This window comes from Bufo bufo, chromosome 5 (assembly GCF_905171765.1).
Source record: "Bufo bufo chromosome 5, aBufBuf1.1, whole genome shotgun sequence".
In the NCBI taxonomy this organism is placed as follows: Eukaryota; Metazoa; Chordata; class Amphibia; order Anura; family Bufonidae; genus Bufo; species Bufo bufo.
In genome coordinates, this window is record NC_053393.1 from 443,242,651 (window position 1) to 443,531,008 (window position 288,358).

At 42.9% G+C, this 288,358-nt stretch overlaps 1 protein-coding gene across 1 annotated transcript; it reads left to right on the forward strand.

The window, feature by feature from the left end:
• The first annotated feature begins 483 nt into the window (after positions 1 to 483).
• Positions 484 to 158,243, forward strand: HIBADH (3-hydroxyisobutyrate dehydrogenase). Its single transcript, XM_040433582.1, has 8 exons — positions 484 to 632; positions 10,609 to 10,766; positions 22,920 to 23,029; positions 33,568 to 33,689; positions 133,758 to 133,891; positions 133,989 to 134,065; positions 154,545 to 154,701; positions 157,419 to 158,243. Exons 1-8 carry the CDS (start codon positions 560 to 562, stop codon positions 157,575 to 157,577), a joined length of 990 nt encoding a protein of 329 aa, XP_040289516.1. The 5' UTR covers positions 484 to 559; the 3' UTR covers positions 157,578 to 158,243.
• Positions 158,244 to 288,358: the final 130,115 nt, after the last annotated feature.

The window sequence follows — 288,358 nt, forward strand, 5'->3', positions numbered from 1 at the left end:
TCAAGTGAGCACACAACCTAATGCAGGCATGGCCAACCTGAGGCTCTCCAGCTGCTATAAAACTACAACTCCCACCATGCCCTGCTGTAGGCTGATAGCTATAGGCAGCCTGGGCATGCTGGGAGTTGTAGTTTTGCAACAGCTGGAGAGCCTCAGGTTGGCCATCCCTGATCCTAATGCATGGCTTTTATATAGCAAAATGGTTCAAAAGTACAATCAAAGCCTGTATCAGTAGAATATTCCAGCTCCTACTCCACATATAGGCCCCGCAGAACCAACAGGATTGGCTGCGCTCTCACTGCACTCAGCACAGACCCCTGTTCCCCGCTCTCTCCGCCTCAGCCAATCCGTCCCTGCACATCGCGGGGCAGAGCCCGGGCCTCACTGTAGCCGGAGGCACGAGGTGGGCGTGCCGTCTTCCCCGTCCCTCTTAATTGGACGTGTAGATTGAACTTGGCAGGGATTGGCTGTTAGAGCTGTCGCTCATACGTTCTGGTGACGTCACCGCGGGCGTCTAATCCAGGAGCCTAGAAGTGGAGGTCAGCTGGGAGGAAGAAGCATGGCAGCTTTGTTGAGGAGGTCTGGCAGTGCCCTGCACAGCTCTATCAGCAGGCATGCCCGCCTGGCAGTGGGTAAGCCTCGGCCTGTGCAGGACTTTGTGTCCCATGGTGGTGCCGGTCTTGTGTGTCCCCTTCTCGCCCTGCACACCTGCCCTCCCTGCACCAGGGAGACTTACCTGCATCCTGAACCTATGGGCATTCCTTCTTCAGGGGTCTTCTCAGGTCACCTCACTCCTAATCCATTGTGATTCTGTGGTCTCTTGTGTAGTGCAGATCACTGACCCCCCCCCCCCCCCACCTGTCACCCGCATGGAGAATGAGCCCCTTCACCTGTGGAAATTGACCTCCTGTGCGGATTTAGAAATCTGCAGCAGGTCAATTGTAGAGAGGTTTTCCCCATAGAAAATATGCACCAAAAACTGCATAAAAAAACACACAAAAACCCCCAAACTTAAACCGCAATAACTAGTGCGTATTAATCTGCAGTTTTGGTGTGCATTTTCTGCACACAAATCCGCCGGTACCTTCACACGTTTATTGGGTACATTTTATATATGCCCCCATAGACCTGACTGATGCCAAGAAAGTGTGCCTCCAGCATGTGCCGGGCAGATCTACTGTGCCGTCTGTGTTTTTTATCATTAAAGGAGTTGGTCCATCTCATACATTGGAGGCATATCGCTAAGGTGGGACCCGCACCCATCTCTAAAACAGAGCCTGCAAAGATGAGAGCAGACTGCGCATGCGCAGCTTCTCTCTTTATTAATTTCTATGGGAGTGGCAAAAATAGCCAAGTGCAGGAAGTTCCATAGAAATGGATAGGAAGTGCACTGCGCAAGCGCGGCCTCCACTCCCTTCACTTCTACAGGGCTGATGGAAATAGCTCTCCGCTCTCCTTCACTTTGCGGACTCTGTTTTAGAGATTGGTGCAGGACCCAGTTAGGTATGTATGTTTATGAGAATACCACATTTATATGGTTTTTGTTATGTTATATTACTATGTAAAATGCTTTGTATTCCTATGTTCTGAGACTGATAACTTTTTTGTTTTTTAAAATCCATGGAGCTCGTACAACTCATGCACTTTGCTTTTTTTTATTCCGTGCGGATTTTGAAAGCTGCAGCAGGTCAACTGTGCCATTTTTGGTGCAGATTTCATGTTTTTTAATGGAATGGTAAAAATCAATCTGCAGCAAAACTGTATCAAATCCGCAACATAAACCGCACGTGTTTTTTTTTTTTTTTGTGTGTGTGAAAACTCACAAATCTGTATGGAAAACCGTGCAGCATTTCTGTTTTCAAAATCTGCACTCATGTGCACGTACACTTTAGGCCCCTTTCACACGAGTGAGTTTTCCGCGCGGGTTCAATGCGTGACGAGAACGCATAGCACCTGCACTGAATCCTGACCCATTCATTTCAATGGGTCTCTGTACATGAGCGTTTTTTTTTTTTTTTTTTCACGCATCTGTGTTTCGTATGTTCTATATTCTGAGTTTTTCACAAAGCCCTGGCCCCATAGAAGTGAATGGGTCTCCAGTGAAAAACTCATTGCATTCGGAAGCAAGTGCGGAATGTGATGTGTTTTTCACTGATGGTTGCTAGAAGATGTTGTTTGGAAACCTTCAGTTTTTTATCACGCGCGTGAAAAACGCTTTAAAACGCATTGCACCCGCGCGGAAAAAACGGAACTGAACACAAAAACGGACTGAACTTGCTTGCAAAATGGTGCGCGTTTCGCTGAACGCATCCGGACATAATCAGTCACTCTCGTGTGAAAGAGGCCTTAGGGTCCATTCACATGTCCACATCCTTTCCGCAATTTTGCGGAATGGGTGCAGACCCATTCATTTTCTTCTGTTCCACAGCCCCGCAAAAAAAAATAGAACATGTCCTATTCTTGTCCACATCCACGGACAAGTAAAGGCATTTCTATTATAGTGCCGGCCATGTACAGTCCGCAAAATGCAGAACGCACATGGCTGGTATGCGTGTTTTGCGGATCCGCAATTTGCGGACCACAAAACCAGTTGCGGACGTGTGAATGGACCCTTAAAAGGGAGTTATACAGGATTTTTATATTTTTTATTTACCGGGGGATATGGTAAAATAAAATAACCAATACTTGTCTGTTAACTCCTTTGCCACTTCGGTGATCTCTGCTGCAGCAATAACGCTCCATGTATCCCTGTGACCACTGCAGCCAGTCACTGGTCTTGTGTCAGACCTGCAAGCTTCACTAGTGAGGCCCCAGATTGTCTGCAGCGGTCACCTGGATATATGGCACATCATTGCTGCAGCAAAAGTAAGAAGAGACCAGCATGGTCTCCGGAGTGGCAGGGGATATAGCAGATGAGTAGTGATTAGTTTTATTTTAGCATACTCTGCTTTTGCGGCATGTGGAGAACAGATCCATAGAAAGTATATCAGATCCGTACGCCTCATGCTGCAAAGCAGAGCTGATGCAGATTGTTCTTCCCTGCTTTGCATCAAAGTTTAGGTACTCTTTAATGTCCTCCTTGGTCAATGCCTCCACCCTTCTAGGAAGGCCTTGCACAAGACTTTGGACATTAACTCCACAGCCAGCCATTTTACATTGAGCCTCAAGGAAATTTTTGATGGCAGGTACTGATATTGGGCAAAAAGTCTTGTCTCGAAGGTATAACCGTTTTCCCCTAAGACTAGTTTTACACTAATGTTATTACCACCAGCAAGGAACAGCCTGGCGAATCTCCCTTGATCCGGTATAGCCGGATGTTACTCAAATGCCCGCCGGCCCTATTGGCAATAATGGGGTCCGGCGGAAATCCTCCTGCTACATCGGCAAATATGCCGGGATTCGGCCAGACAAAAAACCGATGCATCCTTTGTATGATGATCCAACAAGAGACTGTGGGACCCTGTCAACAGCATGTCCTAGGATAGCTGCTTCACATCTGGTGGCATTAGAGGCAGAGCTCGTTAAGAATTCCAGAGGAGCATGTATGGCCTATAAGTCTCCTCACGCCAATTAAGGCGCTCTCTCCTCAAGGAGAGATGGTACCCCCTAAATCTAGAGCAGAGGTACCATAAGTGATCACAACACAGAAATGTAAAAGGCCTAAAGAGGAGTGTGATCTCACTGTACTTCTGTGTATCCAATGGTGACTTCAAGTGCAGCATGGAGAACGGAGGTGAGATGATAACTCTACTAGTTTACTCTTCATAATCTTGAATGTTTACCCTGGAAACGGAAATTTAGAGCAGTTACCCCGAAAAGGGCAGCCCCAGCAGGAACCTTTGCCTAGAACTGCCCCTGTACATATTTCCTCAATGGATGCTGTGTAAAGTCTGGAGAGGAAAGAAAAGATTTTTACACAAAGTGGACTTTTTCCCTGTACATATCTGGGCCACTTTCATATGGTGGTTTTCTACTCCGTGTTTTGTTTTTTAAGCCAGAATAAATAGTGGATGCAGAACATGGTAGAGTGCAAATCTTTCCATTTTTATTTCTCTCTGTAGGTTCCACTCTTGCCTTTTGGCCTGGAGATGTTGACCAAGATACGGCCATGGTGATGCACATTTGGGTGCTTTTGCTCCCACTTTCACCCAATCGACCACCACAACCCACAGTGCCGAGCAATTGTCATGATAGTGGGGATCTAGTGGGAGGCCAGCTATCTCAATTATATATAAGCCTATTAGAGCCTGGCAAAGGCAGGGTGTAACAGGGTAATGCTGACAGTACAATACACTGCAATACAGAACTATTGCAGTGTATTATAGAAGTGAACAAGCAATTGCATGCTTGAGTCCTGTAGTGAGACTAAGGCCTCTTGCACACGAACGTGTGCACCCCGTTGCCGTATTGCGGACCGCATTTGCTGATCCGCAATACACGGGTGCTGTTCCGTGGGCATTCTGCATCACGGATGCGGACCCATTCAATTCAATGGGTCCGCAAATCCAGAGATGCGGAACGGAAGCACGGAACGGAACCCTATGGAGTGCTTCCGTGGGTTATCGTCCCGTACTTCCGTTCCGCAAAAAGATAGAACATGTCCTATCTTTTTGCGGAACGGCCGGATCGCGGACCCATTAAAGTGAAGAGGTCCGCGATCCGCTGCGGCTGCCCCACGGACTGTGCTCGCAGCACGACCACGGGGCGCACACGTTCGTGTGCAGGAGGCCTAAGGGTGCATTCACATAGCAATGTCAATTTTGCGAACTGCAAAACACAGACACCGGCCATCCGTGTGCACCCTGTATGGCGATGCAGACCCATTGACTCTAATGGGTCCACGATCCGCATGTTGCAGCCAGAGGCACGGCCACACGGAAAGGTCATATCTTTGCTCCGCGATGCGGGGTGTCTGTGTTTTGCAGATCTGCAGTTTCTGAATACCCCCTCAAAGAAAAAGTAAAAAAAAAAAAAAAAAAACTTCCTAAAAATGTTGAAAAGAGTGGAAAAATAAATAAATATGTTGCAAAAACGTTTCCTATCTACTTTACTATGTTAAAAAAGACAAACATTTAGTGTTCCTGCATCCATAAAAATGTGAATGTAAACACTTGAAAAAAAATTACACAATGGTAGAATTGCTTTTTTTGGTCTCCTTGCCACCTTGATCAAAAAGTCATATGTATGCCAAAATGGAGCCAATAAAAAAAAAAGGCCTTACACGTCTCCATGGTTTTAAAAAGAACAAAGTTCAGTCTCAGAACATAGCAAAACAAAGCATTTTCTTAAATTTTATTTTTAAGTAGCAAAAAATAACAAAAACAATATACATTTTGTATTCTCATAATCATACTGAGTACTGACCCAACTGACTCCATACTGAATGCTGTAAAAATTAACCCCAAAAACCATGGATTTTTTTTTCCATTTCACCCCCATGGAAAGTTTTTTTTTCAATATGTTACATGAAAATGTTGCGTTTAAATACAACTTGTTCCATAAAAAAAAAAAGTTGGGAATAGAAAAAAATTGGTTCCTACAAGGAAGCATTCGTAAATATTACGTTTTAGGTTGTACCCTCCTTATTGAAATGCTTCGGAGTTTTCCCTGCTCCTTTTAGTAGGATCTGTTCCTATTTTTGATTTGCAAGCTTTCATGTTTCACTAATTTATTCTGGCACTTGGTGTTATTTAGTGCGCTGTTTGGCAGTATTATTTAGTGCGGTATTCTGTATTTTCTTCAGTTCTTATCCATTTTTCACCATTACAATTACTTCTACTTCAAGCTGTAATCATCCAGTACATGCAGGAGAAGTCACGTTTCTTTCTTATCGCTTTTGCTTGGAGTGTGTTGTATTTCCTTATTTTAGTTAATATTTTATGTACGTTTGGTCTTGAGTACAACATATATGTTGGTTTTTGCATGTTCCTTGCTTACCTTTGTACTCAAGTGCTGTGCAGTACAAAGCCCTGAAGACATTTTCTTTTTACTGTTCCACATTCTTTTCTCAGTACTTCTGCAAAGGCTTCTGTTTGATGCGTAAAATGTGATTTTATTACAACAGTTGCTCCATGTTTGTGGGTCTGCAGACCCCTAAAAAGCTGCAGGGGTCTTTAATTTTGAGCATTTGCATTTATACTGCTTTTTATGTTAGAATGTGAAAACTTGGCTAAATAAATAGAAGATTTTACTATAAATGTGAAGTGCCCAATGCCCATGTAGTCACAGTTTCCTGACATTTTGTGTACATAGAGACTCTGGGATCTATTTAACACTAAACTGAATTGTCCGACTTCTTCCATTCACTTCTATGAAAGAGCAACTCAAGGTGAAAAAAAAAAAGTAATGTGAGCTGTATTGTTTGAAGGTCACATCATGTGATTTCTGTTGAATGACTGCCTTCTCTCTGTGATAGATTATATATATATATATATATAGTCACATGTCCAGCTGTTCAATGTTTCAGTTCTTTTTGCACAACTTGCTGTTCTCTGACAAGGAGCTTAATGGCAAAATTCACAACAGGTGTTTGATTCACGAATCGCCCATTTAATTTCCTGTTTCAATTAGAATTGGTATTTAAACAGTCCTCCTCATCATGGTGTTCACATTTTAACATCATGAGACCAAGACGACACATAACAACTGATCAACAGTACCTCGCCATTGCGAGGATTCAAGCAGGATGTTCTCAGAGAGAAGTGGCCACTGAGCTTAGAGTGTCACAGAGTGTCATCAGCAGGTTGCAACAGAGATACAGAGAGACTGGAAGAGTCACAGAAAGGAATAGAAGTGGACGTCCTTTAGCCACATCCCACACTGATCACTGCTTCATTGTGAACAATGCCCTGCGGAACCGGATGATGAATGCCACACAACTCCAGGCACATTTATGGGAGGTGAAAGGCACCCAAGTGTATCGTCAGACCATTCAAAAAAGTTTACATCAGCATGGTCTGCATGCTAGATGACCTGCAAGGGTACCTGACCACACCACCAGGCACAGGCGTCATTGTCTTGCATGTGCCAGGGAGCATCTGCGCTGGTCGAGAGACCAGTGGGCCTCAGTGCTGTTCACTGATGAAAGTCGATTCACACTGAGCAGAAATGATGGCCGCCAACAATGTTGGAGACATCAAGAAGAGCGCTATGCATCAGCCACTGTTGTCACCAAACGAGCCTTTGGTGGTGTTACAGTGTGGGCAGTTGTCTAGTCAATACAGAACTGCCCTACACTTTGTGAATTGTACAGTGACAAGCCCTTACTACTTGAATAACCTCATTAATCCAGTCATTGAGCTTCTGCATGAACAACACAGGCCTAATTTCATCTTCATGGGGTGCTGGAGACTGGGGTACCTCAAATGGAGTGGCCTGCACCTTCTCCAGACCTGAATCCCATTGAAAACATGGAATCAGCTGAGTCGCCATGTAGAGGCTCGTAACTCTGTACCCCAGAACCTCGATGATCTGAGGGCCGGCCTTCAAGAAGAGTGGAATGTCGAGACTCAGCAGACAATAAGTCAACTTGTGAACCGCATGAGATGTCGTTGTCAAGCTGTACTTGATGCTCAAGGCCACATAACAAGTTATTGAGACATTGACATTTTTGTGGGGGTACACCCATCACTGTTGGCTTTTGTGTCAATAAATTGTTTGAGCTGTGGAATTCACCATTGCATGCTTCTACTTAAATGCCCTACTTTCATGATATATTACTGTAGTGTGAACTTTTTAAGTTTTCCATAAACTTCACCCGAAAGCCAAATATCCTTAACTTTTTTTTTGAATGCTGTGTATATATAAATACTGAATGCAAAAACATTACATTTAGAAGATGTACAAAGATATACATAAAAAAAAAAGGCAAAATCTGAACTTCCTTTGTTACCTGTGACTTTCGAAGCCCCTGCTTCTGATACCAGTCTTAGAGGGGTTATCCCACTGAAAATACTTATCCGATATTCACAGGATAGGGATTAGTATCATGGGTACAGAGGTTCCAAGGTTATGAGAATAGAGTGGTGGTGCTCCATATGTGACCACTGTTCCATCCACTTCTATGGGACTGGAGAGAACTGTGCGTTGGTTCTAAAAGAAAAAGAAAATGAGAAAAGCTTCCTTTGTTCCCTGTGACTGTTGGAGCTCCTGCTTCTAGGACCAGCCTTAAAGGGGGTTATGCCATGATTGATGTAAAAAAAATAAAGAAAAAGGCATCATATAGCACACGACAATACCTTTTTAACAAACCTACAACCAGCCCTGTACCTCACATGGATCCAGAGAGCTCTCTGTTCACACGGGCGTTGCGGGAAAAGGTGCGGGTGCGTTGCAGGAACATGCGTGATTTTTCGGCGCGAGTGCAAAACATTGCAATGCGTGGTGATGGATCATGTGATGAGCGTAGTGACATCATCAAAGGTCCTATAGCTCACAGCACAGATGAAGACAGAAGAGAAGCCGGGCTGCGCGAACAAGTGGATTAAGGTGAGTTAAATTATTATTATTTTTTTTTAACCCCTCCAGCCCTATTGTACTATGCATTTTCCAATGGGTCCGTGGAAAAATCGGAAAATGCACCGTTTTGCAGCCGAGACCGTGATCCGTGTATCCTGTCCGTGTATCCTGTCCGAAGATCCGTCTGCATAAAAGCTTTTTCATAGCTGAGTTTTCACTTCGTGAAAACTCAGAACCGACAGTATATTCTAACACAGAGGCGTTCCCATGGTGATGGGGACGCTTCAGGTTAGAATATACTAAAAGAACTGTGTACATGACTGCCCCCTGCTGCCTGGCAGGTGCTGCCAGGCAGCAGGGGGCAGCCCGCCCCCCCTGTAGTTAACACATTGGTGGCCAGTGCGGCCGCCCCCCCCCTCCCCTGTAGTTAACTCATTGGTGGCCAGTGGGCCCCCCTCCCTCCCCTGTAGTTAACTCGTTGGTGGCCAGTGGGCCTTCTCCCCTCCCTTCCCCTCCTAATTAAAATCTCCCCCCTATCATTGGTGGCAGCGGAGTGTACCGATCGGAGTCCCAGTTTGTAGAACCATTATACTTACCTGCGAGCTGCGATGTCTGCATCCGGCCGGGAGCTCCTCCTACTGGTAAGTGACATGACCTGTCACTTACCAGTAGGAGGAGCTCCCGGCCGGACGCAGACATCGCAGCTCGCAGGTAAGTATAATGGTTCTACAAATGGCTAAGTAACCATGGCAACCGGGACTGCAGTAGCGTCCTGGTTACCGATCGGAGCCCCAGCGATTAAACTGGGACTCCGATCGGTACACTCCGCTGCCACCAATGATAGGGGGGAGATTTTAATTAGGAGGGGGAGGGAGGGGAGAAGGCCTACTGGCCACCAACGAGTTAACTACAGGGGAGGGAGGGGGGGGCCCACTGGCAACCAACGAGTTAACTACAGGGGAGGGGGGGGCCACTGGCCACCAATAAGTTAACTACAGGGGAGGGGGGGGGGGCCGGCCACACTGGCCACCAATGTGTTAACTACAGGGGGGAGGGGGCTGCCCCCTGCTGCCTGGAAGCACCTGCCAGGCAGCAGGGGGCAGTCATGTACACAGTTCTTTTAGTATATTCTAACCTGAAGCGTCCCCATCACCATGGGAACGCCTCTGTGTTAGAATATACTGTCGGATTTGAGTTTCACGATGTAACTCAAATCCGACGGTATATTCTAACATAGAGGCGTTCCCATGGGGATGGGGACGCTTCAAGTTAAAATTTACCATCGGATTGGAGAAAACTCAGATCCGATGGTATATTAACTCCTGACTTTACATTGAAACTCAATGGGGGACGGATCCGTTTGAAATTGCACCATATTGTGTCAACGTCAAACTGATCCGTCCCCATTGACTTGCATTGTAATTCAGGACGGATCCGTTTGGCTCCGCACGGCCAGGTGGACACCAAAACAACTTTTTTTTTCATGTCCGTGGATCCTCCAAAAATCAAGGAAGACCCACGGACGAAAAAACGGTCACGGAAAAACGGAACCCCGTTTTGCGGACCGCAAAAAAATTCGGTCGTGTGCATGAGGCCTTATCCTGTACCAGTTTAGTAGCTTTTCTCTGAACTCTCTCCAAAGTATCAATATCCTTCTGGAGATATGGTCTCCAGTACTGCGCACAATACTCCAAATGAGGTCTCACTAGTGCTCTGTAGAGTGGCATGAGCACCTCCCTCTTTCTACTGGTAATGCCTCTCCCTATACACCCAAGCATTCTGCTAGCATTTCCTGCTGCTCTATGGCATTGTCTGCCTACCTTTTAAGTCTTCTGAAATAATGACCCCTAAATCCCTTTCCTCAGATACTGAGGTTAGGACTGTATCACTGATTTTATATTCTGCTTTTGGGTTTTTACGCCCCCGGTGCATTATCTTGCACTTATCAACATTACGTTTTAGTTGCCAGATTTTTGACCATTCCTCTAGTTTTCCTAAATCCTTTTCCATTTGGTGTATCCCTCCAGGAACATCAACCCTGTTACAAATCTTTGTTACTTGAACTATTATGGGATGTGAGCTTTTAATATGTTCCATTTTTAATGTTGACAGAAATAAGTGCGTTTTACAAAGTAATTTTTTTCCCATCAGTATCCAGGTCCATGGCATCTAAGACTCCTATTGGATTTGTTGGACTTGGAAATATGGGCAATCCAATGGCAAAAAATCTGTTGAAGCATGGTTACCCAGTCATTGCGTATGATGTGTTTCCAGAAGCCTGCAAAGAAGTTCAAGACACCGGCGCACAGGTATATTCACGTATTTTATTGTCATGTGTGTAGCCCACATAACGGCTCCGTCAGTTAGTGGTTGGCCTGCATCTTGTTACGTTGTTAAAAATTCTGTTTAATGGTATGTGCACTTGGGAAGAATACGCTATGGATTAGTGCGCAGCAAATCCATCACATTTTACAGTATTAACGAAGTAGATGAAATTTTAAGAAATCTCATCCACACACTGCAAAAAACCTTAAAGGGGTTGTCTCACTTCAGCAAATAGCATTTATTGTGTAGAAAAAATTAATACAAGGCACTTACTAATGTATTGTGATTCTCCATATTGCTTCCTTTGTTGGCTGGATTCATTTTTCCATCACATTATATACTGCTTGTTTCCATGGTTATGACCACCATGCAATCCATCAGTGGTGGCCGTGCTTGCACACTATATAGGAAAAAGCACCAGCCGATGTGGACTCCTACACTCCAAGCCATCAAAGAGGCCCACACTTTTTCCTATAGTGTGCAAATACGGCCACCGCAGCTGGATTGCCAGGTGGTTGTAACCATGGAAACTAGCAGTATATAATGTGATGGAAAAATGAATCCAGCCAGCAAAGGAAGCAAAATGGGCAATCATGATACATTAGTAAGTGTCTTGTACTAACTCTCTCTACATGATAAATGCTATTTGATGTGAGAAAACCCCTTTAAGGTTACCTGCACACAGTTACGGGTTGAGAAACAGAACTAGAAGAAGGGGAGCAGTAACAAGTAAAACTTAGCTTTTAATATGTCAATTCTCCCTAGACAGGGAATAAAAGACGCCTTACAAACATGAATATACACAGAAAAATATGTGGGACATAAATTGGTGTGACAACAATTGTCCACACACCAAGTCAGGTGTCGTCCTCCCTAGGCCTGTGAACTAAGTCATAAAAGCCCATGGAGGACAAACCGTAAAGTCCCTTTGTCCTGACCCCAAAGAAAGGGTACCGGAACTATGGAAACACAAAAAATGGAATGGTCTTACCAGTTTTTGGAAAAAGCCTCACTTGTTTACAACGTGTAATGTGTTGGTACAGGAGGTGGTCACGTGCAGCAGGCTGGTCATTCCCAGATGTCCAGTGGGTAAAGGAGACATCCGAAACTTCAATCAGACCTAGTAGTAGAGTAGCCTCAAAGAGAGAAACTTACCCTAGTACAGTGATGGCGAACCTTTTAGATACCGAGTGCCCAAACTGCAACCCAAAACCCACTTATTTATCACAAGGTGCCAACATGGCAATTTAGGCTGAATTCTACAGTCCAATATAGTGTATCTTCCATGTACTTTATCATTTAGCTATAATAGCTACATTCAGTGCGCTGCCTGTGCCGTTCATAGTGCACCCTGCGCTGATGAATGGCAGGAAAAGTCTAAGGCATATTAGACTTTTTCCAGGGCGTGGTGCCCACAGGGAGGGCTCTGAGTCCCACCTCTGGCACCCGTGCCATAGGTTCGCCACCACTGCCCTAGTACAACCCTGCTTGACCTATTTGGCCCTGGTGACCTAACTCGGGGTCCGTGCCCCGCAAGGGGTGGCCCCGTCCGGAACCTTGCCCTGATAAGGAGTCCCTATGTAATCCTAGTACAGGATGACCAGAGACTGAACTCAAGCTTTCAAGGCAAGGGGAAAAAAATATTGTAATAAAGGCCGCAATTTAATTGCGCGTGCCGCAATATGTTAGCGTGTGAAGACAATATTATAATAGTAGATAGCCGCAATATGTTAGCGTGGCCCAACGCGTTTCATCAGCCCAACATATCCTAAGGCCGCTATTCATAAACATAAGACCCCATGAATCATCAGGGGACCCGGGGCCTAGTATTGTATGGCTCCTACTTATCTACCTACTATCAATCACAGAAAAAAGGGGTCTTATAACAAAAGCCCCTCAATGAAAGGTAGAAAAGTGAGGCATGTAGTATGATGCACCTGAAAGACACACAAACAAAACGGAAAACCCGTTAGAATATAAGTGCTCACACTGTCCACTGAGTGAGAGCCAGTACTCACAGTCCTACTGGAGCGGCATATTGCAAACGTCCAGGGTCGTGGGCATGGCGTGCATATGTGATGGTGGCAAGGTGAACCTCCATGCCCAAAACCCACTTTTTAAGGACCAGTTCAGGTCTGAAGTCACTACATAATAGAAACCACCCAAAAATGACCCCATTTTAGAAACTACACCCCTCAAAGTATTCAAAACTGATTTTACAAACGTTGTTAACCCTTAGGTGTTCCACAAGAATTAGTGGAAAATGGAGATGAAATTTCAGAATTTCAGTTTTTTGGCAGATTTTTCATTTTAATAATTTTTTTTCCGCTAACAAAGCAAGGGTTTGAGCCAAACAAAACTCAATACTTATTACCCTGATTCAGTAGTTTACAGAAACTCCCCATATGTGGTCGTAAACTGCTGTATGGCCACACGGCAGGGCGCAGAAGGAAAGGAACGCCATATGGTTTTTGGAAGGCTGATTTAGGGCTCTTTCACACCTGCGTTCTTGTCTTCCGGCATAGAGTTCTGTCGTCGGGGCTCTATGCCGGAAGAATCCTGATCAGGATTATCCTAATGCATTCTGAATGGAGAGAAATCCATTCAGGATGCATCAGGATGTCTTCATTTCCGGAACGGAACGTTTTTTGGCCGGAGAAAATACCGCAGCATGCTGCGCTTTTTGCTCCGGCCAAAAATCCGGAACACTTGCCGCAAGGCCGGATCCGGAATTAATGCCCATTGAAAGGCATTGATCCGGATCCGGCCTTAAGCTAAACGTCGTTTCGGCGCATTGCCGGACCCGACATTTAGCTTTTTCTGAATGGTTACCATGGCTGCCGGGACGCTAAAGTCCTGGCAGCCATGGTAAAGTGTAGCGGGGAGCGGGGGAGCAGTATACTTACCGTCCGTGCGGCTCCCCGGGCGCTCCATGCGCATGGGGCGCTCTGACGTCATTCTGGAGCGCCCCGTGAGCCGCACGGACTGTAAGTATACCGCTCCCCCGATCCCCGCTCCTACTATGGCAACCAGGACTTTAATAGCGTCCTGGGTGCCATAGTAACACTGAAAGCATTTGGAAGACGGTTCCGTCTTCAAATGCTTTCAGTTCACTTGCGTTTTTCCGGATCCGGCGTGTAATTCCGGCAAGTGGAGTACACGCCGGATCCGGACAACGCAAGTGTGAAAGAGGCCTTAGCTGGACAGTTTTTTTTTATTTTTTACACCATGTCCTTGATGCACCCCTAGAATAGAAACTCCAAAAAAGTGACCCCGTTTTGGAAACTACGGGATAAAGTGGCTAATCTGACAGGTTAGATTATGTGCTATTTTTATAGAGCAGGTTGTTGCGGATCAGACAATGCCAAATATGACAACTTTTTGTTTGGTTGTTTAAGTGTCTCCACATTCTGAAAGCCATACTTTTTTTTTTTTTTTTTGTGCGACTGTCTTTTATGTAGGGGCTAATTATTTTTATTTTTTCAGTATGAGATGACAGGTTGGTACTATTTTAGGGTGTATATGACTTTTTGATCGCTTGGTATTACACTTTTTGTGATGTAAGGTGACAAAAAATGTTTTTTATTTTTACTCACTTTTTATTTTATTTCGTTTACGGTGGTAACCTGAGGGGTTAGGTAATCTGATATTTTTATACAGCAGGTTCTTAGGTGATACCTAATATCTATACTTTTTTTATTTTTTATTTAAGTTTTACACAATAATATTTTTGAAACCAAAAAATATAATTTTAGTGTCTTCATAGTCTGAGAGCCATAGTTCTTATTTTATTTTCTGGGCGATTGTCTTAGGTAGGGTATCATTTTTTGCGGGATGAGATGACTGTTTGGCAGTATTTTGGGGTGCATATGACTTTTTGATCGCTTGCTATTACACTTTTTGTGATGTAAGGTGACAAAAAATGGCTTTTTTGTGGTACTGTTTCTATTTTATTTATTTTTTTACAGCGTTCACCTGAGGGGTTGGGTCATGGGATATTTTTATAGAGCTGGTTGTTACGGACGCGGCGATACCTAATATGTCTATTTTATAAATTTTTTTTTTCCTATTTTACATTTATTTTATTTTTTTATTCCTTAATTGGAGAATTTTTATTTTTTTACATGTGAAAAACCTTTTTTTATTTTTTTTAATTTAACACAATATTTTGTATTTATTTATAAAAAATTTTTTTTACACTTTGTGTCGCCCATGCGGTCATTCAAGACCTCTGGGGGACATTTGACTTCAATTTTTTTTATATATATATATATAATATTTTTAACAATTGATTTCTCCTGTAACTGGGGCTGACATAGTAGCCCCAGTTACAGGGGAAATACACCCCCCAGAGAGGCTGTACAGCACTAGACAACGCTGTACAGCCTCAGTGCAGGGCTGATCGAGGTCTGTGAAAGACCCGACAGCTCCTGCACTCTCCCGGCCCCGGCAGTCACATGACCACCGGGACAGGAATGAATGGGTCCGCATCCGTGATGCGGAATGACAATGGAGCGGTGCCCGTGCATTGCGGATCCGCAAATGCGGTCCGCAATACGGGAACGGGACATCAACTGTCATGGAAAGAGCCCTAAAATTGCGTTTTTCACTGAAGCCCCATTCACTTCTTTGGGGCCAGTGCTGCATGAAAAAAACGCACAATATAGAACATACTGCGATTCTCGCACAACGCAGTACTGTTGCGTGGAAAAAAAAACACTCTTCTACACAGACCCATTAAAATGAATGGGTCAGGATTCAGTGCGGGTGCTATGCGTTCACTTCATGCATCACACCCACCCGGAAAACTTGCTCATGTAAAAGGGGCCTAACAGTGTCATTGCATTATCCTGTTTTTTACATTTTTTTTTTTAATTTATTTTTTTCTTCACTGCATGACTGACCTGTCTCTTTTAATAACTACTTTCATTCCCCATGCAATGATAATTGTAGAAACGCTTTTCTTATACTCTGTGTTGTGCCTTTCCTTTATTATTCCAGCTAGAGGCTTACAAATAAAGGTAAAACTGGGTGTTACTAGTTGGGGGGGTCCCTGCATATTCTGAAACTGGCAGCACTGATTGGACAGTGTCACTGTGCAGGGACACTCCCCCAACTGGTAATATTGAGCTTGGTCTTTATTTCTAAACTTCTAGCATGAATAATAAAGGAATAGCAAAACCTAGTCATAAGAATTAAAGGGGTTATATGGAGACAAAAAAAATTATGACCCTAAGGGTCCATTCACACGTCCGCAAAACAGGACATATTGCGGATCCGCAAAACACGGACACTGGCCAAGTGTGTTCTGCATTTTGCGGACCACACATGGCCGGCACTATAATAGAAATGCCTTTTCTTGTCTGCGGACAAGAATAGGACATGTTCTATTTTTTTGCGGGGCCGCGGAACGGAAGTGCGGCCCCATTGAAAATGAATGGGTCCGCACCCATTCCGGAAAATTGCGGAAAGGTTGCGGACCCATTTTGCGGACACGTGCATAGACGCTTAGATGTATATTCTTACCCTGTATGGCCCCATTACTTGCTTCAAGTCTTACTCAGTGAAGTCCCAAGGTTAAGTAGTCTGCTGTCTGCCAACGTCACAACCCGGCATCGCGGGACCGGTGGCTCCGAACTTCCTCCTCGTTAGTCGGCTCCTCACTTGAAGGTCGACCGTTACAGCCAGTGATGGCGCTGAGTGGAGGGAGGGAAGGAGGCAGATCCTCCCTTGCAGTGGGATGGCATTGGCTTTCCATACAAACAAAATCCAGTCCTCAGCCATTACATCTGTGTGATCCATGTACAGCGCATTTATTATGATCAGGCAGGCTTATTACCCAGTCACTACTAGGAACTTTCAAGTAAAGCGCCCTCACTCCACTTGTTCAGTTCTGATGACTAAGCAGCAGGGCCATCGCCCTTACTGCAATACATATGGCAGCCGTCAGCTGCTCCTGTAATGTCATGATCCTACACAGAGCGCTGGAGGTCTTGCCAGGATGTCGTGATCATGCACAGGTTGCTGGAGGTCTTGATGCAATGTTATTATCATGCCACCTCCACAGATCACATCGATGTCATTGCAGAATTTGCAGAGGACTGGCTTTGCTTTGTATGGAAAGCCAATGCCATCCCACTACAAGGGATTCAACATCACCACTGGGCTGTAACTGTTCAACCTCTTCAAATGAGGAGCTGACAGTAAGGAGGAGGGAGTTCGGTGCCAGTGGTCTCATAATGCTGGGTTGTGACACCGGCAGAAGGCATGAGACTATTGAACTTCCGGACTGCACTTAATGTGAGACTTGAAGGAGGTGATCGATGAACGTGATGTCACTAGCCTATGGTAAGTGGCGAAAATACTGGAGCGCCACAGCCTCTTCAAACAGCTGACCGACGGGGGTCCAGGGTGTTAGCATCTCCCCACACATACTGATCCGATACTGATGACCTATCATGAGGATAGATAATCAGTATAAAACACTCAGAAAACCCCTTTAAAGGGTTCATAGCATGATTGATGTAAAAAATGAAAATCGGCCATCATATAGTGCGTGACAATCTCTAACAAAGCTAGAACCAGCCCTGTACCTCACATCGATCCAGAGATCTCCACATTCATTGCTCCAATTGTTCTACTAGATTTATTTCAGGCTGGCAGCTCAGGGGGGGTGTCCTTTCTCAGGGGGGGTGTCCTTTCTCAGGGGGGGGGGGGGTGTCCTTTCTGCTGTAGCTGTTTCCCGGTAACTGCCACATCTTCTAACAGTAGATATGGCTAGTGGCAGTTGACGATTTAAACTGAGCATGTGCGACCACCTCAGTGAGGTGGACAAGAGCAAAAGTAAAATAACATACAAAAGGTGGCGCTATATAGATAGATTTGATTAAATAGCTCAGTATACAGTACTGAACTTTTGGTTACGTGCAATTAAAAAAGTATTCAGATCCGGGTGCTGGTTTGAACGAAGGAGAACATGTTTCATGTCTCAACCACTTTATGATTAGGTATATTTTTTGTGATCTTACTTTTGCAATCTGTTTTATCTCCCTATGGTTTATCTTGTCAGAGAAACCCGGGAAAATCTCCAGTTTTTCCCCCACTGTGTTTAGTAAAGTGATGGAAGAATGTGTATCAGAAATCTTCCATAGCTTCTTACGAGGTTCACCTGACAGCCATACGTCTGCTCAGAATGGACACCTGTCTTGTGTTTTAACAAGGCTTTTAGGTTGATGATGTCACTCATTGCGAAAATAGGTCCTAGAAATTTTATTGCCGGTCTCCACCTGCTTAGTGGGGCCATCTGCCCTGTGAGTCTGGAACGTCGTGGATGTATTCCAACAGACCTAATTAGCGAGTAAAGATCTCTCTCTTTCATTGAGCAATTGGTGGTAGACAGCAATGTTCCTTTTCAGTCGAAGCAGAAAGGAACTCCCCGCTGAGCTTTTGAAGGGTACTAGGCATTCTTGTTACGTTGCACCGTGACTTCCACACAGTTACTTACTTGGCATTAAAGTGTGAAGGCATTGCCATCCTTTTCCCCCCACAATAAAATGTTTTCCAGGACTCTCCTTTTACAAGTGCATACCTGTTTTATGATGGAGTGCCCAGACTTTCAACAAAAAGGAAATGCGCTAAGATATTTTTTTTGTTTGTTATTTTTCTGTGGAGAATTTAAACCAACTGCTGTCATTTTTATCTGAAAAACCAAAAGGATCATTCTAGATAAATTCAGTATAATTTTCAACATACAAGCACCCAGATGCTTCATGAGAAGTATAATTCTGGTCCAAAAAAAGGTGGTTGATTGATAAATTAAATTACTCTGAAGCAAAGGTGTGTGGCCGGCGTCAAAGTCTTAATAAATGTGTGTCTATATATATATATATATATATATATATATATATATATATATATATTTCTGCATAATAAGCATTTTTTATTACTTACTGCTTTGAGTATTATTAAGGAAATCTGGCCCTCTACTAGACAATTTTGATCTGACCCTGAGAATGTGTTCCTTTTGGAGGTTCTATGTTCAGTCTATTTTGATAACTAAGCAAAATGGCATCCAGACTGATATACCTTCTGTGGATCCGTACACCTCTAACCTCGCCTCGCTGAAGAGAGCAGAGCCGATCCCAGCCAAAGGTCCACAATCCTTATCTGGGCCCCTCAGCTCTTTTGTTCCAGTGATTGGTGTGGCCCAAGAATTCAAACCCTCTTTGGCCATCATTGACTTTTTTCTACTATTCTTCTACAAGCCTATTAAAGCGGTTTTCTGGTTTGCATCTACATCCTTAATAATAATTTATTAAGGTAGCTTTCTTTTTTTTCTTCCCCCCCCCCCTTTTTTCCCGCCCCTATGTTCCATTCTTGTCTGTGGTCACATGACCATGTCCATGCAGCTCTTTTATTATTTCCTGTGATGTCATGTCCATTGGCATGGGTTTGGTTGGATACAGCAACAGGAAGTACTGCGTACAGGATGGAAACAAACAAAAGTGATTGGTTTACATGGTGAAAATGGTATTGGAGAGTCCAAATTGAAAAAAAAGAGCATGGGAAGGTATACAGTCAGTTCCATAAATATTGGGACATCAACACAATTCTAACATTTTTGGCTCTATACACCACCACAATGTATTTGAAATGAAAAGAACAAGATGTGCTTTAACTGCAGACTGTCAGCTTTAATTTGAGGGTATTTACATCCAAATCAGGTGAACGGTGTAGGAATTACAACAGTTTGCATATGTGCCTCCCACTTGTTAAGGGACCAAAAGTAATGGCACATAATAATAATAATAATAATAATAATAATCATAAATCAAGCTTTCACTGTTTAATACTTCATTGCAAATCCTTTGCAGTCAATTACAGCCTGAAGTCTGGAACGCATAGACATCACCAGACGCTGGGTTTCATCCCTGGTGATGCTCTGCCAGGCCTCTACTGCAACTGTCTTCAGTTCCTGCTTGTTCTTGGGGCATTTTCCCTTCAGTTTTGTCTTCAGCAAGTGAAATTCATGCTCAATCGGATTCAGTTCCGGTGATTGACTTGGCCATTGCATAACATTCCACTTCTTTCCCTTTAAAAAACTCTTTGGTTGCTTTTGCAGTATGCTTTGGACCATTGTCCATCTGCACTGTGAAGCGCCGTCCAATGAGTTCTGAAGCATTTGGCTGAAGATGAGCAGATAATATTGCCCGAAACACTTCAGAATTCATCCTTTTGTCAGCAGTCACATGATCAATAAATACAAGAGAACCAGTTCCATTGGCAGCCATACATGCCCACACCATGACACTACCACCACCATGCTTCACTGATGAGGTGGTATGCTTAGGATCATGAGCAGTTCCTTTCCTTCTCCATACTCTTCTCTTCCCATCACTCTGGTACAAGTTGATCTTGAAATGAACTCTGGACCTTTTTTTTTTTTTTTTAATGATCTCTTTATTGAAAGTGAGAAATTACATACAATAAATATGCAAATACAAGTCAGAAATGACAATAGTTGTGACAAATATTATTGTACCGACAAGATATTGCTCAGCTCTCAAATCCAATTTTCCCAATTTATCACCGCACCCTACCCACCCACCCCACCCTTGACCCAAACCCCCCCCCCCCCCCCCCTCCGAATACCACCTAACTCAGGAACACTAATCTGAGAAATTAATGATCACAGTATATTGTTCGTAAATGTGTACTCTGGACCTTTTATTTGCTCATTGTAATTGGGATAATGAGGGAATAACACACACCTGGCCATGGGACAGCTGAGAAGCTAATTGTCCCATTACTTTTGGTCCCTTAACAAGTGGGAGGCACATATGCAACTGTTGTAATTTCTACACCGTTCACCTGATTTGGATGTAAATACCCTCAAATTAAAGCTGACAGTCTGCAGTTAAAGCACATCTTGTTCTTTTCATTTCAAATCCATTGTGGTGGTGTATAGAGCCAAAAATGTTAGAATTGTGTTGATGTCCCAATATTTATGGACCTGACTGTACATGAGGTAAGTAACTACATGAACATATTTGAAAAACCATAGTAATCCCGGAAAACCCCTTTAAGGGGATATGCCAAGTTAGAAATCCTGTATCCACAACCAAGGTAGAGATAAATACACTGCTCAAAAAAATAAAGGGAACACTTAAACAACACAATGTAACTCCAGGTCAATCACACTTCTGTGAAATCAAACTGTCCACTTAGGAAGCAACACTGAGTGACAATCAATTTCACATGCCGTTGTGCAAATGGGATAGACAACAGGTGGAAATTATAGGCAATTAGCAAGACACCCCCAATAAAGGAGTGGTTCTGCAGGTGGTGAACACAGACCACTTCTCAGTTCCTATGCTTCCTGGCTGATGTTTTGGTCACTTTTGAATGCTGGCGGTGCTTTCACTCTAGTGGTAGCATGAGACAGAGTCTACAACCCACACAAGTGGCTCAGGTAGTGCAGCTTATCCAGGATGGCACATCAATGCGAGCTGTGGCAAGAATGTTTGCTGTGTCTGTCAGCGTAGTGTCCAGAGCATGGAGGCGCTACCAGGAGACAGGCCAGTACATCAGGAGACGTGGAGGAGGCCATAGGAGGGCAACAACCCAGCAGCAGGACCGCTACCTCCGCCTTTGTGCAAGGAGGAACAGGAGGAGCACTGCCAGAGCCCTGCAAAATGACCTCCAGCAGGCCACAAATGTGCATGTGTCTGCTCAAATGGTCAGAAACAGACTCCATGAGGGTGATATGAGGGCCCGACGTCCACAGGTGGGGGTTGTGCTTACAGCCCAACACCGTGCAGGACGTTTGGCATTTGCCAGAGAACACCAAGATTGGCAAATTCGCCACTAGCGCCCTGTGCTCTTCACAGATGAAAGCAGGTTCACACTGAGCACATGTGACAGACGTGACAGAGTCTGGAGACGCCGTGGAGAATGTTCTGCTGCCTGCAACATCCTCCAGCATGACCGGTTTGGCATTGGGTCAGTAATGGTGTGGGGTGGCATTTCTTTGGAGGGCCGCACAGCCCTCCATGTGCTCGCCAGAGGTAGCCTGACTGCCATTAGGTACCGAGATGAGATCCTCAGACCCCTTGTGAGACCATATGCTGGTGCGGTTGGCCTTGGGTTCCTCCTAATGCAAGACAATGCTAGACCTCATGTGGCTGGAGTGTGTCAGCAGTTCCTGCAAGACGAAGGCATTGATGCTATGGACTGGCCCGCCCTTTCCCCAGACCTGAATCCAATTGAGCACATCTGGGACATCATGTCTCGCTCTATCCACCAACGTCACATTGCACCACAGACTGTCCAGGAGTTGGCAGATGCTTTAGTCCAGGTCTGGGAGGAGATCCCTCAGGAGACCGTCCGCCACCTCATCAGGAGCATGCACAGGCGTTGTAGGGAGGTCATACAGGCACATGGAGGCCACACACACTACTGAGCCTCATTTTGACTTGTTTTAAGGACATTACATCAAAGTTGGATCAGCCTGTAGTGTGTTTTTCCATTTTAATTTTGAGTGTGACTCCAAATCCAGACCAATGGAGGGTTGAAAAATTTGATTTCCATTTTTTTATTTTTGTGTGATTTTGTTGTCAGCACATTCAACTTTGTAAAGAACAAAGTATTTCAGAAGAATATTTAATTAACTCAGATCTAGGATGTGTTATTTTTGTGTTCCCTTTATTTTTTTGAGCAGTGTATCTGATCAGTGGATGTCTGAACACTGACCCTCACCAATCAAAAGCATGGGAGGGGGGTCACATATGAATGGAGTGGCAGGTTGCACATTCATTCTCTTTGGGACTGACCGCTGTTAGACCTTCTCCAATAAGATACTTATCGCACCATTTACTGTAATAGGTCCACATACTACGCGGGTGCAGTCTGAAAAGCACATGGATGGAAATTTATTACTATCTGAATTAGGCTTTACAAGATTAAAATATGCAACAGCGTTATATTGTTGGGTCATAGGAAGAATTGAGGTTTTGCCACTTTTGCTGTATATTGTTATTTGGGATTATTTTTGGTCATCATGAAATGTAGTGGTCCACACAGTCTTTTCCATTTATTAGAACTGGTGGTTAATAAATTAACATTTTGTTTTCTACTAGATTGTGGAATCGCCATCTGAGGTAGCAGATAAGGCTGACCGAATCATTACCATGCTGCCCTCAAGCCTGAATGCAATTGATGTCTACACCGGAGCAAATGGGATTCTTAAGTAGGTTTTTCCTAGAAAATTTGACTAATGTCCTTCCAGCTATGTAATGTCTGTGAAGTTTTCTGCTAGTACATATGTTACCTAGGCCATTAGGCATTTTCCGGAGTTCCGGTGACGTACCGGGCTCTCTATGGGGCTGCCAGGAAGCCCGGTGACGTCACCGGCACTAATGGGCGGGCTTTAGCACTGCCGTAGCCTTCAAAACACCTATCTGACATTGGTGCCATATCCTAGCGATATGCCACCAATGTTCCAGATGAGACAACCACTTTTTATTTCTTTATTTTTTTTATAATTAAATCTTTATTGTTATTGAGACAGTTCATTGCAAACCTCAAACATTATTAATTATTTTTACATTATAAACACAGCATATATACAGTTATTGTTACCCACCCCATTTACCCCTGTGCCTGTTGGTTGGTCCCCTTCCTTTTTTTTTCTCAAGAATTAAGAACGCACATCTCCTCCCTTCCTCGCTATCACCGCTATCCCCACCCCATCCCGCCCCGGGCCTCTATTCGTTCAGCCATTTCTGCCAAAGTCTAGTAAATCTAGCTTTTTTCTTTATTGATACTAGATGGAATCTCTCACTAGCAATCGAGATTCTAACCAGATTCTCCCATTCCGTCACCGTAGGTGACACACTGCTACACCAGTGCCCTATAATGCATTTCCTGGCGTAAAATAAGAGTTTTATTGCTTTTTCTCGAGGATTTCAATTGTCTATCCCGTCCATTACCCCAAGGATACATGTTTCGAACTCTACCGGGACTCTGAACCCATGATATGTCTCTATCCTTTTGTTTACCTTTCCCCAGAATTCTTGAATCTCTCTACATGACCAAAGTATATGGACGTCATCCGCTCCTATCTGTCCACACTTTTTACAGCCGACATCTTGCGATTTATAGAATTTCATCAGGTCTTTAGGGGAATAGTATAAGCGGTATAATATATTAAATTGGGTAACCCTGTAGGAAAAGTTGCGTGAAACCCCATTTTTTGCCACTATTGCCTTTTCCCAAATTTCTATCTGTTGAGAGACAGATTTTTGCCATTTATGCAATAAGCAATTGACTGCTTTCTTTTCTGGCCTCTGATGTAATAAAACTTGGTATATCCTTGATATCGGCTTCTTACTCGCAGTTAGCTTAGTTATATTGGCTATAGGCTGCGGAAGGGTAGATATAGGTGTTCCCTTTCCTACAGATGTCCGCAGGGCGTGTTTCAGTTGAAGATAAAAAAAAAAAGTCAAATCTCTACTTTCTAGTCCACAGGTATTCAAAAGATCTGAATATGTAATTATGTCACCCTCCTTCCATATCTGCCCCAATTTATATATTCAATTTTTCCACCAGACTTCTTGTTGTATTGACTTTAGTTCTCTAAGATAAATATTGTCACATAGTAGTGTCGCATGCACTCCCATCTGTGGCCACATATCTCTTACCTCCTTCCAGATTTTAGTCCATAGCACAAATAATGGTATTTATTTGGTTTGCTGTTGTGACAAGATGTCAGCTTCCACCAATTGAAAAATATTGCAATTTATTTAATTTTTTTTATTGATCCCATCTAACATAGCTTTATATCTTTGTGATTTACTTCAGTTTATCATGTTCCTCATATAGCCAGAAAAAAAATAAAGTTCCAAATGCGGAGCGGATAATCTGCCCTCTTTCTCTTGCATATACAAAATTTGTGCTTTTATTCTAGGTTTTTTACCGCGCCATATCAAGTCCGTCAATAAGGAAGCTATAATTTTTTGGATTTTCTTAGGAACTATTGCGGGCGCATTCCACATAGTATAATTCAAGGAGGGAAGAATACACATTTTTGCCAGTGAAATGCGTCCTGCCATTGAAACACATAATTTTTTCCATACTTCCACTTTTTTCCTTATTTCCTGTATTTTGGGAAGCACATTCAAGTGCAGGTAATCCTTGGGGTTAGGGGTAATTTGAATGCCTAGATATTTTACTGGTTCATCAATTTTCTTAATTTCTAGTTGACCCGGTATTAAATTGTTTAGGGGATCAATTGGGATACAGGCCAATTTTCCCTGATTTATTTTTAGTCCGGCATATTTACTATATTCATCAAATATCTGGAAGATCCTTGGAAGTGAACCATGTGAACCCACAAACAGCATAATATCATCTGCGTATAGAGCAATTTTTTCTTCATGTGATCCATACTTAAAACCCACAATCCCCCTATCTTGCCTGATCATATCTGCTAAGGGTTCCATCGCTATGGCAAACAGCAGGGGGGACAGGGGGCACCCCTATCTGACCCCCTGCCGATAGGTATGTTATCAGAATACTCTCCATTCACTATCAATCTTGCGGATATTTCAGTATATAATAGATTAATCCAAGAGCCAAATATATCGCCAACTCCCATTTTCTTTAATGTTGCCATAAAAATGGCCATTCTATGGTGTCAAAAGCTTTTGAGGCGTCTAAAGTAAAAATCCTACGCTCACCGCTGTTTGTGGGTTCCACTTGGGTATTTACAAAGTATCTGATAATGTTTTCAGTTGTTGTTTTACCTGACATGAATCCCGTCTGATCCTCATGTACCAGTAGCGGCAGCATCTCTCTAAGCCTAGCTGCCAATATTCTTGCTAGTATCTTATTATCCGTATTGATCAGTGAAATGGGGCGATATGAATCTGGAGAAGTTGGGTTTTTACCGGGTTTTAAAATAAGAGTAATCAGAGCTTCCCTCAAGGAATCTGGCAATTTTCCAGACACTCTCGAGGCAGTCCACATTTTAAGCAATTTCGGGGTCAATATTTCTCTATATTGGGAATAAACCTCAAACTGGATACCGTCTGTGCCTGGGGTTTTATTTTTGGTTATCTTTAATAGTGTATTATCTACCTCCACTGGATCTAAAGGAGTTTCCAACTTATCTCTCTGATCTATAGTTAATGAGGTAATTGTAATTGTTGTATTTGTACTAAGTTCTTATTTATTTTGGTACAGTATATATTCTTAAAATATTCTTTGAGTAGATCTATTTTTGCCGCTTGTTCAGTGATGTTATGTCCGAATTTATCTGCCAAACAGTGTATATACTTGTTTTTATTTCACTGAGCTGCCACCGGTGCGGCTAGCTTTTTACCAGGTATATGCGCGTAAATATAATTGTCTCTCACAGAGTTCTGTTTTTGTTGTTCCGCCATCAAAAATAAATCATCTTCCATCTTGGTGACTTTATCCATTCTTTATCATTTTTGCTCGACAGGATTTTCAATATATCTTTTTTCATATCTTTCCGCTTCGTGTTCCAGTTCTGATATTATCCCCCTTATTTTATTTTTTTTGTGTATTTTATAATAATCCCTCTAATAAAGGCCTTTGCGGCCTCCCAAACTGTACTAGTTTCCGCTGAACCCTCATTTATAAGAAAATATTCCTTGATCTTTCAGAATTTTATCATGTGCACCCATTATGTTTATCCAACCTATGTTTATATTCGTACCTCTTATTTTTTTTCCACCACTGTTTTCGTGTTTATTATAATGGGGTTATGATCCGAGATCCTCCGTTTTCCATAGTTAACTCGTTCGATATCTAGTGAACCTTTATTATTAGTGAAAACTAAATCGATCCGTGATGAACTTTTGTGCGTTTTAGAAAAACACGAGTATTTCCTTGACTTTGGGTGCATTTCCCTCCAAATATCAATCCAGCCCAGTTCCTGTGTAATACTTTTTAATTTAGAACCCGTGTTATTACCTTGGGTATTCCCTATTCTACATCTATCTATTCTCCCATCCATTTATATTGTTAAAATCCCCTAGCACCATCAATGATTTATCCCCTGCATTAACCGCAAAGTTATGAACTTTTAATAGAGTATCTAGTTTAAAGGGAGGCGGTATATAGACATTTGCTATTATCCATGCTCTGTCTTCTAATAAACAATCCATGAGAATGTAACGGCCTTCCCTATCCACCACAGCTTTTAGTATTTTTATATCTATGTCCCAATGTATTAATATACTCACTCCCCTTGCATAAGATGAAAAAACTGAGTGAAAGGAGTGCTGCATCCAAGGTCTAGTCATCCACCCCACTGTCTCATTAGTCAAGTGTGTTTCCTGCAAACAGACTATAGCGGGGAGGAATCTTTGTATTGCATCGAACACAGCAACTCTTTTTATACCCCTACTGAAACCCCTAATATTCCACGAAATTATTCTCATGTAAACCTATAGTATGATCTCTCTCTTGCCTTTGATGGCCCAAGGGGAAAGGAGGGAGAGTGAAAGGGGGAACGCGGGGGCGAGGGAGAGGGAAAGAGGAGGGAGAGAAAAAAAAAAAACACACCTCCAACGTCACAGGTGTACCAAATACCCACCCCCATATGACCCAGGATAGCCTCAGCCCTGGCTCTTTTACTTAGCATTGCCCCCTCGCTGCCCGACCCCAGCCCACTATATATCAGGTCTTTATCTTTTCTCTGATCCACCCACTCACTGACTCTGCTGAGTCGAAAAAACAGGTTATATTATCCCATTCTATCTGAAGTTTAGCTGGAAACATCATTGAGTAGTTGACATTATTCAGACGTAGTGTATTTTTTTTTTTTTTTTTTTTACTTCAATAAATTTACTTCTTTCTTTCACCATTTCCCTTGCGTAGTCTGGGAACAGCATCACGTCTGCGCCCATGTGATCCAGCCTACCCCTCTTCCTAGACCTACTTACTATCTCCTCCTTGTCCCTAACTGATAATAGATTAATCATTATCTGTCGCGGTCTTGTTCCCGGAGGGGGCGTTTTCGCCGGTACCCTGTAGGCCCTTTCGACAAAGTTTTTATGATCTGAAATATCTTGACCCAGCTGTTCGGTCAACCACCCCTGTATGAACCCTCCCCCTCCGGGATTCCCAGACATCTCAAATTGGTCCTCCTGGACTTATCTAGTTCTAATAGTTTGTTTTTTAGTTCTCTATTCTCGTCTTTTAATGTGTTTTTTTTTTCTTTAGCCATTGTCTGTAAGAGATCTTCCGTCTCTGATATTCTTTTCTCTGCTTCTGAGAGTCCATCTTTATACTTTTGTACATCTGCTCTAAGAAGTCCAACTACTTCCTTAATGTTCCCGGTCTGGATAGAGAGGTCCTTTATTGCCGTACTGCAATTTTTTATTTCTTGAAATATGTCCTGCAGACTTGGCACTTGTTCCCCTTGTTTGGGGTTATTTTCATATACCTCTCTCTCCAGTCCGGGATTCCTTATCGGGCATGTTCAGAGTAATATTTTCCAACGAACCAAGGGATTCACCCTCTGGATCCTGCAATATATCTTCCTTTTTTTTTGGGGGGGGTGCTAGTCTTTCCTTGCATATTAGTCAGTAGCTGTTGTTTGGACCTTTCAGCTTTTTTGAACATGGGGAGATTGAAGTGTTCAACTCAGGTTGTCCCCTCCCCTTTTTACCTGCTCCCTGTCTAGCCATTTTATAGTCCGTGGACCACTATACGGCTTCCTAGAACTATAGCGAGGTAATTGACTCAATATACTCTAATAACCAATACAGTCTAGTGGTAGTTATCTTAATACCTTGGCGCAGAATATTCAACCCTGTGCCCTTTGCCTCCGAGGACCTTTCCTCCCTTAACCCCGTATGTGACGGGCTGCCCACCAACCTCCAGATTATATAACTGCTAGGTTACTAACAAGCAGGACTTCTCAATATGTGGACTGTCGGTCACAAAAGAGGAATCAGTGGGTTGAACTTTTGCCCGCCCACCGTTTAAGATCGTACATATATTGTTTACGCATCGACCCACACATAATCCGTTCAATACAGAAACGCAACTATAGATGCCTCCCGGTAGATAAAATATCAGTAAAGTAAATTAAAACTGTTGACATAGTCCCGGTTAGCTATCATTGGTATAGTATTGTTGGGGCCTTTATGTTGACTGTCCAGGTAGTACGATTTACAGTTAGTAATACACAGCGGTTAATAGATTAGCACACTTGGCAGTTAAGCAGAACATTTCTGTTGCAATGGAGCCTAGTTTGCGAGCGGCTGTTAGTTGTGTTAGATCCAGAGCTTTCCGATGGCTTTTCGGCCCCAACAGATAGCAGGTGACTCCCGTTGTCCCCTTAGATGGCCTTCAGTTGGGCTTAAAAGTTATACTGTCCTCAGGGGCTACACAGCCTTCCCATCACAGGAGCCCTCTCTAAGTATGCGGGGGAAAATGGGAGAAGAGGGGGCTCGACAAAGCTGTTCTATTTCTCGCCACTCTGCTCCAAACTCAAAAGCTCGGCCACGGTGTATTTTTGCTCTTTAAAATCGAGGAAACACCGGAGAGCTTGTATCTCTTATCATTCGGTCACCGTCACCCCTATTTTTCATCCCCTTTAAGACCTGTGTCTATAAGTACCCTCTATCTTAAGGGTGCAACAACAAGATTTTCAGTGCCTTCCCACCGCAACAACCAAGTTTCCACTTTAGTCCCCTTGTACCTGGTTCCTGTGCGTCTCACCTCATCCCCTCAGTGCCGGTCCTCCCAAACTGACGGAGTAGACAGGTGCGATGGACAGGGGAGGGAGATTGCAAACAACGCGGATGTCACTCAAAGTTTCAGCATTCTATTTCCCAGCTCCATGTTCCGACAATAGCGGCTCACTTACACTTCCTGATTGGGAGTTAAGCAAACAATTCGTCTCCTCATCGGGACCGTGACCGGAGGCAGCAGGCGGCAGGAGCGGGGACTCGGGATACGGCACAACCATTGAAGCGGCGGAGTCAGGAGTGGTAGGTCACCGCTGCAGCTACATCGGATCCACCGAAGTGTGGGCTGGCGTCACAGGCCGGGAGGGAGGTGCGCACGTCACCTGCGTGCGTCCGCTCGCATGCTGCTCCTCCCGAGAAACAACCACTTTAATATCGCCTGGCTAGTATTATTTCTTCTGCCAAACTGTGTGGTATTGTTTTTGGAAACAACCCCATTTTGGGGCCTTTGATTCCTGTGCTGACAATTTTAAAGGGCTTCTCCAGGATTTATAATTGATGGCCTATCTTCAGGATCGGTCATCAGTATGAGATCGGTGCGGGTCTGACTCCTCCCACCCTTTTCCAATCTGATGTTTGAAAAGGCCACAGCGTTCATTGGTCACATTGCCTAGGTCCTACTCAGTCCTATTCAAATGAACTGGGCTGAGCTGCGATACCAAGCATAGCTGCCATCCAATGGACGGCGCTGTGCCTGGTAAGCTGTGAGGCGGCCACTGTGCTCTCCGCGGCCTCCTTACAACTTAGACTCCTCCTCAAACTATACATATTTGGTATTGACATAATTGACCCATACGCTAAAAGGAATATGCTACTTCAATTCAACTTTGTAATTATAACAATATGAAGCTGTACAATATAATAAAGCAAATCGGGCTACTTCTCAAGTGCAGTAATCAATGAAAAGATAAAAAAAGCACTAGCAGCTTAAAGGGGTTGTCTCATCATGGACAATGGGGGCATATCGCTAGGACATGCCCCCATTGTTTTATTGTCTATATCGAGAACGAAGCCCCGCAAGTGAAGGAGGACGCACCGTGCAGCCGCCCTTAATTCATTTTAAATGATTGGGAGCGTGGGCCGCGCATGCGCGGTACGCTCCCATTCACTTTTATGGGGAGCCGGCTTGGTGGTGGCCGGACTGGAGTCCTCCAGTCACCACCTTGCGGGGCTCCGTTCTCAATATAGGTTCGGGTCCTAGCGGTAAGACAATTGGGGCATATCCTAGCTAGTCTATGATGAGACAACCTCTTTAATTTCAATTCAAGTACAAGGTTACAGCATACAAATATAAAAATAAAAGCTAAATATGTAAATATACCCAATTTCCTTTAAAATACAGTGTGCATGCAGACCCATGAGCTGATAAAGTTAACAGCTCATGAAAAAAAAACTATTCCTGAATCTGGTATTTCTGACTCTGATGTTCTGGTACCTCTTTAAACAAAACGTGTCTGGGGTGTGTTCAATCAGATGAAATATTGCAAGCTTTCCTCAAACATCATCTCTTACTGTAAATGTCCAATATGGATGGTAAGGCAGCTGCCCTGATGTACTGGGCTGTTTTCACCACCCTGTGCAGTGCCTTATGTCCAGCAGTGGCTCAGCCATGCCAAACAGTGATGCCTCGGTCAAAACGCTGTCCACTGTGGAAGGTGGACAGGATCTTCTGTGGCAGGTTGACTCCTCAACCTTGGGAAAAAGCTAAGACGTTGTTGGGCCTTTTTGACTGTGTGTGATATGTTAAAGGGGTTGTGCAGACAGTACATATTGATGATAGGTCATCAGTATCTGATCGTGGGGGTCCAACACCCGTCACCATCACAGATAAGCTGTTTGAAGAGGAGGTGATGATTGTACGAGCACTGCTTCTTCTTCAAGATTACACTGTGCATCATCTGGCTTGCAGTGGCGGCGCAGCGTATTTATAACGTGCAGTGTAGTCTTGAAGAGGAAGTAGTGCTCGCACGAGTGCCGCCTCCTCTTCAAAAAGCTGATTGGCGGGGGTCTGACTCTCGGCACCCAAGCCAATCAGAAGACTTAAAGGTAGGCAGACAATGTCATAGAGCAGCAGGAAATGCTAGCAGAATGCTTGGGTGTATAGGGAGAGGCATTACCAGTAGAAAGAGGGAGGTGCTCATGCCGCTCTAAAGAGCACTAGTGAGACCTCATTTGGAGTATTGTGCGCAGTACTGGAGACCATATCTCCAGAAGGATATTGATACTTTGGAGAGAGTTCAGAGAAGAGCTACTAAACTAGTACATGGATTGCATGATAAAACTTACCAGGAAAGATTAAAGGACCTTAACATGTATAGCTTGGAAGAAAGAAGAGACAGAGGGGATATGATAGAAACTTTTAAATGCATAAAGGGAATCAACAAGGTAAAAGAGAGAATATTTAAAAGAAGAAAAACTGCTACAGGAGGACATAGTTTTAAATTAGAGGGGCAAAGGTTTGAAAGTAATATCAGGAAGTATTACTTTACTGAGAGAGTAGTGGATGCATGGAATAGCCTTCCTGCAGAAGTGGTAGCTGCAAATACAGTGAAGGAGTTTAGGCATGCATGGGATAGGCATAAGGCCATCCTTCATATAAGATAGGGCCAAGGGCTATTCATAGTATTCAGTATATTGGGCAGACTAGATGGGCCAAACGGTTCTTATCTGCCGACACATTCTATGTTTCTATGATGACACTTCCCAACGATAGGCCATCAATTAGTACTGGCTGTACAATCCCTTTAAGTGACCAAGTAAAATCCTGAGCTATATGGACACTAAGTCACCTTTCCCTACCCTGCTCACCCTTCCCACCATTGTCCCATCAATATTGGTGTGTGCTTATGCTGCACGGAGAACATTGTAAATTTAAAGTGCCACAAACGATGGCATAATTTTTTTATTTATTTTTTTCATTACCACCTCAAATAAACTTAAAGGGAACCTGTCACCAGGATTTTGGGTATAGAGCTGAGGACATGGGCTGCTAGATGGCCGCTAGCACATCCGCAATACCCAGACCCCATAGCTCTGTGTGCTTTTATTGTGTAAAAAAAACGATTTGATACATATGCAAATTAACCGGAGATGAGTCAGAGCTTAAAAATATGACTTCTCTGTTCACCCAAGCAAGATATGACTCTTTTATGTTAATTTGCATATGTATCAAATCTTTTTTTTTACACCATAAAAGCACACAGAGCTATGGGGACTGGGTATTGCGGATGTGCTAGCGGCCATCTAGCAGCCCATGTCCTCAGCTCTATACCCAAAATCCCGGTGACAGGTTCCCTTTAATCAGTAAGTTATATGTACACCAAAATATTGTCACTAAAAATACAATTTGTCCTGCCGACAGAAAAATAAGAAAGTTCTGCACAAAAAAAAGACAAAAAAAAAAAGAGGAAATTAAGGAAATTGTCCTCTAAGAGCACTTGTCAGCAGGAACAAACCTAATAAACCAGGCATCTGTCTTGTGAAAATCAGTTTTTGCTCCAGAGAAAAATAACTTTTCTTTATGCAAATTAGGGTTTCAGTGCAACAAGGGGCATGGCCAGCAGTAAAAATCTTAGGTGCGCCAAGGGGCACCAATGCACTGATGCCCTTAATTGCATAAAGAATAAAATCCCCCCCAAAAAAAATAAAAATAAATGATACTTTAAACAAAACAGGCTTCATTTAACAACTGGATCAATCCTACCAGGTAGTATGGCTGGTTTAGTAGGGTTGATCCTGCTGACATATGTTAATATATATTTTAATATTTATTTATTATTATATATACGGTATATATTTTTTTTTCTAAGATCGCCCAGCCCTCCTGTATTCTTAAGCAGAAAATATACAAGGAGCAGATATCGGGGCTTGTGATATGTGTAGTTCTACTATTTTGTGGGGTATCTGAAAAGCTGCATAAAGGCTATTTATAATGGCATGTGCGTGTGCCAATGTCCTTTAATTCGTATTTTATGTTGTCTTTTTATTTTCACTGCAGGAAAGTAAAAAAGGGTTCTTTATTGATCGATTCAAGCACCATTGACCCAGCAGTGTCAAAAGAATTGGCAAAAGAAGTTGAAAAAATGGGAGCAGTGTTCATGGATGCCCCAGTGTCTGGTGGTAAGTGACCGCATACAGTTAGGGGGCCATCTATCACACTGGTGTAAAGTAGAACTGGCTTAGTTGCCCATAGCAACCAATCGGATTCCACCTTTCAATTTGGTCAGCTCCTTAGGAAAATGAAAGGTGGAATCTGATTGGTTGCTATGGGCAACTAAGCCAGTTCTACTTTACACCAGTTTGATAAATGACCCCCTAAATGTGTATTTTTAATACTCAGATGCATAATAAATTCTTTCTGGTGTGAAGCGCCCCTTATATTGTCTTGTAATTTCTCAGAAAAGGACCACTCAGCCTACTTTCTCGCCCATATTCCTTGGGGGGACACAGGAAACCATGGGTATAGCTCTGCTCCCTAGGAGGCGTGACACTAAGCGAAAGCTGTAAGCCCCTCCTCCATCAGCTATACCCTTCAGCCTGGAGAAGAGACTGCCAGTTTTTGCTTAGTGTCCAAGGAGGCAAGACACCCCCTGCTTATGCAGGGTTGTTATCCTATGATTTTTATTTTTACGTATTTGTTGTTTTTAACTCGGTTTTTTTCTACCTACAGGGACAACAGAGGCGCATTAGACCCCTCTGTTTCTCCCGGGGTTGAGTTGCGCCAGTGCCGGTAATTCCGCACTGCCGCCTCCCCCACAGAAGACAAGGTGGACCAGGGCAGCCTCGCTCCCCTGCGTCCCGCCAGCTCAGGGTCGCCCGCACGCCAAGTCCCTCCCCCGGCTTCCTGCCACCGCGGTGCCAGGAGCTGAAGGGGCGACCCCCGCTGGATGGACTGAGGGCGAAGACAGCGTATGGTGAGAGTGGCTGCTCCAGCCTCCCCTTCCTCCCTCCCACCGCTGCTACCAACATGGCCACTGTTACATGGCCACTGCTACAATCCCGGACCCCCCCGCATATCGGGACGTTACCGGGCTTAGTTGGAGGGCAGTTTATCTGGGCAAGTCCTAGAACGCTGCCTTACAGGGGACGGCTGCAGACATGCAAGCCGTCTGCTACATCTAGGCGCGGTGGGAGCCGTTTTCCTGGCATGAACGGCGCCATGTCATGGCCGGCACTTCAACATCCTTGGGGGTTAAAATCATTTTGCCGCGCGCGCGGCTCTGCTTCGGCTTCAGCGCGGCAGAGGGGGGGCGGAGCTTCCTTACAGCTCCGTGCTGCTGCGCTCCGCTACTTCCGGGTTCATCTCTCTGCCGTGCGATCCTGAAGCCATTCAGCTCCGTGCTGCTGCCTCTCCTCCACAGCCTCCTCAGTCTGTTCCCCTTACAGCTGCCGCTTGTATCTCCGGGTCTGGTAGGACTGTTTAACCCCCTCCGTGCCACAGTACTGTTGCTTGGTTCTCACTTTTAAGTGCAACATCTTTCCACCATGTCAGACCCTTCTGCAGCCGCCAAGCCATGGTACCATGCCTGTACTGCTTGTAGGGAACCTTTCCCCGGGGGGCAGTCTGATCCGCACTGTACTGCATGCCGAGCTCCACCGCAGCCTCAGTCGCCCGCTGTGTCGCTCCCTGCTTCCTCTGACCCGCCTGACTGGGCTAGATCCCTGTCCCAGGCCGTGGAAAGCCTCACTCATGTCGTGGGCCGCCTAATAGACAGGCCACCTACCCGCAGGACGCCACTCTGACTGTCGCGCCCTCCGGGTCCACTGCTTCTGCCGCTGCAGCGGGTTCACCCTCTCCTAGTGACCCCTCCCGAGCTAGGCACTCTCAGAAGCGAATTAGAGTAGAGGCGAGCCTCCTCCTCGGATGCCTCCCTCTCCCCGCCACGCGTGCGCACCCAGACGAGCCTCTCCTCTCCAAAGGATTCGCTCTCTGAAGGTGAATTGGCGGCTTCAGATTTGGAAATGGACTCGGCCCTGCCGTCCAAGCTAGCCTCAGCGATGGGTCAACTCATCTCTGATATACGTGACACCTTTAAGGTGCAGGATGACCCCCCTAGCTCGGACGCAGCTAGCGTCTCCTTTATCAGACCCAGGCAGGCCTCAAAAGTCTTTCCAATCCACTCTGATTTCTCCTCCGTGGTGTCTAAGGCTTGGGCTCGCCCGGACGCCCGTTTTGTCAACCCAAAGAAGCGGGACATTTGCTATCCTTTTCCAGCCGATGTCGTGGCCACCTGGTCTTCCCCACCCATGGTGGACCCCCCTGTGGCCCGGCTGTCAAAGAACACGGCCATCCCTGGTCCCGACGGGTCCTCTCTTCAGTCAGCGAGGACCGTCGCATGGAGACCCTGTCCAAGGGCATTTTTGCTGCCTCCGGTTCTGCCCCTCAGACCGGTTTTTGCCTCTGCTTGGGCAGGGAAAGCAATCTCTGCTTGGGGTACGCAGCTGGAACAGGAGTTGGACTCGGACATCCCCATCCAGGACCTACGTTCCTTGGCCCAGCTTATTAATCGGGCCGGGAATTTTGTCTGTGAGGCCTCCCTTGATGCGGGAGCCCTTATTGCACGCTCCTCCGCCCTGGCAGTTGCCGTCAGGAGGGAGCTCTGGCTGAAGGTCTGGAAAGCGGACGCTGCCTCCAAACGTTCCTTGGCGGGGGCTACCGTTTGCGGGTTCCCGCCTTTTCGGGGTCCGCTTAGACGAACTTATTTCAGAGGCCACGGGTGGTAAAAGCACCCATCTCCTCAACCCCAAGCCAGGGGTGCCCCCCGCGGACGCCCTGGTGCATCTCGTTTTCGGTCCTCCTGCAGGGCCACTGGGCTCCCACCACAGCTGCCGCTTCGGCTCCTCCCCAGGACAAGCGTAGGAAGCCGTTTTTTTCGGGCGCAGCCCTCCTGGCGCAAGCCGCAGGCTGCCCGCACACACCGCAGCAAAACAGTCCTCTGCCTGAAGGCGCGCCCCCACCCACCCGGGTGGGGGGCCGGCTCCTCCTTTTCAGAGGACGTCTGGATGGCTCACGTCTCCGACGCTGGGCCCTCGAAATGGTGTCCTTCCGGATCCAAAATCGAATTTGCATCCTTCCCTCCGGATCGGTTCTTTCGTCTCCCGCCCCACGCGAGACCCGAAAGACGCGGCTGCGTTCTCCGCGGCCGTTCAAGCCTTACTGGACAGGGGGGGTGATTACCCCCGTTCCTCTAGAGGAAAGATTCCAAGGGTTCTACTCGAACCTCTTTGTAGTTCCCAAGAAGGGAGGTTCGGTGCGGCCCATTTTGGACCTCAAAAAGCTCAACCGTTTTCTCCTCCTTCGACGGTTTCGGATGGAGTCCCTCCGCTCCGCGGTGGCTTCCCTGGAGCAGGGAGATTTCATGTCTTCCATCGATATACAGGATGCCTACCTCCATGTTCCGGTAGCCCAGTGTCACCATCGCTTCCTTCGATTCGCCGTGGGGGACCTCCACTTCCAATTTGTCGCCCTTCCCTTTGGACTGGCAACAGCCCCCCGGGTGTTCACCAAGGTCCTGGCCCCGGTTTTAGCCTTACTCCGTTCCAGGGGTGTTTTTCTGCTACCGTACTTGGACGATATCCTCATCAAGGCTCCGTCCCTTTCTCAAGCGGTTGCCAGAGTGGATCTCACTCTAGAGACTCTGGCGAGGTTCGGTTGGATCATCAACTTCCCCAAGTCCTCCCTTCCCCCCTCCAGACAACTCGTCTTCCTGGGAATGCTTTTAGACACGGGAGCGGCGGAGGTACGTCTTCCCTCGGAAAAACGTCTGATCCTCCGTGGGGCGGTTCGGGGTCTCCTTCTCCACCGTCGACCGTCCTTCCGCTTCTGCATGCGGGTATTGGGGCAGATGGTTGCCTGCTTCGAGGCGATCCCATTTGCGCAGTTTCACTCCCGCCCTCTCCAACGGGCGATCCTCTCCTCCTGGGACAAATCGCCGCAGTCTCTGGATCATCCCTTCCATCTTTCGCCTCCGGTGCGGTCATCTCTCCGCTGGTGGTTACAGTCCCCTCTTCTGGGCAGGTCCTTTCTGCCACTCAACTGGTTGGTGGTTACAACCGATGCCAGTCTCTCGGGCTGGGGAGGCGTGTTTCCTCCCCGATCCGTCCAGGGCATTTGGTCTCCATCGGAGTCCAAACTCTCGATCAATGTCCTGGAACTGAGAGCGGCCCTTCTGTCTCTACGACACTGGACTCATCTGCTGAAGGGTCATCCAGTTCGTGTACAATCAGACAACGCCACGGCCGTGGCGTACATAAACCACCAGGGGGGCACTCGCAGCGCTGCAGCGATGCGGGAGGTCACCAGCATTCTCCGTTGGGCGGAAGCCCACGTCCCGGCCCTATCTGCAATTTTTATTCCAGGGGTGGACAATTGGGCGGCGGACTTCCTCAGTCGCACCACCGTCGACCCCGGCGAGTGGTCTCTTCACCCGGAGGTATTCGAGGCCATTTGCCTTCGTTGGGGCATTCCGGACGTGGACCTCATGGCCTCAAAATTCAATCACAAGGTCCCCGCCTATCTGTCCAGGGCCAGGGATCCGGGAGCTTGCGGAGCCGACGCCCTCGTTCTTCCTTGGCGAGGCTTCGCGCGCCCATACATATTCCCTCCCATCCCTCTCCTGCCCAAGGTCCTTCGGAAGATCGCGGCGGAAGGCGTCTCGGTGATTCTGGTCGCTCCGGACTGGCCCCGCCGGTCTTGGTATGCCGACCTCATGCTGCTCCTGGCAGACGCGCCCTGGCCACTGCCCGCCAGGGAAGATCTTCTCTCTCAGGGACCGATCTTCCACCCGCGTTTAGGGTCCCTACGTTTGACGGCGTGGTTGTTGAGACCACCGTCCTGACACGTAGGGGCTTTTCTGCGGACGTCGTCCGCACCATGATCCGCGCCCGTAAGCCGTCCTCTTCTAGGATCTATTATAGGACCTGGAGGACTTTTTTGGGGTTCTGTGCCGATCTGGGGATTCCTCCGCTCCGCTTTTCTCTCCCCACCGTTTTGTCCTTCCTGCAGAGCGGACTGGCCCAAGGTCTAGGCCTTAGTTCTTTGAAGGGTCAGGTATCTGCGCTGTCCATTTTGTTTCAGCGCCCACTGGCCCCCCTTGGTCCTGTCAAGACCTTCCTTCAGGGCGTGGCTCACGCGGTTCCCCCGTATCGCCCTCCGGTACCGCCCTGGGACCTGAACCTGGTTCTCTCAGCGCTCCAGGTTTCTCCTTTCGAGCCTCTGCGGACGGTTTCCTTGCGACTTCTGTCCTGCAAGGTTATTTTCCTTGTAGCCATCACCTCTCTTCGGAGGGTGTCCGAATTGGCTGCACTCTCCTGTCTGGAACCTTTCCTAGTGTTCCACCAGGACAAGGTGGTTCTTCGTCCGGTCCCTTCCTTCCTTCCTAAGGTGGTCTCCGCCTTTCATCTGAACGAGGACATCGTTCTCCCCTCTTTGTGTCCTTCCCCTTCCCATCCGCGGGAGAGGAAGCTTCATCGCCTGGACGTTGTCAGGGCGCTCAAGATTTACCTGGAAGTAACCAGCTCTTTCAGGCATACTGACTCGCTCTTTGTGGTCCCGGAAGGGTCGCGCAGAGGGATGGCGGCATCCAAAGTTGCTATCGCTCGTTTTGTCAAGTTGGCTGTTACTGAGGCTTATCTCGCCAAGGGCAGGGTTCCTCCCCTTGGTGTTACCGCTCACTCCACTAGAGCGGTCGGGGCTTCCTGGGCTCAGAGAAATCGGGCTTCTTCGGAGCAGATTTGCAAGGCGGCCACTTGGTCCTCCTTGCACACCTTCACCAAGTTCTACAGGGTGCATACTCATGCGTCGGCTGACGCTGCTTTAGGCCGTCTGGTGTTGCAGGCGGCAGTTGATTGATGCCTCTGGTGTTGGTTGAGTTTGTTCTGGTCCCTCCCTTCTGGGACTGCTCTGGAACGTCCCATGGTTTCCTGTGTCCCCCAAGGAATATGGGCGAGAAAAGGAGACTTTTGTATTACTTACCAGTAAAGTCTCTTTCTCGCTCTTCCTTGGGGGACACAGCACCCGCCCTTCATTGGGTTACAGTTGTGGTTCCGGCTTGGTTGCCCCCGTTGGGGCTCGACAGTTCTTTTTCCGGTTGGGGTTATCTTTCACTACTTGGACACGCAACTGGCAGTCTCTTCTCCAGGCTGAAGGGTATAGCTGATGGAGGAGGGGCTTACAGCTTTCGCTTAGTGTCACGCCTCCTAGGGAGCAGAGCTATACCCATGGTTTCCTGTGTCCCCCAAGGAAGAGCGAGAAAGAGACTTTACTGGTAAGTAATACAAAAGTCTCCTTTTATCATAAAAAAAAGTCTATCCCAGTATCTACAGGGATTTCTTACCTTGCCCCTTGGCAGTTTTTTTTAGCTTGGTGCTATCAGGGCAGAGTTGTGGTTTGACTACAGTGTCTACAGGGAGTCTGAGGTAGTCTAAGCTCCGCCTCCTGTCTCATCATTGGTTTAGGCTGTTTCTATTTCTTTCCTCTATGCAGCTCGTGCCATTAGGGTTCAGGCATTTTCTCTTTCCTTCTTCCATACAGCATTGTCTCCTCCGGTTGGCTGTTGCACTAAAAAGGAGCTTTATATTTGGAGCTGTCACTGTTTCTAAATATAAAGCTCATGTGTAGAGCCTTATAACCCTTTCAAGCCCGGGTGATTTTCTGTTTGTCCCTGTTTATTTTAATTTTATTTTTACTCCCATGCCTCCCTTAGACTACTTTCACACTAGCGTTCAGAGTGGGTCCGTCTGATGTCTGCTCAGACGGATCCGCTCCCATAATGCAGATGTTTGTATCTGTTCAGAAAGGATCCGTCTGCATTATAGTTTGAAAAAAAAACTACGTCTGAAAGTAGCCTGAACGGATCCGTCCAGACTTTACATTGAAAGTTAATGGGGGCGGATCCGTTTGAAGATTGAGCCATATAGTGTCATCTTCATATAGTGTCATCTTGTAAGTCTGGACGGATCCGCTTGCCTCCGCACAGCCAGGCGGACACCCGAACGCTGCAAGCAGCGTTCAGGTGTCCGCTCGCTGAGCGGAGGCTGAACGCTGGCAGACTAATGCATTCTGAGCGGATCCGCGTCCACTGAGAATGCATTAGGGCTGGACGGTTGCGTTCGGGGCCGCTTGTGAGCCCCTTCATATGGAGCTCACGAGCGGACACCCGAACGCAGGTGTGAAAGTAGCCTAAGCCATAACTTCTTTTTTTTTTTTTTTTTTCACATAGCTGTATGAGGGCTTGTTTTTTGCAGGACAAGATGTTTTTCTATTGGCACCTTTTATGGTTGCATACAATGTGGTGGGAAGCGGGGGAAAAAATTCTAAATGGGTTGGAATTATATATAAAAAAAAAACAAAAAAAACAGTTTGAGCTCATGCACACGACCGTATGTATTTTGCAGTTCGCAAAAAATACGGATGACATCCGTGTGCATTCCGTATTTTGCGGAACGGAACAGCTGGTCCCTAATAGAACAGTACTATCCTTGTATGTAATGTGGACACTAATAGGACATACGGAAAAAGGATGCACATGGAGTAACTTCTGTTTTTCTTGCAGACCCATTGAAATGAATGATTCTGCATATGGTCCGCAAAAAAAATGGACACGGAAAGAAAATACGTTCGTGTGCATGAGCCCTCATGGGTGTTTTTTTTCCCACCATAACTTTATTTTTATTTTTATGTGTACGGAACTTTGTGAGGTACTTTGACTACTGTCATTGATACCATTTTGGGCTGTGTACGGCTTTTGGATCACTTTTTGGTGCAGGAAGGAAGGGTTTGGGTTCATGGAGAACTGGGCCGACTTCTCTGTCGGTTACAGGCTCTGCAGTAGGGACGGGCTGCACCTCAATGGGGAAGGTGCAACTGCCCTGGGGGAAAAAATGGTTATAAGGCTGGAGGAGCTTTTAAACTAGGATCTGGGGGGGAGGGTGGGGGATCATACTAATAAGGGGGTAGATAGTATAGACAGAGAGTGGGATATAGGAGGGGGCAGTGGGGATTTGGTGGGGGCTGGGGTTAGTGAGGAAAGTAGGGAGAAGGCTGGGCAGAACTATACACACCGAAGAAAAATACAGCTGGTAACAAGAACCTGTTACATACAAACATCAACCAAGATAACCAAAAAATCGCAGATATTTACTTTACAGGTAATAGTAATTTAAAATGTAGTTTCACTAATTCCAGAAGTCTAGCTAGCAAAATGGGAGAGCTGGAGGCTATGGTACTAGAAGACCACATAGATGTAGTTGGTGTGGCTGAGACATGGCTGGACTCCTCGCATCACTGGGCTGTAAATATTGAGGGTTTTACACTATTTAGGAAAGACCGGGTCAATAGAAAATGCGGTGGCGTGTGCCTGTATGTGAGGAGCGATCTGAAGGCGAGTGTCAAAGAGGCAATTGTGGGTGAGGATGTGGAAACCTTATGGGTGGAAGTTCAAAGGGATACAAACACTGAAAAAATAATATTTGGTCTAATCTATAGACCCCCTAACATCACAGAGGAGATAGAAGTTTAACTGTATAACCAAATGGAGCGGGCTGCACAGGTTGGTACAGTGGTCAAAATGGGAGATTTTAACTTTCCAGACATTGAATAGGGTCATGTTTTTGCCTCAACCGCAAAGGGGAGAAAATTCCTCAACTTGCTGCAGGACCACTTTATGGGCCAGTTTGTAGAAGCTCCCACTAGGGGCAATGCTCTGTTGGATCTGGTAATTTCTAATGATGCAGAGCTTGTTGGAAATGTTTCTGTTCGAGAAACACTAGGTATCCGTGACCACAATATAATTATATTCCCCCTAAGTCCTCTTTCAGACGGGCATCCTAGATTTGCTCCGGATGGTTATAAGGGAAAATAATAGCATTCTTAATACAGAATGCTTACTAAAATGTTGCGTGAGGGGTTAAAAAAATTAATAAATTAACTCGCCTCATCCACTTGATCGCGCACCCGGTATCGTCTTCTTTCTTCTTCTTTGAGGACCTGCTGAATGAAGATAGAAGTTCCTTCTATTTTCATTCAGCAGGACCTGCGCTGACGTCACGATTACGTCATCAAAGGTCCTTTTGCAGGTCCTCAAAGAAGAAGAAAGAAGACTATGCAGGCTGCGTGATCAAGTGGGTGAGGTGAGTAAATTATTATTTTTTTTAACCCCTCAAGCAACATTTTAGTAAGCATTCTGTGTTAAGAATGCTATTATCTTCTCTTATAACCATGTTATAAGGGAAAATAATACAGTAAATTGTCTTTAATCAATTTACTAACATCATCTCCTAGCAACCATGCGTGAAAATCGCATTGCATATGCACTTGCTTGCGGATGCTATGCAATCTTCACGCAGCCCCATTCATTTCTATGGGGCCTGCGTTGCGTGAAAAATGCACAATATAGAACATGCTGCGATTTTCACGCAACACACAAGTGATGCGTGAAAATCACCGCTCATGTGCACAGCCCCATTGAAGTGAATGGGTCTGGATTCAGTGCGGGTGCAATGCGTTCACCTCACGCATTGCACCCGCGCAGAATTCTCGCCCATGTGAAAGGGGCCTAAACTATAAAAAGCAAACTGTCAGGCAGAGCAAAGACACTGAATTTTAAAAAGGCTAATTTCCCTGGGTTGAGGGCAGCATTTAAGGGCATAGACTGGGAGCAGCTACTGTCACATAATAATAAGGATAAATGGGAGCGCTTTAAATCCACATTGAGTAATTGCACAAAAAAATGAATTCCTTTAGGTAACAAGTATAAACGGCTAAAATTAAACCCCCATGGCTTACAGCTACTGTAAAAAGGGCAATAAAAGATAAAAAAAGGGCATTTAAAAAATTCAAATCTGAGGGGTCAGCTGTAACATGAAGATTACAAAGGCCTTAATAAAATCTGTAAAAAGAAGATAAAATTTGCAAAAATACAAAACGAACAGCAGGTGGCAAAAAAAAAAGCAAAACAAATCCCCAAAAATTCTTTGAATCTATAAATGCTAAAAAAACCAAGGTCTGAGCAGGTAGGTCTCCTAAATAGATAAGGAAAAGGCAGAGTTATTAAATTTTTTAGCTCTATATATACAAAAGAAGAGAAAGGAGCTGATATCTGTGGTGCTGGGGCTTTTAGTACATCCAATAATATACTCAATTGGCTAACTGTAGATATGGTCCAAGATGAGTTAAATAAGGTAAATGTGAACAAGGCTCCGGGTCCAGATGGATTACACCCAAGAGTTCTTAAAGAGCTCAGTTCAGTTATTGCTGTGCCCCTGTTTATAATTTTTAAAGATTCTCTAGGTACTAGTCCAGTGCCAAGTGACTGGCGCAAGGCAAATGTGGTGCCCATATTCAAAAAAGGAACTAGGCCCTCCACAGGTAATTATAGACCAGTTAGTCTTGAGAAGAGACGTCTAAGGGGGGACATGATTAACCTATACAAATATAGAAATGGGCCATACAAAAATACGGTGAAAAAAACATTCCATGTAAAATGCCCTCAAAAGACAAGGGGGCACTGCCTCCGACTGGAAAATAAAAAGTTCAGTCTCCAGAAGCGTCAAAGCTTCTTTACTGTAAGAACTGTCAATCTGTGGAATAGACTTCCTCAGGACGTGGTCACAGCAGGAACAGTGGACAGTTTTAAAAAGGGTTTCGATGAATTCTTAAAAGTAAACAAAATTAATGCTTATGAAAACGTGTAGAAATCTAAGTCTCACTTCCTTCTGGGATTTACGTCCCCACCTATCCCTTGGTTGAACTTGATGGACTTATGTCTGTTTTCAACCGTATTAACTATGTTACTAAGTAACTTTTTATACATTTTTTTTTTTTTTTTTTTTGTGGGCGGTAAAGTAACCAAAAATGACTAATTGGCCATTTTGTCTTTTTATTTTTTTTCCTGTTTGGGCGTTTGTCACATGGGATAAATATTTTAAAATATTTTAATAGTAGGCACGTTTTCGCACGTGGCGATGCTCATGATGTTAATTATTTATGTATTTTATGTTTTCATTTTGGGGGAAGGGGGGTGTGAGACCATTGTATGTAATATTGTATCCTGAGGTCATTGTATCTTGAGGGATCACTGTGTGTATATATGTATATATAATTTTTATATTTTTTTACACTTTTTAATAGTTCCCCTAGGAAACTATAACAAGAAATCGTTAGCATTAGCATAGTAGTCTATTGGAATTTCACTGTGTTGTATGGAGCTCTCCATCTGTACTAGTGTGGGGCAGTCCTGTACCACTCCTGAGTACAGAGACTGCCGCACACTACATCCTGCTCTCCAGATCCTTGCTGGGGGGAAACATCCACTTTGACACCACTGCAGCCAATAATTGACTTTGACACCGCTGCTGCCATCACTTGTAAAGGGTTGGACATCCCCTTTAAGTCCATAAACTTTTTCTGCTCGGATCAAATGCTGCTAAACGTATTGCAAAAGCAATCCAATTACTTAAAGTAATGGCATAGTCTTCAGTGATTGCAGTCATCTGAGCATGATTTTTAAATGTTAAAGACCCACAAGCGAGCAGCAGTTGAAGGTTGCTGTAGTAAAGGCCAGGCAAAGCAGCACAATGGAGAAAACTTGCCATTTGGTGAAGTCCTTCAGCTCCAGACTTCAGGACATCATTTATTGCAAAGTCCAAATATTTGTCTCATTACTTTTGAGCCTGGGAATATGGAGGGAGTATTAAAAATGGCTATAATTCCTCATCGGTTAATGCAGTATTTTTGTAAAAACCCCTTTTAATCAAAGCTAAAAATCTATCTGCACTTTAATTACATCTTGATGGCGTCTGATCCATTTTGATGGTGTACAGGCTGAATTATGGATGAATTATGTCACTGGCCAAACAATCCCAGACTTAACTCTAGGTTTTCAATAAAACAAGGGATGGACTGACCATAGACCCTACAGGGAAATTTCCAGGCAGGCCAATGCTCAGTTGGTCACCTGAGCCCTCCTCACGGCAGGTAAGTACAAAAATATTGGATGCTCTTAGTATTAATGCTAGGAGCATCTGGTACTTATGTCCCTGGCCAGTGGTCACAGGTACCTTCCTGAATTCAACTATATCGCCATCATTAGGACCGTGATAGAGAGGGGCAGACTGGCCATAGACACTACAGGGAAACTTACCGGTGGGCACATGTCCAGGGGGCCGCCTGAGCCCTCCTCATGGCCACCAGCCAGGTAAGTAATTATGACGCTTCTAGAGTTAATTAACGCTGATAACATCAAGTAGATATGTACTTGGCTGGTGGCTGCGGGTGCCCTCCTGATTCCTGAATTCAATTGTATTGCTATCCTGAGCCAACTGGAGTAGGCGCACAGAATGTGCCAGCTAATGCTGTCCAACATAGGGGCATATTCTTGGGAGGTATTTTGTGCTGTTGGGGTATTATTTTGTGCAGCACTGTGGTGTTTGATGCTGCTGGGGAAGTTTATTGTGTTGCACTGAGGTGCTGGGGTGCTATTTTATGCTGCAATATATTATTACTGGCGCCGCTTACTTGTGTTGGACCTGCCCTCTGTCAATTTTGACGCACCTACAACATGGGGCCACTTTTTTTTTTTTTCCAGGGCCAGTTTAAAGGGAATGTGTTATCAGAAAATGATCTGCTGTTTAAATAACTTTTTTCTGTTTAACATATTTTAAAATAATTTTTGATATTTTTAATTTTCCATGTCACTTTTTATATTCGAACTAAAACCAAAAATTCTGCAGTTTTTGAACTGGCCACTATGTCTAATAATTGGCACCACTTCTTGGTCTGTACAGATCACTTTATTGCAGTTATCTGTCATTCTAATCCTGCCTGTAATGATATCACCTCTGTGTATAGATTACACAGGATCCACCATTCACAATAGGTGATTATCAGAGCTTATCTATTCTTTCCTTGTACAGTGATCTCTGCACAGGTCACAGAGCATGCCGAGAGAACTCTCCCATAGAAGTCAATGAGGCCCCCTCCTGACCATTGTGTCTATGGCCCATGGGGCTGCCGTAAAGCAATTTTTTAATGCTTTGTAAATGCTTATAAAACAGCTCGGGCAAGATGGCTGCCCCCATAATCGTGTTCAGACAATAAAATAAAATAAATCTACAATCGGAAAGTAACATATTAGATAAAAAAGAATATCTGTTACTATCTGATTTTAACTGACAGATACAATTTTTGGTGAACCATTTCCTTTAAGTTCCCAGTCCAACCTTGAATAAAACCTAATAACCTAATTAAGGTAGAAAAGACAAAATTTCACAATTGCTATAAACTGAGCATTACGATGAAACCTATCAAATACAATCAGCAAGTCACTATACTGTTATGTGTACCCCCTATGGTTTCCTATGGAAGAATCTGTCCTTGCCTAAATTTTACACTAACACATGACTTTAACATTCTCACTAGACATTAGGGGAAGACTTATGAAAACTGCCTGAAATCAAACCTGTTTTTGTTGCTCATATGAAGAAAAGAACAGCTCACTGCAGCTTTGTATATCCCGCTAGCGTTACACAGTCCACGGTGAAGGGAAAAACGCCATATCAGCCTTGGGAAGTCTTCCTTATAGAGGAAATCCAGCACACGTGTAGAAAGAGTCCAATAAAAATCACCATATTTGTATTCCATGTCACAATCCATCAATAAAAACATAAACGGCTTACGCATCTTGAACCGTTATGCTCTGGTTCTTACTCATAGCATGCTTCTAGGGAAGGAGGCGTTATCAGTTTTGTAACTTGAGAATTATGTGGATTACTGGCTGTTGATCACTTTCAGCTAAATAACCCACTGAAGCCAAAATTGGCCCTGGTGGGGTTGTACAGTGTAGGTCCTTCTATATTAATCAAAGACTCAATTTTTGCATATGTTAAATATTTTGTAACATTTCCAAACCTAAAGACCTGTATGGTGTTGCCTAGCTCACCAAATTCTCCAACAACCTAAGAGTAAAATTTAGTAAGCAAGTTGAGCAGTATGAGTAAATCTCTGGTGTCTTTTTCTTAGCTGCTTTTGGTGCTGTTCATGCATGTTTCATGCTCTTCCAGTGTTTTTAATGTACAATTGCGGAAAAGGGGAAACCTATCCTACATTCACTAACTTGTTGCCATGATTACTCTTAATACTATTACCATACTGTTAAATAGTCACTGTACTTTCGAACAATTTCATTTAACCGAGAATGGTTAAATACCAAATTGCTTCATTAAAAAAATTATGCCTGCATCCACCTGAAAAAAAAAGCTGTAGTCATGGCCCCTAGGGGTCTCCCTTCCACTTAATTTTCAGTCCACTTGTTGTCAGGTAAGATTCATCCCTAGTAATACAGAAACAGAATACGGCAGAGAGGAACTGGGGGCATCTCGGAGATAGATGAGATCCTGAGCCTGAGAACTGCACTGCTTCTGAAGATCACAGGGGTCTCCTGCCTTACTGTAAGTGTCATTTTCCTTCTGGAGCTTAAAACAAACATAGTGGGAAGTAAGGGAAAGAATGTCACAGCAGTACAGTGCTGGCAGATTCCACAGAAGGAAGACACTTGCTTCCGAGAGAAATGCATCTAGTTCTGCAGCTGGCTAAATAGGGGAATAAATAGGCTGAAAAAGATATTATGGAAGCCCAAAAAGACCTATTCTTTAACGTTATGATTGTGGAAAGAAGCACAGCCATTATACAAACTTTGCGCAATTGATAATTTATAGCGTTTTGTGGAACACAGACTCTTCTCAATGTGAATCCTCACTTTAATACTCCAACCATAATGGAGATTCTTATCACATCTAGAACATCCGAATATATGATAAACCATTTATAACCAGCTTAAACCGCTTTGTATCAGGTGGTCAGGGGCTTTATCCAGACTGAGGTTAACTGGAGACACACTAGAAATGTAGCTACTTCCACAGTGGGATATCCAAGTGAGATCTTGATATATAATACACAGTAGTGATCAAGTGGCCAATAACACTGCAATGTAATAAGACTGACAGTATGTATTGCTGTAGAAAATATTTTCTAACCCACTAACTAATGATAACGATAGGAAATTTAATAGCAAAGAAAAAAATTGACTAAACATCCTAAATTGCGCATGACCTATTAACTACATCAAAATGACCATAAGGCACACAAGAAGAAAACTTAAAATTCTGCTTTAAGGGGTTTTCTGGGATTTTACTACTGAGGACCTATCCCCAGGATAGGTCATCAGTATCTGATCGTGGGGGTCTGACGCCGGCGGCCTTCTCACAGCTTACTAAGCACAGCGCTGCACTTGGTATCGCGCTCGGCCCCATAGAAGTGAATGGGGCTGAGAGCGATGCCAAGCAAAGCTACTATACACGGCGCTGGGCTTGGTCAGCTACGAGAAGACCGTGGCACTTACAGGAGCACTAGTGCCTTCTCAAATTTCTCAAACAGCTGTTCGGCAGGGGTCCCAGGTGTTGGACCCCCAACAATCAGATACTGATGACCTAGCATGAGGATAGTAATCAGTGGCAAGATCCCACAAAACCCCTTTAAAGTCTCACGTTATTTGATTAAACATATGCTTGTGATTTTATTTTATTTTTTTCATTTTGCACACTATAACATAAAAAGAATGATACAGAAATAAACTATCAGTTCTGCAGGGCACAGTTATGGTGTACAAGCTGCATAAGTTTAGATGAAGAATACCTTGAGCCTTAAAGGAATAAGACCTTTTGACATCTTGGCATTTTTTTATTTTTTCTCCAGTGCATCTGCATCACCCTCAATTAATGCTTAAATTTTTTACACAAATTTAGGTGTGTTTATAGAGGGAGAAAATAAATGTATTTTTAAATATTTATAATATAAATGAATAATATAGAAATAAATAATAATTTATATATACATCTGTTTAGGGAGAATGAAGCTGTTTCCGAATCTGATGGACCTGGCAATTAGTAACTCTGTTGCATGTATGTTTTAATCTCTTCTAATGAAGCTAATTAGTGTCATAAGCTGTTGTCTGTCATTTTTGGACTCCCCCTTTAATCTGATAGAGGTGATCTTTGCCCGTTTGTGACCCAAAGAGATAACGATGAGTTTCTATTTCTGCCACTAAGTGAAGGGGTAAAACACAAAAGGCAATAAATACTCTTGACCAGAACCATTAAATGGAAAAGCTGGGATTTCTCCTGGTCTTGACTTGAAGCTGTTTGTTTATCAGCTGGCGCCTAGTCTGGAGCTGAGAGCTCAAGATTTCTATCTGCCTCAGAACTTTGGAGAATTTCGCAAGGCACTTTCATTTTAACTTTAAGGTAACTTGAGTTTATAGCTTTGGCTTTAAAGATTACTAATGATTTACTCATTTCCTTGCCATTTAACTGAAGTGGACTTTTTTCCCAGGAAGGGATCTGTGTTTATTTAGGGCTTTTGTCTGCGGAGGGATTAAAAGGCGGCCCACCTACATCGTGAACTTGATGGCAATAAAAACTCACCAAAACACACCATAAAAACATTCTTACCATGGCATTAATTATGCAGTGTTGAACTGCTAAGAAACATGTTTCATTCATACCTTGACTATGGCAGAAGGATTTTTTTTTTTTTTGTTGTTTCTTCAGATGTCATTATTTTTCATGGATAGAAATTGTGTTCTGTACCAATGCTATTGCGTATTCTTGTCTATCCGATTTCACTGCTTTATATTGACCTCAACATTTTAAAACACAATGGGACTATCCCACTATGCTCTGTATGTGTGTATATGATTGTGTGTATAATGTGATTGTTATATATTATGAGTGTGCCGTGAATACTTTTGTGTGTCTCTCAAACAAATTGAACTACTCAAACTAGTTATATATTTGGAGACATAATATACAGTATGCCAGAATATTAAATGTATAAAATTTAGTGTGCGTAAAATATATATATATATATATCTATCTAGAGTAAAGAAAATTGCAGCACAGACTACAAGCAATAAACGGGTGCAGCGTCCAATGGGAATAGGCACTTACCCATAATGTATAAAGAAAAACGGACAGCATTCCAATTTTCAGAAAAAAAGGAAGAAAAACTTTATTCACCCATGTGGTACAGCAACGTTTCGGCTCAACAATTAGAAAATTAGAATGCTGTCCATATATATATATATATATATATATATATACATACATACACACCCATTAGATTAAGTATCCAAGTATATGATTTGTTTCTGATGAACAGTGTTTAACATAGGACTACTAATTTTTATAGTCTTATATTTGTGTAATAATTAAAAGCCCTTTCTACATGAATTCTGTAGTCGGGTTTAATCCATAGTATTATAACCTCCTCTGCTTTGTGAATTTTTATATAGACGCTTATATAGGCTGGCTAGGAATATCCGCAAGAAGAATATATCCTCAGTGATTACTATACTCAACTTATTCCCCTTTCAGTAATATGCTAAATTCAATAGACTTCAAATAAGAGTCTGCCTTTGAGCTGATTAGCAGTGGAGCCAATATGTAAAACATAGGACACATACTCAATATTTTTTACGTTACACCACAAGATGGCAATACATTCTAACATCCCTGGATTAGTAAATAGATGGACGTAGAACAGATAATTGCTTACCTATTTTGGTAGTCATTATTGAACAATTCTAATTTGTAATACCCACCGTTCAGTCTTTCAACTCTTTTTATCTACGTTAGATCATCGGCTGATATTGAAAATGTAAGTGTATACATATATTTAGGATATGCCTCCTCATGAAATAAGAGATTGTGTGAAGATTGATTTCAATCTTTTCAATATTTATATACTTAAGAATAGACGTTATATTTAAATATTGTGCATTAACTTAAAATAATTATTTATAAAAATTGTCTTTTTATTCTAAGTAAAACCAATACTCCTATATCGAAGATGCTTCCTTTCACCCTGTACCCTTGTATCAACGTGTGTATGGTGCCCTTATATTTTTACTTTACATATTAATTGCATTTATTATACGGTGTGATTTTACGTGAAGTTTTAAAACGTACAATGTTCTGTATGTACGAATTCATTACGAAAAGTATGCACGTTTACGTGCTGCTTATATAATCTGTATATTTCTATTTGTCACATTTCGTATAATTTTGTGCGCGTGTGTGATTTATTTATTTTTTTAAATGTAGATATATCTATGTCTTTTTCATTTATATGCACATTATGCGAAATGCAGCAGAAACAGCAGCTACTTAACATATCCGTCCGTCACAGAGTCTTCAATCTCTATAAAGCTCTTTTTGTATTTTACTAGATGTTAGAATGACCATCTATCAACATTTGTTATGCAGTGGTTGGGCTCTGATACAATGCTTATTCATTCCCTGAATTTATGACATGGAACTAGAAAATTTTGTATTATTATAGTAAGATATTTGGGATATACTACATGATCATAAATGAATATATTTTATGCATTACATAAATATATGTTGGTCTTTATAACTGGTCAATATCTAATGTTATCGATTTTGAGCTTGAAAGTGAGTATTCCATTTTACTGACCTGCTGGACATCATTTTTATATATATATATATATAATTTTTTTTGTATTTAGATAGTATAGGCATAGAAAGGGTTGCAGTCTTTTTAATGTGTTTTTTTTATTTTAATTTTTTTATGGTAATGTTAAATATGTCGCCTTGAAATGATATTGCACCTAGTAAACAGCCGTTCACAGTTTTACTGTAACATTTGTACAGAGTAAGGGATCCAATTTTGCTTATTAAACACGCAACCTCTCGGACTTGGTTGTTCATGTCATTAGAAGAGTTTATCCGAGACGTAACCCGTAAATGCGATATTTATATATATTTTTTTAAAGGGATAAAATAGTTAATCCGACTAACTCCATAATTCAGAGCTTTGTGTTGGGGGGGTCTTTTTAACTATTGGCATAATGCAAAAGTTAAACCTCGCAGCACAGTGCAGTTATCATGCTGTATAATACAATATATACATATAATATTACCGATCTTGGCATCCACTGTGCTTCTATTTGCTAATTCTATTAGACTTGTAATTGTACTTTTGTTTTACCATGTCACGACAATATGTGGATATAAAATAGTAATGTAATAAGGATTTAGCAAAAGTAGTATAAACTATGGGCTCGTGTGTGGATGCAGTGCTGGGGCACTCCGAGTCCCTGCAGTTTTGCCCTACAGATTTGTAGGCACTCTGTATTCTGGAAGTTGTCTGCTCTATAACCAGTGTGCCTACCAGGGGATAGCTTTTTTTTTTCTCACCGATTCCATATAAATTAAAGAGCACTAAATGCTTCCATATGAAATCTCAGGTATAAAGTACAGTATACGCCCATAGACTTGGTGGTGTCTATGGTTGTCGTATTATAATGTATTACGTTTTATTTATTTTGTTTCAGACTACTTTCTAAATCTTAGTTCTCATTTCCCTAAAAGATTTGTGAAAATATTGTTATAGTTGTTATGCAGAAAGTGTTTTTTTTTTTTATTAAGTCCATAATGATTTTTCTAATTGTGAGATCCCTATAATGAATACTTTAATCAAAGTAAATGATCTGCATATTATTTAGAGAGCGTTTTCCAGCATGTTATTGAACTTCAAGAGATTAGAACGGTTTTAAAAATGATATTGCTATACGTATTACTGTACATACCATGTCACATAATATAATATAATAAAACCAAATTATGTTTGTATTAGGGCTTCACCACAGCGTAGTCCCAGTGAAATTGTGATATTATCGTGACCTTGTTTCCCTGTAGGGGGGAAAAGTTGCATGACCATGTCCACAGCCTTTGAGAATGCCCCTATAAAGGGAGTCTGCCAGCAGTTTTGATCATATTAAACTGCTATCGGTGCTGGAAAGAGCATTGCAAACATTGTGGAGCTTTGCTCATCAGGAGTAGTGTGACTATGAAGTTTTATTCTGCCAGGCTCTGCTTTTGCGAGTGCTCAGCGCAGGGCTCCACTCTGATGTGATCTATGTATTGAACTGCTTCACAGCCCCTCTCCTCAGCTGTCATCCAACCAGGAGACCTGTACAGCTGTCACTCAGAGCAGGGGGATGTGAAGCAGTACAATGCAGAGAGCATTCATTCCACACTATTCGCGATAAAAGCTCCACAAATGGTATGTTTTTTACTGCTCTCCTGAAAGGTTAAGCTGGTTGTGCAGGGCAGTTTACGTTGATGACTAGGGATGAGCAAATCAACTTCGGATGAAACAGTTGGAAACCGAACCTGAGTTCGGTAAGTTTTTTTTTTGTTGTTTGTTTTTTACAGTAGAAATTAATTTCTGAAGTTATTACCTGAAGTCTCGCGGGGACTTTGCAAAGTAATAACTTAGGCTCATAGGAGCCAATACATTCTAATATTGTACGGAGTGCTCGCTCCGTACAGTATTCTAATGAAGTTTATGGCGAATCGAAGTCGATTCCCTATCCCTATTGACCTTTCCCTCTGGATAGATCATCAATATCTAATCAGCATGGGTCTGACACTCTGCATCCATGCCGGTCAACTGTTTGAAGAGGGTAGTGAGTGTTGCCTCCTGTTCATTACACTGCAACGTCGCCTTCCTTGTTACGGCGGTGCGGTGTAATTACAAGTACATGCTCCTTCTGCTGCTCAGAAACATTGATTTTGGGTGCCCGCCTTCAAAATGCTATCACCCGATGAATGAGAGGGTGATTTGGTGGGCATATTTACTTTTGGGTGAGCATACGATCATTCGTTCCCAATAATCGTCAACCTAATCCTGCCTGTTTGAAAGTGCCTTCAGGTGTGTTAGAAGGTTAGACTCAGGACAGTTAGGTCTGTGGGTCACAGAGGCCAGAAGGAATATATGCAAATGTGATGCCATCTGTTGGATCAAACAGATCTATATATACTATTTTTCTATGTGAACTATTTAATCTAACCCAATCAAAAAATATAGCATCCCTAATAACTTCACAAATATGTTACTTGCCTGTTTGGGATCGGGTTTGTTCTAAGAAGCGCTGAAACAAATGGTTTGATATTACAGGACCTGTGTAAATTTTGACACCGTCCTCCATTTATCTGGGAAGTCTGACGCTCATGGATGACAAGCTCCCAGGAGTGTCAATTGATTTGATGTTGGAAATCAGTGGCCTAACCCTGATGCACTCATACTGAGAAGGGAACACTCCCACTGCAGTAACAGATGTGGGGGTTTTATCCTTCTCACTAAGTTATATAGGAATGTTTTAAACGCATTAAATGCTAGGAAACATTGTGCTGCAGGTGTAGAGAGTGTGTTAACTGAAGAATGACATTGTACTTCATATATTTGTTACATTCAAATCCTTTTTAGCGTATCAGATTGGAGATTTTCTCATGTTTTCTAGTTGGTCTAAATATGAATAATTCTATATCCGAGTAAAAAAATAAGTCATGTTATGTAGATGCACACTTTTTTTAAATTTTTTTTTACAGATCATTAGCATTTAGGGCTCATGTGCACAAACATTTTAATTTATTTTTTTTGGTTCATATGCGGAACCATTCACTTCTATGGGGCCGAAAAAACCGGATATGGCTCCATGTGCATTCCGTGTCCGCATGGCGTTCCGCCAAAAAATAGAACATGCCCATTGCCCACTATATGGACCATAAAAGGACAAGTATAAGGTACTGTTCTATCAGGGGCCCGGCCGGTCCTGTTCCCAATGCCGGTATCTGTGTTTAGCTAGAAATTATATAGCCATGTACTATATGATGTCTGATTTAATTATTTTTTACATCAGTAATTGCATAACCCCTTTAAAACACTGGCATCGACTGCTCCGGCCTATGCACACTCACTTGGTCCCGGCCACCAGAGAGGCCAGCACCTTTTCCTATAGTGTGCAAGAGAACGGCCACCACTGCTGGATTGCAGGGTGGGTCTTAACCCCTGGATACTAAGCAGTGTATAATGTGATGGAAAAATGAATCCAGTCAGCAAAGGAAGCAAAATGGACAATCACAATACATTAGTAAGTGGCTTGTATTAACTTTTATCTACATGGTAAATGCCATTTGCCGATGAGGTGAGACAACCCCTTTAAATGACACTAGATACATTTGGGCTTAAAAGGGAGACAATGTAAACAATACCTCCATGTAGGGTAGGTGTCCTGAAACATCACCATATCTTTCTTGTGAAAATCCAGTCCTCCAATCCTGAGATATGCCTCTTTTGATTTTATGTGAATAGGGTTTTTGGTGCACCGTGGGCAAGGCCTCTGCATTTGATGCACCATCACTTTGTCAGCAATGCCACTCAGGCCTCACCCCCAGTTTAACACTCCCTGAGATTTTCAGAGCTGGTAGCAATGATACAGGGGAGCAAGGTGCCTGAACAGACCGCAGCCGCCGATGGTGCACCTAAAACCTTATTTGAATCAACATAAAAATTAACATTTCTCAGGATAGGAGGATAGCATTTAGTAATTATAAAAAAAAGCAAAACGAGGATGACAGGCAAATTTATAAGATTAGGCAGATAGAGGCCAAACAAGTTATAAGAGCTTCTAAGGTACATGCAGAAGAGAATTTAGCTCAGTCAGTGCAAAAAGGCGATAAGGCATTCTTCAGATACATAAATGATAAAAGGAAACTAAAGCAAGGAATTACCAAATTAAAAACAATAGAAGGAAGGTATATGGAAGAAGATAAAGAACTAGCTGACTGTCTCAATGAATACTTCTGTTCAGTTTTTACAAAGTAAAAATGAAGGAGAAAGGACCTCAGTTAGGAAGAAGACTAATGAATCTCTTTTGATGCATGTGTCTTTACAGAGGAAGAGGTTCAAGTCAGCTGTCTAAAATTAATACAGATAAGTCACAGGGGCCTGATGGGATACACCCAAAGCTATTAAAAGAGCTCAGCGTTGACTAGCAAAACCATTAATAGATTTATTAACCAATCACTGGCAACAGGAGTCGTTCCAGAAGATTGGAAATGGGCAAATGTTGTGCCCATTCACAAGAAAGGTAGTAGGGAGAAATCGGGGCAACTATAGGCCAGTAAGCCTGACATCAACAGTGGGGAAATTAATGGAAACCATACTGGAGAGATTGTGGAACTTCTAAAATCCCCATGGATTGAAAGATGAAAAAACAGCATGGTTTTACTTCAGGGAGATCATGTCAAACTAATCTTATTGGATTATTTTTTTTTTGATTGGGTGACTAAAATAATAGTTGGCGGAGGTGCAGTAGACATCCGCTTATCTGGACTTTAGTAAGGCTTTTGATACTGTCCCACATAGAAGGCTTATCAATAAATTGCAGTCTTTGTGCGTGGACTCCCATTTTGTTGAATGGATTAGGCAGTGGCTGAGGGACAGACAACAGAGGGTTGTAGTCAATGGAGTATATTCAGACCATGGTCTTGTTACCAGTGGGGTACCTCAGGGATCTGTTCTGGGACCCATATTGTTTAATATCTTTATCGGAGAAATTGCAGAAGGCCTCGATGGTAAGGTGTGTCTTTTTGCTGTTGACACAAAGATGGAAAAGGATATTAGGAAAACTAGAGGAATGGTCAAAAATCTGGCAACTAAAATGTAATGTTGATAAGTGCAAGAAAATGCACCTGGGGCGTAAAAACCCCAAGAGCAGATATAAAAAATCAGTGATACAGTCCTAACCTCAGTATCTGAGGGAAAGGGATTTAGGGGTCATTATTTCAGAAGACTTAAAGGTAGGCAGACAATGTCATAGAGCAGCAGGAAAGCTAGCAGAATGCTTGGGTGTATAGGGAGAGGCATTACCAGTAGAAAGAGGGAGGTGCTCATGCGCTCTACAGAGCACTAGTGAGACCTCATTTGGAGTATTGTGTGCAGTACTGGAGACCATAACTCCACAAGGATATTGATTACTTTGGAGAGAGTTCAGAGAAGAGCTAATAAAACTAGTACATGGATTTGCATATTAAAACTACCAGGAAAGGATTAAAGGACCTAAAGGGACACTGACAGGCCCAATAAGCATAATTAGCTATATATATAATATATATATATATATATATATATATATATATATATATATATATATATGCACAGGTCTTGTATTGTGTATTAAAAACATATAAGTCTAACTCCTGTCCACCTTATGAACACTGCAAACTGCCGTTTTGAAGTGCCGCCTAGCTCATCAATATTCACTTCGCTGGGCGGCTTCTGCTGTCCCCGACGTTCCGAGATCCCGCGCATGCCCAATAGAAAGCTATGGACATCGGACTCACTTTCAGCTTCTGCGCATGCGCCCGGCACCCATAGCTTTCTATTGGGCATGCGCCGGGTCTCGGAACGTCAGACACAGCAGAAGCCGCCCAGCGAAGTGAATATTGATGAGCTGGGCGGTGCTTCAAAACGGCAGTTGGGGCGCGGCTGGCTGGGCAGAAGTGAAGCTGAAACTAGGGATCGACCGATAATGATTTTTTAGTGCCGATACCGATAATTTGTGAACTTTCAGGCCGATAGCCAATAATTTATACCGATATTCTGGGAATTTTCATTTTTGAGAAAAAAAAAATTCCTACACAAATCTGCTGAAAATTAATATGTTTATTGTTAATGTGTATTTTTTTTTTTAAATCTTTTTCATTTATACTTAATATTTTTGTGTTTTATTTTTACTAACTTTTAGCCCCCTTAGGGACTAGAACCCTTGTCCTATTCCCCCTGATAGATCTCTATCAGGGTGAATAGGAGCTCACACTGTCCCTGCTGCTCTGTGCATAGTGCACACAGCAACATGGAGCTTACCATGGCAGCCAGGGCTTCAATAGCGTCCTGGCTGCCATGGTAACCGATCGGAGCCCCAGGTTTACACAGCTGGGGCTCCGATCGGAGGAGCAGGGGAGAGGGGATCCTGTGGCCACTGCCACCAATGAGTAATACTGGGGGGGGCGCACTGCGCCACCAATGTTTTTACTATTGGCCGGTATTGGGATGGGGGTGGGGGGCGCACTGCGCCACCAATGAAGAGAAGTCTCTCAATCATTCATATACAGGAGGCGGGAGCTGGCTGCAGAATCACATAGCCCACATAGCCCGATTTTTAGGTCAGATCAGGTTATGAGACATTGGCAACGGACCCCACTGGACATTTCAAATTGAATTACGGGAGATTCACATGAAAGCCAAAAACAACCGTTTGGTCAGTAATGATGAATTTGAGTGTCTCTATCCTTCCCACCCTGTGTTGCCACCTTTTACTGCCTTCCCAAAGGTCCACAAGGGTACTTCCCCCTTGAGGGGGACGTCCCATCGTGTCAGGTGTGGGCAGTTTGTCTCAGTACAGTGAATATACATAGATCAAATTTTGCGGCCATTTGTACTAAGTTTGCCCTCTTACATTAGGGATACTGGGGACCTTCTCACAAAATTGGAGGGCATCATTGTGGAAACCGTGAGGGTTCCTGGCCTCTAATTGATGTGGAGGCCCTGTACTCCTCCATTCCGCACGACAGGGGGCATCCACACATTTCTTGCACTTTTGCACATAATGCCTTTGTCCTGGACTTGCTTGGGTTTGTACTCTCCAGAAACTATTTCCTCTTTGACGGACACATCTACCACCAGCTCAGGGGGGTACCGCAATGGGCAGCTCTTGTGCGCCTTTTATGCAAATTTTACTGCTGAGCTGGTGGGAGAGACCTATAGTTTTTGAAGAGATCCCCCTGGAGGGAGTTAATCATGTCGTACTCTGGTCCCGCTTCATTGACTATATTTTCCTCGTTTGGAGCGGGACAGAGATGGACTTCGACAACTTCGTCGGGCGGTTAAACGTCAATTCCGCCAACTTAAGGTTTACCTCTGTCATAGTGGAGAACCACTTCCCATTTTTGGACATTCTTATTTCCAGGGATGGTAGGGGTGGCCTCCAAAACACAATATATTGCAAACCTACCGCGACTAACTCTCTACTGAGATGGGATAGCAGCCTCTCAACCCCACTTAAATGCGGGATACCCACAGGACAGTACCTGAGGCTAAGACGCAATTGTTCTGAACAAACTGAATTCAGACGCCAGGCCAGAGATCTCGGGGAGAGATTCCGGGCACCTGGCTATCCATACAAAATATTACGTGCATCATACCAGCAAGCACAAGAACAAACACGAACCACGTTGCTACACCCTACTACCCGCCCTGGTCAGAACACACCCAACACAATGAGGGTGATAGGGACCTTCGACTCAGCAGCAACGGAGGTGAGAAATATCATAGGTAGTCATTGGAAAACTCTACTGATGGACCCTGATCTGGCTGCTGTTATATGCCCCCGACCAGCAGTTACATACAGGAGGGGTTCAAATTTGAGGGATCCTCTCGTATACAGCCACTTTTTTCCACCCGATAGACCGCATACATGGCTGGAGAACCCTATCAAAGGCTGTTTTAGGTGTGGTAACTGTATTTTTTTTTTTTGCGACTTCATAGCACCGGGCAAATCCTTTACTGATGACACAACAGGATACGTCCATTTTATACGTGAATTCATCAATTGCCACACCATGGGAGTGATATATCTTTTGACTTGTGAATGCGGTATGTAGGGAAGACCTCTAGGGAGTTCCATAGACTGATGGGAGAACATCTTAATGACATACGGAACAGCAAAGACTCTCCGTTTGCGAGACATGTACAGGCAACCCATGTGGGGCGTTGTCACAGCGATTTAATTTAAAGGGATTAAATGCGTCAGTAGATCACCAGGTGGCGGTGACTGGGATGAGACATATCCTTCAGAGGGAGTGCTGGTGGATCTTCAAATTGAATACCCCCAGCCTCCACAGGCTTAATGACAACTGCACTATGGCTGTTTTATTAAGGTACAGGATACTTGGGTCATATTAGCTTATCTTGGCATTGGCCAGTATTTCTTGTACTTTCTGCGCAATTTGTGACTCACTGCTGGCTTCTCACAGTATTTTCTTTATATTGTATTTTAATTTATTATCATAGCCATGTGTTGTCAAGGCTCTGCCCTTTAATGTTCTTATCACCGCCTGGAGCACTTGCCTATTGACATGACAACGTTTGCTCCTTTGCCCACCTGTACTTAAGCAATGTAGCTGACTGATATAGAGTGCGCTTCACAGGGTAAGGGTGTATGCTAGTATTGCTCCTCTTTTTCCCACGCTCTATGAAGTATTGTCTGGAATTGCGCTACTCCTGAGACCACGCCCCCTCTGGTTTTACTTCATCTCCATGTGTACGCTCCAGTAGGCGGGGCAAGTTATGCACGCCACTGAGCGACACTGAATAGCCGAATCCGGGACTTTGCCCTTCGGCTTCAGCGATGGCCATGCGCTTGCGCGGTCTGACGTCACCACCTGCTGACGTCACGCGCGATGTGCACGCGTCCGGGGTCGGCCCCTCAGCATTTAAACACACGCGGCAGGGAATCCTTGCTGCCGAACCTGCCAATACAAAGTGGGGACGCTGGAACCACTAAGCATCCCTGCACATAGGAGCCCTGCCAAACGCACGCCTCTATATCTTTTAAGTAAGTTCTATTCCTATTTAAGTTTGTTATTTAGCAGTTTTTTGATCCTGATTAGACTTTATTTTTGATTTAGGACATCCTGGAGCTCTGCCATACGCACGCTTCTATACTGTTGTGCCATCCCAGCCCTGTGTTCCCTGACTATTCTTGGGGCTATAAAAATTTGATGAAACGCGTTGGTACACAGTTTCTTCACTTGGTGATCTCTCTGGGGACAGGATATTGCTAGCTACGGGAGCACACGGTTTATTTTCTAGTTGACTCCCTCTGTACGCAAATAGAGCTAGGGTTGTCTAGGGCCTTGATAATTGGTCATGGTTCCGGACGGGGCCACCCTCTTTAGAGCGATGACTCCGTATTAGGAGGTCATCAGGTGTACTAGCTGATCAGGGCATACTAGAGACAGTATAGGACCGCTATTCCTCTCTTTGCACATGCAACGAATGATCACGACCTTCGATGTGACAGCAAGCACCCTCAAGTACAGGAATATATGAACCTTCATTGAGTGGATACATGTCTGAGCTACATTCGCATGGCGCAATTCAACTGGACCAGTAAGATCCACCCATTTTTTACCAGTCTGACATAAGACACCCCCCCTTATGGTTGTTGTAAGTACACATACGTGTTGCTAGCAGAACCATTGTAGCACCCCTGTGTGGGTTTGCAGCCCTTTTTCTCCTAGCTCCTTTTGCTCTTTATGTACTTTATTAACCACCTCCGGACCGCCTAACGCAGATTCGCGTTCCGGAGGTGGCAGCGCTGCGCACAATCACGCATATACGCGTCATCTCGCGAGACGCGAAATTTCCTGTGAAGGCGCGCGCGCTCACAGGAACGGAAGGTAAGAGAGTTGATCTCCAGCCTGCCAGCGGCGATCGTTCGCTGGCAGGCTGGAGATGTTTTTTTTTAACCCCTAACAGGTATATTAGACGCTGTTTTGATAACAGCGTCTAATATACCTGCTACCTGGTCCTCTGGTGGTCCCCTTTGTTTGGATCGACCACCAGAGGACACAGGTAGCTCAGTAATATGTTGCACCACTACACTACACCCCCCCCCTGTCACTTATTAACCCCTTATTCACCCTTGATCACCCCTGATCACCCCATATAGACTCCCTGATCACCCCCCTGTCATTGATCACCCCCTGTAAGGCTGCATTCAGAGGTCCGTATGAATTTTACGGATCCACTGATAGATGGATCGGATCCGCAAAACACATACGGACGTCTGAATGCAGCCTTACAGGGGAGTGATCAATGACGGAGGTGATCACCCCATATAGACTCCCTGATCACCCCCCCTGTCATTGATAACCCCCTGTAAGGCTCCATTCAGAGGTCCTTATGAATTTTACGGATCCACTGATAGATGGATCGGATCCGCAAAACACATACGGACGTCTGAATGCAGCCTTACAGGGGAGTGATCAATGACGGAGGTGATCACCCCATATAGACTCCCTGATCACCCCCCTGTCATTGATTACACCCCTGTCATTGATCAACCCCCTGTAAAGCTCCATTCAGGATGTCCGCATGATTTTTACGGATCCACTGATAGATGGATCGGATCCGCAAAACGCATACGGACGTCTGAATGGAGCCTTACAGGGGCGTGATCAATGACTGTGGTGATCACCCCATATAGACTCCTGATCACCCCCCTGTCATTGATTACCCCCCTGTCATTGATCAACTCCCTGTAAAGCTCCATTCAGATGTCCGCATGATTTTTACAGATCCACTGATAGATGGATCGGATCCGCAAAACGCATACGGACGTCTGAATAGAGCCTTACAGGGGCGTGATCAATGACTGTGGTGATCACCCCATATAGACTCCCTGATCACCCCCCTGTCATTGATCAACCCCCTGTAAAGCTCCATTCAGATGTCCGCATGATTTTTACGGATCCACTGATACATGGATCGGATCCGCAAAACACATACAGGCGTCTCCCTGGAGCCTTCCAGGGGGGGTGATCACCCCATATAGACTCCCTGATCACCCCCCTGTCATTGATTACCCCCCTGTCATTGATCACCCCCCTGTCAGGCTGCATTCAGATTGTCCGTATGATTTTTACGGATCCACGGATACATGGATCGGATCCGCAAAACACATACGGACATCTGAATGGAGCCTTACAGGGGGGTAATCAATGACAGGGGGGTGATCACCCCATATAGACTCCCTGATCACCCCCCTGTCATTGATCACCCCCCCCGTCATTGATCACCCCCCTGTCATTGATCACCCCCCCCCCCTGTCATTGATCACCCCACCTGTCATTGATCACCCCCCCTGTCATTGATCACCCCTCTGTAAGGCTCCATTCAGACATTTTTTTGGCCCAAGTTAGCGGAATTATTTATTTTTTTTCTTACAAAGTCTCATATTCCACTAACTTGTGTCAAAAAAATAAAATCTCACATGAACTCACCATACCCCTCACGGATCCAAATGCGTAAAATTTTTTAGACATTTATATTCCAGACTTCTTCTCACGCTTTAGGGCCCCTAGAATGCCAGGGCAGTATAAATACCCCACATGTGACCCCATTTCGGAAAGAAGACACCCCCAGGTATTCCGTGAGGGGCATATTGAGTCCATGAAAGTTTGAAATTTTTGTTCCAAGTTAGCGGAAAGGGAGACTTTGTGAGAAAAAAATAAAAAATATCAATTTCCGCTAACTTGTGCCAAAAAAAAAAAAAATTCTATGAACTCGCCATGCCCCTCATTGAATACCTTGGGGTGTCTTCTTTCCAAAATGGGGTCGCATGTGGGGTATTTATACTGCCCTGGCATTCTAGGGGCCCCAAAGCGTGAGAAGAAGTCTGGTATCCAAATGTCTAAAAATGCCCTCATAAAATGAATGTGGGCCCCTTTGCGCATCTAGGCTGCAAAAAAGTGTCACACATCTGGTATCGCCGTATTCAGGAGAAGTTGGGGAATGTGTTTTGGGGTGTCATTTTACATATACCCATGCTGGGTGAGAGAAATATCTTGGTCAAATGCCAACTTTGTATAAAAAAATGGGAAAAGTTGTCTTTTGCCAAGATATTTCTCTCACCCAGCATGGGTATATGTAAAATGACACCCCAAAACACATTCCCCAACTTCTCCTGAATACGGCGATACCACATGTGCGACACTTTTTTGCAGCCTAGGTGGGCAAAGGGGCCCATATTCCAAAGAGCACCTTTAGGATTTCACAGGTCATTTACCTACTTACCACACATTAGGGCCCCTGGAAAATGCCAGGGCAGTATAACTACCCCACAAGTGACCCCATTTTAGAAAGAAGACACCCCAAGGTATTCCGTGAGGGGCATGGCGAGTTCCTAGAATTTTTTATTTTTTGTCACAAGTTAGTGGAATATGAGACTTTGTAAGAAAAAAAAAAAAAAAAAAAAAATCATTTTCCGCTAACTTGTGACAAAAAATAAAAAGTTCTATGAACTCACTATGCCCATCAGCGAATACCTTAGGGTGTCTACTTCCGAAATGGGGTCATTTGTGGGGTGTTTGTACTGTCTGGGCATTGTAGAACCTCAGGAAACATGTCAGGTGCTCAGAAAGTCAGAGCTGCTGCAAAAAGCGGAAATTCACATTTTTGTACCATAGTTTGTAAACGCTATAACTTTTACCCAAAACATTTTTTTTTTTACCCAAACATTTTTTTTATTATCAAAGACATGTAGAACAATAAATTTAGAGCAAAATTTATATATGGATGTCGTTTTTTTTGCAAAATTTTACAACTGAAAGTGAAAAATGTCATTTTTTTTGCAAAATCGTTAAATTTCGATTAATAACAAAAAAAGTAAAAATGTCAGCAGCAATGAAATACCACCAAATGAAAGCTCTATTAGTGAGAAGAAAAGGAGGTAAAATTCATTTGGGTGGTAAGTTGCATGACCTACACTACTTTCACCGTTTATTGCTCGAAGTGTAAAAAGTGGCCTGGTCTTTCAGGGTGTTTAAGCACTGGGGCCTAAGGTGGTTAAAAGCTAAGTTTTAATACGTTACACTTTCCCCCTTTAAATACTTGTTTCCCATTTTTTCGCAGTATACTGTGGAAGGTCCTCACTTGTACCTTTCTCAGACAGGCGACTCTTTTATCTTTTGGTAAAAACTTAAGCTGAAGCTCTGTGAGAATGGAGATGATGAGGAGACATGAAGTACAGAGAGGAGGGTGTGGTGTGGTAATGAGCAGCAGCGCTTGTATGCAGCTTCCATTTCCGCAGCCCCACATTACCCCAGTCTGTCCTGTCCGTCCTCTCTGTACTTCATGTCTCCTCTTGAACTCCATTCCTACAGAGATTCAGCTGTATTTAGGATAATAATTCCTGACAAGTAGAGCAGAAAGGAGGATGAGGCAGCTCTTCAGTTCAGTGTTCTAAAGTAACTTGTCCTTCTGTGTCAGTAGGACTAGTTTTGTGTCTACAAGTAAGACTGTGGCCATTTTATTTTTCCTAATGATTTCTCCCCAGACAAAATGAGCCATTATAACTAATGTATGGTATTTGGTAATATATTTATAATAAAGTAATGTTTACGTATTTTCATTTTCTTCATTTCTGGAAAACCTCTTTAAGGTCCCTTTACATGGAATGATACAGCACGCGATTGTTGGGGGGGGGGGGGGAAGCGTTACTTCCTGACAAGCGCCTACTAGTCAGTGGAGGAGACAGCTGCTATTACATGCGGCGATCTCCTCCACAGTATGGGGAGGAGCTAATGCCATCGCTCTTCCCCGTATTGACTTGTTTGCATAGCACGATTTACTGCCGGCAAACGACCATTTTTGTGTTTACATGAATCATCTATTACCTGATGAACAAGCATTTCGCTCGTTCATTGGGTAATCACCGGCACTTTTACACCACCAGATAATAACAAGCGTTCATAGGAATGCTTGTTAGGGATTATCTGACAGATTCTCGGCCCATGTACACGGCACTTTAGAATACATTTTGATAAGATCTGAACAAAAGGCTTTGTAGTATCCTGTTCGTTTGCAGAAAAGGATGGGGGGGGGGGGGGGAAGGGGGGAGACAACCGCCACCATCAGGAAAATGAGAGTAATGTGGCATAAACATTGTGACCTAATTCAAGAAGTCTGTAGGGTCTTAGACAGTGTCCATTCCTGCGGCATTATCCACTCAACCCAATTCATCCTCCGTATTATTTTTTATGCAGCATATAAGACTGATCTCGTCATCCCTTCTTGTCATAACTGACCTTTCTTGATTGGGTCCGTGACAAGGGACCAAAATGTAATAAGGCTAAGGCTGAGTTCACATCAGCCTTTAGCCTCTCCGTTCTCCTGCTCCGTTATAGGACGGATTCGCCACATAACTGAGCCGAACGGAGCCTACGGACCCCCATAGACTATAATGGGGTCGGTTAGGTTTCCCCTCAGAGGAAGATTTTTGAAGCGGAGACAAAAGTCCTGCATGCACAACTTTTGTCTCCGCTCCAAAATCATCTTCTGAGCGGAAACCTAACGGACCCCATTATAGTCTATGAGGTCCATAGGCTCCGTTTGGCTCAGTTATGTGCCGAATCCGTCCTTTTCTAAACGGAGCAGGAGAACGGAAAGGCTGAACGCTGATGTGAACTCAGCCTTTTTTTGCATTCCGTACACAGAACCATTCTTTTTAATGGATCCGCAAAAAAACAGAAGGTAATCCGTATGCCTTCAGTTTCCGTATTTTCGTTTAAACATAGAACATGTCCTATTATTGCCCACAAATCACGTTCCGTGGCTCCATTCAAGTCAGTGGGTCCGCAAAAAATCCGGAATGCATCCGTATGTCTTCCGTATCCGTTCCGTTTTTGCGGAACCATCTATTGAAAATGTTATGCCCAGCCCAATTTTTTTATGTACTTACTGTTTAAACATGTTTCCGATCTGCAAAAAACGGATCACAAACGGAAAAACGAAACGGAAACCGAAGCACTACTGAAACAACGACCGCAAAATACTGTAAAAGCCTTACGGTCGTCTGCAGGAGGCCGTAAGAGAATTGCTAATAATACATTTAACAGAAAAAGTTTGCCTATCTTGCCATAGTTTGCGTCCACCTTATTAATTGTACTTACTGGCACTTTATAAATGTGTGTTACATTATTCCGTGTCTCCTAACACGCTGCAAATACGTTTTGATCCTTTGAGTGAAAGAAACCCAGAGCAAAATTCCAGCTAATTATGGGCTTTATTTCCTTATTATTTTTCCTTGTTAGTAGCAGTATCTATGTGCTCCGAGGTTACAGAATGATGTACTTATCTGCTCCGCTTTCGTTTTACACGTGAGTTGTTAAGCAGGAATAAATGAGGTTCTTCTGGCGAGTTAAAATGTGAACTGACTGTCACACTTAGATGGCTCTCGGAGCAGTTAGCCAGCATTAATAAGGCACACTTGAGTAATTGAATTTGCATAACAAGGGCGCTGAAGAGATCTGACAGGCAGAGATATTTGTCTTGCTGGAGATCTCCAGATGGACATGACCACACAGCAGCTGGGCGGCACAGGGCTCAGCATGGTCAGCAACACCCAGGCTGTCGGCTGGCCCCTGTGACTGCACAGCCCTGGCAGGCCAGCTGGTGGCTTCTGACAGCCAGGGTCCACAGTCAAAGAAGCTTTTCAGGCTGGCTGTCAGGTTCTTCTATCTGCAGGGACCAGCGGTGGGATGGAATGAGTTACCAATGAGGGTTGTTAGCAGGGTTGAGAAATCTGCTTCGGCGGCGAGGTGGATGCTTGTTAGCTGCTGGGGCTTTTAGTGTTCTGATCTTCTACAAGGTCAATTTCTTCATTATTTTTTTTTCTTAAAGGAACAAGGCATAATTATGTTTAATTGCTTGATGGGAAATCCTAGCTTCAGTCCAGTGTAGAGTAAAGTGAGCAGTATCTGAATGGCAGTAGCTGGCAATTACTTGCGTGTGAAATAGGATTAATGTCACCCTGGTTAGCAAATGAGGAAGAGTTTTCTTAATGCTTGTTGCATGTTTTTATTTTTCGAGCCGTCTAAATGCATGACTTTTTTTTTTTTCTTTTTTCCTTTTGGTCTCTTTTGAATGGGTGGCAATGACTTTTTGTTGACCCTAATCCACCATGTTCATAAACATTTGTATTTGTTTAGCATGCCTACAGTGAAGACAGAAAAACATGTGAACATGCAGATCCAAATGGCAACCCCTGTGGGCATTGTAATGTCTGCCATGAATAGACTCATAGGCCATTACACTCTTCGTTCACGATTAGGAGCCATAGTCGACAAGCATTCAAATCACAGAATCTAAGATTTTTTTATGTGTCTGTGTCTAAGACTACTTTCACAGGACAGTGATAAATAACGGCCATTAAAAATGGACACACTCAGTTTTTCAACCATTTGTGCATCCATTTTCTGACCGTGTACATTTTTAGCGGCCGTGTTGCATCCATTTTTAACAACCGTGAAAAGTAGCCATTAAAAACAGATAACTTCATAAACAGATAAAGTTTAAATGTCATCCCCATAGTGCCCCCAGTATAAATAATGCACCCCCTTTGTGCCCCCAGTATTGATAATGTCCCCCGTAGTGCTTTCCAGTAGTTACAGTACCCCCCTTATTTGTGCCCCACTATAGATATTAGACCCAAGTTGTGCCCACGTACTTAATGTCCTTGCTCCCCCCCCCCCCCCTCATTCCTGCTGAGGCTCTGTTATAAATCTAGTGCAGGTCTAGACAACCGGTCAACTTTACCCCATCTTAAAGATTAGTACATCTGGGCCAATATGTCTACACTTGTGGTGCTTCCTAGATACTAGGATAACTATTGTACACGCAATTCAAAGGTTTTAGATGAAAATGCCCTTCCTAATTGAGACAGCGATTTTTGCTAATCTTACATCAGAATTTTAAGAATTTCTTAAGATTTGCAAATTTGAAATTGTCATTGGTGAGTCTTTACACGTCGAGACAATTGTAATAGACTATTGAAATTAAAAGTTGGTGAATTTTACCAATAAGTGTGTAGACCCACTATTTATGGGATACTTTTAAATTTTTTATTTTTTTTTGTCTTAAGGTATTTTTACACTAAGGCTACTATCACTCTGGTGTTTTGGCTTTCAGTTTGTGAGATCCGTTCAGGGCTCTCACAAGCGGTCCAAAAGGGATTAGTTTTGCCCTAATGCATTCTGAATGGAAAAGGATCCGCTCAAAATGCATCAGTTTTGCCTTCGTTCCGTCGCCATTCAGCTTTGGAGGCGGACAATAGAAAAACCGCTGCTTGCAGCGTTTTGGTGTCCATCTGAAGAAACTGAGCCAAATAGATCCGTTCTGACACCTAATGTAGGTTAATGGGGACGGATTCGTTTTCAATGACACAATCTGCCACAATAAAAAACTGATCTGTCTTCCATTGACTTTCAATGGTTTTCAAGATGGATCCGACTTGGCTATGTTAAAGATAATAAAAACGGATCTGTTCTGAACGGATGCAGATGGTTGCATTATCAGAAAAAAACTGATTTGATACATATGCAAATTAACCTGAGATGAGTCAGGGACAGGACTCATCTCAGGTTAATTTGCATATGTATCAAATCGGGTTTTTTTACACAATAAAAGCACACAGAGCTATGGGGACTGGATATTGTGGATGTGCTAGCGGCCATCTAGCAACCCATGTCCTCAGCTCTATACACACAATCCCGGTAACAGGTTCCCTTTAAAGGGTTTCTGCAGTTTTTTTAAACTGATGATCTATCCTCTGGCACCCAGGACCCCCGCCGATCAGCTGTCTGAGAAAGCAGCGGCGCTCCAGCAGCACCGCGGCCTTCTCACTGTTTACCGCAGGCCCAGTGATGTCACGACTAGTATCAATGGCCTGGGCGGGGCTAAGCTCTGTTCACTTGAATGGAGGATAGATCATCAGTTTAAAAAAACTGCAGAACCCCTTTAATGGATTTAGATGCCTGGTGACGGTGAACAGGACTACTTACAGGAATCATCTAAAGCTTAAAATCCCACTTCATTTGGGCTCTACCTTCATGTATTTCATATACCAATGTACAACCACAGACGTCTTAAAAATCAAATGTATACTTTTGATTCGGCTGTATTGGAAAATGTAGATGGGATTTACATATTGGCATCTTTCAGTCCAACATGTTAAATTCTTTTTTTTCCCCCTGCCACATCTGATGTAGGGCGAATTGGGTGGCCACCATACACAATACTCATATTAGTCCTGTCTTGTATGTATGGGCACCTAACCCAGGTACCATAGCTATGGAGGCACAACTGCCAGCACCCTTGATGATCATTATATTGACTGCATTGCTTGGGTGAGCTCTGTGGTGTCTCCTTCAGGTCTGCTGTGTACTTTTTTAGTAACATTGCTTATCTGAAGCTCCATCCCATTGAAGTAAAGGTCTGAGATTTGACCAAGCACAGCCTCTACACAACGTATACAGGAACAGTACTGCAGTTACCAGCTCCGTCCACTGCACACTGGTCAGAGCTGTGTAGTTCTGGCAAATGGGTGATTGGTGGAGGTCTGATATTGCTGGCCATCAATATAAAAATCCTGGAAACCCTTTTAAGAATGTGTCATCAATATTTAAGCCCTAGAAAACCTCTTTTAAAGTCTTGAAATAAAAAACTACTCTTTAACAAACTTTTTTTTTTTTTTACAACTCCCTAGGTCATTTCTAAGCATATTATAGCTGATGCCAATTTGTGTTTTTCTTGCATGGTCAGCACAAGTAGTTTGGTGGTGGTTTATGTAAAAAAAAATAATAATAATTCAACTCTCCTTTAATTTGAATAATTTATTTTCTTTATACTCCAGAGGGAGAAATTTGCTAAGAAATCTATGCATGTATGTATTATATAGTATGTATACAAACAGCATTGTAATGGTGTGACTACATTGTGTACAGAGACTTCAGTCCACTCCTACACGGACTCCTTTTCTGAGGTTTTATGTTTTGGCGCTTACATTTCTATAACCACATTTAATGAATTTTTGGTTTAGTGTAATGAAGTTCACAGTTAAAAGCCTCTGGGTGAGGCAATTTCTCAGTTCTTTTGATGGCCTGTGGAGGGCCGATGAGGATGTATTTATTCAGTGAGCACTGAGTGGATTGTAATGTTGTTATGGTAAATTTAGGAGAAAATTGTTCATTAGCTATGGTAGTCACATTTCAAAAGCTTAAGAATGCATGGCAGAACTTGGAGAAGATGGCAGTGATCACATGGGATTAATTCAAAATGATGTACATTTAAATTATATGTGAGCAAATGAAGTGTTAATAAATATTCTGTGATTAATTTTTGTAGCCTTTTTATATAATTTTTTTTTTTTTATATGTAATATCAAATTGTAAATCAGTGCTTACAGTATACTTTTTTTTTTTTTACTTGGGAATCTTTTTATTTTGAACAGTATTTTAAAGAGGACCTGTCACCACTCCTGACATGTCTATTTTGATAGCTTCATGCTTTCCCCATGTTATAACAATTCTGGAGCATCTAGTCTTATGGCTGTATCGTGTACCATTTCTTTATTATTTGCACTAGAAGTTATGAATGAATTGCTATTAGCCAACAGTAAGGGTACAGAGGGGAGGTAACCAGTTGGGGGGGTGTACCTGCACAGTCTGAAAATGGCAGCAGATTGGTTAGAGTGAGTCTGTGCAGGTACACCCCCCCCCCAACTGGTTACCTCCCCTCTGTACCCTTACTGAAGGCTAATAGCAATTCATTCATAACTTCCAGTAGAAATAATAAAGGAATGGCACAACATACAGACATAAGAATAGAAGTCCAGCCCTGTTATTACATGGGGGAATGCATAAAGCTATTAAAACAGACATGTCAGGAGTGGTGAAAGGTTCTCTTTAAGAAGTTTTAGATGTTCCATATCCATTCAATTTTAAAGGGAATGTCCAAGATAGGGCACCCCTATTAATATGTGCAGGCCGGGTGCAAAGGTTTAAATAAAAAAAATAAAGAACTTGCCTGTCATCAGCGCTCCCTTCTTATCCGTTGCTAGTCCCCGCTGGACCACAAGTGTCATGTGCCATCTACATGCACGTCACCGCTGTCAGCCAATCAGTGGTGTTTGCAGTGATGTGTGCAGAAGCAGCATGTGACAGCTGCCACTGATAGGCCTGCAGCAGTCATACTTCTAGCCCTGTAGTGAAGCGGAGAAGAAGGGACTTAGGTGCTGGAACCAGAGTGCCAATCGCAGGCGAGAGATTTTTTTTTTTTTTTTTTTTACTTTTGAACCCAGCCTGCATATATCAGAAGGGGTCCCTGGTCTCGAAGAACCCCTTTAATGTTAGCATTGATACTAATGTACTTCTAATGCTAGAATACCTTGTCAGTATAAACATGACAACAATTGTACATTTAAATGGAACCTGTCACCTTGAAAATTCAGTATAATCGGCAGGCAGAATGTTATAGAGCAGGAGGAGCCGAGCAGATACGTATATAGATTTATAGGAAAAGATTCAGTACAACTTGTATTTCATTCATTTATATCTGTGCTCATTCTGGGCTTTGACATCAAAGAGGCGGTCCTATCCTTGACGGACAGCTCTCTCGGTATACACAGTCATAGAGGGAAGGCTGTCGATCACTGATAGGACCACCTGCTGGACCTCAAAACCCAGAATGAGCAGGAATTGAAATAAATGAAGTACAAGATATACTTATTTTTTTTCCCTATAAAATTTTGCTCTATAACATACTGCCTGTAGCTCAAACACCATATCCAACATGACAGGTTCCCTTTAAAATTTTCATTTACTTTTTATATTCTTTTATTTCCATACTCATTTTATTTTCTTTCTGTTCTCGTGTCCAGTGTATTGCACAATTTACGGTAGTTTCTTTAATATGGGGATATCCATGCATTATGGCTAGTTTCTTTGGATGTTACCGTAACCCAGGGCTGTAGCCATAGGGGCTGCAGTAGTAGAGGTCTCACCCAAGCCCTGGTGGCTCATAGGTCTGTTTGCCTTATAACAAGACCTCAGTAGTATAAAACTGCACATAGTAATTGGCCTTTTACACAGACTAGTGATCGGGAGCAAATGCTCATAGGAACATTAGTTTGCTCGGTCACTGACGTGTAGACATCCCCCTAACCCACTAACAAATGTTAATTTGTTAACTTATTTGTTAATAGCATATTTCCTGTGTTAATAGAGGGATATATTGTGGACAGTAATGTAAATGAATAGCCTGGCAAACTGTAGTAAGTATTGTTCTTAAAAACCATCCTTCAGGCATTTGCCTAATGTCCTTAAAGGCCTTATGTCACCCCCCAAAAGTCATTTTTTATTTTTAGGCTAATTAAAAGCCTTATAGTGCTACTATTCAATATATAGTGCTCTTGCCTTTTTCTGTGGCCTAGTTTTCTTTAAAAACAGCAGTTTTATAATATGTTAATTACCTTGCTACCAGCAAGTAGGGCGGTTACTTGCTGGTAGCCGCCGCATCCTCCTTTCAAAAAAACGCCCCCTCCTCCTGTTGATTGACAGGGCCAGCGAGCACTTTCCTCCTCCGGCTGGCCCTGTCTGCAATTCAAATCCCACGCCTGCGCCTTACGTGTCTTCATTCGGCGCAGGCGCTCTGAAAGAAGGACGCTCGCAGCACTTCCTCAGTGTGCCTGCGCCGATGACGTCTTCTCTTTTGGGTTTAGAGGTGCGAGCGTCCTTCTCTCAGAGCGCCTGCACCGAATGAAGACACGTAAGGCGCAGGCGCGGGATTTGAATTGCAGACAGGGCCAGCCCCAGGAGGACAGCGCTCGCTGGCCCTGTCAATCAACAGGAGGAGGTGGCGTTTTTTTGAAAGAAGGATGCGGCGGCTACCAGCAAGTAACTGCCCTACTTGCTGGTAGCGAGGTAATTAACAGATTATAAAAGTGCGGTTTTTAAAGAAACTAAGCCACAGAAAAAGGTAAGAGCACTATACATTGAATAATCGCACTATAAGGATTTTAATTAGCCCAAAAATGAAAAATGATTTTTGGGGGGTGACAGAAGCCCTTTAACCACCTCCCGTCCGCCCGTTGACTATAAACGTCCAGGAGGTGGTTCTCTATCTTTGAATGGACATTTCTAAAACGTCCATTCAGAGATCGCAGCTGCACACTAATCGTGCAGCTGCAGAGCGGGGGGCCCGCTGTCAGTGACAGCAGGGCAACCCAGAGAGAAGGCAGAGACAGTTCCCAGGTGTCCCTGCCTTCTAGATCGCTGTATACACAGCGTTCACCGAGCGCTGTGTGTACAGATCAGGAAGTGCTATGCACTTCCTTTTTGGCTCGGTGGTCATGTGGCCGCCGGGGCCGGGAGAGTGCAGGAGCTGTCAGGTCTTCCACAGACCTCGATAATCCCTGTACTGAGGCTGTACAGCGCTGTATTCTGCTGTACAGCCTCTCTGGGGGTGTATTTCCACTGTAACTGGGGCTACTATGTCAGCCCCAGTTACAGGAGAAATTAATAGTGGAAAAAAAAAGTTAATTTAATTGTCCCCCAGAAGTCTTGTATGACCTTATGGGGGATGCAAAGTGTAAAATAAAAAATAAAAAAATAAAGTGTTAAAATAATAAATAAAAAAAAAGGTTTCACATGTAAAAAAAATAAATTCCCTAAGTAAGGAATTTAAAAAAATGTAAAAAAAAAATTTAAAAATAGAAAAAAAATTAATAAAATAGACATATTTGGTATTGCCGCGTTCGTGATGGTCGGCTCTATAAATATATCACATGATCCACCCAGTCCGATAAACACCATAAAAATAAACTGTCAAAGTCATTTTTTTGTCACCTTACATCACAAAAAGTCCAAGACCAAGTGATCAAAAAGGTGTATGTCCCACAAAATGGTAACAATAAAACCGTCACCTCATCCCGCAAAAAATCAGCCCTTACATAAGAAAATAATAATAAAAAAATAAAAAAACTATAGCTCTCAGAACATGGACACATTAACACGTAATTTTTTTGTTTCGAAAATGCTATTATTGTGTAAAACTTAAATAAGAAAAAGTATACATATTAGGTATCACCACGTCCATAACGATCTGCTCTATAAAAATGTCACATGACCTAACCCCTCAGGTGAACCTTGCCCCATAAAGTGTTATAATAATGAATGATCAAAAAATCATATGTACCCAAAAATAGTACCAATAAAACTGGCACCTTATCCCCTAGTTTCCAAAATGGGGTCACTTTTTGGGAGTTTCTACTGTAAGCGTGCATCAGGGGGGCTTCAAATGGGACATGGCAGCTAAAAACCAGTTCAGCAAAATCTGCCTTCCAAAAACCATACGGTGCCCTTTTCTTCTGCGCCCTGCCGTGTGCTCTTACATCAGTTTACGACCAGATGTGGTGTGTTTCTGTAAACCGCAGAATCTGTAGAATAAATATTGAGCTTTGTTTGGCTGTTAACCCTCGATGTGTTAAAGAATAACATGGATTAAAATGGAAAATCTGCCAAAAAATTTTGATCTCCATTTTTCTTTAATTCTTGTGGAACACCTAAAGGGTTAACAACGCTTGTAAAATCAGCTTTAAGTAACTTGAGGGGTGTAGTTTCTACAATGGGGTCATTTATGGGGGTATCCACTATGTAAGCCCCACAAAGTGACGTCAGACCTGAACTGGTCCTTTTGAAAAGTGGGTTTTGGCAATTTTTTTAAAAACTTTAAGAATTGCTTCTAAAATTCTAAGCCTTCTAACGTCCTGAAAAAATAAAATGACATTTACAAAATGATGCCAACATAAAGTAGAAATATGGGGAATGTTAAGTAATATTTTATGAGGTATGACTTTCTGTTTTAAAAGCAGAGAAATTGAAATTTTGAAAATTGTGAAAATTTGGCCTGGTCAGGAAGGGGGAAAATGGCCCAGATGGGAAGTGGTTAAAGGGATTGTCAAAGATAATTAAAAATCCCTACAATAGCTTACATTTTTTTTAAAAAGGCAAATGGCATGTGATCACTCCAGCCAGTCACTGTCCCCTGCGGTCTACAGCTGAGGACAGTGACTGGCTGTAGCTGTCGGATGCTGCATCCCTGCACAGTGTCAGACAACCCTTTTAAACAATATGGGAGGAAATCTGCCTGTGTTAGGGCTCTTTCACACTTGCGTTATTGTCTTCCGGCATAGAGTTCCGTCGTCGGGACTCTATGCCGGAAGAATACTGATCAGGATTATCCTAATGCATTCTGAATGGAGAGTAATCCGTTCAGGATGCATCAGGATGTCTTCAGTTCCGGTACGGAACGTTTTTTGGCCGGAGAAAATACCGCAGCATGCTGCGCTTTTTGCTCCGGCCAAAAATCCTGAAGACTTGCCGCAAGGCCGGATCCGGGATCAATGCCCATTGAAAGGCATTGATCCGGATCCGGCCTTAAGCTAAACGTCGTTTCGGCGCGTTGCCGGACGCGACGTTTAGCTTTTTCTGAATAGTTACCATGGCTGCCGGGACGCTAAAGTCCTGACAGCCATGGTAAGTGTAGCGGGGAGCAGGGGAGCAGCATACTTACCGTCCGTGCGGCTCCCCGGGCGCTCCAGAGTGACGTCAGGGCGCCCCGATCACATGGATCACGTCATCCATGCGCATGGGGCGCTCTGACGTCATTCTGGAGCGCCCGGGGAGCCGCACGGACTGTAAGTATACCGCTCCCCCGCTCCCCGCTCCTACTATGGCAACCAGGACTTTAATAGCGTCCTGGCTGCCATAGTAACACTGAACGCATTTGGAAGACGGTTCCGTCTTCAAATGCTTTCAGTACACTTGCGTTGTTACGGATCCGGCAGGCACCTCCGGCAATGGAAGTGCATGCCGGATCCCAACAACGCAAGTGTGAAAGAGGCCTAAGAGCACATTTACAAATTTTGCACTGGAGTCGATGAGCTTTATGCCTCTGAACTTACCTTTTTAATTCTATTTTTGTGACGACAGTTGAAAATCTAACTGGAAGCTTTTATTTATTTATTTTTGGCGAAAACTTTGAGTGAATCCCCCCAAAAAAAGAAAGCGAATAAAGGAATGTGTCACTATTGTTCAAGGTAACTGAATCCTGAGAGCCGCAGTTACTTCATACATCTTTAAGGCTTCATGCACACGACCGTATCCATTTTTGCGGTTCTCAAAGCATGGATAGTGGTCATGTGCGTTCCGCATTTTCTCGCCCTATGTTAAATATGCCTATTCTTGTCCACAAAATGGACAAGAATAGGACATGTTCTATCTTTATTGCAGGATGGCCGAATGGGCATACGGATATGGATAGCACACAACCTCTTTTGCTTCCCTATTAAAATAAATGGATCTGCACCCGATCCGCAAAAAATGCGGTTTGGATGCAGACCAAAAATGTGATCCTGTGCATGGGGCCTTAGTTGTAGATGTTTACTTTCGTGGAGTTCAATGTTTAATATGGGTTCACACATACGTTTTTGCCGACATTTTTCAACTTTTTTTTTTTTTTGTGCCATTTTCTTTGCACTTTTTTGGTACCATTTTCTTTTCTGTGAAAAAAGCCACTTCCAGACACACACAGGCCTTTTTTTTTTTTTGCTACTGCCATTTTTGTTAATTATATGGCATTTTTGTCTTTCCTTTTTCTTTTATTTATTTATTTATTTATTTTTAAAACCTAGCATGCTGGAGCTCTTGGGGAGTGTTCAGACCTCTTCACATCCCCTTCTGGTTATCGGGCTGGATGATAAATGTGCTGACTCTATACTTTATTGGTTGGCTCTATACTTTATTGGTTGCCCTGCCCCTTTCCCATGAAGCTCTGCCCTTTCTTGTAAGCCCCAATCTCTTGTCAGGCATGTTGTTAAAATAAATAGATGTATAGAAACCCTAGATACACCGATTTGTGGCACTTTATATACAGATTAGTAGATCTAGGCCGCTGTTTACAAAGAAAGAACTAAAAAAAAATGCTGTAGCACCACCCAAATGATTGTTTCGGAGTAGCACTTACCATTTTTTTTAAGGGGTTTTCCAGGATTTTAATATTGATGACCTATCCTCCAGGATAGGTGGTGAATATCAGATGGTTGGAGGTCCGACACCCGGCACCCCAGCCGATCAGCTGGTTCCCTTCATTGTTTACCTGTTCGTGGGCTACATCGCATTCATTTCTATGGGGCGGCTCCTTCCTGATGCACTTGAATGGGAACGAGCCGTCCCATTGAAATGAATGGGACAACTTGTAGTCAACTGCGAACAAGTAAACAAACAAGGGAAGGCAGCGCTTGCACAGGGCGCGGCCTTCCATTCAAACAGCTGATCGGGGCGGATGCTGGGTATCCGACCCCCACCAGTATGATACTGGTGACCTATCCTGAGGATAGGTCATCAATATTAAAATCTCGTAAAACCCCTTTAACGTCACTTTCTCCTTCCTAGTAAAACCAACATTTTTCTACAGGGACGCGTCTTTGGGGTATTTACAAGCCCTATTGCATCATGCCCGTGGTTTGCGAACTACAACTTTGACTGGTTCCCTTGAAGTACATTTGCCGAGATAACCTAGGAATCAAGGGTGTCTAACCCACAATGAGGTGTATCGGATAATGAAGTGGTGAGCCACAAAGCATGTCAGTTCTCAATCCTAAGAAAAGTTTGACATGTGGGAATCTGTAGCTAAGGTTTAGAGATTAGATGGCACAAATTGTGCTGTATGGTTGGCTGCTCACATTTTTATACATATCCTGCATATCTTGCCAAGTTTAACTATTACATTGATACTTTCATTGGTCGAGCTGCATGAGGGTTCAGAATAATCCCTGTGGATTTGGATAGGCCTGTATGACAATTGGTACAATACAGTTGCATCTTTTAAGATTAGGGTTTTCTTTAGCCTGGGATGTGACTTTCATTTCAATGTTAGCCTGCCTCCTATTCTTTCTTCAAGTATAAATGATAGGGATGTTCACATGGTGGATCACTGCAAGGTAAACTAGCTGCCATCCACGCTGACCATGGATAAAACTACCAGTGAAATTGCTCAAATAAAAATCGGCCTTAGAACTCATGCACACGACTGTTGCCTGTTTTGTGGTCCGCAAAACATGGATACCGGCCGTGTGCATTCTGCATTTTATGGAACGTCCGGCCCATAATAGAACAGTCCTATACTTGTCCATAATACAGACAATAATGGGACATGTTCTATTTTTTTTTTTTTGCAGACATACGGACATGGAATGCACACAGAGTAAATTTTTTAATTTTTTTTATGGATCCGCATACAGGCTGCAAAAAAAGGCACGGAAACAGAAAAAATATATACATTTGTGTGCATGAGCCCTCATGTCACTGAAAATTGCAATGACTGTTTTCAGCACGCCAGCCCCGTGAACTAAATACAGAAGACAAAAATATAGCGAAACCTCTTTGAGATCACCCAAAATTGCAATGAGAAGTGGTCTTCTGGAGGGATGGCCTTCGAAAAGAAGACATCACTATGCATAATGTGTGAAGGAGCTGAAAGTCAAAGGAAATTAGATCTGACTAAATGGTTGGTGTTGGTCTTAAAGGGTCTGTCAGCAGATTTGAAACGGGCTTGTGCACTTGGCAGCTGAAGTCATCTGTGTTGATCCCATGCAAAAAAAATATTTTTAATATATGCAAATGAGCCTCTAGGAGCAACGGGGGCGTTACCATTACACCTAGAGACTCTGCCTGCTCTGCAATTGTTGCACCCTCTGCGCTTTGATTGACAGGGCCAGGTAGTGTAAAAAGTAATCACACCTGGCCCTGTCAATGAAAGTGCAGAGGGCGCAGCAATTGCAGAGAGAGCAGAGCCTCTGGTGTAATGGCAACACCCCTATTGCTCCCAGAGGCTCATTTGCATATATTAAAACTTAATTTTTACTCAGCAATGCAGGAACACACGGATCCCTCAGCTGCCAAGTGCACAAGCCCGTTTCATAGGTATAAATCTGACAGATGCCCTTTAAGTAAGTGGACTTCACAGGTATATCTACAGCAGTAAGACTGTATTCACACCTACTTTGGTGTTTTGGTGTCCCAGTGTATGCACCAATCATATTCATTGGCTATAATGGAACATATGTCTACTAAATGGCTGCTCTTTTGGCATACATCGAGGTGCTAGCTGGAGGGGATTAAAAAATAAAGAAAACCACTTGATCAGTAGTGGTCCAGCTTTGTACCTTTTTTAGTGGTGGCGTTGCCTTTTAGTACAACTTTGACTCATTTTCGTTATTAGGGCTGAGCTGCAATACCATGTACAGCTGTTATCAAAAGTATAGGTACAACTAGGTGTTACCAGTTGGGGGGGTGTCCGTGCAGTATTTATTGAATAATGTTACCTCCAACTGTTATCACTCAGTTGGACCTTTTATTGCAGAATGCCACTCATAAACTGCTAGTAGGGATACTAGAGGAATGGCACAACATAGAGACATAGAACAAAACAAATATATCAGGAGAGGTGACAGGTCCTATTACAAAGTGTCCCCCATTGAGACCACTAGCAGCCACCTGGCGGTAAGAGTTCAGTTTCCCTGCGGTGCCCCCAAAGCAGAAGCGAAGTATTACATAATAGGCTGTCTGTGTAGTGCTGAATAGAGATGGCCAGTTCGCAGTGTTCGCCGTGTTCGCCAGCGAACACATGTGGGCTGCCATCTTAATTGACAAGTCCGGCGAAGCACAGGTAAGTCCTTACCTGTTCGTGAGCCGGTCTGAAATGAAATGCGGTCTCCGGGAGCAGGCCGTTCCGAGAACGGCCCCCGGAGGCTGTTCTCGGAACTGCCTGCTCCCGGAGACTGCATTTCATTTCAGACCGGCTCGCGCACAGGTAAGGACTTACCTGTGCCTCGCCGGACTTGTCAATTAAGATGGCAGCCTACATGTGTTCGCTGGCGAACACTGCGAACTGGCCATCACTGGTGCTGAACAGGACATGTGCTTTGCATCTACTCTCCAATGTGGATACTGAACAGAGGGCCCCCCCCCCCCCCACTCCAGAAACTCAGAATTCCCTGATACCGCATAGGAACATGGGTTTTCTAAATTAGGCAACCCCTTTTAAATGAATATCCTCAGCCTCAAACAGATTTTCAAGGCTATAATTACAGGTAAAGTCTACGTTTACATCGGGACATGTTAGGTTGGGCCCCATAGACTCCAGTTTTAAGCATCATGTCTGCTTGGGAGCGTTGACTGTCTGGCTCCATCTCCACACAGTAGTCTGTAGGGGGGTTTTCTCTGCCCCCCTCGTATTGCTTTGGCATAACTTTCTCTACTCTCACGCATTCTATGTTTCTGGTCAGTTAATTATGCGCTAGATTCCCATAAAATGTCTGCTTTCTCAGGCTCTCTCAGCAAGTAGCCTCCCCGATTGTTTCAGACTATTTCTCTTGTAAACTCTAAACTCCTAGTTTACATTCTTTGTTCTTTTTTTGCCTTGTTTCTCTCTTTTTTTCCTTTCAGTGGAGGTTTCTCATGAAGTAGAAACCGTAATGCAGATTTTTCTGACTGTTTCCAAAAGAAAAGGACTTTTATTTTAGCACATTAAAAACACTTTTAAGGACCTTCGTTTTCAGTGTGTGTAACAAGATGCTCTTAAATAGGAGACCATCACCTCTCATCCTTTTGTGTATCAATGAGAAGATCTGTCACAAAATGCCATGATCAATATTATGAAATATCACAGTAGCCCTTTTTTTTCTTTTATGTCAATCTTCGGTGTCCCTAGGCTGAAGGGGCAACTTTGTTGTACAGTAAATCTTCATTTCCTTTTTTTATATATATCTTACATTGCCGAATAAAATAAAAACTTTGACCTGCCATTATTGGAATCTAAAAGTGGCAAAAGCCAGTAAAAAAATGTCAGTCCTTACAGAAGGAATTGGGACAAGCTATTACCCCATATTTCTAAAAAGACTTGCACCCACCCCTTCCCATTTTGCCAGACCTAGAAAGAGAAGATGACTTACCTGCCTTCTAGCGCTGGCTCCCCACTCATTCTCCTGCAGACCTGCGATGCCCCACTGTGCTCCAGCAATGTCAACATCCGGTTTGACATCACCACCGTCAGTCACTGGCCGCAGTGTTGTCCGGCTCTGCTTGCATCATGACAAATGATCACATAGTCGCAAGGAGATCTGGACACAGCCACAGATGTTGACATCCCTGGAGCCCAGTAGAGTACCACAGGGGCAGTGGGTAGTAGAAGCAGGTAAGTCCTCTTCCCTTTTGGAGGTCCGGTAGAATGGGGAAGGTTTGCCAATCATGAGCTCGTTTTCTTCCGCCACTACAGAATACACAGGGATAAAACATGCAGTTAGGATGTAGTTGGACATCCTTTCTTGATTGCCATCAAATGGATTATCCACAATTTAAAAAAATGTCTTAATGGGCCCCCCCCTTCACTTTAACAATTATGACGCTGAAAATATTCCCACCAGGCCAGCGCTGCGCTCGCTGCTGTAATTAGGCTGCGGCCACTTCCTCGCTCATGTACTGTACATTTGGCACATGACCCTCGCCCAGTTACAACCAGCAATCTATGTTGGTTGCGTCTGCGCAGTCAGGCAACACATACATCGCAGGTTGTAACCAGGGCGAGGATCACGTGTCAAATGTACAGTACGTGAGCGAGGAAGTGCCCGCAACAGAAATACTGTACCGTAGCACTGGCCTGGTACGAATATTTTCAACATGATCACTGAAAATATAAGGGGGGGGGGGGGGGCATTAAGAAAAAAAAAATGTGCCTAACCTTATATATATCTTCTCGCAGATTTTAGGTCATTGGTGGACTGTATCTGCTCCAGTAGGATTTGCTTACAGTTTGAAGTCGATGGGGCCTGCTATTTTTTATTTTTTTTTCTATTTTCAGAGAACAGCATTAATTTGGACAGTTTGGGTTTTCCTTGTGTGAGTTGCCTGACAGCCGACCATCTCTGGACTCCAAGTGTATACAGCTATCTCATGTCTATGGCCACCTCATAGTAGTCTGTAGATGTAACCAGAAGGGGATGTTGAGTTCTCATTAGGAAGGTGTCAAAGAATGTGCCAAGTTTGGCACTGGTAATTAGAGGCCTTGGGGCAAGTGGCAGAGGTTCGCAGCAGTTTTATTTTGATATTTTCAATAGGCTTTTAATGTCAGTGTTTTTGTACATTTTATGTGTTTACAGTAATGATTTTTTACCTTCCTATATAGTGAGTGGGACTCTTGGAGCAATTACCCTCTCATTCATTAGCTGTTCTTCCAGGTCTTCCATATCTTGAAGTTGTGTCGTTTACTGTTGGTTATATCTGACTTTTGAATATTTTTCTCCTCCCTGATTTTTTTCAATTTCCCACGTGATTATAATTTTTTTTTATCGTTCTGCAGGAAAACTAATAAGAAAGAAATAATTTTGTAGCCATTGTTTCAAAAACTTTTGTTTGTCCTCCTCGGTTATCCAGTATAATTTTACTTCTATAACTAAAAGCTTTGGCTTGAAGCAAAAATTTCAAAAGCTATTAAAATTCCTATGTAGTGACGAAGATTTTTAAAAGTGCAATGAAATTGTCACTTGATTTAATGTGTTAATTATTGTGTATCCTATATACCGCCTGTTATGCAAGCTCGTTTTTATTTGTCTTCAGGCCTTTTATGTAAAATAATACCTCTTTACATATGAATGTGTAAAAATGTACAAATCTATTCATCATATGTTTTAGCAATGGAAGTGATAAGTGCATAAACATTAAAACCAGATTTTAATTGAGCTGAGCTAGTTAATTCATCAAGCCTTTTTCACAATCCATAAAAAAAAAGAAATTGCTTGTGTTGACGGCCGTCGGAGTAGGTGGCTTCCAATATGGCTGCATCTATTTTATGTTTCTAAACTGCAGCATCACCTTGGGGAAGATTATATTTAAAATTACATAAATGGTACATTTCACACTGCGTCTCTACTTCAACAGAATACAGGCCCTGTGTATGACAGCCTTTAGGGCTCATGCACACAAACGTATTTTTGTTCAGTTTTTTTTACAGGTCTGCATGCGGAACCATTCACTTCAATGGGTCCGCAAGAATAGCGGAAATGATTCCGTGTGCATTCCGTTTCCATATGTCAGCATGTCTGTTTTTGCGGACAAGGACAGGCAGTGTTTACAATGGATCCTAAAAAAAAAGGAAATGCAATAGGGATGTCACACGGATGTCATCGTGTTTTTTTTTTTTTTTTTTGAGGACAGCAAAATACATACGGTCGTGTGCATGAGCCCTTATTCTGTGAATGAACTCCATCGAGGGTTCTTATATGATGGCGGCTCAGTGACTATTGTAGTCAAAGAATAAAGGCTGCTGTAAATCTGTTTTCCCCACAGCTGCCTTGCTATATTATCTGAATCACTCCAGCTTTTAAAGTGGAATAGATAGCAGTAAGAACCGTGGGGCAGATTTACTAATCCTAAAATTTGGAAACTGTGGGGGAGATTTATCATCAGTTTGACGCTGGTCTTTGAAATCTTCTGTGCTGCCAGAGGATGCGCCTAATTTATGACTAGGCTTCGGCGCCTCGTCATATATTAGTTGCATCCTTGAGCAGTCCGTGCACCAAAAAGAAATCTGTGACAGCTCAGGATTGCCACAGAGTTTTGCCTTCATTTGTGCCAGGAAACTGACACAAATGAAGATAAATGTCGGGTTCACTGGCTCCACCCCTCCCTGCCCACTTTTTGGGAAAATGGCAAGGGTGGCATAAAAACGCTACTTGCAACAAAATTTTATTACAAGTGGTGTGTTTTTTTTTTTAATTTGCAAACACATTGTCTGCAACTTTTTTTTTTTTTTTTTACGCCAGGAAAGTGGCCCAGGGAGATGAGAAATCTCGCCCTGTAAGGCTAGTTTCACACTAGCGGCAGGGGTGTCTGCCAGGCTGTTCCGGCGGGTGCCCCTGGACTGCCGCTCTGTCCCCATTGACTATAATGATGGCGGGGGCGCAGTTCCGGCAGCAGCACGACTGCATGTCGTACTTTTAGTCCGGCTGCCTCTCCCCTGCCGCTAATGTGAAAGTACCTTAGAGTCTAGTTAGTCTAAAGATATATCAAAGATTTATCATAGTGACGGCTGCTAGATGATACATTTGGTGTATTCTAACTTTATACCACCTACTAGGCCACATGCACACAGTACGTATTACTTGCGGATTTTCGAGCCGGAAAATCCGCAGCCTAATGCAATATCTTTTCAAAATATCGTCTACACGGTGCAGAAATTGATCTGTGGTGCCCAATTTGAAATCTGTAGCATGTCAAGTGTCCTGTGGATTTTCAGTGAAATCTGGGGCAAATCACTGTCAAAATCTGAACATGTAAATTAAGTTGGCTTACTGTGTGCGAAAATATTGGTACAATTTTTGCACACCTTGGGGGAGATTTATCAAAACTTGTGCAAATGAAAAGAATCAATCTGAAATTTGGTTGCTATAGGCAACTGAGCTAGTTTTCCTTTGCACTAGTTTTGATGACCTTTTTTCCCCCCATTGTCTTATCGTAAGCCCATTGTTGGAGTAGCGGAAAAAGTGTCTAAAACGTGAAGGTGGTGCAAATTATGTAGACCAGTTTTTTGCTGCAAATTGCTTGGGCATTTTGAAATCTCTCTCCTGTAATATTGAATTCTGCATAATGCAAGTATGATTCCCTAATATAATGGTAAGATTGATTCCAGACACCTCCAATCCTGTCATCTGATGTGTTCTCCTTCAGTATTTTTGTATGTTAGTTTACGTTTGTAAACAAATGTTTTATTTTTTAAGCCATGTGGAATTTTTTTCTTAAAAAAAATATAAAATCACCAAATCCATTTTGTTGTGCTTATCTCGTTTATGGCAAGGCATTGCTTTACACAAGCCAAGAAAACACAACCTAAAATGAACAAACAGTACAAGATATTGTGGGTCTCCTAGTGAATCATTTCCCCTCATATGATTAATACATTTGCACAGTCTTGTCATGCTCTCTATGTCCTTGTACCTGATGGTTCCCATAGCAGGGCAGCAGGTACTAATAACCCTCCCCCTCTTTACCGATAGGGCAAGTTTCTTTTTAGAAGGTCAGTAGTTTTTAGATTAGTCAGGTTGACATTTCATGCTGGTAGGTCATGAACTGTTGATAATAGCATTAAATAGTGATTCAGTTGCAGCAGGAAGCACAACTCATTAGGTCGCCACTATTAAATCATCACTGCTAACACTTCCCAACTACTCCTGCCAGAGACTAAAACCGGCACAGGCAATATTTATGGGTATCATTTATGTAAGAGATTATGCCTATCGTGAATTTGCTCCTCAATAAAAAAGAAAATTACAAAAATGTAGTGTGTTGTGAAAATTAACACGTGGAGTTTATGTATGTATGTGTGTATATGTATATATGTGTAATAAATATATATATGTGTGTATATATATATATATATATACAGTGGGGGAAATAATTATTTGACCCCTCACTGATTTTGTAAGTTTGTCCAATGACAAAGAAATGAAAAGTCTCAGAACAGTATCATTTCAATGGTAGGTTTATTGTAACAGTGGCAGATAGCACATCAAAAGGAAAATCGAAAAAATAACTTTAAATAAAAGATAGCAACTGATTTGCATTTCATTGAGTGAAATAAGTATTTGAACCCCTACCAACCATTAAGAGTTCTGGCTCCCACAGAGTGGTTAGACACTTCTACTCAATTAGTCACCCTCATTAAGGACACCTGTCTTAACTAGTCACCTGTATAAAAGACACCTGTCCACAGAATCAATCAATCAAGCAGACTCCAAACTCTCCAACATGGGAAAGACCAAAGAGCTGTCCAAGGATGTCAGAGACAAAATTGTAGACCTGCACAAGGCTGGAATGGGCTACAAAACCATTAGCAAGAAGCTGGGAGAGAAGGTGACAACTGTTGGTGCGATTGTTCGAAAATGGAAGGAGCACAAAATGACCATCAATCGGCCTCGCTCTGGGGCTCCACGCAAGATCTCACCTCGTGGGGTGTCAATGGTTCTGAGAAAGGTGAAAAAGCATCCTAGAACTACACGGGAGGAGTTAGTTAATGACCTCAAATTAGCAGGGACCACAGTCACCAAGAAAACCATTGGAAACACATTACACCGCAATGGATTAAAATCCTGCAGGGCTCGCAAGGTCCCCCTGCTCAGGAAGGCACATGTGCAGGCCCGTCTGAAGTTTGCCAATGAACACCTGAATGATTCAGAGAGTGACTGGGAGAAGGTGCTGTGGTCTGATGAGACCAAAATAGAGCTCTTTGGCATTAACTCAACTCGCTGTGTTTGGAGGAAGAAAAATGCTGCCTATGACCCCCAAAACACCGTCCCCACCGTCAAGCATGGGGGTGGAAACATTTTGCTTTGGGGGTGTTTTTCTGCTAAGGGCACAGGACAACTTATTCGCATAAACGGGAAAATGGACGGAGCCATGTATCGTGAAATCCTGAGCGACAACCTCCTTCCCTCTGCCAGGAAACTGAAAATGGGTCGTGGATGGGTGTTCCAGCACGACAATGACCCAAAACATACAGCAAAGGCAACAAAGGAGTGGCTCAAGAAGAAGCACATTAAGGTCATGGAGTGGCCTAGTCAGTCTCCGGACCTTAATCCAATGGAAAACCTATGGAGGGAGCTCAAGCTCAGAGTTGCACAGAGACAGCCTCGAAACCTTAGGGATTTAGAGATGATCTGCAAAGAGGAGTGGACCAACATTCCTCCTAAAATGTGCGCAAACTTGGTCATCAATTACAAGAAACGTTTGACCTCTGTGCTTGCAAACAAGGGTTTTTCCACCAAGTATTAAGTCTTTTTTTGTTAGAGGGTTCAAATACTTATTTCACTCAATGAAATGCAAATCAGTTGCTATCTTTTATTTAAAGTTATTTTTTCGATTTTCCTTTTGATGTGCTATCTGCCACTGTTACAATAAACCTACCATTGAAATGATACTGTTCTGAGACTTTTCATTTCTTTGTCATTGGACAAACTTACAAAATCAGTGAGGGGTCAAATAATTATTTCCCCCACTGTATATATATATATATATATATATATTGTATGTGTATATATATATATATAATTTGTTTAATATGCATATGTTTAATATACATATAGTAAAAATATTAAATACATCCACACTAATACATTAATTGAAATATTCTGTTTGTATTATATAATTATACTGATTAGTGTTAAGTAAAACAGAAGAAATAATGATTTTATTTTTAGGTTCTAGTGACACGACTTCAAGGTCAAAGGAATGAAAAATTTAAAAATGTTTACGGTTTACTAAATATTTAAAAATATATTCCTAAACGAAAGTTGGGTGACACAGAGGGTGTTTTTTTTTTTAAATTTGAATATAATAAGTTAACCATCTTTTAAATTCTTAAATCGCACCTCTATCTGTTTAAATGTAGATTTACGATCTCTGCACTTCTTCCAGAATGCACTTTTTGTCTTGGTGAATATATAGAAAAGTTGAATATGCAGAAATTGCTTTGAAGGGCTTCACGTGATCACTACCAATAATATCAATGAGAAAGCATGCATTTTCTGAAACAAACCCTGTCCACAGTACATTGTAGCAGTACATACAAATGTTTTCTTATTGTATGCGCTTTTTCAGTTATTTTGCTTATTTTATTATAATATAGTTTTGAGAGACTTCATACATTCTGCTGAATTTTATATAATAAAGAACATTCTATATTTTATAAAACCCTGTAGGAACGTAAAACGTTGCCTGTCTTGTCTAGCAGTGTTCCAAGTTGAACACAACTTATTAGGAGCCTGAGATATGAACAGGCAGCATATGCTTTCTTTAATTGTTACATATCCTGCTGTTCCTTTTAACAAGAGCCAAGATCTGGTGAAGGCCTGGGGGAGGACCACTAGAGGGCACTCTTTGGTAATCAACTTTTAATGAACTAGAACTGTCACAAAGACTAATAAATTACAGTGTGCTTTTCGGTAATTATGAATTCCCAAATAATCACTCAATGACAAGCTTGCAGAGGCAGCAGTATTCTGGAGGTTGCATGCACAGTTATGCTAATGTACCACTGCATTTGTTGGGACGGAGGCCCTTCATCATTATAGCCATTTATTATCGAAAACTGTATTCATCTAATCATAATTACTGATGATGAGGAATAATTAACTTCCTTACCCTCAGTCCTTTTTCTATATACAGTAGAAAAGTATGTAAGTTATGTCTTCATATCTCTCTCCACACATAAAATAAAAAAGTACAGTCCGATTGCAAAATAAATGACTTTACAACCTGAAGGATGTATCGCTCATAATTGGTTTGGTGTAATCAGAATTTCTGTTCATCCACATCTGCATTTAGTTAAGTGTGGTTTTAACATAGGAAGGATGGGTGACCTTGCAGGCATTGCAGTACCCACGAGAGCAATGTAATTGTGCAATCGGCTTTGTACCAGTCTGTAGTGCTCATTCTTTCTTGCTGTAATCTGAAATGCAGATGATCTCCATTCACTTGGACTCTGGGGATCCTTCATCCTCCAAACGTCTTGGTAGTTTCTACCCTAAAGTTATTTATCTGATAGGCAATGCTATAATGGTCGTTCCATAGTGATTAGGTTGCAGATTGCAGTGGCTGGAGTAGCAAACCTGCCTTTATGGCGTGCCCACAAGATGGTCGGTATTAATGGAGTTGTATTTCCATTAATACTGGCTGACTTGGCATTATGTAAATATTGAATTAGCGCTAAAGAACAAAACTAAATAACCAGCCGCTTCTGTTATAGTCTAACTGCCTTTGGGAGGGGGCAATAATGGGTACCTACTATTTAGATATTTTAGACACCACTAAAATGCATACTCGTCCCTGATTATCCTGTCTGCACTTCCAAAACTAACTATATTTATTGTGGTTATAGTGGTGCCCACAATTGAAAATCTGTAATAGGGTCCCCAACAAACCATCTACCATTTTACAATGCTTTTATACGACTGGATCATTTATTTTCTACTTCAAAATACTTTTGTGTTTTTAGAGGGGCATTTGGATCCACTGACACCAGGGCCCCAGGAGTGACTGCTACATCTGAACCCCTGTAGTCTGTACCCAGAAGTAGCTCCACAATAATGCCCCTGAATTATTCTAAATAATAGCGCTCAAAACAGACTGTGCTCACAAAATATACCTACACTTTGGTGCCAATTTGCAACTGTTACTTACTGTTGTGCCCATCAAGATGTGCAAGTCAACACGAACACAGAAATGCCTATGCTATTGTGCCGATTGCAGAACACGAGCCTTAAAGGGGTTGTCCAGCTTTCTGGACATTTTTAGCTTTTGTTATTAGTGTGCGCTACTTGTTAAAAAAGAAATAAATCATGCTCACCTGCTTCTTGCCATTCCAGCTCCCTGGCTCCATTCAGCTTCTTTCTGTCCCCGTTCTATAAACTTCTGGATAGACAGGGTTACATGCGCCACTGCAACCAACGGCTAGCCTCAGGGGTGACTTGTCTCCCAAGCAGCAGTGATATGCCGCTTGGAGACACATAACTGCTGAGGTCAGTCAATGGTTACATGTGACCCTGTCCATCTAGAAGTTTAAAGGACGAGGACTGGAAGGACTTGAGCTGTGATGGGAGCTATGGAACCATAATGGAACAGTGGGGAGCAGGTGAATATTATTTTCTAAACTGGTAGAGCAGACTGGTATCTAGAGATGAGCGAGCTGACTCGCATGAGCCTTTGCGCTTGCGCCGCTACTCAAGAGTAGCGGCACAGGCTTGAGAAAGACAGTGCTGGGTGCCCAGTAAATCAAGCTGGAGGGGGAAGCCTTTTGAGCAACGAGGACAGGCCTTCACTGCTCAAGAACTCTGTTTGATGAATGAATTTATTGTCGTCTATACTACCACAATTAAGGGTTTCTAATGCTTAGACGTGCCCACAGAGTATTATGACCACAAGCGTCAGATTAAACTTGCCCATGTTATATCACGTTTCCACGTCCTAATCAAATGAATAAAATCAATCTTCTCCCTCTAATCCTTATATGTATGGGTTAGGTTCTTTGTGGATTTAATAAGAATTTCCCCATGACTGTAGATATAGTCATAAACGTGCTAGAATATTGTAATCTGTGAGAAAATGCTCTAGTAATGTGCCTGCAAAGAGAGACTTCCAGAAGGCACAGATGTACGGTGTTGTAGACAGCAGTGTCTTAGACATGCCTTTTCTTTTTGTAGCCGATCAGTTGTATTCACTTGTCTGTCAGAAGACTTTGTATGGGGGTGACATGCTGAAGAGTCGTGTCTTCTGTGAAGTACTGGTTGATATATTGGTCCTTACAATGCAGCGAGGGGATCTTGTGACAGGTCTTTAGGGATATTAATTCTTGGTAGTACGTAGGACAAAGGCCCTTGAAATGGTAGAGTGACCTGAAGCCGTCTCTTTATTAAACTCTCTCTAGCCCTTATGATGAAGGGTCAGTATGGACTGTTTATCTTTCTGAATGTTTGACTGCTGATGGTCAATGGCCAGATATTAAGGAAGTCTGATTTACATACATGTGGTTAAGTTATACATCACATGAAAGCTTGTAGCTTTTATAACTCTACATACACCAATGAGCAGATGTGGTATTTTGTAATTTATGGACCATTTTACTTAAAAGGATACTTCCGTCAGAAAGAGTTGTTGTTTTAACTCAATATCCTTAGAAACCATTGTGTCATTTATCAAACTGGTGTAAAGTAGAACTGGCTCACTTTTCTATAGCAACCAATCAGATCCTACCTTTCATTTTTGACAGCTCCTTTGGAAAATGATAGGTGGAATCTGAATGGTTGTTATGGGCAACTGAGGCAGTTTTACTTTACACCAGTTTGATAAATGACCCAACTTTTTTTTTTTTTTTTTTTTACAAACCATCTCAGCAGTACTATGCCAAATGAAATAAAATATATTGTCCTTCTGTAGCTGTCGGCACAGATAGGGATAGGGATCCCATTGTTTATTTTACTGCTGCTTTGAGAGGAAGATATCGTAAGGTAATCCTCGTGATAATAGTAGGTGTAGAATTGGGACAACAGTATGATAGTTCTTTTGTTCTCTTGGTAGGACTAGATTAAGATGGCCACAGTAGAGCATTGTACTTATCAGTGTAATGGTCCGAGTGAATGGATCTGACTAAGAAAGTCAAGTGAGGTTGTTTGCCATACTAAAAGTCCAAACAAAAAAGGAAGTTAGAGCCAGGACAGGAAGTGGAATCCATAGAGAAAACCGTCCATCCGATTTCAGTTTAAAAGTAAAATATACTCATTTGATATGATTTTTATTATATGGAAATGCCACCTTAAAGAACTTTTCAGGGTATTCTCAGGTTCCTAAATTGATCAATGGATAGGGTCTGCATTCTCATGACAAGTTAAGAGTTTGGTTTTACCCACGTCGCTTACTTATCTCCCGAAGCACTGCTTCTTTTTGGAGAATATTAGAAAGTTCCTCTAGATGTTTAAAAACTGTATCTGGGAATCACATAATTAGCAGTTCTACAGAAATACTTTTTCCAAATTGGGACAAAAATTTATAAAAATGGCTTAGTAATAAAATATGTACCATCTAGGTGTGTCCCAAAAGAAGCAAGCAAAGCTAAGTGCACATAGCTTTTGAGCCTTGCATTTGAGGTATACGATCATTATGTCTTACGGAGACCTGTGGCATTTTTAAATAATGTATAGTGTACGGAATATGTTTTTTTGAAGTGTTTAGGAAAGTGCATACTGCTTCCCTATACGTTTGAAAATATAGTATGCCAACATATACTAACCTGATTCACACTCTTTTGGACTCCGTGTGAATGTGGGCCTGTGGAGAGTAGTGAGAGTCATACCCACAGAAGGTGAAACATCAGAGGTTTTCCAACAGTGGAGGATTCTGTTAAAGAGTTCTGAAGGAGGATGTTCGGTTCTTATTGCTAAAGTTTCTAGTGGGTAAAGTCCATATAATACATAGATGATCTTAGTCCTTCAGAGGAAGAGCTCCATAGTAATGTTTGAATTAATTAAATTTTTTAAAAAAATGCAGTGTTGGAGTGGAAAAAAAGTTTATCACCTCCTGGCACTCATTGCGAAATCCTAACTTTACATAGGCCACTACATGGATTTTTATCATCAAAATACACATAATATGAATCCTAATGTTACCTTTTGAATGCTTAAGAACCATTTTTTGTCACTATGCACTCAATGTATACATGGTTTCCATTATCTTTATCAGATGGAGTAACCAACAATGTGGCTTAGACTTCATGCTCATGGCCATACGAGTATTTGAGCCCATACTGTGTCTCTGATTAGGCTTGAGCTACACTACTAATTATATACACATGTCCTAGGACTAGAAATATGCCTTTTTGTCACCTGTGTCATAAGATTGTACTTCACTTTTATTAATCTACAAATTAAGAATTTCCAGTAGCGATAAAGTAACTTAAAATCATCAGTGTGAGCGCTGCATAGTCTATATTGCATTTAGACTATACAGCTTTAGGTATTGTTATTTTTCCTGAATAATATGTATAGCGTCGGTGGCTGCGCGCCGCCACCGGCACTTCCACTTTCTATATTCTCTCTTTCCTACCACTGTCTATGTCTAGCTATGCTGCGCTCACTATTTGTTCTAAAATAAAAAGCTCAAAGGCAACCCCCCGACCTGTTTCGCTGAGTGTTCTGCCTCTTCAGGGGATCGGGCAGTCTGAAGCCTTAATCGCATTGAGACTCAAGGGGATGAGAATAAAATACTCAGTTCACGTGCATGCCTGCACAAACTGACAACTGAGGAGTAGAAGCTTTACTGCAGGGGGAGGAGCAAAGGGGAGCAAAGTGCCAAGTTATGGATCAGGTAACGTACCTGTTGAGTCTGCATGTGATGTCAGAAACATGGGAACGTCGTGATTGGATGTCCCCAGGCTGACATCAGAGTTATCAAAAGAGCTTGTCTCTGCTCGCTCAGGCTTCAGACTGCCCGATCCCCTGAAGACGCCGAACGCTCTGCGAAACATTATTTTAGAACCGATAGTGAGCGCAGCATAGATAAACATATAGACAGTGGTAGGAAAGAGAGAATATAGAAAGTGGCAGTGGCGGCGCGCAGCCACCGACTCTATAAGTATTATTCAGGAGAAATAATGGAGGAGAAATAATGATACCTAAAGCTGTATAGTCTAAATGCAATATAGACTGTGCAGCACTCACACTGATGATTTTAAGTTAATCTATCTCTACTGGAAATTCTTACTTTGTAGATTAATAAAAGTGAAGGTCGTCTGCATTTAATATTCCATTCTGTATTGCCAGTTAAAAAATCTATATATACAGTGCTCTCTCAAGATACAATGGCCTCGGGATACAATATTTTCACCATACAATGGTCTTTTCTGACCCATCGTAAGTTGAAACTAGACTCAACATACAATGTCTCAGACTCAGATCCAACCAATCAAGGCCACCTCTCTGGTAAAATATCTGAATTAGTTGCTAGTAAGAAGCTATTCCTGACTGTTATATGTAAGGACTTGTTTTATTTGTACTAGTTATCTGCTTATTTTTCTTAAATCTTCATTTTCTCTTATCTTGGATGACATTTTGACACTTTGGAACCGATTACTCAACTTACAATGGTTTCAACATACAATGGTCGTCCTGGAATCAATTAATATTGTAACTTGATTGGACCACTGTATTATAAAGGTATCTGGCTTAGGTTGCATAATTGAATGGCGTTTGTGCACGTAGCACCCACACGTAGCAAATAAACCCCTTATTCTGCATTACAGATCGGTACTTTTTTCATTATACACATGGCCAGTGGAAATTTGCAATGCAATTGTGTCTAAGCGGTCGCCTCTTTCACACCATGTTTAAAACTCTCCCACTAGTCTGAAGTGCGTCTCCGTGCCACAGCCTGTGCCTGTATCTTCACAAGCACAGCCTGGTTAAGTGGCACGTTCTGTGTCCTAGCAATCCATCTTGTCTCTGAGTGTTTTCACAATGCTTTGCGCTCCAGTGGCAGATAAATCCAGCCCTTGCTGCATTCTGTTGCTTTTTCAGCAGAAGCGCGGCTATTGTGATATTTATCTGAATTGAAACAAGGCTAATTAAAAGGGCTGCTGACAGTTGTTGTGATCTGACTTTGACTGGAGCTTGATGGTCATTATGGGTAAATAATGAACCAGGTCTGCAAATGCAGCAGCTGCCAACTTGGGACAGAAGAACGACTATTGCTTCCAATTTAAGGATCTATCGACCGCTTCCCTGCTCCCTGCAGATTTTCTGCGGAAAACTAATGTTTTCTGCTGCTGTGTATTGAGGTTTCAGCTGTTTTTTGTATACAGCCCATAATTTCCTTCTTTAAAATTTAACTTAACTCATTATTAGGCTTTGAGTATTAACAGCAGTAATATCTGGTGGGATATTTTGTATAGTGTTTGTGTGTGTGGATGTATAGTGTTTGTGTGTGGAATATATATATATATATATATATATATATATATATATATATATATATATACACACTGCTCAAAAAAATAAAGGGAACACTTAAACAACACAATGTAACTCCAAGTCAATCACACTTCTGTGAAATCAAACTGTCCACTTAGGAAGCAACACTGAGTGACAATCAATTTCACATGCTGTTGTGCAAATGGGATAGACAACAGGTGGAAATTATAGGCAATTAGCAAGACACCCCCAATAAAGGAGTGGTTCTGCAGGTGGTGACAACAGACCACTTCTCAGTTCCTATGATTCCTGGCTGATGTTTTGGTCACTTTTGAATGCTGGCGGTGCTTTCACTCTAGTGGTAGCATGAGACGGAGTCTACAACCCACACAAGTGGCTCAGGTAGTGCAGCTTATCCAGGATGGCACATCAATGCGAGCTGTGGCAAGAAGGTTTGCTGTGTCTGTCAGCGTAGTGTCCAGAGCATGGAGGCGCTACCAGGAGACAGGCGAGTACATCAGGAGACGTGGAGGAGGCCGTAGGAGAGCAACAACCCAGCAGCAGGACCGCTACCTCCGCCTTTGTGCAAGGAGGAACAGGAGGAGCACTGCCAGAGCCCTGCAAAATGACCTCCAGCAGGCCACAAATGTGCATGTGTCTGCTCAAACGGTCAGAAACAGACTCCATGAGGGTGATATTAGGGCCCGACGTCCACAGGTGGGGGTTGTGCTTACAGCCCAACACCGTGCAGGACGTTTGACATTTGCCAGAAAACACCAAGATTGGCAAATTGGCCACTGGCGCCCTGTGCTCTTCACAGATGAAAGCAGGTTCACACTGAGCACATGTGACAGACGTGACAGTCTGGAGACGCCGTGGAGAACGTTCTGCTGCCTGCAACATCCTCCAGCATGACCGGTTTGGCATTGGGTCAGTAATGGTGTGGGGTGGCACCCCCTTTTTTCGTATTTTTTTATATTACAGACTTAAGTTCAATGTTTTATTAATCTGAATTTTATGTGATGGACCAGAACAAAACAGTCTAAGTTAGTAAAGTGAAATGAGAAAAATATATAAATAAATCTATTGTTTAGAAATAGAAAACAGAAAATTGGCATGTGTCCGTATGTATTCACCCCCTTTGTTAGGAAGCCCATAAAAAGCTCTGGTGCAACCAATTACCTTCAGAAGTCACATAATGTCCACCTGTGTGCAATCTAAGTGTCACATGATCTGTCATTACATATACACACCTTTTTTTTTTGAAAGGCCCCAGAGGCTGCAACACCTAAGCAAAAGGCATCACTAACCAAACACTGCCATGAAGACCAAGGAACTCTCCAAACAAGTAAGGGACAATGTTGTTGAGAAGTACAAGTCAGGGTTAGGTTATAAAAAAATATCCAAATCTTTGATGATCCCCAGGAGCACCATCAGATCTATCATAACCAAATGGAAAGAACATGGCACAACAGCAAACCTGCCCAAATCTATCATAACCAAATGGAAAGAACATGGCACAACAGCAAACCTGCCAAGAGACGGCCGCCCACCAAAACTCACGGACCGGGCAAGGAGGGCATTAATCCTAGAGGCAGCACAGAGACCAAAGGTAACCCTGGAGGAGCTGCAGAGTTCTACAGCAGAGACTGGAGTATCTGTACATAGGACGACAATAAGCCGTATGCTCCATAGAGTTGGGCTTTATGGCAGTGGCCAGAAGAAAGCCATTACTTTCAGCTAAAAACAAAAAGGCACGTTGTGATTTTGCGAAAAGGCATGTGGGAGACTCCCAAAATGTATGGAGGAAGGTGCTCTGGTCTGATGAGACTAAAATTGAACTTTTCAGCCATCAAAGAAAACGCTATGTCTGGTGCAAACCCAACAAATCACATCACCTAAAGAACACCCCCCCCCCTTCTCCCACAGTGAAACATGGTGGTGGCAGCATCATCTGTGGGGATGTTTTTCAGCAGCCGGGACTGGGAAACTGGTCAGAGTTGAGGGAAAGATGGATAGTGCTAAATACAAGGATATTCTTGAGCAAAACCTGTACCACTCTGTGTGTGATTTGAGGCTAGGATGGAGGTTCACCTTCCAGCAGGACAATGACCCCAAATACACTGCTAAAGCAACACTTGAGTGGTTTAAGGAGAAACATGTAAATGTGTTGGAATGGCCTAGTCATAGCCCATATCTTAATCCAATAGAAAATCTGTGGTCAGATTTAAAGATTGCTGTTCACAAGTACAAACCATCCAACTTGAAGGAGCTAGAGCAGTTTTGCAAGGAGGAATGGGCAAAAATCCCAGTGGTAAGATGTGGCAACCTAAAGAGACTTATCCAAAGCGACTTGGAGCTGTGATTGCCGCAAAAGGTGGCTCTACAAAGTATTGACTTTACGGGGGTGAATAGTTATGCACATTTACTTTTTCAGTTATTTAGTCCTATTTGTTGTATGCTTCGCAATAAAATAAAAAAAATCTTCAAAGTTGTGGGCATGTTCTGTAAATTAAATGATGCAAATCCTCAAACAATCCATGTTAATTCCAGGTTGTGAGACACCTAAATACGAAAAAAGTCAAGGGGAGGTGAATACTTTTGCAAGGCACTGTATATAACCTATATAGTGACAGTGAAGGGTATTGTCTGGGAAAACAGGTATTCTCCTCCCAGTGTGTGCTGCTGGACTGATTGGCGGCCAGGTGGGGTCAAACACCGGTCTGGATCTCAGGTGCCAGTCCGGGTTTTCGGCAACACCTAGCTGCCTTTAAAATACAGCTGGGTTCAGAAGAAGGGATCTCTGTGTTGGGATCTGAGACTTGTGCCGAGTTGGAGGGCTGAGACCCGGGTGTAGGGGAAACAGGCCTTCTAAAGCCTGCTTATGGACTTGACAAGGCAGAACTGCCAGCAGGGTGTGAACTAACACCCAAGAGATAAGGTGACTTTCTTGCTTTATGAACTTTTCGTGTGTGTGAACAAACACCAAGACTGCAAAGTGACTTGCGTTTTGTGCTATATCTTATGTGTGCATAAACACTGAAGTTTTGCTTTACAAACTCGTTTTTACCTCTGTACTGCGTCCGCTTACCCGGCCTGCCAGAGCGAATCCCTAAAAAAAAAAATATATATATATATATATATATATATATATATATATATATATATATATAATATATTGTGTAAAAAAGGCCAAGGCAGCACCCAAGTATCCGTGAAAAAAGGGTATTTTAATCACCCATGTGAAAGACGGCAATGTTTCAGCTCACTCCATGGAGCCTTTGTCAAGCCTTAATACATAGTGCAAAATCAAGTGCTTATATAGCGTGCATAATTAACAGTGATAACATGATTATACATCAATTTTTACAGAAACACTATTAAGAACAATGTAAATCAAGTGGTACATAATTATATCTCGCTAAAAACAAGTCCTATATCATAAAGTGCTGTGTCAAAAATTCTGATCATAAATTCATCTGGTTACAGTGCATAACATCATTAATCAATAATTCAAATCAAGTGTACATGATCGTGCTTATTAAAAACAAATCATCTAATAGAGAACTCTCACATGCAGCTTGAGACTGCAGGACTCAGTCGGCGTCCGGAATTGAATAGTGCGCAGGCGTGGGAAACTCCTCATCCCGCGAGATTATCTATCACATAGAACACATAGACGCCCACATCCAAGATGGCGACCCAGCACCAGACAGAAACTCAGCATGCTCGTTCCCGAACCAAGGTGGAAACAGTCTGACACATATATGCCATGTGACGTGGTCACATGACCGCCATTCATAGCAATGGACCGATCATACTACACCATTTCTTTAATAATAGCTCAAAAGAAGGGAGTCAAACTGTGTAAAACGGGCAATGGCATACCGCCACTATCACCCTTGTTCACATACTCCCACATCCTCATATATCAATGGTTATATCTCTAATGGTCCACATGTCATAGGCAGTCACACTTTATCTCAAATGGCGTGACTCCTCCGCCGGGGGTCACCCGATCAGAGGTAGCACACCCAGATAGGGGCCACAGACGCAGCCGTCGCCGCGAAGCGACTCTGCATCCCGGTCCCCATCATGAGAAAACCATCCAATCTCATGCAGACTGTGTAATATCCTAGGGAACCAATGTGCACAAATACATGGCCTGAAACACCGGCCACTTACACTGTGCCAAAGGTCCCATAATATATGGAAAATATTGAAAAAATGTGTGGTGTTGGGTCACATCCTGTCTGTGTCATCATATGTCCCATTGTAATTACATACATATGACAATAAGCATTAAAGGTAAAATATAAAGACTCTTTTTCCACATATCCATAATTGGCAATACGGTCCTGCTGTATTATAGCTTCCAGGCATTTGCATGTCTATCTATATAGAGAATAAATTAAACAAAAAATCAGTTGTTGGATTGAATACAATAATTGCACATGTATAAAACCCATATGAGAGAGGCGAGCAGAGTTCGTCAGAACCATAAGACAGAAAAAGGAAAGGGAAAAAGGGGTGAAAAACACCACAAAAAGCAAAAACACAAAAAACACAATAATGAGAGATATTCATATAACCCTGAAATCAACATTGAGCCCTCTAGGTTTGAGAGTTTGTAACTCAAAGATCCAATAGAGTTCTCTTCTTTTTAAACGTATCGTCCTATCTCCACCCCTTCTAGACAAAGGCACTTGCTCAAGTATTCAAAATTTCAAATCGCACTCAGTGTCCTGCCTCCTTAAAATGTTTGGGCACAGGTAAATCCAGCCTCTGCTTTCTTATAGTATATCTATGTTGGTTTAGGCGTGTTTTAACATCCCAAGTTGTTTCACCAACATACCACAGTTTACACGGACATGATGATAGATAAATCGCATATGTAGAATTGCACGTAAGGTATTGTTGAATTCTGATTATTTTACCAGAGGCTGGATTTACGAAGGAATCACCTCTGATCATATAGGAGCAGTTAACACAATTGCAGCACGGATAACAGCCCTTACGTGTAGAGCCAAAATACGTGCTGCAGTCAATTCTGGAGGACCCAACATCAGCCCTGACTAGTTGGTCTCCTAAGTTGCGACTCCTACAAAAGGAGCACAAAGGGGGAAACCCTAAATTCCTCTATATTGTCAAAACCACTGGCCAGAATTGACCAGTGTTTCCTGACAATAGAGGAAACTTGGGGACTGCTGATACAATAATCCGTGACAAATGGAATCCTCGACATCCCAGTCTTAGGCTTCCTGGGGTCACCATCCTTCATTCTAATTTTAGTTTTACTAATGCTATCAGAAATGAGTCTCTTAGGATAGCCTCTGGTCTGAAACTTAGTGGCTATTTCTGATAGTCTGCGGTCCCTGACTGGACCCTCATCAACTATCCTGGCTACCCGTAACATTTGGCTGAGAGGAAGGGACTTAATCATTGGCTGTGGATGATGACTTTCAAACCTTACAAGAGTTTTTTTTGTCAGTGGGCTTCACATAAAGATCAGTGGACAAACCATGTCCCCTGATTGAAACCTCGGTGTCTAAAAACTGTAGCTTGTCATGAGAATGTACCAGGGTAAATTTGACACTCGGGTCAATGTCATTTAAGAAAGAGTGGAAGGCCATGAGGTCCTCTGTGGTGCCCACCCATATCAGAAAAATGTCATCTATATAGTGCCACCACCCCAGCACATGGCTGAAGTGGCGGCACCCATAGAGGTGGGTCATGTTTATATTTGCATAGTTGGGCGCCACATTGGACCCCATCGCCGTCCCCCTCAACTGGACATAGTACTTATCCTGGAATAAAAAGAAATTCCTAGATAGAATGAATCTCAGCAATATGAGTAGAAATTCCCTGCATTCCTCAGTGTAGTCAGTATGTTGTAGGCATTGTTGAACCGCCAGGAGGCCCAACTCATGCTCAATTGACGTGTATAAACTGCACACGTCAAAAGAAGCAAGAGTGGCACCCCCAGGTATCCTCAAATCCTTTTATTTTAAGCAAAAAATCACTGGTGTCTCTTATATAGGACCTAGCGGACATAGCAAATGGCTGCAGGATCCTATCCAAGAAGACTGCTGCATTACAAAATAAAGAACCTCTGCCGGACACAATGGGCCGGCCAGGGGGAGCAAGCAGATTCTTATGTATTTTAGGGAGGGTATACAATATGGGCGTAGTCTGTTTTTCACAAAATAGATAAGAGCCACGCCATTTGAGATAGTGTGGCTGCCTATGACATGTGGACCATTAGAGATATAACCATTGATATATGAGGGTGTGCAAGTATGTGAACAAGGGTGATGGTGGCCGTATGCCATTGCCCGTTTTACACTGTTTGACTCCCTTCTTTTGAGCTATTATTAAAGAAATGGTGTAGTATGATCGGTCCATTGCTATGAATGGCGGTCATGTGACCACGTCACATGGCATGTATGTGTCAGACTGTTTCCACCTTGGTTCGGGAACGAACATGCTGAGTTTCTGTCTGGTGCTGGGTCGCCATCTTGGATGTGGGCGTCTATGTGTTCTATGTGATATAGTCTCGCGAGATGAGGAGTTTCCCACGCCTGCGCACCATTCAATTCCGGACCCCGACTAAGTCTTGCCGTCTCAAGCTGCATGTGAGAGTTCTTTATTAGATGAATTATTTGTTTTTAATCAGCACGATCATGTACACTTGATTTGAATTATTGATTAATGATGTTATGCACTGTAACCAAATGAATTTATGATCAGAATTTTTGACACAGCACTTTATGATATGAGTTGTTTTTAGCGAGATATAATTATATACACTTGATTTACATTGTTCTTATTAGTGTTTCTGTAAAAATTGATGTATAATCATGTAATCACTTTGTTAAATATGCACGCTATATAAGCACTTGATTTTGCACTATGTATTATGGCTTGACAAAGGCTCCATGGAGTGAGCTGAAACGTTGCTGTCTTTCACATGGGTGATTAAAATACCCTTTTTTCACGGATACTTGAGTGCTGCCTTGACCTTTTTTACATATATCTAATAGGACCGGGTCCGTGGTCTGTTTCAAGGAATTGCACCGCTGTGGATTTGTGTGCTGCTCATCAACTATTAGGAACACCATACTAATACGGTGTTGGACCCCCTTTTGCCTTCAGAACTGCATTAATTCTACGTGGCATTGATTCAACAAGGTGCTGATGGCATTCTTTAGAAATGTTGGCCCATATTGATAGGATAGCATCTTGCAGTTGATGGAGATTTGAGGGATGCACATCCAGGGCACGAAGCTCCCGTTCCACTACATCCCAAAGATGCTCTATTGGGTTGAGATCTGGTGACTGTGGGGGCCATTTTAGTACAGTGAACTCATTGTCATGTTCAAGAAACCAATTTGAAATGATTCGAGCTTTGTGACATGGTGCATTATCCTGCTGGAAGTAGCCATCTGAGGATGGGTACATGGTGGTCATGAAGGGATGGACATGGTCAGAAGCAATGCTCAGGTAGCTCGTGGCATTTAAACGATGCCCAATTGGCACTAAGGGGCCTAAAGTGTGCCCAGAAAACATCTCCCACACCATTACACCACCACCACCAGCCTGCACAGTGGTAACAAGGCATAATGGATACATGTTCTCATTCTGTTTACGCCAAATTCGGACTCTACCATTTTAATGTCTCAACAGAAATCGAGACTCATCAGACCAGGCAACATTTTTCCAGTCTTCAACAGTCAAATTTTGGTGAGCTCGTGCAAATTGTAGCCTCTTTTTCCTATTTGTAGTGGAGATGAGTGGTACCCGGTGGTGTCTTCTGCTGTTGTAGCCCATCCGCCTCAAGGTTGTGCGTGTTGTTGCTTCACAAATGCTTTGCTGCATACCTCGGTTGTAACGAGTGGTTATTTCAGTCAACGTTGCTCTTCTATCAGCTTGAATCAGTCGGCCCATTCTCCTCTGACCTCTAGCATCCACAAGGCATTTTTTCGCCCACAGGACTGCCGCATACTGGATGTTTTTCCCTTTTCACACCATTCTTTGTAAACCCTAGAAATGGTTGTGCGTGAAAATCCCAGTAACTGAGCAGATTGTGAAATACTCAGACCGACCCGTCTGGCACCAGCAACCATGCCACGCTCAAAATTGCTTAAATCACCTTTCTTTCCCATTCTGACATTGTTTTGAGTTCAGGAGATTGTCTTGACCAGGACCACACCCCTAAATGCATTGAAGCAACTGCCATGTGATTGGTTGACTAGATAATTGCATTAATGAGAAATAGAACAGGTGTTCCTAATAATTCTTTAGGTGAGTGTGTATGTGTGTGTGTGTGTGTGTGTACACTGCGTGCAGAATTATTAGGCAAATGAGTATTTTGACCACATCATCCTCTTTATGCATGTTGTCTTACTCCAAGCTGTATAGGCTCAAAAGCCTACTACCAATTAAGCATATTAGGTGATGTGCATCTCTGTAATAAGAAGGGGTGTGGTCTAATGACATCAACACCCTATATTAGGTGTGCATAATTATTAGGCAACTTCCTTTCCTTTGGCAAAATGGGTCAAAAGAAGGACTTGACAGGCTCAGAAAAGTTAAAAATAGTGAGATATCTTGCAGAGGGATGCAGCACTCTTAAAATTGCAAAGCTTCTGAAGCGTGATCATCAAACAATCAAGCGTTTCATTCAAAATAGTCAACAGGGTCGCAAGAAGCGTGTGGAAAAACCAAGGCGCAAAATAACTGCCCATGAACTGAGAAAAGTCAAGCGTGCAGCTGCCAAGATGCCACTTGCCACCAGTTTGGCCATATTTCAGAGCTGCAACATCACTGGAGTGCCCAAAAGCACAAGGTGTGCAATACTCAGAGACATGGCCAAGGTAAGAAAGGCTGAAAGACGACCACCACTGAGCAAGACACACAAGCTGAAACGTCAAGACTGGGCCAAGAAATATCTCAAGACTGATTTTTCTAAGGTTTTATGGACTGATGAAATGAGAGTGAGTCTTGATGGGCCAGATGGAGCCCGTGGCTGGATTGGTAAAGGGCAGAGAGCTCCAGTCCGACTCAGACGCCATCAAGGTGGAGGTGGAGTACTGGTTTGGGCTGGTATCATCAAAGATGAGCTTGTGGGGCCTTTTCGGGTTGAGGATGGAGTCAAGCTCAACTCCCAGTCCTACTGCCAGTTTCTGGAAGACACCTTCTTCAAGCAGTGGTACAGGAAGAAGTCTGCATCCTTCAAGAAAAACATGATTTTCATGCAGGACAATGCTCCATCACACGCTTCCAAGTACTCCACAGCGTGGCTGGCAAGAAAGGGTATAAAAGAAGAAAATCTAATGACATGGCCTCCTTGTTCACCTGATCTGAACCCCATTGAGAACCTGTGGTCCATCATCAAATGTGAGATTCACAAGGAGGGAAAACAGTACACCTCTCTGAACAGTGTCTGGGAGGCTGTGGTTGCTGCTGCACGCAATGTTGATGGTGAACAGATCAAAACACTGACAGAATCCATGGATGGTAGGCTTTTGAGTGTCCTTGCAAATAAAGGTGGCTATATTGGTCACGGATTTGTTTTTGTTTTGTTTTTGAATGTCAGAAATGTATATTTGTGAATGTTGAGATGTTATATTGGTTTCACTGGTAAAAATAAATAATTGAAATGGGTATATATTAGTTTTTTTGTTAAGTTGCTTAATAATTATGCACAGTAATAGTCACCTGCACACACAGATATCCCCCTAAAATAGCTAAAACTAAAAACAAACTAAAAACTACTTCCAAAAATATTCAGCTTTGATATTAATGAGTTTTTTGGGTTCATTGAGAACATGGTTGTTGTTCAATAATAAAATTAATCCTCAAAAATACAACTTGCCTAATAATTCTGCAATCCCTGTATATGTATATGTGTGTATGTGTATGTGTGTATATATATATATATATATATATATATATATATATATATATATACATATATATATACAGTACAGACCAAAAGTTTGGACACACCTTCTCATTCAAAGAGTTTTCTTTATTTTCATGACTATGAAAATTGTAGATTCACACTGAAGGCATCAAAACTATGAATTAACACATGTGGAATTATATACATAACAAACAAGTGTGAAACAACTGAAAATATGTCATATTCTAGGTTCTTCAAAGGAGCCACCTTTTGCTTTTATTACTGCTTTGCACACTCTTGGCATTCTCTTAATGAGCTTCAAGAGGTAGTCCCCTTAAATGGTTGTCACTTCACAGGTGTGCCCTGTCAGGTTTAATAAGTGGGATTTCTTGCCTTATAAATGGGGTTGGGACCATCAGTGGCGTTGAGGAGAAGTCAGGTGGATACACAGCTGATAGTCCTACTGAATAAACTGTTAGAATTTGTATTATGGCAAGAAAAAAGCAGCTAAGTAAAGAAAAACAAGTGGCCATCATTACTTTAAGAAAAGAAGGTCAGTCAGTCAGCCGAAAAATTAGGAAAATTTTGAAAGTGAGGTCTATTTGACCATGAAAGAGAGTGATGGGGTTCTGCGCCAGATGACCTGGCCTCCACAGTCACCGGACCTAAACCCATTCGAGATGGTTTGGGGTGAGCTGGACCGCAGAGTGAAGGCAAAAGGGCCAACAAGTGCTAAGCATCTCTGGGAACTCCTTCAAGACTGTTGGAAGACCATTTCAGGGGACTACCTCTTGAAGCTCATCAAGAGAATGCCAAGAGTGTGCAAAGCAGTAATCAAAGCAAAAGGTGGCTACTTTGAAGAACCTAGAATATGACATATTTTCAGTTGTTTCACACTTGTTTGTTATGTATATAATTCCACATGTGTTAATTCATAGTTTTGATGCCTTCATAGTCATGAAAATAAAGAAAACTCTTTGAATGAGAAGGTGTGTCCAAACTTTTGGTCTGTACTGTGTGTGTATATATGTGTGTGTGTGTGTGTGTGTGTGTGTGTGTGTGTGTGTATATATATATATATATATATATATATATATATCAGTATATAGCTATGGGTAAACGTGTTGTTGACAGGATTGACAAACAGCATGTTTAAAGCACTCCACCATTGCATGTGTTATGCTTTTTTTTTTATAAAAAATTATCCCTTATGGGGGGATGGTGTTTAAACAGTGTTGTGAGGAAAAAAAACCTGTGGTTTGTTGAGACCAAACATCCAACAATTCTGGCTTTTTAAAGGGGGCAGATTCCTGCCCCTGTTTATATACACACATGCTTGTTAATGTCAGAAGAAACTGTTCTGCACAAGCATCCAAGAATTGTGTTAATAGGGGCATAATGCCTGCCCGTATTTTTACATGCCCAAGTATTAATTGTCATGAGAAAAAGTGGCTTGTTTTTAACAAGCCTGGAAAAATTATCCCTTTTAACTGGGAGCAACAGCGGTACACTGTAGATGCGGAAAGGGTAGGGTAATAGTTACATGTGGTTGCAGCAGTAGCAGCACAGTATGGAACAGACAAAGCAGTAGATATGTGTGCGGCTGTTTAGGGGTAGTAGTGGCAGTGGCGGCTATGTAACCTTAAAAGGATTCTAGCTATAGAGATTTTCACACCATAACATCAGTCTCCACAGTTTAGTTTAAAATCTACTAGTCTTACCCCCATCTGTCCTGTCATTTAGGGTGAAAATCACTTTTATTAATATGAAAATTACCTCTATAAGGAGCCCAAGGGGCTGTCCGTTGGAGCCCAGCCGCGCACATGATCTTGGAGCTCAGCATCGCCCCTCTGTTAATTATTCACTCCTCTCCTCGTTTTTTTTTTTTTTTTCAGAGCGCTGTAATCTCGCGCATGTGCCATGGTTACACTGGTCTGGGCCAGCGCGGTGTCCTGGCAGCAGCCTCACGGAAGCAAGCAAGCACGCATACGCCAGCTGTCTGCACACTTCGCTCGACCCGGAAAGGGTCCTCCACCTGTCAGGTGAACTCGGAACTCGCGCCACTCCGCTCTTCCTTTCCGGGTCGAGCGAAGTGCGCAGACAGCTGGCGCATGCGCACTTGCTTCCATGAGGCTGCTTCCAGGACACCGCGCGGGCCCGGACCAGTGTAACCATGGTGCATGCGCGAGATTACAGCGCTCTGGGGAAAAAAAAGAGTAGAGGAGTGAATAATTAACAGGGGCGGTGCTGGGCTCCAAGATCATGGGCGCGGCTGGGCTCCAACGGACAGAGGGACAGCCCCCTGGGCTCCTTTATAGAGGTCATTTGCATATTAATAAAAGCGATTTTTACCCTAAATGACAGGACAGATGGGGGTAAGACTAGTAGATTTTAAACTAAATCGTGGAGACTGATGTGATGGTGTGAAAATCTCTATAGCTAAAATCCAGGTACAGAGTTCCTTTAATGGTTGGGGTAATAGAAGTTGCAGTAGGGGGATTAGCGGCAAGGAGTAGCAGCTGCAGCAGCAGCAGCCATATGGTACAGAACATTATAGTAAGCAGGTCGACAGCAGCAGTTGCATGATTGCAGCCGCAGCAGCCATATGGTACGGTACATGATGGTAGGCAGGCAAACAACGTCAGTGGCATGATGGGGCTTCGTCAACAAGTCCTCAATCAATTCATTGGTGGCATAAACATTAATCACACAACAGGACCACAGTGGTGCAAAAACTTCGATATCCCAACTCGACTCCAATTCAGACTAAAAACGCACCTAAAAACAAATGAGCTTCTTCTTTGTTTTATGTTATCAAAAATACTTCACATTTATAGTGTTTACATAAGTGACCTTTGTGCCCCTTCACAGTAGTTATGCCCACCTTTGTGCCCCTTCACAGTAGTTATGCCCACCTTTGTGCCCCTTCACAGTAGTTATGCCCACCTTTGTGCCCCTTCACAGTAGTTATGCCCACCTTTGTGCCCCCTCACAGTATTTATGCCCATCCTTGATGATCTGCACGTCCTGTGCTCCCCAGCAGCAGCAGACTGTGCAGGAGACTGATTTCTGGGCTTTCACCACTCCTGCCATAGAGCCAGCAGTGCTGAGGAGCAGCAGAGATCAGCAGAACTGTGAAGCAGGGAGTGGATGGCTCCCTGCTTCACCATATAAATGAACCGCCTAGTGGGTGTGCCTTCTCTCCCCCACCCCAGCCTCTGTGCCCTGGACACATGCACGAGCTACTCCCCCTAGGGTGTTTCATTTTTCCAAAGATGTGATTTTCATATGACTTTGCTTACGCCCCGAGTCTCAGTGATGTAAAAGATATATATACCAAGAAGATTGGATAATATTTAGGGGTTGCACACATTGATCACTTTTATTACTACTCTCACTCCTGTACCTAGGAGGTTGGTCTAAAAACGACTTCAGTTTCAGGATCCCAGGGGCTCTGCATCAAGCAAGGTGGATGGCAAAGGCAATATATGCACTTAAAATTGTCCTCTTCACTAAACAGTTGAATATTCCTCAACGAGAATTGAAAGGAATGAAACGGGTTGCACATTTTGTCAGCCTCAAATATGTTCGCTTTTTGCACAAGGCAATTGTAAGTCGATGGGCTCCAAAAAATGATTTGGATAAGCTACAGCTTCTGAGCACTCACCCAGATGCAGACGTCAAAAGAAGTGCTCTCACAGTTGCTAAGAGACACCTTTGGTATCTGTCAGAAACAAACGTAGGATTGGCTTTTTTGGACGAACTTATTATTCAGGCTGTTAAGGAAAATATGACTAAAAATTTAGAAACCAAACCTGCAAAGAAAAAGGAAATGAAATGATTAGAGGGTAAAAACCTAGTTTTTGAGGAAAAGACCTGAGCCATTTTGTTACTAATAAAACAAAGGCGTTCTTTGAATTGTTTGGGATCCACGACGTGACAGAATACTGCAGTGATTCTCTAAGAAGCCCTGTGAACGCTCTTAAGGCGGTCAATGATACCGCAGAAAGAGGAATTGCTCTGATAAAAAAGTTTAACGAATCGGCCAGGGACTAACAGCAAAAACAATTCTTGTTGAGGATAGTCGAGCATCACCGAAAAGTCGTCACCAAGCTAACAAAAGAAGGGATTGCATTGTTCAAAGTTGATTAATATAACACATACTACCTATTAATCTCTGTGTCTAGTTGTAATATTATTTTAAGTTTGTGATTTCTAGTTTTCCCAATAAAAGTAATTAACATTGAAAAATCTTCTTTTTTTTGCCTACTTTTACAAAACTGATCGAAGTGTGCAACCTCTAAATATTATCCAATCTTCTTAAAATTTGGCATATATATCTTTTACATAACTGAGACCCGGGTGTAAGCTTAGCAAAGTCTGCAAAAATTTTAAATTTTATTTTTTTCCATTACAAAATTAAAACACCCTAAGCCCCCCTCGCTACGCCCCTAGGTAGCGGAGACCAGCGGTGGTGGGTAACTCTACGGGGGCTGCAGAGAGGCCTCTCGGTCTGACATGTTGGCAGCAGGCGTCTGCTCACCAAAAGCTGTGGCAAGCTGCATACACAGTGTTTCCTGGTAATTAAGTAATTTGGCCTCCCTTTTGGCAACAGGAAAACATTCTCCCATTCTGCTTTGATAGCAAAGCATAGCTATCCAGTAATCATCAGATTGCTTGATGGCAAGGATATGGCTCTCCTTACATATGCAAGCAAGCATGCGGCTGGCCATTCTGGCCAGTGTGCTCAAGGACCCAGTTCTTTCTGGCTCTGCCCAGATAAGCGCCTGGTGTGGGAACGAGACCGACACAGGCGTGGAGGTGTCAATAGGACCTGGCCTTGTTGCAGTGCTGCCTCACTGCTGCTGTTCAAAAAATTGACCCAGTAAGCTGTGAAAGACATGTACTTTCTCTGGCAACTAAGCTTGGCTTAGGTTTGGCACGTTTTGAGCCTGCTCCCACAGTATCAGCAGCATCACCAGTTCCCAAGCTGACAATAATAGAAGCAGATCTAGCCCTGGGAGTTTTTTAGGAGGTTCTGGTTGTATGTTGCCTCTGCTCTTTATTGCTACCACTGCCACCATCCGATTCCTCTGATGTTCCCACCTCCTTAGCACCCCAATCTAGCTCCCAGGTCCTAGTACTGTGGCCTAGTACTATTACTACTACTTCACTTTCCAGACATTTTATTATAAGGTATATAAATAAAAAGCCATGGGTTTTCTGTAAATGAAAAGTCAAGGATTTGGTACACACATATTATTAAATTGCAAGTGTGCTTTCTGTAAGTTAAAAACAGAGGCACAATTAAATGTCCATCTCTTTCTACAAATACCCTGCACACTGGTATTGACCATTTACTTTATTTATTTATTTATTTATTTTACTCCTTTATATAGTGCTACTACATTCCGCAGCACTTTTACAGACATTAGAATCACACTGTCCCCAATGAGGCTTGGGAATAATGAAGTGTTTGCTGTGAAATGTCTTTGAACTATTGGGGGTCATTTATCAAACTGGTGTAAAGTAGAATAGGCTTAGTTGTCCATAGCAACTAATCCGATTCCACCTTTCATTTTTAACAGCTCCTTAGGAAAATGAAAAGTAGAATCTGATTGGTTGCTGTGGGCAACTAAGCCCGTTCGACTTTACACCAGTTTGAAAAGTGACCCCATATATGTTTAATGTCACTGGTTCAACAACAAAATGTTTGTACAAAAGTTTCTTTCAAACACAAAGTCTGATGTAGTAATTAGGGATGAGTGAATCGACTTCGGATGAAACATCCGAAGTCTATTTGCATAAAACTTCGTTCCAAGGTACTACTTGGAACCGAACCAGAGTTCGGGAAATGTTTTTTTTACAGTACAAATTGATTTATGAAGTTATTACCTGAAGTCTCGCGAGACTTCGCGAAGCAATAAGTTTGGCTCATCGGAGCCAATACATTCTAATACTGTACGGAGCTCCTGCTCCGTACAGTATTGAAACGAAGTTTTATGCAAATCGACTTTGGATGTTTCATCTGAAGTCGATTCGCTCATCCCTAGTAGTAATGCATACGCATCCACAGTGTTTGTGGTGAAATGTCTTTGAATTGTCCTTTCAATAACACGGGTATAGAAATGGTGTTAATGCTGTAAAATGATTTTGCTACAATGCAACAAGTTTACTAATACGGGTATAATGCACTGAAAAAAGTGTGCAATTGCTCAGTGTTTGCAGCAGAATGCTATTATTGGTGTGCTGTGCTGGCAGTAAGCCTATGTTATAGGCACAGTGTCACTAGCCCCTCACTCCCTCAAAGCTTTTCCTGATCAAATTCCCTAAAATGTACACAATTATATATCTCTCTCTCTGTGTTCCTGTCAAACGACATTATTGGTTTGTGTCTATAATAGTTTTTTTTGTCAAACACTGCCAGACACACTCCTCCCAGGTTAGAAGCTGAAAACAATGTGGCACTGCAGATCTCCCTTCCTACTGTGCCCCCCCCCCCTCCGATTGGCTCAGAGGCTGAAAGACTTTATCAGCCAATCGGGACAAGCCTTCCCTCCAACTTAATCCCAGTGTCATGTTGTTCTCCGTCTTCTTTCTCCCTCGTGGTTTTCTCTGCCAATATTAACAGTAAAATGGCTCTGGACCGAAACAAATCACAAAAATGTCTTGTTAGTTTGCCAGTATCAATCTGCTCAGCTCTATAATATGGTGCCTGTAGAATTGCACTGAATTTTGTGGTGACCCTACTCTTTAAGGGTATAATCACGTGACATTTCTACTGCAGATAAACTTTTTCAAGACATGCAGAAAAAATGCATTACAAATCTTCATAGAATCAATACAAACCATAGTTCCTTACACCAGTTTGATAAATGACCACCAGTGTTGGCAGATTGCTAAGAGAAGGATTTGGGTGTACTTGTAGATCATTGACTGATTGGGTGATGTCATTTAATCTATCAGCTGCTTCTAAAAGTAGCAGGATATTGTCATGTATTTAAAAAGTCATGGACTCACAGGACAGGGATGTGATATTTCCACTTTACAAAGCTTTTAGTCTGGCCTCATCTGGAATAAGTAGTTCAGTTCTGGGCTCAGTCCATAGAAATAATGCCCTAGAGCTGAAAAAAGTACAAAGGAGAGCAACTAAACTGATAAGGGGCATGGAGGATCTTAGTTAAGAGGAAAGATTTAAAAGAAGGAGTTATTTAGTTTTGAGAAGAGACGTCTAAGGGAGGGGGGGGGGGGGGCATGATTAACCTGTACAGGCATAAATGGGCTGTACAAAAAATATTGTGAAAACCTTCATTTGGAGAAGAAAAAGTTAAGCCTCAGAAGCGTCAAGATTCCTTTACTGTAAGAACTGTAAGGTTATGGCCACACAGTTTTTTTGGACCAGGTTTTGATGCAGATCGACTTGCAGAATTTTTTTGCCAATGTCAGAAGTGGATTTGGTGGATCATGGAAAATCCTGCAGGCAGATCTGCCCCAAAGCCTCATCTGAAAAATTGTGTAGATGTACCCTAAGGCCTGGTCCACATTTTCATGTTATTTACAAGTTTGTAAAAAAAAAGCCTCCTTGTTTCATTTGTGAAGATGTCTATGAAGGATCCATGTGTCCGTTTTTAGCTTCCTTGTGTCATCTATAATCCATGCACGTTGCTCAGCTGAACATTACAGGGAGTGCAGAATTATTAGGCAAGTTGTATTTTTGAGGATTAATTTTATTATTGAACAACAACCATGTTCTCAATGAACCCAAAAAACTCATTAATATCAAAGCTGAATATTTTTGGAAGTAGTTTTTAGTTTGTTTTTAGTTTTAGCTATTTTAGGGCGATATCTGTGTGTGCAGGTGACTATTACTGTGCATAATTATTAGGCAACTTAACAAAAAACAAATATATACCCATTTCAATTATTTATTTTTACCAGTGAAACCAATATAACATCTCAACATTCACAAATATACATTTCTGACATTCAAAAACAAAACAAAAACAAATCAGTGACCAATATAGCCACCTTTCTTTGTAAGGACACTCAAAAGCCTGCCATCCATGGATTCTAAGAGAGAGAGAGAGAAAGTGTGAGGGTCAAACGGATCTCTTGGAATGGCTTTCCACTAGATCTGAAAGACTTGAGGCGCCTCGGGTGGATAGGAGCGGGGTGGAGAGAAAGTAGGGTGATAGATGCTAGAGGCTGCTCCGGGTTTGGTCAGGTCGACAAGGGAGTCTGCCTGTATAGGGTGAGGTAGTGAGCCAAAAAAAGGGGGACTGGTGGGTGGGGATACCCTCCAAATCTCGCCTCTTATTTATATAAACCCTTGTGAGCGCCAATAGAGGATTAGTGTTGGGCTGCTGGAGTGTGTGATAGGTTGTTGTTGGGGTTATGTTATATTAATATGTAGAGGGATATCAATTGTGTAGGAAAAAATTGTACAGGAAAAAAGTTGTACATACATGTAAAAAAAATTTTTTTTAAAACAAGCGAAATAAAACAAAATCTGCATACAAAGAGCGAGTGAAAAGTATACACGTATAAAATCTGCTGAGAGAATAAAAGGATAAAAAATAAAAAATAGATTGTACGTAAAAGTGGGATCACTGCATACAGCCTCTATTGCCTAAGAGGCCGTGTTCTGCAGCGTCGTACACAATAGATGTGGTACAGTAGGATAGAGCAATGGATAAAAGTTTTTTTTGTTTAAAATACCGACATATATATTATAATATTGTGGTATCATAAGTAAGTTTACTCACTTCACGGGGGGGGCGGTTTACCAGGATAAGCATAATACACCTGTAAACCGAGTACCCCCCCAGCCTGGATCGCTTCTAGAGTTATAACGGATGAAGGCAGCCAAACAACACGGGTGCTTCTCTTCAAAGGTCTTTATTTGCAAGTAAAAAAATCCGGCTCAAGAGTACGACGCTGCAGAACACGGCCTCTTAGGGAATAGAGGCTGTATGCAGTGATCCCACTTTTACGTACAATCTATTTTTTATTTTTTATCCTTTTATTCTCTCAGCAGATTTTATACGTGTATACTTTTCACTCGCTCTTTGTATGCAGATTTTGTTTTATTTCGCTTGTTTTAAAAAAAATTTTTTTTACATGTATGTACAACTTTTTTCCTGTACAATTTTTTCCTACACAATTGATATCCCTCTACATATTAATATAACATAACCCCAACAACAACCTATCACACACTCCAGCAGCCCAACACTAATCCTCTATTGGCGCTCACAAGGGTTTATATAAATAAGAGGCGAGATTTGGAGGGTATCCCCACCCACCAGTCCCCCTTTTTTTGGCTCACTACCTCATCCATGGATTCTGTCAGTGTTTTGATCTGTTCACCATCAACATTGCGTGCAGAAGCAACCACAGCCTCCCAGACACTGTTCAGAGAGGTGTACTGTTTTCCCTCCTTGTAAATCTCACATTTGATGATGGACCACAGGTTCTCAATGGGGTTCAGATCAGGTGAACAAGGAGGCCATGTCATTAGATTTTCTTCTTTTATACCCTTTCTTGCCAGCCACGCTGTGGAGTACTTGGACGCGTGTGATGGAGCATTGTCCTGCATGAAAATCATGTTTTTCTTGAAGGATGCAGACTTCTTCCTGTACCACTGCTTGAAGAAGGTGTCTTCCAGAAACTGGCAGTAGGACTGGGAGTTGAGCTTGACTCCATCCTCAACCCGAAAAGGCCCCACAAGCTCATCTTTGATGATACCAGCCCAAACCAGTACTCCACCTCCACCTTGCTGGCGTCTGAGTCGGACTGGAGCTCTCTGCCCTTTACCAATCCAGCCACGGGCCCATCCATCTAGCCCATCAAGACTCACTCTTATTTCATCAGTCCATAAAACCTTAGAAAAATCAGTCTTGAGATATTTCTTGGCCCAGTCTTGACGTTTCAGCTTGTGTGTCTTGTTCAGTGGTGGTAGTCTTTCAGCCTTTCTTACCTTGGCCATGTCTCTGAGTATTGCACACCTTGTGCTTTTGGGCACTCCAGTGATGTTGCAGCTCTGAAATATGGCCAAACTGGTGGCAAGTGGCATCTTGGCAGCTGCACGCTTGACTTTTCTCAGTTCATGGGCAGTTATTTTGCGCCTTGGTTTTTCCACACGCTTCTTGCGACCCTGTTGACTATTTTGAATGAAACGCTTGATTGTTCGATGATCACGCTTCAGAAGCTTTGCAATTTTAAGAGTGCTGCATCCCTCTGCAAGATATCTCACTATTTTTGACTTTTCTGAGCCTGTCAAGTCCTTCTTTTGACCCATTTTGCCAAAGGAAAGGAAGTTGCCTAATAATTATGCACACCTGATATAGGGTGTTGATCTCATTAGACCACACCCCTTCTCATTACAGAGATGCACATCACCTAATATGCTTAATTGGTAGTAGGCTTTCGAGCCTATACAGCTTGGAGTAAGACAACATGCATAAAGAGGATGATGTGGTCAAAATACTCATTTGCCTAATAATTCTGCACGCAGTGTAATTTCCAGAGTTCAAAGACCCATAGACTTCATTGGGTGTGTTTGGTCCGCATCACGGACCAAAGTAGTGCATGTCTCCGTGATTTATTTATTTATTTATTTATTTTATTGACCCACTGTCAGTAAAAAAAAAAAAAAAAATACTTATGTGTGAACAGACACATTCAAATCAATGGGTACGTGTGCTGCCGGGGAAAATGCAGACAGCACATGTCGGTGAAAAACAGAAACGTGGACGAAGTCTAAGGCCTCTTGAACGTATTTTCTTTCTGTGTCGTTCCGTTTTTTTGCGGACCGTATGCGGAACGATTCACTTCAATGGGTCCGCAAAAAAAATTTAAGTTACTCCATGTGCATTCCGTTTTCGTATGTCCGTATTTCCTTTTCACAAAAAAATAGAACATGTCCTATTATTGTCAGTATTATGGACAAGGATAGTACTGTTCTATTAGGGGCCAGCTGTTCCGTTCCGCAATTCATCCGTATTTTTGGGGTATTTTTATTTTTTTTGTGGACCGCAAAATACATACGTTCGTGTGCAAGAGGCCTTAATCTGTGAAATAGTCTGAGTAGCCGGTCACAGCAGGAACGGTGGACCGTTTTAGAAAAGGCTTAGATCAATTCCTAGGATCAAATAACATTAATGCCTATGAAAATGTGGCAGAAAAGGTAATTTTTCCGCCACTCACGTCAGGTCTAAAAAGGGGGCGTGGTGTTGGCGGTGAAAAGACTCGGGCCGGCAAACCTGTCTCCTTTATCATTTTTTATACCTGTTTTAATGCGTAGAAAATGGTCTACAGGGAGCTGGCATAGATTTAGACAAGTGTAAAGTTCATGTAGAGGCTGACGCATCTACCTAACTTAGGAGGATGAACCACCAGTACAGGAGAGCTTGGATTGGCATCTAAATCGCTGGTCTTCATAAATGTCCCCCAAGGTTCTTCAATCAGAATGACCTACCACTAAACTGGGTAGGTTTACTGGATTGCATGGTTTTTACCCCAAACTCTATTGTTGGTTCACAGAAGAAATACGCAGTTGGCTTTATCAATATTTTTTACTAGTTTACTTCTTGTTAATCCACGTACATTGAATATTTTATATCTTTTTGTTGTATATCACTGAAGTGATTTTTGTATAGCGCACTCTTACAGATTCCATGCAGTACAGAAAGATTTGCTTTCAGTTACCATACCATTATGTAGCTTTATGTCCTTCACTTTTACAAGTATTTGTTTAGAAATTCAGTGATTTGCAAATCCGAGAACTGGTGCTGCATTGATTTTCTCTAGTGGACATTGACCAGATTGTGTTAACAAGGGTTTACGTTATGGTGGTTTATATTACACCAGATCATCCCATTGCTGAGCATGTGTGCAAGTCGTTCGTCTGTGTCACCAAAACCCAAGAGAACATCTGACATGGAGTGTGCAGCTAAAACTGTGATCACTTACAAATCAAACATGGCACGCTCTAAACCGATTGTGCACGGCAATCGCTGCTTAAAAAAAAAAAAAAGACAACTAATTGAACATGATAAAGTGTAAAGTTAATTAACACCCTTAAATTTGTTGATTGCTTTCACGGGATTATATTGTTCCTTGAGTAGCAGCTTTCAGTCCCAGCTGTCGCCTGGTTAGCGAATGTCGCTGGTAAACAATAGAGACACCATAATACGTCGTAAATGGTCCCTGTGACAGCAGCCCCTTGTGAGACTGCATCTGTAGAAAATGATTAGAACAATTGCATTTTAAAGATGGTTTCAACGCTTTGCCTGGTCCCATTGGCACCCTCTTTTTGTGAGTCTGGTTAAAGCAGATTGTCTCTTTTCAGGAAACATTGTGATTTAATGTCTACGGTGGCACAGGGTTAAATGTATTTTTCTTTCCCTTGTGACTTACCGAATACCTTTCTGGATATCAAGCATATATTGTACCTTTTCTTTCTACTGTATTTATAGATAGAAAATACACATGAAAAATGTTATTAAATATTATTTTTCAAACTGAGATGAGATTGTGTTTTGTGCAATAATGCATTTTTTGGATGCTTAACAAAATTTTTTATTTTTTTTGCACAATTCACCATGAGGGCACATGTAGAATGGGTGTCTTGAATGAAACGATAATAATTATTTACTATCTTTGCGCCAAATTCTGAAGTTTTCCAGCATGGGTATCTTTCACTGATTGCAAAGTATGAAGCCAAGCTTGATCTGTCGAAGAATACAGATCACAAATGCAAAATAAGATTTCAACTCAACCACAGTTGCCAGATTTGTGCTCGTATAGTCCACTAGTACATTTAGCTAGAGGAACTATAGTCTCATGTTACTACATAATTTGGGCCTGTTGAGGTTTCGTTTCCAGAAAACATGTAAAATGTACAACTAGACGTGTACTTTTTTTTTTTTATCCTGCTTATACTGGCCATGCACCTTTTGATAATTCTCATCTGAATGCCAGCTCTCCTGAGTCCATCCTGTCCAAGCGTTACATGGTAGGCCACGTAATACTATATTGCCTCCTCTGGTGGTGGTCAGCTGGGGCCGCTTATGTTTAAAAAGGATTTTTATTTCTTGTATGTATGATCTTCTTTTCCTTTTTGTAAATTCCTCATTGCATGTGTTTTTCCTGAAAAAAAAGGTACATTTCAGAAAAAATTTCCCCATTGTCCCAATCAGCTCTGAACCCATGACCATCACATACTGTACTTATCACCAGTGGCAAGGGACAGATGAGATTCACTTTTATAAGTGTCCAAGCAGGTTTCTAGTGTCCAAGCCGGTCCAAAAATGTCAATTGTTATATAAATAGGGCATCCCTCATTTACGACCATTTTTAGAAAAAATTTGTTTTATTGATGCACTCTTACCCCTATGCTATATACACTTAAAAAAAAGTCAGAGTGAACTGGCACTATGGTCAGAGTGAACTGCCACAGGACGCAAACCCCCCCCTTCCCCAATACCACAGAAGCAAATCAATGCAGAGTTTGGTATAGTAAGGGGTCTCCCCCACAAGGGATGGAAAGATGAGAGAACCAGACTCAATCCTCTACATCCTGCAATAATAAAGATGGGGTTGTGACCACATGTAGGAAGTAAATATAAAACCAGCAGCATATAAAGTTGTCTTTATTGTAATAAATACTTGTAGAAATCTTGGAAACTTTTATAAGCCAATGAAAGTGATCTGTTGTCAGTATCACCACTTCTCTTACAGAAAAGAAACCCGCTCTGTGTTGATGGTCAAAAGCCTCTTTCCTGTACATGTAGTGGATTTCCCTTGTGAGTGTAACATGCCTGCATATAAAAAAAAATCATTTGACAGATTTTTGCTTTGTTCTTCCACTTACTTATGCACAGTTATTAGGTTGACCATACCGTGTGTTTTCTCTCCCATCCTAGGTTTAAATAATCACTGTACTTTCACACAGCTTGCATAAATCAATAGTACGGGTGAATATAAGAAACTTTGTACATTTTAATTTTTTTCTTTATCAAAGAAAAATATCTTGTTCTAGAGTTATTGGCTGCTTACCCTTCACTCCCACCCTATTCTAAACTAACTTTGTTTCTGGAAAGTAAAAGTCCTACGAAGAGGGGAGGAGGAAGGAGGAAGCGCAAAAAGGAACAAGCAGACATAGAGAGACTTCTTTCACTAGCTATATACCATATTTTTCACTTTATAAGACACACTTTTTGTCCTCCAAAAGTGGGGGGAAAATGGCAGTGTGTCTTATAAAGTGAATGGTGCGCCTTTTAAATGTCTGACACTAATGCATCGGATACAGCGAGGAGGGACTGGAGGCCGGCAACTGCTGTTTCACTCGCGGCGGGGTCCGGTGAAGTCACTGTACTCCATTACACCGAGCCCCGCTCACAGCAGTTTTCATATGTAAAGTTCATTCATGTAATCTTCGAACAGTGGCTCTGCTTTAAACTAGCGCAATCCTCTGTAGTAGTACTCACTATCAAAGCGGCAGGCAGGCTAGCAGCATAACATCACTCACTCACGCTCCTCCCACTTCATTAATATGAAGCAGGAGCGTGAATGAGTGAGTAAGGCCTGCCGCTTTGATAGTGAGTACTACTACAGAGGATTACGCTAGTTTAAAGCAGAGCCACTGTTCGAAGATTACATGAATGAACTTTACATATGAAAACTGCTGTGAGCGGGGCACGGTGCAGTCACTGTACTCCATTACACCAGGCCCCGCTCACAGCAGTCTTTATATGTAAAATCTTTTTATTTAATGCTACAGCAATGGCTCTTTCTTCTGTAACAGTACTCACTAGCAAAGCAGCGGTCCGGCCGGTGCATGACGTCACTCACACTGTCATGCTCCTCCCACTTTATTAATGAAGCTGGCAGGAGCGTGACTGACTGAGTACTGTTACAGAAGAAAGCAGAGCCATTGCTGGAGCATTACATAAAAAGATTTTACATATAAAGACTGCTGTGAGCTGCTGGTGCCCGGTGGTGTAATCGGGGTCACTATTCACACAGGGACAATATACTGTGACATATTTGATACTGTGACCAGCATAGGATCATCTTATGCTAGTCACAGTATCATATGTGTCACAGTATATTGTCCCTGTGTGAATAGTGACCCCCATTACATAAGATGCTATGTGTGTCATCCACACATCCCCCATAGCAGTGCGTCGTCCACAGATCCCCCATAGCAGTGCGTCGTCCACAGATCCCCCATAGCAGTGCGTCGTCCACAGATCCCCCATAGCAGTGCGTCGTCCACAGATCCCCCATAGCAGTGCGTCGTCCACAGATCCCCCATAGCAGTGCGTCGTCCACAGATCCCCCATAGCAGTGCGTCGTCCACAGATCCCCCATAACAGTGCGTCGTCCACAGATCCCCCATAACAGTGCGTCGTCCACAGATCCCCCCCATAACAGTGCGTCGTCCACAGATCCCCCCCATAACAGTGCGTCGTCCACAGATCCCCCCCATAACAGTGCGTCGTCCACAGATCCCCCCCATAACAGTGCGTCGTCCACAGATCCCCCCCATAACAGTGCGTCGTCCACAGATCCCCCCCATAACAGTGCGTCGTCCACAGATCCCCCATAACAGTGCGTCGTCCACAGATCCCCCATAACAGTGCGTCGTCCACAGATCCCCCATAACAGTGCGTCGTCCACAGATCCCCCATAACAGTGCGTCGTCCACAGATCCCCCCCCCATTACAGTGCGTCATCCACTGATCCCCCCCCCCATTACAGTGCGTCATCCACAGATCCCCCCCCATTACAGTGCATCATCCACAGACCCCCCACATAACGGTGTCATCCACAGACCACCAATAGTTCAAAAGCACACCTTTTGGTTCAATATTTTTTTATTTTTTTTTTCCTCCTCACAAATCTAGGTGTGTCTTATAAAGCGAAAAATACGGTATATTATAATGTCCTATATGTGGATTCTGGGTGAGAGGGAATTAGGAAGAAAAATGTTGGTCTCTGTGTATTCTATGGGCAGATATGATTACATTTGGTCTCCATCCACCAGCTCAGAGACGACTGAGAATTAGATGCATCATGCTAAAAAAAATAGCAGATATAAGGGATATAATGGTCAGATATAGCGCGATCACTCACGTTTACAAGTATGGCAGCTTATTTTGAAAAGTTATCTGAAATTTTAGATATGCATTAACAATATTTCTGGTTATCACAATTCACATTTACATTAGTTGCCCAACACTTAGCCATCTCCAGATCTACAATTTCTTTCTTTTACATTGGTATTCCAACTATAGACTATACTTCATGTGTGGTGTAACTAGCTGTTTGTACAAAGGTAATTCTGTTCTTTAACGTGGGCGACTACTCTCTTTTTGGTGCATGACCTCATCTTATTTGCTTTGACATGTAGAAGCCTGACACTGGTTGCTACCAGTCACTTAACGGTTTGCCAATGTCTCTAAATCCTGTCATATCAGTTTTACCCTCTTGATTTCCATTTATTTAATGTCATATGTTTTTCCCTTCCCAAGTTGATAACATTTCTATTTATCTGTGTCCAGTTGACATTTTCTACTATGAAATTCTCCTCTTTGGTTGTAATTTAAATGGTTTGGTTTAATCTTGAAATATTGTGATTTTAGTTTATTCGCCCTCTACATTGTTATTAATGAATATGTCAAAAAGAACAGGGCTTCAAAGAGGAGCAGAGCAAAAAGATAGGTAGGGCCATACTAAAAGAACAGGGGAGGCTCTGCAAGTGGCTACTCACCTAGCTCTGCTTGCTTGTAGAAGTTTAGAGGTCTTGGTTGCTGCACACCATCGCCTAGGCACTTGCATGGCCTGACTAATATACAGAAGACAACTGTCCCAGCAAGAGGACAAAAACTGGAACCTCTGGTGGCACTTCCAAAGGACAGGAGCATTCTAACGAGCTCTAACAGGACTTTATTGGTGCAGAAGACTACGTGTTTCAGGATTGCACTGATCCATTTGTAAGATACACCTATCTTACCTGACAAAGTGATCAATGCGATCCTGAAACACGTAGTCTTCTGCACCATTAAAGTCCTCTTATAGCTCTTTAGAACCCTCCTGTCCTTTGGAAGTGCCACCAGAAGTTCCCATTTTTCTGCTCTAGCTGGGATAGTTGTCTTAAGCAAGAATATGACACCATACTTACCCCTGTGGTACCCCATTAACAAAGGTGACCCAATCTGACTGTGGTTTACAAAACCGACTGTTTTCTGTCCTTCTTAGTTATTTACCGAATTACAAATTTTTAGTATTTTGGCCTAATTTATCAATGTTTTATGTGGCACAGCTTCAAATGCTTTAAAAAAATAGAGATGCATAAAATCAACCACCTTGCAGACCCTACCTCCTCGACATTTTCAGCACATTCCTGTTGGGTTGCTTGGCTACTGATGCTTAGATTGCACCTAAACCTGATGCTTGTAAATGAGGGAATGGCAAATGTTACATTTAGTTTATGTATGCAATTCCCATCTTATGTCCATAACTTTCAAACAAAACAGCTTGTCCAGATGGTATAAGTGTGCTACAGTCAATTCTCACTTACTTTTGGCCTGATTGTGGCTATTGAATTTAACTCTATAGCCTTCCCTATAGCCTTCCCAGTGGGATTACAGTACAAGCCTGTTGTGCTCTCTAGAGAGTTGTATAATCCTTTTGTTCTAAAAGCTGTACACTATAATGTGTTCACTCAGATCATTCAATGGAAGTGTTTACCCATGTAACAATTCTCCCTCACACCACTAGACATTGACCTCCATTACTGGAGCCCATGAGAATGCCCCCATGCGTTTTTGTCTGATTTTATTTTAACCTTTGTAACATTGTAAGTACTTTTTGTTTTTGACTAGTTAAAAGTCTTTTCCATGATTTAAAGCATCTTGCTTAAAATCTGTGAAATTGCATTTAAAATTGACTACCATATATAAGATCTGGCGCACACATCCTCATATTTAGGATGACAGTAAATAATAGCATTATCGAAGCATTAGTCGTTAAGAGCCTTGCTGGCCAGTTTCTATGATGATGAATTCGCTCACCTCATCTGCCTAATGTTTGAATACTGCAAGTCTTATAACGCGGAGGTGGATCCGCCTGTCTACTAAACAGATTTGACTTGTGTCTACTCCTAAGGGGAATATCTAAGTGGTCCCATGTTCTTCACACTATAACCCCTTTACTGGGACTTGGACCACAGGGGAACCACCAGGCCACTATGTCTTAGAATAGTCTCTATTCAGTAGATTTCTGACCCATGGGGATTAAAAGACTAGAAGACTCCAAAGCACAACGAAAGGAACAGGCAAAACCATATTCTGGGACAAGCCAACGTCTGGACAGGCAGAGTTTGTTCAATATAATAAACGGACCAATGGTCAGGGCGGACAGCTCAGGTTCAAAACTAGAGTCAGGCAGAAGTCAGGTCATGCAGCAAAGAGTCAAATCCAGAAAACAGGCAGAGGTTGGGCATGGGGTATCTGAATGTATACTGTGCACCCTCTTAGGAACTAGCAAGCTGGAACACACTATTGCTCAGACACCCCTCCCAGTGGGGAGGGTGCCTTATATACCCAGTTAGGGTATATAAGGATTGTAGCAGATTAACAAGTGCGTAAATGCTGGCCCGTTAAGAGTCTGAGACGCACTCCTTCCCGAGGAAGAGCAGCTGAGGCAGTCCACAAAGGCCTGCCACGATGTCGAGCTGCAGTAGATGAGTACTCCAGCAGCCAGTAAGACACAGGAGGGCCTCAGCAGAAAGATCGCCACTGGAAGGGAGACAAGAGGTTGGTTAGTGAGATGGTGGCCATTCCAATCGGGAGCAGCAGGATGCCGGTGAGCATGGACCATGACTTTCTCTGGTTTGCCAGTTGTCTTTTCTTGTACTAATTTTGGTAGATAATAACCACTGCATATTAGAAAAGCCTCACATGACCTGCTGTTTGGAGATGCTCTTATATTGTAATCAATGGCAAACAGTGTTTCTTTCTTCATGGGTCTTGTTTATAGATTTTGTAGTGTAAATTGTCTCCAGTATCTTTTACTTGCTTATACTTTACCAGATTTTTGTGCGTGATGTAAATCTCTTATATATATATAAAAATGAGTGTCTGACTGTCCAACTGTCCATCTGTCTGTTCTTTATGCGCGACGAAACGACTGGACCGATCTTCACCAAATTTGGCAGACAAGTACATCAGATTTCCGGGAAGGTTTCTCGGCTATCTAGGACATACCGTTCCTGAGATATTCCCAAAATATGACCTGCATTAGCAGATAGTAGCCTGCAAGTCTTTCTTTTCATATCCCAACTGCCATACACACAGTCACATGTCCCTTATCAGCCAATAGAAGCTCATAGGCCCTTAGTCTCCACAATCACAAGAAGCTCATAGGCCCTTAGTCTCCACAATCACACATTTTTACACCAGGTTTCCATAACAACCCAGCCATTTTTCTTCCCTACTGTTGGTCAGCTTTAAAGGGTCAGGGCGCTGTGGATGTCACTGTTAAGGGAGCAAAGTGCTGTGAAGGTCACAGTTTGGAGATGGACGGACTTAAAAGGCGGACTTAAAAACCCCGCCCCCAGGTCCCGCTAAGCCACGCCCCCACTCCGCAGCTGACTGGGATTGAAAAGATGAAGGTAAAAATCAACTTCTGTCAGCTGCAAGGGTGGGAGGCAGGGTGACTTTCTCCCTGCAGCTCATGTTCAGACATCATAGTGCTGTAGGCTGAGAGTAAGCTGTTCAAAAGAACATCCCTGTGTCCGTCCAGGCCCTGCGCCGGAAGGAGGACAGGGAGGCTGAAAGCCGGACTCTCCGGCCTAAAGCTGGACCTCTGGCCACCCTAGGGGCAGGCTGCTGTGGAGGTCACAGTTAAGGGGAAGGTCCGCTATGGAGGTCAGTGTTAATGGGTAGATTGCTGTAGAGGCCACTGTTAAGGGGACGGGGTGTTGTGGAAATCACTGTTAAGGAGATTAGGTACTGTGGAGGTCACTAATAAAGGGACGGCCAGTGTGGAGGTCACTGTTAAGGGGTGTGCTGCTGTTGAGGTCACTGTTAAGGGGTGTGCTGCTGTGGAGGTCACTGTTAAGGGGGCGGGATGCTGTGGAGGTCTCTGTTAAGAAGACAGGGAACTGTGGAGGTCACAGTTAAGGAGACTGTCCGCTATGGAGGTCAGTGTTAAGGGGCGGGATGCTGTAGAGGTCACTGTTAGGGGGCGGGGTGTTGTGGAGGTCACATTTTGAGGGAACAGAGCTCTGTAGAGGTCACTGTTAAGGGGGCGGGTTATTGTGGAAATCACTGTTAACGAGATGGGTTACTGTGGTCACTAATAAAGGGGTGGCCGCTTTGGAGGTCACTGTTAAAGGGGCAGGGTACTGTAGATGTCACTGTTATAGTAGATACTGTCTATCTTTTAACGACGCACACAAACATTAAATGAAATAGATTAAATATACCTGTGCGAAGCAGTGTCCTTCTGCTAGTAAATTATATAATCAACTTCTAGAAAAAGTTAGATGTACAAAACCAATATTTAAATATAAAAGTCATTTAGATACTTCCTTTAACTTTATACTGCATTTACCCTGCCCGACAGATCAGGCAATTATCAGGAAGGGACCGTTCCTTCCTGATAACTGCATGCTTGTCAGTGGAGGAAAGCACTGCATTTACATGCAGATATCACCTCCACTGTATAGGGATGAGTGAGGGCCACTACCATTGCTCCTTCTCATACAAATTCATTATTTCTGGCCAGCCATTCACACAGCACGATCACAGTGCCCAGAAATGATGATTTAATGTTCATCGGTTTATTGTCGGCCTATCATCGGGAATGAGCATTCGTAGTAATGTTTGTTCCCAATAATCGACACAACAATTGGGCCTTGTAAACCTGCCATTAGTGGCCTGAACAATGGGGAATTAAATTGCAAATAATTTTTAAAGTCGGTATATTGTGTACTCAATGGTGATTGAATATTTGTGCTGTTCAAAGATTGTTCGGTATCAGGTTTTGAATCTAGTACCTATAGTCATGGATTTCCGGTTTTCATTAAAGGTGTTGTCCCCTTTTTTAATATTGATGATTTGTCCTCATGATAGGTCATCAATATGAGATCGGCGGGCATCCGACACCCAACACCCTCGCTAATCAGCTGTTCGAAGAGAAGGCTGTTCTTGGTGGAGCACTGCCTTCCCTTCAATGTTTACCTGCTCGCCATCGACATTGCAGTGGCGAGCAGGTGTAATTACTCTTAAGCCGTCCCATTCACTTCTATACACTTGATTTCAAACTAATTGGGTTAGAATAGAGCAGTCCAAACCGATTCACTCAACCCAAATCAGCACATGGGCGAGGAGAAGGGGAGCTCATTTATAAGCCGGACTCTTCTCTACGTGAGCGCTGCCAGGATTAAACACAGTGATCCACATGTACCAATCCTGTCTAAAAGTAAGATGGCGTAAGCACAGGCTCGAAAGTCTTAAACTGTACCAGACTTGTCACCGTACTCCCATACACAGCAGTGTATGGGAGCATAGATTCTAAGGCATGAAAGGGGCCTAATTCACATGAAAAAGCAAAAAAAAAGGAAATTACAAATGTTATTTTTGGAACATTTCCTATCAATTTTAATAAAGTGTACCTAAAAGTTTAAGTACGCTTCAAGCTGGCCAGTCCCACCGATTTTAGAATGATTGGCCAACCATTTAAAGGGTTTCTACCACCACATTTTCACCTATTTAGCTGTCAGACACTAGCGATCTGCTAGTGTCTGCTCTACCTAACCATGCTATTGTAATCTCTTTCTGTGCAGCAGTTACCCTAAAAAACGCCTGCGCCGAATACAGAAGCACACGGCGCAGGCGCGAGTGGGCTGTCAATCTAGAGGAGAGGGGCGGGCTGGAGCGCGCTGGGCGGCAGAAATGGTGAGTTGGAGGAGCCTCTAGGTGCTGAAAAGACTCCCCCATAGCACCTAGAGGCTCATTAGCATAGCAATAAAACTACGTTTTTTAGGGTAACCGCTGCACAGAAAGGGATTACAATAGCATGGTTAGATATAGCAGACACTAGCAGATCGCTAGTGTCTGACAGCTAAATAGGTGAAAATGTGGTGGTAGAAAACCCTTTAATGTGTATAGGGCCTCCCGACACCCTCATCAGCAGATGTCAGGACAGAGAGGTGTCAGATGTAAACATGCCCGATTGCTTTCTTCTGGAAGTGACTGGCAGCATGCATAGCCAGACTGAGTATGCATGTATATGGGGGAGATAGCTGCTTTCCAAACATGCCTTTGGCCAACAATCTTGTGCATGACCGGCTTAACACAAGATCTTATTTCTTACTTTCCTTTTGGGTTAAATCTATTTTTTTTTGTGTTTCCATTCTTTCTTTTCAAATTGGATAATTATTTTAACAAATTGTCTAGTGTCTCATTCTTTCTTTTTCTTTTTTTACAATGTATGCTTAGACTTCCTAGTTGGGGGCAGCAGTCATTTCTGAATAAATTCACTCTGGAAGAAAGTATCAGGTTTTTTTTCTTGTTCTTTCTAAGCTAAAATGATTAATTGTTTTTCGTCCTGCAGTTTTTTTCTGAAGTCATTTATTTTTATTTTTTTGCTATTTACAACTTTAAGGGTTTGTATATCTGAGAGAGTGCAGCTGTCAAAAAATTAACCAGCTGAGAGCCGTTGTCAGCATTAATTTTGCTCTAATAAATGACTCTCTGTAGCTATTTAGCGGCCTGTAATCTAGATAAAAAGCTGTTGACCTGTGATGGATAATACTGGGTTTTGTTTGTAAGATCTGGCTTGAATTGTCATCTTAATTTGTTTCAGGTCATATCACAGGATTACTTGAATTCATTATTATGCGCTGTGGATAAACACAGCTAAAGGATCAGTAAAGTATCATTGCCAGTAATTAATGGGCTGTTTTTCTCAGTCAAATAGTGTGAACTAAAAGGAAACAGACAACTGAAAAAGAACACTAGGCACTCGAAATGCCGTCTCGAGGAATTATACCATTTAGTAATTCCTAATTTAACTTGTAACCATTTATCTCTGGACATATATGTACATTTTCAAATCTGCCTGCTGCTTCTAATTAATGTAGAAAAGGGCTTGCTTGGAATAAATTACGTGTGTGTGTGTATAAATAAATAAATAAATATATATATATATTTATTAGTGGAGACTCGCTGTGGTAGACCAAACCTCTCACTGTGTATCATACCCCTCCCCTTTGTTCAACCCTGAGGGTGTGAACACACACCAGACAGTGTACCCAGGACAGGGCATCCGTGTTTCCCTGTAACCGGCCTGCCCTGTGTTCCACCGAAAACTTAGTTTTGTAGGGAGAGAAACCAACGGGTGACCCGGGCATTTCTGTCCTTGACCTGGCTCATCCACTTGAGGGGAGTGGTCGGTCACCAGGTGGAATTTTCTCCCCAATAAATAATAGCAGAGAGATTCTAGTGCCCACTTGATAGCCAGGCACTCTCTTTCCACTATGCTATACCGGGTCTCGGCTGGAGTGAGTTTTCGGCTGAGGAAGACAACGGGATGCTCCTCCCCGTTGACTTCCTGAGACAGTACAGCACCGAGGCCTACTTCGGAGGCATCGGTCTGTACTATAAACTCCCTTTTGAAGTCGGGCGTCACCAAAATCGGGGACCCGCTGTCTTCCTCAGCCGAAAACTCACTCCAGCCGAGAACCGGTATAGTATAGTGGAAAGAGAGGCTTGTCCTAACCTCTCGATGAGCTCATCCCCTTGGGGCATGGGATACGCATCGAATTTGGAAACCTCGTTAAGTTTTCGAAAGTCGTTACAAAACCGCAACGTCCCGTCCGGCTTGGGTATCAATACTATAGGACTGGCCCACTCACTTTTTGACTCCTCAATGACGTCTAGCTGCAACATTAGCTGCACCTCCTCCGATATGACTTGTCACCGAGCCTTGGGTACCCAGTATGGTTTTTCCTGAGGCTCAGTGACAATGTCCTGCTGGATTATGGAAGTGCGTCCAGGGAGGTCCGAGAACACATCCGTGTTCCGACTAATGAACTCCCTGGCCTCCTGAGTCTGTTTAGAGGAGAGGCTGTCTTTACTGTGGCAGCCTCCTCTCTTGCATCAGACAGAGGGGCCGGTACCTCTTCTCCTAGAAAACCCGTCCGAGGGCTGTCTTCTGTAAAGGTTTCCCTATCTTTCCACGGTTTGAGTGGAGCCACCTAGCCAGGAACTTACTGTCCAAGATCGGCACCAGAACCAAAACCTGATCACCCGGGTTAAAGATCCGGACCAGAGCCTGACGATTATAGACCGGACTCTGAGCTCACTGAGCTGCCTCTGTGTGCTCCCTAACAAGAGGCAACACTGTCTCTATCCGATCTTGCATCTGGGTAACGTGCTCAATGACACATTTTTTTGTGGAGAGGGTTGTTGTTCCCACGCCTCTTTGTACACTTCCAAGAGACCGCGAGGGTGTCTGCCATATAGCAGTTCGAAGGGCGTGAACCAGATAGGGCAGATAGAAGTCCCAGTCCTTCCCATCATTAGACACTACCTTTTTCAAAAAATTTTAATGTTTGATTAAACCGTTCTACCGTTCGTCCATTTGCGGATGGTAAATGGACGTCCGTAGTTTTATGTGCAGCAACTTACAGAGTTCCCTCATCACTTTGGACATAAAAGGGGTCCCTTGGTCGGTCAGAACCTCTTTAGGTAGTCCTACTCGGGAAAACATCTCCATTAACTCCTTAGCTATGAGTGTGGCCGAGGTATGTCGCAGTGGCACTGCCTCCGGGTACAGAGTGGCATAGTCTATAATGACTAAGATGTGTTGATGCCCTCTGGCGGACTTCTGTACTGGGCCTATGAGGTCCATAGCTATTCGGTCAAACGGTACTTCGATAATCGGGAGAGGTACTAGGGGACTATGGAAATGTGGTTGGGGGCTAGTTATCTGACAGGTCGGGCAAGACTTACAAAGCTCTTCTACTTCTTTGAATATGCTGGGCCAGTAAAACCGCTGTAGAACACGATCCTAAGTTTTCTGCAGCCCCAGGTGACCCCCGAGAACGTGTTGGTGGGCTAACACAAGCTTGCGATAAGCCTTGGGGACTACCGAGTGTTCAATAGGCTCACCCTGTAGTTGGTTTACCAGATGCAACATATCTTGATGAACCACAAAGCAGGCAAACACTGACTCTGCCCCAGGTTGTTGTGGTTCATTATCTACTATTACCACATTTTCCCAGGCGCAGGATAGGGTTGGGTCCCAACGTTGGGCGGTACCAAAATTATCCCCGGAGACATTGAGGTATGTCAATTCAGGACCCGGCGGACTCCACGTCTCCCACCATCACACTTAGCGGGGTTGTCTCCCCCTCTTCCACCGAAGTGGTGTTCACCCCTATCGCTGGCCCTTTGGTCTCAGGTTCCCAGGGTTCTGGTGTCCCCCCTGAGCTCGGACACTCTGCTAGGGTTACCCCGGTCTCATGGGTATCAGTCACTCTCATAGCAGGCAACAGTGCCGGGAAGTCTATCCCTATTATGAGTTCATAATGCAGATTTGTGGCGACAGCCACCTCGTGGGTTCATCTACCGGCCACCATGGTTAGAGACACCAGCACGGTGGGGTAGTCTTTTAAGTCTCCGTGGATGCACTTTCATGGCCACTCTCCTGACACCGCCAGCAGACTATCGGAGCCAGGTCCACCATGGGTACATCCCAGGCAGGTTTTATTGGCTCAAATCTCCGGGCCTGGGGTGGAGATTTCTGGGGTTTGCCGACTCTCTCCCCCCCCCCCCCCCCCCCCCCCCCCCCCCCCCGACAGAACCCTCCTTTAAATTTCTGGTAGCTTCATAGCATTCCACCAGGGTCACCATCTCAAAGCCATTGCCAGGAGACACCTGACCGATGCAGTGCTGGAGAGGGTATTGCAAAGCTCTCCAGAACATATTGGCTAATAGTTTATCCAGCATAGCCGGGGGACTCAGCACATCAGGCTGTAGCCACTTTTGTAAGAGGTGAAGTAAGTAATAATACACGCATGCTCAGCCGGCTTAAACCTCCACTGATGTACCCGCTGGGCCCGATCCAACACATTCACCCCCAGTCTTGCCAAAATCTCACCCTTTTACTTTTTGGTAGTCGGCCGCTTGATCGTCCGGCAAGTCGAAATACATCTGCTGGGAATGGGATGCCAGAAATGAAGCGACGACCTCACTGGTCACGGGGTAGATTTTCCCTGATGGCCACTTTCTCGTACATTGCCAGGTAGGTTTCGATGTCGTCTGCAGGGGTCATCTTAGGAATCGCTGCACGGACTGCTTTCCGGGCATCGTGAATGCTCAGGGTTGCTCCTGCTGTCTGCAAAGCCATCACGTGTTGTAGCAGCAACTCGTTAGTCTCCTGCTTCTGTGTTAATAATTTTGTCCAGCCCATTTTTGGAGTTTGGTGTGACATTATGTTCAATTTGCTTTTTTCCCTCCCTTTTTTGGTTTTGTTCCAATACACACAAAGGGAATAAACATTTGTATAGCAAAACATGTGTTACTTCAATGCTTTTCTGTGAGAAATACTTTATTTTCTTGAAACATTTCAGGGGTGCTAACATTTACGGCCATGACTGGGTGTGTGTGGGGGGCTGGTCAGTTCGTAAGCTGTAGCCCTTACAACGCACACTCATTTCATTTATATATATTATAACATATTGTCATTTTCATCTACTTTAGGTCACTATTCTTAAGCCATGTGGAACATTTTTACATAATCATATTTCTTTACATTTGTATTGGGTAGGAAACTCATTATAATGATAATAAAATGATTACTTGAGATTTTAAATGGGATTCCTATGTTAGACACTGGTGGCATATTACTAGGATATGCCACCAATGTCCGATAGGTGCATGTCCCACCACTTGGACCCACTCCTAACGCTAGAACAGATACCATGAAGTGAAGGAGTGCACACCACGCAAGTACTGCCACTCTCCATTCACCACTATCGGAGTTCCAAAAGTACTGGCTGGGCTATTTCCACTATCGGAGTTCCAAAAGTACTGGCTGGGGTAGGTGGCCATTTATACGCAGTGCGCTTTCTGTTCACAGCTATGGGACTTCTGAAAATAGCTGAGCATGCTCAGCTATTTTCAGAACTCCCTTAGCAGTGAATGGGCGCTCCTTCTCTTCGAGGAACCACTCTAGAGACAGGAGCGGCTCCCAGAGGTGGGATCCACTCCTATCTCCTTTTAGCTATTAGCATGATTGGTGCAGCAGAAACCATGAATCTTGACATCAGGTATGTACAATATACGATATCCTAGTGATATGCCACCAATGTTTGCCACCAAGAGTATAAACGTGTAAAGGGGTTTTCCGAGATTTTGATACTGATGACCTATCCTCAGGATAGGTCATCAGTATCTGATCGGTAGGTGTCAGACACCTGGGACCCCCGCCGATCAACTGTTCGAGAGGGCAATGGTGCTTGCAGTAGCGCTACACCCTTCTCTCAGCTTTCCCTAGGCCAGTGATGAAACGTTCATCAGTCACGTGGCCTAGGCGCAGCTCAGCCCCTTTAGAGAGAATGCAGCTGAGCTGTGATACCAAGTAGAGCCGCTATACAATGTACGGTGCTGTGTTTGTTGAACTGCGAGAAGGCCACAGTGCTCACAGGAGTGCCGGAGCCTTTTCAGATAGCTAATTGGCTGTGATCCCAGGTGTTGGACTCCCACGATCAGATACTGATGACCTATCCTGAGTATACTGTAGGTTATCCTGAGAGTCACAATCACAGGTCAGTACTGGAGCATTAATAAAGTGTAATAAAATATTAGAAATGGGTCTTCCACGTAGGCCAGTGTTCCCAACTGTCTAGATAATTCAATTTACATTGACCTTAGACTTTCTAGTCTAGTTTATACCACCTATTTGTTCACTTGGTTTGAGCTGAAAATGTGTCCTCGTGCCCACCAAAAACTTTAGACCAACGCTATGATCTACTCTGTGCCTCTTTTATGCGTACAATCATGGATTATGACTTCATAAATGTGGGCCATTGGCTTCAGATTTGCGTATATGCTGTACTAATTGTTTAACATTGTCTTTTGCTACTAGGTGTTGGTGCAGCCAGATCTGGGAACCTCACATTTATGGTTGGTGGCGTTGAACAAGAATTTGATGCAGCAAAGGAACTTTTGACTTGTATGGGAGCCAATGTGATCTACTGTGGAGAGATTGGGACAGGGCAGGTATGATTTATTTGCTTATAGTACTTTAAGTGTTGTAGCTTAGTTACATGGTCGTTTTGTCTTTTACTTACTAAAAACTATTTAAATGTATTTTCAGGCAGCAAAAATTTGCAACAACATGCTTTTAGCTATTGGCATGATTGGTACAGCAGAAACCATGAATCTTGGGATCAGGTATGTACAATATAATTATGTTTCATACAGAGGACAGGGTAGATTAAAACCCCTACGGATTTGTGGTGGCAGGGCTTAAAGGGGTTCTGCAGTTTATTTAAACTGCTGATCTATCCTCTGGATAGATCATCAGCATCTGACCGGCAGGGGTCCGACACCCGGGACCCCCGCCGATCAGCTTTTTGAGAAGGCAGCGGCGCTCCAGCAGCGCCGCGGCCTTCTCACTGTTTACCGCTGGCCCAGTGACGTCACGACTAGTATCAACTGGTCTGGGCGATGCTAAGCTCCATTCGAGTGAACGAAGCTTAGCCGCGCCCAGGCTAGTTAATACAAGTCGTGACGTCACTGGGCCAGCAGTAAAGCTTCGTTCACTCGAATGGAGCTTAGCACCGCCCAGACCAGTTGATACTAGTCGTGACGACACTGGGCCAGCGGTAAACAGTGAGAAGGCCGCGGCGCTACTGGAGTGCCGCTGCCTTCTCAAACAGCTGATCGGCAGGGGTCCCGGGTGTCGGACCCCCGCCGGTCAGATGCTGATGATCTATCCAGAGTTTCAACTGTCTAGATAATTCAATTTACATTGACCTTAGACTTTCTAGTCTAGTTTATACCAAACTGCAGAACCCCTTTAATAGGAAGACTTCACAATCACCATAACCTGCAATACTAAAGTGGTCAAACAATTGCATGGCCAAGTGCCTTAGGAGGACTAAAAATAAAAGTGTAAAAATATTTTTTTTAAGTATTAAAAATTCTAATCACATCACGTTCACATTTTTATAAGAATAAACAAAAAATAAAGATCATTTTTATTGCAGTATCTGAGAATGTCTGAACTATTAAAATTTTAAAGTATTTGACATGAACCCTGAAAGCCATAACAAAAAAAAAATCAAGCTGCCTAAATCTTCGTTGTTTGGCCTCTTTCCCTGAAAAAAAAATAAAATGAAAAAGTGCTTGTTAAGTCATATGTAAGAAAGAAAGTTACAACTCGCCCCACAAAAAAAACAATGTAGATTCCCCCTAAACTATAAGAAGAATTCTCTGTCAGGCAGAGCAAAGAAACTGAATTTTAAATTGGCTAATTTCCCTGGGTTGAGGGCAGCATTTCAGGGCATAGACTGGGAGCAGCTACTGTCACATAATGCCTCTTGCACACAAACGTGTTTTTTTTCAGTTTATGTTCCGTTTTTTTGTGTTCCATATACGGAACCATTCATTTCAATGGATCCGCAAAAAAAACAGAAGGTACTCCGTATGCCTTCCGTTTCCGTATTTCTGTTTTTCCGTTCAAAGATAGAACATGTCCTATTATTGTCCGCATAACGGACAAGGTTAGTACTGTTTTATCAGGGGCCAGCTGTTTCGCAAAAAAACTGAATGCACACGGAAGTCATCCATATTTTTTGTGGATCCGTTTTTGCAGACCGCAAAAAAATGAAAAAGCCATATGGACGTGTGCAAGAGGCCTAATACTGAGGATAAATGGGAGAGCTTTAAATCCACATTGAGTAATTGCACCGAAAAATTTATTCTTTTAGGTAACAAGTATAAACGGCTAAAATTAAACCCTCCATGGCTTACAGCTACTGTAAAAAGGGCAATAAAAGACAAAAAAAGGCATTTAAAAAATACAAATCTGAGGGGTCGGCTGTAGCGTTTGAAAATTGCAAAGGGCTTAATAAAATCTGTAAAAAGGAGATAAAATTAGGAAAAAATACAAAACGAACAGCAGTTGGCAAGAGAGGGCAAAACAAAACCCAAAAAATTCTTTAATAATATAAATGCTAAAAAAACAAGGTCTGAGCAGGTAGGTCCCTAAATAATGGTAAAGGGGGGGGGGGGGGGGTAGTCACTGAAGATAAGGAAGAGGCAAAGTTACTAAATGGTTTTTTTAGCTCTGTATATACAAAAGAAAAGAAAGGAGCTGATGTCCGTGGTGCTGGGGCTGTTAGTACATCCAGTAATATACTCAATTGGCTAACTGTAAATATGGTTCAAGATAAGTTAAATAAGGTAAATATAAACAAGGCTCCGGGTCCAGATGGATTACACCCAAGAGTACTTAAAGAGCTCAGGTCAGTCATTGCTGTGCCCCTGTTTATAATTTTTTAAGATTCTCTAGGTACTGGTCCAGTGCCAAGTGATTGGCGCAAGGCAAATGTGGTGCCCATATTCAAAAAAGGACCTAGGTCCTCCACAGGTAATTATAGACCTATAGGCTCGTAAAGTATTGGATTGAAAACTGGCTGAAGGAACGCGTCCAGAGAGTTGTGGTCAATGATTCCTATTCAGAATGGTCCCGGGTTGTAAGTGGTGTACCCCAAGGTTCAGTGCTGGGTCCTTTATTATTTAATTTATTTATTAATGATATTGAGGACGGGATTAATAGCACCATATTTATTTTTGCAGATGAGACTAAGCTATGTAGTACTGTAAGTCTATGAAAGATGTCCGCAAACTACAAGCTGACTTGAACGCTCTGAGTGATTGGGCATCAACTTGGCAAATGAGGTTCAATGTGGATAAATGTAAAGTTATGCATTTTGGTAGTAATAATCTCCGTGATTCAAATGTCCTAGGTGATGTCACACTGGGAGAGTCCCTTATAGAGAAGGATTTGGGTGTCCTTGTAGATCGTAGATTAAATAACAGCATTCAATGTCAATCAGCTGCTTCTAAGGCCACCAGGATATTGTCATGCTTTAAACGAGGCATGGACTCCCAGGGCAGGGATGAAATACTACCACTTTACAAAGAGTTGGTGCGGCCTCATCTGGAATATGCAGTCCAGTTCTGGGCATCAGTACATAGAAAGGACGCACTGCAGCTGGCAAAAGTACAGAGGAGAGCGACTAAACTGATAAGGGGCATGGAGGGTCTTAGTTATGAAGAAAGATTAAAATAATTGAATTTATTTAGTCTTGAGAAGAGACGTCTAAGGGGGGACATGATTAACCTGTACAAGTATATAAATGGGCCATACAAAAAATACGGTGAAAAACTGTTCCATGTAAAATGTGCTCAAAAGACAAGGGGCACTGCCTCCGACTGAAGAAAAAGTTCAGTCTCCAGAAGCGTCAAAGCTTCTTTACTGTAATAACTGTCAATCTGTGGAATAGACTTCCTCAGGACGTGGTCACAGCAGTTCCATTTTAAAAAGGGTTTAAATGATTCTTTAAAGTAAATGACATTAATGGTTATGAAAACGTGTAGAAATCTAAGTCTCACTTCCTTCTGGGATTCGCGTCCCCACCTATCCCTTGGTTGAACTTGATGGACTTATGTATTTTTTCAACCGTATCAACTATGTAACTATATATAAATATAAAAAAGTTGCGGGTGTAAGAACATGACAACACAAATCAATTTATTTATTTTTAGTTTTTTTCCATATTTTTTTTTAAATAGTAAAGCATAAGAAAAAGTACACTTGTTGATTAAAAAAAATAAGCATGCAGCAAATATGTAAATGATTACAGCTGTGGTCTGATTAGACACTGGGTCTCGCCACAAGAGGGCTTAAGGCCCCTTTCACACGGGTGAGAATTCCACGTGGGTGCAATGCGTGAGGTGAACTCATTGCACCCACACTGAAACCGGACCCATTCACTTCAATGGGGCTGTTCAGATGAGCGGTGATTTTCACACATCACTTGTGCGTTGCGTGAAAATCGCTGCATGCTCTATATTGTGCGTTTTTCACGCAACGCAGGCCCCATAGAAGTGAATGGGGCTGCGTGAAAATCGCAAGCAAGTGCGGATGCGGAGCGATTTTCACGCATGGTTGCTAGGTGACGATTGGAATGGGGACCCGATCTTTATTATTTTCCCTTATAACATGGTTATAAGGGATAATAATAGCATTCTTAATACAGAATGCTAAGTAAATTAGGGATGGAGGGGTTAAAAAAATAAAAATTTAACTCGCCTCATCCACTTGTTCGCGCAGCCCGGCTCGTCGTCTTTCTTCTTGTTTGAGGACCTGGGAGGAAAAGGACCTTTGGTGACGTCACTGCGCTCATCACATGGTCCATGATGAGGGAAAATAATAAAATCTACACAACACCGATCCCTAACCCGAACTTCTGTGAAGAAGTCTGGGTACCAAACATTCAGATTTTTCTCACGTGTGTGCAAAACGCATTAAAACACTTTGCACTCGCGCTGAAAAATTGTGCGTTTTCCCGCAACGCCCGTGTGAACCCAGCCTAAGAGTCTGTCTGCACGGCGTCATGTTTCACGCAACACAAAGGGGTCTGGCGACATTGATGTCGCTATGTGGATGGATTTTTTGCAACTGTAGCGTCGCAGTTGTGACATGCCTTTTTGCGACACCATTGAAATGCATTACATGAAATGTCACGCTACACATGTCACCGTATAGCCGGACCTTAAAAGTGCTTCCCCTGCTGCCCTATAAAAAGTTTCTCAGAGGCTACTTTTGGGTAAGGTATCTCTTGTGAGAGATCTGCTAGACATGCCTCTTTGATGTACTCAGTGAGGACGTGAAGGAACACACACACACACGACGAACCAGCTCTGGATGGCCCAGACACCACCAGTAGAGAGGATTGTTTGATCCACCGACAAGCATGAGCAGCTCCCACAGACAATGTTTACACCTTCATCATACACCCCAGTGTCTGCCCTGACCATTTCCAGTCACTTAGCAGTAGAAAATTTTGAATCATGGTGCCCATTACATGCCCTTATTTGCAGTGGTGTCGTGAATGAGAAACCTGAACTACTACGGACTGGAAACGTATCGTCTTTAGCGACAAATCCAAGTTCTGTTTGGAATCCGACGACGATGGTTGGGTTGTAGTATAGAGGCCTTGTGATGAACGCTTCAATCCTGCCTTTGCTATTAAGTGATACACTGCCCCAACTGCTGGCGTGATGATCTGGAGAGCCATCACATATGACCTTCAGTGATCCATAGTAGTGATATGAGGGACACAGCTCAGTGATATGTGCAGGACATCCTGCGGCCACATGTGTCGCCTCGCCACTAACTTGGCCTGCTAAGTCACCAAATTTATCGCCAATTGAGCATTTATAGGACTAGCTTGGACCCCTGCTTTGACAACCCACAAGTGTGCAGAATTTACAGGCTGAGCTGCAACGTCTGTGGGCAAATGTGCAGCAGGATACTGTATAGAACCTGTATGCCTCCATGTTCCACTGTATCTCACCTTTTATCCAGACTTTCAATTGTACAGTTGTCCCCAATAAACTTATCCTTTTGCTCCAATATTGTAATCATTTACATATATCATCATTACATTCACACATAGAAAGTGTCATTCAAATTTAACAACTCCCTTTTGTTCCTTGTTTCCTTATTATTTTGTTAATAAGTGTACACAGGTTTGGTATTGCTGTAAGGCTAGGTTTACACGACGACATGTGTCGCGCAACTACACTGCAACATGTGTCGCTCGACATTTTGTCGCACCAATGTCACACAACAATTTTTATAATGATAGTCTATGGTGTCACACTGCGACATGCTGTGACTGCGACGCGACAGTTGCAGAAAAATCCATTTTTTGGATTTTTTTCGACTGTCACGTCGCAGCCACAGTGCGACACCATAGACTATCATAAAAAGTGTGGCGAGAAATGTCATCGCTTAGACCTAGCCTTATGGACCTGATCCGATCAATAAAATATCATCGTTTTTAGTGCACAGTGATCCTTGAACAAACTACTTATAAAAGTAGTGAAACTGCGTGTTTGTTTTTAGCTTCTCCCCAAAGTAGTTTTTTTTTTTCCTGTTTTTTACTGAATGAAAGGATAAATTAAATTATGCTCTTAAAAAAATACAACTGGTCCCGCAAAATAACAAGTCCTCATACACCTATGTGACTAAAAAGTAGAGTTACTGTTATTAGAGGGCGGGGAGGAAAATAAAAAAAATTGGCTGCATTGTTAAGGGGTTAAAAAAAGTTTGCACTATTCAGAAAGTTATTTTTGATTAGTATGGCCCAAAACCTTATTTTTTATCTATACCTTGATCTCTGTGTAAGATCTGGAAGGCAAGAAATACAGCCATATGTGGATTCTGAGTTTCCACGTATCGGCTGCCGCAGAGCTTTTCTCATTGTAGTTTCTTTGACTTTTCTTTTCTTATTATGGCATTTTGCCTTGACGATTAATATGTACAGCACAGAAACACTGATGGCTGTTTATATTTCATACTTAGACTGTCTATTAATTAACATTCTGGAAATTGAGGTTTTATTGAAGTGTGTAGTTGGTAAACTATCCTGCGCTATTACCTTGTCAAAATGTAATTGAGATAAAATAGAAATTTGTTTTGCATCAGTGGTAATTGGATTATCAATATCCTTAACACTGTAAAATTGAGTGGTAGCAAGTTGTGGGAGTGTATCTATGAGAAAAGTAAACGCAGCCAATACTTTCCTGCCCAGAATATATATTTATTTCCCTATCTTTCTAATAATTATTAATTGGGTGTTTCTTCGAAGGTTTATAATGATATTTTAATAAATTATGGAAAAGATATAACTTGTACCTCTGGACCCAGTGCAACAATTATACCTCCACAAAAAGGTTCTAAATGTAACATAACTTCATAAAAATTAAAGGACATCGGTCAGTAGATCTGTATCTATCAAACTGGCTGACCTGTTCCATGTGCACTTGGCAGCTGAAGGCATCTGTGTTGGTCCCATGTTCATATGTCCCCGCATTGCTGAGAAAAATGATGTTTTAATATATACAAATGAGCCTCTAGGAGCAACGGGGGCGTTGCCATTACACTTAGAGGCTGTTCTCTCTCTGCAACTGCTTAACCCTCTGCACTTTGACAGGGCCAAGTGTGATGATGTTTTCTAGTTCAATATGGTTCAACAACTGGTTCCATAATGCTAGCACACTTTTCTCTCTTTGCTATATTAATTGTTTTTTGTCAAAATAATTTTAGAAGAACCCCTCTCCTGACATGTCTGCTTTAGTCAATAGATAGATTTCCCATGATATAACAATTCTGGAGTAAGGCTTCTTTCACATCTGCGTTTTTGCTGTCTGGTTTTGAGATCCGGCACGGGATCTCAAAACCACAGGAATACGCATCCGTTTGAATAATACAACCGGCTGCATCCATTCAGAACGGACCTGGTTGTATTATATTGAAAATGACGAAACCGGTAAAAACAAAAATGGATCCGGCGACCATTGACTTACATGGTTTTTGGTGCCGAATCCTCCTCCTTCCATTTCCGTTTTTTTTTTTTTCAGTTCCGTTTTTTTCAGTTCCGTTTTTTTTCTAGTTCCATATTATTTTCAGTTTTGTCCCCATTGACAATGAATGGGGACAAAATGGAAGCATTGTGCTGCGGTTTTGAGACCCTGTGCCGGATCTCAAAACCGGACAGCACAACTCAGATGTGAAAGTAGCCTAAATAAACTGTATAAATTGCCAGTTGGGTGTTACCCATTGCAGATGTTTCCCTACCGACTGACAGTGTCAATCATGCTTCCAGTGTCAGTTATATAGGGACACACCCCTTTGACAAGGTGTAGGGTAACATCCAGTTGTAATTTTACAATTTTAAAACATTTCTAGTAGGAATGACTGAAGAAAGACACATTGAGAGTTCTAAGAACATATTTTCAAGAATTGTTTTCATTTGGGGAATACATATAGTTACTAAAACAGACATATCAGTAGGGGGGACTTATTTGGAAATAGTCAAAAGTCTTATTGTTTATTTGATTTGTCCTCCTCTTGATTTCTTCAAAGGGGTTGGCGCATCTCGCACATTGGTAGCCTATAGCTAGGATAGGCCACCAATGTCATGTAGGTGCAGGTCTTACCTCTGGGACCTGCTCCTGTCTCTAGAACGGGGGCTCCTAAAGTGAAGGAGAACGCACCTCGCATGTGCAGCCTGATCTCCATTCACGTTTATAGGAATTCCGAAAAGAGTCGAGCAAGTGTGCTCAGCCATTTCCTGAACTCCCACAGAAGTGAATGGAGAGTGCACGGTGCAAGCATGGCCACCTCTCCATTTACCTCTGTGGGAGTTCTGGGAATTTTTTGGCACTCCCATAGAAGTGAATGGAGGGTGGCCACGCTTGTGCTGTGTGCCTTCGTTCACTTTGGGGACCTCGTTTTAGAGATGGGTGCGGGTCCTAGAGGTGGGACCCACACCTATCTGACATTGGTGGCATATCCTAGCCAGTGTTAGATGGGCCAACCCCTTTAACTTATTACTAATGGTCGTCCTTCCTGTCACTTGCATCTAGCAGCCAGGCTCCTCTTTCTGTCCCGTTTCTACACCAGCCTCTACTCTATGCCTGCATTGATTGCCCATTCACTTTAGAATTCAGTTTATACTTATAGCTTTCCCCCACCAAGCTATCCACAGTGCTGGCCTTTCTTACATCTTCTCCCTTATTTTTGTCTACCACAATGCTCCATGCCTTGCCAACCATCTAAGAGTTTCACCCTCCATGATCTAAATCTCCCACTCCTGACATTTCTTGTGCTGCAGCAGTTCTGTGGAATGTGCTACCCCAGACAATCCGATTACAGTTTTTTAAGCATGCTGTAAAAAAAAAAATTTTTAGGCAGGCCTATCACATTTTATAAACGGACTCATCAGTTTATCATTTTTCTTCAGAACCTCACCCCCGACATTCATTGAACCGAATGCACTTTATATCTGTATACCTACAGATATTGCCAGGTGGCTGGCTCATGCAGTTATATGTGCACTACCCTATTGAGTATGAGATGTCTGGACCATTGTACAAAACAAGCTCCTTTACCTCTTGTGTCATCCTTATTGCGAGCATGGTCCTCATTCCTATTGTTTGAATTATTAATTAGTTACCCTGTAATGTCTGATTTACATTGTGTATGTTCCCACTAAATTGTAACATGGTACAGAATATATTGGCACTGTATGAAAAAAGCTTGTTATTATTCTCACGTAAGCTAAGTGATTAAGTATATGATTGCTGGGATCTCCACCACTTTAACTCGCATGGTGGCTAGGACTATGTTCCTGACAATCCAGCATTGAGTACAAGCCTGAATGAAGCGGCAGATGAGCCTGGGGTTAATGATAAACGTTCTTAATGGGAACTCTTTAAAGGGAACCTGTCACCGGGATTTTGGGTATAGAGCTGATGACATGGGTTGCTAGATGGCCACTAGCACATCCGCAATATCCAGTCCCCATAGCTCTGTGTGCTTTTATTGTGTAAAAAAACCTGATTTCATACATATGCAAATTAACCTGAGATGAGTCCTGTCCTTGACTCATCTCACGTACAGGACTCATCTCAGGTTAATTTGCATATGTATCAAATCGGTTTTTTTTTTTACACAATAAAAGCACACAGAGCTATGGGGACTGGGTATTGCGGATGTGCTAGCAGCCATCTAGCAACCCATGTCCTCAGCTCTATACACAAAATCCCGGTGACAGGTTCCCTTTAAGTATTCAAATATATAATAAAATGGGGGGAGGAACACCCACTGTTTTATCAACTAGCCTTAGTAAAAGTATTTGGAAACTTTGTGACTCATTGTAGCCTAAAAAGTTGCTTTGGCTTCAGTTGGATGACTTATTTTCAATAAAAAAAAAAAAAAAGCATTTAATAAGAAATCTGGAGAATGCTGTCTATTCTAACAAGACTGCCACAGGATCTTGTGATGGTTGATTCAATGAAGGCGTTCAAGAGGAGCTTGAAAATGATATAATATTACAAGTTAGAGGACTAGATTTCTTGAGATGGGTCATTGATCTGAGGATTTATTATGACTTGTCACGTTTTGAGTCAGCATTTTCTCACTAATATCAACCTCTCATAAGAGATTTTTGCTTTTCACTGGATCCACAATGTAGGGTTATAGGTTTACCTTGATAATATTTATGATGCCTTTTTTCAGCCTTACTAGCAAAAAGATAAGAAAGATAAGTGAAAACTGCAAAAGGTAATAAACATATATTGCAAATTAAATTTGATGGCTTTGCAGCCACTTAAGCTGGGTTTACACAGGCGAGGAGCAGCCTATTATCGGTACGGAAGCGTTCCTTCCTGACAGTCAGCTGCTGGTTTATTGAAGAAGAAAGCTGCATTTACATCGCTCGTCCTGGGCAGCAGATTGCTGTTTAGACCGCATGATCTGCTGCCCAGAAATCATTTACTTGCCTGAACAAACCGTAGGATCACCTGGTGAACAAGAGTTTTGCTCATTCATCGAATGACCTGTGGCACATTTAGACAGCTAGTTGTCGGGAACGAGCGTTTGCAGGAACGTTCATTCTCCATAATCTGCATGGATATTGGGCAGGTAAATCCACCTTTAGGCTCCATTCACACGTCCGCAATTCTGTTCCGCATTTTTCGGAACGGAATTGCGGACCTATTCATTTCTATAGGGCCACACTATGTGCTGTCCGGATCCGGAAATTCGGATCCACACTTCCGGGTCCGCAATTCTGTTCCCGAAAAAATAGAACATGTCCTAGTCTTGTCCGCAATTGCATACAAGATTAGGCATTTTCTATTATAGTGCCGGCGATGTGCGGTACGCAAAATGCGGAACGCACATTGCCGGTGTCCGTGTTTTTTAGATCTGTGGATCCACAAAACACATACGGATGTATGAATGGACCCTTAGTCAAAGGTAACACTTCTGTTTAATTCCAGTCCCCAGGAGGACATTCAGTTGAGCTCATGATTACAAAAAGTAACGTTCCAAGGTGGAACGTCTATGAATGATCTATCCTTGAACGAAAAAACTTTTGTCTGATTAACGGAGGAATATATTAAACATGGCTGACTTCTTTTCAGACAATAATGGTCTATCAGTTGTTCAAAACGATCGTTCATTGTTAAATTTCACCCAAACGAATGTCTTGGTTGAAATTGTCCATTTTGATAAACTTTTGGCTAATGTGTATGGCCCCCTTTACACCTTATGGTAGTGGACATGGGGGATGCAGAATTGTGGTATGATTACTGCTTTTAAATCTCTGTGTCAGTGTCTTATACGTATATATTGTGATTATATCCAACCTACGCATAATATTAAAATCAAAGCGTGGAAAAAAGTAAGCTTTACCGTATTCCCACTATTCCGATTTTTTCCTCATTGAAATAGTGACAAGCGGTTCAGTGTTTTATTTCATATTTTGTAACAATAATGGCTTTCTTTTATGTTATTTTTATTACTGCTGGGAGAATGTTCCCAATTGTAAACAGTAGCGCGCACACAGCAAAGCCATTGGCAGCCTATTATGGGGACTGACAGACTGTCATCATTTTGATAGCTTCAGCAGTATATCTCTCGAACAGCAATGGGCCTCTTATGCAGAAAGTATCATATGTTCCCAGCCAATTTACAGGGGAACAGCAATAACATTTTATCATGGTTGAGAGCCCAGTAGCTGCTTCCTATTAAACTTGCCCTTTCAGATACCTGTCTCGGATTAATTTGTTGATTTCAAATGGAAACTCAGTCTTCTCCAATGAAGCATGACTTTCTAGGAAAGGCTCGTACTGAATGACAATTATATTCCAGCCGGCTTTAGACCATTACATGCTTTGGTCTTAGAGGAAGACAGAGGACTTCAGTAACTGATTTTAATACCATGTCTAATTTTCCCTGTCAGTTATGTGGAAACCAGTAGGAAGAATACAGAAAAAGATGAAATGCAAAATGCTTCCTGCTTGCTCTTTTAATGGTACACTTGCTTTCAAAGAAGGGCTTAACACCGTACAGGTTTTCAGAAGAAAATAAGCATTTAGTGGGGATATGTCATACTGAAAACTTGCGAGTCTAAGCTGACGTGCTTTATTGGAGTCTACCCAGTGGCATCCAGTAAATTTTTAGCTTGATAATTAATTGGTAAAACTCTGTGTCGAGATTTGTTTTTTGTTGTTTTTTTTCCCTGCTGGCATCATCTCCTTCAACGCTAACAATTTATTTTTCTTGTGGTATTTATTTGTTGTTGATGAAGCTGTGCCGGGTTAGCAGGATCTTCAGATGTAAAAGGTTCCATGGCTGACGGCAAACAAAATTAAAATAAACTGATCCTTAGGCGCCAAATGTCAGTGGAAAAGGAAACTTAGAGGAGGCAGAAATGGCTTTGTCATTATGCTCTACCCAGTGTTTCTTGCTGTAAACAAAGAAGCGTGTTCTCTATTCTAGCTGCAGATTTTTTTTGCCATAGGTGGCACTACCCTGCTTCTTTTCTCGACTCCCGTACCAGAAACTAGAATAGAAGCCTCCTCCTCATACCTACCATTTTTACCTTGCGAGTTTTGGCAAGAGATTGATGGCTTAGTGTGCCAGTGTCATTGAAGGGGTTGGCCCATTTCAGACATTGATGGCATGATCACTAGGATATGCCATCAGTGTCAGGTAGGTGCCACCTCTGGTACCTGCTCCTATCTCCAGAATAGGACCCCTGAAGTAAAGGAGAGCAGATAACACATGTGCAGCATGCTCTCCATCCACTGCTATGGGACTTCTGAAAATAGCAGAGCGAGCGCACTTGTCTACTTTCAGAAGTACCATGGCAATGAATGAAGAGCCCAAAGTGTATGCATGGCCACCTCTCTATTCTCAGCTATGGGACTGCCAGAAATAGCCGATCATTTGCAGTGTGCTCTCTTTCACTTTGGGGGGCCCATTGGAACTCCCATAGCAGTGAATAGAGAGCACACCACATATGTGGTGTACTCTCCTTTACTCAGGGGCCCTGCTCTGGGGAGGTGGAACCCACACCTAGCTATATGCCATCAATGTCTCAGATAGGAATACCCCTTATAGAAAATTCCTTCAGTAGGTTCTAATTGTGGGGTTAAAGAGCATCTAATTGTGGTCGTTTGGTGTTGGTCTGACCACTTTGATCCCCACCGATTGCTAGGATAAAGTAGCATCAGTGCTAAGAAAACAAACCTAGCAGACCATAGCGGTACTGCAGCTTTATTCCAGTGATCGGTGGGGGTCATATTGGTTGATTGCACATTGGTGTTCTTGGTGTTCTCTGAAGGGGTCAATGTAACTCACTTTGGGTCTTAGTGTAGAGGGGGTAATAGCAGGAAGTGGAAGCAGGGAACACAGCTGCTATGGGGACCAAACTCAGAAGGGGCCCACCCGGGTGGAGGGCTGAGAGATTTTGTCAGGGGCTGATCAACAGTATTATACAATAACATTATATAAAGTGACATGACATACAGTATATACATGTAGGAAATGGACTGAGCCACTGCCTGGTCTGAGAGAGCTACCTTGACTAGCCACAGGAGTGAGGGTTGCACGGGAGGAAGGGCTTGCGGGGGGTGGAGGCATTCATAAATTTGCTGTGGTCCAGTCAGTTCTAGTTACGTCACTGGTTTGGTTTGGTCAGCTCCTGTTAACCCCTGTGTGTAATCTATTGACCTTTAAAACAAACAGCAATGGTGCCTGTGGTCACATGATAGGAGTATCAGCATCACAATTTACAGTGTACAGTACAATACCCACTGGGTAGTCCTCTTCTTCTTATTGGTCTGACTGCTCCCACCATCAAAGATCCTTTACCTACACTAAGTCAGGGCTTTTATATATTCCACACCCCCCCCCCCCTCGGGCCTGGCAACCTTCAACATCGGGAGGAAGCTGTTTCTCACAGTCCTCTCCATTAGCTGAACGATCTTTCAGCCTTCTTGCACTCCACACCAACTTTGTGTCAAGCAGAGAGAAAGTGTGCAGGAGCGCACTTATCTTAATAATCCAGCAAAGTGCTTTATGAATGCTCTGCCAGATCATTAGGGAAGCAGTCAGAGGAGTCTGGCACTGCTGGAGCTGCCTGATTACAGGCTATAAGATGCAGGGACTTTTAAGCAAGATTTTTTCCTTCTAAAAAAATTGAGTCTTATAGTCCAAAAATACTGTATGTCAATCATAACTTCATCCATGTCATTTGAAGTATATTGTGTCCTATGACAAGTTAGTAAGTATTGTACAAAGGACTTTATTGATACATGGCCCCTATTATTATCATCTTGCGATTCTCAAAAAAAACTGATGAAAATGTAAAAAAAAAAACAAATTCATCAGATTCAGGACTGCTGCGGTTTACGGTTCTTTGAATATGTTGTGAAGCTTGAAATACCCAGTTAATGGTGACATTTATTAATTTTTCCAGCGTAGATTTAGCATTCAATATGTTTTAGTTGTATTGATCTGGAATCCCTATTAGCTAGATGCTTAGTCGTTCAGCGCATAGAAGTGTAGGTATAATTGTTGGTTGCATGTCTTTACAGGGATGAGATACCATACAGTTTATTTGACAGCTTGAAATTAAATACTTGTTACAGATTTTAATAGAGTAATGGAAAGGCAGTTATTTAGCCTTTATTCAGAAGCCAATGCGTTGTCATGGTTAGAATCGGTTGTACGGTCATAGGCAGGTAATGCAGCTTGTAGAAAAGTTCACATACATACAAAGAAAAAAACATACTGTAATTCAGTTCATGTAATTAAAAAAAAATCCTCTAGTAGAAGAATACTTTACATAAAGTTCTCCCATGAAAATCACTGCCCAAACAATACATGGGCAAAATTAATAGTACATACATATGGCCTTAAATTAGTGTTTTCGTTATTGGAACACGTTCTCAAGAGCTGCTCTTCATACTGGTATTAGGAAATTGCACCCATAGACAGCCATTTTAGAAACTAGAGAGAACAGTATTTGGTCACCCAGAATGCCACCCTCATAACTCTGGCCCTGTGAATAAATACACAAATGAGTGGCACTCTTTAAGTGAAGTGGAAGAAGGAAGATGTAATGTGATCTTAGATTAGATTAGATCTAATGTGTATGGTGGCCTCCCAACTCTTCCTCCAGTGGCAGAGAAGTTGGCGGAGATAGCACCGGGTAGTTAAAGTGCCTGATCCTTTTGTTCTAGGGAAGATAAGCCACTGTAAGAGGTGTCTTGACAGCAGCTTTCTCCTCCTTCACAACACAGAAAAGGTTTGCCAAGCGTGCAAAGTATGTTTTGGCGGTCGGGAGAGAAAGCTGTTGGCCAAATGAGTGTCCAGTTGACAGCTGTGTAATTTGTATGGCCAGTATCTTCTGATATCTTCTGATGTGGCCCCTCAGGTTCCAGACTGTGGATGGAACCCCTGTACCTCTGCACCCATATAGCTATGCTCCTGGCTCATATAATTTCCAGGCCTGTGTCTGTGAATCTGTTCTCTTCACATGTGTAAAAATAAGAAAACCTACCAGTTTATCGTTTGTCTGGTGCCCAGACCATCCTTACCATTCAGAAAGACTTTGAATTTAAAGGGGTTGTGTCACTTCAGCAAATAGCATTCATTATGTAGAGAAAGTTAATACAAGGCACTTACTGATGTATTGGTGTTATCCATATTGCCTCCTTTGCTGGCTGGATTCATTTTCCCAACACATTATACACTGCTCGTTTCCATGGTTACCACACCCTGCAATCCATCAGTTATGGCCATGCTTTCACACTATAAAAAAAAGTACCAACCTATGTGAGCCTACCAGAGTGGTCAGCCCTTTTGACTTTAATGTGCAAGCACGGCCACTACTGTTGGTTTGCAGGGTGGTTGTAACCGTGGAAACAAGCAGTATAAAATGTTTTAGCAAAATGAATCCAGGAAGCGATATGGATTATTATTTGTATTATTATTATTTATTATTAAAGCGCCGTTCATTCCATGGCGCTGTACATATGATAAGGGGTGCACATACATAATACAGACAATTGCACTAAGCATGAACAAGAAGAGTTACAGACTGGTACAGCAGGAGAGAGAGCCCTGCCCGTGAGGGCTTACAATCTACGAGGTATGGGAGAAGGACACAGTAGGAGAGGGTGAAGTTGGTCATGGTATAGAGGCAGCAGGGTCACTGGTTGTAGGCTTGTCTGAAGAGGTGGGTTTTTAGGTTTCTTTTGAAGGATTCCACTGTAGGTGAGAGTCTATGTTGGGGTAGCGAGTTCCAGAGTGTGGGGGGATGCACGGGAGAAATCTTGGAGGCGATTGTGGGAAGAGGCGATAAGAGGAGAGGAGAGAAGGAGGTATTGTGAGGATCGGAGATTGCGTGTGGGGATGTATCGGGAAAGTAGCTCAGAGATGTAGGGATGGGACAGGTTGTGGACAGCCTTGTATGTATTTGTTAGTATTTTGAACTGAATTCGCTGGGCAATGGGGAACCAGTGAAGGGATTAGCAGAGGGGAGAGGCATAGGATTAATAGGGTGAGAGGTGGATTAGTCGGCAGCAGAGTTGAGGATAGATTGGAAGGGTGCTAGATGGAAGGCCACAGAGGAGAGTGTTGCAGTAGTCTAGGCGGGAGATGATAATAATACATTTGTAAGTGGCTCATGTTAACTTTCTCTACATGATAAATGCCATTTGATAAAGTGACACAACCCCTTTAAGGTCCCACTTGAAAAACTGTAGCTTGCCATATTTCTTAAAGGGGCAGTTCAACCCTTTACCAAGTGATGGCCTATCCTTAGTATAAGCCATGACTATCTGATTGGCGGAGTTTTTGACACCCTGCACCCTCAACGATCAGCTGTTCTGCAGTAGCTCTGTGGCTGGAAGTCAACGCCAGAACACCATCTATTGTGCAGTAGACGGAGCTGTGTGTTTCAGCACCAACTTCAGGTGCTGGAGTTACTACAAAACAGCTGATTGTGTGGGTGCTGGGTGTCGGACCCCTGCCAATTAGATAGTGATGGCCTATCGTGAGAACAGGCTATCACTTGTAAAGGGTTGGATAGCCTCTTTAAAACGGGGCCCAGCTTATTCCGGTTTCAAACCATAGAATCAATTATATAAAAAATCCAGAGGGGACAGAGTCCAAAAGCTGGAGATATGTAAATGAGCCCTATTGGGAAAGGAAGAAAGTACAAAACATTAGTTCAAATAATCCACTTAATTTATTACCTATATAGATATAATATAATTTTTTTATTATTTTTTTAAAATCTTTAAAGGAGTTGTCTGGAAATATATAATTTCTAACAGGTGCTAGCAGTCTGCCTCCCCTACTGAAAGATATGGCTCTTGTAGAAATTATGTATCCCTGGACAACCCGTTTAAATGTATGAGGCCAGTTAAAATCAGCGGTTGCTAGAAATGGATGTTTTCATTCCCCATTAACTTTTTTAGGAAATTTCAGAATGTTTTTGAGGAGCAGGAGTAAAACCAACTTAAAGGGTTTCTGTCACCTGTAAAATGGGTATTAAGCTGGCTGACATTAACGATGTGCTAATCCTCTAGGAGCAGGGGGGGGGGGGGGCCACTAGATTACCAGGGCCAGGAAGCGTTGGTCTCCTACCTCCGGCCCTGTCTGCAGTGTAAATCTTGCACCTGCGCAGTGAGTGAAGGGCACTCGCCAGCTGCCAGCTTCCTCACTGCGCCTGCGCCGAATACTGAACTGCGTGAGATCTCCACAGGGCCAGCGGGAGGAGGTGAACGATGCCTGGCCCTGTCAATCTAGTGTAGCATGGCGTGGCCAGAGGTGGAAGAACGGAGCCTCTAGGAGCAGGGGCAACGCCCCCTTCCTGCTCCTAGAGGCTAATTAGCATATTATGAAACTTTGTTTTTCTCAAGAACGGCAGCAGGCGGTGAGATGGCACTAATATAGTCAGGGCCGTTTGAAGGAATTTGGGGGCCCCAAGTTTAATAGTGGGAGGAGCAGGCGCATGACGTCAGTGAGTGAGCGCCGCCCCCCGCACTGCCTGCTATTACCGGAGGAGCTAAGACAAAGTAAGATATCCCATATCCAAATAAATTATAATCCAAGTAAAGAGCTCAGCAATGAGCAATGATTAAAGTTAAAGTAGTTACTGATTAGTTTATAAATTTACTGCTGTGAGCGGCGTGGCCCTGTATATTCTAACCACCAGGCAAGCGTCACCATGGGAACGCCTGGAGGTTAGAATATACCATCGGATTTGAGTTTTTACGATCTCACTGAGCTCGTAAAACTCAGATCCGATGGTATATTCTAACCCCCAGTCAAGCGTCCCCGTCACCATGGGAACGCCTGGGGGTTAGAATATACCATCGGATCTTCTGAGTTACTCAGCCGCAAAACAAGCACCGGCTCTGCTTGGCCCCGGGCCAGCTCGGGGCCCCAACCAGCTCGGGGCCCCAAGCAATTGCTTGTTTTGCCTGTCTGTTAGCGACGGGCCTAAATATAGTTATGTTCAGCTTACATTAGCACATCGCTTACCGTATGTCAGCCAGCTTAATACCCATTTTTCAGGTGACAGAAACCCTTTAACAAAAATGCAAAAGTGGCTTGACTGGATTCATACCCATCGTATCAGTTCTACAGTGCTAATCACAGTTTTTTTGCTAAAATTGCTTAAATGGTCTTATTATTTGCATTAGCAGAGGATACATTCTGAAATGTAATTTCTTGGCTGCAATGAACATGAATTTATGCCATAATCCTAGCGGTAGAACAAATGATGTTTCTGCATGGCCAAGCTTTGTTTTATTAGGATCAGTAACCTTATCAGCAGTTGACCCAGAACTCCTAGCGCATGTCTGCAAATAGAAGGAGACCATATGTCACATCTCCATGTAAACTGCTTCCTGGGCAGCACAGTTTAATGAAGATTTAATAATGAGCATATGTAAGAACTGTACAAGGAGAACGTTATCTGGATAGGATCTTGTAAACTGTTAACTGGCAGTTTTACTTTGCTATTAGTGTACTTTTCCAGCCCTGTTTCTGTGGGTATAGGAAGTGCTTGCGTTTTATGTTTGGATGTTGTTTTTCCCCTCTTTGATTTTACTTGTGTTTGGTGTTTATATTTTTTTAATTCACAGTAATTGAATGCCACATACAATAAAAAGCCTGCATGTCATATGTACTATGGTGAAATACAACCTAACCCCATTTTCTATCCTGACTTTAAAGGGCATCTGTCTCAATGATCAACCCTGTTTAATTAAGCATAGCTCTGCAATGGTATTACCGAATTGCTTATTTCTCGTTACAATATATGCAAATGAGGTGCTCAGAGCACCAAGGGGCTGGCTTAGATACACAGAGCATCGCTTTACCTCCGCCACTCCCCCTCTCATTGAGATTGACAGTGACAGCCCTCCTCACTGCCCTAAAATCTCGCGCCTGCGACACATGAGCAGTGAAGATCTGGGAGCAGCGATGACGGCATGAGATCCACAAGCTTTCAGGGCCAGGCATCAGGGTAATGAGGACACCTGGCCCTGTCAATCTCACTGGGAGGAGTGGCAACGGGGAGAGGTGGAGGTGAAGCTGTGCTCCGAGGGTCTAGCTCTGAACATATAACTAAAAATAAGCATTTCTCTGCAATGGTAATACTGATTGCAGAGAGAAATGGCCCATTTTAGTCACCATGATCAACGCTACCACGCAGTATTTCTGGTTTTATAGGGTTGATCATGGTGGCAGATGTTCTTCAAGTCATCTGCCACAAACCAACATCACCCATGAAAAAGATGACCTTTACAAAGTAGTTTTGCTTATTGCAGCTTAGACCCACTCACTTAAATGGGGCTGAGCTACAAAACTCGACTCAACCCATGAAAAAGATTGGTGCAGTTTCTGTATAAATTATCCACTGTACCTTTATCCAGGTTTAAACTTTCAGACAACCACTAGTAGTAGTAAATACTCCAGCATTACAAAATAGCTACAAGTCACTAGTGACCTCTTCAATCCTGTGCTAATCCGGTGCAGTCATTTTGGAGGTCCACCCCAATCTTTGTTTGCAGTGATCATGCGTTGGTGTGGTATGTCATTGCTGGCAGTGTGCAGTCAGTGGCCTCAGCAGTCACCTGCCATACTGCTGGCTAATAAGTATGGCACATGGCTGCTGAGGCCACTGATTGGCTGCAGTGATCACGGTATGGCTCGTCAATTTTGGCAGCTTGAATGTAAAGACTGCCAGGACTGATAGCACTGGATTGGCGAGGGATTGAAGAGTGAAGTCCAGTTTCTTGGTGTTTTAGAGTATTTGCAGGGACCCAACATACATGAGGACTTTTGGTAAGTGAGCCTTCAACAGTAGTTCCTTTTATCTCATGTGATCTGTACATTTTTTATTTTATTTTTTTATTTTTACATATATTTAGAACTTTCAGCTGAATACCATATTTCTAGTGTGGTGTCCCATACATTTGGCGCAGATATTTAGTGATGTAATGAACCCCTCAGGTCATTGTGTAGCATATGTGCTAAATCTCTAAATAGGAGTTGTAAACAAGAAGCATAACACGGTGATGGATGTATGCCTTTTAATTTTATATTGGCTAGTCTATCATTCATATCAATGCTCTACCATTCTTAGACACCTAATAAAGAGTGAAAAATGACATTGCATTGCTTGTGTGTAAAACAATTCATCCGTGTCTGGATGCATTTGGACATTAATATGCTTTCCTTGACCCTATATAGATTAGGGCTTGACCCAAAGCTGTTGGCCAAAATCCTGAACATGAGCTCTGGACGTTGCTGGTCAAGCGATACCTATAATCCTGTTCCTGGGGTGATGGAAGGCGTTCCCTCGGCCAATAATTACCAGGGGGGATTTGGAACGACTCTTATGGCAAAGGTATTTTATTATGCATATTGCTGTGATACATTGCTTCTGTGTATATAAGCTTATTAGCTTGGTGATACTAGGTTTATTATATCTAGGGAATAATAAAGGGTTTAATCAATTGAGTGCTTTTTGAGTGACCTTTCTAGAGCGAGAGGTCTCCCCCAAGAGAAGAGGTTATTCTTAGGAGTTGTGCCATCCATCAAAGTGAATGTGAATGAAACAATACTTTTAGTAAATTTAGGTCAAAACTTGTATATTTGTAACCCAAACTAAAAGCACTTTTCTATGTCTTAGATATTGATGGCCTATCTGCAGGCAACATGTTCTGTCTGTTGTGTAGTGGCCATGAGCGGTAATGCAGCTCAGCTCCCATTCAGTATGCCACAGCTAAGAACTACACCGTGGTTGGAGCCTTCCATGCACTGTATGGTTTTGGGCACTGGCAGTTGCCTGAAACAGCTGATGGTTGGGATGCCTGGATGTCGGCAGGGGTGCACCTAGCCTTTCTGCTGCCTGAGGCAAAAACTGAAACGTCTGGGTCAGGCAGTACGATAATGTTGACACCGGCCTCTGATGGGCTACATTAACTAGGACTAAAGCCTATTGGAGGAAACGGTGGGCCAGGGAGACATCACTGCCGTTGGTGCATTCAACTGTATTGCTGTCCTGAGTACAGCAATGCAGTTGAATATGTAGAGATGAGCGTTTCCACAATGAAAGTGCTCATTGCCCATGGCCCTTCTGCTGCCACCTCTTGCCCCTAACTGGTGCTGCCTCCCATGATCTGCTAATGATGACTTATCCTGTGGATAGGCTAAGTCCCAAAATCCCTTTAAAATCAATCCCATTGAGCTGATGTGAGCAGTAGCCTTGCTTACCTGCACATACTCTGCACATAATTCTATCAATTTACCACTGCCGTGCCACCAATTCTCCGTGTGCTGTCCGCATCCTTTGCTCCGTTCCTTGGCCCCGCAAAAAAAATATAGCATGTCTTGCAGACAAGAATAGGCATTTCTACAATGGGCCGCCCGTTCCGTTCCGCAAATTGCGGAAGGCACACGGACGGCTTCCGTTTTTTGCGGAACTGCGGTTTGCGGACTGCAAAAAACGGAATGGCCGGGTGCATGAGGCCTAAAGATGAGCCATAGTTATCACAGTGGCTGATGCTGGAAATCATCTTCCTCTTTCTACTTCACTTTAGACTAGTTTAGTTCACCCATTTAGCCCCTATGATTGGAGAATCAGAGCATTTCATGCTCCCCTTTGCTCTGCCCTGCATCGCGCAGGTCAAGGGCTGTTTAGTTTACATTGACACACTGGTAGGCTGAGGTTTCCACCTAGCAGTGTTCCCAGTGATGTCACTGCCACTAATGAGTGGTCTTTGTTTTACAGGCTAGGGCAGCACTAAAGCCCGCGCGTTAGTGCCGGTGACCTCACCGGGCTCACTGCTAGGCGGAAACCTCTGCCTAGCATGCCCATCAGAAGCCCGGTACGTCCCCAGATCTGAAGAAAAAGTCCTTGCCCTGCGCTATACAGGGCAAGAGGGGGGGCATAAAATGCTCCAAGGCTTCACTCATGGGGGCTGAATGAGTGAAGGAGTTATGTCTGGGTTCAGCTCTGAACCTGGACAACCCCTTTTAAGTATATACCACCATGGCACTATGGTATGTAATGCCCCCACACCCAAAAAAACAAAAACAAATCCTTCTCTACGGTCTAGAGAGAGATATACGGTTTTATATTTGTATGAATTTAGAAATTGAGGTGAATGAATGAAAGTTGTCTGGACCACTTCACCTGCTTCACTGTGAGATCAGTATGCTGACAGGAGGAAGAATACAGGGAAGCTACTGAGCATGTCTGGTCCACCACTGGAGAAGGTGGACCCGAATATGCGGCCAGGGGAGAAACAGCAGGGAACACTGCCAGAGAGGAAAATGTACATAAAAAAAATAAAAATATTTTTATTGCATGTACCTGTATATTGCCATAATAATTTTGCAATGTCCTCTGGTCATTGCATAGTAATACTTTTGTGGTATCTGAGGTTGCTTCCATTCATGAATCCTCTTGGCTACTGAATGGTGTTATACCCAGTATGTATAATTGCCGCATTCTGATGATATATGTGACCCATCAGAGTTTTAATATGGTAAATAATAATAATTACAAGGTTGTACCCTAATAAAGATGAAATGTAAAAATGACTTCGTTTTTGCTTTTTACATATCTACAGGATAGGTTACTAATTAGGGATGAGCAAATCGACTTCGGATGAAACATCCGAAGTCGATTCGCATAAAACTTTGTTCCAATACTGTACAGAGAAGGAGCTCCGTACAGTATTAGAATGTATTGGCTCTGATCAGCCGAAGTTATTGCTTTGCGAAGTCTCGCGAGACTTCAGGTAATAAATTAATTTGTACTGTAAAAAAACATTTCCCAAACTAGAGTTCAGGAAATGTTTTTTTTTGCGAAACGACTTAGAATGTTTCATCCGAAGTAGATTCGCTCATCCCTACTACTAATGTCTCAGGAGATGGTCACACCTCTGCATACTGACAGCTGATTGTCTGTCTGCTGTGTGACCATTTACTGATGAAGTGCTTTACAAGCTCCATCTTTAGACTTATTCTGACGTTCAAAAACACGTATTTGTTAACATTGTATTTTGGAAGGACATTATACATTATCTAACTGTCTAAATATTCTTTTTATGACAGGATCTGGGTTTAGCCCAAGACTCTGCTACAAACACTAAAAGTCCAACCCCGCTGGGATCCCTCTCGCATCAGGTGTACAGACTAATGTGTGCCAAGGGCTATGCCCAGAAGGACTTCTCTTCTGTCTTCCAGTTTTTACGTGAAGAAGAAAATGTTTGAGCATAGCTGTTTATAGATACACTTTTTGGGTAAAATAACTGGTCAAATTTAAAGGGGTTGGCTCATCTTAGACATTGATGGCCTATCGCTAGGATGTGTTATCAATGTCGGATAGCTGTGGGTCACACCTCTTAGACCTGCTCCTATCTTTAGAACGAGACCACCAAAGTGAAGGAGAGCACACCATGTATGGAAGTTCTGAAAATAGCATAATGCAAGCATGGCCACCACTCCATTCACCTCTATAGGAATGCAGGCGCACAGCAATTTTTCAGAACTCCTGTAGCAGTGAACGAAGGGTGGCTGTGGCATACGCAGGTGCTCTCCGTTCACTTCTAGAGACAGGAACGGGTCCCACTGTTGGGGCCAGCACCTATCTGACATTGATGGCATATCCTAGCAATATGCCATCAATGTCTGAGATGAGCAAACCCCTTTAAGGTTACTTTAACACTTGCGGCAGAGGATTCTGGCAGGCAGTTCCGTCGCCGGAACTGCCTGCCTGATCCGCCAAACCTGACGCAAACCGATGGCATTTGACAAATGCATTGGAATACCAGATCCGTCTCTCCGGTGTCATCTGGAGAAACAGATCCGGTATGAAATTTTTTTTTTGCAATTTTAAATGCCTGCGCAGACTGGAAAACCGGATCCGTTTTGCTGGAACACTTAATGCCAGATCCGGCACTAATACATTTCAATGAAAATTAATGTCGGATCCGGCATTCCGGCAAGTGTTCAGGATTTTTGTCCGGAGAGAAAACTGCAGCATGCTGCAATATTTTCTCCGGCCACAAAACGTAAGAGGGACTGAACTGATGCATCCTGAACGGAATGCTCTCCGTTCAGATTGCATTAGGATAAAACTGATCAGTTTTTTTCCGGTATTGAGCCCCTGTGATGGAACTCAACACCGGAAAAGAAAACCACTAGTGTGAAAGTACCCTAAGGTCTATGGCAAATTGTAAGCATTTAAAAAAATAAATAAATACATTACAGAAGTCGTGAACACAGCAATCCCAGTGGTGAATACTGTTTCAATGGTAAAAGTGCATAGGCATTTTTTTTAAATTGCTGTACAGTAAAGTTTCAAAACCTGCCCTAATGTCTACTCACCCGTTACTCAGCATTTTGTTTACTGAACCTGGGGTCACAGTAGAATTCTGCATTTTTTACACCTGTCGATGCCTCATGTATTTAGGAAAAGGAGTATATGTTTGTGATTGAATATAGGACTGTTACTAATTGTTTTATCAGATATCGGTATGAAGGGGTTTTTTCTGGACTTTTCTGACAATGATCATGGTCTCCTTTAATAAAGCAATAGAACAAATGGTTTATGTTGTCTTTTGTCATAAGCTGATGTATGAAGTCTTGGAACAAAGTAAGAGGTTGGCGGCAAAGATCACTTCCATGTATATTCTTAATAAACATTACCTCTCAAACCTGTTTACCAATGAATGTGCGTATATCCGAAAATACTACAGTTATGATGGATCTGGTGCAATTGGCACTAAATATAGTAAACGGAACCTCAGCCAGAAGTCAACTCATTGACTTATATAGGAGAGTGTTGTGGGCATGCTCTATGACAGGCATCCTCAAACTGCGGCCCTCCAGCTGTTGCAAAACTACAACTCCCAGCACGCTCCAAACAGCCTACAGGTATCAGCCTACAGCAGGGCATTGTGGGAGTTGTAGTTTTACAACAGCTGGAGGGCCGCAGTTTGAGGATGCCTGCTCTATGACATGCTCAGGGAGAAAGGAGCTGATCTGCCCTATCATCTAGTGTCAAGGGTGTTATCCTGTGACCTGAAAACTAATATTGAACATAAAAATTGAGACAATCATTTAGATTCGCTTTAAGACCAGGTTCTAGCTGACTGTTGGTCACACAGGGCAGTGGTTTTATACTTAAAAATACAAAAAACATTAAGGGGGTTGTCAGCTTTCTGATCACATTTATTTAATGACATAAACTCACTTTGAAAGGAATTAGAAACATTAAAAGGACCCCTGGCTTACCCCAGTATGCCCATATAACTCCCCACCCAACTGCTATCCAAGATGGCAGTGGTCGCTTAATTTCCCTGGCTCCATCCACTACTGAAGATCTCCTATAGTGGCACCTGTAGAGAGGCAGTCCCATGGGTAATTCACCTGACTGCCACCATCTTAGATGTGGTGGTCTATTTACATACAGCACCCGGATGTGGGTCCTCAATGGGCATCCTCAGGTAAGAAACTCTCCCTTTTATCATTCCATATGTGTTATACATACGAAAAACCCTTTTAAGGCCTCGCCCACATGTTGCTTATTATGTGCGGATTTGCCTTCGATAAATTGGCAGTGTAATACAGTACCAGCTTCAAAAAATGGCAGTGACACACTGCAGACATTTCTGCATGTAAATTGATCTACGTGGAATTTTAAATCTGCACCAAGGCAATTCTGTGGAATTTAAAGGGAACATGTCGCCATGAAATACAGTGCAATCTGCAGGCAGCATGTTCTAGAGCAGGAGAAGCTGATTGATATATAGTTTTTTGGGAAAAGATTAACATTTAAATGATCTGCTCTTTCTATTCTTCAGAGCTATGTGGGCAGTCCACCTCCGTGATTGACAGCCTTTCCTGTAGGCCTAGTGATGCAGACATAGTCAATACCCGGAGTGACACCGCCCACATGATTCTGAATCTTTTCCCATAAAACTATATATGAATCTGCTCAGCTCCTCCTGCTCTATAACAAGCTGCCTGCACTGCATTTTCGTTGTGGCATGTTCCCTGAGTTTTGAGAAGACTTTTAATATGTCATAGAGACCTATAAAAAGTTTTGATTTGGTGCGGTTCGATCACTAGAAGGAGAAAGAAGTGCTCGCATATTGCGCTCTCTCCTAACCGCAGAGGTGGTAATCAAGATGGGCTCATAGACTTTTCTGTGCTCAGCCCCTCCTCAGCCACTTTGCCACTGCATAGCCTGTCAATCAAAGCAGCCAGGGAGGGGTTGGTCATAGAAACAAGTGGTGCTTGGGAACAACAAGAGCAATGGTGACTCAGTCATTGCACCAAAGGTCAAATTTGTATATAAAGAAAAAGAATCGTAACTCGGAAACGGTGCCTCAGATCAACACAAGAAAAACAGTGTTCTGATTAGGTGAACCACCGCTATGTGTCTATGCAAACTGGAGAACAGGGGGAGTCGTTGGTGATAAATTCCCTTTTAAGTGTGGACTCCCTTTGCAATGCATATGGTGAAATCCAGGACAAATCTGCAATAAAATCCACAAAATTTCTTGTGTTCCATGTAGATTTTGCCCCAGATTTGTTGCAGATATGCAGTGAAATCTGCGTCTAGTGCATTCATGTGTGCATGTAGCCTTGGAGTTCTACTTTAGATCAGTCATTTATCTTTTCTAAGTCCTCTATTCTAAATGATTTATTTAGAATCAAGTCAATGCACCATGGGTAAAGCCAAAAACAAAATAATTTTCACTCTTAAAACTCGACTAGTCATGGAATTAATAATTGGAGACCACTTTTCCCAGAGGGTCTATTCTTAGTCTAAATACAAATATGCATTTAATATGCGCAATAAGTTTGTGAAGAAGCTCATTAACAGCAATCGACAAGTTTCTGCTGACAACAAGCACATGCATCAAACACTGCATAGTAAAATTAGAAGATAATGCTTTGAACCATAGTTTTAGCCGACTGATGACTTACCCCCATTGTCAGATGAAAGATCTTCCTTTCAAAAACAGATTGTTCATAGACAAAATATCTTTCTACAAAGGAACTAGGAATGAGCAAATAGACTTCGGGTGAAACATCAGAAGTCGATTTGCATAATACTTTGCTTGAATAATGTACGGAGCGAGCGCTCCATACAGTAATAGAATGTATTGGCTCAGATGAGCCGAAGTTATTACTTTGCGAAGTCTTGCGAGATATCACATAACTTCATAAATTAATTTCTACTGTAAAAAAAACATTTCCCAAACTCAGGTTCGGTTCCAAGTGGTACCTTGGAACAGAAATCAAGTTCAGGAAATGTTTTTTTTACAGTAGAAATTAATTTATGATGTTGTTATGCGAAGTCTCACGAGACTTTGTGAAGTAATAAGTTCGGCTCATCTGAGACAATACAATCTAATACTGTACGGAGCACTAGTGTACACTATTCAAACCGTATTATGCAAATTGACTTCAGATGTTTCATCCGAAGTCTATTCGCTCACCCCTAGAAGGAACACTCTAAAAAGTGTATTTGTTCTTCGCACAGTTTCATTGAATACGTATGGTCCACTTGAACAACTGTAAAGACCAAGCACGTTGAGTCGGCCAACAGTCTAATGTGTATGGCGAGCTTCCAGCTCTCCCCGACAGATGATGTTGGGTAAAGAATGATCGGGCGAACTGAAATTTTTCTTCCGATAATTTTGTTCTCTCTGAGAGTTAAGCCACCAACAGGAGTGTCAGCCAAACTGTCCGTGCATGTGGGAGTTGGGAGAAATAGCTGTTGACTGAACCATTGTTTGACTAACATCTATTGCATATGTATGATCAGCATAATAGACAGTATGGTCGACGATATCTATGGCAGAAAAAAAAAAGCTAAAAACAAATACTACTTATAAGTAACTATAACAGAAAAATAGCGTATTTTTCGCTTCATAAGACGCACCTAGGATTTATAGGAAGCAAATAAAAATATTTTTAATCAGACCCCTGTTCCTCATTAGACCTCAGATCAGACTCCCATTCCTCATTAGACCTCAGATCAGACCCCCATCGGACATAAAATAAATAAACCTGCCTTTCCTGCTCCAGACGGCATCGCCACTCTGTAGATCCAGCGGCTCATCCTGCACTCACCGCTTCCTGGTCTTCTCTGAGCAACTTGCTGCACTGTGACCTGACATTGCACAGCGTCAGGTCATAGTGTGTGCACTAGGTCCTGACAATGTACGCTTTAATGACAACTCCCCGGTCCTACTATGTACTAGTGAGAGGAAGAGCTCACTAGTGTTTGCTCCATGAGACACAATTTTTACCCCACTTTTGGGGAAGGAGCAAAAAATACAGTAGTTATCATTTGTAAGCATTATAATAAATTGACGATGAAACCTCATGACTAGGGGCACCATGGCAACTGCGTAAGTAACAATAAGGTTTCATACACATGGCAGTGTTTGCATTTTGGTCTGCAAACAACAGATCTTCAAAATTTCGATACCTTTCGTGTGCATTCCGCATTTTTCTCACTCCTATCAATAGACATGACTATTCTGGTCAGCAATACAGAAAAGAATAGGACATGTTCTATAATCTGCAGTGCAGCCACACAGAGCCTCAAAAAACACGGATGTGTGCATGGCCCCATAGAAATGACTGGGTCAGTGTGCTATCCACAAAAAATAGAGAGAGCACACAGATGAAACCGAACTCTGCTTCGTTCCGACTAGTACCTCAGAACCGAAGCCGAGTTCAGTTTCAAGTTTTGAAGTGGTTTTACACTTTAAAAATCAACTACCAAAGTTATTCAATGAAGTCACATGCGACTTTGCGAATAACTGACTTCGGCTCATCAGAGCCCATACATTCTAATACTGTATGGGCTCAACACTAATTACCATGTAATTCAGACCCCAGAACAGACACCTCATCACCACTTTAAATGTGGATATACAACGCCTTGAAAAAGGATTCATACCGCTTACATTTTTCACATTACACACACAAACTTAAATGTATTTTAATGGTATTTTATGTGATAGACCAACACAAAGTAGCAAGTACATGTGAAGTGAAAAGAAAATGATACATGATTTTAACAATATGGAAATCGTGGCATGCATTTGTAGTATCACCTTTTGCTGCAAGTCTTTTGGGGTTTGTGTCTACCATCTTTGCACATTTGGAGGCTGAAATTTTTGCCCATTCTTCTTTGCAAAATAGTTCAAGCTCAGTCAGATTGGATGGAGAGCATCTGTGAACAGCAAATATAAGTCTTGCCACAGATTCAAAATGGGATTTCTAGACTTTGACTGGGCAATTCTAAAAACATGAATATTCTCAGAACTAAACCATTCCATTGTAGCTCTGGATGTATGTTTAGAGTCGTTGTCCTTCTGCAAGGTGAACCTCCGCCCTAGTGTCAAGTCTTTTGCAGCCTCTACCAGGTTTTCCTCCCGGAGTGTTCTGTATTTAGCTCCACCCATTTTCCTATCAACTCTGAAAAGCTTCCCTGTCCCTGCTGAAGAAAAGCTCCCCACAGCATGATGCTGCCACCACCTGTTTCACGTTGGGGATGGTGTGTTCAGGGTGATGTGCAGTGTTAGTTTTCCGCCATACGTAGTGTTTTTCATTTAGGCCAAAAATTTCAACTTTGGTCTCATCTGACGAGAGCACCTTCTTCCACATGTTTGCTGTGTCCTCTCATGGCTTGTGGCAAACTGCAAACGGGACTTCTTATGGGTTCCTTTTGAAAATGGCTTTCTTCTTGCCACTCTTCCATAAAGGCCAGATTTGTGGAGTACAAGACTTATAGGCCCCTTTACACGAGTGTGTCCCTTGTGAGGATCACACTCCGTGTGAGAGAGGGATCATGCAGTCTGGACTACAGAAGCGCACAGAATTATCATGATTGGTAATGCTGAGTGCCTCTGTTTGACCTTTCTGTAACGGAATCCTACTGACATAAAGCCATCAGTATGATTCTGTTACAAAAAGGTCAGACAGAGGCACACAGCATTACCAATCATGATAATGCCGTGCGCTTCTGCAGTCCACGCCTAACAGCTCCAGCACATGCCAATGAGTCCCCATATTAATGAGCTCACGGCTCTCCACGCCCACGTGCCTCTGATTGACAGGTATATGGGGACTCATTGGTATGCACTGGAGCTGTTCAATACAAGATTTTGGCAAAATGGCTGGGTCAATTAAAGAAAGTGACACAGCATTTTACTAAGGAGATCTGTCACTAGTGTATGTTTCCCTCAAGGCTTGTTCACATGAACGTATGTGTTCCATTCCGTGCATTGGGCACTGCAATTTTCGGTCCCCAATGCACGGAGAACATTCATGCAGGCTCCGGGACGGATCCAGACCCATTCAACTTGAATGGGTTTGCATCCTTCCGTTCCGCAAAAATATAAAGTTCTATCTTTTTGCGGAATGAAAGTACGGAACGGAACCCCATGGAAGCACTCCGTAGTGCTTCCATAGCGTTCCGTTCTGTGCTTCCGTTCCGCACTGGTCCGCATCTCTGGATTTGCGGAACATCCGCATCTGCGGTCCGCAATACAGAAACGGAACACATACGTTCGTGTGAACAAGCCCTTAGTTAGGACACCAGAAGATTGGCCACAGATTCCCTTTAAGCCAAAAAGTGTAGAAATTGCATAACGGAAACAGGACAGATCAGTTTTGCAGCCCATAGACTTCTGGTACGACGGAATGAATAATGGAATGCCTCTAAAGACATTCCGTCATAGAATTGCGTTATGGACCGCGGTAACGGAATCCATAACGCAATTCACCTTTTACCACCAAACGAAGTGTGAACGAATTTCAAAATATGAAATTCACTCATCTCTAGTCATGGAAATAAACATGAAAAAAATACATTGAGGAAATAAAAACATAAGTTTTCAAATAGTTTTGCAGCCCTATCACAGTGGAAATATAGTTTCTTACTGTCACGGCTGCTCAATGGTTGTGTTAAAGTATATGCAATAGTTTCCAAAGACTGAAGATCCCGAGCAGTTGAGGATCCTTTCAATAGCAGTGATGTTCGTTACCTAATTTCATTAATGCTAAACTAGCCTGAAAACCTTTGAGTTATGGAAGCCCCTATATACCAAAAAAGGTATCAGCGCTGTACCTCACATTTTCTCAATTCAGTGCTCCAATTGCTTTACTAGATTTTTTTCAGGCTGGCAGCTCAGGATGTGTGTCATTTCCGCTGCAGCTCTCTCCATGTAACAGCAGCTTCTTTTTGAATCAGATAATTTTTATTGACGATTTTCCATTTATAAATTTTCCAGAAGTAATAGTACAAGTTACATGTCAAGGCCCATTCATCCATATTTCAAATATTAACAGTAACTACCCCACCCTTAAACCATCCCACCCACCCCGGTGATGAAACGGGCACAGCAACCACAATAAAGGTATATTGTATTGGAACACCAACAGACAAACTCTTAATACACTACGGTAAGTATGGGCTTCATGTCCAACCGCATCAAGACAGTGTTACCTATCTACCTCCACGCAAGGTCTACACACCTATTCTCCATTCTACATTGTGGGATACATATGAGGAAGTCCTGCATCTACACAGATCTCTGCGACCCTACTTCCTGAAAAAAGTTCCACAGCAATGAGCCATGCTATGCCACAATGGACCTACATTCAACCCATTTGTCCCATATTTTGTTAAACTTAGCCAGGCATTGCCTTTTAAGATAAACATCCTTTTCTAGGCGAAGGATCTCGGTCATTCTGTTCAAAAATTCAGCCCTTGTTGGGGGTTGGGGGTCTAAGCTAGTGTTTAGCTATTAATTTCCTGGCCTGAAAGAGCAAGCGCTGCACTCCAGTGCGTGAGTGTCTGTTTTGAATGTTCAATATTCCCAGTACACATGTCCTCGGCCCGGGCGAAACCGCAACCAGATAGGCGTCTTAACAGCAGCTTCCAATAGAAGATCTGGCTGGTGGCAGTTGAAGGATGAAACTGAGCATGTGCAACCACCTCAGTGAGGTGGACAAAGAAGTGAAGAAAAGAACAAACAGCAGGTGGCGCTGTACAGATACATATTATTAAATATCTCAGTGGCTATATTAAACTTTGTTACATGCAATTACAAAATGATTTAGATCCAGGTGCTGGTTTGAAAAATGTTAAATAGTTTTTGTGGAACAGCCCCTTTAATTTGAGAGAGTTTGTTTTTGCTCCCTGTACATGATGATCTATCATAATCTCAAACCTCAGGTGAAATTCCTTGAAAATCCCCTTTTCATTTTAAGTTGAAACAGGGTAAATCAAACATCGCCCAGAGACATTCCTAATACAATTCTTCTACTATGTTCTCGTGGAATCTATATGCAGCTTGTAATATATGGGCCACCGTGTTTACTGAAAAACTGAGCCTAATTAAAACTCACGAGGGTCTCACTATTAGGGCTCATGCACAAGACCGTATGTATTTTGCAGTCCGCAAAACACGGATCTGCAAAAAAAAAAACAGATGAAATTCGTGTGACGTCCGTGTTGCATCCGTTTTTTTTTATTTTGCGGATCCATTGTAACAATGCCTGTCCTTGTCCACAAAATGAACAAGAATAGGACATGTTCTATTTCTTTGCGGAACGGACATGTGGACATACGAACATGGAATGCACACAGAGTCATTTCCATTTTTTTCAATTGAAATTAATGGTTCCGTATACAAACCTGTAAAAAAAACTGAAACGTTTGTGTGCATGAGCCCTTAAGGCTAAACGCACTCGATCAGGATTGCGTGCGGATTTTCCGTGTGGATTTGCGTAGGTCATGTACATTGTATTCTATGAGAATTTGAAATTCTCAATGCACACGATGCTGATTTTTTCAAATGATTTTAGTTGATTTACAGTATATGACTGATACTATCCTAGTCATTTTTAGCTTTTTAGACAAATCGTACGTGTATGGGGAAGCCAGAAGGGAGTTGGAGATATTGAATGTTTATGGCCGCCTTTAGCCTCTTAATATCAGTCCATTTCCCTAAGGGACATTCACGTACAGTCAGGTCCATAAATATTGGGACATGGACACAAATCTAACATTTTTGGCTCTATACACCACCACAATGGATTTGAAATGAAACGAACAAGATGTGCTTTACCTGCAGACTGTCAGCTTTAATTTGAGGGTATTTACATCCAAATCAGGAGAACGGTGTAGGAATTACAACAGTTTGCATATGTGCCTCCCACTTGTTAAGGGGCCAAAAGTAATGGGACAATTGGCTTCTCAGCTGTTCCATGGCCAGGTGTGGGTTATTCCCTCATTATCCCAATTACAATGAGCAGATAAAAGGTCCAGAGTTCATTTCAAGTCTGCTATTTGCATTTGGAATCTGTTGCTGTCAACTCTCAAGATGAGATCCAAAGAGCTGTCACTATCAGTGAAGCAAGCCATCATTAGGCTGAAAAAACAAAACAAACCCATCAGAGAGGTAGCAAAAACATTAGGCCTGGCCAAAACAACTGTTTGGAACATTTTTAAAAACAAGGAACGCATCGGTGAGCTCAGCAACACCAAAAGACCCGGAAGACCAGGGAAAACAACTGTGGTGGATGACCGAAGAATTCTTTCCCTGGTGAAGAAAACACCCTTTACAACAGTTGGCCAGATCAAGAACACTCTCCAGGAGGTAGGTGTATGTGTGTCAAAGTCAACAATCAAGAGAAGACTTCACCAGAGTGAATACAGAGGGTTCACCACAAGATGGAAACTGTTGGTGAGCCTCAAAAACAGGAAGGCCAGATTAGAGTTTGTCAAACGACATCTAAAAAAGCCTTCACAGAATAGCCAAAAGGTGGAAGAGTAGGGATATCCCAACCATACCAGAAATCATTGCTAAAGTTCACTATAATTACGGCATGGAACTACTGATTGCAAAACAACTTTGCCGGTTGTCAAGCGTCAGTGTCAGGTGGCGTGACTGGGCGTCTTATATATCTAAAAATGACCCATCTTTGCCAAATCTACAAGTATAAAAGATGTATACCTCAATTCTATTGCTTGATTTTAACTGTGGTGCAGTGCTTATTATTGTTTGCTTGTTGGTCGTCTTTTCACGGCCTTGTTTCTTTCTTTAATGTAAATGAAAAAAGCCTTCACAGTTCTGGAACAACATCCTATGGACAGATGAGACCAAGATCAACTTGTACCTGAGTGATGGGAAGAGAAGAGTATAGAGAAGGAAAGGAACTGCTCATGATCCTAAGCATACCACCTCATTAGTGAAGCATGGTGGTGGTAGTGTCATGGCGTGGGCATGTATGGCTGCCAATGGAACTGCTTCTCTTGTATTCATTGATGATGTGACTGCTGACAAAAGCAGCAGGATGAATTCTGAAGTGTTTCAGGCAATATTATCTGCTCATATTCAGCCAAATGCTTCAGAACTCATAAAACGGCACTTCACAGTGCAGATGGACAATGACCCAAAGCATACTGCAAAAGCAACCAAAGAGTTTTTTAAGGGAAAAAAGTGGAATGATATGCAATGGCCAAGTCAATCACCGGACCTGAATCCAATTGAGCATGCATTTCACTTGCTGAAGACAAAACTAAAGGGAAAATGCCCCAAGAACAAGCAGGACATGAAGACAGTTGCAGTAGAGGCCTGGCAGAGCATCACCAGGGATAAAACCCAGCATCTGGTGATGTCTATGCGTTCCAGACTTCAGGCTGTAATTGACTGCAAAGGATTTGCAACCAAGTATTAAAAAGTGAAAGTTTGATTTATGATTATTATTCTGTCCCATTACTTTTAGTCCCTTAACAAGTGGGAGGCACATATGCAAACTGTTGTAATTCCTACACTGTTCACCCGATTTGGATGTAAATACCCTCAAATTAAAGCTGACAGTCTGCAGGTAAAGCACATCTTGTTTGTTTCATTTCATATCCATTGTGGTGGTGTATAGAGCCAAAAATGTTAGAATTGTGTCCATGTCCCAATATTTATGGACTTGACTGTATCTGATTGTTTCAGTGCATTATATTGTATTATGACCAAATACCTGCCAAATGCCTGTTTTCATAAGCACATTTATTTGTATGTCTGCATTAATATTGCAGTTTGCCTTTTAAGGGGTCCATGAATTTATAAAAAATTTTACACATATTATAAGGACTTTCTTCCCTTTCTGTGTGGGGTCAGTAGCTCGTCAAGCACCTGCATCTCCCAATATGCATTGGAGCTAGCTCTTGTAAGACCACGGGTGATCCTCCCATTTGAAAAAAAGGTGCCTGCTAAGGGCTGTATTACCCAGATTATCTGACCAATTTCTGTCCAAACAGACCAATAGTTGGTGTGTATAACAAAAGATCTGTCTGTGTAATAGGCCATCTGACCAATGAAAATCTGTCAGATAATCTGTTGGTGTAATACAGTTCGAAGTGACATTTAGCGTTGTACTTGAACATATGGAAACCCATGGATAACATCCCCCCCCCCACCCCAACCCCCCCATTTCCCATATTGATTTAGTCTCCTCTTGTTTTGTGCAAATCCAAAAGCATTTGGTCTTGGAGATCTATCAATACTTTTATGAGATGTATGATTAGATGTGTATTTATCTCCTCTTTCCTTTCTACTTTCCTATGTGAACTTCTCTCATTACTAATGGTATGGATATTGGGATGAGCAGTGGGAAAGCTCAGTTGGATATTGTACCCTGTTTCCGTGTTGCAATTGGTCATATATTGCTTAGTGTTTACAGTGAATATTGAGACAGTCATATTTTTATAATTTTTGAATATGCTTCACATCCTGGTACACTTAAGAGAAGCCCCCTGTTTGACATAGTGTAGACCTCCATTTTTGTATACGTAGCTTGCTAACAGTGGAGAAGTCAGTTCTGTGATTTTTTACATTATAGCTTCTTATAAATTACCATACACAGGATCTTTGGAACCCTTTTTGGCATATGTTGCTTTTATTCTTTTAGCAACCTAATACCCAATCAATTTCTACTAGGAATATTTATCATAGTTTTCTATGATCACTAATCCACTATGTCAAAAGACATGGTCACTACTCATATTAGGGCTCCCTTAGCATCCTAATATATTTCTATAGGGTTTCTGGAGTACACCACATGATTTTAGAATATTGTCTGTGAAGGTCCTCATTTATCCAGGTCATCAGGAGCCCAACTAGGAGAGGTGAGGTGGTAGAGACAAGTGCAGGGCAGCGGCAGGGCCGTGGGCAAGTGAACACTTCCATCATGTAAGCACTCATCTCTGCAGATTCTGCATACAGTTGAATGCTGCAGTGTGGCGCAGGAACGATGTCTACTACCTGCCCCGCCGTTCCCACTGATAGGCTTTAGGTCTGGTGCCTGTAACCAATCAGAGGCCAGTGCAGGCAGCGCTATGACATCAGCAGCAGCTCAGGGCAGAGACCAGAAGGAGCCTGTGTCCTGCACCTCATCCCTGACAACCGCATGGAGGCATTTCAGTTTAATATTTTTCTTTTTCAGCATGTTGTTGGGCCACTATAGGGGGAAGTCATTATTTATAACTGGTGGGAGCGCTATGGTAATATTGGGGGCACTTAAAAGGGACATTTTTCTACTGACACACATTATAAGGGGGCATATTTGTACTGGCACACAGAAGGGGAGCATTTTTCTGTACTGGCACACATTATAAGGGGGAGCATTATGGGGACATTAATGGCGGGATTAAAAGGGGATATTTGTTTCTACAAACATTATAAAGGCATTTTCTGTACTGCCACATGCTATAAGGGGCATTTTTGTACTGGCACACATTATAAAGGGACATTTTTTATACTGGCACACATGATCAGGGACATTTTTGTACTGGCACACAGAAGGGGGGCATTTTTCTGTACTGGCACACATTATAAGGGGAGCATTATGGGGACATTAATGGCAGCCTTAAAAGGAGGTATTTTTTGTACTGGCACTCATTAGGGGCATTTCTTTTTACTGAAAAACATTATAAGGCAAATAATTACTATTGGGAGGCATTATGGTGAGCTTTATTACTGCTGGGGTACTATGGGGAACATGACTACTAGTATGGGCACTATGGGGCATTATTACTTCTGGGGCACAATGGAGGATATTATTACTATTGGGGACACTGTTAATACTAAATGCACTCTGGCAAAGAATTATTTCCATTGGTGGGACTTTTATGAGTGCTATTACTGTGGGGGCACCCTGTCAAAGTATTAGCCTAAAACAATTATTTATGGGGTACACTTTGTTTACGGCACTATAAGTGTCAGGGCCACTATTTGCTGGGCACAGTTATTTTTTAGGGCAGTGTGTGCTAATAATTATTGAAGGGGGAACTGTCAGTGCAGTACTAGTATTTTCAGGAGGATTATCTGTTTCTGCAGAATCGTATTGGTGAGCACAGTGGGTTCAGTGGAGTGGCAGGATGGGGTGTTCATAAGGTGGGATGATGATGGAAAAGTAGGAAACTAAGATGTCTATATGTCAATCTCTGCAGAGACAAAAGATGGCTGAAAGAAATCATCATGGCTGTTTGTTCTCAATGGAGAAGATGGAGACAGAGAACATCTACGTGATATTTGACATGACTGGTTGTAAGAGGCGTGTGGCACTGTATTACCCTGTATGTTTTGTAGCACTGCAATGTTTTCTAAGTATGTTTTTAGCATTAGGGATAGAGAAAAGGGGTTAGGTTGAGAATTTGGCATGGGGGAGGGGGCAACATTTCAATTCTTTCCTCAAACAGCAGAAATCCTAGGTGCACCCCTGCAGCTGTTGGTATATCAGTAGTAATAAAGTTACTTTTTGTTGAAGACGTTTCACTAGTCATCCGACTGGCTTTCTACTGGTGACTTGTGCTTCAGTTATGGAGGTAAGATGTTGATTGCATTTGATTTTCGACTAAGATATATTGGTTTCCACTGCTCAAAAGCTGCTGTGTTCAATCTCTATGTTTAGCTATCTTGTTTTTTTAAGCTACATATACTATATGATACCCTTTGGTTTATATTTAATATTTATTCATTGTCCTCAGGTGGTTGATACAAATCTATTTTTGTTTTACCTCATCCTGAATTTACTAAGGGGAAATCTGTTTCTGTTTGTGATACCTCTACTTAATTTATTGGACCACCTTAGAGAGTAACTAAACCTTTCACTAAAATTTTAATAAGATGTCCCTAATGCCCTAATAAAACGTTTTCTATTATACTTTATTAATAGATTTTCTATTTCTATTAGACTTTTCCCGACCTAAAGTGCACCATTCCCTGTGCGCTTAAAACTGACATGAAATTTTTATGAATGGGGCCACAGCATAATGAGTACGGGCAGCAGCGCATATTGCTGCTCCTGCCCATGCCCACCGAAGGTTTACTAAATCCTGGCATAGCACATTGGTACCCTGTACCCATGTATCATGCCAGGATTAGCTGAGCGGAGCGGACTCCCTCTGCCTGCTCCGCTAAGCTGACATGCAGCTCTCTTAGTTTAGCGGAGCAGGCAGAAGCAGGAGCCCGCTCCGCTAAGCTAATCCTGGCATAGTACATGGGTACAGGGTACCCATGTGCTATGCCAAGAGTTAATAATCGTCCAGGGAGCACGGGCAGGAGCAGCAATATGCTCTCCGGCCCGTACTCAATGCTGCTGCGGCCCCATTCATAAAAATGTCATGGCCGTACTCCACTTTAGGGAAGTAAAAGTGTCATAAAAATAGAAAATCCATTAATAAAGTATACTAGACAAAATAACATAACAAAAACAAATACAGGTGCAATCTGCGATCTTACTATCCCTCGTACTGGTGTAAAATTGAGAATTAGCCAACATATCCTGCTTGGAGGACATGTCTGAGCCCGAGCACCGCGCCAAGGTTTCTCAAGTAGCTCGGGAACCTAACGCTAAACCTACCTGGGCCGTATGGGCAATACCAGGAGCCAGTGGGCGAATTACAGGTGCGCAAGGTCCGACTCAAAGCAATCCCCCAGTAACCTCCAGCATGTGACCATGCATACAATGGGAGGAGGCAGAGAGCTCTGAGCCCCACCCAAGACTGGCTGATATAGCCTGGGCCTCACATGTGCACCAGAAATTCGCCCACCTGCGCACCTGTAATTCGCCCACTGGCTTCCTGGTATTGCCCATACGGCCCAGGTAGGTTTAGCGTTAGGTTCCCAAGCTACTTGAGAAACCTTGGCGCGGTGCTCGGGCTCAGACATGTCCTCCAAGCAGGATATGTTGGCTAATTCTCAATTTTACACCAGTACGAGGGTTAGTAAGATCGCAGAGTGCACCTGTATTTGTTTTTGTTATGTTATTTTGACTGCTTATCACATCCACACAATTGCTATCCTGTGTAGGATGTCCATTGAGGTACTTGTGGTCCGCTGCAGGCATCCTCCATTGTATGCATTTTTGCTGGGGATTGCTATTAGCAACGGGCCACAAGTGCAGGATCTGCCCCCCCCCCCCCCCCCCCCGGTATAGATGCACCACTGCATATGGGGTTGAGCACTTCCTGCTTTTTAATACCACGCCAATTTGTAGTTTGTAAAGTATACTAGAAAAAGTTTTATTAGGGCATTAGGGACAACATATTAAAATTTTAGTCAAAGGTTTATTTACTCTTTAAGGCCTGTTTTATACAGTGTGTTTTTTTTTTTTTTAGTTCTTTAAGACGCTGAAAACAAACAGTAGTTTAAAGCTGTATTTATGCTATTTTTTATTTTGTGTCATTTTGTATGGACTTTTTTCCTTTTTTTTTCCCTTTTTTTTTAAAATTTTATAATGAAGCCTCTAGAGAAAACACCAGAAATAAAAATTCATGCCTAGTGCAGGCTGGATCTTAATTAATAAAAAAAAAACTATGACCTACATAAAAAATGCCACAAACCAAAACTCTTTGGTCATTCTTACAAATAACCAATATTTAGCATTTTAGCCTTAAAAATGAAACTGCAACTGGATATTTAGACCTAGATAATACATCACAATCTTCTCCAGGTCTTCTCCAGGGGAGTGGATCAGTGATCAGAGCTGGGGTCCTAGTTTTAAATCCAACCAAGGACAACATACAGTATGCATGGAGTTTGTATGTTTTCCCTGTGTACTCGGGTTTCCTCCCCCGCTCCAAAGATATACTGACGGGGAACTTAGATTGTGAGCCCCATTGGGCACAGCAAGTGGTGATGTCTATAAAGCACAGCAGAATATGTCAGCGCTATATGATTGAGTGAAATAAAATATGGTGGTTATAAGACACATTTAGAAAATTAATTTGGATTCTGTTTTATTCAGAACCTAATTTAGATTTGCTAGAGAGCTGAAATACATATTACAGAAATGCTCAAGTGTATTCTGAAACCTCAGTATGGCAAATCAAGGAGAATGGGGTAAACACTGCATAAAGCCATGTGCGTGTCTAGGAGAACCAATTGAACAGTAACGGCTGAGTCAGTTCCATAGGGACGTGGTCCTAATAGCATATGAATAGAGCTGGGCCTTGTAACTAATTTACATGTCTTCTTTGATATTGAAATAACACAATTACCAAACTGTCATTGGATTACTGTTTGGACATATTATTTAATTGTAAGTCTTGGTTTCATGTAAGTTGATGTATTTGTTTTACAATATACACAATATCAGAAATGTGAAAATGCTTAGAGTAGCTTTGAAAATATCAATTAAGCATCAAGGTTTTCTTTGTGCAGGTATGCACAACTCCATGTCTGTCTTCATATAAAATTATATACCGTAAATACAATTTATATATTATGCATATTTATATTATATACCTATTTAAAATCAGACTGAAGGACTCTGAAACACTGAGTCCACCAATGCCAACGTGGCCGCCTATAGTATTATAATAATGCAATTATATTGCATGATCTAGTGACAGTCTAATTTTATTTAAACTAACATAAAGGATTTATTTTTTCTGGGATTGGCTCCAGCGCCACCCCCTCTGGCGGTCCCCGCCAGTCATTGTTACTCATGTAACCACTGAAGCCAATCAATGGTTCCAGTGATCTTTTGTTGTACATACAAATGATGTGGGCGTTTGACACGTAAGACATACATTGGTGACACATGTCACTGATGTAGGAAAATCAACAAAGACCTTCAAGGACCACTGGAGCAGCAGGAAATTTATCAGGTAAATTATTTATTTATTTTTTATCTTATGGCATTTCCTCTTTTCGGCTTATATATTTTTTTCAAATCCCAAATCCCTTTTTTAAAATATTTGCCGGAAATACAATAAATGCCCCAACTTTAGGTGGAAGGTAAATGGTGTGGTGCTCTTGTATCCATATCTATCAGACATTCATGATATCCAATGGATATGCCATAGAATTAGATGATTGATTTGGGAATACTTATTTCTGTGGGGAATTGTTCAGAAGTTTACTATATGCTCTTATACAAAATCCCTGACAAAGTCTTGTGAAAACGACTTCCCCATTAATGCTTGTTGTTTTAGAACATGTTATGCATTTGGTGTTTAGGTGCCTCCAAGTTTTTAACACTGCAGTGTACATATAGGACTGTGAGGCGATAATTCAGAAGCCAAGTGTCTTATAGTCAGTTTGGTGCCTTCCTACACAACTAAAGAGTGTGGAGACCTGAACCTGATCGGTTGCTATGTCCAACATCTCAATGCATGACACTGTATCCACAATAGATTAGTTAGGAATGTTCCATCCACTTTTCAACTGCCAAATATCCAGATTGGCTGACACATATTATAATTTCTTAATGAAAAGTTCTGGAAGGACATTTTTTCATTTATGTCGTGCAACAAAATATTAAAGGTAGCCTGTCATCATGATAGCTATCTGCTGAGTAGCTCCCGTCCTTGCCCTAAATGCATGACCAGTATGGTAACTGAGCATCACACAGCTTACTGGCTGAATAAGATCACATAAGGTCCTGCTCTGTCAATCGGCAGAATGGGATACTTAATACCATACAATCAGGATTGGGCTGATCATAGACCACCTTGGCGCTGGTAGGCTGCACAGATGCAGATGTTTTGATTAAAATATATTGGCTGAGAGTCTCCGTTTTTATCATATCAGAGTGAGGGCTTAGTCCATAAATAATGTTTGCATCTATTGTGTTAAAATGCATTTTTTTTTGTTTTCTGTGATTTCTTTCATAAATGTAGCCATGGACATCCGCATATTTATTTATCATATCGTGCAGGATGTTTTTATCTTTTCTCTGTGATTTCTGGGCAGACCATAGACCCTACAGGGAAATGTCCCAGTGGGTCGATGCCCAGGGGGCCACCCGAGCCCTCCTCACGGCTGCTGGCCGGTCATGTAAAGATCTGATAATCTTATTACCAATTAATACTAGGAACATCAGGTACTTATGTACCTGGCCAGCAGTTGCAGGTGCCCACCTGAATTCAACTGTATCACCATCCTTAGGACAGCGATACAGTTGAATACTGCGGTGGGAGCAGTGGTATTTTGTGCTGCACTGTGATATTTGGTTCTGCTAGGGTGGATTTTGTGCTGCACTGAGGTATTATTTGCCCCGTGTACTTCGGTTGTCCCTCCCTACTTATGGCTTCTATCAATTTGGACCTACTTACAACATGGGCCACTTTTAATTTTTTATTTTTTTTTACCAGGGCCTCTTTAAGTTTCCAGTCTGTTCCTGCATACAGGGACATTTTTTTTTTTTTTTGCTTTACCAGGAACAACCTTTTGGCAGATTCCTTAACAAAAGGTCTGCAACTAACTTCAAAACTTGTGAAATCCTTAATCAATTCATGGAGGCCCGCATATGGGACTTGCTTAATATCTGACGTTTAATTTCTGTCTTTCTGCTCCACCAGGTAGGATGTTAGAAAGAAGTGTGGTTTTATTGGCCACTGCTCCCATTTGTTTGCCTTTAAAGTTTCACTTTGTACCAGACATCAAACGTGTAGATTTTAATTAGGCTAGCAGATGAAGCAGCCTTGCCTATTATTCTCCATGTCTACATACTAGTTAATTTTACTGAACACAGCAAATAGTAAATGGTACCAATTAAAAGGAAAATGTACAAGTAAAATGGGGATGTTGCATGTGTTAGAGCTACACTGTAAATTTAGGTTAAAAATATCATTAAAATAATAATATAAAAAATGATAATAGCGTTATCATAGACCCCTTATGGTTCCCCAAAATACACCATAAGCAATAACCAACCTGATCGAGCCCAATATAATCCTGTCACAGTATAACGAAAATAATTCCAGGGCAAGCAAGCCACTAATCTGCTTATGTGTATAAAATAAATGTTCATGGGGCATCCCGACTGTCTCCTGTTTGTAGATATTGAAGGAAACAAACAAGGATCGGGCATGCTGGATTCAACATCATCCTTTGCCTTTCCAGGATATAAGACACCTGGCAGAAGCTTGCCTGCCTCTCCCACGTTGAATAAGCATGCACACAAATGTATAGCTATAGGTAACACTCGCACCAGGGCCCTTGTGCCTGAGGAGACCCATAGCCTGTTCTGACACATAAAAAGTCCCCAGGATTATAAATGGTAAATGCAAGGTGTGGAGCCCTATTACACATCTTTATTGTAGCCCATGAGGTACAAGTTATGTTATCGCATGCACCCTCAGCTTGTTTTAGTGGGTTTTTTTTAATTATAAATCTGCCAGATACAACAGAACATACCCAAAATTGTTCTACAGGTGTAGTAATAGAAGGAAGTAGCATATCATATCATTAACATAACCCCCTATGTAAAGTTATGTAGGGATTATAAAAAAATTCCACAGAAAAAACTAAGATAAAAACATCCTGCACGTTATGATATATAAATGTGCGGATGTCCCTGGCCATATTATTGAAGAAAACCACAGAAATAAGATAATAATGCACTTAGTAAAGTAGATGCAAGCATTATATATGGACAAAGTCCTCACTCTGATATGATAATATCTGAGACACTTAGTCAATATATTTTGATCAAAACACATCTAAGCCCGCCTACCAAGCACTAGGTGGTCTCAGGTCAGGCGGGTCCTACGCTAAACCTACCTAAGCCATTGGGCTTCTATGTTCAGGAGCGCAGACGCCGCACATCTTGGTAGGCGGGCTTAGATGTGTTTTGATCAAAATATATTGACTAAGTGTCTCAGATATTATCATATCAGAGTGAGGACTTTGTCCATATATAATGCTTGCATCTACTTTACTAAGTGCGTTATTATCTTATTTCTGTGGTTTTCTTCCTTATGTAGGGATTATCATCCCAAAAAATCCTGATATACGTACTGTATTAGGCTACTTTGACATTTGTGACAGAGAACAGAATAGCATTGCCAGATGTTACCGGAATGCCTGCTAGCCCAATTGACTATAATGGGGTCTGGCGGAAATGTGGCCCCTACCGGACAAATATGTTGGGATTTGGCCGGACAGAAACCGCTGCACGCAATGGTTTTTGCCCGGATGATTACCGACATTACAGTCCAGAACAGCCTGCTGTAGAGCTGTGCCACAAATGTGAAAGTGGCCTTACGGATAATATCTGAAAAAGAATAGAATAAAAATAAAACTTCTCCTAGCAATGGCGCAGGTGAAGAGCTTTTTTCTAGTGCTTTGCCTGTACAATTATATATTATGTTTTCTTTATATATCTTTTATGTGATTAAAGTGACTCTCAGGTATGCATTAGGCAGTCTAAGAAGCAGTGCAGCCATCTTGAATGGCAAACGAGGAAGCTAGGAATTGACGGATCCGCAACTAAAAAGATGAAAAGTAGGTCACCATGTTAGTGTTCTGTTCTTTCCCCAGTCAAAGTGGTGAGTGCAGGAAGAGCGTGCTAGATCTGCGAGTTGGGGCGCTGTCCGGAGCAGGGGAGGTAAGTTTATATATTTTTTTGTCTCATCTGAGGGTCTGAAGGGTGTCTGATCTGAGGTCTGATGAGCAATGAAGGTATGATCTGAGGTCTGATGAGAAATAGGGGTCTGATCTGAGGTCTGATGGAGGTTTGAAGAGGAATGGGTGTCCGTAGAGGAATGGGTGTCCGTTCTGACGTCTGATAAGTAATGGGGGTCTGATCTGAAGTATGGTATGGGTTTGATGAGGAATGTCGGTCTGATCTGAGGTCTAATAGGGGTTTTATCTAAGGTCCGATGTGGAATGAGGGGTTCTGATTTGGAGGTCCAATAAAGATTGGTGATCTAATCTGTGGTCTGATGAAAAATATTTTTTTCTTATTTTCATCCTCCAAAACTTTAGGTGTGTCTTATGATCAGATGCGTCTTATGATTTGGGAAATATAGTAAGTGGGTCTATTAATACCATTCTTAGGACCAGATCCACTTGCATTATGTGACCATTTGTCATGACATAAGGGAAGCTGGTCACAGCCATGGCCAGTGATTATATGCAGTGATGTAAAACCGGATGTTTACAGTGAGGGATCACAGTGGAGCATTGCATGCCTGGAGGACTAGGAGCAGGGAGCCGATGCATGTAAGTAATCTTCCATTTACAAGTGCTGCCAAGTGGGTGGGTTTGCAAACCCAACCCCCATTCTTGCACAACTTCTTTAACCGCCTCCGGACCGCCTAACGCAGGATTGCGTTCCGGAGGCGGTCGATTTATTCCTCCTTGACGCTTCGGCGCATCATCTCGTATGACGCGAGATTTCCTGTGAACGTGCGCACACAGGAGCGCGCGTTCACAGGATCGGGAGGTAAACGAGTGGATCTACAGCCTGCCAGCAGCGATCATTCGCTGGCAGGCTGTAGATCCGATTTTTTTAACCCCAAAAAGGTATATTAGACGCTGTTTTGTAAACAGCGTCTAATATACCTGCTACCTGGTCCTCTGGTGGTCCCTTTTGCTTGGATCGACCACCAGAGGACACAGGCAGCTCTGTAAGTAGCACCAAACACCACTACACTACACTACACCCCCCCGTCACTTATTAACCCCTTATTAACCCCTGAACACCCCATATTAGACTCCCTGATCACCCCCCTGTCATTGATCACCCCCCTGTAAGGCTACATTCAGACGTCTGTATGTGTTTTGCGGATCGGATCCGTGGATCCGCAAAACACATACGGACGTCTGAATGGAGCCTTACAGGGGGGTGATCAATGACAGGGGGTGGTGATCATCCCATATAGACTCCCTGATCACCCCCCTGTCATTGATCACCCGCCTGTAAGGCTCCATTCAGACGTCCGTATGTGTTTTGCGGATCCGCAAAACACGGACACCGCGGATCCGCAAAACACGGACACTGGCAATGTGGTTTGCGCATTTTGCGGATCCGCACATTGCCAGAACTATATAGAAAATGCCTTTTCTTGTCCGCAATTGCGGACTAGAATAGGACATGTTCTATAGGCTCTACAAAAAACGCAGTGTTCGCCCGATCAGGCATGATCTTGTGCGCACACTTGCGTTCAGTCCGCCCCACCGCAGTGACAGAATTTTTTTTTTCTGATCACTGCAAAAACACCGTAAAATCGCTGCGGCGCTATAAAGATCACTTTTGAGGGGCATGGCAAGTTCATAGAAGATTTTTTTTAGCAGAAATTGTTTTTTTCTTTAGTTTTTTAGTTTTTTCTTACAAAGTCTCATAATCCACTAACTTGTGACAAAAAATAAAATCTCACATGAACTCACCATACCCCTCACGGAATCCAAATGCGTAAAAATTTTTTGACATTTATATTCCAGACTTCTTCTCACGTTTTAGGGCCCCTAAAATACCAGGGCAGTATAAACCCCATTTTGGAATGTGACCCCATTTTGGAAAGAAGACATCCCAAGGTATTTCATGAGGGGCATGGCGAGTTCATGTAAAAAGTTAGTGGAATATGAGACTTCGTAAGAAAAAAAAATTCATAAATAAATCATTTTCCGCTAACTTGTGCCAAAAAAAATATATTCTAGGAACTCGCCATGCCCCTCACGGAATACCTTGAGGTGTCTTCTTTCCAAAATGGGGTCACTTGTGGGGTATTTATACTGCCCTGGCATTTTAGGGGACCTAAAGCGTGAGAAGTAGTTTGGGGTCACTTGTGGGGTATTTATACTGCCCTGGCATTTAGGGGCCCTATAGCGTGAGAAGTAGTTTGGAATCCAAATGCGTAAAAAATGCCCTGTGAAATCGTAAAGATACTCTTTGGAAATTGGGCCACTTTGCGCACCTAGGCTGCAAAAAAGCGTCACACATGTGGTATTGCCGTACTCAGGAGAAGTAGGGCAATGTGTTTTGGGGTGTCTTTTTACATATACCCATGCTGGGTGAGAGAAATATCTCTGTAAAATGACAACTTTGTATAAAAAAAATGGGAAAAGTTGTCTTTTACAGAGATATTTATTAAATGTAATTTTTTTGCAAAATTTTCGGTTAATTTCGATTAATAACAAAAAAAGTAAAAATGTCAGCAGCAATGAAATACCACCAAATGAAAGCTCTATTAGTGAGAAGAAAAGGAGGTAAAATTCATTTGGGTGGTAAGTTGTAGGACCGAGCAATAAACCGTGAAATTAGTGTAGTGCAGAATTGTAAAAAGTTGTCTGGTCGTTAAGGGGGTTTAAGCTAGGGGGGCTGAGGTGGTTAAAGGAGGTACATAATGGTAATCCAGCATCGCTATTGTTCACTGGCTTACAAAGTGTTTTCTCTGAAAGAATATTAATAGGCACACTTACTATTTTTCTCACGCCAAAAAAGACCCCTGACCATAAGATGCATCTAGGTTTTAGAGGAGGAAAATAAGAAAAAAATTTTTTTTCATCAGATCCCCAAGACCCCAAGCCTTATCAGACCTCCAAATTAGACTTCAGAAGATACTTCTGATGTGTTCTGTGGTTTAAACCCATCTTGCTCTAATGGTCACTGTCTAAAGGATTAGTGTGTTGTTTATTGTGTGTTCCTGGAATAGTCAATCTATTTATTTTCCTGTGGATTTTCAGCATAAGCCACCTTCCTCTAAGTTTTTGTTTCTAGTATGGCTATTTCAAGTTTTTCCTGGGATTTATGGTACTAGCTATGTGCTACTATGCTTCTACCTTTTTCATTGGTTACCGTGTTTAGTTTTTGAATTGCTCTCCTGGTAATAACCCATGACTCTAATCTGTAACTTCACCACTGTGACCATGCCTTCCTATTGTGACAATGCATCAGTTCTACTATAGTTACTACAGTCCTGGATCCTATTCATGGAATCTCCTGGTCATTGCTTCTGGTGTCTTTTGGTTCTGCTCAAGGTTTATTCTTGGTCACTCTTATTGTAGCCTGTTCCATTTGGTTCCATTTGAAGACTTCTACGTGTTATTGGTACTTGTTTCTCCTGGTATCATGCAAGGCCTGTTTCTGGTTGCTGCTCCTATTGTGTACTAATTCCATTTGAGGCCTACCTCTGGTTTATTCTCATGGTTACTCCTGATTCCCTCCAAAGGCCTATTGCTGCTCATTGCTATTGGTCTTTCTGGGTACCATCCAAGGCCTGTTTCTGGTCTCCAATACTGTTATCTCCTGGCCTCTGTGTCTAAAATGTGTAAGCAGTTGCTATACTTCCTCCTTTAAGTATATGTTGGATTTTAAAGATCATTAGTAGACTGGATTAATTTATCACACCCTGCACTCCAAAATTCTGGCTTGAAAAAGTCACAAAATGTAGGGACTTTCAGGGGTGGATTGGATCAGCATCGGGACTTTGGCCACTCTGAGATGAACTGTGTGATTTTATCATATGCATCATTACCTTTTTCACCAATTTATGGTGCAGTAGTTTTTGGTGGGATCAGACCTGAAAGACTAGCCATCGCTTGCCATGCATATCAGTTAGCTTAGAACGCCCATGACCCTGTTGCCAGTTCACAGGTTGCTCTTCTTTAGACCACTGCATATCATGGACATCTGAGAAGACCTGTCTTTTTGCAGATGCTCTGACCCGGTTGTCTACCATCACAATTTGGCCCTTGTTAAAGTAATTTTCAGATCTTTATGCTTGCTAATTCTTCCTCGTTCAAACATCAAATTCAAGGATTGACTGTGCACCTTTTTTCCTAATATATCTCACCCATCAAAGTTATTTACACAATGTAACTCCAAGTCAATCACACTTCTGTGAAATCAAACTGTCCACTTAGGAAGCAACACTGAGTGACAATCAATTTCACATGCTGTTGTGCAAATGGGATAGACAACAGGTGGAAATTATAGGCAATTAGCAAGACACCCCCAATAAAGGAGTGGTTCTGCAGGTGGTGACCACAGACCACTTCTCAGTTCCTATGCTTCCTGGCTGATGTTTTGGTCACTTTGAATGCTGGCGGTGCTTTCACTCTAGTGGTAGCATGAGACGGAGTCTACAACCCACACAAGTGGCTCAGGTAGTGCAGCTTATCCAGGATGGCACATCAATGCGAGCTGTGGCAAGAAGGTTTTCTGTGTCTGTCAGCGTAGTGTCCAGAGCATGGAGACGCTACCAGGAGACAGGCCAGTACATCAGGAGACGTGGAGGAGGCCGTAGGAGGGCAACAACCCAGCAGCAGGACCGCTACCTCTGCCTTTGTGCAAGGAGGAACAGGAGGAGCACTGCCAGAGCCCTACAAAATGACCTCCAGCAGGCCACAAATGTGCATGTGTCTGCTCAAACGGTCAGAAACAGACTCCATGAGGGTGATATGAGGGCCCGAAGTCCACAGGTGGGGGTTGTGCTTACAGCCCAACACCGTGCAGGACGTTTGGCATTTGCCAGAGAACACCAAGATTGGCAAATTCGCCACTGGCGCCCTGTGCTCTTCACAGATGAAAGCAGGTTCACACTGAGCACATGTGACAGACGTGACAGAGTCTTAAGACGCCGTGGAGAATGTTCTGCTACCTGCAACATCCTCCAGCATGACTGGTTTGGCATTGGGGCAGTAATGGTGTGGGGTGGCATTTCTTTGGAGGGCCGCCCAGCCCTCCATGTGCTCGCCAGAGGTAGCCTGACTGCCATTAGGTACCGAGATGAGATCCTCAGACCCCTTGTGAGACCATATGCTGGTGCGGTTGGCCCTGGGTTTCTCCTAATGCAAGACAATGCTAGACCTCATGTGGCTGGAGTGTGTCAGCAGTTCCTGCAAGACGAAGTCATTGATGCTATGGACTGGCCCGCCCGTTCCCCAGACCTGAATCCAATTGAGCACATCTGGGACATCATGTCTCGCTCTATCCACCAACATCACGTTGCACCACAGACTGTCCAGGAGTTGGCAGATGCTTTAGTCCAGGTCTGGGAGGAGATCCCTCAGGAGACCGTCAGCCACTTCATCAGGAACATGCACAGGCGTTGTAGGGAGGTCATACAGGCACGTGGAGGCCACACACACTACTGAGCCTCATTTTGACTTGCTTTAAGGATATTACATCAAAGTTGGATCAGCCTGTAGTGTGTTTTTCCACTTTAATTTTGAGTGTGACTCCAAATCCAGACCTCCATGGGTTAAAAAATTTGATTTCAATTATTATTTTTTTGTGTGATTTTGTTATCAGCACATTCAACTATGTAAAGAACAAAGTATTTCAGAAGAATATTTAATTAATTCAGCTCTAGGATGTGTTATTTTTGTGTTCCTTTTATTTTTATGAGCAGTGTATATATATATGTACTCAATAGGCTGACCACAAAGATATAAACCTAATATAAAAGCAAAACAGCAATTGAATCAAAAACGGCTCATATAACTGTAGATGAACTGTAATACATTGTATTGATCCATTGGGAGCAACTTGCCAACAATATATCTGTATGTTAATGAACCAATAAAGCATTATTTGTAACTCATATAAAGGTTGTCTAAGCTTCATACCGCAAATGAGAGGGAAGTCTGTGGAAGCTGAAAAGCTGTTCTACAAATTTTACCCAAATAGTATTCTCAAGTTGATTCATTAAAAGAAATCAAATTAGCAGAAATTGCTCCATAACAACAGAAATGTCACGTAGCAACATACCAATGGTGAAGACTGAGGAAGCACTGGCGCCAGCTGCTCTGGGATATATGTTCTATGTATGACTAATACTTTTTTATATATATTTTTCTATAGATGAACATGAAAATGTATTTTACAATGGATTATCTCTGTGGAAACTGGAAGACAGCAGGACCCGATTGGCAATTAGTGATAATTGATAATATTATTATTTCTTTGAATTAATTATTCTTGACAAATATAAGTTTGCTGCCTGGCAGTATGGGCGAGATGGTACTTGGCATCATACGCGCTCCTTGACTGCGAGATTTCCTGACAGAACATGGTTGGACAGCAATTGCAGGCATGGCACATGTGTGTATGATGGTGTCCCAACATTGACAGTGTTGGTGTGTGCTTGCTTGGCCCTCCAAATGTGGTGACTGTGACACGGAATCACTCTATGGTGACGCCTGTGTTCGCTGGCCCCACTATGGTGTGTTGCCCCTGTTCTGGCTGCCCCCGGCAGAGGCTTCACATATATGGAGAGCAGGTGTGAAAGTTTATCCTGCAAGGACCTGTGGATCGATAACTTTAAGTATATAAATATGGGGATTGGGTGTTTTAGAGTGATAGTGGTGTCCTGCCATTAGCCCGTTTTACACCGCTGGACCCCCTTTGTTATGGATGGGTAACTAGGAAATGCATGAGTGTCAGGTGACCGGTCACATGATTGCCGTGCCTGTTTGACTGTGCCCGCCCAGTTATGGGAGTGAGCATGCCCAGTCCGTGTATGTTGCCGAGCCACCATCTTGACTGTGGGCTGCTGGTTGCTGTATGTCTTAGACAGTCTCGCGGGATGTAACATTCCCCGCGTCTGCGCAATGCCGAGTTCCGGACGCCGACTGAGTCCTGCGGTCCCCAGAGACATGTGAGATATCCATAAGTAAATGAATAATTTTTAATTAACACAACTTTGTACACCTGTAAGAGATTATCAATTGACGATGTTATGCACTATTATTATATGTATCGATGATCAATATTTGTGGCACACAGCACTTTTTTTGATTTCTGGCTCCATGCGTTTATACTTTTTACAATATAATCATGTACAATCGAGATTCACTGTTTTCATTAATGTTTGTGTATTAATTGGGATATAATCATGTAATCACTTCTTGTTAATTATGTATGCTTTATAAACACCTGAGTTTGCACTGAGTATTATGGCTTGACAAAGGCTCCATAGAGAGAGCTGAAATGTTGCTGTCTACACATGGGTGAATAAAATACCCTTTTTCTTCACGGATATCTGTGTGCTGCCTTGGATTCTTTTTCTACATATACTATGTAAAATATCCACTTTTCTGTTACCTTACTATTTTATATTTAACAATGGAACAATGAGTTTCAGTGCATTATATTTCTGGTGGTATGAAGTACATGCTGGTTTAATTTAGGTTCTGAGTTTCTTTCTATGAAATCCATGAGGAAAAAATGTATAGCATTACATGCCACATTGTAGAGGTTTCTAAGGGGTAAAACTTCTGTAATATGGTTGCATAAGTCAGCAACATACAGTCTCACCAGGAGTTCTTATGGCTTTGCAATAAGGAACTATAGGCTGTTCAGGCCCCATGTGCCCCATACAGGATGCACGTGCACAAACGTCTAAGGAACCAATTGCACAGCCCAATTTTCAGGCCAACTATCAAGAACGAGCGTTCTTTTGTTAGAAACAAAAAAAAAATTTGGGGGGGGGGGGGGGGGGAAATAGTATCTTTTATGCAGCATAAAAGACCCTCGATTTTTGGCAGCATATTACCCTGTGTAATCAATGAGGAGGTGACGAACAATTGTGGTAGCAATCATTCCTCCTCCATATACTTTGTATCTGCCAGTGTTTCACTGATCAGATTTGGGTTAGAATGTTATCTAAGTGGACACAATTTAAACCCTATGCAGGGATCTGTACTCCGCTGCAGGGGAACTGCCAGGCCACTACCTATTGGAATAGTTTTCATTCAGTGATAGCTGGTCTAGGTAGGTCAAGAAACACTGGTGCAAGGCACTAAAGGGAGAGCCAGAATCATGGTCAGTAGACAAGCTGAAGTCAGGGCGGGCAGCGTACGTTCAATCTAGTTAACAGTCCAAAGGTCAGGGTGGCTAGTACAGGGTCAGAACGCTAAAGGAAAGGCAGGCAGAAAGAACACAGTGATATGGGTAGAAGTCAATTACAGTAAATCAGACTGACGGATCAGGTGCAGCACCCAGGTGGGCATCCGAGCAGCTGTGCGCTCCAGGAGCAGGTACATGTTGGAGGATTCCAATTGACGAGTTTATGGTCAAGTTTATCATCTATTTATCTATACCCCACATAGTTACCTTTAGCTATAATTGTTTTAATATCTGACCAGTTTGGTTTCCTGCAGGATTTAGTTAAAGGGACTCTGTCACCACTTTCTAACCCCCCCTTTTAAAAGTATTGTTCTCTCCATGGCGCCCATGTGATTACAAAGGTGTTGTTATAACATAAATTCGCCGTCTCGTTTTGATAAAAATACCTTTTATCTAACCTGTCAATCTTGTGGATAAGGTGCCCAGGGCGTTTCTGAAGGTCTGAAGCTGCCGCCCGCCGCCGCCGCCGTTGGTGCCCAGCTCCTCCCCTGATCCTTTCAGCGCCGCCTGAATGTAAAGAAATCCGCCTCCGGCTCTCGCTCAGTGCCCCCTCCTCCTTTTCAAAGATCCCGCGCGTGCGCACAGGCCTGTGCCTGATGCGCCCGTGCGGACATTTAGAATCAGCCTCATTGAGCGAAGTGCGCATGCGCGCACTTCGCTCAACCTACTCATAAGACGAGCACTGCAGCCAGCCACTCAGAGCCTGCGGCTCCATACAGCGCTTGGCAGGCTCTGAGTGGCTGGCTGCAGTGCTCGTCTTATGAGTAGGTTGAGCGAAGTGCGCGCATGCGCACTTCGCTCAATGAGGCTGATTCTAAATGTCCGCACGGGCGCATCAGGCACAGGCCTGTGCGCACGCGCGGGATCTTTGAAAAGGAGGAGGGGGCACTGAGCGGGAGCCGGAGGCGGATTTCTTTACATTCAGGCGGCGCTGAAAGGATCAGGGGAGGAGCTGGGCACCAACGGCGGCGGCGGCGGCGGGCGGCAGCTTCAGACCTTCTGAAACGCCCTGGGCACCTTATCCACAAGATTGACAGGTTAGATAAAAGGTATTTTTATCAAAACGAGACGGCAAATTTATGTTATACCAACACCTTTGTAATCACAAGGGCGCCATGGAGAGAACAATACTTTTAAAAGGGGGGGTTAGAAAGTGGTGACAGAGTCCCTTTAAAGATACTTTTGTTGCTACCAGAACATAATCTAGATTCCTAATTTTTAAGAGAAGAGTTGTCCACAATGGAAAAATTTGACTGTTTATCTTTCCCAGAAACAGGGCCATTTCTGGTTGTGATTGTGTCTGGTTTTATAAATCAGCCCATGATTTGGTGCTGTATTTTTTTTAAAGCCATTCTTTTTTTTTCTTACTTTGGACAAACCCTTTTAATGTGCAAGTAGTGGTATGAGCTAAACCAACAAGAAAATACAGAATGTTGTGAGTTTGGAAAGTGACTTTAGATATAACTTTTTTTTACTCTTCCACCAAGTGTGGACAAATGTGATCAGTAGCAGATCAGAAACAGTCTTGATTTGGTTGTAGTTTTGTAATTTGGTGGTGGCTTATTTGGTGCTTTTAAAAGTGTTTTAGAAGAGTTTTTGAGTGAGGTTTTGGAAATCCATAATCGAATATGCTTTAAGGAATTAACTTCTCAAGCATTTTATAAACCAACTGCTGAAAAAAATGCCCTGTGTAGAAGGTAAGCACATGGTCAAGTTTTTGCTTTGAAGTCATTGAGAAGCTGCTGATGGTGTTTTTATTTGTGGATTACGCAGTAGAAAACATTCATTTTCCGCTCCTATATTAGTGGCAGATTTTGACTATGTGAACATAACCTCAGAAGTTAATATAACAAAGATAATAACATAACATAATAGAATTTGTAGCAATCTGACAGATCAGGACCAGGGTTGCCAGCTGCCCAAGTTTTTTCCTGTCTGTTTAAAAAAAAAATAGATGTGTCAGTGATTTTGTTTTAGGCTGTTGGTAATTGACTAGATTATTTTGGTGGTAAATATAATTTCACATCTCACAGTAAATGCTGGTAATGAGTTCTTATCTTTATATTGAGCTATAGACACATTTATGGTTTTCCAATTGGTCTGTGATATTATTACAATATGTGCATTTTTTTTATAAAGATATACATAAAAGAATATATATATATATATATATATAATTGTATCATGTATACTGCATACCTTCAGAATATTTCATATTAATATTCAGCTATTTTTTTACCTTGCAGCCTTACACGCCAGCACAATTCTAGTAAAAACCAATTGTACTTGATGTGTTCCATAAGATAGGACATTGCCTCCAGATATATGTAATGTAAAGAACATGAAATCAGATCACAACCAGGCTGTCCCAATGGGGCATCAATCAGAAAGTATTTGTAAAGATTTCAGTATAACTAGGGGCAAGGTTAGCTTCTGATTAAATCAGATAGGGACCTAATTATAGACTTAGCTAAGAAACCCGCACACCTTCTACCAGGCAGTTTCCCTGCTGGGACAAAAAAAAAAGTCACTGAAGCATAAAGAAGACACAGACAGTAATAGGACGAGATATATACATTTCCAGTGGTAATATTAGAGTCTCCCAAGTTGCTTGTAGCTAATACCATAGCCGGAAGGCAAAAGACTTGATATGAAAAAAACAAGTCTTTGTGAAGAAACTACAGACGCATCTTTGGTCCCGGAGGCGTTAAATAGTCTATTCTTAAGCCTGCAGCAATAAGTAGTATAGCAGACATCACACCTACCAGTAAAGGCATAATTAGCCTTAGTTATGAAAATACACAGCAACAAATCTTCTTAAAGACTTCCTCAGTGGGAAAATCACCTTTGAATAGCAAAGGAAAGAGATTGGGGAAAGTACATGATCACCTCACTATAATGTAGGAAATGGGGAATTTCTACAGTAGACTGGAGGCATGAGAACAAATACTGTTCTATGGCATGTAATAATCAAAGTCAAAATGAAAGGATAGGAGACATCAGTAGAATGCTATAGCAAAAGGAAAAGTCAAACATCTCGTATTTTGCTTTGTGAAAAAGTAACCTATTGAATATTATCTAAAAGAATCCAGAAAACAATGACCATTTTTGGTTTAGAGTTGTCTTTCAAGGGAACCTGTCAACAAGAAATGCATTCAATACACAGGCAGCATGTTATAGAGCAGGAAGAGCTGAGCAGATTGATATATAGTTTTGCAGGAAAAGATTCAGTAAAACTTGTAATCTATGCATTTAAACCTGTTGTCTTTTTGTGCTTAGGAATCATATGGGTTTTGCCACTCGGTGATTGACAGCTACAGGGAAGGTGGTCAATCACCAAGTAAGACCGCCTACATGACTCCTATCCATAAAAAGACCAGTGGTTTAAATGCATAACTTTCCCTGAATCATTTTCTGCAAGACTATCTCTCAACCTTCTGAGCTCCTCCTGCTCTATAACATGCTGCTTACAGATTATACAGTACTTCATGGTGACAGGTTCCCTTTAATATAGTTCATATCCTATAACATTGCTAGTTTTAGTGCGGTCATACATTAACTATATGGCTATTTTCTTTACTTTTGATGCACTCTTTTTGCATTGTCTTGCTAAACATTTTGCTTTTATCAAATTTACTAATACTAAAAGGTCTGAATACAATAAAGAATATAAAAATGTCCAAAAAAAATTTTTAACTCTGACAAAATTACGACTGGTAGTGTGCCAAACTAGGGGGACTGGTGGGTGGTGGTACCATCCAGGTCTCGCCTATTCTTGGATAAACCCTTTTAAGCGCCAATAGTGGTCGGTCAATAGTGGTAAGCCAGTGTAGAGCTACTTAGGTATATAGTAGGTCTTACATCAACATAACATTTGTAAACAAGTGAAATAAAAGATGTGTGGATGTGTATAGAGATGCCGATAATTATAATATATAGGATAAAAACATATATATATATATATATATGAGATTTACATAAAAGATTAAAAGATTATACATACAGATAGGGTTACTACATAACGTCTCGAGTGCCTAAGAGACTGTATTTTGCAGTATCGTACACGATATAGTGTGGTAAAGTGGGGCAAATTAATAGGTAAAATCTGTTTAAAAGGATACCAATACATATATTAAAATAATGTGGTATCGTAGGTTCATTTACTCACTTCACGAGGGGGGCGGTTTACCAGGATAAGCATAAAACACCTGTAAACCAAACACCCATCAGGATTGCTCCTAATGAAGGGACGTGCCTGTCCGAAACGCGTTGAGACGGATTTTTATATGTAAATGTGATAAAGACCTTTGAAGAGAAGCACCCGTGTGATTGGCTGCCTTCATCCGTTAAAACTCTAGAAGCGATCCAGGCTGGGGGGGTGTTTGGTTTACAGGTGTTTTATGCTTATCCTGGTAAACCGCCCCCCTCGTGAAGTGAGTAAATGAACCTACGATACCACATTATTTTAATATATGTATTGGTATCCTTTTAAACAGATTTTATTTCACTTGTTTACAAATGTTATGTTGATGTAAGACCTACTATATACCTAAGTAGCTCTACACTGACTTACCACTATTGACCGACCACTATTGGCGCTTAAAAGGGTTTATCCAAGAATAGGCGAGACCTGGATGGTACCACCACCCACCAGTCCCCCTAGTTTGGCACACTACCATATCCTTTACAGGCAGACACCCTTGTCGACCTGACTAAACCCTGAACAGCCTCTAGTATCTAGCACCTAACCTCCTTTCCACACCACTCCTACAAACCCGAGGCGCCTCAAGTTTTTCAGATCTATTGGAATCCCTTCCAATATATCCGTCTGACCCTCAAACTTTCTCTCTCTTATACCCAAAATTATGACTGACCAGACAAATAAAGTATAAGACCTCAATTGCAAATAAAAAGTTACATATATTCTTTCCTTTCTTGACCAATTACAAATTATTATTATTATTTTATATTAAACATATTTTATTGAAATAGATAATTCCTCCCCGCTTAATGAGAGGTTTGGGAAGACACCAGCAAGAATGAAGATTTCAAATATATATAGATTATTAATTAATTCATGGTTTTCCGAGACACAATCACCAGGGCAAAAGGCTTGGGTGAGGGATTGCCCAAATATACAAAGTGTAGGGTGGCGGAGTATTTTTACTAACCCAGATGTACTATCCCACAACTTTAATCACGTCCTAATACAGTTCAATATTTATCATAGATTATACGTTACCCCTACTTGGCTTAATAGGTGTGGATTAAGAGATTCCTCCAACTGTCCTCGATGTGATACTGCCGGTGCGGATTACATACATATGATCTGGGCATGCCCAGAACTCGGGGCATACTGGAGTGGTATTAAAGAGGACCTTTCACTACTCTACAAACTAAAAACTAACTATATCAGTGGGCAGAGCGGCGCCCAGGGGTCCCCCTGCACTTACGAGTATGTCTGGGCGCCGCTCCGTTCGCCTGGTACAGGCTCCGGTGTCTGCGCTCCCTCTGCTGTACTGGAGTGATTTCTTGTATGAGGCGTGTCCCTTGCTACAGCGCTGGCCAATCGCAGCGCACAGCTCATAGCCAGGCTATGAGCTGTGCGCTGCGATTGGCCAGCGCTGCAGCAAGGGACATGCCTCATACAAAAAATCACTCCAGTACAGCAGAGGGAGCGCAGACACCGGAGCCTGTACCGGGCGAACGGAGCGGCGCCCAGACATACTAGTAAGTGCAGGGGGACCCCTGGGCACCGCTCTGCCCACTGATATAGTTAGTTTTTAGTTTGTAGAGTAGTGAAAGGTCCTCTTTGACAAGGTTCTTATATACAAACTAAAAACACTGATTCCTCTTGAGCCACAATTGTTTTTACTGAACGATCTCTCGATACTAAACTAGTCATAAACCCCAAAAGATTCTAATAGGCAGAATATTACTATTGGCCAGGGTCCTGATTAGTCGGAGTTGGTTTGCACGACAGGCCCCAGAAGTAAACAAATGGATAAATCTGGTGAATAAGGTGAAAAATTATGAGCGGATTCCCTATAAGCAGAGGGGTGGAATTGAGAAATGGGTTAAGATATGGGACGGTTGGTAATTCTGATAGGACTGTACAACTGTAATTTATCCTAATTGTTATTATTATTATTATTTTTTTTATAATTTTTTATTTTATCATTTTTATTTTATTTATTTATTTATTTATTTTTGCCCTCTTTTCTCTCCTCCCTTCTCCTTATTTATTCAAGGGGGGCTAGGTGGGGGTGCACGCATCAGGCTCGGGGGTGGGGTGACAAAGGGGGGGGGGAAAGAATAAGGGGGTTTGAAAAATGTATACCAATTTCTAATTACATTTTTGTGTACTGTTTGTATAATAATAAAGATGTTAATTTAAAAAAAAAACCTAATCCAATTATAGATTGGCAAGCAAGACAAAAAACAAAACAAAAAACAAAACATATTTTATTTATCTTCTTGACAGTTAACAATAGAAGATGTATCCCCTTTATACCTATCACATTAGAAGAATCACCACTGGGGTCTACTGGAATGTAATGGAAGATACACTGCTGAGGTGTGAGTTGCACCTCTGTATCCCACACTTTTTTGATATACTCTGTAGCATCCCGCCATAGTTGACTCAAGTTAGGACACTCCCAGAGTCCATGTAACAGGTTTGCTTTCGGTAATTTGCATTTTGGGCACCATCGAAGGTAATGTGCCGAGGCATCTCTGTATGAGAGGTCAAAGGCATATGTGGCTCTGTGCATAGTCCTGAACTGCATTTCTCTCCATATAATTATTTTTTTTTATAGGGTTGACAGAAGCAAAAAACACTAGTCAACAGGGCTAGCAAGTACATGAACAGTTTGAACTAAAGCTGGCCATACACATTAGATAAAAGTTGTTTAATAATCTATGATTGGTTGGCTAAAACAATCGTTGTTAAATTTCACCCAATGAACGTTTTAGTTTAAATCATCCATTTTTATTAACCTTAGACTAATTTTTATGGCCACCTTAAGTCTTATGCTGGTTATAGACAATAGTGATGGCCAGTTCGCATTGTTCGCCCGCGAACATATGCGGGCTGCCATCTTTTTTCACAAGTCCGGCGAGGCACAGGTAAGCCCTTACCTGTGCCAGTGCGCGAGCCAGTCTGAAAACAAGTGCGGTCAGCGGGAGCAGGCAGTTCCGAGAACAGCCACTGGGGGCCTTCATCAGGCTGTTCTCGGAACTGCCTGCTCCAGGTGACCGCATTTGTTTTCAGACTGGCTCACGGCAAAGGTAAGGAGTTACCTGTGCCTCGCCGGACTTGTGAAAAAAGATGGCAGCCCGCATATGTTCGCGGGCGAACAATGCGAACTGACCATCACTAATAGACAATAGATGCATGAGTGTCACACCTGCTTATTTCAGCAGTACCAGACAACTATCTGATGTGTAAGATGCCTCTTCTCTCTCCTCTGAAGGCAGATGTTGGGGAAGATAGTAATCGGTCATGTTGCCTAATCTTTTTGTTCTTTGGGAGAAAAGCCTCTAGCAGCAGCTTCCTTTCTTCTATCTACTGAGAAGGTATACATGCTCAGCCTATGTACTGTATATGGGTTTCAAGAGTGATAGCTGTTGGCCAAATTATAGGCAATTGTATTGTCTTCCTTAGGACAAAACATTGAGGAAGTCAACCTTCTTTTATAACCTCTCCACTCCGTGTTTGACCTTAAAGGGAACCTATCACCGGGATTTTGTGTATAGAGCTGAGGACATGGGTTGCTAGATGGCCACTAGCACATCCGCAATACCCAGTCCCCATAGCTCTGTGTGCTTTTATTGTGTAAAAAAAAGGATTTGATACATATGCAAATTAACCTGAGATTAGTCCTGTCCCTACTATATGGGCCCTAGTAGAGACCCTCGGGAGGTAAACCTCAATATTCAATGGGTCAAAAGACCGAAAATCCCTGTAGGGGCACTACTTATTGCAACTTAAAAGACATATACTTTGTTAAATCATTATTAAAATATTGGTTTCTAATAAACCATAACCCCACAACACTAAAACTCTCAGGTACTGCGCTGGTTTCTAAATTGCTTATTTTTCTAATCCCCTCAACAATGTTGCAACAGAAGCGTGAGTGGCTACTCATTATATATGCAGTTTGCAATGCCCTGAGTAGGATATGTCCCTATAGGAGAGTATGAGTTGGTTAAACCTATCTCCAGGGTATTAGCTCATGTATGCATTGCTTGTTCACTGTATATTTATTTATTTCTGGCTGGGCTGGGACGTGAACACACTTCCTCAAACAGCCACACTTATTGCGAATTGGGTGATAGATGTGTTTCCATATATTCAAGGACCAGAGTGCCAGTAACCTGCCTAAAATAAATGCGCCTAACACTACTCCCCACCCGACATGTTTCGCCGCGATGCGGCTTTGTCAGAGGTTCAGGGTATTAATAATACCCTGAACCTCTGACGAAGCCGCATCGCGGCGAAACATGTCGGGTGGGGAGTAGTGCAGTGAACAAGCAATGCATACATGAGCTAATACCCTGGAGATAGAAACACAGTGGCAGTGTCAAAATCAGTGAAAAAACTCCAATACACTAAACAAAGGAGGTAAGGGGAATAGTAACTGGGCCTGGAAACTAGGGAAGAAACAGGCCACCTCCTAAACAACCCTAATCTGGGCCCTGATTACCTATCAATATGAATAGACCTTGAAGGTAGGAACATTCATATGCTGTGTACCTAGGCCCTAATATCCCTATAAGGCCCTAGAATGAGGTTAGGACCAGAGCCAACCCATTCCTCCCCAGATGGACGAATGGAAGTCTCTGTCTCAGGCCCAGATACAACAACAGGGAATATAACAAACACAAAACAATAAGAAAAGACAAGACCTTTCTGAAAGAAGAAAACTGGCAACTCCAGAAGCACCACAGAGTACAACCGACCAGCTAGTTAGAAGGCAGGAAGAAGATCTGTAAACCGCACCTCCAAGAGTGAGAAGCGGCTACTTATGAGAAAGGTAAATTACCAACAAGCAACACCTGAAGCAAGGGGTGTGGCATTCACCAAAACACAGACACAATAAGATCCACAGGGAACTTGTCAATTTAACCCAGAAGTTGCCAGTCTCTCCGATCTCCTGGTACCTGCCACGGGAACATCCGTGACAGGCAGCATGTCACATGACGCAGTGCGACACCATAGCATATCATTCTAGAAATTGCTGAGAAAAAATGTTGCATGACACATGTCATCATGTAGCCCTAGCATTAATATCCCTTTTTAATGAATAATCAATACGACCATGAGCAGGATTAAAAATACACACAGTATTGTAAAACGAGTGGCTCAGGTTTACTAGTCCTGTCTGGTTTGTAATCAGGGTAAATTTAGACAGTCTTAAAATGTGACAAATGTATCATGCATCTTTAGATTGCCTAGTCTAGTTTATACCACCTTTTTGTTGGTCTAGCAAAATATTTGGCCACATACTCCAAAGATCTGTTCACGTGCCCTCAGAAAAATCTCTCCACATGTACTGAAAAACTGCACAAATTAGCACAACTAAGGTTTACGCAATTTTTTATAACTTGCTAGAAAATTGATGGGGCTTAGGTGGGGAAAGATGAAAAGAGGGTGGCCTAAGATTTTTCACCAAATTTCACCACAGTTCTGGAATAAAATTCTATCTCAAAGCAAACCAACCAATAGTTGGTATAGAGATAGACAAAGTATCTATCCCTGCACCACATTTATCATCCAGCCTGAGCACTTGTAATAAATCTGGTGCAGGTCTAGTCAGCCAGTCTAAAGCTGGATTTACACAGGCCGACTGAGCAGCCGATTTTCAGTAAGGAAGTGTTCCTTCCCGACAGTAGGCTGCTTGATCAGTGAAGGAGACTGCTGCATTTACATGCGGTGATCTCCTTCACTGTATGAAGATGATGGATCGCCATTGCGATCTCTCGTCCTCATACAGAATACTGGTTTCTGAGCAGCAGATCACTGTTTAGACAGCACAATCTGCTGCCCAGAAGCCATGATCGGTGGTGCCTGCATGAACAACAGGATCAACCAATGAACAAGCATTTCACTTGTTCATCTGGTGATCAGCAGCACATTTACATGTCGGGAATGACTGTTCGCAGGAAAGGTCGTTCCTGAAAAGATTCTCGGGCCGGGTAAATGCACCTTTAGCTTATGCCATCTATAGGATTAGTAAATCTTCCCTATTGTCTTTTTGATGTCAAAATAGGCAGACACTACAATGTGCTGTCCAATAAATAGGAAAAATAAATTAGATTGTATGTTTTTGACAATATGATTGGCTATATATTTACACTAAAATAAAATAGCTTGTAAACAGCACCACACTTGTCTGTAGGCTGTGTCTGAGATCATAGCTCAGCCCTATTCAATATGATTGAACTGAGATAAAATACTGCGTGCAGCCCATCATCAGGAGTGGTGCTGTTTCAGCAATATAGCAGCTATGGATTTCTAATCTTATAAATCCATTTAAAAACATTTTCTCTAAAAGATTGTCTTTTAATGCTTAATTCAGTCATTCCTGAGTTAATGAGTAACATATGTTGGGTAACAACCACTTATGGCACCCTTACAGTGTAATTTAACATTTTCTTAGACCATGAATGGTATGTAAATGCATTATGGATTTTTTCAGTCCTTGTATAAATAACACGAGTTATCAGAGGAGCAACGCTTAGTCCATTTGGAATACTAAGTTTTCTGTGTATATTTTGAAAAAAAAGGCTATTGTTTTAAAAAAAGGTTGTCCAGGGGTGTGGTCTGCCGGCCGAGCGAGATGGCTGCATGAGACTTTAGCTCCGGCGCCATACTAGCGACTACTACATGCAAACCGAACAGAACAAGCTAAAACCTCCAGATTTTTTCCACCACGGGAGATATAACCCTTTCCGATGATGACCAGGGGCAAGAGATCGGTGAATAAGCAGGGGAAATTGGACTTTTTCCTGGAGCGAGGCAAAGACCAAGATGGCAGCCCCACTACATCAGCCCTGCCGCACAGGCCAGGCTCTGGTTCCCCTGATACTTCATACACACCCCGAGGCTCACCACCAGAAGGAACAGAAAGGCCGCTGTCCTCCACCAGAACTCCCTCCCCACCTCATAGACGGCCGTGGGAAAACCCTGATTCCACACTATCACACGAAGGAGACGCCGGAACACCTTAACTGAGTCTTCTCCTTCCTCCAGCCCTGCAAAACAGAGGCCCAGGACTCAGGCCTCGCCAGAGCAAGACACAGAGGTAAGAGACTTTACTGCAGTTTCCCTTCAGAAGTTTCCCACTAACGACCAGCCCGCATCGGGTAACCTCTTAAAAGAAATGCTAGTCCTCTTTAGCAGGTCAATGCATTCTGACCTTACAGCGCTCATCCTCCCATTACAAACCTTAATAGCGGCTATAGACAAACGGGTCAGTCATGTGGAGTCCAAAATGGGAGACTTTGCGACTTCACACAACCAGCTGATCGGATGAACTGGACCATCTAAAAGCTAAAATAGTAGATCTGGAAGACCAGTCCCGCCGGAGCAATATCAAGTTTCGCGGAATCCCTGAAGGGATTGCTCCCAAAGACCTGCTCCCATACATCCAAGATCTCATGAAAGCGATCATTCCTGATCTTACCTCCCACGACCTAACAATAGACAGGGCGCACAGAGTAGTCCGTCCAAAGCACCTTCCTGATACCGGACCACGGGACATGCTGGCAAGGGTGCACTTTTTTTTATATAAAGGAGGCATTGATAGCTGGAGAAAGGAAAAGGGAGACTCTGCCTTCTCCCTATGAGCAGATAAAAATCTTCACTGACCTATCCGCGCACACTCTACAGCAACGCCGGGCTTTGAGCCCATTTACTTTAACCCTGCTGAAACACTGCATCCCATATAGATGGGGTTTCCCAACGAAAGTCCTTATTCACCATCAAGGGACACTTAATGCGATCTGCTCATTGGAGTCCGGGAAAACACTCTTGGACTCATGGAACATCACTATGGAGGACACTACCATGGATCCGAAGATTCCATCCAGTCTACAATCTAAATGGCAAGTAGTATCACAGAAGAAGAGGCCTAATTGTTGACTTCGGTTACAATACTACTGGGAAAATTGGCGCTGAGTGGCTGCTTCCCGGCCCGGAGCTGTAAGATATGCCCGATATAAGTAGCCAGCACTTACTGATGGCCAAGTTTCTGATTTTATTATGTTTTGTTCTGATTTCTACAGTTTTAATTCCCCAATACCCCCCGTGTATACCTACCCTTTGATCTCTCTCATAGGTGCTGTGTCAAGCCTGCCACCAGTATCTGACCAAATCACCTTCTTTGCCTTTTAAATGGCCATGCTTGCAAAATCCCCAACCATCAATGGAGGGAGACGCAACTGAGGCTAATGCATAGAGCGACGTACGCCTTTAATTTATCCTATCACGATGCCCCTGCTCATTATCTGCGTGAATGCCCTAAGTGTAATCTCCCGAAAGCAGGATTACTACATGCCATATGGGAATGCCCGAAGGTGCAGCCACTGTGGAAACAGGCCATTGACTCGATAGAGGACATTTGGGGAGAAATAGTGGGCCCCACACCCCAACAGTGCATATTCCACTATATACCTATGAACCTGGAAGAGGAACTGGGGTCGGTGGTTGCTAAACCAGGTGTGCACCTTCTATTGATGTCGGTAAAGAAGTCTCTTTTACGGCACTGGTTAGAAAGGGAAGTTCCAGTGTGGGAGGAGGTCATTGGGACGATGAAAAAGGTTCTTTACCTGGAGAGACTGGAGGTGGAACAGGACAAGGAACGCCTAGTTGAAAGGTTCATCAAAAAGTGGAGGAAATTCATAGAGAAAAGGTTAGCCGATATTGAAATTCAAGAGCTTATAGCCCCATTTAAACAGACTGGCGGGTATCTAGAGGCTCAGCTTGCAAATAGGTTAGGGAAACTGGAGGTGTAACTTGGCACTCGGGGAGTAAATCTTTGGAGGTAGGGGGCATGGCTTTGTGCCGATACCGCTTCAAGTTCTAAGGTCTTAGATTGGTGTTCATGGGTGGGGGGTTAGGAGGGGGGGTTGGAATGGGGCCACGAATAAGAGGGTTGGGGAGGGGGGGGGTATAAAATTGTAAAAATGTGAATTGAGGAACCTTGCCTTAACAATTGCCTGTACAATGTGCTTTGATACTATTTTTGTACGACGTTTTTTGTTTATGGCTGTGCTTGTGGTTTCTCTTTTCAATAAAAAGATCTTTAAAAAATTAAAATTAAAATAAATCCCCAACCATCAATACCCTCTGATACCTAAGCTCTTACCCCTTTATCAATGGTCATTAAGATCACAGCTCTGAACACAAAAGGCATTAACAGCCCTTTTAAACGGTCCATGCTGTGGAAGGAGGTAAAAAATCTCAAGTGTGACATCTTCTGCACCACCGAAACACATTTAATCAAAGGGGATGCCCACAGGGTGAAACACCCCCTTTCTACACATATATTTAACTCCCATTACGCTAAAAAACCAAGGGGCGTCCTGGTGGCCATCCGCGACTCGGTGGCATTCCAACTGATATCCTCAGTTGTGGACCCTGGTGGCAGGTATATCATCTTAGTGGCTTCCCTAAATAATGTCATATATACTTTGGTTTTTGTTTATGCTCCTAACAGACATCAAGTTCCTTTCCGAAAACTCTCAAACAAAGTAAACAGATTCAAAATAGGCTTTGTCTTGTGGGGAGGAGACTTCAGTGTCGTGTTGGATCCTTTAATAGACTCCTCGGCTGCGGCCAGGGAACACCCCCATACTCTTACTCCCTTGTTGGTTGGGGAAGATCTATATGACATTTGGAGGATACATCACGACAAAGAAAGAGATTATTCCTTCTTCTCTAATGTACACAATTCTTTCACCAGAATTGACTTTTTCTTAGTAGATAGAGCACTCCAACGTAAAGCTTCTCAGTCCACAATAGAGTTAATAACCTGGTCGGATCATGCCCCTATCACACTAAGTATAAATGAAACTGTCACGACGGAGAGTGGGGAAAACCATACGATGACTGGCGGATAAGGAAAGCAACTAGGCCTAAACACAAAGATAAGGGAGCAGGTCACCTCCTAATGCATCCCTATACCTAGCCCTAACTCCTAACCGTATGAGCGGACCTGGATGGTAGGACGGCTCATACCCTGGATACCTGAGGCCCTGAGTCGCCCTGAGAATCCCACACAAAGGAGCTGAGGAGAGGCGCCCTGTTCTTCCAGGACATGGAAGAACAGGAGTCTCAAAAGGCCTAGAAGCAGGGAAAGGAAAAGACCATATGCAGCAAGAGAATCGGCAGGTAATAAAACAAGACAACACACTTACCTGCCGCTGCCACCACGACTGGAACCCGTGAATACGTACCAGAGCCCTAACACCAAACAGGACACCGTACCAGCAACTCACACAGGTATCCAGCACACCAGACTCCGCCAGGACCCCCATGCCGCAAGGTGCATGGCAGCCCCAGGTTATCTCCTCCAGCACCAGACAGAGGAGGAAACAACTGAAAGGGGGTGTGCACACACACAAGCATAAAAAGCTACACGTTGCCACAGGCAACAACATGCAAGGCAACCGTGTCACGGCACACACCACAAAGGCCGTTACACTGCCCCCGCATGCGGAAACAGCAACACGTTGCCACAGGCCGTGACTCTCTCACCCCTCAAAGCCCCCCCCAACAGAAAAAGGGGAAACTAGTGAGGAACCCACAAGCAGGGATGGGGGAAGGGAAAAAAGTAGCATAATCAGTGTCAGCGCAAGCGAGTCTCCCCAGAACTGCTGCCAGCCCCTGGAGCAACACACAGGAACCAGGGCGCCAGCCACCAAACAGCCAGGAGAGACCGCACTGATCACTGCATCCACACGCAGACACGGTTCACACCAAGTCGCTGCCAGCATGCATTCCCCACCAGCATACACCAAAGCCAGTTCAACAAGAAATGCAGCCAGCCACCACAACACAAGCGACAGAACCACTGAGACATGGACGAGGGGAGACCAAACACAAGAGACGATTCACACCTACTGCAACATCTGTTACAGAGAACCGCACTGTTAACAGGGTTCCCCTTTCACCCTCCCTCCGGAGTGTAAGCATGTGCGCCAGAAAATGGCAGGCGACACATGCTGTGCCCTTTTCCGAAGGCTCTGACAGAGGAAAAGGGCCTAGTAGGACATACTGTCACGATAGGGAGTGGGGAAAAACCCCCACAGTACGATGACTGGGGGATAAGGAAAGCAACTAGGCCTAAACACAAGGATAAGGGAGCAGGTCACCTCCTAATGCATCCCTATACCTAGCCCTAACTCCTAACCGTAAGAGCGGACCGGCTCATACCCTGGATGCCTGAGGCCCTGAGTCACCCTGAGAATCCCACACAAAGGAGCTGAGGAGAGGCGCCCTGTTCTTCCAGGACACGGAAGAACAGGAGTCTCAAAAGGCCTAGAAGCAGGGAAAGGAAAAGACCATATGCAGCAAGAGAATCGGCAGGTAAGAAAACAAGACAACACACTTACCTGCCGCTGCAACCACGACTGGAACCCGTGAATACGTACCGGAGCCCTAACACCAAACAGGACACCGTACCAGCAACTCACACAGGTATCCAGCACACCAGACTCCACCAGGACCCCCATGCCGCAAGGTGCATGGCAGCCCCAGGCGGCACTGCATACAGGCTAGGAAGTCAAGCAACCATGCTGGAAGATATCACCAAACATACCAGACAAGGAACACCAAGCTAGACATTACAACACACCAAAACATAACCCCACACCAAACATACAACACATGTAAGGCTACTTTCACACTAGCGTTCTGCTGTCCGCTCGTGAGCTCCGTTTGAAGGGGCTCACGAGCGGAGCAGAACGCTTCCGTCCAGCCCTGATGCAGTCTGAATGGATGCGGATCCGCTCAGACTGCATCAGTCTGGCGGCGTTCAGCCTCCGCTCCGCTCGCCTCCGCACGGCCAGGCGGACAGCTGAACGCTGCTTGCAGAGTTCGAGTGTCCGCCTGGCCGTGCGGATCCATCCAGACTTACAATGTAAGTCAATGGGAACGGATCCGCTTGAAGATGACACCATATGGCTCAATCTTCAAGCGGATCCGTCCCCCATTGACTTTACATTGAAAGTCTGAACGGATCCGCTCAGGCTACTTTCGCACTTAGAAATTTTTCTAAGTTATTAATGCAGACGGATCCGTACTGAACGGAGCCTCCGTCTGCATTAATATGATCGGATCCGTTCAGAACGGATCCGATCAAGCGCAAGTGTGAAAAAAGCCTAAGGGAGGGAAGACATCACTGGAGACCTCGATGTCCCACTAGGAGGCCCTCACTCTGGGAGATGGAACATGAAGACCAGGAGCATAACTCCAACACACACCATGGCTGGAGTACCACTGACTCCTGGCCTCTAGCCACAGGTAAGAAGAAGCACCTAATGACCACGCCCAACAAGGTGGTTAACCCCTCCAGCACCGGACAGAGGAGGAAACAACTGAAAGGGGAAATGCACACACCAGCATAAAAAGCTACATGTTGCCGCAGGCAACAACATGCAAGGTAACCATGTCATGGCACACACCACAAAGGCCGTGACACTGCCCCCCCCTGCGGAAACAGCAACAAGTTGCCACAGGCAACAGCAAGCGTGGCATAAGTGTCACAGCGCACACCAAAGGCCGTGACAGAAACCCTCTCATCACCACCATATACCCCATTAGTGTTGAGCGCGAATATTCGAATAACTAATTTTTTTTAGCGAATATCGCAACTTCGAGAAATTGCGAATATTTCGAATAGAGTGCTATATATTTGCTATATCGAATATTCTGAATTTTTTAACATCTAAAAACATGATTCCTCACTGCTTCTTGCTTGTGGGCCAATGAGTCATTGGCCCACAAGCAACTTAAGCAGGAAGGAATCATGTTTTCATATGGAAAAAATTTTTACGAATATTCTAAAAAACAAATATATAGCAATATAGCGAATATATACGTTATTTAGAATATTCATCTTTTTTTTTTTTTCTCAATCTGTACAGTTGTTCGTATACTCCTCCCCGACAAGCGTCCCCGTCACCATGAGAACGCCTGTGGGTTAGAATATACTATCGGATCTGAGTTTTCCCTGAGATCGTGAAAACTCAGATCCGATGGTATATTCTAACCCACAGGTGTTCCCATGGTGACGGGGACACTTGTCTGGGAGGAGTATGCCAAAGTGGAATAACAATACAGATTGAAAAAAAAAAAAAAGAATATTCTAAATAACGAATATATTCGCTATGTTGCTATAACTTTGTTTTTTAGAATATTCGTCAGATTCTAAAACAAGAATATATAGCAATATAGCGAATATTCGTAAAATACATATATAGACTGCAATTTAGCTAATATAGTGCTATAAACTTTTTTTCATAGTCGTCATTTTTTTTCTCTTATGAAATTACAACGTTGAAAAAAAAGGTTATAGCATTATATTAGCTAAATTGCAGTCTATATGTGTATTTTACGAATATTCGCAATATTGCTGCATATTCTTGTTTTAGAATATGATGAATATTCTTAAAACGAATATATAGCACTATATTTATTTGCTGCTATATATTATTTTTTGATCAACTTCGCATTACGCGATTTTTACATTTTAGATTAATAGCAATCTCAAAAATAATCTCGAATACGAATATTCGCGAATATAAAACGAATATTTTAGCGAATATTCGCAAAATATTGCAAATTCGAATATGGGACCTGCCGCTCATCACTATACCCCATGGCGCAACAATACCTTCCTCTGAATATTTCCAAACCAATGAAGGCTCTGTACTAAATCCATTCACCCTATGGAATGCCCACAAGGCATTCATCAGAGGAATCTTCATAAAGGTAGGCCACAGAGCTAAAAGAGAAAGGGATGAACGCATCTCTGAGCTATTAAGCCGAATACGCTCAATAGTCCCTAAACAAACTAAATCCAACTGCAATCCTTGCAGACCAACTGCAATCACTTAGACTCCAATTAAAAGACTGCCTACTATACAGGCACGAAAAACAACTAAAATCACTTAAAACTGCGTATTACTCACAAAATAACAAAGCTGGAAAGATACTGGCCCATAGAATGAAAAAACAAGCAGCGAAGTCAAACATCCCCTTCCTCACCTCCCCACAATCTGGCTAGAAATTAACTGATCCATATGCGATAGCTAATTCCTTTAAAGAATATTATGAATCCCTGTACAACCTAAGCCCTATGCCAGAAACCCCCTCTGACTTGTCAGTCTACCAAGGGACATCCTAAAACATTTAATGTGAAAATGCCTTAATGTAGCCTAATGTACTATAATGTACCTCAATCAATTGCCTTGAAAATTTGCACAACCTAAGATCTCAGCTTCCCAAACCTATCCTGGAAGTTTCATGGATTTTGGCTACCCACAAGGCAAATGAGTGACATTAAGCTTGTTTTTTCGGGAACTTAATGTGGCTTAACATACAAAAAACAACTCAGACGTTAACCAATTTCCCCCAAACTTCCTATCCTACTAGATTCTCTCTATGCCAACATATACTGAAGATTTGGGGTCATTTGATAAAACATACCAAAAGTTATTCACATTAAACTATTTTATTCCTTTTCAAAAACATTTAGCTTAAAGAGGACCTTTCACTAGTTTAAAAACGAAAAACGAACTATATCAGTGGGCAGAGCGGCACCCAGCGGTCCCCCTGCACTTACTAGTATGTCTGGGCGCCGCTCCGTTCGCCCGGTATAGGCTCCGGTGTGTGCAGCTCCCTCTGTTGTACGGGGCAGAGTTTTTGTATTAGGGTTGTCCCTTGCTGCAGCGCTGGCCAATCGTAGCGCACAGCTCATAGCCTGGGACTGCCCACTGATATAGTTAGTTTTTAGTTTTTAAACTAGTGAAAGGTCCTCTTTAATGTAAAAAGAGCTTAATGTACCATAATGTGCCTAAACCTCAATCAATGGCCTTGAAATTTTGCACAACCTAAGATCTCAGCTTCCCAAACCTATCCCAGAAGTTTCATAGATTTTGGTTACCCACAAGGCAAATGAGTGACATTAAGCTTGTTTTTTAGGGAGCTTAATCTTGCTTAACTTAAAAAAACAACTTAGATGTTAACTGATTTCCCCCAAACTTCCTATACTACAAGACTCTCTCTATGCCAACATATTCTGAAGATTTGGGTGATTTGAGAAAACAATCACAGAAATAAGGTAATAATGCACTTAATAAAATAGATGCAAGCATTATATATTGACAAAGATCTCACTCTGATATGATAATATCTGAGACACTTAGCCAATATAGTTTGATCAAAATACATCTGTGCCCGCCTACCAAGCGCCAAGGTGGTCTCAGGTCAGGCGGGTCCTACGCTAAACTTACCTAAGCCATTGGGCTTCTATGTTCAGGAGAGCAGACGCCGCACATATGGTGTGCTGCTCCTAGTCACCTCCATGTGCATTAAGCAACCAATGGGAGGAGGAGCAAGCACACCTATATGTACCACCTAATCAAGGCGGTCTATTAGATAGTAAGGGAAAAAGTGCAAAGGAATGCTACTCCCAAGATAAAATAGGAGCGCGTTCACACTTGAAGGTGCCACTCCCTAAAGAATATACTACATAAACAAAAAAAATCACAGAAAAAACAAAGATAAAAACATCCTGCACGGCATAATAAATAAATGTGCGGATGTCCCTGGCCACATACATGGAAAAAAATCACAGAAATAAGGTAATAATGCACTTAATAAAATAGATGCAAGCATTATACACTGCTCAAAAAAAAACTTAAACAACACAATGTAACTCCAAGTCAATCACACTTCTGTCAAATCAAACTGTCCACTTAGGAAGCAACACTGAGTGACAATCAATTTCACATGCTGTTGTGCAAATGATATAGACAACAGGTGGAAATTATAGGCAATTAGCAAGACACCCCCAATAAAGGAGTGGTTCTGCAGGTGGTGATCACAGACCACTTCTCAGTTCCTATGCTTCCTGGCTAATGTTTTGGTCACTTTTGAATGCTGGCGGTGCTTTCACTCTAGTGGTAGCATGAGATGGAGTCTACAACCCACACAAGTGGCTCAGGTAGTGCAGCTTATCCGGGATGGCACATCAATCAAGCTGTGGCAAGAAGGTTTGCTGTGTCTGTCAGCGTAGTGTCCAGAGCATGAAGGCGCTACCAGGAGACAGGCCAGTACATCAGGAGACGTGGAGGAAGCCGTAGGAGGGCAACAACCCAGCAGCAGGACCGCTACCTCCGCCTTTGTGCAAGGAGGAACAGGAGGAGCTCTGCCAGAGCCCTGCAAAATGACCTCCAGCAGGCCACAAATGTGCATGTGTCTGCTCAAACGGTCAGAAACAGACTCCATGAGGGTGATATGAGGGCCCGACGTCCACAGGTGGGGGTTGTGCTTACAGTCCAACACCGTGCAGGACGTTTGGCATTTGCCAGAGAACACCAAGATTGGCAAATTCGCCACTGGCGCCCTGTGCTCTTCACAGATGAAAGCAGGTTCACACTGAGCACATGTGACAGACGTGACAGAATCTTGAGACGCCGTGGAGAACGTTCTGCTGCCTGCAACATCCTCCAGCATGACCGGTTTGGCATTGGGTCAGTAATGGTGTGGGGTGGCATTTCTTTGGAGGGCCGCACAGCCCTCCATGTGCTCGCCAGAGGTAGCCTGACTGCCATTAGGTACCGAGATGAGATCCTCAGACCCCTTGTGAGACCATATGCTGGTGCGGTTGGCCCTGGGTTCCTCCTAATGCAATGCAAGACAATGTTAGACCTCATGTGGCTGGAGTGTGTCAGCAGTTCCTGCAAGACGAAGGCATTGATGCTATGGACTTGCCCACCCGTTCCCCAGACCTGAATCCAATTGAGCACATCTGGGACATCATGTCTCGCTCTATCCACCAACGTCACGTTGCACCACAGACTGTCCAGGAGTTGGCAGATGCTTTAGTCCAGGTCTGGGAGGAGATCCCTCAGGAGACCGTCCGCCACCTCATCAGGAGCATGCACAGGCATTGTAGGGAGGTCATACAGGCACGTGGAGGCCACACACACTACTGAGCCTCATTTTGACTTGTTTTAAGGACATTACATCAAAGTTGGATCAGCCTGGTGTTGTGTTTTTCCACTTTAATTTTGAGTGTGACTCCAAATCCAGACCTCCATGGGTTGAAAACTTTGATTTCCATTTTTTTATTTTTGTGTGATTTTGTTGTCAGCACATTCAACTATGTAAAGAACAAAGTATTTCAGAAGAATATTTAATTAATTCAGATCTAGGATGTGTTATTTTTGTGTTCCCTTTATTTTTTTGAGCAGTGTATATGGACAAAGTCCTCACTCTGATGTGATAAAATCTGAGACACTTAGCCAATATATTTTGATCAAAACACATCTGTGCCTGCCTACCAAGCGCCAAAGTGGTCTCAGGTCAGGCGGGTCCTACGCTAAACCTACCTAAGCCATTGGGCTTCTATGTTCAGGAGCGCAGACTCTGCACATATGGTGTGCTGCTCCTAGTCACCTCCATGTGCATCAAGCAACCAATGGGAGGAAGAGTAAGCACACCCATATGTACCAACTAATCAAGGCGGTCTATTAGATAGGAAGGGCAAAAGTGCAAAGGAATGCTACTCCCAAGATAAAATAGGAGCGCATTCACACTTGAAGTTGCCACTACCTGAGACCACCTTGGCGCTTGGTAGGCGGGCACAGATGTGTTTTGATCAATATATATTGGCTAAGTGTCTCAGATTTTATTACCTCAAAATGAGGACTTTGTCCATATATAATGCTTGCATCTATTTTATTAAGTGCATTATTACCTTATCTCTGTGATTTTTTTGATGAATGTGGCCAGGGACATCCGCACATTTATTTATTATACCGTGCAGGATGTTTTTATCTTTGTTTTTACTGTAATTTTTTTTTGTTTATGTAGTATATGCTTGAGGGAGTGACACCTTCAAGTGTGAATGCGATCCTATTTTATCTTGGGAGTAGCATATACACATATAGGTGTGCTTGCTCTTCCTCCCATTGGTTGCTTGATGCACATGGAGGTGACTAGGAGCAGCACACCATATGTGCGGGGTCTGCGCTCCTGAACATAGAAGCCCAATGGCTTAGGTAGGTTTAGCGTAGGACCCGCCTGACTTGAGACCACTTTGGCGCTTGGTAGGCGGGCACAGATGTGTTTTGATCAAAATATATTGGCTAAGTGTCTCAGATTTTATCACATCAGAGTGAGGACTTTGTCCATATATAAATGCTTGCATCTATTTTATTAAGTGCATTATTACCTTATTTCTGTGATTTTTTTTTTCATGAATGTGGCCAGGGACATCCGCACATTTATTTATCATACCGTGCAGAATGTTTTTATCTTACCCTGTTTCCCCGAAAATAAGACAGTGTCTTATATTAATTTTTGCTCCCAAAGATTCGCAAGTTCTTATTTTCAGGGGATGTCTTATTTTTCCATGAAGAAAAATACGGTACACATTTATTGTTGAACAAAAAAAAGGAAATCATGGTGGGGAGGGGGATCACTTAAAATGGCACAGGGTGATCAGAGAAGGGAATCAAAATGACACAGGGGTATCAGGGTGGGGAGGGGGATCACTTAAAATGACACAGGGGGATCAGAAGGGGGAATCAAAATGGTACAGGAGAATCAGAGGGGGGGGGCATTTTAGTACCCCCTTCTGATCCTCCTGTGTCATTTTGATTCCCCCCTCTGATCACCCTGTGTCATTTTGATTCCCCCCTCTGATCACCCTGTGTCATTTTAATTACCGTTTTTAGTCTCCCCCCCCCCATCTTCACCAGACATCCCCCACCTTCCATCAGATATCCCCCCCCCCACCTGTCACCCCGTCCCCTGTGTGTCCGTGCCAGCCAAGTTCTGAGACTCCGTCAGGGCAGAGCGAGCAGCGGGCGGAAGAAGGCAGCAGCTTGTCCTGGCGGTGGCGCGGGCTCTCTGATTTAAAGAGACCTCGCACCGCAAGCGCTATGGCCAATCAGTGAGCTCCTTACATTCTGGGGTGGCTTGCTTTATAATCGGGGAGGCATTATGTTCGGCCGATGCTTTATAATTGGGGAGTCATTATGTTCGGCGGATGCTTTATAATCGGGGAGGCCTTATTTTCGGGGGATGCTTTATTATCGGGGAGGCCTTATTTTCAGGGGGATGCCTTATATTACAGCGATAGGCAAAACTAGAGGTAGGTCTTATTTTCGGGGGATGTCGGTAGTTTTTTCCTGTAATTTTTTTGTTTATTGTTATGTGAATAACTTTTGGTATGTTTTATCAAATGACGCCAAATCTTTAGAATATGTTGGCATAGAGAGAGTCTAGTAATATGGGAGGTTTTGGGGAAATTGGTTAACATCTGAGTTGTTTTTTGTACGTTAAGCCACATTAAGCTCCCTAAAAAACAAGCTTAATATCACTCATTTGCCTTGTGGGTAGGCAAAATCCATGAAACTTCCATGATAGGTTTGGAAAGCTGGGAACTTAGGTTGTGCAAAGTTTCATGGCAATTGATTGAGGTTTAGGCACATTATGGTACATTAAAGGGGTTCTGCACTTTCATTTAACTGATGATCTATCATCTGGATAGATCATCAGCTTCTGATTGGCGGGGGTCCGACACTTGGGACCCCCGCCGATCAGCTGTTTGAGAAGGCAGCGGCGCTCCAGCAGCGCAGCGGCCTTCTCACTGTTTACCGCCGGGCCGCCTGCCCACTGACATCACGACTAGTATCAACTAGCGTGGGCGGGGCTAAGCTCCATTCAAGTGAACAGAGCTTAGCCCCACCCACGCTAGTTGATACTAGTCGTGACGTCAGTGGGCAGGCGGCCCGGCGTTAAACAGTGAGAAGGCCGCTGCACTGCTGGAGCGCCGCTGCCTTCTCAAACAGCTGATCGGCAGGGGTCCCGGGTGCCGGACCTTGCCGATCAGAAGCTGATGATCATCAGTTAAATGAAAGGATAGATCATCAGTTAAATGAAAGTGCAGAACCCCTTTAAGCTACATTAAGCCATTTTCACATTAAATGTTTTAAGATGTCCCTCTACCAATAACTTTCTAAAATCCCTTAAACTTTCCTGTTTAAGCAACGACCAATTAGCACAACTAAGCGACCCCTATCTGAAAAGGAAATTCTGGGTATTATTAAATCACTCCCACATAGCAAATCCCCAGGCCCTGACGGCCTCTCCAATGCCTACTATAAAACCTCTCCAATGCCTACATTCCGAGATAAACTCTCTCCATATATGCTCCAAATATTCCAACGGTCGATGGACTCAGGGAACACCCCGATAGAAATGCTTGAAGCAATCATTGTCACCATCCCCAAAACAGAGAGCCCCTCAGATGACCCCAAAAAATACCGCTAGATCTTACTCCTGAACACAGACACTAAAATATTAGCTAAAGCTATAGCTAATCGCCTGGCTCCCATGATCCCCTTCTCACTGATGCAGATCAAGTAGTATTTGTTAAAGGAAGACAAATTCAGGAGAACTCTAGATGGGTCCTAAACGTGATAGATTTTCTCTAGAAGGGAAAAACTTCTGCGATCTTGGTGACATTAGACGCGGAAAAGGCGTTTGACCGCATTAACTGGTCTTTTTCCTTCTCTGTCCTGTCTCGAATGGGTTTCTCTGGAGCCATCCTATCAGCTATTAAAGCCTTATATACACACCTCTATGCCAAAGTCTGGGTGAATGGAGCACACTCGGAGCCTTTTAATATAACTAACGGCACCTGCCAAGGATGCCCCTTATCACTGTTAATTTTTGTCCTCTCCATACAGCCCCTAGCCCAGGCTATAAGAGAAGACAGTAAAATAGAAGGAGCTAAAATCGGAAACAGATGCCACAAAATTAGCCTATATGTTAAAGACATACTCCTCTCTCTGACTCCTTAAAGGCAGCTATGGAAAACATATCCTCATTTGGGAAATTGTCCTTTTACAAACTAAATGCCACCAAATCACAAGCACTGCCCCTTAATATCCCCCATCCCAAACAACTCCAGTCCTTGATTTCCTCTTTCACACTAGATTGACAGACTACTCAGATTGAATACCTGGGAATAAAACTAACACCTGAAATCTTCAAGCTATATAAAGCTAACCATCTCCCCTTCCTATCAAAAATGGAAAAATAACTCCTCGACTTAGCAAAGAACGAATTATCCAGGGTAGGACGCATCACTACCTTTTAAATGTTCTCACTCCCTAAGTTCTTATACTTATTTAAGACACTGCCAATTAACCCACCAACATCCTTTTTTAACACATGCACAAAACTATTACACAGATTTGCCTGGGGAGGGAAAAGACCTCGGATAGCATCCACTATACTGCAAAAAACCAAACCCTACGGAGGTTTAGGCTTACCAAACATATATGACTACTTCCTAGCATCACAGGTGGTCCAATTAAGAGATTGGTGGCTAGAAGACTTCTCCAATCATTGGGTCTACATAGAATTCACCCTAATCCCTCACCACAGCCTGAAATAGCTTCTGATTTCATCCCTACACCCCTCCTTCATACACCCGCAGATGCCTTGCTTGGTGTCCATGGACCTGACAAATTGGATTCATTTTCATAAACTCAGCCCTAACTCCCTAGTACCTTTTGCTCATCAAGCCCCCTTGACTGTGTTGGACTATCTCTGCATCACTCCTATCAAATCCCAAATGCTGACTTCTTCAAGTACCTCTAAATCATTTATCCCAAGCTAGTAACCTCCGCCAAATCTCTGCAAATTCAGAGATATTTAAACTATAGTCACTATCTCCCCAGCTAAGTACCAACCTGACACCAATATATATACTATTAAGAGATAAAGAAACATAAAAAAAACCACACCTTTCCGATCTTGGGCTCCTCCTTTTCAAATGAGCAATGACACAAAGCTCTGAAATTTACCTCTAAACAATTGAATTGTACTCTACACTATGAATCCTGTAGCATTGTGAATAGTGATGGGTGCAGTAAAGTCCCGGGGAAGCATGAAAAAGGGGTGTTGTTTGCACCAGAAGCGTGTCACCAAGGGGCCCGGCCTTGGTGGAGTAAAGGCCCTAGATATACAGTACAGACCAAAAGTTTGGACACACCTTCTCATTCAAAGAGTTTTCTTTATTTTCATGACTATGAAGGCATCAAAACTATGAATTAACACATGTGGATTTATATACATAACAAACAAGTGTGAAACAACTGAAAATATGTCATATTTTAGGTTCTTCAAAGTAGCCACCTTTTGCTTTGTTTACTGCTTTGCACACTCTTGGCATTCTCTTGATGAGCTTCAAGAGGTAGTCCCCTGAAATGGTCTTCCAACAGTCTTGAAGGAGTTCCCAGAGATGCTTAGCACTTGTTGGCCCTTTTGCCTTCACTCTGCGGTCCAGCTCACCCCAAACCATCTCGATTGGGTTCAGGTCCGGTGACTGTGGAGGCCAGGTCATCTGGCGCAGCACCCCACCCCTTTTTTCATGGTCAAATAGCCCTTACTTTCAAATTTTTCCCAATTTTTCGGCTGACTGACTGACCTTCATTTCTTAAAGTAATGATGGCCACTCGTTTTTCTTTACTTAGCTGCTTTTTTCTTGCCATAATACAAATTCTAACTGTCTATTCAGTAGCACTATCAGCTGTGTATCTATCTGACTTCTCAACGCAACTGATGGTCCCAACCCCATTTATAAGGCAAGAAATCCCACTTATTAAACCTCACAGGGCACACCTGTGAAGTGAAAACCATTTCAGGGGTCTACCTCTTGAAGCTCATCAAGAGAATGCCAAGAGTGTGCAAAGCAGTAATCAAAGCAAAAGGTGGCTACTTTGAAGTACCTAGAATATGACATATTTTCAGTTGTTTCACACTTGTTTGTTATGTACAGGGAGTGCAGAATTAATAGGCAAATGAGTATTTTGACCACATCATCCTCTTTATGCATGTTGTCTTACTCCAAGCTGTATAGGCTCGAAAGCCTACTACCAATTAAGCATATTAGGTGATGTGCATCTCTGTAATGAGAAGGGGTGTGGTCTAATGACATCAACACCCTATATTAGGTGTGCATAATTATTAGGCAACTTCCTTTCCTTTGGCAAAATGGGTCAAAAGAAGGACTTGACAGGCTCAGAAAAGTCAAAAATAGTGAGATATCTTGCAGAGGGATGCAGCACTCTTAAAATTGCAAAGCTTCTGAAGCGTGATCATCGAACAATCAAGCGTTTCATTCAAAATAGTCAACAGGGTCGCAAGAAGCGTGTGGAAAAACCAAGGCGCAAAATAACTGCCCATGAACTGAGAAAAGTCAAGCGTGCAGCTGCCAAGATGCCACTTGCCACCAGTTTGGCCATATTTCAGAGCTGCAACATCACTGGAGTGCCCAAAAGCACAAGGTGTGCAATACTCAGAGACATGGCCAAGGTAAGAAAGGCTGAAAGACGACCACCACTGAACAAGACACACAAGCTGAAACGTCAAGACTGGGCCAAGAAATATCTCAAGACTGATTTTTCTAAGGTTTTATGGACTGATGAAATGAGAGTGAGTCTTAATGGGCCATATGGATGGGCCCATGGCTGGATTGGTAAAGGGCAGAGAGCTCCAGTCCAACTCAGACGCCAGCAAGGTGGAGGTGGAGTACTGGTTTGGGCTGGTATCATCAAAGATGAGCTTGTGGGGCCTTTTCGGGTTGAGGATGGAGTCAAGCTCAACTCCCAGTCCTACTGCCAGTTTCTGGAAGACACCTTCTTCAAGCAGTGGTACAGGAAGAAGTCTGCATCCTTCAAGAAAAACATGATTTTCATGCAGGACAATGCTCCATCACATGCGTCCAAGTACTCCACAGCGTGGCTGGCAAGAAAGGGTATAAAAGAAGAAAATCTAATGACATGGCCTCCTTGTTCACCTGATCTGAACCCCATTGAGAACCTGTGGTCCATCATCAAATGTGAGATTTACAAGGAGGGAAAACAGTACACCTCTCTGAACAGTGTCTGGGAGGCTGTGGTTGCTGCTGCACGCAATGTTGATGGTGAACAGATCAAAACACTGACAGAATCCATGGATGGCAGGCTTTTGAGTGTCCTTGCAAAGAAAGGTGGCTATATTGGTCACTGATTTGTTTTTGTTTTGTTTTTGAATGTCAGAAATGTATATTTGTGAATGTTGAGATGTTATATTGGTTTCACTGGTAAAAATAAATAATTGAAATGGGTATATATTTGTTTTTTGTTAAGTTGCCTAATAATTATGCACAGTAATAGTCACCTGCACACACAGATATCCCCCTAAAATAGCTAAAACTAAAAACAAACTAAAAACTACTTCCAAAAATATTCAGCTTTGATATTAATGAGTTTTTTGGGTTCATTGAGAACATGGTTGTTGTTCAATAATAAAATTAATCCTCAAAAATACAACTTGACTAATAATTCTGCACTCCCTGTATATAATTCCACATGTGTTAATTCATAGTTTTGATGCCTTCAGTGTGAATCTACAATTTTCATAGTCATAAAGAAAATAAAGAAAACTCTTTGAATGAGAAGGTGTGTCCAAACTTTTGGTCTGTACTGTAGGTGGCCACTAAGTTAGTTGGTGGACACCAAGATAGTTAGCTTAGCTGGCTCCAGCTAGTCTGGGGCGGGCTTTTATTGGGAACAGGCAATGTGTTGGGTGGATGCCTGTTCCCCATGCTCCAGTCCGGGATTTTGGAATATGCCCATGTCCAGAGATGCTATTTAATCCTGTTGTTGGACTTGGGTGTGGCTCCCAGTCTGGGAAAGGAGCAGGCTGTGTCGAGGCCTGTGGGAGCCGGGACCCTCTAACCCTGTGTGTGGGGTAAGCACTGGTGATGTGTTTTGGGGAGCTGGGTGGTAGAGCCAGATCCCAATAGAGAGGGAAAGACTGTTTAGTCAGTGGCCAGACGGCTGAGGATTTATGTTTTTGATTTATGTTTTGGTTGCTGTTTTGTGCTGATGTGCTTGAAAATAAAGCATCGCTTGGACTTTAATCTGATGTCTGTAGCGAAGTCTGTAAGAATGACCTCCGGATAAGAGAGCTAATCCCCCACAATCCCTTATGAAAACTATATAAAAGGTGGTACTACACACGGGACCGTCTGTGCCATGTCTTCCCAGGGGCTTCACATCTTGTTGGAGATGTTGTGGACAGAGAGGCAGTCTCCTTCATATACTTTGGTCCTGTCCGATCCTCCAAAAAATATGGCAGGAAACCTTTACCCTAGCTTCTAAGCTACTAGGGTACCCACTAAACCCCTCACTGGTGCTACTATTCATAGAGATATACTCTATTCCACACAGCCACAGGCTGATTCTAGCCCACCTTTTCTTGTCTACCAAGCTGACCATTACACAAAAATGGAAAACAGCAGAGACCCCCTCCCTCACTGTCAGAAGTTCTTTAAAAAATGAACACCACTTTTATTTTTGAACGCACCTTACCTATAGCTTAATACTCCTGCTCAAAATTTGTGGAGTGCCTGGGAAAAATCTAAAATAGCAATAACAACGACCTGAGAACTGATTCTCTCATGCCAATAAAAAGTCAGGCCCTTTAATGCTTTCCCTAGAGGGATGACCTCTATCCTTCTCTGAAATCCCCCTCCCCGTCCTCATACCAGGTTCTTTTGATTTGTTTATGCTTTTTTTGTATTCATTGTGACATATGACAACCAATGTCTTTGTGTTTCCATATAGTTTTTTTATGCTTGTACTGATTGGATACTTGCTACAATATTTTCAATTTGTTTTGAAAATAATAAAAACATATTGAATGTAAAAAAGGTTGTCCGGTTAATTAGATAAAAGTAAAAAAAAACTGCTCAGAATGCTTTACCGTAGCCTATCACTGACTAAAGTGGTGACCTGCTACAGAAAATGATTAGCTGAGGAGTCACATTTACATGTCCATAGGGAGGAAGTACTGATATTACCAGGAGACATGAGGAGCAGTGAAATGGGAGTGGTGGGGACAGTAAGGTGAGTACTGCACTTTTAGTATAAGGTTTTTTTTTTTTAAATGAGGGACTGATTCAGTCATTTGGAAATTTCACAAATCTGGGATTTTCACAACATCAAACAGAAAATCACCTGATAGTTTGGCATTTGATGGAACTATACCTCAGGATGTATTTAATGTTGCAATGTTTGCTCTTACATATGTCGGTTTGTTCACAATATTTGTCCTGATAATCTGGTCCTAAATGAAGCCACTTTTTATTATATACAGTGCTCAGGAAGACATTCCTAATTTGATTGGTCTAAGCAAAGAAAAAATCCTGTGGAAAAATCTGCAAGCCATGTACAATGCTGTTTTAGTTTAATAATGGTAAAATGTGTGTCTAAAATCCAAATTTATCTAAAATGAAAGATGAAGCAATGTGGCAAATAGCCTTGATTAAAAAGTTTCCTACTATTTTATCTATATAGCTCTTATGCAGACCTATACATGCCCAAACATCAAATGTAGTGTGTAGTCTCATCTTGTAATCATACCCCCTTCCATGTTTTTCCTAGTTCAGGATAACATACCTTCATGCAGTGTCAGACTGGGGTGTCTAGGGCCCACCAGTAAAATTTATTTTGGGGGCCCACTGTATGGATACATTCAAATATTACCTGCTCACACAGCAGCAAGATGCTACCAGATAATTGAATATGGGGGTCCCTGCAGCAACTTTGAGAAGTTAGGTCCTGGGGAAAAGAGGATACTGGTAGCTTTCCTCTATACCTAGAAGTCATCTCAGCTCTGATCGTGTCTATTATAATAAACTGGGGAGTTTCTTTAAAGGGCTTCTGTCAGCCCACTAAACCGTTTTTTTTTTTTTTTGCTTAATAATAACCCCTACACTGCGATTTATCCATTTGCTAAATCCCTATTTTTATAATATGTAAATTACCTTGCTACCAGCAAGTAGGGCGGCTACTTGCTGGTAGCAGCCACATCCTCCGATGGTAATGACGCCCCCTCTGCTTGTTGATTGACAGGGCCAGCGGACGGGATCTTTATCCGTTGCCCCGCCTGTTTTCATTCAATATCTGGCGCCTGCGCCGCGGCCGTACCTATCTTCAATCGGCGCAGGCGCACTGAGAGGCGGCCACTCACTCGGCCGCTTTATCCTCAATGCGCCTGCGCCGGGTGTAGATGTGACGTCATCGGCGCAGGCGCATTGAGGATGAAGCGGCCGAGTTTGGCTTCACAGCAAATTGAATTTTCCATGAAATTCGTATCAAAGTCAACTTTGGATACTTTGATTTCCTCAATCCTATTGATGAGGATAGCAAAAAGTAGGGGACCGTTTTACTGCAAGATCAGACTACAAAGTGCTCCTTTTTTGCTTGTCATTAAGGAGATGCATAGATTTGTACAGGAACTGTAGACACAAAAATGCTAGGAAATTTTTAAATGCAACCACTTGAAAAATTGCTTACATTTTGATTTTTACAGGCATTAGGGCAATAAAAATGGCTGAAGAGGTTCAGTGGAACTCCATCAGATGTTTGAATATGTTTATAGGAATGATAACCTATTCTGCTGTTCCTTTTTTGATACATAATACATATCCAAAGTGTCTCTGTGTTATGTGTGAAGCTGCACCTAGTTTTTCAAAGTAGTTGTAAAATAAAAAAAGCAACTTGGCAAAAGGAGTTTTCCAGGCATATAAGAAATAATATCCATTTCACACATGCGAACAGAGCTCTGACCGTTACTACATCTGGAGGACTCATAGTCTATTAAGTTCTATTTAGTCTGGTCTCAGTATATTAAGCTATAGAAATGGAAACATGCTGGTTGAGTTTTTCATTTTTAGTTTCTATTGAGCTTTTTTTTTTCATTTAAAGGGCATATGTTTGACTATGATTACAGCAGTTTTTTTTTCCAATAAGGTAAAATGATCTGTGCGTATTGAAACTAAAAGCACCATCAAGTACAATGATGTTTTTTTTCTCTCTCTCTCTTAAAACTACTTTGCATTTTGTTTTGGATTGAAATGACAAGTAATCAGGTTATTTAAATAAACAAACAAATAAATAATTTAGATAAATAAACAAACAAATACATTTATTGAACACACTCCTGGTCGTTACATCAGGGGACGCGAAGAAAAAAAAATATTAATTTCCTCTTTAGTAAAATACACAGTAAAAGTCTACACCTGCGGCAGGCATTCTGGTGTTCTGTTCTGGCAGAGAAACAGAATACAGGAATTGCCATATCCAGCACAGCCAGACACCACTGGGGCCCACCAAATCCCATTCAGTGTAATGGGATCCATCGGTCATCTGGCACAAACATTCGTCCGGGCGAAAAACTGATGGATCTAGCGTGTTTTTGTCCGGCAGAATGGTGGCATTGGTACTAGAAACCTGACAGACCCCATTATAGTGAATGAAATCTATCAGTGTCCAGCTATGCTGGATACAGCAATTCCAGCACTGTGTTCCTCTGCCGGAGTAGAATAACAGAATGCCTGCTGCAGGTGTAGCATTCCGGTAAAGCAAAGACATGCCTTATGAAATCATCTTGTAGGCTTTTAATCAGCTGCAGCAATACTTCCACCACCCTGTACCCTTGCTAGGGAACTACCCCATGCTCCAACCCATATATAACGCCAACTTCATTTTGCTACAGTCAATAAATATAAGTGATGAATAACCCACTGCCACTACCTGACAGCTTTCCAGATGTGGGAACAGGAGGTACAGGAGATATATATATATTATTTTTTTTTTTTCTACATGTGGTATATTGAATTTGCATGTTACTGCATTAACTGGTTGTTTAAGTGCTTCTTTCTTTGTGCTACAGCATTGGCATGATCTTCATGGCATTTATATCACAGATTCGCCTTTCGGTCAGGTAAACTATATGAGGGAGATCTATCCAAACTAGTGTAAAGGAAAACTCGCTTAGGCTACTTTCACACTAGCGTTGTTTGAATCTGGCGTTCAATTCCGTCACCGGAACTGCCCGCCGGATCCAGAAAAACGTGTGAAAACTGATTACATTTGAATACTGATCAGGATTTTGATCACAATGAAAAAATGCATTGGAAAAAACGGATCCGCCATTTATGGACTTTAACTTTTTTTTCACATTTTTCGGGTTTAACATGCAAAAGCCGGGTCCGGTTTGACGGGACACACGGCACCGGATCCGGTGTTAATGCAAGTCAATGGTAAAAAGGCCGGATCCGGCATTCAGTCAAAGTGTTCCAGATTTTTGGCCGGAGGTAAAAATACAATATGCTACGGTTTTCTGAAAAGCTTGACCAGTCAAAAAGACTGAACTGAAGACATCCTGATGCATCCTGAACGGATTACTCTCCATTCAGAATGCATGGGGATAAAACTGATCAGTTCTTTTCCGGATTTGAGCCCCTAGGACGGAACTCAGCGCCGGAAAAGAAAAACGCTAGTGTGAAAGTAGCCTTAGTAACAACTAATCAGATTCCACCTTTCATTTTTCAGAGCTCTTTTGGAAAATGAAAGGATCAATCTGAATTCAAGGATCAATTTTGTCCACAAAACACTGTCCTATCTTTTGCCGTATCGTGCGGATCGCGGACCCATTCAAGTCAATGGATCCGCATCTACGATGCAGAGTTCACACACACACACAGTGCCCGTGTTTTGCAGACTATCTGTGGTCTGCAACACAGGCACGGCGACCAGGGGTGGGATTCAAATTTTTAAGAACAGGTTCCCTACTCAATGGCAAATACGCGGCGTCACGACACATGTTTACATATACATACACCATATATATACAACACACATACACATAAATACCCCATGTATACACTACACACACATACCACAAAACTTTTAAAAAGCCTAAGAAGCTAAACTATCAATGTTGAAGTTTTTTTCTAGCGCTGGCCCACACCTCTGACTCCTTCCAATGTCTATCTGTACATGTCCCAACCCTGCTTAGTCTCCATTGTGCCCCACACACAGTACATAGTTATGCCAGATCTGGGATGGTTGGGAGGTATGCATACATAAACAGACTATATAGACACTACACTCACATAATCACATATACAATATACACCATACAGTATATAAATGACCCCTAGGCTACACTTACAGTAGATTTACCTACACCATATACATTTTATACACATTTGTACCTAGCACTAAAGACATATTTGCATACATATTATATTCTGTGCTATCCAGAATACAGCACCACATACCTCTTATATCAAGTGACTTCTCCTCTGATGCAGACCTTCTCTTTCTTCATCTTCTCCTTTGAGACCAGACCGCCATGATGATTTTTCACCCATCTCTTGTCTTTGCAGTTTGACAAAAGACATCTTAGGTTCCTACTTTTCCATCATCCTCATACCTTCTTAACAACTCACCTGCCACCTTCAATAATAATAATAATAATGTGCACTAGTTCAAAAATGCTCCCGTTCTGTGTGCCAGTACAAAAAATTCCCTCAGTGCCCCCAGTTGAGCTAAAGTCCCCATAGTGCCCCCATAATGTGTGCAAGTATAAAACACACCTATATAATGCACCTGGTAAATGCTCACATAGTGCTCCTCTCCTCTTCCCCATAGTGCCCCCATAACGTGCCAGTATAAGATTCCCCCATAGTGTCCCCCAGAATGTGCTAGTATAAATGCCCCTTCTTAGTGCCCCCATAGTGTGCCTATATAATATGCCCCCATAGTGTTCTTCCTCCCCTCCAACACCATAGTGTCCCCATAATGTGCCAGTATAAGATGCCCCATAGTGTTCCCTATGTGCCAGCAATGCCCCCAGTAGATGCCCCCATCGTGTCCACATGTGCCACCAATGTCCCCAGCAGATGCCCCCATAGTGTCCCCCATGTGCCAGCAATGCCCCCAGTAGATGCCCCCATAGTGTCCACATGTGCCAGCAATGTCCCCAGTAGATGCTACTATAGTGTCCACATGTGCCAGCAATGTCCCCAGTAGATGCCCCCCATAGTGTCCCCAATGATGTGCCAGTAGATGCCCCCATAGTGTCCCCATGTGCCAGCAATGTCCCAGTAGATGCCCCCATAGTGTCCATATGTGCCAGCAATTTCCCCAGTAGATGCCCCGCATAGTGTCCCCAATGATGTGCCAGTAGTTGCCCCCATAGTGTCCACATGTGTCAGCAATGTCCCCAGTAGATGCTACCATAGTGTCCCCCATGTGCCAGCAATGCCCCCAGTAGATGCCCCCATAGTGTCCACATGTGCCAGCAATGTCCCCAGTAGATGCCCCCATAGTGTCCACATGTGCCAGCAATGTCCCCAGTAGATGCCCCCCATAGTGTCCCCAATGATGTGCCAGTAGATGCCCCCATAGTGTCCCCATGTGCCAGCAATGCCCCCAGTAGATGCCCCCATAGTGTCCCCCATGTGCCAGCAATGCCCCCAGTAGATGCCCCCATAGTGTCCCATTTGTGCCATCCATGCCCCCAGTAGATGCATCCATAGTGTCCCCCATATGCCAGCAATTCCCCCTGTAGATACCCCTATAGTGTCCCCCATGTGTTAGCCATGCAGCCAGTAGATACTCCCATAATGTTGCATATGTGCAAACAATGCCCCCAGTTTTGCCACAGAAAAGCAAAAAAACAAAAAAAACAACACTTACCTCCACCTTGTCAGCTATGCGATTCAGGCCTCTTCCAGCCTGTGTCCCACGCTGTACGGCTCAGGCGGCGCAATTACGTCATCGCGCCACCTGCACCTGCCTCTGATAGGCTGCTGGCCTTATGCCAGCAGCCTATCAGAGGAACAGGGAAGGGAGATGCCTCTCCCTTGTCCTGCTGCAGTGTTCATCTGCATCGCCGTCCTGAGAACGGTGATACAGATGAATGTAGGGAGATGAGCGCTTCCACAATGCAAGCGCTCTTCTCCCGCCGCACCGGATCGGGATTCAGCCGGTTCTCCGATCCCGCTGTAATTTTAACAACCGGATCTGTAGAACCGGAGCGAACCGGCTGAATCCCATGCCTGATGGCGACCAAACGGTGTGTGTGTATATATGTATATATATATATATATATATACAGGGAGTGCAGAATTATTAGGCAAGTTGTATTTTTGAGTTAATTTTATTATTGAACAACAACCATGTTCTCAATGAACCCAAAAAACTCATTAATATCAAAGCTGAATATTTTTGGAAGTAGTTTTTAGTTTGTTTTTAGTTTTAGCTATTTTAGGGGGATATCTGTGTGTGCAGGTGACTATTACTGTGCATAATTATTAGGCAACTTAACAAAAAACAAATATATACCCATTTCAATTATTTATTTTTACCAGTGAAACCAATATAACATCTCAACATTCACAAATATACATTTCTGACATTCAAAAACAAAACAAAAACAAATCAGTGACCAATATAGCCACCTTTCTTTGCAAGGACACTCAAAAGCCTGCCATCCATGGATTCTGTCAGTGTTTTGATCTGTTCACCATCAACATTGCGTGCAGCAGCAACCACAGCCTCCCAGACACTGTTCAGAGAGGTGTACTGTTTTCCCTCCTTGTAAATCTCACATTTGATGATGGACCACAGGTTCTCAATGGGGTTCAGATCAGGTGAACAAGGAGGCCATGTCATTTGATTTTCTTCCTTTATACCCTTTCTTGCCAGCCACGCTGTGGAGTACTTGGACGCGTGTGATGGAGCATTGTCCTGCATGAAAATCATGTTTTTCTTGAAGGATGCAGACTTCTTCCTGTACCACTGCTTGAAGAAGGTGTCTTCCAGAAACTGGCAGTAGGACTGGGAGTTGAGTTTGACTCCATCCTCAACCCGAAAAGGCCCCACAAGCTCATCTTTGATGATACCAGCCCAAACCAGTACTCCACCTCCACCTTGCTGGCGTCTGAGTCGGACTGGAGCTCTCTGCCCTTTACCAATCCAGCCACGGGCCCATCCATCTCACTCTCATTTCATCAGTCCATAAAACCTTAGAAAAATCAGTCTTGAGATATTTCTTGGCCCAGTCTTGACGTTTCAGCTTGTGTGTCTTGTTCAGTGGTGGTCGTCTTTCAGCCTTTCTTACCTTGGCCATGTCTCTGAGTATTGCACACCTTGTGCTTTTGGGCACTCCAGTGATGTTGCAGCTCTGAAATATGGCCAAACTGGTGGCAAGTGGCATCTTGGCAGCTGCACGCTTGACTTTTCTCAGTTCATGGGCAGTTATTTTGCGCCTTGGTTTTTCCACACGCTTCTTGCGACCCTGTTGACTATTTTGAATGAAACGCTTGATTGTTCGATGATCACGCTTCAGAAGCTTTGCAATTTTAAGAGTGCTGCATCCCTCTGCAAGATATCTCACTATTTTTGACTTTTCTGAGCCTGTCAAGTCCTTCTTTTGACCCATTTTGCCAAAGGAAAGGAAGTTGCCTAATAATTATGCACACCTAATATAGGGTGTTGATGTCATTAGACCACACCCCTTCTCATTACAGAGATGCACATCACCTAATATGCTTAATTGGTAGTAGGCTTTCGAGCCTATACAGCTTGGAGTAAGACAACATGCATAAAGAGGATGATGTGGTCAAAATATTCATTTGCCTAATAATTCAGCACACAGTGTATATATATATATATATATATATACTCACCTAAAGAATTATTAGGAACACCTGTTCTATTTCTCATTAATGCAATTATCTAGTTAACCAATCACATGGCAGTTGCTTCAATGCATTTAGGGGGGTGGTCCTGGTCATGACAATCTCCTGAACTCCAAACTGAATGTCAGAATGGGAAAGAAAGGTGATTTAAGCAATTTTGAGCGTGGCATGTCTGAGTATTTCACAATCTGCTCAGTTACTGGGATTTTTACGCACAATCATTTCTAGGGTTTACAAAGAATGGTGTGAAAAGGGAAAAACATCCAGTATGCGGCAGTCCTGTGGGCAAAAATGCCTTGTGGATGCTAGAGGTCAGAGGAGAATGGGCCGACTGATTCAAGCTGATAGAGGAGCAACGTTGACTGAAATAACCACTCGTTACAACCGAGGTATGCAGCAAAGCATTTGTGAACACAACATGCACAACCTTGAGGCGGATGGGCTACAACAGCAGAAGACCCCACCGGGTACCACTCATCTCCACTACAAATAGGAAAAAGAGGCTACAATTTGCACGAGCTCACCAAAATTGGACTGTTGAAGACTGGAAAAATGTTGCCTGGTCTGATGAGTCTCGATTTCTGTTGAGACATTCAAATGGTAGAGTCCGAATTTGGCGTAAACAGAATGACAACATGTATCCATCCTCTGATGGCCACTTCCAGCAGGATAATGCACCATGTCACAAAGCTCGAATAATTTCAAATTGGTTTCTTGAACATGACAATGAGTTCACTGTAATAAAATGGCCCCCACAGTCACCAGATCTCAACCCAATAGAGCATCTTTGGGATGTGGTGGAACGGGAACTTCGTGCCCTGGATGTGCATCCCTCAAATCTCCATCAACTGTAAGATGCTATCCTATCAATATGGGCCAACATTTCTAAAGAATGCTATCAGCACCTTGTTGAATCAATGCCACGTAGAATTAAGGCAGTTCTGAAGGCAAAAGGGGGTCCAACACCGTATTAGTATGGTGTTCCTAATAATTCTTTAGGTGAGTGTATATATATATATATATATATATATATATATAAAAGCATATATGCTTGTTTGCTATATATATATATATATATATATATATATGTAGTACCGTAGGAAGGCGCAAGGGTCCGTCATTGACGGAAGGTATGTGTCACCGAGATTCCTGGCCTCGGTGAGGTAGGACCCGGTAATTTCAGCTAGTGCTGGCTGACATGGTTTTGCTATTAAGTATGGCTGTAAAGCCGATCGGGGCTGGCTCCTACAGGGAGCAGCCAAAGTGCAGGGTGGGTGGCTTCTCCCCACGTTCCAGGCCGGGTCTTGGTTTGGGCTATAAAACACAGGCAGCACTGTCAGGTGGTGGGAATTGACTCCTGTCTGAAAGTGAAGCTCTGTCAGTTTCTGTGTTGGGACGTGGGAGTTTGGGCCTGCGTAAAGGCCTGCTACCTTGTTGGCATGAGAGCAGGTGGTTTCTGCTATGTCCAAGGACTTCTGCATTGGTCCATGGTGTAAACAAAAACCAGACTCAAGGTGACTGTTTTCCTTGAAACTGACTTTTTGTTTTGCTTATCCTTATGTGTGAATAAACACCGAACTGTTTAACCTGTTCCGGACATAGGGCGTACCGGTACGCCCTGATTTCCCGATCGTTAGGGGCACAGGGCATACCGATACGTCCTATGTATTTCCGATCACCGCCGCTCGGCGGGCGGTGATCGGAACCCGGTGCCTGCTCAAATCATTGAGCAGGCACCTTGGCTAAATGCGAGGGGGGTCCTGTGACCCCCCCCGTGTAGGCGATCGCAGCAAACCGCAGGTCAATTCAGACCTGCGGTTTGCAGCAGTTTCGGAACTTCAAATAACCTTTATTTTAATGTTTAACCCCCATCGGGGGGGTGGGGGGAGTGCGGCAGGGAGGGGCGGGCGGTGCTTGGGGGGCGGGCAGGCATGCAATCATCCGCCCGCCCCCTCTCTCAGGATAGCTGAGCGGTTTGCAGAGTGTAGCACATTGCTGACACTCTCCTTGAAACACCTGACATCTGTGCTCCTTGAAACACCTGACATCAGGCGTTTAACCCCTTCCATCCCTCCCTCCCCATCACCCACTGCTCTGCTGTGGCAGCAAGTGATGGTTACCATGGCAACCGGACGCCTTCACAGGCTGTCTATGGTGCTGATTAGACTTCTGCTAAAGGCAGAAGTCTAATCAGACTTTGTAAAGTGAAAATACAGTGCAGTACACTATATAGTGTACTATACTGTATTATACAGACATCAGACCCACTGGATCTTCAAGAACCAAGTGGGTCTGGGTAAAAAAAAAATTGAAAAAATGTGAAATGACCTGATCTATAAAACGGTCATGTTACTTTACCCGCACAGTGAATGCCATAAAAAAAAAAGAAAAACTATGATTAAATTAAAGTTTTGCCCACCTTACTTCCCAAAAAAGGTAATAAAAGTGATCAAAAAAGTCGTATGTACGCCAAAATAGTACCAATCAAACCGTCACCTCATCCCGCAAAAAATTAGACCCTACCTAAGATAATCGCCCAAAAACTGAAAAAACTATGGCTCTCAGAATATGGAGACACTAAAACATATTTTTTTTTTTCAAAAATGAAATAATTGTGTAAAATGTACATAGATAAATAAAAAGTATACATTCTTAGGTATCGCCACGTCCGTAATAACCTGCTCTATAAAAATATCACATGACCTAACCCCTCAGGTGAATACCGTAAAAATAAAAGTAAAAAAAAACTGTGTAAAAAAAAAAGTGTAATAGCAAGCAATCAAATAGTCATACGCACCCCAAAATAGTGCCAATCAAACCGTCATCTCATTCCGCAAAAATCATACCCGACCCAAGATATTCGCCCAAAAACTGAAAAAACTATGGCTCTCAGACTATGGAGACACTAAAACATAATTTTTTTTGTGTAAAAAATGAAATCATTGTGTAAAACATAAATAAAAAAACAGCATACATATTAGGTATCACCGCGTCCGTGACAACCTGGTCTATAAAAAATATTACATGATCTAACCTGTCAGATGAATGTTGTTAATAACAAAAAATAAAAACGGTGCCAAAACAGCTATTTCTTGTTACCTTGCCTCACAAAAAGTGTAATATAGAGCAACCAAAAATCATATGTACCCTAAACTAGTACCAACAATACTGCCACCCTATCCCGTAGTTTCTAAAATGGGGTCACTTTTTTGGAGTTTCTACTCTAGGGGTGCATCAGGGGGGCTTCAAATGTGACATTGTGTCAAAAACCCGTCCAGCAAAATCTGCCTTCGAAAAACCGCATGGCATTCCTTTCCTTCTGTGCCTGCCGTGTGCCCGTACAGCGGTTTATGACCACATATGGGGTGTTTCTGTAAACTACAGAATCAGAGCCATAAATATTGAGTTTTATTTGGCTGTTAACCCTTGCTTTGTAACTGGAAAAAAATTATTAAAATGGAAAATCTGCCCAAAAAGTGACATTTTGATATTGTATCTCTATTTTCCATTAGTTCTTGTGGAACACCTAAAGGGTTAACTAAGTTTGTAAAATCAGTTTTGAATACCTTGAGGGGTGTAGTTTCTTAGATGGGGTCACTTTTATGGAGTTTCTACTCTAGGGGTGCATCAGGGGGGCTTCAAATGGGACATGGTATAAATAAACCAGTCCAGCAAAATCTGCCTTCCAAAAACCATAAGGCGCACCTTTCCCTCTACGCCTTACTGTGTGCCCATACAGTAGTTTACGGCCACATATGGGGTGTTTCTGCAAACTACAGAACCGGGGCAATAAATATAGCATTTTGTTTGACTGTTAACCCTTGCTTTGTTACTGGAAAAAATGGATTAAAATGGAAAATTTGCCCAAAAATCTAAATTCGGAAATTTTATTACCATTTGCCATTAACTCTTGCGGAACACCTAAAGGGTTAATGACGTTTGTAAAATCAGTTTTGAATACCTTGAGGGGTGTAGTTTCTAGAATCGGGTGGTTTCTATTATGTAAGCCTCACAAAGTGACTTCAGACCTGAACTGGTCCCTAAAAAGTGGGTTTTTGAAAATTTCTGAAAAATTTCAAGATTTGCTTCTAACCTTCTAAGCCTTGTAACATCCCCCAAAAATAAAATATAATTCCCAAATTGATCCAAACATGAAGTAGACATATGGGGAATGTAAAGTAATAACTATTTTTGTAGGTATTACTATGTATTATAGAAGTAGAGAAATTGAAACTTGGAAATTTGCTATCTTTTTTACAAATTATTGGTAAATTTGGTATTTTTTTATAAATAAAAATGATCTTTTTTACTTCATTTTACCAGTGTCATGAAGTACCATATGTGACAAAAAAATAACAATCTCAGAATGGCCTGGAGAAGTCAAAATGTTTTCAAGTTATCACCACTTTGCAAAAAATGGCCTGGTCCTTAAGGTGAAATAAGGCTGTGTCCTTAAGGAGTTAAGTTAAAGACATTGTCGTTGCCTCTATACTGCGTCCGCAAGCCTGTCTACCAGAGCAAATCCCCACAATATATATGTATATATTGTAGGGAATTAGCTCTCTTTCGGGGGTCATTCTCACAGATATCTTCAGGACACCAAGTTTAAGGTCCAAACACGGTGCTTTATTGCGGCACATCCGCGTAAACATAAACAATAATACAAAATAATAAACACTCGCCCGGCTGGGCTCTAACTAAACAAACAGATCCCTGACTCACCTAAGTCCCTGTTCACACCCTGTGAACACATGCGGCATTCTCAGCCAATGTCCCACAGCCTCCTGGCTGTACAGAGCACAGTACGCCCACTTTCTCCAGTCCAGTGTCTCTTGGGGAATCGTGGTCTCTCAGCCCTCCTGGCTTGGACCACACTGACAGAGCCTCTAGGCCTCTGTCCACAGGTAACACACTCCCCCTTGCTGACACCCTGGGAGGTGCTTTATGCCAGGCTGAGTACCTCCAGCTGGTCTCACCTGTGGTGGAATAGGGGTGTGGACCGCACTATCCACCCCTTCCTTGCCTCTAACCTTTGTGAGACCTGTCGCTGTCTCACAATATATATATATATATATATATATATATATATATATAAATATATTCCAAAACCACAATGTTGCTTGGGGGATAAACCAAGTCTAACATCCTATTCACCTTACTTTGGAGTGCTGTCTTCTGTTTTGGATCTTATAGTGGACCTCCTGCCTGTGGTCCTAGAGGAATTGTACCCTGATGTTTATAGTGACTGTGCTGTTGTTGTTTTTTTTTGTGTTTTGTGTGTATATCTATCTGTCTATCTATCTGTCTATCTTTCTATTTTTACACACTGCAGGTCCACTTTATTGGAGACATCCAATAGTGTATTGCACCTCCTTTGGCCTTCAGAACTGCAGTAACTCGTCATGGCATAGATTCCACCAGGTGTTGTAATTGTTCTGCTGGAATTTTGGCCTTTGTGAACAGCCTAGCTGTTACAATGGTGGCCACAGCACTGCTCACCTGTTTGGTCATTCTGTCGAGCCTGGCCACCAGAGTAGCTCTGTTCATCCACGCAGGCTGTGGCCTCCTTCTTGCCGACTAGGTCTTTCTTGCTCTGCCCATTGGGCACACATATGCTTCCCCAGCTCTTAAAGGGCCAGTATGCACCCTGATATTTAGCAGCCAATGGCTCACCAACTTGCGATACTTAAGGCACCTTCCCCTGTGGGATGGTGCCTCAGCAACAGGTTCCAGTTTGCTAGTTCCTGCAAAGGTGTGCAGACTTCAAAAACTGTGTGCAACTGTACCTAAGAGAATTGATGCTGTTTTGAAGGCAAAGCATGATCTTGCCAAATATTGATTTGATTTAGATTTCTCTTGTTCAGTCACTTTGCATTTTGTTAATAGATAAAAATAAACTGTTAACACTTCTATTATTGAAAGCCTTCTTACTTTGCAGCATAGTATATTAGTATGTCTGAGTCGGTGAATAAAAAGCACATGGGGCTATTTCTGTTATTGTGCTGCCTCCTGATAAGCCTCAGTGCTAGTATTGCTTTTCTATCCTTCCTATCCATGGACAACAAGGAAGTGTTGGGTCCTTGTGTTCATTGAAGCATTCATCACGCACTGTTGTATGCTAAGTTTGGCAATCCCTCAGCAATCACTTTATTCATGAATATTTTAATGATGTATGTTGGGAAGAATGTAGAGAGGATCAAGAGGTCCTCTCAGGACCAAGCAGAATGTCTGTTTCCAGCTTCAGAATTATCTGCGACTTCAAGTTGCCTCTGTCAAATAATGATTTACATGAAGACACAAGGGCTCATTTAAATATCATATCTCAGCCCAGGCATCATTTGGAAAATGGCAAGAAAATAAAGCAACATTCTCAACAGTACACGTCCTACTACTATACTATATTCCATGAGGCACATTTATTATGTGATCTATGTACAATAGTGTATAGTACAATACTGGCACAGGAGATAGCATTTCTAATGAGCAGTATGGAAAGGTCATTTATATTGTGCAGAGTATAATGGCAAAGAAATCAGCAATTTTGTAAATTGGACCTGCTATTTTTCATTCTACAGCTGATGCTTTAACATATTCCATGTTATCATAGTTTATGTGCATACACCATACCTTGCCTAATAGGGACACCGAAGAATTGTATAAATTGACTCACTGCAGAGAATCAGATACAAATTACCATAACACAGTTTCCTACACTTTGCTATTAATACCGTAATGCAGTACTCAAGGAAAAGGCAAGGATATATGATACAATTATGTAGTCACAGGTTGAATACTATTAGAGAGATGCCATTTAGAAAAGTCTAGTGTGGTGCATACGTCTAGCCCAAGGAATGTGGGTTGCTCAGTGGGATGCTCCTGACATCAAATAGTAACACGCACTACAAGGGATGCCACTTACTGCACTTATCAGCTAATCAAGGTTAATCATCAAACCCAGAAGAGACATAAGGTGCAAGTAAATGGGAAGAAATCGGTGTAGAAATATATACTGGAATAGAGTAGAAAAACCTCTAAGGCCCCTTTCACACGGGCGAGTTTTCCGGTGAACGCATTGCACCCGCACTAAATCCGGACCCATTAATTTCTTTGGGGCTGTGCACATGAGCGGTGATTTTCACGCATCACTTGTGCGTTGCGTGAAAATCGCAGCATGCTCTATTTTGTGCGTTTTTCACGCAACGCAGGCCCCATAAAAGTGAATAGGGCTGCGTGAAAATCGCAAGCATCTGCAAGCAAGTGCGGATGCTGTGCGATTTTCACACAAGGTTGCTAGGAGACGATCGTGATGGGGACCCAATCATTACTATTTTCCCTTATAACATGGTTATAAGGGAAAATAATAGCATTCTTAATACAGAATGCTTAGTACAATAGGGCTGGAGGGGTTAAAAAAATAAAATAAAATAATTTAACTTGTTCCGCGCAGCCAGGCTTCTCTTCTGTCTTCATCTTTGCTGTGCAGTAGGAAGAGGACCTATGGTGACGTCACTGCGCTCATCACATGGTCCGTCACATCATGTGATGGACCATGTGATGAGCGCAGTGACGTCATCAAAGGTCCTTTACCCAGCTCCTGAAGAAATAAGACAGAAGAGAAGTCGGGCTGTGCGAACAAGTGGATTAAGGTGAGTTAAATTTTTATTTTATTTTTTTAACCCCTCCAGCCTTAATTTACTAAGCATTCTGTATTAAGAATGCTATTATTTTCCCTTATAACCATGTTATAAGGGAAAATAATACAATCTACACAACACCGATCCCAAACATGAACTTCTGTGAAGAAGTTCGGGTTTGGGTACCAAACATGCAGATTTTTCTCACGCGTGTGCAAAACGCATTAAAATGTTTTGCACTCGCGCTGAAAAATCGCACATTTTCCCGCGACGCACCCGCATCTTATCCGGCCCTAAAATATGACGCCCGTGTGAAAGAGGCCTAAGGGTTTTTGAGTATTATACTGTGGTTTCCAACAGATATGCTCATGTATTAGCTTACATCATGTACATCTTCCGAATACTTTTTTCTAATTTGGACTCTCCTGACCCATTTTCACCATGTAACCAATTGACTCTGGATGGATTACACCCTGTATGTACCACTTCCTGTGGCTGTATCTATCCAAACCCATGATGCACTTCTCCTTTCTCAGACACAGCTCCAGCACCGCCCCTAACAACTCCCAGCTTATTTATAGCTCCTCCCACCAAGCTAGTTACATACACTCCCCTATCACTGCCTGTAGCAATGCAAAGCTAGTTTATAGCTCCTCCCACCCAGCTACTTACATAGACACTACCCTATCACTGACTGCTGCTTTGACACGCCCATGGACATGACATCACAGGAAGTAAGAAAGAGCTGCATGGTCATGGTCATGTGACCACATGCCAGAACGGAAGATAGAAGCAATAAAGGTAAAAGAAGTGCATTATAAAATTACATCTACCTTCATGAGTGATTATTTTAAAAGATGTTGATGGAAATCGGAATACCCCATCCACTGTTCAGTGTCGATTACGAGGCAAATGAGGTCTAAATGACCATAAAATGATTGAGTTATTAATTATGAATATACAGTATACTAATAAAATATTCTACAAAACTTACAGAAGAAACTAAGCTGACTACGTACTATTATCAAATATCATAAATACTTTATTTATTACAAAACATGATTTATATCAAGGACATAATCATTAAAAACCAAGTGGACAGAGAAAAACACCATCCTGATGGGACATAGGCTACAGACAATGTTGTCATGAGTTAATGTTTAGTAAATAATAAATCAATAAATATCACAAAGGTGGGTCATATATAATAACACAATATATATATGGAAAACAGCAGGTGGACAGAATAATAACAGCCGGTCCAAAAAGAGGATCCAGAAATCACCACCAACTTCTACCCATATAGCCTGGCAACATAGAAGAAATGAGAGAAGACCTACCAAGACAGGTGCCGTATGTCAACCAGCAAGGATGGCGTTACCCCAACGCATGTTTCGGCGTGCCTCGATTACGAGGCAAATGAGGTCTAAATGACCATAAAACTATTAAGTTATTAATTATGAATATAAAGTATACTAATAAAATATTCTGTAAGTTTCATAAAAGAATGGTGCAGACAAAATGGAACATTTACATACATTACTTCCCCAGTCTCCATATAGATCTCGAAGTGGGATCTGATGAAGATCAAAAAGCTGAGACATGTTTGAGAGTCATCCATCTTTTATTCAGATGAGAATTGGACCGTGAAATGAGGAAAAATTTCTTCGCAGTTTACCTAGTCTTTTTCCTCAAACCAGCACCAGGGTATTGTGAGCTTGAGGACAGGCAGATTTCTCAGCAGTCAATTGATGATAGCCCTAACACATTATACATGTGTATTATACCTATGACTATACAGTGCATTTGTGTGCACATCGTAACTGGAAACAGGAACATACAAAAAGTGGGTGGTTACACGGTTAAAATAACCCACTTGCACCCAGACATGTATCTATGTCCTTTATGGTGTGAATACAGTTGAATGCTAGAGCTCCGTCAGCTCAGTGGCCCACCATGCATTTTCATTGGCTTCAGGCTGTTTTAGACCTAGTCTATGAGGCTCCTAGAAATGTATACAGGCAGGTGCAGTGATGTCATCACATCCACTTGTGTTGTTTCCAAAGAGGCCTGTGGTCCGAGCTGCTGTGTCCATAGTGGAAACAGGGTTAGGTTTTTATTTTTGGAGCCACTTTTACTGTGTGGGAGCACTTACAGAGGAACTTTGTGTGTTGGCCACTATGAGGGGCACTTTAACAGTGTGGGGACATTGGGTTGTGTATGGGACACTAAGGAGACACCTTATCTGTGTGTAGGGGGCATTAAGGAGCTACTTTAACTGTTTTGTGGGGGCCCTAAAAGGAGGTACCGTATCTGTGTGAGGGGCACTAAGTGAGCACTATCATTGTGCAGCGGCAGAAAGAGGACACAGTTACTGTTCAGGGCACAATGGGGGACACTATTGTTGTGTGATTACTACTATTACCGTCTGGGGTATTTGTTTGGTTTTCATTTTTTGGGGATAACTATAGATATGGGGACACCTAGAGCAGCAGCAAGCAAAGTATTGGGATAGCAGCAGTGTGGTACTCTTAAAGAAGTAGCAGTATAAGAAGTCTGTTTAGAGGGTGAGTAAAGGTGATGAAGCGGCAGAGGATGCATCTGCTTTTCTCCTTGAACACTGGCATCCACGTCCTCTGCTCACGGAGTCTGCTGTACCGTACATCCTACTCTGCCGTCATAGTGCAGGAAGTGAACACTTGCTGACTAGTAGTACTGTTAGAAAATGTTCTCTCCTGGCACAGCGGCGCTAGAACAGATTATACAGTAAAACACATTTTGCTGAGCAGTGTCCTAAAGGCGGTCATACACATTCAATAGCTGTCAGCTGTACATTTGTTCGGCTGACAGCTATATCTCCCGGTTCCCTCCCAACTCTCCAACACACATACGCATTCGGATAAGCTAAACATGTCTGTGTATGGGAGAACAAGAGAAATATGCACTTTTTCCAATCCATATTATATTGCAGGTTTACTGCCACTGCCTTAAAGTCTCCATTTAATTTTCTGGCAAGTTGCGGTTTCTTGCCGACTGCACTTCTTTTTCCTCCAGGAAACCTCCTTGTGTTTTGCTATATTCATTGTACCCCCAGTCTTGACATGCCAATGTGTGCCACCGAGAAGCACACCCAGATCATATTGATCATCACTAGCCTTACAATTTGACCTTTTGATCAAGGTTTTTGATGATGTGCAGTACTTAACTTTTGATAACCAAAAAGCTCCAGTTTTATTTCTTCCTACCTTAAGGTACTTTTACACCAGCAGATGTCATACAGATCACAATAATAGATGGAAGATGTAGCGACTCGTTAACTACAAAGATTTTGCTTATTATGCAGATAGATAATCGTTCATACTTGCGGTCGTTAATTGTTCTATGTTATTACATGTAACGATAGGGCCTTTAGAAAGCTATTTATTATTTGCACCATCCAAGTCCACATCTTATCTGTCCCTTAATCATTTAAATCACATTAACGACTTGCAGGTAATTTTCGTTCCACTAACTGGCTTCCCATGATGATGAATGTGTCATGTCATTGTAATTGGATAATAGTGATGCTTTAATTATTTTATCTTTATTAATTGTGATGAATGTGGATCCGTTTGTAGAGATGTTTTCACTTTTACACCAAAGAGTCCTTCTTCTTTGTTGACCAAAGTCAAAAGCCTAATTAAATCCTCTGTGATTCATGAAAAGTCCAAGGTACTCATCTATGTAATCGTGTTTACCACTCTGATGTCTATGGTGGCACTACCGCATGCTGACCTTACCTACTGGCACTGCGCACACATGGTAATAATTCACCATTACCAGATTACAAATGCAATAATTGTGTGAACTAATGTGCTTGGGTGGGAAGACCTTCCTATAGTCAATAAATCAGACATAGATTTTTGTGTTATTCGTATCTGGAATAAGTTCCAGTAGTGTGTCACCAAAGTTAAGGTTTTCATCCTCTGTATTATTGGCTGTATATCTGACAATTATTATTATCAATGAATATAGTAAAATGTACAAGTACTTAATCACCCATCAAATCTTTGATATGTGAAATTTTCACAATTCCTACCAGAGTAATGAGAACAATGCCGACCTCCACTTCTTCCAGTTATCACTCATTGTTAGCCAGGAATTGGGGAATGTAGTTGGTAATAGCATACAGTGGAGCAAACATTTGCATAACCGTTAGCTTTGAGGCCATAACATTGTACTAATTGGATGATGGTGATTAAAATGATTAAGTGACTGTAATTTATATGATTAAGCAATTAAACCATTCTCTAGTGATAGCTTTACTATAGGCCCCAAGATGTGCGTATACCTCCCAGCATGTGTCTAAGGATAGAAGCTATGAAGACTTTATTAAAGATTGTGTTAATATTACTTTTTATATAATTTATTAATGTTATGCAGTTTGTATGATATGAGATTTTAGTGATGTGCTTCGCTCAGGTTCAGAACTATAACTGGTGCAGGGGTAGTAGTTATTATAAATATCACATGGTAGGTGGGGCCCATTTTTGTAATTTTAGAGCTTTATCTACATCTTCCAGGTGAGCCCAGCCACTACAGTAGTTTCCTGTCCTCTTCATGCAGACTACAGCCTCCTTTCTGCTAGTGCTGCCCCTCACCACCCATAGGGTGCACACACTCCTTCTGGCTCTTAAAGGACCAGCATGGGCAGCCTTATATTCCCCAGCCAATGGCAGGTCATCCAAGGGTACTTATGGTACCTTCTCACAGCTGAAAGTGTCCTAAGATTGGAGATTGGCAGATTTGAGCCTAATTTGAAGTTTTGCTATGAGGTCTAATGGTTATTCATTACTCCCACATGAAATAGCTGTAAGGACAAGCATGGTTATTTAAAAATTAATGCAAAAGACAGGTATCAATGTAAAATGAAGCAGATGTGGATCAGCTGTGTCACTTGAACAGATTTAGCTTGGAGCTACTCCTAAGATTGTTATCTAAGTGGCTTCCCTGTAATCACCCTATAACCCCAATACAGGGATTTGAGAACCGCTGCAAGGAAACCACAAAGCTACTACCTCTGATCAAGTGACAGAGACACTGCTACAGAGCACTGTGGGATCAGGCAAATCCATAGTTAGGGACAGGCCGAGGTCAGGACAGGCAGAGTTCATATGATGCAATAAACAGCCCCTGGCCAAGGCTTGCAGCTCAGGTTCAAAACAGGGGTCAGGTCAGACAGCAAAGGGTCAAAATCTGTTAAGCGGGCAGAACTCAGTACACAGGCAGACATATGTAATCATTACACCTTTACAGAAACTAGATAACTGGAACCTGTTACTCAGGCACATTCCCACAGGGAAAGGGGCCCTAAGTACCCCTGGGTGACTAGCCATTGGCTGGGCAACATGCTGGTCCTTTGAGAGCTGGAGGTAGTGTGTACGCGCTATGAGTGGTGAGAGACAGCCCTGGAAGAAAACAGGCAGTAGCCTGCATGAAGGGAACAGCAAGCTACTTTGGTGGTCGGGCTCGCTGGGAAGAAGCAGATGATACTTGGAGGGTCCGAGCCACTGAAATACAGGAGTGGAGGGACCGGTGTGCAGAGTGGCAGCCATGCCTGCCAGAGAGCATGGAGGGGCAGCGGGCACAGGCTGCCACCATAAAAGGCAAGTATTAATAGTTTACACAGAATATTTTTAGTTTTTTCATTGCATGGCTATGTATTTATAATCATGGTTTCAGGAACACTAAACCTAGAAATTAATAAACTGGAGTGTAGGGGAAGGTTACTGCAGAAGTAAGCTACCTTCTACCCAGATCCTGTTCTGTTTTGAGGTTTATAAGAAGTAAGAGTGGGGACAAAGTAGATGGCCCCTAACATGTTGAAATTAGACTTCTAATGTTTAATTTATTCCTACAGTGGAAATGCCAGTGTAGTGCCCTGGAGCAGGAATACTTTGAAGTCTGGACATTTGTGGACATTTGCCTGTTTCCCTTATGCAAAGTCATCAACTCCTTACTTTATTTCATTTTAAAAGGTTAACTTGCATTGACTTATACTGTTTAAAAAGGGTTAATGAATACTAAGAGACTTTAGGGACTTTGTAGCCAATAATGAGAAGCTAGTAATTTTCCACAGCTACTATAAGGTTTAAAAAAGATAATGTTTTGGAGGGAAAAAGCCAGACTTCTTTACCACCAAAACCAGACAGACTGACCTTTTGGATGTCTGGTTTAGCTATTTAATTATTCCTGAAAAACAGTTTTTGTCTGGAAAAACTGCTGAATGATTACTATTACCATTAAGGCTCTAAGGGTACTTTCACACTAGCGTTATTTATTTCCAGTATTGAAATCCAGTAAAGGGTCTCAATACCGGAAAAAAACGCATCAGTTTTGTCCTAATGCATTCTGAATGGTTCTGTATGCAACAGAATGTCTTCCGTTCCGTCCCTTGTCTGCCGGATCCGGAACAATACCGCACTTGCAGGATCCGGCATTAATTTCCATAGAGATATATTAATGCCGGATCCGGTACCAAGTGTTCTGGAAATTGCCGCGTCGCCGGATCCAGTTTTTTTATCTGCTCCTGCGCTGGAATATAGGAGGAGCTAGTTTCACTTTTGATCTTTGAAAATTTTTAAATAACAGATGAGATGGATCTGGTATATCACTGGATCCATCTAACGGATCCGGAAAAAAAAGATATTCGTTTGCATACGGTTTGCCGGATCCAGCAGGCAGTTCCGGCAACGAAACTGCCTGCCAGATTCTAACAACACTAGTGTGAAAGTAGCCTAATGCAAGTCTATGACAGATGGGAGTTGTAACATTGTATTTGTTTGCGCTGAGTTTCTCCACTTCACCCCTCCCACTAGAAGGTTCTAGTTTAGCCAGAAACTGTATATAAGGAGAGCAGTCAGAGCCCCTAGTGTTCTGCAGTCAGGGAACAGTGCTTAGAATAGGAGACTCTGCCAGACTATTGAGTGACCAGAAGAAAACACTGAGACATGGATACTCTGCCCCCAGCCTTTGTCCAGGGTAGCAGTCTTCTGAGAGAGAGTGACAGCTAGCTCTGGCGTTTCTTTAGCATCAAACCCTTCTTCTGCCAGGAAGGAGACTGGAGAAGCCAGCCTATGCCTCACCTATATTGTTTTACACCTAAATTCTTCCAATAAAGAAGCACACTGGTTTACTGCAGACCCTGACTCAATGGACTTATTTCCTATTGGGGTGCACCATGTTACCACCCCCTCCAGAGAGCAGCAACATTTGGTGACACCTTAACTATGTCCGGGGGACCCAGTGTAGCATTGGGGCAACCCCAAACCTGGCCAATGCACCAGAAGCACAAAATAGAGGGTAATCTATAGCTTTTATTGTTACCAGGCAGCTGCCCCAAGTTATCCACGTACTGCTTAGCTATCATTGACTCCCAAATGGATAATTGCAGTGAAAACTAGTTTTTACCAGAGGTCCCTTTTTATTGTGATCTAAATTATGTATGTTATATCATGCTACTTTCAGTTTGCAAAGCACATACAATAAGTAATAACTCCTTTATAAAAAATGAAATAGGTCATGATTTCTGATTATTGATTCATGGCCTCATGGTGTGTTCAGTCATATGTATATTTGTTTATCGGGTTAATTTAGATAAAGCGGTAAATCCTAACATGTTCTAGATATTTGAGTCTATTTTTGATCAAATCTCAACAATATGGATAAATGGTCTGCAAATATGTACATAAATTTTGTAGGTGTGCTGATTATATCTGGAAGGTAGTTGCTAATTAGAAAAAGAAAAGGCATAGCATTTGAACGTGTATAAAATAAAAGCCACCCAAAGGGAATTTTTACAGAGTGGGGAGGCAAGCTTTTAAATTAGTCTTGGTGCAGCAGAAATGTAAATGAGGGGAAAAAATACTTATTCACCTGTTAGTTTAATTTTGAACTTGTATTCGCCTGGTCGGAAAAATTGTTTTAGTAGAACAGTATTTTGGTCCCAAATTTCTTCACCATTAAAAACATATTTTACTCCTAATAAATAAGTAGGTAAGCAAATGAATAAACAAACAAATGAATAAATAAATGAATGGATAAATAAACGAATGAATAAGCAAATAAATAATTAAGGTTTCGTTTACGATATCCTAGTATTGTATTTCTATATCAGAAAGCTCAATACCTTGTTCTCTGTTTTATGGTGCCGTGAGCCGGTCTGAAATCAAATGCGGTCACCAGGAGCAGGCAGTTCCGAGAACAGCCGCCGGGGGCCTTCATCGGGCTGTTCTCGGAACTGCCTGCTCCCGGTGACCGCATTTGTTTCAGACCGACTCGCACACAGGCACAGGTAAGGGCTTACCGGTGCTTCGCCGGACTTGTGAGTTAAGATGGCAGCCCGCATGTGTTCGCGGGCGAACATGGCGAACTGGCCATCACTGATCAGGTGTCCAGGAAGGTTTTAGACCAGGTCTCAGCTCTCTAGGACGTACCATGCCTGAGATAGTCCCAAAAAATGCATTAGCCAATAGAAGCTTGGTCACATGACCCTTATCAGCCAATAGAAGCTCACAGGGCATTAGTCTCCACACACACACACACACACACACACAGCTTTACACCAGGTTTCCATAACAACCCAGTCATTTTTCTTCACTGCTGTAGATGAGCTTTAAAGGAAATCTGTCACCAGGATAATCGCTATTGAAGTAAAGCCATGGCCTAATAGCACTTAGTACCTTATTTCAAGATAGCAATAGATGTTTTAATCCTCAGAAAATCCAGTTTATTTTGTATGCAAATGAGCCAGTAAGGTGCCCAGAGGGGCGTCACTCTTGCAGGAACTGACACAATGTGTCCACCCTCAAAACATGAACTTAAAACCCCGATGGATGGCCTGTCCTAGCAATATGCCATCAATGTCTGAGATAGGCATATCCCTTTAAGGGCAAACACTTTCTCATAAATACAGTGATTAGACATCCTCCCAACAGTGATGGCCAGTTCCCCGTGTTCGCCAGCGAACTACTAGCTCTTGTAAGAGCTGTTCCTGCTCTCGGGATTTAGGAGAGGTTCACCCACTGGAGCCTGGAGCCTTGTAGTAGTTCCAGGGTGGGTAGGAGACGGCGAGACCTCCACCAAGCTTCGGTGGTTCGTGGGGTCTGCAGTGCTTACGGTGTCAAGTGGAGTGCTTGGAGTCCTCGGAAAGCACTAGGAGATATATCAACGGAGGTACCCGGTCGGGGTGCCAGGAGATCCGTTACAGCATATAACTACAGCGCTGAACGCTAAATAAAATTTGGTTTTCTACTGAAATAAGTCACAAAAGATTTTACCACATATAACTACAGCGCTGAACGCTGAATATAATTTCTGTTTCCATCGAAAGAAGTCACAAAAGATTTTACCACATATATCTACAGCGCTGAACATAATTTGTTTTTCCACCGCAATTTGTCACCAAAGATTTTACTGCATATAACTGCAGCGATGAACGCTGAATACAATTTATTTTTCCACCGAAATAAGTCAAAAAGATTTTACCGCATATAACTACAGCGCTGAACACTGAATAAAATTAGTTTTTCCACCGAAATAAGTCAAAAAGATTTTACCGCATATAACTACAGCGCTGAACACTGAATAAAATTTGTTTTTCCACAGAAAGAAGTCACAAAAGGTTTTACCGCATATAAGTTAGACCGAAATACGTCAGTAAAGATTTTACCACATATAACGGAGCACGGAAATGGAGAGGGTCTTCGGAGCTATACGGACATCTCAGAAATGAACCGCTGCTCCCGTCAGCAGCTCCTTGGGAGGTCATGGAGTGTCCCGGTCATCCGGCATCTATTCGCCCCGCTGAAGAATTATTTTGAAAGTGTGTAGAAGCCACACAGGGCCCCCACGCTGCAGATTTATCATGGAGACATCATGGTGATTTTACCGCATATAACCGCAGTGCTGACCGCTGAATACATTTTGTTTTTCAACCAAAATACTTTAATAAAGATTTTACCGCATATAACCGCAGCGCTGACCACTGAATAAAATTAGCTTTTTGACCGAAATACATCAAAGATTTTACCGCAAATATTACTGCAGCACTGAACGCTGAATATATTTAGTTTTTCGACCAAAATACGTTGCTAGAGGTTTTGCCACATATAACCGCAGCACTGATCGCTGAATATATTTTGTTTTTCTACCGAAATACCTCACTAAAGGTTTTACCACATATAAGTGCAAAAGTGAACGCTGAATATATTTTGTTTTTGTACTGAAATAACTGCAAAAATAAAATGCGTATATATTTTTATTTTTGTACTGAAAAAGGCCAGTAAACGCTTTTAGCAGAAATAAATGCACCAGTGAAGTGCGTATATTTTTTTCCTTTTTGTACTGAAATAGGGCACTGAACACTTTCACCACATATAACTGCCGCTGACGTGAACTGAGAATATATTTTTCTTTTTGTACTGAAATATGCCACTAAACGCTTTCAACACAAATAACCACCGAAGTGAACTGAGAATATATTTTTCTTTTTGTACTGAAATGCAAAATAACACATATAACCGCCGCACTGACTGACTGCTACCGATGCTAGTTCCATAAGCCCCTGCACCACTACTTCCCGGGCAGGTAAGCTGCTGTGAAGCAGGTGGTCTACCCCGGGCACGTTTGGCTCCCGAACTCCCACTGCTGCCACCCTGCTGACTCCCAGACATGCTTTCAACACATATAACCGTGGACGTGAACTGAGAATATATTTTTTTATTTTTTTTCTGAAATAGGCCTGTAAACGCTTTCATCAGAAATAAATGCACCAGTGAAGTGCGTATATATTTTTCTTTCTGTACTGAAATAGGCCAGTAAACGCTTTTAAGACATATAACTGCAGAAGTGAACTGAGAATATATTTTTCTTTTTGTACTAAAATAGGCCAGTAAACCCTTTTGCCACAAATAACTGAAGTAATACTCGCTCCGTACAGTATTGGACCGAAATTTTATGCGAATCGACTTCGGATGTTTCATCCGAAGTCGATTCGCTCATCCCTACTAGGCATGTAACATAGAAACATAGAATGTGTCGGCAGATAAGAACCATTTGGCCCATCTAGTCTGCCCAATATACTGAATACTATGAATAGCCCTTGGCCCTATTTTATATGAAGGATGGCCTTATGCCTATCCCATGCATACCTAAGTTAGTCTGTCAATGATTGTCAAAAGATCTGTAATTACCTTATAATAACAACTTTTATTAATGTCCCCTGTCCCTTTCCACTGCTCCCTTAAAAGACAGTTGCTATTGCTTGTCTGTCTCTGGCTACGAAAACATGAAGACGGAGGGGCGGTCCTTCACGCTGCATGCCTGCATTAGGCTTCAGAGTGAGGAGGCGTGTCTCTCAGTAATCCAATTTGATAGGCTGTCAGGGAGCTGCTGGCTACATCAAGTGTGCATGTGAAGTGAGGGAAAGCAGTTTTGGCCTCAGAGAACTGGCAGAGGAGCCATCTTGAGAAGGTCTTCATATTGTAAATGTTTAAGCAGCCGTAACTAAGTGAAAAACTCAAGGAAAACAGTGGTATGTGAAGAAACTAAAGATTGCTTTATGCATAATGCTGCTGCAGCAGTGACATATGCTAAATATATATATTTTTTTTTATGAAAACATGACGGTTACACTTTAAGCTCTTGGTTTTGTCTGTAGAGATCCCAAGTTTGAATCTTAAGAGAGACTTTGAAGTTTTTTTTCTTTAGATATTTTTTTTTCTTCCACATTTATTTCATAAGAAAAGTCTATGTCCTTATGTATATTGAGAATTTAGTTTTTTTTTTAAATCTAATAAATATTACTGGTTTCTTCATAATCATGTATTGTGTCTATGATTAAAGCAGTAACAGGTTTTAGAAAAAATAAATATTCTCAATATACTGTAGTAAGGCCTTATTATTATATATTATTTATTATAGTATAACCTTTTAATATGGTTTAAAAAAAAAAGAAGAAAATTAATAGAAAAAAAAACATATATCTCTCTTGGGATGTCTATATTCAAGGCAGATCACTATACCACTAAGCTATAACATTACCACATAGAGGTGCATACTTTACTATGCTTATAAGCTAACACATTTTACTGGTGTCTTTATAATTATACATTGTGCCTGTGAATAAAGCAGTGATATGTAGATTAACTTCCTGAGTAGATCTCAGTGTGTTGAAACTATAGTACAGAGTGTGTATAATAGACATATATACAGGAGATAAGTATAAGCCAGAAAAAAACGACCCATTTTTTGGCCCAGAATATTTTAAATGCTCATGTTTCAATAGCCATAGGCTATATTAATTCTGTTTATGACCTATTGTCTAAAATGCAACCTTTATTTTTTACTTTATGTTTAAACATATTTTATTGAAATACCTAAATTTTCAAAGGAAATCCTAGTACATTAATGCAAGTTTCAGATAAGTATATGTAATACATAGGTCACAATCAAATCATCGTACAATACTAATCTGTATACATGATGTGTTATCAAATGTCTTCCATAGAAAATTCTGGACCCATCTGATATATGAATATTTACTTTGAGTATCTGAAAAAAAAAAAAAAGAAGTAGGCAGGAGAGAGAAAGATATAGGATAGCAGGGACAGAGAAGAGTGGAAAGATGGAGGAGAGAAGAGAGGAACAAAAAAAAAAAGTGCTGGTGGTGGGGTAGTAGTTAATTTCCAGAAGCGGATGAGATTATACTTCTGAAGCTATTTAAATAAATACCAGCGAATCAAGAAGCGATTAAAGCGAGAAATTCAGGGGAATCCTGAGAGTCAATCCAACTCGCCCACGTCTTTATGTATTTTGTGGACAGGTCCGAAGACTCAGCAGAGATCTCCTCAATTCTAGCAATATATTGCATTTTCTAAAACCATTCTCTTATACATGTGTCGTGCGCCAATGTCTAGGTATTGCCGATCTAGTGGCTGTGATACAAAATCTTAATATGCTCTTTTTCTGAGAGGCAATGGATCCCGGTAAGATGGAGAGGAGCGCCACTTGTGGGAAATTGACCACTACTTTCCGAGTAATGCAGTGAAATATTTCAAAGATCTTATCCCAAAATGGTTTAATCAGTTCATAACCCCACCAAACGTGTAGCATTGTGCCTTTTTCTCTACTGGAAAGCCAGCAGGAGTCAGGAACACTAGGAAAAATTCTGTGTAGTCTAACTGGGTATCTGTACCATCGTGATAAAATCTTGTAGTTTTTTTCCTGAGCTGAACATGCCATAGAAAGTTTGTGTGAGAACAAAAATGCTTTTTGTTGATCTGCGCGTTCATTGTTGGTTCCCAGCCCTTTTTCCCAGCCATTGACAAAGTTCGGAATATCCTTATGCGAGTCCGTTAATAGGTTCCGGTACAGTTGAGAGATTAAGTGGGTCGGTGGAGAGGTGAGATTGAACAATTTTTCTGTTTCCGTCAGAAGTGTCCCAAAGGAACATGAAACATATGATTTTAATTGTTCATATTCCAGCCAAGAAATCTGTGTAGTAGGATATTTAGTAGATATTGCAGCCAATGTCGGTAGAGGTTTTCCTGATGAGAGATGGTGAAAGCGAGGGTTGTCTATAGTTCGCATGCCCATAAAATCGGTGTGAGTGGGCTGCTCTTCAAGTGCAGACCCTGTCACCAGGGGAGGGCTGGCAGCCTTAGTCCTGGGGGGCAAATCCAGTCAAGGGGCCCATTTTTAGCCCCGCCCATTATTAAAAGCCCCTCCTACATATAATAGGCCACTTCCAACAAACACTGTACAGCTGAAATTCTACAGTTGAGGCCTGTCTCTACACATCATACGGAGAGGGGAGGCCTGCCCTGCACTGCCTGCTTCACATTATATAATAGACAACAGCAGGCTACAGCCAGAAAGCTCCTCCGCTCTCCTCCCTCCTCAGATCCTGCTCAACGCCTGTGGTTCCCCCCACCATCTGCCACCCGCCCGTGGCCTGCTGCCCCCTTTGGCCGTCCAGCTCTGAATCCTCTTTCTGCAAATGGCAGGGGGGGGGGGGGGGAGCTGGAGCATCTCCTCTCCTACATAGCGCCACATACCTCTTACATACAGTGATGTCACCTTTGTTGTAGACGTTCTCTTTCCTCATCTTCTCCATTCAGACCAGACCGCCATGATGATTTTTCAGCCATCTCCCGTCTCTGCAGAGATTGACAAACAGATATTAGTTTCCCACATTTCCATCATCTTCTGAACACCCTTTCCTGCCACCCCCAATACTATACTGCAGAAACAGTCCCCCTGAAAATACTACTACCACACAGATAGTGCCCCAATATTGTGCCCGCTATGCCCCCAATACTATACTGCAGAAACAGTCCCCCTGGAAATACTACTACCACACAGATAGTGCCCCCTTCAACAATTATTGGCACACAGTGCTCTAAAAAATAACTGTGCCCAGACACTAATAGTATAAAGATAATGTCCCCCAAAAATAATTGTGCTAAGCTGATACTATGCCAGGGTGCCCCCCAAAGTAACTGTGCTCCCCAAAATCCCACCAATAGAAATAATTATCTGCCAGAGCACACTTAGTAGTAATAGTGCCCCTATAGTGCCCATACTAGTAATCATGTTCCTCATAGCCCCCCAGTAGTAGTAAAGCTCCCCATAATACCTCCTAGTAGTAATAATTCTCCCTATAATATGACAGTACATGAAATACCACAGCTTAGTGCCCGCAGTTGAGCTAATGTTCCCATAATGTATGCCAGTATAAAATACCCCTATATAGTGCCCCAGTAAATGCCCTCATAGTGCTACTCCCCCCCTTCCCCATAGTGTCCCCCATAATATGCCAGTAAAAAAATGCCCCTTCTTAGTGCCCTCCGCAGATGTCCCTAAAGTGCTCCTCTCCCCCATAATGTGCCAGTAAAAAATGCCCCTTCTTAGTGCCCTCAGCAGATGTCCCTAAAGTGCTCCTCTCCCCCATAATGTGCCAGTAAAAAATGGCCCTTCTTAGTGCCACTATATGCCACAATAGTGCTCCACTCCCCCATAGTGCCCAAAGTAATGCCCCATAGTGCCGCTCTCCCCTATAGTGCCTCCTATAATGTGCCAGTAAAAAATACCCCCTTAGTGCCACCAAATGCCATAGTGCCCCCCATAATGTGCCAATAAAAAAGGCCCCTTTAGAGCCCCCACTTCCCCATAATGCCCCCAAATAATGCCTCTATAGTGAAACCAGATGCCCCATGGTGCCTCTCACCCCTATAGTTCCCCCATAATGTGCCAATAATTAAAAAAAACCCCTTTAGAGCCCCCAGATACCCCTATAGTGCTCCTCTCCCCCATGGTGCCCCCCATAATGTGCCAGTAAGAAATGCCCCCATAGTGCCCCCCCATAGTGCCAGCTCCCTTCATAGTTCCAGCTCTCCCCCATAGTGCCAGCTCCCCCCATAGTGTCAGTCACCCATAGTGTCAGCACCCCCATAGTGCCAGCCCCCCATAGTGCCAGCCCCCCCCCATAGTGCCAGCTCCCCCATAGTGCCAGCCCCCCATAGTGCCTGCCCCCCCATAGTGCCAGCCCCCCATAGTCACAGCTCCCCCCCATAGTGCCAGCCCCCCATAGTGCCAGCCCTCTTCCCCCTATAGTGCCAGCGCCCCCGTAGTGCCAGCCCCCCCATGGTGCCAGCTCCCCCATAGTGCCAGCCCCCCCATAGTGCCAGCTCCCCCCATAGTGCCAGCCCCCCATAGTGCCAGCTCCCCCATAGTGCCAGCCCCCCCATAGTGCCAGCTCCCTCCCATAGTGCCAGCCCCCCATTGTGCCAGCCCTCTTCCCCCTATAGTGCCAGCTCCCCCATAGTGCCAGCCCCCCCCATAGTGCCAGCTCCCCCATAGTGCCAGCCGCCCAGCTCTCCCCGCAAAGAAAAAAAACAAAACACTAATACTTACCTCCATCAGCAGCGATGCGATGCAGGCCTCTTCCGGCCTGTGTCCCTGCTGTGTGCTGCCCGGCTCAGGCGGCGCGATAACAATGACGTCATCGCGCTGCGTGAGCAGGCCTCTGATAGGCTGCAGGCATTAGTGCCTGCGGCCTATCAGAAGAACAGGGGAGGGAGACGCCTCTCCCTCCTCTGCCCCACAGCACAGCTGAATGAATATGGAGATGAGCGCTTCCACAATGGAAGCGCTCATCTCCTACTGCCCGCCGCCACTGCTGCCCGCCGCAATTATATCCAGGGCCGCGCCGCCTGTGGTGATCGGCGGTGCGGCCCTGAGGAATTAAAAAAAAAAAATTTATTTGTTAAAGACAGGCCAGTGGCCGTTTTTTTAGGGCGGCCTGGGGGGCAATTGCCTCCCTGCCCCCCAGCCCAGCACGCCCCTGCCTGTCACGGCCTTTGCTGTGTGCGCTGTAACACTTGTGCCATGCTTGCGGTTGCCGGTGGCAACGTGTTGCTGTTATGGCATGTGGTGGCAGTGTCTCGGCTTTGGCTGTGTGCGCCGTGACATGGTTGCCCGCATGCTGTTGCCGGTGGCAACGTGGTGGCTGGTGTGTGCACTTCCCCTTTAAGTTGTAGCCTTCCCCTGTCTGGTGCTGTAAGGGTTAACCCCCTGATTGGGTGTGGTTGCTTTGGGCTATTTAGCTTCTGCTGGAAGCCTGTAGCTCAGTGTTGTACTCCAGCCATGGTGTGTGCTGGAGTTATGCTCCTTGTCTGGATGTTCCTTCTTCCAGTGTGAGGGCCACCTAGTGGGACACCGATGTCTCCAGCGATGTCTTTCTGTCACGGCAGACAGGATACAAGATACACAGAATATAAACAAACCAGTGTCTAGGCAAGAAGCTGGGGATAAAGGTCACCTCCTGACAAATCTCTACCAGCTCTCCCTAGACTTCTATGCCCATGTTCAGACCCTGAAGGTGGGAATAACGTGTCTTCGTGCCTGGGCTGAAGATTCCCTAAAATCCCTAAGATGGTGAAAGGGGGAAAGAGGAGGGGGCAGGCGTCTGCCCCCTGGAGGGGGCAGGCGTCTCTCTAACAGCCTAGACAGACAACCACAAGAAAAACAAAACCAACTTATCTTTAATGAGCAGGAACAGCAAATCCTTCCTTCCTTCCTCTGAACCAGACAGAAGCTATAACCCGCACAGGACACTGGGAGTGGGCGTAATTTAAACTCAAACCAACGACCCCACCCAGTGCACCTGAAGGGAGGCGGATATAGCTCAACTCCAAAACAAAAACAAAAGGCTACACACGTGCTGCTAACCTGGCAGACCTCCGCACATAGCCTGAGCAGGGCATGACACTTATTTCTCCTCATTTTCCCTACCTTACCTGTTATGTTTGGTGTGGGTATATGTTCTGGGGTTGTTGTACGTCTTGTTTGTTGTTACATGTCAGGGCTGTTGGTGTTTGTCCCTGCATGTGTGTAAGACATTTTCCCTGTGTGTTGTACCTCCGCGAGGGGGCTGGTTTCCCGGAGGGGGAACCATAAAAAAAAGGTAGCAGAACTGCTGCCGCCCCTGGAGCAACTCACAGTAACCAGGGCACCAGCCACCAAACAGCACGGAGAGACCGCACTGAACGCTGCATCCACCTCAGACCCAGTTCACACAATGTTGCTGCAAGCAAGCATTCCCCAACCAGCACACAGCCAGTACACCGAAGGTATGCAGCCAGCACACAACACCAGCAACAGAACCACTGAGAAATGGACGAGGAGAGACGCAAACACAAGTGATGGTTCACACCTACAGCAACCACTGTCACAGAGAACTGCACTGTTAACAGCGTCTCACCTTTCACCCTCCCTCCGGAGGATAAGCATGCGCGCCAGAAAATGACAAGCGACACATGCTGGGCCCTCTTCCGAAGGCCACAACAAACAGGGCAACATCTAGCATCCATGCCAGACAGAATACACCAAACACTGACCAGACACGTAACAACAACTAGACGTACAACAACCCCAGAACATATACCCACTCCAAACATAACAACAGGTAAGGTAGGGAAAATGAGGAGAAATAAGGAAGACATCGCTGGAGACATCGGTGTCCCACTAGGTGGCCCACACACTGGAAGAAGGAACATCCAGACAAGGAGCATAACTCCAGCACACACCATGGCTAGGGTACAACACTGAGCTACTGGCTTCCAGCAGAAGCTAAATAGCCCAAAGCGACCACACCCAATCAGGGGGTTAACCCTTACAGCACCAGACAGGGGAAGGCTACAACTTAAAGGGGAAGTGCACATACCAGCCACCATGTGGCCACCGGCAACAGCATGCGTGGCAACCATGTCACGGCGCACACAGCCAAAGCCGAGACACTGCTACCACATGCCATAACAGCAACACGTTGCCACCAGCAAAGGCCGTGACAGACCCTTTTTTGTGTCAGGAATCCCATAATTTAAAAGTTTGTCGTAGTAACGTAAATTGTCTATTTATTTGTGGACGGGCATCGGGATCTATCCAAGGAGCGTGTTTCAGAGGGAGGGGATATTGAGTTTGTTCCAGTTTAACCCATTGTTTCGTTGCCCAATTGTAATTCCAGTCCAGTAATCTGGTAAGGGTTGCTGCTGTGCAATACAGTTTGAGATCTGGGAGACCTACTCCTCTTTGAGTTTTGGGTCTTATTAGGATCCATTCACACATCCGCAATTTAGTTCCGCAATTTGCGGAAGGGAATTGCGGACCTATTCATTTGTGCTGCCCGGACACGGAATTGCGGACTCGCACTTCCGGGTCCGCAATTCCGTTCCCGAAAAAAATAGAACATTTCCTATTCTTGTCCGCAATTGCGGACAAGAATAGGCATATTCTATTAGTGCCGGCAATGTGCGGTCCGCAAAATGCGGAACGCACATTGCAGCTGTCCGTGTTTTGCGGATCCGTGGATCCGCAAAACACGTTACGGATGTGTGAATGGACCCTTAAGGTGGTTAAACCTATCCGAGGTCTCAGATGACCCCATATGAATCTAGTAAACGCTGTTTTTAGTTTTAAAAAAAAGTAAGAGGGCGGTGTTAGTGGGATAGCCTGGAAAATATAAAGAAATTTGGGTAGAATGTCCATTTTTAGAACATTTATTTGCCCGAACCATGACAAGTCTTTTTTATTAAAGGCAGTAAGTGTTTTCAAAGACTTGTCTAATAAGGGAAGGTAATTAAGATTAAATAGACGATTCTCGTCTGCTGAAATATGTATTCCCAGATATTTTAGTGCTGATAGTTGATGTCGAAATTGAGGAGAGAAGTCTGGTGAATTCATTCTGAGGTATAGTGATATTGAGAATCTCAGATTTTGAGCAATTAACTTTAAAATTACTTAAGTGACCGAATCTTTCAAATTCACTCATTATCGAGGGAAGAGATATGTGAGGTTGGGTAACATATAATAAAAGATCATCCGCATATAGTTCTGTCTTTAATTGTGATACCATGTATGGAAGTGTTCTATCACTAGAATGTATAATAAAGGGAATAATGGACACCCCTGCCTGGTCCCATTTCGGATCTGTATTGGTGAAGATAGGAGTCCATTGACCCTTACTTTTGCCGTAGGGTTAGAGTACAGGGCCCGAATTCTAGCCAGGAACCTAGGTCCCAACCCTATTTGCTTTAGGGTTAAGTCTAAAAAAGTCCACTGGACCCTGTCGAAAGCCTTTTCGGCATCTATCGACAACAAACATCGAAAACCTTTGCTAAGAAGGGGGAAAGAAGGTCACTGAAGTGCTTATAGAAAGTTGTTGTGAAACCGTCTGGACCCAGAATTTTCCCAGACGGTGAGTTCTGATAATATTCTTTACATCCCCTCGGAGAATTCAGAGTCTAATGCCTCAGATATTTCAGGTATTGCTGTTTTAGCAATATAGTCTTCAATGCGTGCAGCCAAAGAAGAAGATGTCATATCTGAAAATTGGCCTTTAATGTTGTATAACTTGGAATAATATTCTCTGAAAACCTTTAAAATCTCTATAGGATTATCTGTGCCCTTACCATCACTTCTCTTAATATGGGGAATAAAGGTCTGAGGTGATCTAGGGTGCAAAAGACGGGCTAGTGGCCTCCTGCATTTATTAAAGTACTCATAAAAAAAAGCGTTTGCCTTGATCTCTATATTTCCTGTATTTCTGGTCTATCAAGCTTTTGATGGAATCCCAAACTTTAAGTAACTCCACATGAAAAGCGGGTGAGACACTTTGTTTGTGTTGCACCTCTAGGTTGTGTGCCTGTGTGAGGAGGTTAGTGAGCTTGAGTGCTTTTTCTTTTTTCAATCGAGTGCCATGTTTTATGAATGTTTCCCTGAGGACGCATTTCAATGCCTCCCATTGTGTTGGTACTGAGGTAGAGTCTGAAGCGTATATCTGTAGGAACTCCTTGATCGTATTTCGGATATCAGCTGTGCATGCCACATCTCTGAGGAGATTATCATTTAACCTCCAGTTCCAGGATTTAAAAGGCATATCTGGCAGCTCAATCGCGAAATAAATCGGAGTATGATCGGATATGAAAATGTCCCCAATGGAGGCCTGAGGTTTCCATGCCAATATGTGATGACTGACAAGGAATATGTCTATACGGCTATAGGATTGGTGTAGAGGAGAAAGAAATGTGTAGTCTTTACCTTGTGGGTTAAGAATCTGCCAAACATCTGTGAGCTGCAGAGAATGGAAGTGGGAAAGTAGAGATCTTAGTGGCCGATGACTAGCAGTGTTCCGGCCCGCCGTGGAGTCTGCTGAAGAATCAAGTGTAAAGTTAAAGTCTCCACTGATTATCACCTGCCCCTCCATGAAATCACATAATTGGTGCAGAAAAGATCTGCAGGTGGATATCTGTTTCTTATTGGGCAGATACCAGTTAACCACCGTAAATAAGGTTGAATAAATCTTGAGTTTAAGAAAAATATAGCTCCCCTCTTCATCCATCTTAACATCCACTACCCCTTCTTGCAAGGAGTTATGTAGTGCCACGGGACTCCTCTAGATCGGGAATCTGGGCTGGGATTGTGATACCAATATGAGAAATATCTATCACGTAAAGCTGGAACATGTCCCCTCTTAAAATGAGTTTCTTGCAAAAGCAATATTTTTACTTTTTGTTTATGCATATGGTAAAGAGTCTGCGACCTGTTCTGGGGTGTGCTAAATCCCCTTACATTCAGGGATCCTATTTTTAAGGAAGTCATCCCTATCAGGTGTACTAGGGGAAAAGAGAAATAAAAAAATAAAAAAAATAATAAAAAAAGGGGGGGGGGGATGTTTTAGGTGAGAAGAAGGACGGGAAGAGAATCAGGTAGTAAGTTTTATCTTACAAAAAATGCAATTGCATATCCAATAAAATTGCTATAGATGCAATGTGGTATATCGCATGCAAAGGAGGGAAAGAATATATCTCACATCAAGAGAGATGTGAGTCCCTGTAAAGAGGTGAGTTTTCAATAGAGGAGCTGCCCCCTCTGGACAAAGAGAAACCCCATGAAATAATCTGGTATTAAATACACAAACATCACTGAAATGTAACCATAATAACATATAACTGAAGAGTCATAGTACTTAAAGAACATGTACCTTTGGCCCGTTCCCCCACAAGAGGGCTAACCATCCCAGGAGTGTTAAAGAAATGGGTCCCATATCGTGGTTGCATGTTAGGAATCATCAATCTAAAACTGTGCGTTAGCAGCCTGCTATACCTTCTAAACTCAGTGTTAATTTAAAGGGAACCTGTCACCGGGATTTTGTGTATAGAGCTGAGGACATGGGCTGCTAGATGGCCGCTAGCACATCCACAATATCCAGTCCCCATAGCTCTGTGTGCTTTTATTGTGTAAAAAAACCGATTTGATACATATGCAAATTAACCTGAGATGAGTCCTGTCCCTGACTCATCTCACGTACAGGACTCATCTCAGGTTAATTTGCATATGTATCAAATCGTTTTTTTTTACACAATAAAAGCACACAGGGCTATAGGGACTGGGTATTGCGGATGTGCTAGCGGCCATCTAGCAGCCCATGTCCTCAGCTCTATACACAAAATCCCGGTGACAGGTTCCCTTTAACAGCTGTCATCGTATCTAATCCACCAACTGTGGCCTAGGCCCAGTGAGTTGCCCTGCCCATAACAGGCGTCCCCCAAGAAGACAATCCCGGTACCATCTGTATATTTTGTCCGCAAGAATCTACCATCTAGGTACCCTGCCCCCCATCAATAGAGGGAACTAGATCCCAGAGGGCAAATCCACACGGACATTCAAAAGAGCATAGCAAATTTAGAGGCCAAACAATTCTGTTTACGGAAATGGTGTCCTGTCTAGATGACAAGCTACAGGCCCTCTGTTTCTGAGGGAGTATACCACGGGGCGCGGAACATGTGGATGGGCATTATCAATGCCCTACTGCATAGTCTTTCTATGGTATTCCTTCATCTAGGCACCTAGGTCCTACTTAGGAAGATCAGGCCTAATTGAGCAAACCAATGCGGAAATCATCTAAGTGTGGCCCTGGAACTACTGTACTAAACTATTAATGTTAACTGATTCAAACCATATATCAATAGACTTGGCTGTCAGTGGTCTGCATTAATTTTAGGGCATAGTGCATAAATCAGGTTATAACAAATGACTCCATCCAGACCCCCTCAGCAAAGAGGTCCGAATACATCACTCTGCAGGAACATCAACTGCAATGTCTGGGCTTCTGGCGGCACGGCGGGCCTGCCAACGAGGTGGCCTGGATTCCCTCTGAGGCATAGGTACCGCTGCAGACATAGTGTTGTTTGGGAGAGAAGGCCAGCCCAAGATCTTCACTAGCTCAATGCCCAGTGCTGAAGAGAAGGATGACAAGTCTCTGGGATGATGGACGGCCACCGTCTGTCCTTTTGAGCGTACTTGCAGGCGGAAGGGAAATCCCCATGAGTATTCAATCTTACGTTGTTGCAGCACGGACAACAGGGGGCGCAGAGCCTTTCCTTTTAGCAAAGTGAAGCGTGAGAGGTCTGATAGAATTTGTAATGATGAGCCTTGGTAGTGAACCTGGCCTACCTCCCTAGATTTTTTCATTATGGACGCTTTCTGTTTGTAATGATGTACCTGGCAGATAACATCTCTGACTCTGTCTGGGTCTGTCAGTTTAGGTCCCAATGCTCGATGAACCCTGTCTAACTCCAGGGGTGTATCTTGGGGGACCCCCAAAAGTTTATTGAAGATGGAACACAAAGTGCTATCCAAATCTCTGGAGGCCACTGCTTCAGTAAGGTCCCTCACTCTGATATTATTTCGTCTTTCTCTATTCTCTGTGTCATCAATCATGTCTGCAAGATGATGCAGCTGAAAGGTGTGCAATTCTATGTTAGTGTCTTGTGTGTCCTGTTTAGCAGACACTACCACCAAGGATTGCTCTATTTTGGCTGTTTTCTCCCCCAAGGAGAGCATTTCACTTTTAATATTGTTGACTTCTGTTTTGTATATTTTCTCCAATCTGGAGATATATGTTTCCATGTCGTCTCTGGTGGGTATAGAAGCTATCCTTGTGTGGATATCTCTTAGCTCCGTGATGGCAGGACCCCCGACCTCCTGCTGTGAGGCCATGAGTGTTATCTCTATTGATTTGCTTGTGGGGGATTTCAGGAGGACCCACAGGTGCTAAGGAGTCATAAGTGTGTTGTTCATATATTGAGGAGCTCTCCCATTCGCCCTCTACCCACTCTCCTGTAGCTGCGGTAGTGTCACCGCCAGATCTCTAAGAAGCTGTGACAGACGTTCTTCTGTACCTCCTGCATGATGTTCTTTTGTTTTGCTTTCACTTTGTCATCTCTTTTCCTTCTCCCACTGATTGCCTCCCTTTATATCCCCTCCCATACTGCCTCACTTTGTGGTTTATACTACTTCCTGGATTGTGCTCTCTGCTAGAAGCTGCAACTGCTCGTTCCTCAGATAAGTCTCTTCCTTTATTTGTGTTTTTCTGCTGGCTTGATTCTAGGTGACCCTGACTCTCTCTATATTAAGTGCATGGAGCCGGTGGTCGTGTCCCCTCACTATTGTAGGGTTTTCAGGTGTCATATAGTCGAGGCACGAGGGCATGCAATTATATATCATAGAGATCTTTGCATGAGCTGAGCAGTAAGGGAGAGCTCTAGGGCTTTTGTAGGGCTTACCCATGTGTTCCTTAGTTTGGGATCAAGTCAGTCTGATGTTTATTTGTGACTTCCAGTTTTCTGCAACACCATCCTGACAGGTAGTCATGGCGGATTCCCGCGCTTCCAATGATGGGCCGCGTAGTGTTGGCGTCTGCGTCCCGCCCGTTGGGTGCTCCCCCGTTACCTCCATTTCCAGGGCTGAAATGTGTGGAGCTTCTGATTCTCCTTCCAGGTCCACAGCTCCCCGAAGGTCTGCCTCCAATCGTTGAGGAGAAGATGCGGATGTCCCTGCGGGTGAGTCTGTAAGAGCCTCCCAGGGAGATGGCGCCCAAGGTGAGCGCTGTGGGCCTGTGGTCAGGAGCCTCTCAATGCCTTGCGATGGCGGGATCTCTGGCTGACTAAGAGGTGCTTGTGTGTTCCTCTTCTTTCTGGCACCCATTTCAGATAGATCAGTGATGTTGTAGAGGTATAGTGGGGTCCCTCAAGGTCCAGAGGTAGGAGCTGAAGTTGAGTGCGACTTCACTCCTCCAAAGCCTGGCCACGCCCTTATTTTTCACTTTAAAAGTACTAATAAACAATAATATTTGTGTTAATGTTTCAAAAAAGCCTTAAATGTGACATTAAAATATTCAAAGCTCATATGTGTTTTTGTTTTTATTTTATTTTTTCCTTTCTATTTTGCTGAATGTTTAAAATAGTGGTATATATATTCTGTGTATGTACACTGTAGGTATGTCATCTTTTCACATCACATCTATTATATTTCTACAGATTTTTAATCTGTTATGTATTTGAATTATACACTCAAAGGCATATCCTAATTTTACTAGTAAGGCTTCCTGCACACGAACGTGTGCGCCCTGTGGCCATGCTGCGGCCCGAAAATTGCAGGCCGCAATGCACGAACACCGACCATTGGGCAGCCGCAGCGGATCGCGGACCCTTTCACTTTAGGACATGTTCTATCTTTTTGCGGAATGGAAGTACGGGATGAAACTCCATGTAAGCACTCCGTAGTGCTTCCGTATGGTTCCGTTCTGTGCTTCCATTTCGCACCATTCCTCATCTCCGGATTTGCGGACCCTTTGAAGTGAATGGGTCCGCATCCGTGAAGCGAAATGCCCACGGAAGGGCGCCCGTGTATTGCGGATCCGCAAATACAGTCCGCAATACGGCAATGGGCAGCACACGTTCGTGTGCAGGAGGCCTAAATCTGTAGAAAAATAATAGATGTGATGTGAAAAGAGGACATACCTACAGTGTAATTGCACAGAATATATATACTACTATCTCAAACATTCATCATAATAAAAAGTAAAAAATAAAATAAAAACAAAAACACATATGAGCTTTGAATATTTTAATGTCACATTTAAGGCTTTTTTGAAACATTAACACAAATATTTTTGTTTATTAGTACCTTTAAAGTGAAAAATAAAGGTTACATTTTAGACAATAGGTCATAAACAGAATGTATAAGCCAGGACACAGCTCTGCCCTCAGCCTGATGTCTAGCCCTGTCAATCAAGGGAAGGGGGCGTGTACAGAGCACAGAGGGTGTTACAGAGCAGTGCTCAGAATATTCAGCCCCTCCTCTGATTGCTCGAATTACTCATTTGCATATGAATAAAAACGCAAATTTCTATTCAGCTATTTATCGTGCAGATAAAATAAAGGTATAGTTTTAATCAGCATGATGAGCCCTACCAGCCAGTATGTCTGGTCTAAAAGTGTTGATCCTGGTGAGCCGCTTTAAATAAGAATTTAGAGATAAGGTTTATTAGATGACCAGCACAAAGTGAAAATGAAAATACAATTCACACAGCTAGACAAACAGTTATCCCTTTGTGACAGGACGGCTCAATATTTTTAATAACGACCAGTTGGAGAAATGATTGTTAGCCCAAAAGGAGTAAAATGCCTAATAAAAAATTGCCCCCAAAGGTGTACATAGCCTTTAAAGCTCTGAACCCAGACATACCCTTATTATCACCCAGACAGCCCCCCTCAGGCTAGCATCGGAGAATCTCATGCTCTTTTGTTTTCGATAACACACTGCCGGGCGGTAACTTCCGCCCGGCAGTGTGTTCGGTGACGTCACCGGCTCTGAGGGGCGGGCTTTAGCGCTGCCCTAGCCGTTTTACTGGCTAGGGCAGAGCTAAATTCCGCCCATCAGTGCCGGTGATGTCACCGGGGTTCCTGGCAGCCCCATGGAGAGCCCCAGGATGTCACCGGAACTCCTAAAAATGCCTCTGCCCTGCGCAATTTAGCGCAGGGCATAGGAGAGCATCGGAGCATGAACTGCTCCGATGCTCATGTCAGGGGGGCTGCTGGGGTGAAAATGGAGGGATGTCCGGGTTCAGCTCTGAACCCGGACAACCCCTTTAAGCATGTTTCTAATCCACAAGTAAGTATAGTGATCTTGAGCAGATAGGTAACACTGGCTCATCAATTCAGAAAAAAGACAAATCGGTCAGTGAGCCATTAAAGTGGTTGTCTCACTTCAGCAAACAGCATTTATTTTGTAGACAAAGTTAATACAAGGCATTTACTAATAAATTGTGATTGTCCATATTGCCTCCTTTGCTGGCTTTTTTTTTTTTCCAATAACATTATACACTGCTCATATCCAGAGGTTACGACCACCCTGCATTCCAACAGCGGTGGTCGTGCTTGCACACTATAGGAAAAATTGCTAACCTCTCTGGTGGCTGAGATTGTGAGATCACGTATAGGCATACATGCACAGCAGCTCTCGTCCTGGTCACCTAGTATCTGTGCTGCAACGGTGGCTGCAATCCCTGGAAACGAGCAGGGTATAATGCGATGGAAAAATTAATCAAACCAGCAAAAGGAGTTAAAGGGGTTGTTCGAGTTATGAAAAAAAAATATATAGCACTGAAAATCTGATGGGCAGCAATATATAACTAAGCTAAGCAAGTTTCAGGCAAAAAAATATATCTATTTCCTCATTTCCTTGGTTCTCTTCTGGCCCTTTGTTTACATGCAATAAAAACAATCTCTGCCCCTCCCCCTGCACTGCTAAGGGAGCGAATACAAGTGCTGCCATGAGTGACATGTCTGCCTGCTGGGAGACTCAGCAGCATGTTGTATGTGTAGAACTACAAGTCCCAGCTGTATAATGACACTGCTAAGGGAGTGGATACAAGAGCTGCCCTGAGTGCTGGGAGAATCAACAGCAACTTGTAAGTGTAGAACTACAAGTCCCAGCTGTATAATGACACTGCTAATACACACAGGATCTTTCTCCTACCTTCTTGTGCAATGCTCTCTCTAGTCTGTCAGCTCCTGTGCCCAGCATTGTCTCCTAACTGCTGCAGCTACCCAGTCTGTGCAGCTGAAGGGGTGAAGAATCCTAGGAGAGAGCAGTGAAGGGGGGCGTGGCCAGCACAGTGACGTCTCGTTTACAGGCTGGTAAACAAACTTTATCAGAGCAGGGAGAGAAGCTGACATCACAGGTCATGTGACCCTCAGTCAAATCTGATAAACCAGGCACAGCAGATAAAGTGAGTTAATTGGAAACCTGTTACGTTTGCCTAGTTTGGAACATAGAAAGAACAAAAAAATAACTCGGACAACCCCTTTAATATAGGCAATCAGAATACAGTAGCAAGCGCCTTGTAATAACTTTGTATAGATGATAAATGCCATTTGCTGAAGTGAGACAACCTCTTTAAGTCAGAATGATCACATATCACCCTTTTTATTTTATTTTTATTAAATATAAACAATTAAAATATTGCAATCCTCATATTTTAATTACAATTAAATTATTCGCGTGTCAATATGAGAGTTTTTTTTAAAAGAATTTACATATTTTTCCCTCCTGTATGATACATTTTGGTTGTTGTACTTGACCTTATATGTTGTTGTAGTCTCTCACCTTCTGATTCATGTTTTCCTTTATATTTTCCTTTGATATATATTTTTGCTTTTTATAGAGTGTTAACACATGCAAGCATTTTAGAACTGTGTATGGTGTATCGTCTCGCAATATTTGTGCCCATAATTAAATTAGTTTACAAGTTAGCTTAGCTCTTACTGGTAGATTTTATATACATTAACTGATGCAATAAACTTTTAGCTTTTTGTTTTTTTATCTTTAATTTAACATATGCCTTTGTCTGGGTTTTACATCAGGTTACTGATTTTCTGAATATGGGTAAAACAAAACTATTTTCACGAGTGGGAACCTGATTTTAGTCTAATAGTAAAAAAAAATTCTAAATTTCATTATATTTTTATTAGTGTGTGTCGTTATACCAGAAAGGTTGTTACCTTGCAATTATGTACATTCATTACTGAGGAATAGATAAATTCTTTATCATGGGGAAAGAGACTATTCCACTCAGTCACATCTCTTTTAATAAAGAAGCCATTTGGCATCTGTTAAAAATTTTTCTCTCTAGCCAGACAGGTTGCCCACTTGTCTTCTGAGGTGACGTTAAAGTGAACTGCTGTTTACCATATTTTTTGTAGGGGTCCTTTAGGTGTTTGTACAAATTAATCATGTTCGCTCTAAAATGTCTATTTCCATGAGTAAATACAGTAACCTTTATTATTTTTAACAAACTCAGGTTCTCTGAGATCCTTATAATTTGTGTCACCCTTCTGTGTCCTCTTTCGAATACTCAGCAGTGGCATAACTAGAAATGACTGGGCCCCACAGCAAATTTTTTAACTTCCCAACTCCCACTCCTGTGGCTAGTTACACGGGGCCAGGCAGCCGCTTCACCTGTTTCCTACAGTGTTACTGTATATAATATCATTGTATAAATACTGTTGAGGGGGCCTTGACAATAAAATCTTTTAGTCCTTCTCCTAGATGGGACCGTTCTGAGTTTGGGCCCCAAAGCAGCCGCTTCCCCTGCTTCCCCTATAGCTACATCCCTGTTCTGAGGATCCTTTTTATGAACTAACGCTCAAGTTATCTTTTAATACCTTAAAAGCAGCTTATTGACACTACAAACTGTTATTTAGTCTATCAAATGAAGTGGAGGGCGGTGTCAGTGCAGGTAACAAGGCTGTTGAGGAGACACGCACTCGGCGGTGCACAGCTGAGACAGTAGATACAACGTAACAGACTCCGGTAAGTAGAAAATGAACAGCGGCACTCACCAATGTGCGTTCACAGACAGCAGCTTTATTCCATAAGATTAAGACTATTGTGTGATGTTATGGCTACAGAGGTTTCCAGCGTATCCATTTTAGAAGGCAGAGAAGGGGCAGAAGAGTTCTTCACGTCATGCAATTTCAGGGACACCTTACAAAACCTCAGCACTCGTGCACTTGAAGTGAAAGTCGCGCAATTAGCCGACAAAGAGATTCGTCTATTCTGGACGATCAAGTCACTGAAATCATACCAAGAGAGTGGAAGAGTGCCTAGAGGCTTGAGGGTGTACAAGTATCCTGCGCAGTATGAATATGACGAATTATTCCTGAAGGAATGGCAGCAGTTGCATGCAAATTTTTCCTTGCAAGTTCTAGATGTGGTCTTAAAAAGAGACATTAAAGAATATGATATGGTGAAGGAAGAACTCGCCAAAGCGAGGTTAGAATTGGAATCTAGGCTGCCTGAGAGCCTTCTGGAGGCATTTGAGAAAAAACTAAATATGAAGCTTACAATTGTACAGGCTGAGGTCAAAGAAAGAAAAAAGGATAAATTTATAAGAGACAAGCAAGATTATGAGTCCGGTCACATCTTTGAGTGGAATACTGGCAGAAGGTTCAAAAAACAACAAAAAAGAAAACCTAAACGCCGTCAAAATAATGATTACTGGACCACTGATTCCGATTCCAGTGTGTCGGATGACCCCAACCAAACATCAACGGATTTAGGGGAGTCACAGGACCCTTTAGGAAAAAGACCAGAAGGGGACGGAGGAAAACAAAGAAGAACAGGTGTCAGGAAGTCGGAAAGGGAGAAGAAGCAGGTGTCTTGGAGAAAATGACCAGTTCTCCCGTGCCACCAGATGTGAATTTAGTGATCAACCTTACGGACTGTGTCCTACCACCCGGCTGTACCAGTATCCTGAATAAAGGACTTGGTTACAGTCTTACAGAGCAATTTGACCCCGTGACCTTTGAAATTGATTTATTTAAGGCCACCCGCAAGTTATATCTACATAAATTGTTTAAGAATGTCCCCAAGAAAGTAGTGACCACACAGGGAGAGTCTCCACTTCATCCCGACCCTGGAGCGTTCCAAATATCCACGAAATTCAGTGATGAGGAAATTAAGTGCATCAACCTACTCTCTGGTTTAGATGCCACTGAAGAGTCCCTCCTTGACACCCCCGTGTACCCATTCAGAGACGGAGTTCAATCCAGCTTTTGTCCCCCTATGCCCGCCGGCAGTAGCATTGATATTTTTCAACACCAGGTGATGAAAGATATCAGGGCAATTATATACTCTACTGCTCAACCTAATATTACCCAGGAAGAGCAGAGAGCGCTTTCCTGGCTTAGTTCCCAGGACAATATCATTGTGAAACCGGCGGACAAGGGGGGCAATATTGTTCTTATGTCTAGGGAGTTCTATTTGAATGAGGCCCATAGACAGTTGGGAGATGTCCGCGTGTACGAAAGGATACGGGGGGACCCTGTGGCCAATATCCAACAGTCACTCAAGTCCTTTATTACTAAATATGTGGAGGCTGGTTTCCTCCCTAGAAATATGCTGGACAAGCTTGTCCCATCATCCCCAGCTAGACCGTCTTGGTACTTTTTACCGAAGGTCCATAAATCACTGAGCCACCCCCCGGGGCGTCCCATCGTCGCGGGGATTGGCTCAGTGACGGAGCCTCTGTCCAAGTATGTAGACTGGCTCTTGAGACCGATTCTCACCAGTGCTCCAGCGTATCTTAAAGACACGAATGACTTTTTGCTAGCCCTTAAGGAATTGCATTGGCAGGATGGTTACCAGTTGGTATCCCTCGATGTGGAAAGCCTCTACACCCGCATCCCACATGATGCGGGTGTAGAGGCGGTCCTTGACATCGTGGCCAATTTGGGCAAGAGTCAGATATACTGTGGATTTATCGGTGAAGCACTGGAGTTTATCCTAACCAATAACGTGTTTCAGTTTGGGTCTGATTGGTACAGGCAAAAACTGGGTACGGCCATGGGGACCCCCGTCTCCTGTACGTTCGCCAACATGTACCTCGCTAGATTTGAGGATAGGTATATCTATTCCACTATGAACCCGTATGTATCTAAACTGAAAACGTATCTACGCTTTGTAGATGACGTGTTCATAGTGTGGGAGGGTACGGAAAGCGAATGCAGTGAGTTCGTGGACTTCCTCAACAGTAATGATATGGGTATGACGTTTACTCTTAATTTTGGAGGCTCTAGATTGGAGTTTCTGGATGTGGCTGTCCTGGTGGAAGGCGACGGGTTGGTCATGGAGGGCTTTCGGAAGCCCACGGCGACCAACTCCTTGCTCCACCACGACAGCTTCCATCCATATAGCGTCAAAAGACCTGTACCACATGGCCAATTTGTAAAATTGAGACGCATTAATAGCAAAAACAGCAGTTATTGTAGCCAGGCCCAAGACCTTAAAAAACGTCTAAAAGAGAGGGGTTACCCGGAGGGACCACTTGATGAGGATATGAGGAGGGTTGAAGAAGATTTTTCCCAGGAGAGCCTACTCAGTAGAGGGAGTGAAAAGAACAAACAAGGGATTGCAGACGCCAAACCTACTAGGTTTGCATTCTCATTCAAATATAGTCCGATGGCAGAGCGCATTCGCTCTGTCTTTTTTCAAAATTGGGACGTATTGAGAAGAGATGCAACCCTACATGAGCTTACCGGGCATAAACCATTGATTTCCTTTAGAAGGGCTCATACGGTAAAAGACAGATTGGTTAGAAGCAGGTTTAAACACAGTAGGAGTGAGAGTTGGCTGAACAGCAATCTACCTAAAGGGAATTTTAAGTGTGGCAGTTGCTCGTTTTGCCAGTACAATTCCCTTAAGAAATGGATTGAATTTGGGGGTGTCCAACACAGAGTCAGCACCTTTATCAACTGCAGGAGCACATATGTGGTGTATCTGCTATTGTGCCCCTGCGGTCGATTTTATATCGGCAAGACTATTAGGTGCTTGTTTGAGAGGTTTAGGGAGCATTTAAACTCCATCAAAACAGGAAAGGGGTGCCCTAGGTTTATCCAACATGTCAGAGAAGCCCATAATGGAGATGCGAGTTGCATCTCATTCTCCGGTTTAGAGACAGTCCCTGCCCCCCTGCAGGGGGGGGATAGACACCGCCTCCTCCTGCAGAGGGAAGCTAGGTGGGTCTTGCGCACACAAGCGCTAGGTGAACTTGGGCTGAACGACAGAAATGACCTCAGCCCATTTCTTTAAGTAAGCCTCTCAAGTTTGTTTTCCTTAAGTTCGTCTAAATAAGTGTGCACGATGTGCTTGTATATGTCCCTGATGTATTGCTTGTTCATTGTTTGTTTGTATTTGTTGGAATGTAGTTTTTCCTGCTCAGGTGCGGTTCTGATTCGTCTGATAGTGTGACGGAAACCTAGCACCTGGGTTTAAAAGGAGCATTGACGCAAGCACGCATTGACGCACAGCCTGACGAAGCGCAGTTAGCGCGAAACGGACGCCGCTGTTAGTTGCGTGCTTGAACTGTCTGCCCCTTGCCTTAATCTTATGGAATAAAGCTGCTGTCTGTGAACGCACATTGGTGAGTGCCGCTGTTCATTTTCTACTTACCGGAGTCTGTTATTTAGTCTATGATCTACAAGTACATTTAGATTTCTCTCTACTAGTAACCTTCCGAATTTTACTCCCTAGAAAATATTCACCAAATAGACAAAAGTACTGGGACATCTACAACTACAGGGGTTTTTATCTCATCCCATTTTAAATCCGTAGAAATCCATCCCTCCTTTGCAGCTAAAAATACTTCCACTCTTTAGGAAAGTTTTCTACAAGATTTTAGAGTGTGTCTGTGGGAATGTTACCCATTTATCCAGATGACCATTTGTGAAGTCAGACGCTGATGTTGGACAAGAGGGCCTGGCTCATAGTCTACATTCCAGTTCATCCCAAAGGTGTTGGATGGTGTTGACGTCTGGGCACTGTGTAGGGTTGCCACCCGTACGGGATTGACCCGGACAGTCCGGGTTTGTAATCCTGTGCCCGTGTACAAGCCTTTCTTAGACCCGGGCACAGGATTCATTCAAACTGCAGTGTGGAGTCTGTGGATGTCCGACTCCGACGGTCCAACCGAGACTCCGATGATCCGATGGCATAAGCTGTCACTGAGGCGGCCGGGTGATCAGCTGAGCGCAGCGCTCCCAGAGTCCCTCCCTCCTCTAGTCTACAGTGATGCCAGGCAGTGCAGCCTCAGAGTCAGAGCGCTGTGTTCACTCACTGTTCAGTGTCTCCGGTCTCCCTCGCTCCTCCTCGCTCCTCCTCGCTCCTCCTCGCTCCTCCCCTGCCTGCCTCCCTTCCTCCCAGTCCCTCCCTCCTTCTCTCTGATAAGGAAGTCAGGTCCACAGGAAGTGACATCAGAGAGAGAGAGAGGCAGGGAGCTCCATGGGAGAATTGAAATCATTCTTCTTCTCCAGTCCAGCTCGCTCCAGCAGCCTGCCCAAGTAGTGCCCAGCCCAGTGCCCACTGTGCCCTGCCTGCAGACAGTGCAGCAGTGGTTTTTCAACCTGTGTGACGAAGACAGTCCTGACACCTGTCCTAGATAGTCACTTCTAAAAAGGTATATAAAACATTTGAAGTGTGTAATGTAACAGTGTTTAAACAGGTTTCTGAATCTGTAACATAGTAACATAGTACATAAGGCCGAAAAAAGACATTTGTCCATCCAGTTCGGCCTGTCATCCTACAAGTTGATCCAGAGGAAGGCAAAAAAACCCTGTGAGGTAGAAGCCAATTTTCCTCACTTTAGGGGAATAAAAAATTCCTTCCCGACTCCAATCAGGCAATCAGAATAACTCCCTGGATCAACGACCCCTCTCTAGTAGCTATAGCCTGTAATATTATTACACTCCAGAAATACATCCAGGCCCCTCTTGAATTCCTTTATTGTACTCACCATCACCACCTCCTCAGGCAGAGAGTTCCATAGTCTCACTGCTCTTACCGTAAAGAACCCTTTTCTATGTTTGTGTACAAACCTTCTTTCCTCCAAACGCAGAGGATGTCCCCTCGTCACAGTCACAGTCCTGGGGATAAATAGATGATGGGATCGATCTCTGTACTGCCCCCTGATATATTTATACATAGTAATTAGATCTCCCCTCAGTCGTCTTTTTTCTAACGTGAATAACCCTAATTTTGATAATCTTTCAGGGTACTGTAGTTGCCCCATTCCAGTTATTACTTTAGTTGCCCTCCTCTGGACCCTCTCCAGCTCTGCTATGTCTGCCTTGTTTACAGGAGCCCAGAACTGTACACAGTACTCCATGTGTGGTCTGACCAGTGATTTGTAAAGTAGTAGGAATATGTTCTCATCACGGGCATCTATGCCCCTTTTGATGCAACCCATTATCTTATTGGCCTTGGCAGCCGCTGCCTGACACTGTTTTTTGCAGCTTAGTTTGCTGTTTATTAAAATTCCTAGATCCTTTTCCATGTCAGTGTTACCGAGTGTTTTACCATTTAGTATGTACGGGTGACTTGCATTATTCCTTCCCATGTGCATAACTTTACATTTCTCAGTGTTAAACCTCATCTGCCACTTATCTGCCCAAGCCTCCAATCTATCCAGATCCCTCTGTAGTAGTATACTGTCCTCTTCAGTGTTAATTACTTTACACAGTTTAGTGTCATCTGCAAAAATTGATATTTTACTATGCAAGCCTTCTACAAGATCATTAATAAATATATTGAAGAGAATAGGGCCCAATACTGACCCCTGAGGTACTCCACTAGTGACAGTGACCCAATCTGAGTATGTACCGTTAATAACCACCCTCTGTTTTCTATCATTGAGCCAGTTACTTACCCACATACAGACGTTTTCTCCGAGTCCGAGCATTCTCATTTTATATACTAACCTTTTATGTGGTACAGTGTCAAATGCTTTGGAGAAGTCCCGATATACGACATCCATTGATTCGCCGCTGTCAAGTCTAGTACTTACCTCCTCATAGAAACTGATTAAATTAGTTTGACATGACCGATCCCTCACGAAGCCATGCTGATATGGCGTTATTTGCTTATTTCCCATAAGATGCTCTAACATAGCATCTCTCAGAAAACCTTCAAACAGTTTACCCACAACAGCTGTTAAACTTACCGGCCTATAGTTTCCAGGCTCTGTTTTTGGACCCTTTTTGAATATTGGCACCACATTTGCCATGCGCCAATCCTGTGGGACATTCCCTGTCAGTACAGAGTCCGCAAATATCAGAAATAAGGGTCTGGCTATGACATTACTTAATTCCCTTAGGATACGGGGGTGTATGCCATCCGGTCCTGGCGATTTGTCTATTTTGATTTTTTTAAGTCGCTGTTGTACTTCTTCCTGGGTCAGACAGGACACTTTTAATGGCGAATTTATTTCAGCATTCAGCATTTCATCTGACAGTTTATTTTCCTCAGTGAATACACTGGAGAAAAAAATATTTAACAGCTTTGCTTTCTCCTCGTCGCTCTCTGCGACTCCCCCCTCATTACTCTTTAAAGGGCCGACACCTTCAGATTTATACTTTTTAACATTTATATAATTGAAGAACATTTTAGGGTTAGTTTTACTCTGTTTGGCAATTAATCTCTCGGTCTCTAGTTTGGCCGCTTTTATTTGTTTTTTACATGTTCTGTTTTTTTCCTTATAGTTTTTCAGTGCTTCCGTGCTACCCTCCTGTTTTAGGGTTTTATATGCTTTCTTTTTGTCATTTATTGCTTTCTTTACAGTTCTGTTTATCCACATTGGTTTCTTTTTGTTCCTTAACCTTTTATTCCCATACGGTATGTACCTCTCACAATGAGATTTTAGGATGTTTTTAAAGATATCCCATTTTTTGGCTGTATTTTTATTTTTGAGGACTTTGTCCCAGTTAGTTAGGCCTATGGCCTCTCTTAGTTGGCTAAATTTAGCTTTTTTGAAGTTTGGTATTTTTGTTTCTCCCTGTAGAAACGCTCTTTTGAATGATAATTGGAAGGTTATTACTTTATGGTCACTATTTCCCAGGTGTCCCCCAACCTGCACGTCTGTTGTTCTGTCAGGTCTATTGGTTAATATTAAGTCCAGTATGGCCGTCCCTCTAGTCGGGTCCTGAACCAGTTGGGAGAGATAATGGTCTTTGGTTATTGCCAAGAATCTGTTTCCTTTATGAGATATACAAGTTTCAGTTTCCCAGTCTATATCTGGGTAGTTGAAGTCCCCCATAATAACCACCTCATTATGATTTGCCGCCTTGTCTATCTCGTTTAGTAGTAGATTTTCTGTGGACTCTGGTATATTAGGTGGTTTATAGTAAACTCCTATTAGTAATTTATTGTTGTTTTTAGCTCCATGTATCTCTACCCACAGTGACTCCACATGTTCATGTCCCTCACTTATATCTTCACGGAGTGTGGGCTTTAGACAAGATTTTACATAAAGGCAGACCCCTCCACCTCTCCGGTTTTGACGATCCTTTCTGAACAGACTGTAACCTTGTACATTAACTGCCCAGTCATAGCTATCATCCAGCCATGTCTCAGTTATTCCCACTATGTCATAGTCCTCCTCACACATCACTAATTCCAGTTCACCAGTTTTATTAGTCAGACTTCTGGCATTAGTATACATACATATGAGAGGTTTATGTATATTTTTTACCCTACACCTTTCCTTCTGAACTGTTCTTGTCCCTCCTTCCATTTCTCCCCCAGTCCCACTACCTTGCCCCCGGTCTCTATCTGCACTATCTTCCCCTTCTATAGTGTAATTACCCTCCCCCCCAGTCCCTAGTTTAAACACTCCTCCAACCTTCTAGCCATCTTCTTCCCCAACACAGCTGCTCCTTCCCCATTGAGGTGCAGCCCGTCCCTACGATAGAGGCTGTAGCCGACAGCGAAGTCGGCCCAGTTCTCCAGGAACCCAAACCCCTCCATCCTACACCAGTTCTTGAGCCACTTGTTAATTTCCCTAATCTCCCGCTGCCTTTCTTGTGTGGCCCGTGGTACCGGTAGTATTTCGGAAAATACTACCTTTGAGGTCCTTGCCCTAAGCTTTTGCCCTAAATCCCTGAAATCATTTTTAAGGACTCTCCACCTACCCCTAACTTTGTCATTGGTTCCGATATGGACCATGACCGCTGGATCTTCTCCAGCCCCTCCCAGTAATCTGTCAACCCGATCCGCGATATGTCGAACTCTAGCGCCAGGAAGACAGCACACTGTTCGGCGATCACGGTCTTTGTGACAGATTTCCCTATCTGTTCCCCTAATAATTGAGTCTCCCACTACCAGCACCTGTCTGGCCTGCCCTGCTCTCCTGGTCCCCTGCTTACCGGAGCTGACATTCCCCTGACTGGCAGAGGAAGTGTCCGGCTGCGGCAGTGCCGTCCCTGGACTGACATCCCCCTCATCTGCCAAACGTGCAAACTTGTTGGGGTGTGTCAGATCAGGGCTAGCCTCCCTGGCACTCTTCCCTCTACCCCGCTTTCTAAATGTTACCCAGCTAGCTACCTCACTTTCCTCAGCCTCCTCTCTGTCACCCTCTCCATCATCTACCCCAAAGAGTGCTTGCTCGGTGAGAAGCAAACTTTTTTGCAAATTGTCAATGCCTCTCAGTGTTGCAACTTGCCCATTTAGAGACTCGATTAGCGATTCCAAACGGGTAATTTGCTCACATCTTGAACAAAGAAATTCACCCTGGAACGGCTGTTCCAGGACTGCATACATCATGCAAGATGTGCACTGGACTGCGTTGTCAATTGTGCAACACATACTAAATGGGGATTACACCACAAAAGAAAAAAATACAATACAATGTAGTAATAATATACAGGCTAATTGCAGTCCCCCTCCGAAGTCCCTGAATCTTAAGTCACACACTTACACAACCACACTTAATCAACCACGCGTCGCGGTCAAACTCGCGTTATATATCTGCTTATATTAATATAAATGCAGCTCACTGCACCAGCCTGGTTTGCTTCCCCTCTGGAATCAAAAAGGCTGTGCTGTTCTTACTGCTGAGTTTTTAAAGTCTCCTAATTAGACAGCCACACCCTAATTAAACAGCCACACCCTAATTGCTCACCTGTGCAACCCCTGGAGAAAGAAAAAAAAAAAGTGTTATCACAGCACAAAATACAGTCAAACACAGCCACTTATCAATGTCCACAAATAATTTAGCTCTCAGATACTCCCTCACTTAATCTTAAGTCACACACTTACACAACCACACTTAATCAACCACGCGTCACGGTCAAACTCGCGTTATATATCTGCTTATATTAATATAAATGCAGCTCACTGCACCAGCCTGGTTTGCTTCCCCTCTGTCAATCAGAAAAAACGTTATGTTATGTAGCTGACTGACATTAGCGATGGGCTGATGTCAGCAGTACATAACAGTGTGTTTTATAACTCCCTGCCTGCCGCTGTTCTCTTAAAATAAAGACGTATAATATGCTAATGAGCCTCTAGGTGCTATAAGGGCGTTGCTGCAGCACCTAGAGGCTCCGTCTATTCACCCTTTGGCAGTGGCACGCCCATTTCCAGTTGATTGACGTCCAAGTTCTCCTCTTCGTCCCATAAATCCCACGCCTGCGCCAAATACTAAACGGGGCGGCGCAGGCGTGGGATTTCAGGAAACGTCACTGGATGTAAGCGGTATGGGGAGCTGTATTTCTGTAGTGACGGATCAGGGGCGTAACTATCGCGTTGCGACAGCGACTGGGGGTGGAGGCGGGATATGGGCGTAGCTGGAGGCGGGAAATGGACGTGGCTGGAGTTGGGACATGGGCGTGGCTGGAGGCAGGGCATGGGTGGGGCCTGTAAGGGGGCCCTCCCTCCCTTCTGTTCGAGTTTGGCTTGAAGAAAAGGTGGCAACCCTAGCACTGTGTGTCAATTTGTTCCCCACCAAACTCACCAGAACACCAGAACATGTCTTTATGGACCTTTCTTTGTACACTGGGCCACAGTCATGCTGGAAAACAAAAAGTCCTTCCCCAAACTGTCACAAAGTTGGAAGCATACAATTGGCCAAAATGTCTTGGTATGCTGAAGCATTAATATTTTTCTTCACTGAAACTAAGAGGTCTAGGCCAACCCCTGAAAAAGAAACCCCACAACAGTATCCCTCATTCAAGAAACTTTACAGTTATTACAATGCAGACAGGCAGGTAATATTCTCCTGGCATTCGTCAAACTCAGACTGCCAGATAGAGAAGTGTGAGTTGTCTCTCCACAGAATACACTTCCATTTCTCCAGAGTCCAGTGTCGGTCTGCTCTACATCACTCCATCCAACGCTTGGCATTGTGCTTGGTAATGTAAAGCTTGCATGCAGCTGCTTGGTCATGGAAACCCCTGCCATGAAGGTCCCGTCACACAGTTTTTGTGCTGATGTTAGTGACAGATGAGATTTGGAGTTCTGTAGTTATTGAGTAATGTGTCTTGCAGATAGAAGTGATGGTAGTTGAAAAAGAGTTAAAGGGACACTTCCATAAGAAAAGGATATCTTTTTTTAAACTCAATATTATTGATGAGTGAATCAATTCTACATGAATCAAATTTGCTACGAATTTCTCAAAAATTCTACCTCCAAACAAAGCTGAAGTTTTGGCATTTCGATTTGGTTCCAGCCTGCCATTTACTTATCAAATTCAGTGCACTGGTAAGACAAACAGGACAGGGAAGATGAAGACGGAGGCTCACATTACCCCAGGCGGTGCCCTGGCTGGTGGACTTGCCCATAATGCCTTGGAGTCAGCCTCACAGTCAATCAGCAGGAACGATATTGACTTATCTATTAGGCTTCATGTAAGGTCCCAAGCACAAACACCATTCTGAGCTCAGGCACTGATGTAATAAGATGAGTCTGTCACAGACATAGCAATTAGACACACAAGACAGCCATTTTAGGGTCTTATAGGGACACTGTTAGGGTTTGGGAAGATTTATATTTAGTTATGTAGGTTGCTAGCTATGCGATAGGGTGAGTTAGTATTGTGGTTGTTTGTCTGTTACATATACATATACACTCACCTAAAGAATTATTAGGAACACCATACTAATACGGTGTTCCTAATACCATACTAATACCATACTAATACCATACTAAAACACAATACTAATACGGTGATCTCTGGGAACTGAAATTTAATGTGGATAAGTGCAAGATAATGCACCTGGGGCGTAAAAACCCAAGGGCAGAATATAGAATATTTGACACAGTCCTGACCTCAGTATCTGAGGAAAGGGATTTAGGAGTAATTATTTCAGAAGACTTAAAGGTGGGAAGACAATGTAATAGGGCAGCACGAAATGCCAGCAGAATGCTTGGATGTATAGGGAGAGGTATAAGCAGTAGAAAGAGTGAAGTGCTTATGCCGCTGTACAGAACACTGGTGAGACCTCACTTGGAGTATTGTGCGCAGTACTGGAGGCCATATCTCCAGAAGGATATAGATACTCTAGAGAGAGTTCAGAGAAGAGCTACTAAACTAGTACATGAATTGCAGGATAAAACTTACCAGGAAAGTTTAAAGGACCTTAATATGTATAGCTTGGAAGAAAGAAGAGACAGAGGGGATATGATAGAAACTTTTAAATACATAAAGGGAATCAACTCGGTAAAGGAGGAGAGCATATTTAAAAGAAGAAAAACTACCACAAGAGGACACAGTTTTAAATTAGAGGGGCAAAGGTTTAAAAGTAATATAAGGAAGTATTACTTTACTGAGAGAGTAGTGGATGCATGGAATAGCCTTCCTGCAGAAGTGGTAGCTGCAAATACAGTGAAGGAGTTTAAGCATGCATGGGATAGGCATAAGGCTATCCTTCATATAAGATAGGGCCAGGGACTATTAATAGGATTCAGATATATTGGGCAGACTAGATGGGCCAAATGGTTCTTATCTGCCGACACATTCTATGCTTCTATGTTTCTATGTTTCTATGTTTCTATGTTGGACCCCCTTTTGCCTTTAGAACTGCCTTAATTCTACGTGGCATTGATTCAACAAGGTGCTGATAGCATTCTTTAGAAATGTTGGCCCATATTGATAGGATAGCATCTTTCAGTTGATGGAGATTTGAGGGATGCACATCCAGGGCACGAAGCTCCCGTTCCACCACATCCCAAAGATGCTCTATTGGGTTGAGATCTGGTGACTGTGGGGGCCATTTTGGTACAGTGAACTCATTGTTATGTTCAAGAAACCCATTTGAAATGATTCGAGCTTTGTGACATGGTGCATTATCCTGCTGGAAGAAGCCATCAGAGGATGGATACATGTTCTTATTCTGTTTACGCCATATTCGGACTCTACCATTTGAATGTCTCAACAGAAATCGAGACTCATCAGACCAGGCAACATTTTTCCAGTCTTCAACAGTCCAATTTTGGTGAGCTCGTGCAAATTGTAGCCTCTTTTTCCTATTTGTAGTGGAGATGAGCGGTACCCGGTGGGGTCTTCTGCTGTTGTAGCCCATCCGCCTCAAGGTTGTGCGTGTTGTGGCTTCACAAATGCTTTGCTGCATACCTCGGTTGTAACGAGTGGTTATTTCAGTCAACGTTGCTCTTCTATCAGCTTGAATCAGTCGGCCCATTCTCTTCTGACCTCTAGCATCCACAAGGCATTTTTGCCCACAGGACTGCCTCATATTGGATGTTTTTCCCTTTTCACACCATTCTTTGTAAACCCTAGAAATGGTTGTGCGTGAAAATCCCAGTAACTGAGCAGATTGTGAAATACTCAGACCGGCCCGTCTGGCACCAACAACCATGCCACGCTCAAAATTGCTTAAATCACCTTTCTTTCCCATTCTGACATTCAGTTTGGAGTTCAGGAGATTGTCTTGACCAGGACCACCCCCCTAAATGCATTGAAGCAACTGCCATGTGATTGGTTGACTAGATAATTGCATTAATGAGAAATAGAACAGGTGTTCCTAATAATTCTTTAGGTGAGTGTATATACAGGCTGCGTTACACTACATATCAGTTTTTACTGCATCACTGGCAGCATATACTTTGCTGCAAATGTTGCACAGTTACAACTATTTTTCCTCAAAAAGCTTCTGCAGTTAATAAGTATACAATTTGTGCATTTTATTATGTCACTGACAAAGTATATTTTGCTGCAGATGTGTAATTGCGCTTTTTATTTTTCCCCAAAAAAGCCTGTTGCAAATCTTCTACAGTTAATAACTGTGCAATAAACATATGTTACAACGTCACCATCAGCATATATTTTTGCTGCAGACATGGTGTCATAGCACCATTTTTTCACAAAACCTGTTGAAAAGCGTCTACAATTAATAGGTGTACAATAAACATCGTTTTCAGGTTCACTGGCAGCATATATTGTTCCACAAACATTGCACAATTGTGCCAAAAACCTGCTGCAAAGCTTCCAATATCACTAGCAGCATACATTTTACCGCAGACATTGCGCAGTTACACCTTTTTTCCCCAAAACTTTTTGCAAATTTTCACTCTGACATTACCCATACGGTCTTTGTGTTAAAGAGCTGCAAAGGAGTCAGTGAGAGAGAAAAAAAAAATAAAAAAAATTAAAAAGAGGAAGACAAGAGAGAAAAAATATCCTAGGAGACTTTGAAATGTCATACACAACTTTTAGGGCAATCTTAGCATTTTCAAATTTATTCATACTTGGATTGAATGTTCCAACCGATTTGTTAGAATCAAACCCAAAATAAATTTAGAAAAAAATCACTCATCTCTACTCAGTAGAAAACAATTTTATAAGAATTTTTGGCTGTTTTTCTTTCTCACTTCAGCAGTATTATACCATTGGAAATTAAATAAAAAAATATTGTCTGCAGCAGTAGCACAGAGAGATAAAACCCCTATGAAGATGGGTAATCCATTGTCAGTTTACTGCTGCTATGAGGGCAAGATGTTATTGTAGAATTAGGATGATGCTCTAATTGAGTCACTCACCCCCTTCTCTCTCTGGCTGCAGTGAATGATCTGACTGAGAAAGTCAAGTGAGGCTGTTTTCCATGCTAAATGTCCAAACAAAAGAGGAAGTTAAAGAGCCAGGACAGGAATAAGCGGAATAATTTCAAAAAATTATATCCAGAAAACCATCCCACAGTTTTTTTTTAATTTTACATATAAATTACATAGAATATTCTCATGTAAGGTAGTATCCCTTCAGGATCAGAGAGCACATGGGTTATGTTTAGAGAATCTTTCATCATGAAATGCAATGCAATCGGCAGGCAGCATGCTATGGAGCAGGAGGAACTGAGCAGATTGACTCCTACACAGTGCGGCAGCGCAATCTGTGCTTGCAGGACTGAATGGTGAAGCAGGGAGCAGACGGCTTCCTGCTTCACCATTCAGTGCACTGACCTGGAGGAGGGAAGGAGCCCGGGTAGATGAGCAGTCAGGGAGTGACAGGACCGCAGCTCCCCGGTGCTCCAGCAATGAGCGCTTCCATCTGTATTGATGGAAGCGCTCATTGCATCAGGCACCCCACTGACAGCTGGCACCCTGGGCGGACTGCCAGCCCCTCCCCTTGGTAAGCCACTGCCCATGTGTACAGCTATCAGTGACTGACAGCTGTCTCTGAATACACACTTACACAGAGAATGCTATCAATCACTGATAACGCCTACCTGTGGACAACTGAAGTCAGAAAAAGCTGAGATTTAAGTGTCTAAATTACACGTTTTATTAAATAATTTCTCACAAAATGATATATTAATCTGCTCAGCTCCTCCTGCTCTATAACATCCTGGCTGCAAATTGCACTGCATTTTGCAGTGACAGGTTCCCTTTAATTGAATTAAAATCTATATAAACAAAGAATGGCCTGTAAAGAGCTACATTTGTACTTAAGATTGTCACACTTAAAGGAACACTTTGGATAGTAGATTGCATGTGTTTATAGCATTATATAACGTTTCTTTATGTTTTTCATATAATGTTGTCTTTATATGTGAGTTGTTCGTTCACATAGCTATATCAACTGCCGACCAGTCCTTTGATGGTTTAACCATCATGATGTGACTCTGTTCTAATTTCATCCTAGAAGTAAAGCTGGCCTTCTGGGTGGCTCAGAGCTCTTACAGATTTCTTCTGAGCCTCTGTGGCCATACAAGCTTGTATATAGACTTCAAAAGAAAAATGATCTGAGATTTCAGCCCAGCACATGGGTCATGTAACACAGACTACCTGGTAAGAGAGAGAACAGAAGTGTTTTTCCTCTCCCCGGGCCATTTGTGACCTGTTATAGTAGGTTTAATAGCAGTCGGAAATGATACAATGATACTCTGCCAGGTAATGCTGACAAGAAAACCAAGCGGACAGTTTCCCATGTGACCTGATGGCACAATGTAATAAATCAGTCACACAGATATCTGCATGCAATAAAAAGTGGAATAGATGCATTATAGCAGCAATCTATGTGCACACTCTTGGTTCATATTAATAGTAAAGCTATACTTTATGACTTGTGTGGTCAATATATGTATGTGGTGCATATTACATAACACCCCACCAGAGTCCCCCTAAAGCCTCCTCATCGTACTCTGACCAGTTTTTATGTGGAATATCGCCCCTCGCAAACATCAAGCTGTGCAGCACAGCGGTTCTGTGGTTGTCTTAGGAGCACTTGGGTTCAAATCCAAGGACAACACCTGCATGGAGTTTGTATGTTTTCTTGTTTTCTCCATGTTTGTTTTGGTTTCCCATACTCCACTAATTTGGGCTGTGGAAGGGGGTAGTGGGGAAAATCTGTCCCTATTTCTAACATTATGCCATAGGGCCTGTTTAGGGCATTTTAGTGAGGCACGAGCACAGGGTACACCTACCACCAAGGTGTGACCCCGGGGTCAGGGCATTGTGTTAGAGATAGTTAGGGACAGATATTCCCCACTACCCCCTGCCCAAATTAGTGTTTTGCTCCCGTTTTTTTTTTTTATCATCTTGGCCCCTTTTATTGATGAGATTTTTAATCGAGATAATAAATGTTCAGTGATTTGATCTTGTAGTACAGTGTCAGTCCAGTATATATTTTGTAGTCAGTGATTTCTCTTTTCCCATACTCCAGATACATGCTGACTGTGTATTTGTCATAGGGAAATTAGAGTGTGAGCCCCAGGGGACAAGGTCTGTCATGAATGGTGACAATCTTTGCACAAAGCTTTGGAAATGTTGGTGCTGTATAAGCACCAGGAAATAAATATCTTGAAAAACTTCACACAACCAATGGGATTGGGTTTAAATTAAATTGCTTTTATATTCTTAAAGGGGTTGTCCGGGATTGGTGACAGTTGTTTAATAGCACGAAAGTCACCTTAAGTGTATATATATCTGTGTGTTACCTTTATTTTTCTATTGTGATCCCCGATTCATGAGATCCAAATTGCGAGCTGGAAGTGAGGATTTTCTAAACGTGAGTGACGTACCAGGCTCCTTTGTGGAGAGTGAAGCCTCTTCTTCCGCTTCGCAAGGAGCACGGTGACGTCACAGGCACACAAGGGCAGGGAGGGAGGTTAGTAGGTGGTAACTGGCAGCGCTAGGTAACGCCCCTCTGGGCCGGTGATGTCACCGGGCATTCAGGAGCGTTATCCTCTAAAGAAGGAGGCAGAGAACTATGCTTTTTAGCCTAGTCCACACCTCCCATCTACATTACATATGAGCGGCAGGAGGCGGAATAGCAATGAGGGGGAGGGATACACGGAGGAGTGGAGACTGCTGTGACATATAGCCTGGCAGCGGGGCTGCTGCGCTGCTTTCTGGGACCCACAAGGCAGTGCGGCCGGAAATTACAAAACCCAGTTTCAGAAATGTAAACATTCCGTGGGGGACCGTAGCAGCACTGGAAAAGTGCTGAAAACATTGAAAACCAACAGGGGGACATTGAAACTGCTAGACATGGTGATATTGCATGTTTAAAAAAATGTGTTTGATCCCAGACAACCCCTTTTAATATTTTATGTTATCTATATTTTTATGTAGAAATCCTCTGGTCACTACAAATGCCCCTCCCGATCCAAAAACGTACAGGTAAGGCTACTTTCACACTAGCGGCAGGATGGATCCGACAGGCTGTTCACCCTGTTGGATCCGTCCTGCCGCTATTTCGCCGTGCCGCTGGACTGCCGCTCCGTCCCCATTGACTATAATAGGGACGGGGGCGGAGCTCCAGCGCAGCACGGCAGTGCACGGCGAGAGCCCACCGGACTAAAAGTACTGCATGTCCGACTTTTTAGTCCGGCGGCCTCTCACCGCGAACTGCCGTGCTGCGCCGGAGCTCCGCCCCATCCCCATTATAGTCAATGGGGACGGAGCGGCAGATCCGACAGGGTGAACATTATAGTCAATGGGGACGGAGCGGCAGATCCGTCCTGCCGCTAGTGTGAAAGTACCCTAAGTTAACCGGCTTCTTATAAAACAGATGCACAGTGTGTATGCTGTGATAGGGGCATTAAAGGGGTATTCCGGTTGGTACAACTTATCCCTTATCCACAGGATAGGGGATAACTCTAAGATCAGTGAGGGTCCCACCACTGGGACCAGAGAGGCTGGTCGCACATGTGTGCAGCCACTCCATTATTTCTATGGGAGTTCCAGAGATAGGTGAGCGCTGTACTTGGCTATCTCCGGAACTCACATAGAAATGAACGGAGCGGTGGCTCCGATCAGTTCAGAGGAGCAGCAAGGGACCTGCAGGGGTTACGGGGCCCCCGCTCTCATAATCATTGGGGGTCCCAGTGGTAGGACCCCCACCGATCTTAAAGTTATCCCCTATTCTGTGCATAGGGGATAACTTGTACCAACCAGAATACCCCTTTAAGGGTACGGCTATACGGCGACACTAGATGTGCAACAGCTGTCTAGAATAAATGATAGTATGTCTATCAGGCCACTGGAGGCCATGCCCCTGCTGAGCCATGCCCACTTACCCCGCCATTGATGAGTTGCAAATTATCCATAAATATGGTGTGCAACATAATGAACTACTTTTTAATGCAATTAAAGTGGTGTAAGGAGGTTGATAACGAGGTTGACCTACCCCATTATACATTCTGTATCTATATAGGGCAGTTAATTGGTGCACTTTAATAAATAATTATCAGATTTAACCTGTTATGTATAATACATTTTTCGGTTTCATTGAATAAATGTCCTCAGTATCTTACCGCATTGAGTCTTTGAGATCCTAGGCCTGCCTTCCTGTTGAATGGCATGTTCCAGGTCAGTAAGCTGACAACAGCTCGCTGTTATTTATATTTCTGATCCAGAAGGATTTGTCAGAAAACAGTATAAGTATTATTTATCCAGCTAGCCAACATTATTGACTAGCACATTTCACACTATTCAGTACTTTTCCTGAAAGGAGTAAATAACAGTCCTATTAGCCGGAGGCCGCTGAATGAAATAGATTGCCATTAAGGGCAAAATGCCATCTTTACCAATTATTGCATTTGTCTGCTTTTTCTGCACAGGAGAAGTAATAGAGGTGCAGAAATGTGTTTTTATGACAGGTTTGTATATTACCAGAGATCCATACATAGTCTCATAGTGATATGGAATAATCTCATATCTATGACATGTCGCTATTATTTAGAATCGATCCCATTTGTGATTGTAAGAACTAATGTAAACCACGCTGGGCAGGCATGTTTATTTCAATGGGGAGAGGGGCATCTTATCTATATTTTTCAAACCATTACCTGGATCTGAATACTTTTTTAATTGCATTCAATAAAAAATTTAGTATAGCCACTGAGTTATTCATGGAAATCTATCTGTATAGCGCCACCTGCTGTTTGCTCTTTTTCTAATTTCTCTGTCCTGCTCACTGAGATGACATAAATGCTCAGGTCCACCCTTCAGCTGCCACCAGCTGCAGTAGAAAGGACATTCCCCCTAAGAAAGCCCACATCCCCAAGCTGCCAGCTTGAAATAAATCTAGCAGAGCAATTAGAGCAATGAATGGGCAGATCTCTGAATCCATGCAAGGTACAGGGATGGTTCTAAGTTTGCTAGAAAGAGATTGTCATGTATTATACAGTATATTGGATTTTCATTTTTTTAATTAATAATGGGATAATCCCTTGAAGCATCTTATCTCCTACCAAAACAAAGGTTCAACCATGTTGAAATTCAACAATCTGCCATTGGAGGAGATTCAGGAGACCTTCATACACTTTATATAGTTGGCTTGCCCCATCAAAAATGCTGGGTCAGTTGACTTTCATCTAAAGCGTATGGGCAGCTTCAGTTAGATGACGTGTGGGGGGTTTAACATCACTAAATCTCTAGAATGGGGCTTTAGCCTGGTGAGGAGCAGCAATCTTTATTTCCCATTACATACAGTGCCTTGCAAAAATATTCACCCTCCTTGACTTTTTTCGTATTTTGGTGCCTCACAACCTGGATTGTTTGAAGATTTGAATAATTTAATTTACAGAACATGCCCGCAACTTTGAAGATGTTTGCTTTTTTTTTTTTTATTGTGAAGCAGACAACAAATAGGACAAAATAACAGAAAAAGTAAATTCACCCCCTAAAGTCAATACTTTGTAGAGCCACCTTTTGCGGCAATCACAGCTCCAAGTCACTTTGGAAAAGTCTCTATGAGCTTGCCACATCTTACCACTGGGATTTTTGCCCATTCCTCCTTGCAAAACTGCTCCAGCTCATTCAAGCTGGATGGTTTGCGCTTGTGAGCAGCAATCTTTAAGTCTGACCACAGATTTTCTATTGGATTGAGATCTGGGCTTTGACTAGGCCATTCCAACACATTTACATGTTTCCCCTTAAGTGTTGCTTTAGCAGTGTGTTTGGGGTCCTTGTCCTGCTGGAAGGTGAACCTCCGTCCTAGCCTCAAGTCACGCACAGAGTGGTACAGGTTTTGCTTAGGAATATCCCTGTATTTATCAACATCCATCTTTCCCACAACTCTGACCAGTTTCCCAGTCCTGGCTGCTGAAAAACATCCCCACAGCATGATGCTGCCACAACCATGTTTCACTGTGGGGATCGTGTTCTTTGGGTGATGTGATGTGTTGGGTTTGCGCCAGACATAGCGTTTTCTTTGATGGCCGAAAAGTTACATTTTAGTCTCAGACTAGAGCACCTTCCTGCATACATTTTGGGAGTCTCCCACATGCCTTTTTGCAAACTCACAACGTGCCTTTTTGTTTTTTGCTGAAAGTAATGGCTTTCTTCTTTCCACTCTGCCATAAAGCCAAACTCTATGGAGCGTACAGCTTATTGTAGTCCTATGTACAGATACTCCAGCCTCTGCTGTGGAACTCTGCAGCTTCTTCAGGGTTACCTTAGGTCTCTGTGCTGCCTCTCTGATTAATGACCTCCTTGCCCGGTCCGTGAGTCTTTGTGGGCGGCCGTCTCTTGGCAGGTTTGCTGTTGGGCCATGTTCTTTCCATTTGGTTATGATAGATTTGATGGTGTTCCTAGGGATCATCAAAGATTTGGCTATTTTTTTTTAAACCTAAGCCGCCTGACTTGTACTTCTCAACAACATTGTCCCTTACTTGTTTGGAGAGTTCCTTGGTCTTGATGGCAGTGTTTGGTTAGTGGTGCCTCTTGCTTAGGTGTTGCAGCCTCTGGGGCCTTTCAAAAAAGGTGTGTATATGTATTGACAGATCATGTGACACTTATATTGCACACAGGTGGACATCATTTCACAAATTATGTGACTTCTGAAGGTAATTGGCTGCACCAGAGCTTTTTATGGGCTTCCTAACAAAAGGGGTGAATACATACGCACATGTCAATTTTCTGTTTTCTATTTCTAAACAATAGTTTTATTTATAGATTTTTCTCATTTCACTTCACCAACTTAGACTATTGTGTTCTGATCCATCACATAAAATTCAGATTAACAAAATATTGAACTTAAGGCTGTAATGTAACAAAATACGAAAAAAGTCAAGGGGGGTGAATACATTTGCAAGGCACTGTATATGGCACCAACATATTTCATAGGTGGAATCTCGCACTCGTACTTTGCTTGTGTGATGGACATAACAACCAGTCATGAATGTAATGCAGTGTAGCTGGCCAGCTAAGACCTGTCCTAGGTTGCTAACATAGCTAATATGTTTATACAGCTAGACCTGCCAATAACCTTAATACAGTTCCTATGTTTGTGTGTTAAAGACAAAAGCAGAGTTATTTAAAGTGACTTCATGTTTGGATGTCATATAACTGTTATATATATTGTGTTCACAGAAGCAGAAATGATAATATGCCTTTAAAATTCATTATATGATGTGAGGTAAGCTCAATGACACAGTAGAAACTCACTCCACTAAGAGCTGTGTTTATGGAAGCAGAGAGGCCAAAATAGGTATTTAAAAGTTATATAATGTTCCTACTGTTAATATAGTGATTAGAACTGTATACTGAATTGGTTATATGTGTGTTTATTTAAAATTCTACCGAATCAATTGCAAACTACAAAGTTCACAATCCAAATTCAAATTCCATATTGCAATCCAAATCGCATACAACCATACCAGATCATACTCAACCAATATGCAAATAGTTACTGCTAACTGCATACTGCAAATTGCAACCATATTCAGCAAGTAGAACTATTAGTTAGACCTCAGATATACCTCTCAGAGAGATCATAAAGTGCTTAAATAACTTAAAGTGACAGTACAGATACTCAAGAGAGAAATATATCCAACATTTTATGTTGAATGACAATATTGAACAGTTGAACCACCATCCTATGCATACCGCCATTTTGTGATATCTTTTCAAGACGTGTTATGTACATGAACTATCTGCTGCGGAGGCGGCAGCGTTATATATGAAGAAAAGTTGAAGTTAATAAAGAAGTTATTTCAAGCATTTGGTGTGCTCTTTAAACATACTGGTCCCATAGAATGGCGCTAGAGGAATTACAGAGTAATAGACAGTCTGGTTAGACTAAAAGTCAGAGATATCAAAATTCTTCTAATGCCACAGCGCAAACGGCCTGCCACAGTGGAACTATTACCCTCAGAGGGTGAAGCAATAGCGCTCCTCAACTTGCACAGTAAAGAGTGCATTAGAGCAGCGCAGCACCAGCATATACCGCCATGCAGCAACTGATCCCTGAGTGAGCAAGCAAAGACACCTCAGCAGAGCTACCATAGAGGCCATAGAACGTGTGCATTAGTCAAACTGCAGCCGACTCTTAAATGGCAGAACGGCAAATGCAAAATAGTCAGAGAAAGAGCACCAACCCTCCTGCGATCCCTAGAGAGAGAAAGAGACGCATAATGGGAGGCCAAAGTCCAGATCTAGAGTGCCGGCACTGCTATCCATGGAGAGACCATGTACTGCAGCCCAAAGCCTGCAGCAGCATATCCAAGCCAATGCATCACAAGTCTGCACAGAGCATCGCAAATCATCACAGAGTATCGCAAGTAATCACAGAGCATCGCAAGTCAGCGCAGAGCATGGCATCATCAAGAAAAGACACGTTTCCTTTAAGACTGACATTTGTTCCTGCTCTTCAGAATAAGGTCAGAGCTTTCCTTATTACTTATCATTGCACATAGGTTTTGGTATAAAGTGACATTTTCATGTTCATAAATAAGAGACTTTAAAGTAAAGTAAAGTATTTAAAGTGAAAGTCATTTATTGCCTGCATTTGTCGCTGTTACATTTAAAGTAACATATAAACATAGAATGTGTCGGCAGATAAGAACCATTTGGCCCATCTAGTCTGCCCAATATACTGAGTACTATGGATAGCCCCTAGTATTTAAAGTGAAAGTCATTTATTTCTGCATTTGTCAATATTGCATTTAAAGTGAAAGGCACCTTATTATTTGTATTGATTGTTATAGCATTTAAAGTAAAATGTCTGAGCCTAGTATTACCATGCCACTGTTAGAGGATACGAAGATAGAAAGAGAAGAAGTTGAAGAGCAAGGGAACCTGTCTGAGGTAGAAGAGTATGATGCAGCATTAGTCTTGCCTCAAACAAATATAGCCCAAACAGATGAACTAAGACGTTCATCACGTGCCAGGAGCAAAAAGCAGCATTAAAAGAGAAAAAGTTCGCCCGGATGTATGATAGGTGGAAATCATACATTAAAGACATTTGTAGAAAGCTAAAGCAAGAAAGTATAAAAAGAAACTTGAGTGATATGGTAGAGACGGAAGAAGGATCTAAATCAGAGCTCATGGCAGCATATGTCAACCTGCGGTCGTTTACGACACCTTCCCAGGATATTGGAACATGGACACATGTACTCTGGTCACTAAAGATTTGGTAAAGCTCATGAGAGAACTATCATCTGCAGAAAACTATGATGAAGTTAAGGCAAGAAGTAGAATGAATGAGCTTTTATGAGAGACTATGCTAGGTCCTTAGGTGGTACCACAATCTCAAGTGTGAGTTCGTTCGCTAGCAGAAGTGCCACCCACATATCAGAGTCCTTAAATACTTCAGCCAAAAGAAAGGAATTAGCTGAACAACTTGCTGTCAAGAGAGCAGAGATTGAGATGGAGGCTGCCATCGAGGCGCAGCGCCAACTGATGGCTGAAAAATGGAAGCTGAAATGGATGCACAATGCCATCAGACGGAAGCTGAAATAGAGGCACAGTGCCATCAAATGGAAACTGAAATGGAAGCACACCGCCAATAGATAAAGAGTCTGGAAAGGCAGAAAGAAGTTAAAATCATAGAAGCCAGACTCAGAGTACATGAGGAGGATATAAGTCAGAATAGTCATAGGTTCAAATCTGTACTAAGTGAAGATACAGACTCCTACTTTTCTTCATATGCCCAGGAGAATGGAAGGAAATCTCCAGCTTGTAGTGAGGAAATAAGTCATTATCCTTCCATCCCTGCTCAGAAAAACAAAGAGAGGCCTAGTTCAATATTAGGAAAAAGGTGTGTGAATTTACCCTCTATCTCTACCGGAAAAGATGAAGAAAGGGACTCACCTAATTCAGATCTAAGTGAGAAAATAGAAATGGATGATTCTATTCCTAGATGCCACATCAATGCTCAGGAGAATGTTACAACCATTGTGTAACAATCCTACAGGCTCACCTGAGTCAGAGGACCGCTGGCTGGAGGTAGGAGTGGAGCCCAGTGGCAAGGACCGCAGGCAGGTAGTAGGTAGGGACAAGCAGAAGAGTAGTCGGTAGGCAGGCGGTGGGTCAGGGCAGGCAGCAGTAAGCGTGGTCAGACAATCCGGATGGCAACGGTGGTAGCAGTTCAGTAGGTAGGGACAAGCAGAAGAGTAGTCGGTAGGCAATTCCTGGTCAGCAGTGGACTTTCAGTAGTAGCAGGAGCAGCAGATGAGGAGAAGCTTGATCAAGGCTCAGGAGCTCAATAATCAGCAAACTGGAGTGCAAGGGGCTGGACTTATATAGGGAAGTACCAGGTGTGGGGAATCAAGGGTAATGAGCAAGGCTTGGCAAGACTGAGGTTAACTAATAGGCTACAGGGAGGAATGTCCAGAGAGGACGGTAGCCTAGTAAGCAGGGCTACCGCCTGGGATGTGGCTGGTCATGGGTTCGAATCCCGACAGTACTCCCCCCCTTCCAAGGTGACCTCCGGGCACCGCAGGGGCAGGCTTACCGGGGTGCAGTTGGTGGAACTCTTTTACCAGTCTGGGGGCGTGGACATTTTCTTCTCGCTCCCAGGAGTTATCCTCGGGAGGGTAACCCTCCCACCCAATTAGGTATTGTAGTCTTCCCCGGTGGATCCTGGAGTCGAGAATCTTTGCAACAACGTATTCTTCTTCACCCTGTACCCTCACGGGTGGTGGAGGGGGCGAGTGGCGGCCTGTGAAGGTGTTCTCCACGTATGGCTTGAGGAGAGAGCAATGGAACACAGGGTGCACCCTAATGGAGTCCGGAAGGTCGAGCCGGAACGTGACCTCGTTGATTTGTGCGGTGATCCGAAACGGACCCATGTATCTTTGGGCCAACTTTTTGGAGAGGACCTTCAATCTGAGGTTCCTGGTGGACAGCCACACCTTGTCTCCCACATGGAAGCCCGGGGTGGGTTTGCGACGTCTGTCTGCTCCCTGTTTAAAACGCCTCTGGGCGAGCTGGAGGTTGTCTATAATGTTCTTTTGTGCCTCCTGTAGGGTTGTTAGGCGTTCGGCCACTGCTGGGAGGGTGGAGGCGACGGGCAGGTGGGGAATGAACACCGGGTGCGAGCCTGTGTTAGCAAAGAAGGGGCTGTGCTTGGTTGAGCTATGCTCAGCATTGTTGTAGGCGAACTCGGCCGTGGGGAGATGGTCAAGCCAGTCATCCTGCAGGTGGGAGCTGAAACAGCGTAGGTACTGCTCTAGGGTCTGATTAGTTCTCTCAGTCTGCCCGTTTGACTGAGGGTGGAAAGCGGAGGATAGGTTCACTTTAACCCCGAGCGCCAGGCAGAAGTTCTTCCAGAACTTTGAGGCAAATTGTACGCCTCGGTCGGAGACCACGTCGTCCGGGATCCCATGCAGCCTGAAGACCTCTCTGAGAATTAGATCAGCCGTCTGTTTGGCGGTGGGTATGCCTTTGTAGGGGATGAAATGGGCCATCTTGGTGAGACGGTCGACCACGACCAGGATAGTGTTCATCCCTTTTGAAGGAGGAAGGTCTACCACAAAGTCCATGGAGATCGAGCCCCAGGGGCGGGAGGGAATAGGGAGGGGTTGTAACAGACCCACGGGGGAGGAACGAGGAGTCTTATTGCGGGCACAGACCGCGCACGAGGAGATGTACCTCTTGATGTCCTCCTTGTATGTTGGCCACCAGAAGGAGCGGGAGAGAAGCTCCTGGGTCTTTCTTGTGCCAAAATGGCCGGCCAGCTTGGAGTCATGGTTGAGTTTGAGCACTTCGAGCCGTGCGATTTCTGGTACATATAGTTGTAGGTCCTGATGAAACCAATGACCGTTCTTAAACGTAAGGCTGACATTCCCTGTGGGGTGGGCGAGGAAGGGGTCATTTTCGTATCCTTCTTTGATAGTGCCCAGGAGTTCTTTAGAGTAGGTGGCCCCTATGACCCTTCTCTCGGGTAAGATGTTATTTTGGCCCTTGTTACTCTGTGAGG

Coding starts and splice junctions, on each gene's coding strand:
- HIBADH (XM_040433582.1), top strand. CDS start 560: ATGGCAGCTTTGTTGAGGAGGTCTGGCAGTGCCCTGCACAGCTCTATC. Junction 10,767..22,919: donor TTCAAGACACCGGCGCACAG/GTATATTCACGT, acceptor GTTTTCTACTAG/ATTGTGGAATCGCCATCTGA. Junction 133,892..133,988: donor GAGAGATTGGGACAGGGCAG/GTATGATTTATT, acceptor ATGTATTTTCAG/GCAGCAAAAATTTGCAACAA.